The sequence below is a fragment of the Cyrtonyx montezumae genome, unplaced genomic scaffold (genome assembly GCF_038088225.1).
Source record: "Cyrtonyx montezumae isolate F1298 unplaced genomic scaffold, pur_monq_1.0 scaffold_31, whole genome shotgun sequence".
Lineage (NCBI taxonomy): Eukaryota > Metazoa > Chordata > Aves > Galliformes > Odontophoridae > Cyrtonyx > Cyrtonyx montezumae.
This window is the reverse complement of record NW_027072036.1, coordinates 795,968-1,079,504: the sequence shown is the minus strand read 5'-3', so window position 1 is coordinate 1,079,504 and position 283,537 is coordinate 795,968. Positions and strand designations below refer to the sequence as shown.

The 283,537-nt window shown below is 47.7% G+C and overlaps 8 protein-coding genes and 2 non-coding genes across 21 annotated transcripts; 8 read left to right on the top strand and 2 right to left on the bottom strand.

The window, feature by feature from the left end:
• Positions 1-36,061: 36,061 nt before the first annotated feature.
• Positions 36,062-42,221, bottom strand: SERINC2 (serine incorporator 2). Its single transcript, XM_065744444.1, has 10 exons — positions 42,167-42,221; positions 39,037-39,198; positions 38,706-38,893; positions 38,287-38,366; positions 38,016-38,153; positions 37,755-37,924; positions 37,583-37,673; positions 37,368-37,503; positions 36,979-37,188; positions 36,062-36,557 (listed from the first exon to the last, which is right to left on the bottom strand). Exons 1-10 carry the CDS (start codon positions 42,203-42,205, stop codon positions 36,419-36,421), a joined length of 1,353 nt encoding a protein of 450 aa, XP_065600516.1. The 5' UTR covers positions 42,206-42,221; the 3' UTR covers positions 36,062-36,418.
• Positions 42,222-47,651: 5,430 nt separating this feature from the next.
• LOC136053633 (cAMP-dependent protein kinase inhibitor beta-like) lies at positions 47,652-55,151 on the top strand. 2 transcript variants are annotated; one of them, XM_065744461.1, is made up of 6 exons: positions 47,652-47,961; positions 52,038-52,137; positions 52,805-52,895; positions 53,747-53,837; positions 54,055-54,206; positions 54,283-55,151. In XM_065744461.1, exons 5-6 carry the CDS (start codon positions 54,062-54,064, stop codon positions 54,363-54,365), a joined length of 228 nt encoding a protein of 75 aa, XP_065600533.1. In that variant the 5' UTR covers positions 47,652-47,961; positions 52,038-52,137; positions 52,805-52,895; positions 53,747-53,837; positions 54,055-54,061; the 3' UTR covers positions 54,366-55,151. The 2 variants fall into 2 exon arrangements, with proteins under 2 accessions (XP_065600533.1, XP_065600534.1); XM_065744462.1 differs by lacking the exons at positions 52,038-52,137; positions 52,805-52,895.
• A 1,897-nt stretch (positions 55,152-57,048) lies between these two features.
• On the top strand, positions 57,049-60,049 carry FABP3 (fatty acid binding protein 3). Its single transcript, XM_065744355.1, has 4 exons — positions 57,049-57,182; positions 57,718-57,890; positions 59,597-59,698; positions 59,778-60,049. Exons 1-4 carry the CDS (start codon positions 57,110-57,112, stop codon positions 59,829-59,831), a joined length of 402 nt encoding a protein of 133 aa, XP_065600427.1. The 5' UTR covers positions 57,049-57,109; the 3' UTR covers positions 59,832-60,049.
• Positions 60,050-61,320: 1,271 nt separating this feature from the next.
• ZCCHC17 (zinc finger CCHC-type containing 17) lies at positions 61,321-73,877 on the bottom strand. 2 transcript variants are annotated; one of them, XM_065744453.1, is made up of 7 exons: positions 73,765-73,877; positions 73,420-73,477; positions 72,554-72,654; positions 71,740-71,831; positions 70,892-70,992; positions 69,439-69,587; positions 61,321-61,808 (listed from the first exon to the last, which is right to left on the bottom strand). In XM_065744453.1, exons 1-7 carry the CDS (start codon positions 73,804-73,806, stop codon positions 61,632-61,634), a joined length of 720 nt encoding a protein of 239 aa, XP_065600525.1. In that variant the 5' UTR covers positions 73,807-73,877; the 3' UTR covers positions 61,321-61,631. The 2 variants fall into 2 exon arrangements, with proteins under 2 accessions (XP_065600525.1, XP_065600526.1); XM_065744454.1 differs by lacking the exon at positions 69,439-69,587 and having other exon boundaries at positions 61,657-61,808.
• A 451-nt stretch (positions 73,878-74,328) lies between these two features.
• SNRNP40 (small nuclear ribonucleoprotein U5 subunit 40) lies at positions 74,329-85,095 on the top strand. Its single transcript, XM_065744349.1, has 10 exons — positions 74,329-74,547; positions 74,643-74,772; positions 75,054-75,147; positions 76,446-76,611; positions 77,062-77,184; positions 78,180-78,300; positions 79,039-79,121; positions 79,548-79,609; positions 82,783-82,886; positions 84,479-85,095. Exons 1-10 carry the CDS (start codon positions 74,329-74,331, stop codon positions 84,526-84,528), a joined length of 1,152 nt encoding a protein of 383 aa, XP_065600421.1. The 3' UTR covers positions 84,529-85,095.
• A 7,112-nt stretch (positions 85,096-92,207) lies between these two features.
• NKAIN1 (sodium/potassium transporting ATPase interacting 1) lies at positions 92,208-119,928 on the top strand. The gene is made up of 8 exons (XM_065744588.1): positions 92,208-92,261; positions 92,402-92,612; positions 105,582-105,719; positions 105,879-105,959; positions 107,759-107,956; positions 108,137-108,197; positions 117,036-117,117; positions 118,160-119,928. The coding sequence occupies exons 2-8, from the start codon at positions 92,559-92,561 to the stop codon at positions 118,167-118,169; spliced, it is 624 nt and encodes a 207-aa protein (XP_065600660.1). The 5' UTR covers positions 92,208-92,261; positions 92,402-92,558; the 3' UTR covers positions 118,170-119,928.
• A 7,946-nt stretch (positions 119,929-127,874) lies between these two features.
• Positions 127,875-193,150, top strand: PUM1 (pumilio RNA binding family member 1). 9 transcript variants are annotated; one of them, XM_065744416.1, is made up of 22 exons: positions 127,875-127,962; positions 130,469-130,842; positions 144,421-144,489; positions 152,809-152,914; positions 155,521-155,699; positions 157,873-158,039; positions 158,839-159,109; positions 164,395-164,488; positions 165,806-165,922; positions 170,843-170,994; positions 173,185-173,323; positions 174,859-175,002; positions 175,950-176,246; positions 178,025-178,261; positions 182,715-182,982; positions 183,477-183,606; positions 184,374-184,502; positions 185,916-186,053; positions 187,683-187,808; positions 188,694-188,815; positions 189,946-190,138; positions 193,019-193,150. In XM_065744416.1, exons 2-22 carry the CDS (start codon positions 130,480-130,482, stop codon positions 193,148-193,150), a joined length of 3,573 nt encoding a protein of 1,190 aa, XP_065600488.1. In that variant the 5' UTR covers positions 127,875-127,962; positions 130,469-130,479. The 9 variants fall into 9 exon arrangements, with proteins under 9 accessions (XP_065600488.1, XP_065600481.1, XP_065600485.1 ...); XM_065744409.1 differs by having other exon boundaries at positions 184,374-184,508; XM_065744413.1 differs by having other exon boundaries at positions 152,806-152,914; positions 165,821-165,922.
• Positions 169,271-169,351, top strand: LOC136053850 (small nucleolar RNA SNORD103/SNORD85). Its single transcript, XR_010622683.1, has one exon. It is a non-coding gene; the product is annotated as a small nucleolar RNA SNORD103/SNORD85 (small nucleolar RNA).
• On the top strand, positions 190,495-190,580 carry LOC136053851 (small nucleolar RNA SNORD103/SNORD85). The gene has a single exon (XR_010622684.1). It is a non-coding gene; the product is annotated as a small nucleolar RNA SNORD103/SNORD85 (small nucleolar RNA).
• Positions 193,151-197,656: 4,506 nt separating the features above from the next.
• On the top strand, positions 197,657-222,641 carry SDC3 (syndecan 3). Of its 2 annotated transcripts, none has more exons than XM_065744737.1 (5): positions 197,657-197,764; positions 217,737-217,854; positions 218,271-218,866; positions 220,330-220,600; positions 220,883-222,641. In XM_065744737.1, the coding sequence occupies exons 1-5, from the start codon at positions 197,702-197,704 to the stop codon at positions 221,047-221,049; spliced, it is 1,215 nt and encodes a 404-aa protein (XP_065600809.1). In that variant the 5' UTR covers positions 197,657-197,701; the 3' UTR covers positions 221,050-222,641. The 2 variants fall into 2 exon arrangements, with proteins under 2 accessions (XP_065600809.1, XP_065600808.1); XM_065744736.1 differs by lacking the exon at positions 197,657-197,764 and adding an exon at positions 216,513-216,611.
• The last annotated feature ends 60,896 nt before the right edge of the window (positions 222,642-283,537 follow it).

Sequence of the window (283,537 nt, the reverse complement as noted above, 5' to 3'; positions counted from 1 at the left end):
AATCCTACAGCTTGCACAAAGGGCTGAATAGTCTCATGGAAATCAGATGGTTCCCATTGTATACAGAGGTAAACACAGCGTGTGCACGCAGCAGGGCATGGGCTCACCATGAGCAGCTCCTCACGTGTCCCAGGGCACATGGGCCCTGAGGACTCCCAGATCCAGCTCTGCTGTCCAGAACAAGTCATGATTCCCATCCAGGGAGAGATTGCTGGGGCAACCCAGCAGCTGCACTTCTCCAAGGGATGGAGTTCAAATACATACATTTTATTTCTCTCTCTCTCTTTTTCCATTTTAAATGATTGACACAAACTTTGTTTACAATTGAGATTTCTCAACATTAACAGTCCTAGAATAACAATGGCTCCGATCAACCACCTTCTTCCAGGACTTCTTATCTTTTCCTTTCTGCCCTGTATCTTTTGGCTGGAGTTCCAAAGTGAAGTTGGAACACAAACAGCTCCCAAAACACAGCGCACAAGTCACTATCCAAAAAAGCACTTCTACAACTACAGGCAGGCACTTGGTAAATCACCCCATGGAGGCAGCAGCATGCATTCCCCCGACTGAAAGCAGCCCTGTAGGAAAGGCCACAGAGTCAAATAAAGCCCTGCTGTTTCCACTGAGGGTGGCACTGGCCTTGGATCATCGCAGATGTCAGATAATTCTGATGCGTCACGCAGGCACAGCAGATTCACGTTACAGAGGTCAAGCTAATACCAGCGCAGTTGGGGTTGAAGTATTCTGCTCCTGATTTAATGCTGAAGGCCAAATTCAAGCAGACTTCTGGAATTCAGCGGCCCTTGGGAACAGGCTCTGAAAGGATGTGGAGGTTTAGCCCTCTGAACACCTCTGTGCTCCCTGGTGAAACTCGCAGACCCAACTCTAACCCTAATGCTAACCCTAAGATTAATCCTAACCCAAATTCCAACCCCAATCCTAACCTTAACACTAAACTCAATGCTAACCATAACACCAACTCCAGTCCTAAACATAACACCAATCCCAACCCCAACCCTAACCCTAACACTAATCTTAACCCCAACCCTAAAACCAACCGTAATCCCAGCTGAGACCCTAAACTTAACCCTAACACTAACCCAAACCCCAATACTTACCTTAACCCCAAACCCAATGCTTAACCAAACCTTAACCCCAACTCCAACGCAAACCCCAGTGCTAACCTTAATACCAACCCTAACCCTAATCTTAATCCTAATATTAACTCCAATGTTAGGAGTTAATACCCTAACCCCAAACCTAACTCTAATCCCAACCCTGACCCCAGCCCCAAATGTAATCCTAAAACTAAACCTAACCCTAACCCTAAACCTAAATTCATTGCTAACCCCAACCCCAACATAAACCCCAAGTCTACCCTAACCCTAACCCTAACCCAACCATTCCAATGGGGAATTTGTGGCCCCAAAAGCTTGCAGTGCTTTGGAGTCAACTCTAAAGCTTCCCTGTGACTCAAGCAAGACCCTCCTGCCCCTAAGAGCATCCAGGCAAAAAGTCATTGCTCTGTCAACTTTCAGCTGGGGGTCCTCTCATGTTTTCCTCATTGTTTTTCTCCAGTGGGGCTGCAGGATGGGAATGTTGAGGCCAAAAGGGCCACTCAGGCTGCTGGGATAGGGGGGCCTCTGTGTAGGAACATCACAGAGAAAGCACAACTGGACAGCCCCTGTTCCCATCCTGACTCACCCTTCTGCACCCTTCTCCCTTGGCAGTGACTCTGATGCTACTGCACATCTTGGGGAGGAAAAGCTTTCCATCACATTGAAATGCGAATCTTCCTCATTAGAATTTAATTTGCAGCGATAGGGAGGAAATTATCATGTCAATGCAGAGAAAAGAAACAGTGATTCAGGAGAGGAGCTTTTTGATAAATTGTACCAAGTGCTTTTATCTCCGTGGGTTTAAATGAAGATTTGGCTCAGGGAGGTTTGTACATGGCTTTATAATGACCACCATGGAAGGGACAGATGGCCCCAGTGACAGTTGAGACCTTCCTATATTTATCTATTTTTTTTCTGGAGAACAGTACCAGTTGTCATGGCAACTCCCATTACAACAAAACCCACAAATATATTTTCAATTAATCCCTGAAAAAAGAAAAGATCTCAGAGCCGGAGAGAGAAGGCCTCCTCCACAGGGCACCTACAATGGGGCTGGAGCTTGGGTCATTGCCCAGGTGATGGGAAGCCATCTTCCATCAGTGGGCTTTGGCTCCTCTGTCCTCCTACCCTTGTTTTCATCAGCAGCATGTCCAGGCCCAATCTTCTACTGGGTGTAGCTACTTCTTTTTGATTTCTACTCACTTTCTTCTCTTTTTCAAATAATCTGCCATCTTTGAACATCTGATTCCTTGCTTGGAAAGTCCAGTGTTTAATTGTTTCACATCCTGTTCCTCCTCTCTCTTTGCTCACATTGCCACATCATTTGGGAGAAGGAATTTTTCTTGTTCTCTCCAAGCTGGACTCACAGATAAATCATGAATTACAGAGCTCCCTTGCTTTGATGTCTCTGGTGCTTTGGGCTAAGTTTCTGGGAAACACTTGCCTTGCTTAAGGCACAGGGATGCGGACAGCTGGGAAAGGGACACAGAAGTCCTTGAAGACAAACACAATTATGGGTGAGGAGCCTCTCCCTGGGGTGAATCAGAGCACTTTGATGCCTGCTGCTGGCTCCGGATGCTGAGCTGCCCACATCCTACCAGGACAGGCCTAGGCCATGTCCTGCACACTGCACCTTGCCCCAGCAAAAGGATGGGTTTTGTACCAGGAAATGCTTCAGCTCTCATCAGAAAACAGGCTTATGGCTATGGCTTGGAGGGCTCATCGCCCCGGGCCAAGCAAGGTGGGCAGCTAGAAGCGTGAAGAAGTTCAGCACTGCTTGTGCTCATCTATCCCTGCACAGCGCAAAGCACTGCTTGGGGAAGGCTGGGGACGTGAGGGTCACTTTGTTGAGAAGGCTGATGGGCTTGAGCCTTGGTTTGTTTGGGACAAGTGCGTGGTGCAAGGCTGATGGTGCACCAGCTGCTGGAATCCTCTTGCTTTCAGAGCTCATTGCTCAAAGCCCTGCTGCTCCCTTCCAGCCTTGCTTTCAAAGTGCTTTCCTCTCTTATACATATTTCTCAATAACAAGATAGAAAAAAATTACGTACAGAAAGAAAAAAAATTGCTCACCCTGTTCAGGCCTATTTGTTCCCAATGGTTTTGTCCCAGAATAAACACAGACATGTTTTGAAGCTTGTTGTGAAAGAAGATTAACTCTAAAATCTACTTCCTGGCTTTGAAGACTGCAGACCAGCATGGCTTTTATTATTAACCAGTCATTAGAGTGAGTGACATATAGAAGGAATAATTGCTTGGCTTGTTTGAGAGTTGAAGGATGTTAATTAAGAAGTTAAATGTTTGTTTTTCTTGCTTGGAACAAAGCACTCTGAGGGCTTGCACTGAGCGGGTGTTTTCCTCCCCAGGGGCAGGTCTGGGTTTTGGGAATGGGAGCGGTTATGCAGCCCCAGTGCAGCCACATCATGGGGCTGTCGCTGTCCTGTCACCAGCATGGGACAATATCCCACTGGACGCAGAGAGAAAAGCTCATGGCCTTAAGCTGTGCCAGGGGAAGGTCAGGTTGGATATTAGGAAAAAGTCCTTCTCCAAAGGAGTGGTGATGCATCGGCACAGGCTGCACAGGGAGTGGTGGGGTCACCACCCCAGGAAGCATTCCAGAATTGTGGAGATGTGGCACTGAGGGACATGTTCAGTGGACATGGTGGGGATGGGTTGACAGCTGGACCATATGGTCTTTGAGATCTTTTCCACCCTTAACAATTCTATAATTCTATGATTCTATTCTGGGAGTTTAAAGGGAAAAGATTCTGCTATGAGATGAGCAGGGAGAAGCTGCAGAGCTTGGCAAGACCAAGAAGAGAGCACTGGCAGATGTGACAACACAATGCACACAGCTGGTGCAATGGCCATCACATCCAGACCCAGCACATCAGCTCCCACTTTGTCCCACCCTCTTTGCAACCTTTGCAGCATCCCAAACAGGCAGTGCTGCTCTTTTTGCAGCTCTCCAGCTCCAAGGTTTGATGCCAACAGAGGCCAAAGGAGGAACACAGAGCAGCAGAGAGCTGTCTTTGCAAGCAGCATGGTGCACAAAGAGCAACCGAGCAGCAGCACTGAGGGTTTCTGAGGCTCTTGGATTCTGCAAAGCCCCGGGGTTGTTTGCTTGCAGGAAGTAATGACAGGAGGCACGTCTGCAGAGCTCCAAGCTCCAAGAAGGCCACATTATATAATGCTGCCCACGCTGTCAGGCACCGCGCCAGTGGGGTAAGGAGAGATGCAGTGACCTTTTGGCGGTGACACATGGTGAGAGCTGTGTGACTAAATCCAGCTCTGCTGAGCTCCTGCCTGCAGACATTATATATGTGAAAGGCATTTGTGTTTTGCTTGGAAAATGTATCCTGCCGAGAGGACAGAGACGTCATATTGCAGCCCAGCAGTCATGCATGGCCCCTTTCTCTGTTGCTGGTGCTGTTGCATGTGAAGGTGCAGGCTCTGGGAAATAACCATGGGTTGGGAGGTGAGCAGGGTGGGGTGATGCCTCCAGTGGCCATGCTGCTTTCCATAGAATGGAATGGAGTGGAGTGGAATACTGCAGTTTGAGTTGGAGACCTTTAAAGACCATCTAGCCCAGCTATCCTGCAACGAACAGGGGCATCTCCATCTTGATCAGATTGCCCAGTCCAGCCTGACCCTGAGTGTCTCCAGGGATGGGGCATCGACCATCATGCATTCCCCATACCATCCATCCCTGTGATACCTGCTAGGCAAGGAGAAAATGGAGCAAGGAGGAATATGCAGTGGGACTAAACACTGCAAAATGGGCCATGATGTGGTATGTCATGAATCTCATCACAGTGCCTGTGTCATTATTTTGGTGGCACATACACAGAGATGTATGGCACTGGTATAAGGTATTGATGGTTCTGGTAAACCCCACAGCTCTTATATCTCTCTGTCATGTAATGCACTGATCTTGGAGCTCCTATAATTCTTTATGAGCGCAGTATGTTGATCTGTTTACTGGGGTGTTCATGGTATAGCCAAGACAGCAAACATAGAAGGAAGGTGGGGAACTAATACAATGCCTTGCAGCAAAGCTTGGTGGTTGCTGCAGGATAAAGGGAAATCCCACAGACACATTGCATGGAGCCCACCAGATGGGCTGCAGGCCAGAAATGTGCCTCCATGAGAACAACTCCTGCACCAGGAGGGCACCGTGGCTGCTGTCACTGCTCTGTCCCTGTGTCACTGGGTTGGTGCATTGAGCATCCAGACCACATCATCCCCTAAAAATTCAATGGGGTGGGGGAGGTGCTTAAGCCAGCTGGGAATGCTGTGAGATAAGGAATGGGAAGGGTTCCCAGTGGTTCTGGCAGGTGCTTTTGGATACTCCAACCTTTCTCTTACAAAAGTGAAGCTTCCAGTTGAAGACTTTCTCAGCACAAAAAGCAAGAAGAAGGAAGAAGTAGAAAGTAAATTCATGTTAAGATGGACCCTAATCCTTTGCTGGAGGGAACAATACACCACCGCTCCTTACAATAAGGCACAGGATGTGGAAACCAGCAAGGTCTATTGCAAGGCTGGTGAGCTGCATTCCCAGGCAGGAGAACATGTTTTCCCAGGGGTTTAACTTTCTGCAATCCTGTCTTTATTTTCTCTTTAAATCATCTAAAAAATGGAGTTACATCCCCTGATGAAGAGACTCAGGAGTTCTTCAGCTGAGGTTGCTGAGCAGTTAACAGCAGCTTCTGCAATCATCACTGCAATCATCCATGGCTATGGATGCCATGGAATGGGTACTTTGGGGTTCTAGATACATTCAGGTGCTCAAACATGCAGGAATTTTCAAACATTTCAGTGAATGTCTGTGGAGGGGATGTAAAGGTCAGGGCATGATCCTAGAGCTAATCTCAGCATGGCAGCTGCACCCGGGTCTGGGCATGGATTAGTAGCAATGGAAACTCTGAGCCTGCTGCCTGATTTATCCAGGCAGGAATTTGCTGCAGCTGGGCTGGGGCTGCATTGCCTTTCCTGACTGCACTGTGTGTGAGAAGGCTGAATGCTCACAACCACCTCTGAAGTGCTGTGCACCCCATCTGCACCAGGTTGGTGTGGCAGTGTTGGAATTCTGCTTACACAGCCAAAAATGTCACTAAGTTTGCAGAAATACTCCACTCTTAACTCACTTACAACCCACTAGTTCTCACTTTTCCTCCTTGCTGCCCAAACCTTGCTCCCTGTGCCTTATTTGTGCAATAGTGTGTCTGTAGCACCAGGTGCTCATCCCTGCTGAATTGAGGTCTGTTTGTTCAGACCGTTGCTCCAATTTGCCAAGATCACTCTCAATCCAAACCCCATGTTCCAGCATGCCTGCAGTTTCTCCCAGGGGGTGTCATCTCCCAGATTCTCCTCTGTCATGCTGATCACATTAACCTGTTCAAGCAAGCATGGCCCATAGCAGTAATACCGTTGTGCACTTGAAAAAGACCGTGTCTTGAGCACAGTATGGCAGTGTTCCTGCTCCCAGGTTGCAAGCAGATGCTCAAACAGTACAGAACCATAAATCTTTCAATGATTTCTGAAGTCAGTTCTCTTTGAAGATCCTCCTGATGCTTGCAATCCGTGTACATGTGCATCTGCGGCAGTAGCTGTCTGAGGTTTTTATTCTGTGACTGTCCTTTGCAAAAAGCAAAAAGCAAGCCAAACTGCCATGCCAAAGATGCTGGTATAGCTGCTTTTGGGATGCTGGCCAACAAGCAGAAATAGTGTTATTGATTTCAGCAGAGCAGTTGTGCACCTTGCCTGGCACACACCTTGTGAATAAGCACAGAAAAATGTTGCGGACGACACAAGAACCAAGTTCTGTTTGCACAAAACACTTGGCAAACAAATGAAGAGGGAAGAAAGTCACACAAACTGCTCTGTGTTCACGATGCGGAAAGAGGGAAAAAAAGGGAGCTGATTTTGTCATAAGCTGCACGTAGCAGATTGTTTGCCTGCCTAAAACTAACGGGGGTAAAGATATGTGTGGAATTGTGATGGCAATTTGCTGTTCCCAGAGGTGAGCATTTGCTCCCTGCTGTGTCCAATGAGGACAAGCCAGGGTGTGGGTGCAAGCCCCATTGTCCTCCCTGAGTGCCACTAAGTCATATCTGCTCTGTAACTGCCCCAGTGCTGCAGTGACACAGGTATGTTTGCCACGACAGCTCCTCTGCCCAGTGGTGACATATGGAATGGAAATTTGAATGGAAGTTGCTCTTTGTCAAGGCACTCAGTGCTTGGCAGTGCTGATCTGCATGAATGCAGCCTCAGAACGGGATGTATCCAGGAGAACTCTGTTGTCACCCCAGTAAATAACGAGCCAGCATTTTTATCATTTTAAGTGTCTTGTTTCTCATCTGGAGGTATGTGGAATTCAGAAAGCAATAAACGTCAAGCTCTTCTCTTTGCCTTACATGGGCTTTGCCCTATGAATCACAGCCAGCTGTGCCATGCCAGGACACACATGGTCCAAGGGTCAGGGGAGGATCACTGTGAGCAGCACTAGGATTTAGCCCTCCCTCTATATTCCAGGCTGTCCCCATCTCTGGTGCAGATGAAGGGGGACCAAAAGATAGGAGGGTATGGCCCTACCCAAGGACAGTAGGTTTCCACAATACACAGCAGGGAAATGACATGCTCTATCCCTAACACTATCCCTAACCCAAAAAACTAAACACCAACTCTAATGCTAACCCTGAACCAAAGTCCATCTCTAAACCTAACCCTAACTCTAAGCCCATCCCAAAAGCTAGCAGTAAACTTAACTCTATTCCAAACCCCAATCCCAACCCTAACACTAACTCCATACCTAACCCCAACCCTCACTCTGTACATAACACTAACACTAACCATAACCATATCCCTACACCTAATACAAACACAATCCCTAACCTTATCCCTAACCTCAACCTAACCCCAAAGCTAACCCCAATCCTAAATCTTACTCAATCCCTAAATTAAATCCTAATCCTTACCTCAAGCCTAACTCTAAACCTCTCCCTATCCCTGTTCCTAACCCCAACCCTATCCCTAAACTGAAACTTAAACCAAACCCTAACCCTAAATCTAACGTAACCCAAACCTAACTCTAACCCGAATCCTATCTGAACACTAACCCAAACCCTAACCCCAATCGTAACCCCAACCCTAACCCTAAACCTACCCTAACCTTAATCCAACCCTTCCCTAACCCGACCTTAATCCTAACCCCAACACTAATGCTAACCCTAACCCTAACCCTAACCCTAACCATAACCATAACCATAAACATAACCATAACCATAACCATAACCATAACCATAACCATAACCCTACTCTAATCCTACGCTAACCCTAACCCTAACCCTAACCCTAACCCTAACCCTAACCCTAACCCTAACCCTAACCCTAACCCTAACCCTTCCCTAACCCGACCTTAATCCTAACCCAACACTAATGCTAACACTAACCCTAACCCTAACCCTAACCCTAACCATAACCCTAAGCATAACCCTAACCCTAACCCTAACCCTAACCCTAACCCTAACCCTAACCATAACCATAACCATAACCATAACCATAACCCTAGTCTAATCCTACGCTAACCCTAACCCTAACTCTAAACCTAACATTATATGTAATCCTATTCTTAACCCTAATGATAACTCTAAACACAACTCTAAAACTAACCCCCACCCCAGCCTTAACCCTATCCCTAACCCCAACCCCAACCCTAACCCTAACCCTAACCCTATCCCTATCCCTATCTCTATCCCTATCCCTATTCCTATCCCTATCCCATCCCTATCCCTAACCCTAACACTAACCCTTACCCCAATCCTCCTCCAACACTGCTCTCAGAGCAGCTCCCAATGCTTTGGTCATCCACATGTGACCCCACGCCAGAAGTGGGATTAGGATCATGCACCAAAAACCCAGTGCCACTACTGGGTTCATGGATCTACACTCAGGAGGGTAGCTATCAGCCTGTCCCTTCTCCTCCCATGCATGATTTATTTTCTACAAATCTTTGAACTGCTGAAGTTCAAGGAGAATCCATGAAAATCTAAAGGTGGATGAGTCCACTGTTACTTTGGAGTGTGCCTATATATAGTTCAGCATCTACGGTTATAAAGCCTGTGGACAGACGCATAATACACAACAGTGCTTGCATTCTAAAGCAAAGTCATAGAAACACAGAATGACAGAATCTTTTTGGTTGGAAAATACCTCTAATATCCACCATGTCCAACCACAGCCCATCCCCACCACGCCTACTGACCATGTCCCTCAGTGCCACATCCTCACAGATCTGGAACACCTCCAGGGACAGTGACCCCACCACTCCCTGTGCAGCCTGTGCCAATGCATCAACACTCTTTCAGAGAAGGAATTGTTCCTTATAACCAACCTGAAAGTAACTGATCACAATTTCTTCATTAGCTTCCTAATATTGGAGGATGATTAAACTCTGTCTGGGAAAGGAATGTGAGCAGCTACTTGGCATGGGGAGGATGGAATGACTATGCTGGAGGAGCTCCGGGAGACGGAAAAAAACCACATCAAGGCTGTCTGCCTTCTCCATCCCAAATTACAGCACCCAGAGAGAAATACGCCAGGGGTTGGGTAAGCACAATGCAGGAGGCCGCCTGTTTGTATGTTTTCCTTTGCCTTGGGTGAGTAAATAATAATCTGTTTTGGAAAATGTGCTTGGAGACACTGACTGGTATGGAGACTGCAGGAGGAAAGCCGAGGGCAATGGTCAGACACATGGACCCTGAAGTCCAAGGCTGCAAGAGATGATGGGATGAAGAGCTGGAGTGGCTCTATAAGAGCTGCTGACTGTACTTGAAGGCCTCGGGGCTTTATCTGATGGGAACAGTGATGGGAGCCCATGGTTGATAGAATCATGGAATCATTTTGGTTGGAAAAGACCTCTAAGGTCCTGAAGTTAAACCATTAACCTAGCACTGCCAACCCATGGTGGCGGTGCCGGAAGAGAGATGTCATATCTGAGCCTGAGAGTTTTGAGGCAGTTCTCCAGCCTCAGCCCAGATGACATTTGAATGTGGAAGAGCTGAGAGCGCATAAGAGCCTGAGCATGTGTCTGGGGGCTCCTCGCACTTCAAAGGGCAGAGATGCAGACCACCCTCCTTCCAGCAGAGAGAGCTCTCCAAACAGCTGTAGAGTGGAGAGAGGCCAAATCCAAAACCCTGCCAGCCCCTGACAATATGTGATCTATGTGCAGTTTTATGTTTGATGGCTGATGTCAAAGGGAATTCAGCTAAAGGCAGGAAGAGAAACACAAGGAAAACAAGGGTAGCCACGCAGGGAGCCAGCTTTATGACTAATGCTACCTTCTGAGTAATGCTTATACTGAAACATAAATAACAATAAATCCAGCTCCACTTCATCCGGAGGACAGAGCAGAGCCCACTTTGCTTGGCCAAAACAGTCCTCAGTGTTTAACCACAAGAAAATCCTCCTGAAGTTTTATGACTTACTGTAAGGGCTGTAAAAGCCCCTCGGTTAGGAAATACAGAGTCTGGTGGATTTGCGGCGTGAGCACTTGGACGGAGCCGTGTCCCATTTGGTTGCATTTCGGGAGGAGGGACAGGACAGGATGCTGGTTAGTGTCAGGGAACGTTTCCAACTCAGCTGTGCCCAATCCTGCCCTGATAAATTTCCCCAAAGCTCTTTGGACAAGTAGCAGATTTGAGCCCCTCTGTTCTTGCATCCTTTGAAGCTCCCAGTCCGAGTACCAAGCAGCAGCTTGTTCAGCCCACATTGCTTTGCCTTGGGCATGGGTCTGGGTGGGAATGCTGAAAGTCAGGATCTCCACATCCCTCCCTCTGCAAGAAGTGGTGAGACCCACTCCAAAAGGTCCTCAATGATTTGTTGCTGAGACATTGTCTTCTGCATTGCATTTATTGGCACCTTTTGGACATGGCAGGGTTTTCTTTGGATGGCACAAGTCTAAATTTGTCTGTCAAAAACGTTGATTTTTGCCAAAGGATTACATCTCTGATGGCTTAGTGTAGATGGAGACTCCTCCATGGTGGAACAGGGATGCAGGCTATGGAGTGTCCTGAGGGATGGGATTTGGCCAGAGAACCAAGACCGGGGTCCAGGAAGATGCAAGATACACTGGAGAGCATTTCTGGAATAAAAACAAAACAAAACAAAAATAATTAAAAAAAACCTATTCGTTTTCAGCCTCAAATTCTCAGAATTTTTTTCTATGAAAAAAGCATTAAGTTTCTCCTGACCTTCTCCCTGGGGATGAGAATTGGATTTTGTTTACTAGTGCTGTTTTCTGCCCATTTGTAACCTCTCAGCCCTGTGTGCTGTGGTAGCTCATGGGGATTTTGGCCTTCGCAGGTGTGGAGAATAACAGAATGGGTCAACCCAAGGGGTTTCTGAAGCACCATGACTCGTGATTCTTAGACAGTGGAAGCCTGAATGGGAGGCAAAATTACAAATGTGTGACCAAGGGAGATGCTGAGCATCACCCCTCTCTCATCCCCTGGGATGTATAAATCCAAATGCTGTCCATAAGAATTGTCAAATAATCCTTGTGCTCTGCCAGCAATTGGGAAGGTCAGAGCTGGAGAAACTCATCCAGCTTGGGCACGGGCTTTAAAAGAACAATGCTCAAAGAGTATTGGGAGGCAATCAGTGGTCATGATCTGCAGTCCTGAAAATACGACCTACAGAGAACTGCACTTGTTTAGTCTAAAAGGAGGAAAGACATGATAACAGCCCTCAGCTATGCAAGAGATTGCTGCAAAAAGAAGGGAATGATACTGGGATTCTGGGATGATCTGTGATGCTGGGAGCAGGGCAGGGGCTGCTTGGTGCTGGGGCAGGTTGATTTGGGAATATTATCCTGATGGGAGAGTAAGGAAGTTGCAGGTATGGCTATGGAGGAGGTTTGGGATCTCAGCAGTGGTATGGGGGCTATAGACAGGCTAGTGTGCATCCAGGACATGGGCAGTGCCATTGGCTTATGCAAACTCCTGGAGTTCCTCCTGTGCTCTAGAAGGGAAACACTGCAGCCTGTGGTTCCTACCTGTGAGGTTGGACAATGAACCCCTTGGTGATGTCAAGATCCATGAATTCCTGCTTAGAGTGGTTGTATAGGGAACAAGAGGTGCAGGGCTGCAGAATACCAGCCCAAAAAGTGTTGAAAACTCTGGAAATGGGAGAAGCAGAATGTGCCCAATGAGAATGCTGGCTGTAGAGGGCATTGCCTTGCCTCTCCCAGGCCCAGTCACAGCAGGGAGCAGCCTGGGTGTCTGGAGCAGGAGCACACAGCCCATGTGGTTTTGGTGCAGAGATTAAGTGTTTTGGAAGGTCATGCTTCAACAGGGTGGTCCTAAAAAAAAAAAAAAAAAAAAAAAAGGAGAATGAGCAAGAGATAACACTTCCATTTCCAGCACATGGTTAAAGAAAGGACACTTTTATTGCTCACCCAGACTGCAGACAGATCTGCGTGGGGTTATGCTACTTGTCATGGCCACCCGTGGACCTGTGGCTCGGGATGACAAGATGTGCTGGCCACCAGCAGCTTTGGGCCACCTCCATCCAGGGGCTGTCACTCCAGCTGGATGAAAGTGGCCTTGCCGTGAGAGCAACCTCCAGCAACCCTGACCACAATTGAACCCCGGGTGTTGCTCCTTCCTTGTACTGTTGTTCTCAAAGCCCCAGAGTGAAGCAGCAAGCTTGAGTGCATTTCTTTCAGATCTGCGTCAGTGCTTTTCTCAACAGCTTGGCAAGCGGCATAAACATCCATCTGCACTTGTCACTGGTAGCAGTGCACATCATCTGGAGAGAAACTGGCTGCTCTCACATATCCAATCGCACAAGGAACAAACAGTTGCTTTATTTCTGAGCGGGGCCACACAAACCATTAGACACCTCGTTAATCTTGTGTTTAATTCCCTGCATGAGGCCAGTGGAAGAAGTAAATTCTACATTTTAATTATGGGGATAATAACTGGAGTAGCCTCCCAAACTCCTTTGCACTGCTTGCATAAAGAGACACAAACAGCTGGACACAAGTTTTGATGCTGAGATGTCCCCATCTCCACCCAGCACCCTTGAGGCAGTGAGTGCACAAAAACAGGATCTTCTCTCCCCACTGTGTGAATGGCACTTGCCATGTTCTTCTCAATGCTCTTAGACCCATGGCTGTAGATGTTCCTGCAACTGCTGGGACAACAATTAGCACAAGCAACATAAGGAATGGTGTGGGCAGTGTTCCAGTGTCACCTCCAAAACGTACTTCAGCCTGCTGAGGTCCCACTGGGCAGCATGAGGTCAGCCCACAGATCAAACAGTGAGACAGTTCACAGCCCATCACGGGATGAATGTCTCATGATGAGACTGGTTGCATCAACATCTTTTATTACCATGAGTGCTCTCCAGCATGCAGCAGTTGTCCCAGGTGTTCCATCACCTGATTTCTTCTGCAAACACAACAACTTGGCTTCATGAGCAAAGAAACACTATCCTGGGAGCACTAAGATCAACAGCCAACCCAATCACCACTATGCTCACTAAACCATGTCCCTCAGTGACCCATCTCCACATTTCTGGAACACCTCCAGGGGTGGCAACTCTACCACCTCCATGGGCAGCCTGTGCTAGAGCATCACTACTCCTTCAGAATATAATTTTTTCCTAATATCCAACCTGAACGTCCCGTGGAGCAACTCAAGGCTATTGCTTCTCGTGATGTGCTTGACTGACAGCAGCAGCAAACGTGAGGCTTCCTTTTCATTTAGTCAACTCCTTGACGTCTTGACTGATGCTTTTGCTTTGCAGTGGCTGCTGATAGGCTTGGGGCTTTGCACTGGGTGGGAGTTGGAGCAATTCATCCACAAGACCTCTATTGCCTGTCATCCCTGGCTCAGAGGCTGCAAGCAGCACCTGAAGAGGTTCAGCTGATTTTACATCTAATTCAAACTTCTGGTGTTATTATCTATGACCACAGTGCATCACATTTCCATCTGCAGCTGTGAATATGCCCACCAGCATGGCCAAGGTCAGTATGCCACTTGGTGAGTCTCTGCTCTGCTGATCAACAGATACCACAGGGACAGGGATTGATGTCCTGTGCCATCCCTTCCCTTTGGATGGGCTTAGAGCCTGGGAAAGGTGATGGGTAAAAGTCATCTGTGGGATCTTCAAGCTCTATTTAATGAGGAATCCTCTAAAAAGCTGCCCCAAGCTGCATGTTTCATAACACAGCCTCTTTTTCCACTCTCTTTTGCTCTGCGTATATATGTGTACATGGTGATTTGTTGGCCTTTAAATATGAGTTATAGGAAAATGAAGCTGAGGAATCTCCCTGCAGCTGTGCCTGATGAAGGGGAGCCCTGCTGCTTACTGCTCCCAGCACCTCTGGGACGAAAGGGAAAAACCCTGCCCTGCAGGCAGACAGCACCCAGGAATGCGGATTTACTACCTGCAAACAGCAAGGCAGGGGATTTTCCCCCTTCTCTCACCATGTGACTTTCAGGCACAGAAAGTGTTTTCCAAGCCAGCATTATCTGGTGGGAGACAATGTGAACAGGAGCATGACCAAGGAGCAGCAGTGAAATCACTGCAGTTCACTTCCCCTCTCACAGCACATGGGAGATGTGCGAGCCAGAGATATAACGAAGCACATATGTTTTGGCACACAAACGGAAAACACTTTTTTTTTTCTCTTTTTTCAGAGTTTTTTTTTATTCCTTTGGATCCGCTACATTAAATACGAGGCTATTGCAAGTCTTGAGGGAGAGGGGAAGGGTTCATCGGTTCTCACACACTGCTGGAAAGAGGGAGGTTGGAGCTTTGCTTCCTAGCCTGCGTGTCCAGAGACACCTCGTTCCCCAGCCCTGCTGGGTTTCCTGGCCATGCCATTGCCTCCTTTGGGCAGCAGGTGATTATGTGATAATCTTAGGCTTCATTAGAAGAAATAAAGTAAAAAAAAAGTAAAAGAAAATAAGTCAAGTATTTGTTTTGGAGAAAATGTGGAAAACTTGAGCCCTATGGACTCAAAAGCCCAATGGGCAAACAAATGGAGAAAATGAAGCAGATGGTTGTTTTTGCCATGTTTTCTTGCGTAATCACTGTTTTCTCCCCAGACTGTACTTACAAAAGTTGGTTGCTGCCATGCTGCATGTCACTTTGAAACTTCCTGATGAGCTGCGGCTTGGCAGGGGCTGGCAGTGCGCTCGCACACGCTGTCAGTTCATTAGCTATTTATAACAGCAACAAAGATCTTGACTTTTAATTTGATCCTACTATATTTAGGGTGGAAGGGGGTGCCTCCCTCATTACTGCTGAATTTTTCTGCATTTAAAGAAAATCAAACTTTTGCTTCTTTCTGCCTCAAAAAGACAAGGTGAGGCTAATTTTCATCTTTTCTCTCCCGGTGTGAATTTACAGCTGGGTTAAATATTTCAATAAATGCCCTTTGTAGAGGGCATTAAGAAAGTCAGCAAGAGAGCCAAGCATTGTATTTTATGAGAATGTTCTGTGCTGTGAAGATGGGGGGGAGGTGTTGCTCATGCATTGCCAACTGCACCAGAGAGCAGAGCCTGGAGCAACATCACCCGGCAGCACTGTCCTGTTGCATTGCCTTTATGGGTGACTTTGGGGTGGTGGAGATGCATTCTCAACCCTTGGGTGGCTGCAGGTCCCCTGGATCCAGGACACACACATCTCTGGCGCTGGGGTTGGCCATGGAAGTGCACCCTGAAATGCTGATGGTGAGGAAAGGAGAAGACATCCGGAAGATGTGGCCCTCTTCCAAACCAGAGCATTCCTCTTCCTGAAAGCCATCTGCGTCAGTTGAGCTGAACCACTCACCCCCTGGGGAAAGAAAACCCAGCGGGGCTGGAAAATCTGAGGTTGAGTCTTTTCTCTCTGTTTTTGCCCCTTGCTTTGAGCAGTGGCTTTCCCCAGGGTCTGTGGGTAGATGGAGCTGAAACCTGCATTTCCGTATCCAGACGTCTCCTTCATATTCTAAAACTTCCCCCATTCCATTTCCCCAATATTTCTTTGTCATCTTTTTGAAAAGATGGGGGAAAAAAGAAAGGCTCATTTTTATATAATCCAATTTCCGAAGGAAAGAATTATTTTCTTAAGGCACTCCGGGAACCATTTCGCTTCTTGGTTGCCAGGGCTGCCACATAAATTTGCTGGTGACGCGATGTTGTGTAACACCTGCTAACAGGCCAAAATAAATAAATAAATAAATAAATAAAAGCACCTCAATAGATAAGTGAAACCCTCAATTTGTTTGCCTGCTGGTAAGGGATCAAATGCAGATGTAGATTTTTCTCTCCTTGGGGAAGAGGGAATAGGATTCAGTTAATGGTGCCTTGGGTTGTTCTAGAGAAGAAAAGATGGGTGCACAAGGAGGGAAGTAGAATATCACCAATTCACATGAGCAAATCTGCTGAGGTCCTTTGGTCTCTATATGCAGCCCCAGTTTTCTCTGGTTGAGGATCTGGCCCAGAGTTTATAGCCTTTCTGATTTTTTTTTAATTGCTGTTTCTGTATATAATTGTGCAAGCATTATGCAGTTAAAAGGAGTGATTCACTAGCCCCATCTATAGCATCATTGCCTATTAAAGCTGTCTGAAAGTCTCCTTGTAGGACGCTGCTTGGAGTGATAATTTTAATTTAAATCATTTGTGCTGAATTTTTCTATAATGGAGCATCCACCTCAGGCTGATTTTCTATTTAAGGGGCAAAGGGAGGGAAGGGTGTGAGCTTCAGCCAAAACAATTCAGCTTTTTTAAGAGCAAAGTTAATGGAGAGGGAAGGGGGGGGTTGAGGAGGAAGCATATTGTTTTACACAGACTGCTAATTCTGGCCATCTTTTGCACAAAATGTTGGTACTTATATATATAAGTATATATAAGTATATATATATAAGTATATATACTATAACATATGTTGTTATAGGGTGCACTTGGGGTCAAGGCTGTGCCATTTGTTCCCACCTAGGAAATCCAGGTTATAGATGTGAAAAAATAAATGCTGCAAGGATTTGGCCCAGCAAAGTGGTTTGGTGTGGTTTAATTTTATTGAATAAATGGGCAGGATGTGAGCAGCCCCTTCTGTGGCTCTGTGACTGTATCTCTTAGTCTGCACTTTATTTCATTTGATATCAGCTATGGCACATTGATAAATCACTCTGTTAACAGTTGGGACATGTTTGGTAAAACCCCTGAAATTAATAAAAATAACCATGGGAAAACATTCTCATATAATATGAAGCAATATTTGAAAATTCCGAACTCAAATATGAACATTTTCCAACAACAAATATGCTTTAAAAGCATTTTTCCATGAGATGTTGCAATTTGTATCTTGGCATCAAAAAAAATGTTCCAGCAACTAAGAGCCAGCCAACATAATCCTCATATTACAAATAGAAAATGAGGTCCAGAGACAGATAATTTACCATCGTCCATTGATAAGATGGTGCTAGAGAATCTCTCTGTTAACCCCTGGGTGAGGCCATGCAGTAAGGATGAGTGCTGCCCTTCATTTTCCTTCAGATGCTGAACGTCCTCTGTTGTTTTAGATCAGTTGCTCACACAATTCATGATATGCTCTTATTTCACTTGAGGAGATTTGGGAATTCTCACTGATCTTGGAGGAAATTGCTTTTCCTTTTGTTAGGAATCATTAGGAATGCAATCTATCTCCCCTTAATTATGAGTGCAGGAGGATGTGTTTGCCTCATTAAATATTTATCATTCAAAACCAAGTATTAAGAAGTAAAGTTCTGCAACTGCAGCCTAGGAAATGGGTCCTTGGGTTTCCAGTACAACTATTTAATTCCATAGAATCATAGAATGGCTTAGATTGGAGTGGACCTTAAAGAGCATCTAGTTCCAACCCCACTAACACAGGTAGAGTTGCAACCCGACTGATCAGGCTGTCAGGATCCCATCCAACCTGGCCTTGAATGCCACTAGAGATGGGGCATCCACATCCTCTCTGTACAGCCTGTGCCAGCACCTCACTACCCCCTGAGAAAAAAATCCTTCCTATCTTCTAACCTAGATCTCCTCTCTTTTAGTTTAAAGCCATTCCCCCTTGTCCTACCACTATCAGATCATGTGAAAAACCAGCCAGAATTTGCTATGATTTCCTATTGTGCTCCACAGATCAGTTTTCCAATTCACTGTGTAGCACAGAGTCACCAGGGATAATATCAACTATTACTGCTACTGGCTTTGGGGCTACAAAAACCTGGAATTCCAGTCACTTGGCTATGAGATCAATACCAAAACTTAAGTGATTAACATCCCCATACAAGGCTAGAATTTATTTTCTGTGATCATCTATAAATCAGTGACAATATGATGTCCTTTCTGCTCATGCCTGCCTGTAGTTTATAGTGAACAGCCTTCCAGGATTTGACTAATATGTGAAACTATTTCTGTCCATCTGGTCCAGCAGGCCAAGCAGGCATGTCAGAGGAGAGTAGCTCCTCCAAGAGCTGTTTTTGTTCGTAATAAATCTACTATTAAAACCAAACAGATGTGGAGGCGGATGCTTCGCGCAGACCTTCAGCCCAGGACTGAGACATCCAACTTGACACCGTGGAGGATTCCCAGCATTCTTGGGCTGCTTCACATTGAAGCCTACTGAGAAAACATCTCCCTGCTTTCAGGCTGTTTGACCACTGGGTCATGAAAATACACACTTGAAGGAAAGGCATATTTCTCTTAAATTCGCATTTATGAAACCTAAAGATTTGTTCCTCTCTCTTGCTCACAAAGAGGAAAGTGACATTGTTTCATTCACCTGGTAGAGACAGGGAGATGGTGGTAGGAACACAAGAGTCTTTTGGGGCCATATTCTTGGAGTAAATATCAGGAAATAATTCTGGACACAGCGTGGACTCAGCTTTACTTCGTTGCCAGGGGAAAGTCAGGTGCTTCATGAGGGGGCAGGTAAGGCAATGCCCAGTGTTATCCACCTGGTTATATGATAAAGAAAAAAAGCAACTTTTAATCCAGGTTCATAGAATGACAGAATCAGTTGGAAAGGACCTTAAAGATCACTGAGTTCCAATACCCCTGCCGTAGTCTGGTTGCCCCTCACCAGATCAGATTGCCTAGGGCCCCACCCAACCCAGCTTTGGGCACCTCCAGAGATGGAGGAATGATCACAGGATGATAACATGGAATGGTCATGTCCTAACATCTCCATCCTCTGCATTGTTCAAGGCTCAGTGCTGTGCATGATACCATCCTCAAGGTGAGAAGTTCATGGCCAGAGAGGACCATCAGTTCATCTCACCTGGCTCAGAAATGCAAGAGAATGTGGCCATGCTGGTTTCCTGCTCTTTTTACAGATCACATGAACCAAAACCCAATTGCAGCCGATCCCAGAGCTCAGGGTTGGCTCTCCACGTGCCCATTGGCTGCAGAAGGAGGGAAGCTATCCCTCCTGCAGCACTCAGCACCTGCACCCTGCAAGCCTGAGCCTTCCCATTGCCACTGCTCCTTGACACAATCAAATTTAAAGTGCAGAGCAGTCTAAATCTTGTACATCTGTAAAGCTGAAAACTCTCTTTGCTTTGTTTCCTCTGGCAACGAGTGAAGAGCCCTTACAAATCTGAAACTCTTTTTTCCATTCCCACATGAAGGACATTCTCCTGGGGTTGCCCTTAGTGTTTGACAGGTGTGATGGATAGGAAAAGAGAAAGGAAACTACTTCTCTCTTGACAGTCTTGGGTTTAGCTTTTCCAAGGTTTCCTTTCCAAATCTGCACTCTGCAAACAACACTCACATTCATTACATCAATCTCATAACACCCGAGCAAGTTAGGACTAGGTATCCCAAACTGGGACATCACAGGCCTCCACTTCATCATCTAGAGCAGAATTTGCACTTACAGCTAGGACCAGAATCAGACTGCTTGCAAGACACTAGTCATAGGCAATGTGCCCTCTGTTGCTCACTCGACTGACAAAACCACCAGTCATTTAGGCTCACCACAGCACTCGTGTGCCACATTTAGAGGTGCCAGGTTTGTTCCATGCCCTCTATCCAAGCAGTCCATGAGTTTTCCTTGTGGAGCTGGAGGTTAAATGCAGAAGTTAAAAGCTGCTATGAGATTTGCTGCCTACCAGCAGTTTGTGCTCATGCAAGCTTTCTTTGCCAGCTCCCTCATCTCCCTCATCTGCTGTTGGTAGAAGCTGTGGCGTAGCCCATTGACCAAGGCTGAGGCTGAGAATCACTTGGGTGTAAATTCAGTATCAGAGGGAAGAAAATCTACTGACAGATTGGCAGTGTGACTGCAAGGAGCTCTGGTCACCTCAACTATCAGTTTGTCCCTCCAGCCACTGTCACAGCCCCATTTTAAGTCTCACATTTTCTTTATGGCCTGGGCCACCTTCCCACACAATGTCACCTCACACCACATCACCCCCAGAGGTGTCCCCTTGGGTATGCAGCACGTGTTGGGGCTCCAGATGGACACGTCATGTCCCATGTGACTATACATGGCAGCCAATGCATCCCCTGCCACCCAAACTGCACCTCCTTTGTCTGGGCAATGGGGAGCTCAAAAGTAGGAGCATGATGTCCTACTGGCTCTTCAGCTAATAGACATGGTGCAAGCACGTGAGTCAAAACAAAAGGGTTAAACGATGGCGTAACTGCCCTGGGAATGTAAATGTTAGCACATGCACTGAAAGCACAGATAAAAGGGATGGCAAGACCACATGTACCTCTTGAAACCTGCCTGCATGCTTTCTTATGGCTCCAAGGGTCGCTTCCTCCTCCCTGGCCGGGTGACAGTTTACCTCCAGGAGCTGTTGCTGGGTGAAACAGCAAGATATTATCGCCCTCCTGCATTCCTCGAGTTCACACTCACTCCCAGGTGTTGCAGCCACAGCTGTTTTGTTTCTGCACCTCAGCTAACACTTTCTAAAGGCACTTAATTTAATTTTTTTTCAACAGTTGTTATCTCTCATCTGCAAACACCTCCAGTTTGACATATTATATCCTCTGGGTGCTGGGGAGCAGCAGAGAAATCAACATTACCTAAGTGAAAGTGCCCTGTTAGATCTGCAAACAGCTCTGCATCCATAACCCTTGCTGTTGTCCTGATGTGACTCACAGATACTGAGACTTTTTGCTAAGCTGCAAAACTGCTCAGAGCACAAAACTGCAAGAGGTTTTCCTCCTGCTGGTGACTGCTTCCAGAGGTAGCACCACCTCCAAATCTTGGTGTTTTTGCATGGGACAGATGACAGTTGGACAGGGTCTTCCACATCCCCATGGGGGCTACTTTCAGCTCTCACTGCTGGAGGACACATGTTTCCTGACATTTTTTGGATGACTTTTGCTCTGTTGACCTTACCCTCCCTTGCTGAACCTCTCATATTATCCATGCTACTTCTTGTTGTACTCTTTGTCCAAGTTTGAAGTCTTGACCCATGGTCTGAACCAATGAAAGAAATCCCAGACACATTCAACCTGACTTCAATGAGCTTTTCTTCCAGGCACTCATTCCCTTTCCACTCACCAGAAGTGCCTGCCAGGCTGGTCCCACTGACCTTCACCCTCCCCATGTCTTCTAAGAAAACCTTTTCCAGGACACTGCTGGCCACACTCCTAGCTCTCCTTCATCTGCCCATGGTGACACACTGGGTACAGCTCTGCTCCATACTTATCATACAATCATAAAATGGCCTGGCTTGAAAAGGACCTCAAAGGTCATCGAGTTTCAACCCCCTTGACATGGGCAGAGTCACCAACCACTAGACCAGGTTGCCCAGAGTCACATCCAGCCATGCCTTGAATGCCCTCTTTGGGCAACCAGTTCCAGTGCATCACCACCCTCTGAATGAAAAGCTTCCTCCTAACATCCTACCTCAATTTCCCCCTTAAAAGTCTTAGTTTAAAACCATTCCCCCTTGTCCTATCACTGCCCATGTGATCAATGGTTCCTCCTCCTGTTTATGCGCTCCCTTCAAGTACTGGAAGGCCACGGTGAGATCTCCCCAGAGCCTTCTCTTCTCCAAGCTAAACAAGCCCAGTTCCCTCAACCTTTCCTCACTGGAGAGGTGCTCCAGCCCTCTGATCATTTCAGTGGCCCTCCTCTGGACCCATTCCGAGAGCTCTGTGTCTTTCTTGTGCTGGACGCAGGCCAGGACACAGTATTCCAGATGGGGCCTCACAAGAGCTGAGTAGAGGAGGATAATCCACTCCCTCTCCCTGCTGGCCACCCCTTTTTTGGTGCAGCCCAGGATATAGGTGGCCCTCTGGGCTTCAAGTGTGCACTGCTGATTCATGCCCAGCTTCTCATCCACCAGGACCACAAAGTCATAGGTTCATAGGTTCATAAGGTTGGAAAGGACCTACAAGATCATCTAGTCCAACCATCCTCCTATCACTATCCCTACCCAACTACTAAATCAAATCCCTTAGCACCTCATCTAAACCTCATCTGAAGTCCTTCTCTGCAGGGCTGCTCTCCAGGAGTTCTTCCCCCAGTCTGTATAAATACCTGGGATTGCCCCGGCCCAAGTACAACACCTTGCACTTGGCCTTATTGAACCTCATTAAGTTCACATGGGCCCACTTCTCCAGCCTGTCCAGGTCCTTCTGGATGGCTTCCCTTCCCTCCAATCTATTGACTGCACCACTCAATTCGGTGTCGTCCACAAACTTACTTAGGGCCTCTCAGACAACAGAGATTGGAAAACACACAATTCTTGTGCTAGATTTTGTAACACAGAAACACTCTGGGACTGAGAGCCGTCTGACCGAGCTTTAAGCTCTAAATGTCACCTTAACTCCCTGGTTAGCCTGCAGGGACCAGTAGGCACCTCCAGATGGGGACTCATCTGCCCAGCCTGGAAGGGTATGCCAGCAGTTGAATTGCCTGTTAGAGGATCTCCAGTGCCTTCAGAGGGGACTGTTAAACATTTCATTTTTAGCCACTGCACTGGCACCAATTAATCTCCCTGAAGATGCCACGGGATGTGAGAATCCCTGTTCTTCCTTTTAAGACGTGGGATCATTTCGGATGGAAACTACCACAGTGGTCAAAGTCACCTGGAGGAGCACACGCTGCTACACTGGGTGTGCTGATGGGCTCTTCCTCCTGAAGAAAAAAGAAAGGCTGTGAAAAATCCCCTTCCTGGCAGCTATCTCAGGAGGAGCTGTGAGATGAGGGCTCACACTGCTGGGTTTTGCTACCTTACATGGAACACACGCAAGACAGTGATGGGACTGAGGTTTGTACATTTCTGAATCCGTCTAAAAAAGTTTTGATAGCAAATTCAAGTGAGATGACACTTTAACTGGAAATAACAGCAGCAGAAAAATCAACAGACTTCAGTCTGTTCCTTCGTTTCCCTCAGATCCAGCACATTCATCTCAAACTGTCTGGAGCAGACGCTCTGTGCTTATTTTTTTTTTTATTATTTTATCCCAGAAGATACCACTAACAGTTTCTGTTTCAAATTACAAAGTCCTGAATGAAACCTCATCACAATGATGCTTGTTACTAATTATGCTACTTACAGTTTTGTATCAGCAACTCCAAGCCTGAATCCACTTGCAAATCAAATAGCAAATCGGATCAGATTTTACAACCTTTTAAATATTTTATCTCTATGCTTCCAATCAAATAATCAATCTCATATTATATTCCCATAGGACATAGTCAGCGTGTTCTGCAGATGTTCTGAACATGAGCATGGTGGTCTCTGCTGCCATACACAATCTGCAATCGTATATGAGTACAGCCCTGTGTCCAGGGTGGCCATTCAAGCTTGGGATGCCAGGACCACATTGCATTGCAGACAATGGACCCAACAGCCTATTGAGAAAAGATGCATGAGGATCTTCCAGCTGGGGAGCTGGTGCAGTAGAAGTTTTTAAGGATCTAAAGAGCCCTCAGGTACCTGATGTGGTATGCAGGGACACACTGTGTTTATAGGGGGCTCCCTGTACAGGGGACTCTGCCACAGCAGGTGTCTCCAGATGCTCAGAGAAGAGCAAAGACCCCTCTCGGGCGTCTTTATATCTCAGTATTGTGAAATGATTTTGAAATAATAACACCTTTTTTATGCTCCAAAGCCTGTTTATTTCTGCAGCTTGCAAGAATGAAGGGAAACCACCAAAGCCTCATGCTCTGGAGAATCCCTTTGCTTCCATGCAGTTATGGTTAGGTCCCTGTGACCCCAAACCCACACTCTCCTGGTGATGGTCAGATGTCCCTATTACCTCCCTGGCCTCACAGCATTGCAGGCACACAGCCCCTGCAGCACTCTGTCCTGCTGTTTGTCCTCTGGGATGGCCAAAGGGTGGCTGAAGCAGTGGCAGGCTGTACATCTAGGAAATGTTTTCACTCATCTGTGGGGTGTACTTGTGTCCCCCACTCCTGCACTGAGGATCTCCCTTGCATATTCATCTCTGGAACTCAGCCTCAGTTCTGCTCCCTCAAACACTGCCAGGAAATGCATCCCTGGAGTGCATTGCAGCTGGTTTGCTGGGACAAGAAGGTTGTCTGGATCTGGTGAGGAGGAAGATGGAGAGGCATTTCTACAACCTGACTAACCACAGTTGGTGTGGATGGAGGCAGGGCTGAGGGCTCAGATTACGTTTCAAGAAGTTGCCAGGGAGTTCAGGAGCCCAAGTGCTGCCCCTGGGGCTGGTGGCATCTCACAGAGCTTGCGCCAGGATGATCTTGGTCACAATGGGACAAATAGGCAGAAATGGTTGGGCAGAATGCATTAGAAGTTGCCTCCACTACCACAGCCCAGCACAGCAAACTTCCCTGACTCATCCATGGAAAAAAGGCCATGAGAGCTGCCACGGCTGTTGTGGTGGGATCAGCACCAGGTTTCACATCTCAGATGGCTGTGATGGCTTCGTGGGCCCCACTGCCAAGGGATCAGTGAGGCACTTGTTGGGATGGGAGAAGTCTTCACAGGAATCTTCCCATCCTCGTGACTGTGGGCAAAGCACTGAAGGAGCAGATATCCATCTGCAAGGGAAACTCGCCCAGAAGTTCCCAGACCTGTTGCAAGGGACTCAGGAGTGGGTAAAGCAAGGATGTGAAGGGAGGGTTCTGGAGGTTCATCCCCTACACTGATAGCAGTCCTCAACCCTGCCGTGGGATGCTGACCCTACTGCATCTGGCCTGGAGGAATCCCCTTAGCTGCCAACTTAGTGTCAAGACCAAGGGGGATCTGCTGAAAGCCCCTCTTCGTCTGCTGGGATGAGCTCCTTCATCAGAGCAGAGGGATGAAACCTCACCATCCTCTACCTCCGGTTCACACTCCAGCACTGGAGTGGAAAAGGGTGAGGATGCCCACATGTTTGCTATTAAGCAGCAGCAGCGTTTCCAAGGATGGCTCCACAAAGCCCGGGGAAGCAGAGCTGCCAACAGCGCCGTCAGAAGCGCGTTCAGCGTTCAGCCATCCCTGGCAGCCAAGTGTTGCTTGGCGGGATCCAATGGGTTCCTTGGCGTCCCTCCTTTGTGTTGGTGGTTTGAAGAAGTCGAGCAGCTCTGCAGGAAGCTGATGTGCTGCTGGCTCCCAGCCCTCGTCAGGGGGTTGGAAACTCAGGGATGGGCCCCTCAGGACAGATCATAGAGGCACTTATTTGCAGAAAAGGCTTTTGATTAAAATTATTCACTGCTGCTCTCCGAGCAGGGTAGAGTCCCTCTTCTTTTGGAAGCTGAGAGCTCAAGGTTTTATTTATTTGCTTTTTATGTGTTTTCTATAGAAAAAAAAATAAAAAATGTAGGTCAGAGTAGTGTTTAGGTGGAAAATTCCTCACGGTCTGGAAAGGTTCCCCAGTCCCACTGGAGGATGTGGGGAATGGGTAAAGGAAAAGGAACAGCAAAGGTTTTAACCCAGTCATAAATGAGGCCCTTGGCACGTGCATAAACCAGAGCCGCTCCCTCACTGTTACCCCAGAGACTTCACAGAAAAGCAGAGCACCTGCAGAGAGGCAGATTGCATGTGGGCAGAGCAGTATGGGGAGAAAAACAGATACATGGTGAAGGACAGCACGGAGACACATGCTTTTGGTTCCTTTTTTGGTGAAATAGCTGTGCACATTCTTCCTAGTCCCCTCCACAGGGTGATCTAGGACCAGGATGCCGGAGAAAAAACTTGTTCACAGGATCCAAGTAGAATCCCTTCCAGCTCCATGCATCTCTTGGTCTGTTCTCTGCCATGTGGAAAGATGCTGCTGTAACAGAGAAGGCAAAAGTTGAGAGAGCCACGCAAATGCACGTGCCTTTCCCAAATGCAGCCTTCCCCAAGCTGCAGTTGTCCTACAGCAAAGCAGAATGGTCTCTGAAGGGGCAGAAAAAGCAGGATGAATAGAATCATGGGTAAAAGCAACTGCTTTTCCAATAGTCTGTTAAAAGCAGTGGGTTCTGCTCCATTTCCTCTCTGGTGATGGTGTGCTGCCTCTGAGGTCTGGCTGCTTGCTGGCAGCCCTGCTCCAAGAATAACCCCAAATGGGAGTCATTAGCATCTTGCAAACATGTCAGTGACAAAAAGCAGAGTAAATGGGAGGGAAATTAGGATGCCAATTGGTAGGAGTAATGAGGCACTGCATGGGACATGTCAGCATCCCAAAGGACATGGCGGACATCTGCATCTTGCAGGGCTCATGGCAGGGCCACAGCTCCTTGAAGACAACCCAGGCAGGTTGCTGGCAAAATCCTGAGTGCCTGCAGAGCCTGGAGGTCATGAGGAGTGGACGGGATGGGTGAAAAGGAGATTTCCAAGTGCCCTTAAGTGTGGTTCTCAGACTAGGTATTAGGAAGAAATTCTTCACTGTGAGGGTGGTGAGATGCCGGAACATGTTGGGCTTCCCCCGGCTCTGAAGGCATTCAAGGCCAGGCTGGATGGGGCTGGTGAGCAGCCTGGTCTAGTGGAAGGTGCCCCTGCAGACAGCAGAGGGTTGAAACTAGGTGATATTAAAGTTCTCTTCCAGCCCAAACCATTCCATCATTCTATGATTCTTTCCATGTCCATTACCACACTGGAGTGGGGACACATGGACACTGCTTGAGACACACAACCACATTGGGCTGCAGTGCTGCCAGAGGAAAGCCAGAGCTTTGGCTGACGACTTGCAGCCCCAAGTGGGAGCTGCTTTCTCTCCTCTCCTTCCCAGTTTTCCTCTATGTGGGAAGGGGAAGTCTCTACAAAGGCTCTGTCTAGACCATTTCCCATCAAGAGTTCCCCAAAATGACTGCAATTAGTTTAAAAGAAAAATGATTTTATTTTTTAATGCAAAACTATCTTTTCTTTGGCATATAGAAAGCATATACCCAGGGTTGTGTGTTTGTTGCTCAGCATTGCTGCCAAATATAGTTCAGGTCCTTGTGCCCTCCCTCAGCACCTTGGTTGAGAAGGATTTGGAGGTCTCTGGTCTTTTCCTCACTATGGAGTGGGACCATCACCTTCACCAGCACAGGGTGACATGGCTTTGTCCAACCAAGCCTTGACAGCACCCTGGGATGGAGCTGTTCCCACCAGACCCTCTACAGTGAAGGACCTCCCAGACCTCCTAACCCTGTGCCTGTTGCTCTTTGTTTCACCTTCCACCAGCCCCAAGAAGAATCTGTCCCCACCACCCATCATTTCACTCTGCCCTTCAATGAGCTGCAGCCTGTTGGAAGGTCCCATCTTGGCCTCCACTCCACCAGACAAAACGTGCTCCAGATGTTATGCCAGAGCCACAGTGGGGAGCTGCCAAGCCCTCAGCAGGCCCCAGTCATTTTCTGTCACTGTTTCCTCAGAGTTGATCTCCATTCTCTCCAGAGGGTCCCCATGACCTCTCCTGCAGCAGAACACGAATCAGGCTGGCACGGATGGCCCTGCCCCCAGGGAGTGCAGTTCCCCATTTCAGTTGTGCCCCATGCAAACACTGTGTTTCCTCTATTTACAAGCACAGATATCTCTGGCTTTGTTTTCCACCTGTCCCAGTGAACAGTCATGCAAATGGAGCCTGGACTGTGTGCAACATCTTCTGTCTATCCATCTGTCCAAGGTGTTGGGAGAAGCCCACACTGCTCCTTCCATCTCCTCAGCAGGTGTCCATGGAAAATCCCTGCTCTCCAAGGGCTGCTGGCCACCAGGATTACAGCTCATATCCCAACTCACGTTCTCAAAGACATTTCAGTTCTGTTTTTGGTTCAGCTAAGTACTCAGGGCTCTGTGTCCTCCATGTTAGAGCTTCAGAACAGCAGGGACAAACTGTACCTGTATTCTAGGATGTGAGGGATGCTAGGTTGTGATTAAATTACTCTGTGTCTCAGAGCCCTGCAGGCTTTGGAATGCCACAATCTTTACCCCATCATCTGCAGGACTGATGCTAAAGTCTGCAGATAACTTCCTCAGTAAAGGACACCTTGGTGGAATTTTGGGGTAATTATTGGCTGCTTCATTCCTTCTAACCACAACTCACTCACACAAGTCATACATTCAATGACAAACACATTCTGCAGTATGGAAGGAGTTTAATTATTTAAAGTGAAAATATGATTCACCCTCAAATTTTACATTCAAAGTGCTTCAGAACATGAAAATACATGGTGAACAAAGCAGATATTTTAGCCAAATTTCCTGGGAAGGAAAAAAAGGCTGTTACACTGATTTCCTTCTATTTTGCTTTTCTTCCCTTACTCCTTTTCCTTTCTTATTTCCTTATTCCTTTTTTTTTTTTTTCTTTTTTTTTATTGAAAGCTGAGACAGACCCCTCAGTATCCCATAGAAAAACCTGGTACACTCTGTTGCACTCTGGCAATTGAAAATCCCTTTATTATTCTAAGAAGAGGTGATTTCTACATTTCCTCAGCTCAGTTAGCAGCACTTGGCCTTTATAAAAGATCCTCATGGTCTTTTCTCTGACTGAGAGTGAAGCCCTTTCCTCCAGGAGCCCACCCATTACCTACCTGCTCAGGCCCTACAGGGACAGGGACAGTCCCCAGCAGCAGATATTTGGGTCTTTTGAGGTGTCCAACGCACAAATCTGTGTTCAGTGGTTTTTAGGCAATTTGACTAAAGTCTCACCCCCCCCCCATAAAAAATCAAATAGAGAAGGTAAAGCTCTCAGGCATACAGCTGAGTTTTTGGGTAGTACAGTGTGGAACCAAGTGCTGGACATAATGGTCTTTCTGGGTCCCACTCAACTGGGGATATTTGGTACCATTCTATTCTACCCTACTCTATTCTACCCTAATCTTCTCTACCTACTCAGCTCCATTCCATTCAGTTCCATTCCAGATTCAAGCTAGTACTAAGGAAGATCAGTGCAAGGCCACCAGCACCAGGTCCCAACTCACTGCAGTGCCCACAGGCATTGTGCCATGCAGAGCTGCAAGAGGAAAGTGTCTCTGCCCTCACACCCCAGCTACTTCCATTGCAAGCAACAAACAAGACTGCCAAGTTAGCTGCACATCAGTCCTCCTGCCCAAGCTCTCAGGGGCACATGGGTGCCCGAGCAGCAGGAGCTAAGCCCTTAAAACCTTTTGCAGACCCAGGCTGTAGGCTTGTAGCAGCTGGCACTGCCATGCGCCAGGTTTTATACCCCCTGTGCACACCCCAGAGTGCAACCTGCACCTTCTCCTCTCCAAATCAACAGCAGAGACTTTTCAGAGCAGAAAATTCCATTTATTAGCACAAATGTGCAGAGATTGAACCACAAGGTTCTGGAAGCACCCAACTGCAGCCTGCACGCGTGCCCCACCTGCATAGTTGGTTCAGCAAAGGGCCCTCTGCAAGCAGGCACGGGGGATTCCTGCTTTCTGGATACTGAGACGAGCAATTGACTTCATGCATTGCAGTTCACTGGTGTCATAAGTGTAGAGAAGACAATATTTGCTTTGTGGCATTAATTTCCCTCAGTAATGACCACGCTGATGTCACTAGGGGTGACACCCATGGGTCTGGTGAGCCCCTGCGGATGTGGGGAGCTGCACATCCCCATCTGGAGGGACAGAAGGGGCTGACACAGAGAGAACAGGGAATTAAAAGGAAAGAAGGGGGAAAAAAAAAAGGAAAAAAGCCCCAGATCGGCCCTCAAGAAGATCCTATGGAACAGAGTGACGTCAGAACCACCCAGCTCCATCAGCACAGACATCTGGAGCAGCCCTACGTGCAGGGCAGCAGGGAATGATGCTCCAAGATGGGATTTCTCCAGGACCTGAAGGCAGCCCAGGCTCTGTGAGGCTGGGACGTGATGTGTCACTTCACTGCCGGCATTTTGGGTGGAAAAGAGCCAAAGAGAATGAAAAAAAGAAAAAAAAATACAACAAAAACAAGCGAATGGGACCCAGCTGAAAGATAGAGCTAAAGGTGCAAGAGTCTGCTGGAACAAATGTCTCCACTCGTTCAGCCCCAAAGGGATATTTTGAGCTGGGAATGCTCAGCCCCTCTTCCTTGAGACAAATGATGCTGTGCTCAGCCCCAGGCTGGAGTGAATGCTCGTGGCCCACATCCAAACACAGAGTGCATAGATCATAAAGGAAATAAAGCACAACAGCGGTGCTGTGTGGACAAAAGGCATCCCAAAAGCAGCATCACAGAGAGCCAAGTACCCGGGACAGGCAGGGCAGCAGGGGTCTGGCTGGAATGTTAGCTGTAAATGTGAAAGGAAATGTACAGAAGTGCAGTGTGTGTGTGTGCTGCCTCCTGCCACCAAGGAGGGATGAAGATGGGTTTATGTGATGAGCAACTTGGGATGACCCAGGCATTTATACAGGCTGGAAGGAGCAGTCCTTGAGAGCAGCCCTGCAGAGAGGGACCTGGGGGTCCTGATGGATGAAAAACTTAACATGAGCCAGCAGTGTGCTCCTGCAGTTCAGAAAGCAAATGGTATTCTGGGCTCCATCAGCAGAGGGGTGGTCGGCAGGGACTGGGAGGTGACTGTCCCTCTCTACTCTGCTCCTGTGAGGCCCCATCTGGAGTACTATGTCCAGGTCTGGAGCTCCCAGTACAAGAAAGGCAGGGAGCTGTGGGAGAGGGTCCAGAAGAGGGGCACAAAGATGAACAGAGGGCTGGAGCACCTCCCTTACAAAGACAGGCTGAGGGAGCTGGGCTTGTTCAGCCTGAAGAAAAGAAGGCTGCAGGGTGACCTCATTGCTGCCTTTCAGGACCTAAAGAAGCCTATAAACAGGAGGGGAGTCAACTCCTGGAAAGGGCAGAGAACAGCAGGACGAGGGGAGATGGTTTGAAGTTGAGGGAAGATTTAGGTTGGATGTCAGGGGGAAGTTCTTTATTATGAGAGTAGTGAGATGCTGGAGCAGGCTGCAAAGAGAGGTTGTGGGTGCTCTGTCCCTGGAGGTGTTTAAGCTTGGATTGAATGAAGCCCTGGGCAACATGGAACAGATGATATTGAGGGAGATCACACGACACGTGCATGGCAATAAAGGGATCAGACCCAGCCAGCACGGGTTCACCAGGGGCAGGTCGTGCTTGTCCAACCTCATCTCCTTCTATGACTGGGTGACCAGACAGGTAGATGAGGGAAAGGCTGTTGATGTAGTCTACCTGGACTTCAGCAAGGCCTTTGACACGGTCTCCCACAGTATTCTCCTAAGGAAACTGGCAGCCCGTGGTGTGGACAGGTTCACTCTTCTCTGGGTGGAGAACTGGCTGGAGGGCCGTGCCCAGAGGGTAGTGGTTAATGGAGTTAAGTCCAGCTGGCGTCCTGTTACGAGTGGTGTCCCCCAAGGGTCAGTTTTGGGGCCCATCTTGTTTAATATCTTTATTGATGACCTAGACGAGGGAATTGAGTGTACCCTCAGTAAGTTTGCAGATGACACAAAGCTGGGAGGATGTGTCAAACTGCCTGAGGGTAGGGAGGCCCTTCAGAGGGATTTGGATAGGCTGAACAGCTGGGCTGAGCTCAATGGGATGAGGTTCAATAAGACCAAGTGCCGGGTCCTGCACTTTGGCCACAATAACCCCATGCAATGCTATAGGCTTGGGGCAGAATGGCTTGAAGAATGTAGAGAGGAAAAGGACCTGGGGGTGTTGGTGGATGCTCGGCTCAACATGAGCCGGCAGTGTGCCCAGGTGGCTAAGAAGGCCAACAGCATCCTGGCCTGTATTAGAAATAGTGTAGCCAGCAGGAGCAGGGGGGTGATCATCCCCCTGTACTCAACTCTGGTACGGCCGCACCTCGAGTACTGTGTTCAGTTTTGGGCCCCTCACTACAAGAAGGACATTGAGGCCCTGGAGCGTGTTCAGAGAAGGGCAACAAAACTGGGGAGGGGTCTGGAGCACAAGTCTTATGAGGAGCGGCTGAGGGAGCTGGGATTGTTTAGTCTGGAGAAGAGGAGGCTCAGAGGAGACCTTATTGCACTCTCCCACTTCCTGAAGGGGGGTTGTGGTGAGGAGGGGGTAGGCCTCTTCTCCCTGATAAGTAATGACAGGACGAGAGGGAATGGCCACAAGTTGCGCCAGGGAAGATTTAGATTAGACCTCAGGAAGCATTTCTTTTCTGAAAGAGTGGTCAGGCACTGGAATGGCCTGCCTAGGGAGGTGGTTGAGGCACCATCCCTAGCGCTGTTCAAGAAGCGTTTAGATGAGGTGCTAAAGGACTTAATTTAGTAGTTGGGTAGAGATAGTGATAGGAGGATGGTTGGACTAGATGATCTTATAGGTCCTTTCCAACCTTATGAACTTATGAACTTATGAACTTATGAACATGGTCTAGTATGAAACAGGGAGGTTGGCGGCCCTGCCTATGGCAGGGGGTTGGGGATTCATGATCCTTGAGGTCCCATCCAACCTGGGCTATTCTGTGATTGTGTGATTCTGTGACCCAAGCATGCTACCCCATATGTTCCCTTGCTCAAACAGTGCATGGGGAATGGGGGGATCCAGCAAGCTCATCACCCCCTCACGACCTCTATGTTGTCTGAGCAAGGATTTGGGTCATCCAAGGCTGGCTGCATGTATCCAGAACCTAAGTGTGGATTTGGGTATCCAGAAAGCCTCAGCTTGGCATCACCAGCATCAAATATCAGGAACAAACATCAGCAAAGGACGTGTATGGGACAGAGAAGCTCTGCCCATCCACCCAAAGGAGTGACCATGGGGTGTGGGACACTGCGCCCCAGGGAGGGGACATGGGAGCAGGAAGCAGTGAACTAAAGGTTGGTTTGGTTCTTTCTGTGGATTTCTGCAAAGCTGCAGCAGCGATTCGTGTACATTACAGGAGCATGTGCTGGAAGGAGGTTAGCTGGGGCGAGGCAGCTCTGCTGCCTTCGGGAGCTGCAGGAGATACAGCCTGTTCCTGCTCACATCGGTATTTATAGATACAGATGTTGCTCTAGCAGCAGGGTTTGAGCTCGATTTTTTTTTCTTCCTTCTCATCCTTTCTCTGCTTTTCAAAGCAGTGCTGGAGGTACAGAAGCAGCACGGGGATCAGCAGGGGGACGTGCAGCACGTGGGCTGCCATTGGCCCCCAAACTTCTGCCTTCTGCATGGAGAACACCCGATGCCATAGCAAAAAAAGGGGCTGATGTAAACCCCATCATCCTCACCACCACCCCTCATCCCTAGGCCAGTGAAAGAGCTGTGATTTAATGCACTGCTGGGTTCCTCCCCCTGCTGCTCTTACCCTGGTGCTCTCCTGGATGCTCCATTGGGCTTCTTGGGAGAGGGAGAAGGTGACCTGAAATGAATCCCTGCCCCAGGGACGTGGAGTACAGGAGCTGCTCAGAGCAGGACATGCTTGCTTTGGAGGGTGGGCCATGGCTTTGCTCTGCTATTAATTATAGATGCTCTGCAGTCCGTCTGGGAGGCATTAATGGCTCCGGCTGCAGATCACGGGGCTCTGCGTGGCACCGTGAACATGCTGCAAGTCCAATTTGGATTTCCCCAGGTGCCTCATTTAAATGAATTATGGAAACACTTTCCCCTCCCCTTCAGAGCAAAAGCCAGGCCGGCTGCTGCCCGATGTGTTAATCCCATGAATAAAATAAAACCAGGAAAGAGCACGCACTGCAGAGAATAAATTGCAGCTGTGGGGGCTCTGCTTGGGACTCCCTGGGCATGAGAGTCCCTCCCTCCTTCAGGTGATGTCACTGAGGTCCCCAACTCCTCTGTGACCCAAAGAGCTGCGGGATGGTGACACCCCTGTGGGATTTAGCCTCAGTCCCTCTCTGCTTTATTTCACCCTGTTGAATTTACCAAGGCAGCAATCACAGCCATTTGGTGAAGCAAGCTCTGGAGTTTTCCTCAGTTTCTCACATTGCCCTCACTGCCCCCCAGGCTGTAATTCTGAGGTGATCCACTAGGGAGGGTGAATTGGAGTGATTAGAGCAATTAGAGTTAGGTTTCATACTGGGGATCATTGGCAGAACTGTTCTGTGAAGAAAATACAGAGTGAAGGCTGTTTGATAAATAAGAGATAGGAGGCATGAAGTGAAATAAATCCATGGCAGTGCTTTGTGCCATTCAGATCTTCCCAAGAAAATTCATGGGAATGACCAATGCCAGTGGGTTATTCCTGCACCTCCACACTTGTGTGTGGTGCACATGGGGACACATCTAGGACATGTCACAGCCCCACTGGGAGCTGGAGGAGCACATCTGTCCCTGCTGATGTCCAAGGAGCAAAGCCCAGCTCTGCTCACACAGCCCAGCACAGGTTTCCTGGGGGATGCAGAAAGGTTGCAGAGTGCAAGTTGCAAGGTACAGGATGAGTGGTAAACGCTGAAGGATGAAGGGCATAGGGTGAAGGATGCATGACACGGTGCAGGACGCAAGGTGAAGGGTGCAGGGAGTACTGCGCATGGTGAGGGTGCAGGATGCAGGATGCACAATGCAGACTTAAGGGTGCAGGATGAAGGATGAAAGCTGCAGCACGATGCAGGGTACAGGGTGCAGGATGCAGAACACAACGTGCAAGCTGCAGGATGGATGATACAGGGTGCAGGATGCAGGGCGTATAGCGCAGGATGAAGGATGCAGAGTGCAGAATACATGGTGCAGGGATGAAGGGGGCAAGGTGCGGGGTGAAGAGAAGGATGCAGGAAGCATGGTGCAGGATGCATGATGAAAGGTGAAGGATGGAGGGTGCCGGATGCATGGTGAAAGGTGCAGGAAGCAAGGTGCAGGACGCAGCTCGCAGGACACCCCGCGGGGTCTGCACGCTGCAGGAGGACGCCGGGCGCGTACCACCAGCACCACCTCGTGGCTACCAACGGGACCCCGCACGGCCCCGCCTTGTCCCCGCCTTCGTCCCCGCCCCGCGCTCCCGCTGCGGTGCACGGCTCGTCCCGGGCGGCAGCCCAGCACGTCGCAGAGGCTGGAGGGTGAGGGATGCGGGGTGTGGGGTGTGGGAGCAATAATACAACGTGCGGATGCAAGGGAGAAAGAGGGAGGATGCAAGATGTAGGATGAGAGATGCAGGATGCGATATGTGGGATGCTAGGAGGCAGAATGAAGGATGAAAGGATGCAAGACGGAGGGTGAAGGATGCAGAACCAAGACTGCAGGGTGCAGGATGGAAGATGCAGGCTGCAAGGTGCACAGAGCAGACTGAAGGGTGTAGGATGCAGGATGAAGAACTATGCAGGATGAAGGATACGGGGTGTAGGGATGCAGGATGAAAGCTGCAGGGGTGAAGGATGGAAGACACAGGCTGCAGAGTGCACAATGCAGACTGAAGGCTGCTGGGATGCAGGAGGAAGGAGGCAAGATGCAGACCAAAGGGTGCAGGATGCAAGGTGAAGCATGCAGCACGCACAAGGCACTGTGCACCCACCATGCATACACATGACAAGAGACTCCAAGAGGACACAAGGGTGTCTGGGCTTTTTTCCAAACAAACCTTTATTCAAGAGGCAGGGCTAGCCCTGGAAGAGCCATCCAGCCACCAAAGCTTGTGGGGGGGGGACAGACAAGCAACATGCAGCCCCCAGTATGGCTGTCCTTGGGGATGTGTCTGGTGCCAGGTCCTGGCTCCTTGTCACCACCAAAAAGGCACCATGGTCCCAGGGCACCAAGGCAACAGCATCCTGAGCAACCCCAGCTCTCCAAACACTGAATGATGAAGGGCTGGAGGCACCACTGAAGGCACTAGACAAGCACGGAGGGTAGAAGAGCTTTTATGGAGGGTAGAAGAGCTTTACAGCTGCCCTCAAGTCATTCTCAGGCCTCTTGCTGATTGTCTCTGCTTGGCACTTTATCCCTTTTAAATTAAAATGGAAAACCTGCAAGAAGGCACAAACCCACGTGCAAAAATGAAGACTAAGGGTAAGGCACTGGGCAAGTGAGGACCCTACAGCAGCGCTCAGCTGAAGTCCCGCTCTGGCAGCACCAGGGGGGCCACCAGCGTCCACATGTAGAGCAGCAGTCCGGCCCAGCTGGAGCTGATCTTCACCCACACGGCTGTCCAGGGGCTGTGCAGCACCTGCAGGCTGTCATCGGGCCTGCAACAGCAAATGACAGTGGGGCACTCAGTCTGTGCTGTGTGCTGGGGGTTGCAACCCTGATGCAGCAGCTGTGAGCAAGGGAGGATGCTGCAAGAAGAAAGGGGATGATGCAAGCTGAGGGGGGATGTTGCAGTCTGGAGGGGATGCTAGAAGCTTAAAGGGAATACTGCAAGCTTAAGGGGAAAACTGTAGCAGGGGATGCTGCAGGCTTATGGGATGCTGTAAAAGATCGGGGCGATGCCCAGTGAACTCAGACCCAATCAGGAGTCCATTGGGTTCTTAGATCCCTCCCGGTAATGAATGCTGATGGGGTGCACATCCATCCCAGCACCTGTGCCCAGTCTGAGAGCAAAGATAACCCCAGAGAAGGGAGGAGCAGAGGACAGGGACATAACTGGTCCCCAAGAGTGCTGCCCACCTGTACCAGTTGGTGAGTGTCATCATGATGTAGAGGGCAGCGAGGAGGAGGCAGAGGTGGAAGAAGCTGTAGCTGTAGGTGACGCCCTCCTGCTCATTGTCATAGGCACGGTGCACCCCACTCTCTGCTGTTGCCTCAGCCCCGGCCCCAGCCCCGCTTTCCTCTGTCTGCATCATCTTATTGACCTGGGTGTGGTCCGAGGAGCGGATGCTGCGAGCAGCCAGACAAATGGGAAGATGGGTGAGGGATGGGGACACCCTGCAGGGGCACCCCGGAGGCAGCAGAGCACTTTGGGGACTCATGCAACTCCTCCTGGAACCCTAAAGGCTGTAAGCAGGACTCTCGGGGTCCCAGTGTTGGGGACCACAATGGCACTGTCACAGCCTCACCTGATGAAGAGTGTGCAGAGGATGAAGACCACCAGCCCCACGATGCTCGGCGCGTCCCACCACGTTGTCAGTGTCTGTGAGGCTGCAGCTGAGCTGGTACTGTTTCTCAGCAGCAGTGTGGGGTTACACTCCTGGGCTGGGGGGGACGGGGAGGTCACAGCTGTCAGTGCCCATCCCTGACCCCGTGCAACCCCCAGGGAAATGAGGGCACTTACTGGGGACATTGGCCAGGGCAGACCAAGTGATGAAGATGGTGTAAAGGGTGATGAGGGATGCCTGCAGCAGCCCCGAGTGTGGTTGAGCTTCCTGCAAACAGCACAGGGGGGCTCAGGGCTCAGCCCTGCACCAGGAGTGGGCAGAATGGCCAACCCACCCCCACCACCTCACCTGGATTTTGGGCAGGATGGATACAACCGAGATGACAAAGCAGAGGACAAGGTTGATGCTGATGAGGACTTTGCCCTCCGTGCAGCCCTGGGGTTTGGTGTAGTAGACATAGAGCAAAGCAATGGCCGTGATGGAGGCAGCATAGAAGATGAAGGTGACAGAACAAAGGGCTGAGGAGGAAGGGGAAAAGGGAAGGGGCTGGAGTAGGGCCATAGACATCACAGCTGGTCTTCTTGTGAGCTCCTGAGGCACAGCACCCACCTGCGTACCAGCCTTTGGCATTGCTCTCGCCCGCGTTGCGCAGCCACAGCTGGCTCCAGGAGTGGGCAAAGTCGATGAGGAGGATGAGCTGGATGAGGATGAAGAGGAAGGAGCCGACCACGCCGAAGTAGAACCAAACTTGGGTGGAGGGAGGGAAATCAGTCAGTGATGGGACTGTGACAGCATGGGGTGGATTGAGGCAGCACCGAGAGCAAGGACGTGGAGGGAACAAACCTCGAGGGCACTCTCCTGCCCACCCGCAGCCCCTCACCTGTTGTAAAGGAGCCATCAGGGATATAGAAGGCCCCCACTGTGAGCCCCACCAGCAGCAGGAACTTGAAGAACCAGAAGCTGTGAGAGAGGAGAGGAGTCAGGGTCTGAAAATGGGAACCCCAGCAGTTCCAACACCAGGCATACTCAGCTCCTTGGATAGGACCATGGGCAAGGTGCACCCCATTGGGAGCAGTGCAGAGAGGGATGTCCAGCAGACACCTCAAATTCCCCAGCACATGGCACACACTACAAATATTATGGAGTGTAACGAGTCAGAGAACCTCAAAACCCAAGAGTGAGTTCAAACTGCCCTTCTGCTTTACCCCATGCTTAAAATGGGGATAAAAAGGCCAAAAAAAAAAATGTCAATGGCCTCCATCTAAAAGTGCTTCCAGCCAAGCACAGGGATGAGCTCACCCGTTCTGCACAGCAGCTCGAGGGTCCTTGCTGCTCCGCACGCACACCATCAGCACAGCAAAGAGGAAGAAGAAGGCAGCTGTGGAGAAGCCCATGCGGTACACGGCCTTGTGGCCCAGGAAACCACTGCAGTCAACATCAGCTTGGACCCCCAGCACCGAGCTGCTGCCCTTGCAGAAACCTGGGAGCTGCAAGGATGAGGAGATGGGAAAAAAAGCATCAGAGGCAACAATACACCCCAAAACTTTCCCTCGTGATTCCCTTCATGTACCCATCCTGACTTAACTCTCTCGATCAAGTCCAGGCATCACACTGAAGCCATCAGCGTTACCTTGTGCAGCTCCTTCTCCACACCAGGGATGATCATGATGATGGAGACGAGTGTACCAAGGAAGAGGAAGAAGGTGAAGAGCAGACGGGAGATGGTAGAGTTCCTGACTGAGGGGCAGCAGCCACAGAGCAGGCATGGTGCTGAGCCACACAGGCAAGACACCTGCAATGAGAGCCCAGAGACAAGTGGGAAGGGGCTGCAGGATGCACTCAGCAGCTGGGCTCATTTTACAGATGGGACACAGTATCCCTACAAGTCCTGGCTGCCTAAATCCCGGGTACCACAAACCATGGTGGCAGGAGCACTGGGAAGATGCTGTTTGCATCCCCTAGTCCTAATTTGACTCCATTGCTCCTCTAAACGTTGCTCCCACCAAATTGTCCAATAGTTGGGATATTCACCCACCTATTTAATGCCTACAAAGTTTGGGAGAGCTCCATGCAGCTCCCAAACTGCAATTCTTCCTTGCCTTAGAGGAAGAATAGCCAAGGGGTTTTGCATTAAGACAGGCAATAATGCTGGTTATGGGGCAGGAGAGGGCCAGCAGCCAGCCCTGGACACCACATCCTGCTCTGAATGTGACTGCTCAGGATGGGGTCTGTTTTCAGCCTTCATCACCCCTACAGTGCTGTGAGGCCACATCCAAACCCCCTATTTCCTAAAAGAGTGTAAAGAATTGGAGAATAAATAACATTAGAAACATTTTAAGAAACATTTCTGGACCACTAACCCTCTCTTATGTCATACAAACAAAAGGTCCTGAATTAAATATCTGAGAAGAAAATGGGAATAATGTGCCCCCTGGGTTTCCCTTAAACTGCCAAGGTCAACTGTGGGAGCACCACTACCATCCCAGCACCATGGCAAGGTGACTCCAAGGACCCAAAACTACATTTCCCCATTTGTCCCCCTCTCTGGTCCTCCCCAAGCTGCTTTCCCTCTGTCTGTAAGTTCACAGCATTGATTTATTTCGCATTCAAAGCTCCTTTTCTTCCCTTTGAATGGCTCTTTCTGTCTTTCAGACTTGAATTGTGTTGTGCTGAATGTGGGGGGATGCTGCCATCGCTTCCTAATGCTCTTCAGGCGTTGTGGTTGCAAGGCAATCACAGCGAGCTCTACACGTTCTATGAAGGCGCCTTTAACACGAAAACCACAGCTTGTGCACCTCCCCAGCACCCACAGCTGCTTTAAAAAGAAATCAGGCAGCAAGAGCAAGGTTAGAGAAGGAAAAAAGGGAGAAAGCCCCTAGGATGGGCATGGCCAGGAGACGCACTTATGGGAACACAGCAGGGCATGCCATGTGAGAGCACCTCTGGAGATGTACAGGAGGCACCACCTCGTGCACCCCATTTTCACAGAATCATTACAGTGGGAAAAGACCCCTAAGATCATCAAGTCCAACTGTCAACTCACCACCCCCATGCCCACTAAGACATGTCCCTAAGATGGCTTTCCCTGGGATGGGTACATCAGTGTGCTGCACATACAAGGTTTTGGGGAGCCCACATCCAAGGGAGCAGGCAGCATCCTCAGGATGGAAAAAGCACGCAAAGGGAAGCAGTCACAGCAACAACGTGGCATGCTGATGTGGAAGTGTCAGGTTTCGGCTGCCATAGATTAAAGATTAATCCCTCTGGTTTCACTGTCAACTTCCTCATTGAATACAGCTCAGCGTCAGCGAGGCTCACACAGAACGGCAGCTCAGGGAACACGAACAGTGCAAAATGGGCACTGCCTGCAAGGTTCTAACCCAAAAGCAAGCAAACAACCCAGCAACAACCCAACAAACAGCAGCAATGACCCAGCAACAACCCAACAAACAGCAGCAATGACCCAGCAACAACCCAACAAACAGCAGCAATGACCCAGCAACAACCCAACAAACAGCAGCAACCACTAACAACCCAACTAATGGCAACAACCATTCAGTAACAACCCAACAGCAACACAACTAACAGCAACAACAACCCAACAGCAACACAACTAACAGCAACAACAACCCAACACCTCTTCTTGCAGGCTGCCCTTGCCCCAGTATCCCCGAGGCTGCACAGACTGAGTCAACCCAAAGCAATGCCAGGCAACCTGTTGTTATCTTCCATTAAATTAATGGCCCACGGGTTAATCGGTATCAAACCACGGGGTCAGCATGGGCTCAGGAGGTGGGCAACTTGAGGTGCTAGCATTGCCCCATGGCTACACTGACAGCGATGTGAAATGTATTGTCCTAAACCTATACAGATCCTATAAGCATGTGACTGTACCTTGTTCCCAAAGTCTGGGCCAAAATGCTTTTTTTTGCGGGGGAAAAAAAGCCATAATTAGGTCAGCACTGTACACTGCCCATGGAAATCCCACTCCTGGCTTTTCCATAAGTATCAGGCACACCCGTGACACACAGAACATCCTGCACTTGGGCCATACGTTATGACAGCTCAACGTCTGAAACCATGAAGCTGAATTGCGAAAGCAGCTCCCAGCCACGCGGGGAGGTTTCACAGCCCTGCCCTGCCTGTGCGTCATGGGGACGGCACCGGGAGCACCCACCCGTGTCACCAGCACAGCACCCACGCAGCAGACCGGACAGACCCCTCCCCCCGAGCACTGGGGCTTCAACTCCTCCTGGGATGCTATGAACCCACTGACCACTTGGGACACCCCCAATCCTCCCTGGAGGCGGGGGGCAGCTTTTCCCCAATGCGTCCTATGGGGGCACCCCAATATTATGGGTTCCTCCCGATACTCTGCGCTTCCCCCCATCAATGAGCCCCCTGCTCCAAGGAACAAACTCCATGGGGTTCCCCGACTGCTGCGCAGTGGGCTGCCCCGCAATGGTTGTTCCCTGCATCCCCCGGGGACAGAGGAGCATCCCCACGGGGGTCCATCGTCGTGGGTACAGAGGGGGGCACCCCCCAGCGGTGTTCTTCACCCCCTCAGGGGTTCCCTCGTGCCTCCGGGTATAAAGGGCACATCCCTCTCGGGTTCCCCCGCCTCTCCCCGGCTGCAGTGGATCGCATCTCCCGGTTGCCCCCACCTCTTCCAGTTGCCCTCCCCCAGTCCCAGCTTCAGCTCCGGGATGCAGCCCAACCGCGACCCCCTCCCGCTGTCCCCATCCCCCAGGGACACTCACGCAGCTTAGCAGCGAGCAGACCCCCAGGCAGGCCCCCATGGTGCGGCTGCGGCTCTCCCGGACCGCCCCCCCGGCCCCTACACCTCCACGGGGCGGGTCCTGAGGCTGGGGGAGGGGAGGCGGCTCCGGGAGGGGCGGGGGCAGAGAGGGGCGGGGCCGGGAGGAATGGGCTCAGCCGGGGTGTGGGGATCAGCGGTGCGGGAGGAGCGGAGGCAGTGGCACTGCTGGGCATGAGAATGGGAGAGAAAAATCGAGATAGAAAAAAGGAAAAGGAAGAAGGAGGAAAAGAGAAAGGAAGAGGAAAGAAAAGAAGGGAGGGAGGGAGGGAGGGAGGGAGGGAGGGAGGGAGGGAGGGAGGGAGGGAGGGAGGGAGGGAGGGAGGGAGGGAGGGAGGGAGGGAGGGAGGGAGGGAGGGAAAGAGAAAAAAATAAGAGAAAGAAAGAACAAGAGAAAAGGAAAGGGAAAGGGAAAGAGGAAGGGAAAGAGAAAGGGAAAGAAGAAAAATATAAATGAAAAAAAAAGAAATGGGAGAGAAAGAGGAAAAGAGAAAGAAAAAAGAAAGAAGAAAAAGGAAAAAAGAAAGATGTGGAGATGTGGAGTGGAGTGGAATAGGATAGGATAGGATAGGATAGGATAGGATAGGATAGGATAGGATAGGATAGGATAGGATAGGATAGGATAGGATAGGATAGGATAGGATAGGATAGGATAGGATAGGATAGGATAGGATAGGATAGGGTATGAGTGGAGTGGAGTGGAGTGGAGTGGAGTGGAGTGGAGTGGAGTAGAGTAGAGTAGAGTAGAGTAGAGTAGAGTAGAGTAGAGTAGAGTAGAGTAGAGTAGAGTAGAGTAGAGTAGAGTAGAGTAGAGTAGCTCTGGTGTGAAGGTACCTTCTGTCTGCCAGTGGTCCTACAATGCAATATTAAAGCATGTTGTTAGGACTGTTACCCTCAAACACAGGCACAGTACATGAACAGCCTCTCTAGGAGCACTGTGATAGGGTCGAACAACTTGTGAAGTTTTGGAAACCCTGGGTTGGGTCCCACCGATGTCCCTGGGGCTGCAGCTGTGGAGAGCAGGGGGTTCAGGGTGTGTGGCTTCAGAAGAAGGAAGCACTGTGAATTTTAACGGTGGGTTGAGATGTGTCCTTGCAGAGAGCTGCCAATGGGAGGCGTGGGGTTGGCCCCACGTCCTAGCCCCAGGGAGGCATCCTGCTCCGTGTCCCTGGCTGACCCTGACATCCCATCCCTGATCACACGGTGCAGAAGGTGTTCCCTTTGAAATCACTGCAGGATGCAATTTAATTTTCGAGATAACATTCGTTGCAAAAGGGGCCGTGATCTGAGAGGACGCCAGGGGAGGGGTGAGAGGGCTGAGCAGAGCTGGGGCGCCAGAAGTAGTGGGAGAAATCTGAGGGACACCCCAAGGACATCTCAGGGACATCCAAGCGACATCCAGAGGACACTTCAGAGACATCACAGGGACATCACAGGGACACCTCATGCACCTCTGCCCACAAACGAAGCTCCCCTGAGTCCCAGCTGCTGTCGGGCTCGTGTCCCCGACGCTGTCCCCTCTGTCCCTCGCGCGGTGCCACCAGATGGCAGTGCCGCGGTGAGGCCGGCTCCTCGGCTCTGACGTTACCCAGGTGATGTCCCCATGTCGCTGCCATCCCTCACACCCCCCGGACCAGGGGGATGTGTCACAGCACCGCCACACCCCCTGCTGTCCCCATCCTGGGACACTCTCACCAGCAGGACCAGGACCTGGCAGGGCAGGTGGCAGTCCCCTGGACACCAAGGGTCAAGCTGGCATTACATCCCACCAAACAACGAGTGCTGCTGGGAGTACATGGGATACATGCCACCATCCCTTCCCATCCCAGGAGCCCTGGGAATAGCCCGGTCCCTAATCAAATGACATCTGTCCTGCCCCACTGGGGGGATTTCCCACCTCTATGGGGGGATTTTAGGGCTGGAGGTGGCACCAGAGTGGCAGTGGATGCACCAGGCTCTGTTCCAGGGATGTCACCCCGCTGGGGAGCAGGTGGAAAACAAACGATCTCGTGCTGGTATCTGGGACAATACCAGCTTAGCCGTGGGCGCATCCAGAAGGGTTCCTGCAGAGCCTGAGCAGTGCTATTCACGGATAAATCTACATTACAGTAATTAATAATAATTTATAATTGAGTCTGTATTTGGAAAATCAGCAAAATCAGAGCATCAGCTAGCACAGGCATGAGGCAAGCAGGAACATTTGGGAGGAGGTGGCTGTGTGACACTCCTGGTCCCATTCCTGGGTGAGGTTTTGGGGTCAGCCAGGACCCTCACAGCCTCGTGCTCCATTTGCTTCCAATGGGAGACGGATGGGAAGGACAAATGCAAAAGTCTTGAGATTAAAGCGTCTCCCTTCCCCCTTGCTTTCAAGTCAGGGAATTAGTTTTAAGCTAAGCTCTTCTGTAATGAGCAGACACAGGGGGACCAGTGACAGGCGATTGCACAGCTTTTAATTATGGACAGCAGCATCACAGGAGCTGGTGTTCCAACCCAGTGGAAAAAAATAAGGCAGGGGTTGGGCAGCCAGGCTGTTAGCTAGGAGACAGTGCTCATCAGGGGTGACTTTCAGGAAGGCCAATGCCACCTTGAAGGCAAAACCTTCTGCACTTGAGCTCCACCTGTGTCACTTTTTTTGGCTATGGCCATGGCAGCACAGTTCAGATGGAGCTGTCCATAAGAAATGCCATTGGCCGCCACCAACATCCACCAGGCTGGGATCTTCCACCCACATCCAGAAAAGCAAAGGACTGAGGATTTCTGGTCTCCCTCTGCCCTTGAGGCTTGGTGTAGCTGTGCTTGCAGGCAGGGCTCCCAGCTGCCTTCCCATTTCCCTGCCAAGTCAGGATGGATGCTGTTTGTCTTTCTCATTATAGTGGCCAGGTGCAGGGCCAGTGATGGATTGGAGCATCACACAGGAGCTTCTGCACTGTCACAGTTAACTGCTGCACCTCTCACAAGGTGGAAAATCTTGGAGGATTAAGTTAAACTTCATCCCTAAGCCACCAGGATCCAAATCCATAGGGGTAGAGGGGCAGGGAGTTGAGAAAGCAAGAAGAGGGGTGATGGCATGACCTGAAGTTGTCCATGGTCAACACAGAAGGAGAACATGGCTCTTTTCTTGGAGCCATAAATCCACCTCGGAAGCATTTTGGATTGATCAGATTGGATATTAGGAATAAAATCATTCTCAGTAGGAACGGTTGGGCATCAGCCCAGGCTGCCTAGGGAGGTGGTGGGGCCACTGTCCCTGGTGCTGTCCAAGATCCATGGAGGTGTGGCACTGAGAGATGTGGTCAGCTAGCACTGTGGGTTTGGGGTTGGATGACATGATCTTTTCCAACCTCTATGATTCTAAGATTCTGTGATTTTCAACACCTACCACCCCCAGTTTATCCCAGCTTCAGATCTGAGCCCTCTGCATTGCTTCACAGGGATGCAGCAGCTCCCAAATCTGGATCAAATCTCCCCAGCTCTTCATGTGCATCTGGAGACTCCATGCATCATGATATAGCTCAGGCTCAGGCATGATGAGTTGTCCCCAGTGCCATCAAGGTGTCCCAGCAAATGTGACCCCTCCAAGGCAATGCAGGTGTGCAGAAGCCCATGAAAAGATATGCACAAAGTGAGCACAAAGTGAGCTACACGGAGTGCATCCAAACAAGCAGTGCCATGATGCTCAGTGTGGATGGGGGACAAGGTGCCACCACCCCATGCCCTCCCAGCAGCGTGTGAGGCTGCAGCACTGCTGTTCAGCCCCACGTGCCCAGCCGAGCAGATTTTCCTTGGCTGCCTGGGCTATATTTAGCTGCCTGTAAAAGGGGTTAGCGAGCAGCGCTGAAGCCGGTGGCACAGCTAGGAATGTCAATGGAAGAGCAGCCAGGGATAAAAAAAGCCCAAGCCGGGTGCTGGGAGCCTTGCACAAATCCCTGCCACTGCAGGAGAAGGAGGGGGGGACAAAGGAGGAGGCAGCACTCGTGGCACCAGGTGATGGCCACTCGCTATCCCCACACTCAGCAATTTTATTCTTTTTGTCTGCTTTATAACACAGCAGCTTCCAGTTACTGGAAGTTACTGGAGCACAAACAACAGACTTTGCCTATCTGGACTCTTTCAGACATAATTAGAGCCAAACTGGGTGAATCCCATCACGTCCTAGCATCTCTCAGTACATCCAATCATCTCTCCAGCACAACACAGCATCTCCCCAGCCTCACCCCGTATCTCCTTAGTCCACTTTTGCTGCCCTGAGCCCTTTCCTCGTGCCTAAAGAGATGCATCAGTCCGGTTTCAGGACCATGGAAAGTCTTTGACCGCGACCACGGACCAAGAAACAAGAAACCTGCAGGTCCCCAAACTTAGTAACCTGTGTCCCAAAATACCACCTAACAGAGGGACTGACAGCCCAGACACTCAGCTCAGGAATAACCTTTCCTCCATCCCCAGCAAGAAATCAGGGCCTGAACCAGGCTGAGAATTAGATAGTTGTATCAAAGAGGAATGGCAAAGTGCTGCTCTTCGTTGGCTGTAGCTTTTAGCCCAAGTCAGTGCTGCAGGAAAACCAACCCATGCCTTGCTCGACCACACCCTGCTCCATCCCTCCATGCTGGAGACAGGAGTCCATTTCCTCCTTCCTATCCCCCTCCATCCCAGCACCATCTCCATTCCTCCAAACGTTTCCCAGGGCAGGGGGTTGGCAGTTGTCCCCCCTCTCCGAGTGCCACATCCCAGCAGGTGCCAGGGTGACATCGCCCCTCACTGATACCCAGCGTGAGACTGCTGAAAGGGAAGACAGTCAAGGAGAAAGCGGAGCGTGAGCAGCTATAAATAGTGCTGGCCAAGGCTCCCTCCTCGCCTGGGTTGCAGGGTTGGGTGTCCCTGCTCAACCCCAGCACTGTCAGACACCTAAAAACGTGCCTTGGTGGTTGTGGGGAAGCATCCCCAGTTTGCACCCGCTGTGCCCCACTGCTTGCAGATCCCATTTCTTTCAATGCACGCTCTCTCTGCCTCTCTGCTCCACCATCACGCGTGATGCCCGCGGCCAGGCAGGGACCAGACCCCTCCTGGGGCGGGGGGGCACAGGAGGATGCTCTGATCCTCGGCGGGCAGCAACCAAGTGCGGGGCCAACCCGGGGGGGAGGTGGGGGGAGGCGGCTGTGGGGAGGCATCGCATCGAGGGTCCTCTTCCCACCGCTGAGGCCGCGCGGGGGCTGTGGGGGTGCCGCTGGGATCCCGTTAACGTGGGGGAGAGCGGAGGGAGGGGGGACGGGAGGGCGGGGCGGGGAGGGAGGGGGCCGGCTGCGGGCGCTTCCCCCGCGCCGCGCGTGGGCCGTGCGGGAGGAGGCGGCGGGAGCGGGCATTGTGCGGGCGGCTCCGGGCTGCCCCGGGGGCTGCTCGCAGCCTGGGAGCCCGGTCCGGCCCGTCCTGAGCAGCCGGCACCGGTACCCATAACGGTCCTGACACCAGCACCGGCACCGCGATCCACGCTGCTGTCGGCAGCAGCATCAGCATCACTCTTGACATCAGCACAGACACCGGCACCGGGTTGGGCACCGACACCGGCACCTGGATCAGTAGGGGCATCGCCCGTCGGTACTGGGATCCACGGCGGCATCGCGTATTGGGATCAACGGCGGCATCAGCACCTGGGTCAGCACCGGCATCGCCGTCGCCATCGGTACCACCATCCCCATTCATATCCACACCGACATCGACACCGCCGCCGGACCCCACGCAGCCCAGGTGAGCAGCTGATGGCCGGTGGTGGCAGGAGGCCCTGAGCCCCCCCGGGAGCTTGTCCATGGCAGCACAAGGAAGGATAGAGGAGGGATGCCGAGGGCACGGCGGTGCTCTGGGGATCAAAGTTTACAGCGGGCGGTGGTGCTGAGTAGGGCTCCGGGGTGCAACCCAATGGTTTGGAAGTGTCTCCCAGGGGTCTGGTGCCGTCTGTCAACCTGTCTGGAGGCTGCTGGCTCCGGGGTACCTTAGGGTGAGCAGTGATCACATGCCCAGCAATGTTCAGGGCAGCACCTCTGTCCCATCCCAGCCCTGACCCTCCTCCTGCTCCTTGGTAGATCCTGGGGTAACCACCAACCCCATTATCCTGCCCCATCCTCACGTCCTCTTCCTTTAGTCCCATGGGACCCCACAGACCCAAACTCAGGCTGAGAGCAGGTCCCCCCATCGGGAATTGGCTATTGTGGGACTAGGTTTTGGGGAGTGGGGAGCTGGAGGGGCTACAGGCAGCAGGAACCCAGGGAGAGTGGGCACGGGTCTGAGCACGGCTCTGTATAGGGCACATGCTCATCTCCCAGCCATCAAGGGAACCTCTTGAGGCAGAGGAGTTTCCCCAGGGACAACACCTCCTCACTGCCTTCAGGGCAGCACTTTGGCAGGTTGCCCCCGCCGATGCTTGGATTGGGTCCCTTTGGCCCCCAGAGCTGGCTGCTGTCCCTTGGCTGGGTGGTTGTGCCTCTGAGGGTGTGTCAGGGGCAGAGTGGATGCTTCAGCTGTCCCATACTCTCCCCAGTACCGACAGTCTGTGACCTTCGGGCTGCCCACCAAGTGACATCACAGCCCTTAATGTCATGCAGGGAAAGGAGGAGGTGACCGGGATGAGATGCTCAGGGGCCCAGAGACAGCACGTCTCCTGCTCCAGGAGTCCGATGTCCTGCTGTCTGTGGCTGCAGGATGGGGTGCTTAGGGCTGTGGGGTGCCTGACCTTGGTGATGCCCCACACCTGTGGACATCCCAGGGTGCCACCAGGACAAGGATAGGTCCAAGACCTGCTCTGATCTTGGCTCCAGGCAGGAGGCTTGCACTCAGCCGAGGCACGGCTGCTCCATCCCCATGGACTGCACAGGGCTGGGGATTCCAAACCATGCTTTGATCCCAGATCTCCTCCCTCCTCAGCTTTCAATCTCCTCCCTGCCAGCTGCAGAGGGGAATCCTGGAGATGCTCCCAGCTCCACACAACAGCTCATTCCCAGTTCCCACCCTTGGGAAGCCACTTCAGCCCCTTGCCCTGGGAGCGGGATGTGTGAGACATAGGGGTAGTTTCCATCTAACTTAATGGGGCAGTGGCATGGGGAAGGAGAATCCCTGCTAGCTGCCAGCCTGAGAGGACATGGCTGTGGGGTCAGGGTTAAGGTTAAGGTTGGGGTTGGGGTTGGGGTTAGCATTAGGTTTGGGGTTAAGGTTAGCATTAGAGTTGGGGCTAGGGTTAGCATTAGGATTAAAGGTGGGTTTAGAGTTAGGGTTAGGGTTAGGGTTAGGGTTAGGGTTAGGGTTAGGGTTAGGGTTAGGGCTAGGGTTAGGGTTAGGGTTAGGGTGGGGGTTAGGGTTGGAGTTTGGGTTTGTGTTGGGGTTAGGGTTGAAGCTGGGTTTAGAGTTAGAATTAGGGTTAGGGTCTCTCTGAGAAGCTGCTGTCCCCAGCAACTGCCTTTGTATCCACCACATCTTGGGGTAGAAGGAAGGAGTCCCTGTGAGGCCAGGAACCCTTTGTATGGTTGTGGGATGGAGGTAGGGGGTTCCTTCATAGATGTATTACAACAACCATGTAGGAACCCATAACCACTTCCTCAGATCAGGACCATCGACTTCAGCAGAAGTGGATGCTGGAAGGCCGTGTGTAGAGGGAGTCTGAAACTGCTACAGAATGAAACTGATTTAGGTGTGGGTGACACGATTATTATGTAAAATTATAGTTTGTGCTGTCGTCAGAGCAGCTAACTGAAGGTTGCAGTGGGAGCTGTATTACCGAGGGTTCAATCACTGTAATTACCTCACATTAGATCACCTTATTTGCATTTGAGACGTGGCAAAAGGGGGAAGCTACAGGAAGAAATTCCTGACCTCACGCTCCATCCTTCTCTGGACACATCGTGCTGACTGCAATTAGAGGTCATTAGATGGTGAGGTGTATGCAGGGCCAATCTTTCCCACCTCAGCGTGGTCCAGCCCAGCTCTGCAGGGATGTTCTGCCATCAGTGCCTTTGGGGATGCTATGCTGCCCCGTTACACAAAGCACAGGCATGGGCACATCAGGGTCTGCAGGTTGGGGGACAGCTCTGTCTCATGCATGCACCAGATTCATGTTGGGAGCAGTTGGATTTGCCCTTCAGATGCTCAGAGAAGCTCTGAGTTTGGATGTCAGCGAGTGCATGAGCCAGTCGTGCTGTTACCCTCGAGCAGGACTTGCTCTGATTTGTGTTTTCAGCATTATAAGCAAAAGTGACAGTTTATGCAAACTGCCGGGAATCCTGTCTGGAGAGACTCAGGTTGGATTTTTCCTGGTTTAATGAGGGCATTAAGCAGAGCCAAGCTTTGCTGTCAGCCCTGAGCAGCAGTCCTAGCATGGAGCAGCAACACTGCTTGCTCCTCCGCAAGGCCACATCCCATGGTTTCATTAGAGATCGCCTGTGCCCACCTCTGGATGTGATGATAAGGGTTTAGAAGGTGGCAAGAATTACTGGTGTAAGGCTATTAGGCTAACAAGCAAATCCACTGCTTGGTGACAAGGAGACACAATGGGAACATATGTTTGCAATGAGGTGACAGAGCCATGGGCTTGGAGTCTGGGGGCACTGGGATGTGCCTGACCTTTTGGGGCTGGGCAGCAATTTGGGGGGATCCCACAAAAAATCCCATGGTCATGACTCCATGCTTTGGAGCAGCACGAGATCCTCACCCAAAAACATTGGGGCCAACCTGCTGTCTGTGTGGGAGATCTCCAGATCGGTGTTTAATTATGGCCATCTGCTGCTTCAGGCTTCAAATGCATCTCAGTGGGTTTGGTCTCTGCTCAAATCAGCCCTGCTGGGTTTTCCTCAATGCTGGTTCTCTTGCCTGAGGCTCCCATTCTCATCTGATATGGGGCAGCTCTTTGTTCCCCAGCTCACAGCACTCATTTGTATTCAGCATTATGCTTTACGAGCACTTCCCCTTTTTAATTGTGCTCATCGTCTCCTAATAGCCTCAGTGCTGTGGGGTTGTGGGTGGGTTTTTGGAGACTGCAGCATTTCCAGACCTTATTGGAGGACACAGCACTGATCCTTTTCTATTAGAGCATGGAAAAACATCCGCAGAAGGGTGAAGCCTAATCAACCCAACACAAGACAATGCAATACAACCCAACCCAACACAACCCAACACAACACAACACAACACAACCCATAGCCCTCACTGGCCCAAACCCACCTTCCATTCACCACTTGAATGTTAAAAAGGGAAACTTTTACACCTGTGATGGAACAAATCCCTCTTAAGGGCCAAGGCTGGGGTATGCCCTCCAGCTCAACCCCAAAATGGCTTTCAGGAGATATTACAGTGTTGGGAACTTAAGTAGCATGAATGGAAACTGGTGCCTTCATTATCCTCTTCTCTTGCAAATTCCAGGCCAGGGAAAACCTGGCTGAGAGCCATGTCCCCACTCTGTTTTCCCTCCACCCCATCCCAGCATCTCCAATTGCAGCTGATCTCTTACAAGGATTAAGACCTATTTCTGCACCATTCTTCTCTATCCCATTAGGGGCATTACAGCAGTCCCAGGACCTTCCATGTGACTTCTTCTGACAGAGAAGCCATGCTAAGCCTCACGGAAATGGCCCTGCTTGAAGGGGAAATCCCCACCGCAGGGTGGAGATGGGGTTTATGTAATGTTATTTGCCCAACGCCGCAGTTAATTCGCTGCCTGCAGGGCAGTAAGCTGTGCATGGGGCAGGAAACTGCAGCCTGGACCTTGTTCTTACAGCAGACACAGCCCAGGGATGGGAAGGACCCAGCCTGGTCCTAGGGGACGTTGCTGCACATTTCTGCAGTGCTGGAGCTGCTGGGGCTGCCGGGAAGGCAGCTTTGATCCAGCCCTGCAGGCTGCTGTCTGACTGGGTTGTGCCCAGCTGTGCAGACAGAGGGGAAGATGTGTGTGTGTGTGTGTTAATTAGGATGTGTGCGCGTGTGCACTCATCTGTGCATGCGTGCCTGCATGTCTGCACACATATGCGCGCATCTCTGCGTGCGTGCGATCACACGAGCGCGCATTTTTGTTGATGCTCTCTTGTGCACGCAACCGTGCTCACACATCACGCTGGCCGAGGCACGAGCAGCCAGGCCTTGCTCCCTAGTGGTTGCCAGGGTGACAGAGTGGTGCTCCTGCACTGATGGGATGCTCCAGCATCAGGGACGCTGCAGCCGTGTGCCGGGGCCGGAGCAGGGCGCTGCTGGGCTGACTGCTCCCTCCAGGCAGGCAGAGAGCTGTGGTGCAAGATGAGAGAGGTGCACTCGGATGTCTGCTGAGCGATGCGAGATGCAGCAGGCTGGAGGTAACACGTGCACATGAGTGCATGAGCGCACCATGAACGCATGTGCATGTTCCGTGAGGCACCGTGCGTGCACACACGTGTGCCACCGTGCACCGTTTCTGCACGTGTGTGTGCCAGAGTGCACCACCGTGCACACTGTGGGACTCAGAGCCAGCTCGGGGGGGGGGGGGGGGGGGGGGAGTTCTCATCCAGCCCCAAGGCAGCACAGGGCCGGATCCTGCCCCGTGACTCACAGCCAGGTTAATCATTCACCTCCTCATCCGCAGCCTCAGCCCGTGTCACTCACTCCTCCTGCTCCTGCGTCCCAGGGGACTGTGGCTCACTATCTGTGCACAAGTGGCTTTGAAGGGGACTCCGGTGAGTTTTGCTGTGGCAGAAGGGCTGGGGACATGGGCAGGGCTCCTGGGTACCGCTCAGCACCACACCAACCCTGGAGGTAGGGAGGGAAGTCCCAAATACAACCCTCAGAGCAACACCAAAGGGGAATGCAGGCCAGTGTAGGGGCTGGGGGAAGGGGAACCTTGCCTTGTGAGATCACCAACTGTGCCAACCCTGTAACGACCATAAAGCTTCCAGCTTGCAGGAATCCTAGTGCAAAAGTCCAGGGTCTTCCAACAGTGCTGAGAAGGGCCTGGCAGCGATGTGCCCAGGGCTGGCTGAGATGACATGCCTCTGCCTGCCACCTCCATGGAATCCAGAGGGCTGCCTGCTGCAAGAATCCCTCTCCAAGGACATTCTGGAGTTCTTTTTATGCATGGCAAGGCTGAGAACACCACGTCCTTGTCTCCTGGCAAAGCAGCCAACCCCGCTCCTTCCCCTTGGCCTCCCTTACTGTCCTACCTCCATGTTCCCATCTTTGGTTCTCCATTCTTCTCTCCATCCCCTTCCTGGTTCTTCATCCCTCCCTTTCTCCTTCTATCCCTCCCTCCATCCATCCCTGTGTCCATCCCTATGTCCATGCCTCCATCCTTCCATTCATTCCTCCATCCATCCTTCCCTCACTCCCATCCCATCTCTTGCCTGCACCACATACAAGACACTCCCTGCCCTTCACAACTTTGCTTTTGTCACTCATTGACACTGCAGGAGGGTGCTGGGTGCTGCGCCCCACACCTCTCCCACCCCATTGAAGACCTCTCCACCCCTCTTTGCACCCCAGTGGCACTGCAGCCATGGGCTCAGCTCACCCTCTGCTCTGCCTCCCCCAGGCAGGAGTCAGGGGGCTCCCAGCCCACAGACCCCGTGAGCAGCACCCAGGGCAGTGGGGATTCACAGCCGGGCCAGGCTGGAGGGAGCCCGGTAAGGATGCTGGAGGGCTTGGTGGTGGGCAGAGGGTCCCAGAGCATCCCTTTTCCCCTTGATACTGCAAACGAGGGGAGGAGTTCCTATGCTGAACTTCGTGCTTGGGATGGGGGAGCCCCATGGGGATAGTAGAACCCCCGAGCAAGATTGCACTGTGGTTGGGTCTCCGTCACTCCACGGGGACGCTGATGGGGTCGGGACCATATCTCATCAGGGTTAGCATGACCGAGGTGGAGCCGGTGCTGGACTTCGCATCCTCAGGGAGGACCGGACGCCGCAATGCCCTACCTGACATCCTGGGCTCACCGGCGGGTGTCAGCCCCTCCGACCTGCCCCTCAAACTGGCTGAGATGTCCCTGAGTGCAGGTGAGTGCTGAGTGACACACGGGGGTGGCACGTGGGGGTGGCAGTGTGGCCGCTCACCACCCTCCTCACACCACAGGCAGCTCCCAGGAGATGCAGTCACCTTCTGCAGAGGTGCCCCCACCGCAGCCCCAAAGCCCAGAGCTGAAGGACACATCCTAACCCTGCTGGAGGACTGAAGCAGCGGGGTGAGGACGCTGCGGAGCATCCACATCGCTGCCCTTGTGCCATGCAGCAAGAGCATTGCCCACGGGAGAGGAGCCACGTGGAGACCCATGGGGAAGAAGGGACGCTTCATTCCCACGCGGTGCAAGGACGGGGATGTTTGCCCCATGGGAGGACACTTCTTCCACGACATCTGCAGAAGCAAGCAACCACGGGGAGCTATGCCATGAGCAGCCCAGGGGGTCTAAGTGTTGTTCACTGTGATGTTTTGGGTACCACGTTCGTGTCCTGTCCTTTTTCCAGTGGGTGATCCAGGATCCTTTTTTGTTTGATTGTTTGTTTGTTTGTTTTGGATGAAGCATCATCGATGGGTGGGGGAGGAGAGCCTCCCCACAGCCAGCACCTCACCACAGGGCGAGCACCCCAGGGTGCTCCTTACATCAGCAGGGATTGCGTTGCAAAACGATCACCCTTGGGAATGGTGACATCTCTGCCACTCACAGCTCTGCTGCCCGCTGGGATGGGACTTGCTGCTGGGGGCAAAACATGTGGCCCAGCTCCAGAGCACGGCTGGGGTGAGCTGGTGGGGGGCTGGTGTGGGGCACAGTGCTCACATCTGTCCCTGTCCCCAGGCAGAAATGGAGTGGTCACCCATAGCTGTCACTGTGAGACTGGTTCCTAAGGACCACTCTGCTCTGAGCAGTGCTGGGGGGAGGGGAGAGCTGTGCAGGGTGGGTGGTCCTGAGAGCCACGGCGTGTACCCGTGGGCATGGGCACACGTGGGAGTGGGTACTGCTGGGTGCTGGGTGTCTGTGTGCGTGAGTGGCAGTGTGAAATAATGCCCATGTATATCGGTGTCCTCGTGCATGTGTGCCTCTGCGTGTCGGTGTCTGTGTCTGTGGGGGTTTGTATGGGTGTCTGTGTGTGTGTGCAACTTTCTGCATCGTCACGCGTGGGTGCCCACGCACAGGGGTGTCTGTTTGCGTGGGTATCCATGTGCAATAATGACTGTGTGTGTGGGTGTCTGTGGGTACAGGCGTCCAAATGTGTGGATGTCTTCACACCTGTGGGTCTTCGTGCCCACAGGTGTCACTGTGTGATGATGTCTGTGGGTGTGAATGTCCACACGCACTGGTGCTCACGTGCATGGGTGCTGCTGTGAGTGGGTGCCCGTGTCCATGTGTGTGGATGCCTGAGCACACGGGTGTCCGTGTGCGTGGATGTGCAATAATACCCATGTGCATGGTTGTCCATGTATGTGAGTGTACACATGAGTGGGTGTCCACGTGCATGGGTGTTCCTGTGTTTGTGTGTGTGTCCATTTGTGTGCACATCCGTGTCTCGTGGCCCTGCTGCACCGAGGGGATGCTGGGAGCCCCAGAGCCATGCACATTTGGGATTCTGATGCCCAAGGATGGCAATGGGGGGAGCAGAGAAGGGTGATGCCCCCAGACCACGGCCTGTCCCCACCCTGTGGCACCTGGAGGGTGAGTTAAAGGAGCACTGAGCACTCTGGGGGGCAGCTGGGGGGCACCCAGGGCCATGGTTGGGTAATAAACTGTGTGTATTTTCCTGTGACACAGTGCACCGTGCTCTGTCCCCACAGGGGCTGATGACTGTGCTGCCCAAGGCACAGGGGCTCCCACTCGCAGCCCCTCCAGGGCCATGGGGAGGAGGCTGAACTTGAGCCCCTGGCTATTTTTGGTTGCCTGAAGTGACATCTTGGGGATGGAAAGAGAGACAAAGTGTCCCTGAGTGACACCCAGACGTGGTCACTTCAACCCTGATGCCACCACCTTGCTGTGCTGGGTTTGGGGACACTCGATGGCTCCTGCCCAATCCCCGAACAAAATGGGCTGAAGTTGGGCAGAAGATGCCTGACCTCCTCAGGCTCTACTTTCACCCCTTCCCATAATTATGTCCCCAAAGGTGATAGCCACCCCCTGTGTGTCTGTCTCGGGGCTGGGGACACTTTGGACAATGGGACCCCCAGAACTATCACCGTGGGGCACAGTCAGCGGGATCGGAGGGGGATGGGAGGAGGCTCAACCCCGAGCCAGGGCTGCGTGCCCACTGGGGCAGGGGACACCAAATTCCACTGCTACCTCAATGCCCTGGCATGCTGCAACCCGAGCCTGAAGGAGGGAGGGGATTGTGTCCCAAATGCCACCAGCACTGTGGGAACAGGCATGGGGGGAGAAAGGGGAACAGCATCCACAGGACCTGGGGGGCTTCAAGCCTGAGCCCTGCAGGGCCAGGAACCCTCGGCAGCTGTTGGGATGGGGCTGATTTGATGGGTCCAAAAGGCGTTAAACTCCAATTATCAGCGATGGGAGGGATGGGGATGAGGCTGTCCTCACCCTCACTGTCCCCAGCACACACACAGTGACGCGGTCCCGCGTGTCCCCACGGGATGCTCCCGCGCCTCAGTTTCCCCCACTCCATCCACGCTTCACCATGAGGACGCGGCCACCGGCACCGCCCATCCTCATCTCCACGCACCCACTCGTGTCCGCGACCGCCGTGGGGCCGCGCACAGCACACGGGCAGGGGGCGGGGGGTGGTGGGGGCGGCAAGGGGGTGGTGGTTGGCAGCGCTGCCTGTCCCCGCCGGGGTATTTCTGGAGCCTCTCCCCATCATGTGATGGGGCCGGTATTTAAGGAGCCGCGGGGCCGGGCGGCAGCTGCGGGCGGTGCGGCGCTGCGGGGACAGAGGGACACGGGGACACGCGCGGCTCCGCCATGGTGGAAGCGTTCGTGGGTACCTGGAAGCTGGTGGACACGGCCAATTTCGATGAGTACATGAAGGCGTTGGGTGAGTGGGGGTCGGGAGCGCGGAAATCGCTGGGTTTTTCCGCCTTCTTTTTTTTTTTTTAACGGGGTGGGTGGAGATCGTCGCCTGATGCGTGAGTTTAAACGGGAAAAAAAAAAAGAAAATAGAAATAAAATACAGAAATAAACATAGGAAAGCGCAACGCGGTGCTGTGCTGGGGAGGGGCTGCAGCCGGGGTTGGGGCTGGAGGGGAACTCGTGGAATCTCCCCCTGCAGCCCCGGTGTGGGGGGAGGGCTGATGGAGGGAGACCGAGGCAGTGCATGCCCCCATCCTCTGTCCTAAATCCTTCATCCCTGGGCAGGATGAGACCATAGCCCCAGAGGGGTCTGGAGGGGTGGTGACAGTGGGTGCTCCCTGCCCAGCCATAAAGGTGTAGGATCAGCCTCTGAGTGATCCCCCAGAGTACAGCCCCATGGGGATGCAATGAGTCCCCCATCCTGAAAAGACAGAAAAAACCAGGAGGGGCTCTGTGGTGATGCATGGGGACACCGTGTTGACCCCCTGTCCCCTCTCCAGGGGTGGGCTTTGCCACCAGGCAGATGGCCGGCCTGACCAAACCCACCACCATCATCGAGGTGGATGGAGACAAGGTGACAGTGAAGACCCAGAGCACCTTCAAGAACACAGAGATCAGCTTCAAGCTGGATGAGGAGTTTGACGAGACCACGGCCGATGACAGGCATGTCAAGGTGAGAGAGATGGGGGGCTGCTTCCCTCTGCCCTTTTCCCTTTGCACACTCTGCCCTCGCCTCTGCTTGCAACTGGGTTTTGCGGAAGGTGATGCTGTAACCAAGTGGCTGTGTTGTGAAAGAGATTTGGGGGCCACCACGGGGCTTGTAGGACACAAAACTCCTTCCTGCCCCATGAGGAAGCAGACACAGAGCTGGTGTGGAGTGAGGTTGGGCTGAAATGGTGTGTGAGCAAGGCAGTAGTGCCAGGCAGACATTGCAGCATGTCCCTGTCCTCATCCTCTGCTCTATCTGCTCAGCCCCCCTGGTGCCATCTCTCTTGCAGAGGGACCAAAGCAGCAGTAGAGCACAGGTTTGGCCCCCAGGAGTTATTTCCATGCTCAGCTTTGACTATAACCAGCCTGCCTGCTTTGTCTCGTGACAGCTCGGCCCCAAGTGTAGGGCTGCTCTGCTCAGGGTGGTGGAAACTATGCTAAAAGCTCTTTGGCTGCTGGTGTGTGGCAGAGACGTGTGAAGCAGCCAGGGACGTGCCCTTCAGATGCCCCTCGGCTGGCTGCCAAAGGGCAAACAATAAGGGAGGGGAGGAGGGGGCAGTCTGGCAGCCCCCAGACAGCCAAGCAGGGAGCTGTGGGGCTGCTGGGCTGTGAGGTGCTCCAAGGTGAGGAGCAACCAAGCCCAGGATGGGTTTTCCAGGGCTAGGAGAACATGAGCTGTGAAGAGAGCCAGGCTGTGGGGCACCCAAGCAATTGGGATACTCAAGGCACTTGGACATGTGTACAATGGGGAGAACCAAGTCACGGTCCGCAGGGTCCCACATCACGGTGAGACTCAACCCATGGGAACATCAACCATGGGGGACTCAACAATGGGGAGATATGAGCTGTGGGGACATGCAGGTAATGGGGAGTCCTAAATTATGGGGTCATCCGACCATTGGGAGATTCAAACAATGAGAAGACCCAAATGATGTAAAAATTTAAGCCATGCAGGACCCTGACCCATGGAGGCACCCAAGCCATGGGCTGGATGGACTCAAGCCATGTCAACCAAGCCATGGGGACAGCAAACTGCAGCAGAACCTGTGCAGTGCTGGGGACCTGAGCCATGGGAAGCTCAGCCCTTGGGTGCCTGTGCTCCAGGAGAGCAGCAGTACTGGGTGCACAGGGAGGTTTGCAGGACACAAGAGGCTGGGACAGCTGAGGGCATGTAGTCCCCGGGGCTGCAGATGGGAAATGCAACTGGGAGGCAGAGGTGCCAGGCAGCAGGGGGGTAGCAGAACAGTGGTGGGCAGCCAGTGCCACTTCCCATGCTGGCACAGCTGAGCCTGCTGTCACGCTAACCTTGGCACTGGCTGGGCACTCAGGGCTGAGTCAACAGCAGCGGCTGTGCAAACAGCAGCCTGGATGAGAAGGGGCTTGTTCAACAGCTCAGGATACAGCTGTGGGGCAGGGAGGGCAGGGTCACCTCAACAGTGCCCGCAGTGGGGCCACTGGTGCCAACAGGGGCAAATGGGGCCACGACTGTGACCCAGCTGGTGTCCCGTGCCAAGGTGGGTGAGTAGTGCCAGGTGGGATGCTGGCACCCGGTGACCCTGGAGGCACCCATCACTGGTCTCCAGGCCCCATGGGATGAAAAGGAGCATCTGATGCTGCAGGGATGGAGCGGCGAAGCTCCAGCCATGAGGGGGTTCTGCTCTCTCTCCACAGTCTTTGGTCAAGCTAGATGGAGGCAAGCTGGTCCACGTGCAGAAGTGGGATGGGAAGGAGACGTCGCTAGTGCGGGAGCTGAAGGATGGGAAGTTGATTCTGGTAAGGAAATAGAAAGGATTTTAGACAAGGGATGCCCAAGATGCCAACCCAGTGCTCACCTCCTGCTCTTTGCCCCCAGACCCTCACCATGGGCAGCGTTGTCTCCACCCGCACCTACGAGAAGGCGTCATAGAGGCTGTCCCAGCTCCCTGCCTGCCCCCAGCGCCAGCTCCAGCATCAAACTGTCACTGCCTCCCCCCAGCCACAGTGCCAGAGCCCTGCGAAGCCACCGTGCCCTGATCCCGTGGTCTCGTGGGGCTGCTTGGGGTGAGGGTGTTACGTTTGGGTTATTTGTTTTGTTTTTTAATGGAAGAACCCATGTGGAAAAATAATAAAAGCAATGTTGTTACAGGGCTGTGGCTGGCGTGCTTGGGAAAAAGGCTTTTGGTGTGCGCACCCTAGGGATATCACTGTCCCCTTTATCTGCTGCACAGCACATGTTCCCTTCTCACAGAGCACCCATCGGTCTCACAAATACGCCAGCAGGTGGGAAAACGCAGCAGCAGACACTTCCCACCAGCAGGAGCAGTGAGCCCACTCCAGGGACACAAGTCTGCAGCCCCACTGCACTCGGGGTCTCTGCTACCCATTGCATCACTGCTGCAGCACCAGGTGGACACACAGCCTGTTTTATTTCCTTTTTTTGAGGGAATATTAGCTCACTCCAGTAGCAGCTCTATCATTCAGGATACAAGCACACGTCACATCAACCAAAGTGATCCTACTCAAGCACAAATCCAGACAGGTGCTGCCTGCCAAAGCATCAGGTGATGTGACGTGCCTGGCCACAGAGGAGCAGGGGAGCCAAGGTCAGGAGCATGTCAGGTCCTGGCCTGGGAAGGGCCACACGGAGCTGAGGGAGTTCAGGGGCTGAAGCCCTGTGCCCAGCCCCATCGTGCCAGCCTCAGCTTGGGGCAAGCAGCACTAGAAACAGCCCTGCTGCAGCAAAACCTCCCCGACCTCCTCCTTAGAGGACTCCCAATGCAGTCACTACCAAAGGCCATCGCCAAAAGGTGCAGAGCCCCACCGAGCACTGCACCACTCATCCTCAGCCCAGGGAAGCCCTGCAGACTGTGGCACAGGGCTCCTCTCCTCCCTGGATCTCCAGGCCCCCTGACACATCCCATCTCCCCCCAGCAGGCAGTGCTCAGCTTGCAAACCAAGGACTGTTTCATCCACTGCTCAAGACAAAGCGTGGAGCGCACAAAAGAAAAAGCAGTGCAAAGTACACCTGGAGATTTGAGAGATTTATTTTCCATCCTTTACAAAGGCAGCAAATACACCACAGTTAATGTTTACTCAATTATCACCACTCGCCCATTCACTTCTTACTCTGCCACTTTCAGTGTTTACAGACAAAATGAACGCGGTGGGGGAGGGTTTGTGTACCAAAGCCAACCCATGAACAGAGCCCCTCCAGGCAGCACCTTGCACTGGGAAAGGAGCTGGGTGAGGGCAGATAGGAGTGCCCTTTCTTGGAGCTGTTGTGCAGCAGGGCTGAGCTCGGTCACCACGCGTGCAGGCAGGCTGGGGTGCAGGGATGCACAGCTCCACCTTTTACAGGCAACTGGATCCAGGGTTGATGTCACAGCTCAGGGCTGAGGCAGACTGGGTGGGCTGAGCCTGCAGGGTGGTGACAGCTCACCCAGCCCAACAGGAGGCTATGGGACAGGAGGGGCTGATGAATGGGTGTAATTAGACTATGCTGGCAGGCACACCCACTGGCCTTGGTGGAAGAAAATGGCAGTCCACGCCTAAGGTAACAGAGGGAAACTTAGAGCAAAGTCAACAACTTTAACAACACAGGCTGAGCATTACTTTTGGAAGAAGGAAACTCCTTGACTCGCTGCAAGGAGCGCACTGACTTGCTCCTGCTTGCTCCCAGCAGCACGTTCCAGGGATTCACAACAGCAGTGCCCCTCTCTGCCTGCCATCACTCTTTGGTCTTCTTCTTATGCTTCTTTTTCTTCTTCTTCTGAGCCTTGCTGGCCTTCCCCGAATGCTTGGACCTCTTGCTGGCTGGCTGAGCCCCATCACTGTCCGAGTCAGAGCTGTCTGAGTCAGAGTCAGAGGACTGCTTACTCTTGTGCTTCTTTTTCTTCTTCTTCTCCTATCAAAGGAAGCAAAACAAATAAAGCTTTACATGTGGGAAAGCCTCCACTTGCATTCACCAGGGCACCGAGCCATTTGCTGTCATGAGAGCCTGAAAAGCTGTGAGAGAAATGAGCCTGTTCTGACATGACGATGCACACAGGCTCTGCCCCAGCTACCTGGACTTTGGCACAGCTGCTGCAGGCACTGACTGAGAGGTTGGCAGGGCAAGGGTGGGTACTGAAATGGAAATCCAAGCCTGAATACTGGTAGTCACATCACAAAGAGCATACTCCATTATTTAAGGGTATTCCTTTTTTATAGAGGTTGGCAGGAGGAAAATTTTCGCCAATGAAATGGGTCTCTGAAACAGCCAGCTGGATGGGAGTGCTACCCCCACTTCCCCACACCATCAGCAGCCCACAGGCTGCCAGGAAAAGAACACTAATCCACTGGAGCACTAACAACAACACACCCTTCTCCTCACTGCAAGCATAGCCAAAATCCAGAGGAACAGTTTGGAAACCTCAACCATCACGGTCGTGTACCTGGGAACCACGAGAGAGGGAAAGAACAGTCCTGTGGGGGCCTCTCTCCTCCCAGCACACCACAGTCCTACGAGCAGCTGTGCTGGGGCGTACCCTGCACCACCCCCTCCCACCCCCAAGGCTTGAAACGTTTTTCAAGTGTGAAGTTTCCCTTGTCCCTCCCTGGAGGGGAGATGGGATGAGGAAAGAGCCCTTTGGCAATAACCCTCTTTGCACAATCTCATCCCCCCTCCCCCCACCACGTGGCAGGCAGAGCTCAGTGGCATCACTGAGCCCCCAGGGCTGCATTTCTGGGAGGCCCAGATACAAAAGCTATGAGTGTTCAAGAGGGACCTAACATTGATATGCAGAAAAGAGCAGCTGGTGCTGGAATAGATCCTGCAAGGAACTTCATAAAGAGGAACTGAGTTTTGAGGCATTGAGCAGTAACGTCCTAGCACACGTGACTCTGAAATCAGTACTGCAGTACACCTCCTCCCAAAGTGGTACAAGACAGAGAATCTCAAGGCAGACAAAGACACAGGGATGGCAATTTGTATCTACTTAATTTGACAGCAGGACTAAGGGGGAAGGATGCAATCTGGCTGTGCAGACAGCACATGAAGGGCAGCACCAGCCCTGCTCTGCCCCATTGCCTGCACTGTGTAAACTGAGCAGCCCCAGCACTGGAGGGGAGCAGGATGGCAATGCCATGATTCTGAGAAGTAAATTAAAGCACCATGCAGGACAGCAGGCCCACTCTGTGAAGCATGCTGAGACTGTTAATGGTAGTAAGGTTCCAGCTCCTCACTCGAGTCCAGCAAGCACTCCATCCAGCAGATAGCACTCACTGCTTTCTTTCATGGTTGCATCAACATTAAGAAACAGACTTTGCTCTGCAGATGCGTATCGTGAATTTACACTGTAGTTCAAGGGCATAAAGAGGAGTAAGAAAAGAAGCAAAATGGAGTTTCATGAAACAGAGATGGGTCACCCATGCCACTGCAACAGCAGTGAGGAATGCAGCCCAGCAAGCAAAGCTTGCTGCTCTAAAGCCTACATTGGTGTTTTAGCTTGAAGTGAGCTACACATTCCTGGACAACATATGTGTGCTAACTGCTCTGGGCCTGCATACACAAGAGTGGGCACAGATTTCCCCAAACTTGCTGAGAACAAGCACCTTATTCCATTATCCAGTTATGCAGGCAAGTCCAAGTGCTAGCTGTACTAGATGAGGCTTTTCCCCCCCATCTGTAGCCCAGCTCCTTTCCCCTCATGCATAATTTACCACATGTATTTTATTTAGACTTGTCATCCTGCCACAGTTCACAAGCACTGCACACCCCAGCTCTTCCTGAAAGCACCAGACACAGGGGTTTGCAAAAACACAGTTGGAGTGAGCTCACAGAAACAGCCTCCAAGTGGGGCATAAGCAAAGAGCTACAACCACTGCCAGAGATGGGCACTGCCACTGACAGCCTCCAACACAATGTTTTCAGTGTCTGCCATATAAAATGTGTTTTACATTCCACTATGCAAAGGAGTGTAACACGAGAGGCCTGGAGACCCCAAACTAGCAGCTCTGCTTCTTTTCAATGCCAAGCATTTCCAATGACCTCAAGGTCACCCTTGGGCTTGCAGCAGAGTTTTACTGGAAGAGGGCTGCTGTAAATCACACTCCTGCCTTGGCAGGGCTGACTGTGCCATGCACTCACTTCATGAGGAAATTCAAAAAAGCAGCAAGCCCAAAGGCACAGTTGAGCAAGACACAGGACAACATACAGAACGAGCTTTCTGGAAGGTCTCCTCTCTTGGCTAGCTGCTCTGTGCATCCACAGCCAACCCAGAAGAACAGTTAAGCCAAGGAAGAGGGAAAGAATGCATGAACAGTCAAAGGGAACAGCACCATCAGCCATGGATATACAAGTGACACCTGCACAAAATCAGAATGACTCATGTGAGAAAGTATTTCTACCTGCTCCAACAAAGCCAGGATCAGAATTGGGTGCTGAAGGTCTGAATCCAGTGCTGACACTGTGGGCCTGTCCTGAGTCACCCCACCTCTCCGGGATGCCTGCAGCACTGCCTGGGGCCTGCTACACACCCACCCCACCCAGGCAAAAACAGCCATCCCAGCTAAACACTGGAAAGCATCCACCTAAAGAAAACTCACTTCACAGGAGGAAGACTGAGAAAGGCAACGTGCCTATTCACCCACAAGACTGCAAATGAAGAAACCAGCACTTGTGTGAGAAACAGCTGCTAAGGACAGGAAAAAAAAAAAGGCAAAGATGGGGGGGAAAAATCCCCTGTAATAACTGACTTTTACATCCTGAGTCTGCTGGCAGCTTGAAGGTGCTCAGGCAGCTTGCTGTGACGGGGGGGGATGTTAAAGCCAAGACCAGGCAGCGTGGAGGTTTGCTTTTACAGGACACTTCACCCAGCTGCTGGCAGCCCTCCAATGCCTCACCTCAGCAGTAAAGGGCAAGCTGTCTTAAGATGGTTTGGGGAAAAAAGTGCCTCGATGCAAGGAGCACAGAGAATGCTGAGTTCTCCCCCTCCTCCCCATGAGACATTCCTTCCATCAGCTTCAGCCACTTTCAAGCAAGTGAGGTCTCCATACGAATATACCAGCTTACAGGAAGACAAGCTGAGTGTTTCATTTAATAACACATTCTCCTCTAACACTGGGGGCATGAGCAGCCCATCTCAAAACCTCAACTTACCACAGATGACATGCCATAGCACCACAGACACTCTCCATTAAGGACAAAGAAAGAAGGAAGCTAGTAGCTTATCATACGTGAAACACAACAATTACTTCAACTTCAGTGAGCACAGACAAGGCACAGCTTGGAGCTGAACATCAAACAAGAGTTCTCTTGGACCCTTCAGAAGAGGCAGAGACTGCACACCTAGCAAACTTTTGGCAGCTATCAGTTTCTGTAGCTCCACAATAGCTGTGACACAGCACCAACATCACTACAAAGTCTGTGACTCACGTGTCAAGGGCAGAAGCAAATCACTGCCATCTTCTTCTGAAGACTGTTAAGAGTTAAATCTTCTAAGAAAAAGGATGCAGCAAAGAGATTTTCTCAAGCTTTTCTGGTCTGTGCACGTGGTGAGAGAATCTGAGAAGACCTTAACTAACAGTTTCATTCCAGAGCTTGGGAAGCTGCCTCAGCATGTGAAAGCTGAAGATGAGACATCCCCTCAGGATTACAGGGAGAGGTACACCATTCACAGTAACAAAAAAGACCACAGACTTGACTTCAAGTACCAGCATCCTGGTATGGGAAGGCAGCTGAGTGCTGCTCATTCTATGCCCCACTGGGGGCTGGACACACACTGCTCATCAGGAGCTACCTGCACTGTGCAGCCTTCCTCTGGTTTACAGGTCAGTACCAAAGTAAATGCCCAGATTCTGCCTTTAGTGACAGCAGCAGAGTCACACCAGGCCCAGAGCTACAGACAGGAGGGATTGCTGCTGATGGATGAAGCCAAGCTCAGCTAAATTCTCAGGCACACCCAGGCACTCCCTCAGTACTACCAACACTGCATCTGTGCAAACTTCGTGAGAGAATTTTGCCCAAGTTTTGTCCAGATTTCAAATGTTAGTCCTCTCTGAGCATCCTTACAAGCATAAAAACCATTACAGTTCTTCATATGCACTGTCCAATATATCTATTACAGTTCTAAAATGGAACAAACTTGCCTCAAAATCCCTCAAATACAAGAGCTGTGCATACAGAAGCTGTTACGGCCTGACAGCCCCAGCTTTCCTGTTGCTATTTAGAAGAAGCTGGTGCTATCAAAGGGGATCACACAGGTCCATGAGGCCTTTTCCTGTTCTTTGTAAGACAGACTGCTTGGGGCTACATTCTAAGAATGTTATAACAGCTCATTCCTTCAACAAGTATTTGATTTTGAGATAAGAAGGGTGTGTCCACAGCTCTCAAAGAAGTTTAAGAATTTTTCCACCAGCACTGTGTAGTTATGGTGCTGTATAGAGCCTTTATGTCTGTCCCTGTGATAAAGGAAAATGGATTTCCAGATGTCTGTCCTTCTGCTAAGTCTTTAATAGAAAAATATAAAACAAAATATCAGTTTAATATTAAAAAAGATTCATTATGTAAATCCAAAAAAAAAAAAGTTATTCCTAGGCTAAGGACCAGTTATAACTTATCTGATGATATGAACCTAGGCTATGGCCACTTATTAAATATAGCAAAAGTCAGAAAAGCACGGATAAGGACGTAAAGGAGAAAAGCATATTGTGGGAATAGAGTGGACATGACTGCAATGCCCTAAGCTACTGCCATTTAAGAATTAGGAAAGCAAGTGCTAGCAACAGGCAAAGATAGACAAGCTTGATGAGTTACAGGTCATTGAACAAACAACACTTAATGAGGCATGGTTTTAAGTGAAAGACAACAAATATTTCATGGTAATCTTCAACAGGATGGGAGGAAAGGCTGCTAAGGTTGCAGAAAAGCAATCACAGATCCCATTTACCATACAGTTCCAGTGACCATTGCAAAACTACAGCAGAGGACAGGTCATTTTTGTAAAGTTCAAACTAAAGATATTCTTCCTAGTGCTGAACCAGCAGTTCTTTGCTCAGAGGGCAAGAGAGAAGAATCTGAAGGGTTTATTTTTTCTCAGCACGCCTCCCTCCTACACAAGCTCAGCACAGGCACACTGTCGTGTTCCCATAGGAGCTCCCTCACCCTGTGACCCACAGAGTAAAAGTGAAAGGGACACAGAAATGTGCCTGCACAGCTGTCAAACGCTCCTCAGATGCTCTCTGGTACTTCCACAATGCAGTGACAGCACTAGCTGAGCTCCTGCCACCAGCCAGCGTTTTCTCACTGATAACATGAGGTGTGTAGTACTAACATGGTGATCTGTAAGGAGAAGGTCTTGTACCAGCTGTCATTCCAGAAGCTGATGTTCCAGTGCAGACTGCTCCACTCCTGTAAATGCCATAAAATTCAGGCAGGAGAAGAGCAGAGAAGCGAAAAACTTTGTGTTTATCTCCACTGTGGTAAGGAAGAGATTCTAATGGTGCAGAAAACTCTATTTTTTTTCCTAAGAGACTCTCACATACCAAGACAACAGCACCAAACCACATTTTTCCACACAGGAAGGATCCAGCCATACAAGAACATTGGTGATGGCATGCAGATAAAACAAGGGGTAAGGTCCCCAGAACATCACTTTAAGGAGTGTCTGGAGGGAGGGGAGAGCACTCAGAGATGGCAAGGAACCATCAGATCAGGGACAGAAAATGCTTATAACAAACAACCTAGAGCATTCATGCTATTACTATGACACTAAACAGCAGTTTCCTATTTACCAAGAACCTCTCTACTCATTAAAAATATATAATTTATACAGCTATGTTACAAACATCAGATGGGCTGGGGTTTGCAAAGCAATTGTCACTAGGTAGATTGAGCTATTTCTCTTTTGTGTAAATCCTCTCAGGGCTCCAGGCAAGCAGAGAAGCACATGGTGGCTCCCAGACAAGATCACAGCAGGCACCCAAGACAACAAGGGAGCTATTCATTTCAAGGATCCCACATCCTGGCTCTAGAAAGCTCAAAGATTTGTTCTCCAGTGTTGGAAAATATCTGAAAACTTTTGATCTCCTTCTTGAGGAGGGAGATCAAAGAAACAAGCAACATTTAAAGAAAGGTTGTTAATCCACAGACTAAGAAGAAGAAAAAAGTTAACAAATTCACAACAGTGACCACATATCATGTAGTCCCAGCAGGGCAAGGCTCCACAGGTAATCCCTACCCTGTTGGACAGGCACTAATGTGATAAATTCATGCATCTTCCAGCACAAATTTTCCCAGTAGAACTTAAAGAACAGCCACACTGTAAGACAGTGAGCCATTACCAGGAAAACAATTATTACTACTAAAGAGAGGAGAACTCCAGGTAGGATAAGTAAGTTCTGCTGAGGTTTTGCCAACAGCCAGCTCTCACCATGGCAAGACAGCATGTCTTGAGTAAAGAACAGTCACAGTTAGGCTGGGATCTGAGAAACAAGTCAGTTCAATTAAGTACTTCCAAGACCAGAACAGAAGGTCTAGAATATATGTATTCTACACTGAAGTAGAACACTTCACAGACAAGCCTAACACATTCTCGAATGACAGCTTATGTACCAGGAAGCAAAGCACATCTCACTACCTCTGTCAAATTTCCCCCTTCTTCAGCCTTCTAAACATGGGAAATCCCATGCCTTTCTTGCCTGTTGCCCCTCTCCAGGAAAACAGAAATGCTGTAAGGCTGTAGAAGGAAAAAATAAATAAATGAAAAAGGCTTTGGAAGAGTGTTGGAGAGTCAGACTTCACATTGTGAAGGCAGCTGATAAAATCTTTACTTGCTGAAGTCTCAAAATGGAATACTCATTTCTGTATAAACAGACAGACCACCAAGCACTCCTGTTTTAGATTCAGGTCTCAACATTTTTTTTTCTTAATTAACTCAGTATGCCCTGAAACCAGAGTTCAAACATTCCCAGATTAAGACACAAGAACATAAAAGATCTTTTATCCCTGGAAATGTGTAGCTTTATAGTCTGGAAATGGAGTACACCTCCTGAGCAAATACAGTCTGTGATTTTACCCTGGCACGTGCACATATACCTAGTTCACAACCATACAAGCTGGCAAGGCAGCAGTGTGCATTTGCTTCAGATTAAAGAAAGGTGATTGGATAAGAGCAGCAAGAGAGAAGACAAAAAGCGTGCTGTTGGCAAGAAACATGGAAATTCGGGAAACCTAAGTACGTTCTATTAAGCCTCACAACAAGAAAAGATCCCTTTCTCACTGTAAGAAATCTCTTTTGAGACCTGTGCATTATAGCACAAAAACAGCTGAGGGACAGCTCAACAAGAACAAATGGAGATATTATAGGTAGAAAGAATTACTGCAGAACCTGCAGAAGAGATTCCCCTTCAGCTACAGAAGCTGCACACAACTAAGCCACTTCCTCAGCCCAGAACTGGCCACTCACAATCATACATTGCAGTAAATTACAGATGTAACTCAACAGAACCACCTTGTCTGGTTCACTCTTGCAGACCAGCAGTAAGGTACCTCGTACCTTCTTCCTTTTCTTTGAAGAACCATCAGACAAGCTGCTCTTTCTGCGTCTTTCACATTCTGCTGCTGTCACCTCCTCTTCTTCCTCTTCTGGAATCAAGCTATACTTGGTCCCTCCAGGCTGCATGAAACACTCCTTGGCAAAATGACCTGCAAAAGAGTGTTTTGAAGGAGCAACCCCCCTCCATCCTCACACACTTCTAATTTGTACAGCTGCATTTTGTACACCCAAGAGTTCCAACAACCGTTTTATTAGTAGCCACAATACAACAACAGCTAAGGAATATCTTTTATCCAAGTATTTGTACTACTTCAGCATGCCCTAATTAAAATTAAACATGAGAGTAAGAGCAAAATATATCATTTTGGAAAGACTAGTCAAGCAAAGCTAAGACACTCTTGTATTAAAGGGAAATATGGGCAAGGAATTAAGCAGCATGAAAAAGTATAAGTGGAAGGGATGGACATCTGGTGGGTGAGATGAAAACCACAAACATATAGGAAATTAGATCGTGCTAGTTCTACTCCAGACTTCAAAGATAATCCACTAACAGTGGTAGCAGCAACTAAGATAGATGGCATCTGCCTGCCTGTCAGGGACAGACATCATCATAAAAAGCAAAGTGGAAAAATTCAGAACCCGGGTAAGTTTTGGAGTCTCTTTAGAACAGTTTTTATAAGACCACTGCACAGAACCATACTGGTGCTTAATAGCTACCTTTATATCTGTCTTTATTAACCCTCTCCAAAACAGAGTCAACTTCAGTCTGACCATTTACTCTATGGTCAAACATAAGACAAGAGGTTGGGCGCAACAAAAATCCAAGATACAAAGAACTACCTTGCCCCTCAACACCTGCAGAGCTGCTGCAGAAGCACCACACAAGCTAACGTCTCACTGTTGTACTGAGTAAAATAAAGCCTTCAGTAAAAATCACTTACAATGAGCTCTAAGACAGCTGCTTGCAAGCTTGGACTGTGCTTCCAGCAACTAACCAGCAAAGCTCCCACCTGGGCACCTACCTCAGCAGCCTGCTGCAGGGACCCTGCTTTGCAGAGGGGTGGGACTTAATGATCTTTGAGGGTCCCTTCCAGCCCCCACAATTCTGTGATTCTGTGGAGTCTCTTCCTCTGCCTTTTCTTACCTTCATTAAATGGTCTGGTGAAGGCATGCATTTATTTCTTAAAATGCAGAGCTGGAGTGAAGCCTCAGTTATGTTAACAAAAACGTAGGAAGAAGAGAATCCATACTCAGAAGAAAGCTCAAGGATGCAATTTTAAGAAACACATCTTCTAGAAGGAATGTATCTAAGTCTCCACACAAGTGTTGGAAAATCAAAGGAAAATTTAGTGTCTACAAAGCCACCACTAAAATTCCATCTATAGGTCACTATCGCATTAGAACAAAGCTGCATCAAAAGAAACAAAATCAAAACAGCCCTACAAAAACATACCTTTGCAGCCACATTTCTTGCACACAGTGTTCAAGACAGCTTCAAGTGTGATCTTCTGACTAGTGTAGTCTCTAAACGTGCGTTTTTTCCTCTCATCCTGACTGGAAAGAGAAGAAAAGTTCCACTTTCAACCCACTCTCAATCTTAACCCTTCATACTTACATACCAGCAAGCTAATTCCCCCCCCCCCAAAAAAAAACATTGCTCTAAAAGCACAATTAAGATAAAGCAAATAGAGCTGACTACCTATACAATAAACCACATCATTAAGAGCATGTTAGTGTTACCTTGTACTCTTAAGATCAACTGAACAGCCTGTACACAAACCAGGCAAATGCTGTAAGCTGCAATTAAGCCCTTTACAGAAACATCTGTATGATCTAGGTGAACACATACACTCATCCAGTGTGAAAATAAAACAATTTTATTTGGCCTGCAAGACACGTCACAGGAAAAGGTAGACAACGAAGCTCTGAATCATCTGAGCAGTTGAGATTTGATTTCATAGCACATACAAGTGAGTCCATTCCAATCTGGGCTGAACAACCTTTCCAGCACAACCACACAGTCATCACTAAATGCAAGAACCAAAATGCTATCAGGATGCAACAGGGTGAAATTCACTGCAGCCCTCCACCAGCTCCTGTCAGCCTCTAAGCAGCACAACCAAGGCAGCACCTTCAGTGAGCCCTCCAATCAGCCAGTGCACCACTAGGTGGCTCAAGAAGAAATTCTGAAGGAGGGAGGACCTAGAGGATAAGGCTAGGAGGAAGGAGGAAGGCTAGGAGGGAAAGAATGCAGCAGCAACCTGCACGACCCGTTGTACTCTACTCAATAGATTTACCTACTCAAGGGAAACATTGTTTGGATCAAGGTCTTTTCCAGTGCCCTGGTTAACAACCTTCATGGAAAGGGACAGTTTCAGTTTGTCATCTTTCATCTGGAAGAGAATATACGGAACAAGAAGAGTCAATGACATGATGCTATTTAATAAAATCCATCTGGAGGTCTACAGAGAAGGAATGAAATTGTCAGCAGAGCTGAGCACTATAAAGAATACCAAATCAAAGTGATTCTGTTCTATTATACTGTACATATTATATTGTAGTTGCATTTTCAGTGTAGAGCATTCTGATCAGTACAACTTCTGCTAAGTAGCTGTCCCAGAAGAAACAAAAGATCACTACAGCTCCTTTCAGATTGACAGTGAATCCATATGACCAAACATGCACTGTGGAAGAACTTGGAAGCTCTGATAAATAAATCACCTGCAATGGAGTTCCCCAAGATCAGTAGTTTAGCAAACTTGCATCCTGAAAAATTAAGTTGTATAGGGCTCTTCCTTACAGATCTTGGCAATGCAAGGCAAGAATGGACATGCAGGGAAAAAGAACTCTGCTGATTTTCAGTCCAAAGCTTTCATGGAGTCTTTTTTCCCCCAAACTGCACTGTTTTCAATCACAGAAGGTCAGTGCCTAAAGCCACATTTGAAGGTAGGCAGAGCTCAGCCACTGGCAAAAATCAACACATCGCATCCCTGACAACGTGATGAGCACACAGCCTCTGCAGACTGGCTATTTCATTGCTCACTGTTTTTGTAGGATCACATATTACAATACACCTTTATCTACAAAGCACAAAAGGAACAAGAATTAACGTTACCTCTTTTCCAATGAGCTTCACCCATACTTTGTCTCCAACATCTACTATCTCTGAGGGTTTATCTATGCGGCAGGAAGACATGTGAGTCTTATGAACAAGGCCTGATCAGAATTTTGGAAGGAAGAAAGTAGAAAAAAAAAGAAATAATACTACAAAATAAACACTATCATTTTTTTTTTTAATCTTCAGCTCATCCTTTTAATATTTCTACTCTTGCATGTGTTTTGTAATGTACAACAGTACAGTAATACACATAAGAAAAAGTACAGAAACACCCTTTGCTGTTTAGGCTCCTATTTCAGAGCCTGTCTGCACCCAAAGCAACTCCCCTACAGCAGGCACACTTCTACCCAAAACCTTTATTAGAACTGGCACAAAAATAACTGGGCACTTTTGGATCAGTGGGAAGAGACTGCTGGATAACAGAACAAAAAGCTTATATTGCTTCTTTTGTAAAATCAGTTTGTTTCAAACTGCATGCTTCCCACAACCATAGACAAAGCTTGAAGACAGCCATGACTTGTTTTATCTGAGCTTTATTTCAGCCTTCTGCATTAAACTCATTCAAAACAACCATTAGATAAATAAGCAGTGCCAACCATGAAATTGTAGTAATTCTCTGATTTGTCTATATTTAAATATACCACATTTGGGAAGAAGCCCTAGCTAAACAGATCTCTGAATCTCACAAGCAAACATACCATTTAAGTCCTACATTCTGAGAGAATTAACTACTGCCCTGTTTAAAAAAAACAAACAAACAAACATTTTTTCCAAAAGCTGCCAAGTGCTTAATTCTGAGGGTGCCTGCTTGGCTTGGGCACATCAACACATAACTGAGCCCAAATAAAATAACAGAAACAAACCTTGCTTCCTGCAGCCTGGGATTTTTATAAATGCCCCATATTCTGTCACAGCAGCCACCTGTGAAGAACACCAACACAACATTTAAAAGAAAGTCCTTAAAACACCTGCTCTCAAAGAAGCTGTTAGAAAACACACAACATCCACACAGCTCACAAAATTTCCTTCAGCTTTGGGCATTACGGCAAGTTAGAGCCAGCACCACCTGACAATGAGATCACATGGGACCAACTGCTCCCGCGCTGTTCTGACGGGCACCTTACAGGGCCCAAATGCACAGTTTCACATGCGAGCACGCAGAGATGTACATAAACAAAGGCCCGAATTAAGTGCCTGTGCCCACATACCTCACCCTGGAAGATGGCGTAGAGCTCCGGCAGCGGCTCCATCGCCTCAGCAGCGCGGGGCAATACGCCGCGGGGCCTTTAGCGCTGCCCACGGCATCCGCGGCTTCCTCCTAACCAGCTCCAGCTACACACCGAGGCATGAATTGCCTTAAAGGAATAAAAAGGTTAATTAACGAAAAACACCTCCCACGACCACACCCGCGGCCCAACACGCTACGGAACCACCGCCCGCTCCCGCTGCCCATTGCCGCTCACCGCCGCCATTTCCCCACCTCCGCACCACCCACACCGGAGGCGCCCCTTCCAGCCCCCCAATCGCTGCTCGCGATACTTGCGGGAACAAAGCACCAGCCAATCGAAGTCACGCTTGTTACCAAGTGCCCGCCCCTTGACCTCTCCGGCGTCGCGCGCCGCGGCTACGCACCGTGCAAACGTCATCTCTACGCGACGGAAAGAAGGCGGGAGGGGAGGGTGGGCCATCCGGGAGCGCTCCTCCAATCAGCGTGGCAGAAGGCAGCGCGGTTGGCCAATGGGGAGCCGGGCGGGCGCGCGCGGCCCGTGGCGATGATCGAGCAGCAGAAGCGAAAGGCCCCGGGCGGGCCGGTGCCAGGCCCCGGCCCCGGTCCAGCTCCCGGCCCCGGCCCCGCGCCTGGCGCTGCTCCCGGCCCCACGCCGGGTCCCGATCTACCGCTCGTGCCCTCGGCGGCCAAGCGGCCCCGCCATGACCCGCCGGCGGCGGGCGGAGGCGGCGGGCAGACCCCGTCCGGAGCTCTGCTACAATCGGTAGGGCCTGTGAGCGGGGCGGGAATGGAGAGCGCCTTTGCCTTGTGCCCTCTGCCCCGGCTCCTCCTCATTTCTTTCTCCGTATCCTCCCGCAGGGTCCCCCGCGCTGCTCCTCGCTGCAGGCGCCCATCATGTTGCTGTCTGGGCACGAGGGCGAGGTGTACTGCTGCAAGTTCCACCCTGGCGGCAACACCCTTGCGTCCGCCGGTTTCGATAGGTTGATCTGTGAGTAGCAGGCCAGCTTTCACTACCCTTAGTGTAAAGATAATTTGTGTTTACGTCCTGTCAAAATCTCCCATCTTTTCATCTGAAACCAGTTTCCTTTGTCCTATCACAGCAGATCCTGCTAAAGCATCTGCTCCTTCTTTCTCATAGACTCCCTTTAGTTTCTGAAAGACTGCTATGAGGTCTCCCCAGAACCTTCTCTTCTCCAGGCTGCAGATCTCACAGCCCAGATTAGATGTATTTTCATGCATTGGCCTCTTTCATCTCTCTTGCTTTTATAGTGCTATGGAATGTCTATGGGGATTGTGATAACTTCGCCACCCTGAAGGGACACAGTGGGGCAGTCATGGAGCTGCACTATAACACGGATGGCAGGTAAGGGGCATGCTGTTAGATTCCTGTCCAATCCCCCCTGTTTCTAAGGGGAGATGTTTTCTGCTGGACAGAGCACTTACACGAGACCTTCCCATTGCTACTGCTCAGCCAATGGCCCTTGCAGCGGCACTTTTGCATTCGCAGATTAGAAGTGGTGCCTGCTTGAGGCTGAGAATTGGCTCCAGAACCACTTGTGACATACGAATGCCTTTGACTTCAGTCCTCAAAAATCTGCATGCTTGTGCTGCTGATGTGGGAAACACAAGTTGCATATGAGAGAAAGAAAACACATGTGTGTTTTGTTATTTCAGAAGGTTCTTCCACCATTGCCTGTGAACAAGGAGGTTGCTAGACTTTGCATCCTCTCTTCCCATCACAGACTGTGTCTGAGGAGGCAAAAATCCTATGTATAATTTCATACAGATATGAGATTTGGTGAAAGCACCTCAGCCTGCTGTGAAACATCTCGTTTGTCTTTACATGTTAGGCATAGTTCTTAATAGTACTGGGGCCAGTTTTGGTCAATGTTTTTATCAGATCTTTATCAGATCTCAGTGAAGAGTTTGAGTGTGCCATCAGTAAACTAGCAAGTGACACCATATTGGGCAGGAATGTTACAGATGGATCTGAGGTGATGGTCTGAATCTAGTCATGTGACGTTCAACAGAGCTGAGTGCTGGGTGCTGCACTTGGGTTACAACAACCCCATGCAGTGGTATAGGCTCAGGGAGAGTGTCTGGAAGGGTGTCCTGTGGGAAGGGATCCAGGCTGAACACGGGCCAGCAGTGTGTCCTGAAGAAGGCCAATGGCATCCTGGCTGGCATCTGAAGTAATATGGCAGAAGGAGCAGGGAAGTGGTTGTCCCCCTTTGCTCAGCACTGGTGAGAGCACATCTTGAGTACTGTGTTCAGTTTTGTGCCCCTACAACAAGAAAGACGCTGCATTGCTGGAATATGCTCAGAGAAGGGTGATGGAGCTGGTGAAGGGACTAGAAGACAAGAAATACAAGGAGTGGCTGAGGGAACTGAAGTTGTTCTGTCTAGAGGAAAGGGAGCTGGCAGGAGATCTCATTGCTCTCTACAACTACGTGAAAGGCAACTGTAGCAAGAAGGGTGTCAGTGTTTTTTCTCAGGTGACAAGTTATAGGACATGATCTTTTCAAGCAAAACGAATGTCTGCTTCAGTGGCACAGTCCCATTTAATATTTCAAGTTCTGACCTCAAGTCTGGAGAGTAAGAGAGGTGGGATGGGTGAAATGCTTCTGAGACTGAGAATCTCACACTGATTCTTCTTCACAGCATGCTCTTCTCAGCATCCACAGACAAGACTGTGGCTGTGTGGGATAGTGAGACTGGAGAGAGAGTGAAGAGGCTGAAGGGCCATACCTCGTTTGTGAACTCCTGCTACCCAGCAAGGCGAGGACCTCAGCTTGTCTGTACGGGCAGTGATGATGGGACAGTGAAGGTCAGTACATGGAGATAGTCTACAATGACAGTGATGTAGGATCCCTAAGGAACATTTCATGTTCCTCCCCATTTAAGTTGGTGGAATTCACCTTGTAGTTACTCTTGTAGTTTTGTTATCAACAAACTTTGATTCCAGGAAATAAATTCTGTTGCTCCTTCTGTAATTTTTTGGATGAAGGTTAACAAAATTAATCTATTCATCTATTGCTGAACAACATTAATAAGTGAGAGGCATGCAGTTACTGAAATCTTTTATTCAACTGCCTTCTTCCCTCATATTTTTCCTTAAAATCGAGGAATTCCTGTTTTGTAACAACAGACTTTTACTGTGCTTTTTGTAAAGTTCCTTTGAGATCTAAAATAGCGGATTTTAGTAGAGTGGTCTGAGTCTACAAAGCATGCATGCAACTTCCTATATGTAATTTTTACAACCACGATGTCTTTTCAGCTGTGGGATATCAGGAAGAAAGCTGCTGTCCAGACATTTCAGAACACTTACCAGGTCTTGGCTGTGACTTTCAATGACACCAGCGATCAGATCATATCTGGGGGCATTGACAATGATATTAAGGTATGATGCTTGTGTCCTTGTGTTTTTTTCCAGCCACACTTACCTTTTCCATCCCATCAGAATTTCCTTTAGCAGCATGCAAAATGCTGTATTGATCAGGGACAGAGGTAGAAGTTTGTTGGTTGATTTTATTGACACAAGGACTGCGCTGACCCACAGTGCCCAACCTCTCTCATGATCTGTGGCCAACAAACTCTGAGGTCGTTGATCCAGGGCTGTTTGCCACGTGATTGGCCCTGCATCCTAGCACTGCTGTCACACACCGCTGCTGATACAGTATGCAGGCTCTTCTGGCAGCTGGTGCCCCTCACAGTGGCTCTAGAGCCATATGAGGTTGGCTAAAGAGAATCTGGTGACACAACCACGTTCTCTGACCTCTGCTTCAATAATTTACTTCATCACTAACTGTGGAAAGTCTTGTTTAAGAGCATGCTCAGTGTTTCATTCATTTGTTAGCTGAGATTCTCATGATGGCTTCACAGTTCAGTCTTGCTATCTTTTTAACCTCAGTCTCCAGTCTTACCTAGACATGGGGAGCATCCCTTGTCAGAGGGCCACCACTAAGTGTGCTGAACTGAAATGATATCTGTTCTGACTGCCCCTTAAATGGCAGTAACACTTAGGAAGAAGGATGTGTGTGAAATTTTGGGGATTGGACAACTGCTCCTCTGTGCCGTGGGACAGTGCAGTATGGGGACTGAGGGAGCTAGGCCAGATTGAAAGGGAGTCCTGCATACACAAGCTGCTGAAATTCAACTATCTTCTGCTAATGTGGTTGGACACGTTAGGTAAGAAGTAGGTAAAAAAGAATTTGCCCTTTAGAGGACAACACGTAACGTTACAGATTTATATTTTAGCCATTCAGTCCACACCCAACTGAAACTGAAAACTGATTCTATCAGATGATTGATCAGTACCTGCATGAAATGGTTTGGAAAGATTTCTGATAGTCTTTGTCCATTCTAAGCCCCAGTTTTGTGTCTGCTCTCTGAAAGGTATGGGACCTTCGCCAGAACAAGCTCACGTACACAATGAGAGGACATGCAGACTCGGTGACAGGCCTCAGTCTGAGTTCAGAAGGCTCTTACCTGCTCTCCAACGCAATGGATAACACAGGTACATCCTACCAAATGTGACAGCACAGCTGTGCAGTCAGCTGTCAGACCCGGCCTTTGAAGAGCTGTGAGGGCATCTTGGAAGGAGCAGCTGAGATTGGTCATTGTGCTAAAATCAGAGTCAGGTGAGGGGATGGGGAGGGTGCAGGCTGGGTCTGCAGAGAAGGGTGCAGTTCTCTTTGTTAGAGCCGTGACAGTTACATCCTTTGCAAAGAGGGAGCAGTTGTATCACAAAGGTTTGTCACATCTCCCAAAGGGCGGTGAGGACACGGGCTGTGGCACAAGTTATTTGCACAGGCAGTTGAGCATAATCTTGGTCTGGCTTTTGTCAGAGTGGTTCGACTGCTTCCCCGCAGCAGGGAGTGACAGTGCTGCTTCCAAACTGCTCATCCCCTGCGTATGGATGCTCAGCGAAGCTGATCTGATTAGAAGTATGATCATGAAGTGCACTAGAATAAAGCAAATGCTCATGTAAGGAGACAGTGGCTCATTTGTGTAATAGTTGTTTTGGATTTTTCCCCTCCTGTTGGCAGTGATCTTAGTGTAATTATAAATTTCTGCATTTTACCTTTCGCATCACAGCTTCCTGCAACGGGGAAGCAGTTGGTTTCCTTTAGCTTCTGGGTAAACCTAGGCATGAAAAGAACAAGGAATGTGACCAGGTCTTTGATCATTAGCAGCTGACCTTGCCCCATGCCCCTGCCACCTCCTGCTAATTGCTGCATGCTCTCTGTTGCAGTTCGCATTTGGGATGTGCGACCGTTTGCCCCAAAAGAGAGATGTGTAAAGATTTTCCAGGGGAATGTGCATAATTTTGAAAAGGTGAGTGTGTTACAGACTGAAACAGTATTGTTTTTACAACGCTGCCACTGTCTATTAACTTTTCTGTAAATTGGTTTTTGTTTTTAAGTTCAAGTTTAAACCAATGAGGCTTTAATAAGGACTTGAAGAAAGATTAATGCACAAAGGGAGATTCCAATTAGTAACGAAATTTCTTTGCTCAGTTTGGCTGTAATTAGCTGTAAATTAAGTATTTTCTACACTTACTATCTACACTGTGTAAAAAAACAAGACGATGGATGTTTCCAGCAATAAAATAAAATCTGTAATTACTTTCTAATCTTTTGAAGAGGGATCATTAAAGTAGTGCTCATGATATTTAAAGTCTCATGGTGACTTTTACTTGAAGTGTAAGGGAAAAGTTAAATCTTTGGAAATTGAATGGTGTGTGTTTTTTTTTTCTTTTAGAATCTTCTGAGGTGCTCTTGGTCCCCAGATGGGAGTAAGATAGCAGGAGGCTCTGCTGACAGGTGGGTTATCACTGTGTTTCTCTGTTACTGCCAATCCTAAACCACTTTTGCAATTGCTCCTGAAATGAGCCGGATCGTCTCTAAAATTAATGTGAAGTGCCAAAAAGTTGTGCATGGAGGTGTGAAGACCCAGACAATCCCCAGTGGTAATCTGTGAGCATTGTCTGCAGTGATTATAGCAGCGATGTGTTCATATTGCCTTTGCATCAGTGGAGGAGCACTATATGGTTGTAAAATCCTTATTACTGTTGTCAGAAACCTTCTAGAGAGCTCCATTTCTGCTTTTGTTCAGTCACTGCATCCAACAGATGGACAAGCAGATGACAGGAGCATAGCTGGCAGCACGCTAGGTCTCTTGCAGTCATAGCAGCAGACTCTTGTGAGACTTTTCTAAAGGCAGAGATTCTGGCAGAGTGCTGGAGTTGTGCTGATAATGACCACAAGGATCAGTCAGAGCTAGCAGGGAGCACCAGTGGTGTTCTAGGGATTGTTTGTGATCCTTACTTTAATTAACAAGTTTGAGGAAATTAGGTTCTGACTAAATTAGGACGTGTATGACTTATTTAAATGAGGGATTCTGTGGACCAGAGCAGCCAAGGGGTAAACTGAGCAGAGGGAGGAAGGCAGCAGAGGGTCCCTGCCAGACACTGAAGGTCACCATGAAGGATACCAACGCCTCTGGAGCAGATCCAGATGCACTGTCAGTGACATCAAGACAGGAATTCCTGCAGGCCAGAGTCCAAGGCATGGAACAGCAGTAATCAGCAAATGAGTGAGTTTCTGATAGACGACAGGGAGAGCTTTAGCACTTACTGTCCAGATACAGTGGGGCCAGCTGTCACAGCAGGCTGCTGAGACGTGACCCATTCCTGCAGTCCCACTGGGCTGAGCAGCAGTGCACGTGCTGATGAATACCTGTTCCTTCACGTGCTGAGGCCATGACACAGTGAAGTGGACTTGAAATATTGGGCCATTAGGGTTGGTTCTGCAGATGCTGATGTAGCTCTGCAGCCTGACAGCAACTTTGGTGTGAAATTGGTGATGAAGAGCACACAGCTAGGTCCTGGGGTGGGTTAGATAAGGCCACTCAAATCTTTTTGCTATCTCTGAGTTTTTGAGTTTGGTACTGTTTTTTGGTGGGTTGTTTTTTTTTTGAGGAGGAGCATCTGCTGAGAAAGCAAAGCAAGATTAAAAAAACCTCATTTGTCTGCATGAAAGATAATTCTCCAATGGTTACCCCATTGCTCTGCATTGTGTGGAGTGTGTGTGTGACAATTATCTGATCTTTTTTTTTTTCAGTGTGAGCCTTTCAGAGGGGTTACTGTAAAATCAGATGCTTAATGCTTTCCTACTTTGCCATAGCAAAGAAAAACCATTACAGCAGAATGCCATAGAGAAAGTGCCTGATGTGATTCTTGCCTGCTAGATAGTAGTTGTGCTTGAAGAAATGCTGCTTTAAATGATATTCATGACTCAAGTGGGACGCTCCTTTTTTCTTTTTTTTCCTTTTCACATTCTTCAAGAAAATAATGTCAGGAATAACACCAGCCTGAAAACGAATGACTGAGAAAAGCCCTGTTGTTATTCAGTGTCCTCTCTACTTAGCCAAAAAGTGTCAAAAGATTCAGTGTTTTTGGGGCATAAAAGAAGTTAATTTCTGTTTCAACTGAGAGAGGCCTAGTTGTAAAAATAAATGTTGCTCTTCATCAGGTGCTCACAGCCTTGTCAGAAGGGAAGAACAGTTGGAGTGGTGGCCCTCTGTTCTGCTGGCATTGCATAAGCCTGGAACAGTCCCACTTCAGAATTCAGAGCCTGGGTTACATGCAGGGCTGTGAAAGGGCCATTGATCCTGAGCACATTTGAATCTGCACAGCTGAGACATAGTGATGCACAGTGGCGTTTGCAGTGACCTTCCTTTGGAGGAATGTAACTGTAGGTTGCTTCTCCATGTGTTCTCTTGCTGCTGTCCCTCATGCCCTCACCCTCTGCAGCATCCTGTGTGAGTGGCTGCAGTGATGTCTCTGGAGCACGTGTGCAGGGGAGCTGCTCCCCACGCTGAACTCATCCAATTGCTGCTCTGCCATTTTCCTTCTCTGCCCTCTGACAGATTTGATTTTAGATGCCAGTCACTTACCTAAAGAGCAAAACGAGAAGGCAGCACGAGCGTAATGCAGAACTGGCAGCATTCCCAAGCCACTGCTTTTTTTTTTTGAAGAGCTTTGAACCTTGTAACAAGGGACATTCCGTGTTAGGTTTGGAAGGGAGGCCGTGCAGGTGGGATGCAGCATCTTTTTGCCTGGCTGTGGTAGATGTATAAAAAATCTCTCACTCCTCCAAGAGCTCTCCATAGCTGGGGTCGGAGCAGTGCTTTGTTCCCCAGCAGAACTGGCATAGTGACTGACACCCATGGGGGACAGCAGGGACGTGGTGGGGACAGGCTGTGTTCTGCAGCTTGCACAAAGGTGCCTTTTCTCCCCCATTTGAGACTGTCAGGATGGTCTGAATGCTGCCTGGTGCCAGCACTTTATTTCTGACCCACTGCACAAGCGGTGTCGTCCTTCAGCCAAGGTGAGGCACATGGGCAGGACCCTGCAGCAGTGGCTGCAGGAGATTAATCAAAGGGCTGGGTGCAATCTGATCGGCCCCCTAATAAATGCTGCCAAGTGAATGATGATTTTAATGGCATCGCAGGAAGAAATCCATATATAAAGGTTGTTGACTGGGAGGGATTGTGCTATAACAGGGATGTGAGGGGAGCACCCAGACTCCTCCTCACTGCTTGCCTGCCAGCCTGAACTGAGAGCCACCATGGCATGTGCAGGGAGGTGTTTGCAAGAGGAAGGCGTGTTCTGATGCTCCATGCATCCCTAAGCCCACTGTATTGCTGCTGTGCTGAGGGTCTCTGTGGCCTCATCAATCTCAGTGCTGCAGTGCTGAGACAGCAGAGAGGCTTTTAACACAGAGCTGGCATGTCAGCTCCTACCTGCTCAGACCTTTGCTCCTTTTAATTCAGCAGTGCAGCGTTTTGTTCCTGACGGGCTCCTTGTTTATCCATGCTAACAGCTGTGGTTATTACAGCCTGGGTGGTGAACCGTTGCAGGAAGCAGCCGTTGGTGTGGGAGGAGGCTGCTCTCCTTTTACAAATGCTTGCTCTCATAATGACTGTCTTGTAGGTTTGTCTATGTGTGGGACACCACATCCAGGAGGATTTTGTACAAGCTGCCGGGCCACGCGGGATCAGTGAATGAACTGGCTTTCCATCCAGAGGAACCCATTAGTAAGTCCTCCCCACATCAAGTCTGCTGGGAAAATGGATTCAGAACTGGCTGTGTGCTGGTCTTCCAGGAAACAGCATAAAAACTGTGGTTCAGAGCCCCGAGTATCAGAGAAGGGACTGGGGGAAAGAAGACCACTGCAGCCTGGAGCTGGGCCCTGGGCTGAGCAATGGGGGCTCTACTTGTGGGCCTGGGTGACAAACAGTGCTGTGGAGGTCTGGCCATGAGCTGCAGCTGGCTGTGAGCTACTGCTGCTTCCAGGGCACCATGGAAAAAGATTTTTGGTACTTGGGTTTGGTATATATATTGCTGACCATATGATCACAGGTAGAGAAGCCTGGGGGCACAACTGCAGCACAGGGTCTCTACCTTTCCCAAGAGGCTCTTAGTGCAATTTTCTGTCATCCCAGAAGTGTTCTGCTCCAGGGCAGAGGTGTGGCATTGCATATAAGTGGTGAGTGAGAAGATGCTCTTGGTGGCTTTTTCAGAACCATTAACTGTGCCGTAGCTGGGGCCAGACTTGGTGTCAGATTCTTAGCATGGTTGTGGCCAGAGGAGGACCACAGGGCACTGTTTGTTTCTATGGAAACTCTCACACCATCAGCCTGGTCATCACACTGCTTAAGCCAAAAATTGACACAAGTCAACCCTGAAGGGAAGCTGAGAGCTCAGTGGTGCTGAGCATGACAGTCTGCAGCAGCCTAGGGGTGGGGATTCAGGGCAGTGAATTATGGGTTTGTTCCTTGGTTATTCATTGCTCTGTCTTCAGATCAGAGACTGTGCTGGAAGAGCAGAGCAATCTCTCCACTTTGGAGCAGATTGTTTGTAATTGTGTTCTGCTGAGCTCCTCTTTGTGAATCAATCACTCATCTGAAAGTAAAAATTAAAAACCCATCCAGTCATGGCATGAGAGTTCTGCAGTTGGTTCCTGTTAACATTTGGGAACATTAATCTTGTAACTCGCTCCACCCATCCCACAATATGCATCTGCATGGGAGGGCACACCAAGCAAGATGACAGACATTGCTCTGCAAGCTTCATGCAAAGCCCCCACACACATCTCTCATAGACTTGAATGGAATAGTTGCCAGGGTCAAGAACAGAGCTCTGATGGAGTTGTCATCTCCTTAACACTTGTGTTTGAACGTGCTCAGCAGCCTTTCAGCCCTTCTGCATTAGGGCAGTTCCAGATGAGCACAGCTGCATTTTGCCTCTGTTCTTCTGCCAGCAGTGAGGCCAGGCTTTCCCAGCCACCCTCTGCCCTCTAGTGGCACATGGTCTTGGTTGGCCCTGCCTGATTCACAACCTGAACGCTCCTTGCAAGCAGAAGAACATTGCAGGATATTTGAGAGCATTAACAGCATGTTTATGTGTCTCTCCTTAGTGTTTTAATGCTCAGGCATTACAGGCAGCGTGCCTTTATGCCTGTCATGGGACAGCAGCCAGGACGTGCAGCATGTGCTGAGATGTCAAAGCAGTAATCCCATGAAGGTGTACAGACAACTTACAGCCAGTAGCTAAATCCACAGAGCACATCATCAGCGTTTCAAACTGTTTAATGTCTGTATTCCTCCCTTCCTCCTCTCTCCTGCAGTACTCTCAGCATCCAGTGACAAGAGGCTGTACATGGGGGAGATCCAGTGAAGCTGAGAGCGCAGCGTGGTTCACACCCTCCAAGTCTCTGGTTTACAGAAGTGGCATTGACTTGCCTCTCACTGGTGCCAGCCCCCTCACACCTGTGGTAATGGGAATATGTTGAAGCAGCTCAGTGGGACATCACAGGCTGCCGTGTCTGTGTGGCCCTGCTGTACAGCTTGGGTTTTTTTTCCCCTTTGGGGAAGAAGGAAAGCTTAGAATTGAGTTGGTTTTGAATTTGGCTGTACAACGGGCCCCTGAACCCTTACCCAGATCACTTGAAATTTGTATAATTTGTTTAAATTCCATTTGTGGCTTGTTTTATTCCCTGTCCAGTTTCTCTTGGTTGTTTTTATACGGTCAAACTGAAATAGACACCTTTTTACAAGAGCTGTGTGCATGGAATTTATTGTTCTGCTTTACTTTTCTACTGTACAATACTAAATCAAAGCCCTCACTCATATATAACCCAGGGAAAACATATACTTGATCTTCAGAAGAGCAGCTTTATTTTTTATTCATGGCAATAAAAATGACCACACTGGAAATAATTGTCAGGCTACTGCTGAATTCTATTTTCTTGTTTTGAGTAGAGCCAGCCCTCTGCTATAAATAAATGTAAAAGGAATGAGCTTTCTGAGAGCAGCACAGTGCATTCAGGACTCAGCAGTGCAGGAGCTGGGCTGCTTCACATCCCCCCCCTGCTGACCAGGCTGGCTGGGATGCAGCAGGTTCTCAAGCAGGTTGGGTGTATATTGCATAGCTGCCACAGTGGGCATCAAGATTTGCTGAAGGAGCAAACAGTTTCCCTTCCAGCAATGTCAGTTCCTTCCCTGCTGCCTTATCCCCACTGTTCCATGGCCAGGTCTGTGCCCTACGTGTTTCTCTTCTGAACGTGTCTGCCCCAGTTTCTTGCCAACGCACATTTTGTCCTTTTTCCCCCCATTTGCTGCCGTGGTTCAGTTTGTATCAGGTGTTGCTCGGCTCTCACTGGCACTATGCCCTGTCCTGGAGGAGGGCTGCACGTCAGCTGCGATGGGGAATTTTAGGTGCTCCCACTCCTGTGCAGTCTCAGTGTGTGTTGAACCAGGAGGATTCTGCTGCAGCCATAAGGAGGTATTTAAGAGGTGGAAAATGATTGCAGTTCACACAGTACAATGGGAAGACGTTCCTCTGAGGGCCTTGCTTGTCCCTGTTCTCACTGTGGAGAGAAGGGAAAAGCTGGAGGATGATGCCCATGGGGCTGGAATGGATGGAGAAGCTCTAAAGGAGGGTGGGAAGTGTGGCTGCCCTTCCCAAGGAGGCAGAGTGGGCGTGAGGTGGGTATGTGACCCTGCATTGTCACCATCAGCTGGAGAGGCTCCTGTCCTGCTGCTGTATCCTTATTTCAGGGATGCAGGAAACCATCACCTGTGAGCACCATTCGCTGTCCAGATCCAGAGCTGGGCTGAAGGATTCAAGCACAGGGCCCAAACTGAGCAGAGCTCCAGCTTCAGACCCAGTGAGGATCAGCTTTTTGTGACTCCCAGCAGGAGCAGCAGGTGTCATCAGTCCGTAGCAACCCTGCAGGCCAGTGGAGAGGGACCCATGGCACTGCTGCACCCCAAGATTTGCATTTCCAAAGCTGCTGCTGCCCCTGCCTGCAGCCTGCCCTGCGCTGGGACCCCGCTGAGCTTGGGGCTGACACGTGGGGTGAGGAGAAGGACGGTGCAGATCGTGGTGAATGGATGCATCTGCAAGCCAATCACCCTCCAGCTGAAGAGCCAGAGAGAGCTGGAGGCAAGGGGAAGATTTATTTTTAACTGCAGAGTATGAAATAACGTGCCCTGGAATGCATGTGAATGAAAGCAGGGGGCCCAGATGGGAGTGCCAGATCTCAGGCCAGCTCCGGTGCCTTGTTCCCTGCACTGGGGCTGCCCGGCCAGGAGCAAGCAGGTGTGTGCACGTGGTGCTTCATGGGCCCTATTATAATCCTCAAGGGTTTGTTGTTTTATCTGAATGCATGCCCAAGTGTCTGAAGGAAGAGACTCGGGGCTTAGCTGGTGGTGGTGAGATAATAACTGCTTTTTTTTCCTGACTTCTGTTTGTTCAAAGGAAGAAAAAATGGTTCTTTTTTTTTCTTAATTAGCAAAGGAGGAACCTGCAGTGAAGCTGAAGGGGGCATCCTCCTGCATCCCCCAGTCACCCGGGGATGGCCAGGCTTAAACATACCTTGGCCTCCAGGATGAAGGATGCAGCCAAGGCTCCCGTGTTTTCCTGTACAAAAGAAAAGGAAGAAGAAACGGGGAAAAAAGCAGAGGTGTGAGCGTGTCTGGTGTGCCTTGCAGGTGGGCTGTGTTGCTGCACCCTGAGGTCCAGCAGCAGCACCCTGGGGTGCCCAGTCCCAGCTGGTGGCCATGGCCATGGGATGCTCAGCATCAGCGTGGGCACCCACGCAGCCGTGACCCAGATCAGGGGAGTGATCTGGATTAATGCTAATCCCCCCACCCCAAGGAGAGCAAGCGTGGGGCTGGATTGCTTTCAGGTCATCTCGCCCTTAAACAGACCACGAGAGCCCAGGAGTGCCACCCAAACATGAGCAAACTTGCTGCAGCAGTGAGCACTCTTCTCTCCTGCATCCCTGGAGAGAGCTGGAAGCTGATTTAGGAGCAGCACCCACCCGCTGGTAATGGGACACGTGCTCGGTGAGCTGTGACCAGCCCCGTCCTGGCAATTTGTGGATTTAATCTAATTTGCTCAGGGGGTTGGAAGGGCGGTGAGTGAACGCAGGTTCAGGCAGTTAACAGCCCCCGGGGGGACACTGGGAGCCAGGCAGGTTTCATGCTCTGCAGAGCCAAATCCCCGCAGCAGGAGCACAGCTGCAGCTCCACGCCACCTCCAGGGGGGTCCAACTCCTGGGGTTCAGTACCGGCCCTGGGGGCACCCTGCAGGTGGGCTGGGGTACGGCCATAGGAAATCCCTCTTGCTAGGAGCTTGCTGCCAAGCTGAGCCCTTACATGTGCAGCATGCATGCATCCATGCACACATGTGCATGCACATATACACGTGCACGCACACATGCATGCACGCATGCATACAAATGCTTACAGACATTTTCTCTTCGCTGGAGCAGTGCGAGCTGCAGGGCACACAGCAGCAAGCCATTAAAGGCGTAATCCGAGCACGGAGAAAATTGTTTTCTTAAACAGGTTTATTCCTCCAAGGGACGTCTTTGCCTGAGAGATTTCCACTATAAATTAAATCTGTCCCATGATCCAGATAAACGGCTGCGAGCCCCACAGCTCTGCATGGCTGTCCCCATCTCTGTCCCTGCTCTGGTCCTGGACCCTTATGCCACGTCAGCCTTTGCAGGATGGAGCCCCCTGGATGGAGGCACAAGGTCAGATCCTGCAGGGCACAACGTGGGCAGCCCGGCCCTGCTCCATCCCCACCTGCCCCACTGACTACCACCTCATCCCTCCTCCAGCCCTTTCTACACCTTTTCTCATTGCTGCTCCTAATGAATGTTGGTAGCGATAGTTTCTAAAAGAATAGAAAACAATTATTTGCTCTGTTGGGGGATTAGATGATATTTAGTCTCTATTTAATAGAAAACTAATTAAATTACATGAGAAACTGAATAGAATTTTTTTGTTAATTATGAATTTTGCAAGCTACAAAGACTAAATGATGATGGATTCTGTAATCTGACGTGCTTTTAGCTAGACACTGAGATAAGATGACAGCTGAGAAAGAATGGAAAGAATGCATTTTAATTTCTATATCGATTCAATAACAGCTGGCTGAACAGTGATCCATTAATGGTGATCTGCAGGAGCTGACGTTGACTGGCAGGCTGACGGCTAATTATGTTAAAACTGGGGACACAGTGGTTTAATAGATGTGTGTTAACTCCTGGAGGAGGTTGGGGAAGTGGTGGTGTCCTGTGTGCTGGGTTTGTTCCATCTCTTCCCTTTGCCCTGTGTGGTGGGATGCTGGGTGCCCTCTCCCAGTTGTCCCCTAGGGGTTCAAACCACTGGGATTTGGGGATGGGTGAAATGAGGAGGGGATGGATGGTTGGGGTCTGGGTCAGCTGCTCTACCTCCACCTGTGCTGGAGGTGGTGGATCTGGGCTGGTGTCCGGCATCCTGAGCTTGGTGCCCAGGTTTGGGCTGCCCATCACAGGCAACATCCCTGATCCCAGGGCTGGAGCTTCCCTAATCCTGGGACTGGAGCACCTCTGCTCCCAGGCACCTGGCTGGGACCCGGCTGGGTTGCACACAGCCACCTTCTCCCTTCCACCTGCAGGACTGCTCTGCCATTCTGACCTCTTGTTGATTAGGGGCTCATTAGCATGAAGCCATTAAAGCCTTCAGCCCCGGCATGTGCATCTCATGGCTGCTCCACCAAAACCAAGCTGCCCATCAGCCATGGGTGGGATTTAGACCGAGCAGAGTGCAAAGTGCAAAGCCATTCCCCACTAAAGGCACTACACTGTGTTTTTTTGGGGAGCTCCACTGCTTCCTCACTGGATCCATGCTCTGTTGGGAGCCCCAAGAAAGGGGATGCATGAGGGAGCCCCAGTCAGCCGCAGGGTTTCATTGTATAGACCTGTGCCTGCACGGCAGCGACACAGAGATTTGCATGTGTTTATTCTGTGCTGATTTGCATAATGGATGGGAATAAATATCTTCTCGCTGTCACTGTAACACAGATAGATGGATCCCCTTCAAAGATTTGTTGGCCAATAAACACACCAAAACGATCATTCCGTCTTGTTGCAGTGGGCTGCTTGGTGCCATAAATTACTGCCCAGGATCCTCAAGGATGCTTACGGGGCTTTGGCTCAGCATCCAGTGTGTTGGGGCTGCTATATTCCCTCTGGGGATGTCCCCAAGACCTGGCTGGTTCCTGAGGAGGGGTGGACACCATGCTCCCTGGCACAGATTTGCTTTTTTCTCTCCAAATGTTTGTTGGCCAGACAGATGTCAGACAGATGTGGAGCCAGGAGAGTGATCCCACCTGGATACCCACACTCTGGGGATGCAGACTTTGGCCGGTCCCTGCACCCAACAGCCACTGAAGGGGATAATGATCTTACTGATGTCAGTGACCGTGCTGACAGGCCAGAGAGCTGTGGGGACACAGAGGACAGCAAAGGGACATGGGGGACATCCAATTGCTTTGGGCTGCGGGGCTGGCAGATCTTCTGCTTGAGTAGCAGTCAGAAGCCAAGCACTAGGTAACCCAACCATCTAGATTGGAAAAGGCCTTCAGCATTGTCACTCCAACCATTAACTGGACCCACTGGGGAACCCGTAACAGTTTGGCTGGAAAAGACCTTCAGCATCATCACTCCAACCACAAACTGGACCCACTGGGTAACTGGGTAACCCATACTGTAGATTCATCAAGACTGGGAAAGACCTTCAAGACCATCAGTTCCAACCAATAACCTGAGCTACTGGATAACACACCATAGATTCATCAAGGTGAGAAAAAAAAAAACACCTTTAAGATCAACAGCTTTAGCCACTGACCTGACCTTCAGTGTAACACCATATATTCATTCAGATTGAAAAAGACCTTCACGACCCTCTTGGTATTTCTACATTCCCTCCTTGCACATCTACCTATCCCATGGGGCTGAGGGACTCAGGAATGCTGTGCTCCTAATGAGCGGGCAAGGAGTGCTCCTGTCATCCTCCACGCACCACATTTCCATTTGAAAAAGCCAGCAATATTGAAAAAGAATGGCTTTCCACGAACAATGCCTCTCGTGTACATCAAAGCACTTATCCTCACAGCTTCCTCCCATCTCCATGAATGAATAATGTGACCCTGATTTCATTTCCTCCTAATATTTCCTCCGTCATTTGCATGCTGTCTCTTTTCTTTCTTTCCACAAAATAAATAAATAAATAAAATAAAGTAAAATAAAAGCAAAGCAAAAGATAGCAGGTATGGAGGGAGGGTGGCAGGCACTGAGCAGAGCAAGGGACAAAACACTCAGCCCTTCCCCACCCACTCGCAAATGAAGTTATCTCCTTGCCTTCTAGGGAAGCAGCCTGACATACTATATTGACCTTTATAATCTAAAATTGATTCCTTGCAAAACTCCACCTGGTCGAGAGCCAGGCAGGATCTCGGCACCATTGTGTTGGTTTTATCGCTCTCATTATTTTCCATCAGCACGTTCTGCTTTCCTCTGGTGTTTACTGGAGCCTTTGCCCCTTGCACCGATGGGGAGGGCTGAGCAGAGCACGCCAGGTCTTACAATTGTCAACAAAACACCGTGAGTCGGTGGGGACCTCATTGGTTCTGACCTATGGGGTGAAGCAGATCCCTTTGCCCTACATTCCTCCTCTGCATACATCCAGGAGCAGTGTCTACTTTTCCAACACCCCCAGCCCAGTCTGCATTCAGCCGTCTTCCCTGGCATTGCTCTGTGAGCACACTGAATATCTGTAGTGCAGACTCAGCACTCATAGAAGCTAAGTGCCTCCTACAAACCCCATCCTTTGCCTAGACCTCCCAGAATGCTTCTGGGGGGTGCATGTCAGCACATTGCACTGGGGCAGGGGAAATTCCCACTGCAGGATGACAGAACATCTCCAGGAGCAGTGGCTCCCGCAGGTTGGTACATGGAAGTAGGTGTTCAGGCAAACTTCGGATGGGCTGGGTTTGACGATGGGCCTGTACCCACACCCAAATGCTTCTGCAAGACTGCAGCCCATCACATTCAGAGCAGAGCTGTTCTGGTGCCCAAATACGTGCAGTTTCAGTAAATGCTTTCTTGTAAAAATCGGGGCTGAAGAAATTTGCAAAACTGAAAAGCAGTGAACTGTCTTTCTGCTGGGTGGCACTTCAGGGAGTGGTTTCTAAAGCACTGGGAAAGCACCATCTCAAAGCACCCTTCCAGCTATTCCTTGGCAGCTTTGCACTCTCCGCTCCCCCAGGTGTTCTGTGGAGATAGAACAAAGGCAGGCAGGGCTGGTGGCAGCCTGGGCATACCCTGCCAACCCCGTGTGCCCCCACCTCCCTGCCCAAACCTCCTGAGAGCAGAGGCCTGGAACCAGGGGGCTGGGTGCTGGTCAAGGGTTACTCCTGGCCCTGGGGAGCTGTGTGGGCTCTGCCCGGGGAAGAAGCTTTGCTCCCAAGGCTGTGTCTGTCCTCCCTGCAATCCCAGGTGTTGCCCTGGCACGGCCATCGCTGGGGAGGTGGCAATGGGGTCCCTGCACTCAGGCTGCAAGCACCACCCATCCACAGTCCACAAGGACCACAGGGTGGGGAGGAACTGGGAGAAGCAGCACTTCCCCAGCCCTTTCCGTTTGGGAATCAAGCTCTAACCCAGAAACAAAAGCAATAATAATAATAATAATAATAATAATAACTCTGCAGCTAAAAAGCACCAAATACCGATGCTAACGAAAGGCGGACGCGAGCAACATCCGTTCCTTGCCGCCGGTTGCGGGGAGGCGGCCCCGCTCCCGGCTTCCCCCGACTGCCCGGAAGCCGCGAAGGGCTCGCAGCGGGCGCGGCGTGCCCGGCCGCACCGCCCCCTGCCCGGCCGCGCCGCCCGCCGGGCCCCGCTGGGAACGCGGGTGGCCTTATTCCGGCGGCCGCCGCCCGCCCTGCCCGCCGCGCCCCCGACCCCACCCCGCTGCCTCCTCCCCGCCCGCCCCCGGGGCTGTGCGGGAGAGACAATAGAGGGGCAGGGCGGGCTCAGCGCAAAACTGCGTGCCCCGGGGATGGATGGCGAGGTGTGCGCGGCCCCGGTGGCCCTGCGCCCGGCGATGGGAATGTAGTGGGCTGTGGGGGGAGCGGGGCTCGGGGGAGGAAGGCGGGGAAGGGGGGCGATGCCCCTTGCTGAGCGCAGCCCGCCTCTGTGCTAACCCTGCAGGATGCGGGAGGCGGCGGGGCTGGGAAGAAAGTAGCGGGGCTGGAGAGCGGGGCATGGCCGTGCTGCCCCCCTGACTGTACCCGGGCGGCTGCTGAGGAGCTGGAGGAAGGAGACGCGCAGCCACGGCGGGGAAATCCGCGGCTCCGGCTGGGAAACCATGGGGAGATGCAACGGGAGATGCACGCTGGTTGGATTCTGCTGCCTGCAGCTGGTAAGGCGAGGGGCCGCGCGCCCAGCAGCATGCCGGGCAGTGCTTTGTGCGGGTGACCTTGCTGTGGATGCTTCAATGCGACCCCCCCCACACCCCCCCTTATTATTATTATTTTTTAATGCTTAGAGAAAGGAAACGTGACCCTCATCCCCTGCTTCCACATAGCGGTCGCTGTAGTTGCAGTAACGAGATGGGTTTAAACAGCTCCCGGCGCTGCCGGTGCCTGGGGACGCAGCATGGGCAGGCGCGAGCTTTGTCTCCCGCTGCGAGCGCTTTGCTCGGAAGGCGGCTTCCAGGGATGCTGCTTGGGGTCCCTGCATCAGTCGCGCTCGTAGTCAAACTTGGAGCCGCAGCGGCACTTTGCAAACTCTGCACCGAGTGGCACCGCTCCTCCGGGAGGCAGAGGGAGAGCAGGGTTTGGTGGAACGGGGCTGTGGGTATCGGCGATCATCGCGTGCCGCACTTCCGCCGCCCACCGATCCATCTTCATCATCATGCTGACAGAGGGCCAGGCGGAGGGAGCGTGTTCCGATCAAACCAGCGGCCAGCGATGTTGCAATTAATTATCCAAGCGCTTCCCCGGTTCGTTAAACCCTGTGGCCAAGCAGTGCCCCTGGACCTGCCTCGCCAGCAGCAGCAGTGACGGACCCTGAGGGAATCGCCGAAATGCTGCCGTGATGTCCCCGTGGCTTTGGACTGTCCGTCTGTGTCGGTGAGGTCTGTGCGCTCTGCTCCCGCTCATTCCGGATAAAAGCGATGGGTGTTTCCTTGTGTGCAGGACTTCCCCGGCTTCCAGTCATTTTTTTTTTTTTCCATTGGTCAACTCAAACCAAGTCTTGTTGGCACCATCCTGCAGGGAAATATCGCAGCGATGTAAAGAGAGATGGTGTGGGTGCGTTTCTTTTCAGGAGAGAAACAAATCGGTGCGAGCTCCGGAGCTGGCAGGACAGCTCCTGCATGTGGCTCCATTCAGCCTTGCGAGGGGCTGGATGGAGAGATCGGTGATCAGGAGATAAAGGGAAATGAAAACTGTGTTTATGCCATCCCCAACTATTCAGGTTGCTTATTGCTGTAGCAGCAGATCATCTCGGAGCAGAGAATTGGCTCCACGGGGCTGGGGCTGTGGGTTTTGCTGCTGCTCTCTGCGATGCTCATCATTGTTGGGGGGATTTCTCTTTATGCCAAGAAGAAAGCCGTTGAGCCAGCTGGATGAGAAGCCAACCTGCTTTGCCCTTCACCACCGGCAGCACACAGGAGCTGTGAGCTGCTCCTCTTGTTCACCCTGAAACCTAATGACAGTGGGCAGAGGTACAGCCCCACTGCCTCTCTGCTCCTGAGGCACTCCAAAGGATTTTGTCTGTTCTTTGTTCCTCTCCTTTTCCTTTAATTGGGGGGGAAAGGAAGGTTGGGTTGGTACCTCCTGCTTGGCTGAGCCTGCTGGAGCTTGCCCGAGTAGTAGTGTGCCATGCCGTGCTGTGCCATGCCACACAATGCCATGCCACACGATCCCATGCCATGCTGCATTTGGTACCACCTCCAGCACAGCGACGGCTGCCGGCATCTTTTGTCCTCGCATGGTTCCCGTTGTGCCTGTGCTCAGGAATGGTGTGAGGCCGATGGGACCGGGGCTGCCCCCACAGCCAGGGATGGGGGGAATGGAGCCCGGGATGAACTCTGAATGAGGGTTTTCAATTACACAATTAAATGCACAATTAGATATAATTACCAGCGCTCAGAAGCCGCGACTGTTCGTAATAGGCATGTAATCTACTGCAGTCACTGTTTATACTGCTCAGCTCCGCTCCCTAATGATTATGGAAAGCTTTCACATTTGCATGGTTGCCATGGAAATTGAGTTTGGGGCTGACAGCAGCATCACGGATGGAGGGCCCAAGCCCCACTGCTCTATGTGTCCCTTCCCCACGGGCCAGGCACAATGGGTGTGCACCCGAGGGATGCTGCAATGGACCCAAGATGCTGCAGGGCAGCGAGTGCTGCTGGGGTGGGGGTGGGGCTGCTTCATGGGCAGCACAAGGAGATCCAGGGGTGTACATGTGTCAGAGGTCCACATGTCTGGGCAGGTGTGTAGACCCCAGGTCACCTTGTCACCAACCTATGGCCATCCCACGTTGGGATTATGGGTAGTGGTGGCATCATGGCACAGTGAGACACCCACGTGCATGAGCATCTTGGGCACTGCACACATGTACCTGCATTATTCATACAAAGAGCCACGTCTGCCATAAAGGTTTATGGGCGTGCATTTCGGAAGGAGCAGTGTTACAGCTCTCAATTAAAACCACTATTAAAGTGCAGAATGTCTGAATGTGCAGGGCGAGCTAACACACATCCATGAGTAGTAACAGGGCTGCTTGAAAATCACTCTACATCATTAACTGCTCTACAACAAAGCTGAGAGTGATAGGAAGCACTCAGAGGGCTGAAAACATGTCTTGGAGGGGTGAGGTGGGGAAGCAGTGCCTGGGATGAACCAGGAGCCATGGGCTTGGAGCAAAGCACGGGGAGAAGATGCACAGTGTGGTCCACAAAGCCAGTGGAAGTGTGAGCAGTGTCCCAAAGAATGAGCTTTATCCAACAGAACTTGGTCTTCTTTCTCAGTGAACCAATACAGAAGTTGTCCCTGGGCTCTGTGCTCCCAGTGTGGTGGCTGTGGCTGGGACATCCCCATGCCACCAGCAGTGACGTGTGGAAGCAGTGCTGTGTGCTGGGGGTTTGGCTGGCAGCGGAGCTCCTGGATCGATAGAGAGCTTGGCCGGGCTCCTGACCTTGGTGTTTGTTTGCAAACTCCCAACTCTGCCTCTGGGTGAGCTCTGGGCAGGGAAATAATCACTACATGAGTTGTAACCCCTCGGGTTGTGTCTAATTGGTGTCATTTGAGTTGGAATACTTTTTTTTTATTTCCAGCAGACACCAGTGTGCCAAAGAGGCTTTCCTACAGACCTCACCCTGCCTGGGTGAGATGTTTTGGGAGTGTGGCATGTTCCAGTGGTGGGGATGGTTGCACTTGGAAGGGGATGGACTGGAGAGTGGCACTGCTTCTTCCCATCATTATCCCCTGTGATGGGGGCATGGTCCCCTCTTGGTTGGGTCTCCTCTCCAAGGATTGCAGCATGGGAAGAAACAAAGGGAGCTGATGGTTGATTAGGAAGAAGGATTTGGGGATTGAATGGTCCAAAACTCATTGCACTGAGATTTGTTGTGAACACAGGATGTGAAAGTTGCTGGGAAAAAACAGAGCCTATGGGATCCTAATGGGAAATGAGAATGGCCAGCAGCCAACTCATGTCCCATCCATGGTCCCTTTAGGGACACTTCCATTCAGCTTCACCAACAGGTGCCAACACAGCAGAGAGCAGTGAGTTATGGGCACTGGGAGGATACTGGGCATGGGCACCAGGATATCAGCATTATCCCAGCTCTGTGCTGATGGTCTGTGGTGGGAAATAGGGCTGGAAAAGGGCTCTGTGATCCCACAGCCATCCGTGGGAGCAGGATCCTGATGGCATTGCCTCCTTTCATGGGCACCCATGGGTGTTGTAGCCATTGCTGTGTACCAGTGTTGCAGGGACCTCCTAATTGAGGTCTTTTCCTCTGCTTGAAAGCGACAGTTCATTTCAATTTTCAAAATATGTATGTAACGGCCTGGAAAAATGGAAAGGAAAAGTTGGCACAGAGCAGCCCGATCATATTTGAACAGGACATTAAGCCCTGAGTGCTTTATTAATAAGATTAATAACCACTCCAGTGTCATTGGCTGGGAAATTTCACACATTTTGGCTTTTTCCTCTGTGTTGGAAGGAGGTTTTGGGAGTGAGAAAATGGCAGGCGCCCATCAGCCTGCACTCAGCCACAGGGTGCAGTAATGCAGTATGGCGATGCAGGACATGTGATGCAGGAACCCTTGAGATTGCACATTTTGCCTTATAATTCATGCTTTAGGTATTTTGTGTCATCATTTCTCTCAATATTTGGCTGTGTCCCAGTGTCTCCTCATCCTCACTGCCCACTCTGTCTCTCATTCAAGAGGACACAGCCACTGTGCCTAGCCAGTTCACTGTCACACATGGGACACTGAGCAATTATGCCTCGATTAGGGGTAATTAGTGCTCTGGGCCAGTCTTCAATCAATATAACTGTGGGCACAGCACTGGTGGCAGAGCTTGGATGGGAGCAGAGGATGCTCTGGAGGATGTTCAGGCAACTGTGAGGGGCACTGGGGTCATGGGTGTGAGGAATCCTCCTGTCTGCTGTCCAGTTCTGTGCTGTAATAGCTCAGATTGATGATGGTCCTCAGCTGTTGCCTGTAAAGGTCATGCTGAGAACCCTTGCCCCATCCCCTGTAATCCCCTGAGGCTGGGCGTGTGTCCTCCCCCTCCTCCTGCATGGAAATAAATAGCTGGGAGTGGGGACAGGATGCAATGGCCCCATGGTGTTGGCCCTGTGGGGCTCAGCCTGTGTCCTTGAAACATGCTCCTGAATGCCCTGATGGGATTTCTTCCCCTTCCACTTCCTCTTTCTCTTCAAATTCCTTCCCTTCCGCTATTCTTTTCCCTTTTTCCCTTTCCACTTTCCCCTTCCTCTTACCATTTCCCCTTTCTTATCTCTCTTCTTCTTCCTTCCTCCTTTCCATTCCCTTATTCTCTAAATCTCACCATGGGTGGAGGTGACAGTGATGGGCACTGGTCAAGGTTCCTACTGTCCCCCCATCCCCAAGCAGTATGTCCCACCCCACTCCATCCCCACTCCCCTTGGGCTCTCATGCCTCCAACCCCAGTTATTTTTAATCTGTGGCCCTGAACAAACCACAGCTCATGGCAGCAAGCTCAGGGCAGACAAAGCCCGTGTAACCCTAACGCTGGGCATGGCCTGTGTCTCCCCACAAGCAATTAGCCATGGTAACCTGCCCCACAATTAGCACTGTCTTAGTGGGACCCAAGGAGGAGGAGCAGGGTGCCACTGGGTGCTGCGGGGACAGCCTCACTGCCCATCAGTGGGAACCCATATGGGGACCCCAGGAGGTGGTGGAGGCATTGGTCACATGGCCATGCCATCTGTGCCCATTGTCCCCTCAAATTACGTACAGAAATCAGTGCCGATGCACCAGAAGGGCTTAGGTCAGAAAGCTCTCTTGGGGTGCACCGTGTGGTTTTGGGGAAAGAAACTGTTTTCATGGGGAAAAGTCCATCCCTCTGTGACCCCTCAGGGTGGGACTGACCACAGAGCAGAGGACGTGCCCATTGATGTCCCCCTGCTGGGTTTGGGATGCTCTGCACGGGTCATGCCAGCCTAACACGGTGGGCATGAAAAGAGGAATCACCACTTAATAAAAGCAATTTTTATGGATGTTTAAGAAGTCTCTAATGAGCTCCCATCCACCACAGCTGCTAATCGCTGTGTTTAATAATGTGCTGGTGGTCACGGCGCGCACGGCGAAGGCGCCTTATTAAATCCTCGCCGTGATGAATGGGGAAGGTGGCAGCGTGCTTAACAGCAATTGTTATTTTGCTAACGTGCAGCAACTGCTGCAAATAAGGCTTCCACTCCCATTAGGGCTGTACATCCGTACCCGTGTCCCTGTTTGTTTCCAGCCAGTGTTCCTGGTGGCACGGGGATGTGGGGTTGGAGCTGCTGGATTTTCAATAAAGGAGGTCACTGTTAGACTCCAAATAAATAACGAGCAGCACTAATGAGGTCCCACCCAGCACGCTGCTCTTAGAGCAGCCCAAAAACCCACTGCAGTTTCTTGGGGAATTCTGGATCTTGTGTTGCTGCTTCCCACTTGTGCTGCTTTTTTGTTCTGCCCAGGAGAAGATCGATGGGGGCACAGCTCCCCGCTGAGCCCATCTGTCTCTGGATGACAATAACTCACCGTTAATACCTGCATATGAAACCCATAACTGCCACCACTCCCCCATGTAAGTGGGTCAAATTAGGGCCTGGAGAAACAAGGGCAAGTGGCAGAGGTGGTGGCACCAAGAAAGTGGGAGGAGATCCTAAGGGTTGGATGTTAGAGGAGGGGTTGTTGGGTGAGCAATGGGGCCTTCACCCCAACAGAAGGAATGCTGGTTTTGATCTAGTTTTTCTGTCAGGGTTTGTCAGGACTCTCAGTGATTCTTTGAGTGATGCTGGATGCACGTGTGTTTTAATGCTAAAAATTGTCTAAAGAATTGAAATGGGATGGAGTGAGACAGAATGCGATGAGATGGATTTGATAAGGCTGGGTTGTAATGGGGTAGGATGAGATAGGATGGAATGGATATGATAAGGTTGGGATGGTATGGGGTAGGGTGGAATGGAACAGAATGGGGTGGGATGGGACAGAATGATGAGATGGGACGGCATGGGATGAGATGAAATGGGATGAAATGAGATGGATATGACGTGGTTGGGATGGATGGGTTAGGATAGGATAGGATGGTATGATATGATATGGTATGGGATTGGATGGGATGGGATGAAATTAGATGGATATGATAAGATTGGGATGGGATGGGATGGGATGGGATGGGATGGGATGGGATGGGATGGGATGGGGTGCAATGAGACAGGACAGGATGGGATGGGATAGAACGAGATAAGATAGGACAGGATGGAATGTCTGTGGCTGCCCTGCCTTGCCCTTACACCAATTTCTGGGGAGTCCTGCGTGTCTTCATCTCCCCAGGGGCACCCCTGTCTGCTCCTTTGGCGGCAGTATTGCTCCTGGGATGATTTCTGCTCCTGCCTCATTAGCACGGCTGTTACCAGGCAGATTCCTCACCCGATCCTCTCAGCTGCCTGCAGGTCGTGGGAGGAGGGACTGCCGGTTTCCATAGCAATACGGTTGGCTTTAATCAGTATTTATTTCCTGGGAGAATTGATTACGAAAGGTGTCACTAAATAAGTCAGTAAATTGGATTTTTTTCCCCTCTCTCTTTTTGCCCCTCTATCACATTTTATTAACAGCATCTTTGAGTCGCTGTTTGAGATCCAGGGGAAATTACCTCTTGCTTCTTGCAGATGTTGGACTAAAGAACTTAACTGGGAGAATTAGCATTGAAATTGCCTGCAGCTTAATCCCTGTCCAAACGGGGCTGCATATGGGGAGCCAGAACCAGCAGCAGGGGCAGAGGTGTCCCTGTCCCATTGTCACCCAACACTATGATGTTGGTTTGGGACCAGGGACGTGGCTCCTCTTGGCATTCCCAGAGTCCCCACTGAATGGAAAAAGCTTCTGTGCACTTCTCCATTTACTAGGATTTTTTTATTAGTAATTTTTTTTGCTTCATTTTAATTAATTCTCAGCTTCTGAGTGTCCATGCTGCTAATGTGCTTTCTGCTGTGAGTCTTCAGCTTAATCACGAGCCGTGGCTCATTGTGTCTAATTGAGGCACTTGATTAATCACAATTTTATTTATCTGAAAGCCTGTTTGTTGGAAGCTGGCATTTGCAGTAAGGCATTTGTTGGTGTTTCAGTGCCCTGATCCTTGAGCATCACAGCTTGGTGCTGGGGCCATGGGTCCAGTGTCACTGCCATGCATCCTTTGGGCATGGAACAGCATCCTTGGTCCCTGTGTGGAGCTGGGGGAGCAGCGTGCTGCCTGGGCTGAGCCAGGGACAGGGGAACTGTTGGACTGGGGGTGGGGTTCATTTTCTGTAAGATGGAATGGATGGGATGAGGTAAATATGATGGGAAGAGGATAGATTGATAGGTGTGATGGGGTGGGATGGGATGGAATTGAATGAATGAAATGGGGTGGAGAGATGAGGTGGAATGAGATGGAATAGATGGAATGGATAGATGAGGTGGGATGGGTGGGATGGATTGGATGGATAGGACGGATGGATTAGGTGGGATGGACAGGTGGGATGGGATGGGACAGGGAAGAATGAGATGGACAGATGAAATGGGATGAATGGAATAGATAGGATGGGTAGATGAAGTGGGATAGACAAGTGGGATGGGGTGGGGTGGGGTGGGGTGGGGTGGGGTGAGGCGGGGTGGGGTGAGGCGGGGTGGGGTAGGATGGGGTGAGATGGAGCAGGGAGGAATGGGATGGATAGATGTCCTCCTCAGTGGGGGGACCTTTTTGAGGCCATTTGTGGGGAACATTAAAGGAGCACATTCTGCACCTTTTATGGGGAGCTTGTCTGCAGGAAGGCATCAATTCAGAGATAGCTTATGATGGGAAAGTATCAGAATGAATCACTTTGCCTTCCTTGTCTTTCTGTCAGAGGTGGTAAAAAAAGCCCAAAGCCTTATCTCAGCCTTATCATTCCGGTTCAGCATTTATGTAACAGTAAAAATAATAGATGTAATATTGTATCTCCAGCCTGTACACTGTATAAATGGTACTGGGATTTGTTCAGAGCCTCCATAGGAGCTGGCTGCCAACATCAGCTGTGCGGAGGGTTCCAGAAGAGTTCCAACAAATTATCATGGGTGGGATGGGGCTGTTTGTAACCCCCAGTGACCTACTGTTTGAGTTGCAGAGAGGATTCCCAATTGGTCCCGTCTTGGCTCACCCTAAGGAGCCATGCTCATTTGGGGACCTGGTTTTGGGATATTTGGCATGAGCTGCTCATCCCATTCCAGGCACCTCCTATTCTCTGCTTCAATTTCTCTTTCCCAGGGGGAGCTTTGGGAACAGTCTGGGGGGTCCCATTGCTGTTGGACAGAGAGGCAGATTTGAGAAGGGACCAGGGGTCCCCGGACTGCTGGATTCATGAGTTGCTTTGGGAAGGGACCAGGGGGTCTTGGGAAATGCTGATCTTGGGTGGATGCACCCATGGGTGCTGGGGTCACATCCTACCCCCACACTGGGCTCCTGGGGCGCAGTGTCTAGACAGCTGGGGCTGCTGCCAAGTTCCCATAGCAACGCAGTGGGATGCAGTGCCTGGCAAAATTAAATAAATAATGGAGCAGGAAAAAAGATTGGCAAAAGACAGCAAAGGCTGGCCAAAGGATATGGGGGCTCAACAGGTGATGGGGAGCCCTGGGGGGAACCCCAGAGCTCTTCCTGTGCCCTTATATCCTCATCCTGTTGGTTTTTCCGAAGGATGCCAAGCTGGCAGTACTGGGATTTCAGGGCAGAAAAGTCCCAGTGAAGGCTTTGCTGGGGTAACAAAGCCTGTGCCTCCATCCTGGGGCCGCATCCTGCCTGCAGGATGGCTCAGCCCTGCCCGTGCATGAGAGCATGGTGCTGGCTCCTTTAATTTATTTTCATCTGTGCCACTGCCTGCAATTTCGTGAAAGATTTTGCAAGTTGGAAGTAGGTCAAGAACTTGTTTCCAAGTCATTAAATGAAATCCCTGGGTTCGCAGCGGTATTTGCACCTCGTTAATAGTCAATTCGCTCACTTGCCATTAATTTAAATAGCAGCCAATTTCCCTAAGAGGAGATGTGCAGCTCCTGGGTGCAGGTACTGGCAGAGCTCAGGGCACCCAGTGCAGGGTGCTGTGCTCCAGGGCAGGATCCAGCCCAGGTGCCTTCCCTACCCCTAAGGGGAGGAAAAGGGTAAACATTCATCTTTCCCTTCCTCCCTCCATCCCTTCCTCCATCCTTTCGTCCCTCCCTCCATCCATCCATCCATCCATCCATCCATCCATCCATCCATCCATCCATCCCTCCGCTTCTCCCTCCTTCCATTCCTTCCTCCCTCCACCCCTCTCCATCCCTCCACCCATCAATCCATTGGTCCCATGTTCCCCATAACCCCCAGCACTACCTGCCTGGAGACACAGTGTCACCACCTTCCCAGGTGGCTCAGACAAGTGTTCCTCAGGACACCCCACAGATCCTGCCCCACATCCCTGACTATTGGGTTTCCCACTGGTCCCCAGGATTTCTTGCAAAACCTCCCAGAAATGCTGCATTTCTGGCTGTGTGAGCTCAGCAGGAGCTGCACTCGCAGCATCTTTGGCCTCAGCAGAAGGGAATCCGTGATGGAAAAAAATCTATTCAACGCAGCTAAATGAAAGTAAATCCCTGGTGAGCCGACGGCATATGGTGTTCAGAAGGAAATAGCCCAGCTGAAGGATAATGGCTCATCGGGGGGCATGGATCCGTGCTCAGCTCCTGCCACGCCGTGGGGCCAGGCAGGGATTTGTGCTGGCGTGCAGCTGCTGTGACACCAAGGAGCAAGCGGGGCCCTATCCTGCTCCACCGTCTGCTGGGTCACTGCCACAGCCCCAAAGCTGGGCTGTGTCAGCTCCTGACCTGCACTGAGTGCCCTGAGGATGTTGGAATCCCCAGTCCTCAGCGCTGGATGGGGGGTATGTGCCTGCTGCAGCACTGCCTTTTGGGGATTTTGCCCTTCTGCTGTCTTTCTCCCTGTGGGCTCTGTGCTGCTGGGACCACCTGGATTCTGTAGGGGTGTGGGATGAGATGTGAGCACCACTCTGCCCCCTGAGCCCTCCCAGAGTGCCCAACTTTGGGTTTTCTCCGAGGGTCTACCACCAGTCCGTGGAGCCCATGGAGTGACGGACTCAGCGACCCTCACTGGTCCCAGGGGCAGGGCTGGAGCCTGGTGCCATGCTGTTGAGACAGATGCCAGCAGCAAGGACCAGAGAGGTCCCTTCACCTGCTGTTGTGCCCAGCTGGTATGGGATACCATACCAGGATGTTGTGACAGGACGTCATACTGGGATGCAGTACTGGGATGCTATAGTGGGATACCATACTAGGATGCCATACGGGGATGCTGTGGCATCCTGCTCCAAATTTAGGGTCTTCTGTATACAAGAAACGCCAAGGAAGGGACCAGGAGGGGATTCAGACAGCCCAAGATAAAGGAAAAGGGAAGCAAGGAATTTTCCCCCTCACCACCACCACAATCACCATTCTGCTGCTGCTGCTTCCCCAGGGAAGTCTCCGGGCTCTGCTGTTCTGACATTTGGAGCCAGGAGGAAACCTGCCCGTTGCACTTCAGAGGGTTTTAACAAAGCCCTGCCGGCAGGTGAAGGGAGCATCTTCTTCCTGATATTTCCCAGAGGGATAAAACAAAGATTGGAAGAGATTCTGTTTGAGAGGAATGCGATGTTTGGGTCCCCCAAGTGCTGTGAGGACAAGTGGCACTGGGATGTCCCCACACCTGCTCTGCCCCATGGGAGAGATTGGGGATTTGTTCAGGTGGGGGTGGACAAAGCCATGGCCTGGAATCTAGGTGGTATTCGTGGGGATCCAAGGAGAGCAGCTGCAATGCTTTTTGGGGATGCAATGCTTTGTGCTCAACCCTTTTGCTGACCCCATGGGGACGCTCAGGAGGGAGAGGGACAGAGGGACTGTCCCCGCCAGCTCCCCTGTGCCTAAGGGGAGGGGGTGAGGAGCCCTCAGCCCCACTGTGTTTTTCCAGCATGATAACTCGCTCCTGTCTCTCTCCACCAGTTAATTATCAAGGCTTTGGGGGCTGTGATAATATATTTATGCATCTGTGTCAGCAAACGTGTCAGCCCCATCTCAGCTGAGGCGTGAGGACAGAGCGTGGGGGGGTCGAGGTCTGCAGCCACCGCACATCCTCTCCTGCATCCCAGAAGGCTCAGCCCCATTTCCCACTGCTCCTTGTGCTGTGGGGCAGAAAACCACCCCATAGCTGCCACCACCACCCCCACAGATCTGCCAGATTTATTCAGTGCTGCTGTGAGTGCAAGGCTGGGAAAGCTGCCCCAAATATTGGCACGGGGCACAGTGAAGCGATGGTGCCATGGCCAATGGGTGACGCGGGCACAGTAGTGATGGGAACCTTCTTTCCACTCAAATTTGGTGTCAGTAGCATTAAAAAACAAACAAACACGTTTTGCTCCAGCTCTGCCTCCTCTCCCCATGTGCTGGTGGAGCACGGCCACTTCCACTCCGCGCTTCCAGTGGAATCACAGTGTTTCAATTAGCAGGGCTCCGGCACACATCCGTGCCCAGCTAATTGCTATGATTTGCTGCAGAGGGAACTTCGGGGCCGATCAATGAACTAGAGAGTGTTTAATTAAGAGGGAGCCCTAAAACTCACTGCATTGATCAGCTGCAGGATCGTCTTCATTAGCAGCAGGCTGCTGCATGGCGGCTCAGCCCCACGCCCCCACAAGCATCACCTATGGTTGTGATGGGTGATGGGGTGCTAATGAGGACAGTTTCTAAGGGGTGCTATTAACACAGGAAATTGGGTCCCGCATTGGGATGGTCTTGGAGGCTCTTTCCTATCCCATGTAGGTATCCAGCAACTAGGGGTCCTGCTCAGCATCTCTATGACCAGCCACCTGATCGATGGATGGCTATAAAACCCTGAGTGCCATGCTCCTCGTATCATTTATTATTTACATCCCACGATTTAAAAGATTTACAGCCCACTTGTAAGTATTTCCAGAGGCTGTTTCCTTAGAGAGTTTAAATAGCACGGGGTGAATTAAGCCTTAATGCAAACAGCCCGGCCCGAGGGGCTGCGCGGGCTCCGTGCTCGCTCTGTGTTGGATGGGATAGAGACAGGAGGGCTTTGCTGTGCTGGTTAAAATCTCCATTAATTTGAGCTTTCACTAAACCAACTCAACGAGTGGTAATGTGAACAATGCTTTATGGATAGGGAAATGGGCCCAACAGACCCAGCAGGAGCCCAAAGCCCTCCTGCCAGCACTCAGCCACAGCCAGGGGTTCCCATGCCCTAAATGAGGGCACTGTACAGAGCTTGGGGCTGAGTCTGACCCAGGGAGTGATGCTCAGTGGGGAAAATGAAGCACGCAGGGGACGGGCTCATGGCTCCGTGCTGCTCTTTCTCCAGCGTAGGGCAGGAGTGCTCCCAGTAACTCCACACTCATGATGTATTTGCCCACCACAGGCCGATGAATCATGCAGACATTTCAGTCTATTGTAACTAATTGTCCATGGGATTTCTCATTAATTACACAATACTCTTTGCCTTTAATGTCCACAGAGCTGCCGTGGTGACTGATTCCCGCGCTGTCCCCTCCTTTGTTCTTTCCCAGATCGCAGCTCTGGAGCGGCAGATCTTTGATTTCCTGGGCTACCAGTGGGCACCTATCCTGGCCAATTTTTTACACATCATGGCTGTCATCCTGGGCATCTTCGGGACCATCCAGTACAGATCCAAATACCTCATCATGGTAGGTACTGCTGGGCCACCGTCACCGTGCAGTGCCAGGTGTCCCAGGTCCCCAGATCCCCACTGTTAAGTTGCTGGGAAATGGGAGATGGGTCAGGCAGCAGGATGCTGCTGGTGCTGGCACAGCACTGTGCACTGATCGACTCGCTCTCTCTGGCAGTATGCGGTGTGGCTGGTGCTGTGGGTCGGCTGGAACGCCTTCATCATCTGCTTCTACCTGGAGGTTGGGCACTTGTCGCAGGTAACCCCCAGGCTTCCACTGCACAGCCAGGCACTGCTGCCTCCTTACCTTCCTCTCACTTTCCTCTTCTTTTCCATCTCATCCCTTCCTTTCTTTCCCCTCCCATGCCTTCTGTCCCACTTCATCCCTCCCCTTCCATCTCTTCTGTTCCATCCTATTCCTTCCATCACAACCTTTCCATTCCCTTCAACCAGTTCCGTCCCTTCCATCCAATCTTTCCCCACCCCATCCCTTCCATCCCATCCCTTCTCTTATGTCCCATTCCTCCTCTTCCATCCTCTTCCCTTCCCCGTATCCCATTCAAAACTTTCAATTCCTTCCACTCAACCCATTGCTTCTATCTTCCTCTATCCCTTCCATCTCTCCCCTTTCATTTTCTCTCCTCCATTCCAACCCTTCCATTCCATCCTTTTCATTCAATTCCATTCCTCCCCATCCCTCACATCCCTTCCATTCCTTCCTTCCCCATCCCAGCCCTTTGCTTTCATCCCATCCCTCCTCATCTCATACCTTCTATTCCATCCCATTCCATCCCTCCCATTCCTTCCATCTCTTTCCTCCCATCCTTGTTCATCCCACTCATTCTGTTCCATCCCATCCCATCCCATCCCATCCCATCCCATCCCATCCCATCCCATCCCATCCCATCCCATCCCATCCCATCCCATCCCATCCCATCCCATCCTTCCAATCCTTCCTTCTCTTCCAGTCCATCCCTTCCCTTTCATCTAATCACTCTGTCTTATTCCTTCTCTTTCATTCTATCCATCCCCATCTCTTCCCTTCACATTCTCCTGCCCTATCCTCCCATTCCAACCCCTCTGACACTGCTCTTTGGGGCAGCACAGACAACCCCTGCATTTCCCCAACTCAGCACCCACCCCATGTCAAGGGACCCTCAATGAGGTGCACATTCCAGCTCTGGACATGTAGGCACACACGGGGCAGACTGACGGATGGCACTGGGGACATCAGTGGGTGGGAAGAGTGATGCAGTGGAGTGGTGGAGGCAGAGTTTCAGGAGCACCGAATTAATTAATGAGGCTGATGAGCTGTGTATTTCAGGGCACTCATTAATCACCCACCAGCAGCACTGTGTGGCTTTATGGATGGTGTAAATTGGGTGACACAGTTTCTGAATGCAGAGAGAAGATGAAACGTAGAAAAGTCTCCATCCCTCTGCTAGCATTGTGCAGTGAGTTCCCACTTTCCTGGGGATCTCTGGGGGGTTTCTGGGGTCTGTGTCTGCCCCAGGGAAAAGGAGTGAGGGAGACCCTGAGCTGCAGGAATACAAAAGGATGAACAGGTCTGGAAACATCAAGGGTTGCTGGAATGCTGCAGGGCACTCTCAGCCCAAACCTGAGATGTTATATTATACCTCTTAGATGAAAAGAGCAAAACTCAATGTCATGATGAAGTGTAGTGGAGACATCCGCATGGAAGTGAACCTGCATCGCTTGACTTTAAGAACTCAAACCCTCAATGAGCCCAAGCACTGTGCTCCTGTTTGCATTAAATTTCAGCCCAGCACTGTGCATGCCCGCTGCTGGGATGTGCAGGCAGTGAATCCTGGGGATGCCATGGACTGTAGAGACGAGTGGTTAATTGGGTAATCATTAACACATCCACCGGTGCTGACCCATCCTTGGTGGGGGAAGTGCAGTGTCAGTGTGGCTTTGCAGCAGGAATGTTGCCCTTGAGCATCCTGGGGATGGGAAAAAACATTTTCTGCCTACCTCTTTATGAGCCTGTGTGGTATCCCTGGATCCAAGATCGATGCCTTTGCTCCCCTCCCACAGGACCGAGACTTCATCATGACCTTCAATACCTCCCTGCACCGCTCGTGGTGGATGGAGAACGGGCCGGGCTGCCTGGTGACGCCGGTGCTCAACTCCCGGCTGGCACTGGAGGACCACCACGTCATCACGGTCAGCGGCTGCCTGCTGGACTACCAGTACATCGAGGTGCTCAGCAGCGCCACACAGATCTTCCTGGCGGTAAGGGACTGCTGGCGTGTCCCATTGTCTTCACATATCTCGATGCACGTGTCACATTGGTGGGTCATGGGTGGCATTGGTTTTGCTTGGGTGCGTTGGGAAGAGACGAGCAAATAGAGCCCTCCCCGTGGTGCTGCTCACTCCCTTAACCGCCTCTCCCTGCCCGTTTTTGTTTTGCAGCTCTTTGGCTTTGTCTACGCCTGCTATGTCAGCAAAGTGTTTCTGGAGGAAGAAGACAGCTGTGAGTGCCTTTGCTATCGGTTGCAGGGCAAACTGCACTGCTGCAAATCCATCCCAGATAACATAGGGCGAGGGTAGCTCTGTGCTAGGGAAGGAGAAGGAATCATGTCTGTCAACGGTTTACGGGCAGGTTCGGCCCGGTTCCGTGACGATTGGTGCGGGGGACCCACGGACCCACGCCCCAGGAAAGGGGAAGGGGGAAAGGGAGAAGGGAAAAGGGAGATGGGCCTAGGAACAAAACAGCGGCAACGATCTGAGGAGGAAAGCTAATTTACTAAATAAGATATCAGAAAGCAAAATAACACAATATAATACAATATAATTGGAATTAAAGCTAATAAATCAAATAAAATGAGCAAGAGAGAGAGTGTCCGATAAACCGAAGGCCTTACGCTAACGCTGAAGGCGGACGGCAGCGAGCACCCACTGCTGAGTCGATCCCAAAGGAAAGAGAGTGTCCCGTGACCGCAGACAGTTTTTATCTTTCCCTCTGAGCGTAAACACGTAAGAACGCAAAGCATCGCAAAGTCCTCTGGGGAATGGAGTTCTTCTTCTCTTCTGAGACAGGTATACCTGGAACTATCGATGATCCACGGAGCTGGAGCATTAACTCTTTAACTCTAAATGCACTACATGATGTTATGATGTGGAATACCAGTACCAAAAATCATAAAACCATGACATTCCACCCCTTATTCCACATCACTACATCATGTTTGATATATATGTATAGAAGAACAATGATTAACATGCATTAAATACACACACAACACATATATGTATATACATGGAATTACCAACTGCACTCCCCCAACATCAAATTCCCTTGTGGTACACATTGAACATCCCCATTCTTCTGCATCACCCACCAAGTGGACCCAGGTCCCTGAGCAAAAACAGTTCCACGGAGAGGTTTACCCTTTCCAGAAGCTGGAAGGACCCAAATTGCTTTTCCCAACATGTTCTTTACATGTACTACAGGGACCTTATCTCCCTCTACAGTAGGTAGAGATCTGGATTGGGCAGGACCATCGCGATTGATGGATCCTCGAGTGTTGACCAGCCAGGTGGCTTCTGCCAAATGCTTCTCCCAGTGCTTAAATGTTCCGCCACCCATTGCTTTCAACGTGGTTTTTAACAACCCATTGTACCTTTCAATTTTACCAGAAGCTGGTGCGTGATAGGGGATATGATAAATCCACTCAATGCCATGATCTTTGGCCCAAGTATTTACAAGAGAATTTTTGAAATGAGTCCCATTATCGGACTCAATTCTCTCTGGAGTGCCATGTCGCCATAGGACTTGTTTCTCGAGCCCTAAGATGGTGTTTCGGGCAGTAGCATGGGGTACTGCATATGTTTCAAGCCACCCAGTGGTTGCTTCCACCATGGTGAGCACATAACGCTTACCACTGCGAGATCGTGGCAAGGTGATATAATCAACCTGCCATGCCTCCCCATATTTATACTTTTGCCATCGCCCTTCCCCCCAAAGAGGTTTCATTCTCTTGGCTTGTTTAATTGTGGCGCATGTATCACAGTCATGGATAACCTGTGCAATAGCATCCATAGTTAAGTCCACCCCTCGGTCTCTAGCCCATTTATATGTTGCATCTCTTCCTTGATGGCCAGAGGTCTCATGGGCCCATCGAGCTAAAAATAATTCACTCTTGTGTTGCCAGTCCAAGTCTGCTTGAGCCACCTTAACTTTGGCAGCTCGATCTACCTGATGGTTATTTTGTTGTTCCTCAGTTGCCCGGCTCTTAGGAACATGAGCATCTACATGGCGCACCTTTACAGCCATATTCTTTATTCGGGCAGCAATGTCTCTCCACAGTTCAGCAGCCCAAATAGGTTTACCCCTCCGTTGCCAACCATTTTGTTCCCATTGCTGTAACCACCCCCATAAAGCATTTGCCACCATCCATGAGTCAGTGTAAAGATAAAGCACTGGCCACCTCTCTCGTTCAGCAATATCTAAGGCCAGCTGGACAGCCTTTACCTCTGCAAATTGACTCGATTCTCCTTTTCCTTCAGTGGCCTCTGCAACTCGTCGTGTGGGGCTCCACACAGCAGATTTCCATCTGCGGTGCTTACCCACAATGCGACAGGATCCATCTGTGAACAGGGCATATCTCTTTTCATTGTCTGGTAGTTCATTATATGGTGGGGCCTCTTTGGCACGTGATACCTCCTCTGCTGGTGTTGTTCCAAACTTTTTACCTTCAGGCCAGTCCATGATCACTTCTAGGATTCCTGGATGACTGAGGTTCCCCATCCGAGCTCGCTGTGTAATCAGCGCAATCCACTTGCTCCAAGTGGCATCAGTAGCATGATGGGTAGAGGGAACCTTTCCCTTGAACATCCAGTTCAGCACTGGCAATCGAGGTGCCAGAAGGAGCTGCGTTTCAGTACCGATTACTTCGGAAGCAGCTCGAACCCCCTCGTACACGGCTAAGATCTCCTTCTCAGTTGGAGTGTAGCGCTCCTCAGACCCCCTGTACGCCCGACTCCAGAATCCAAGGGGTCAGCCTCGGGTCTCTCCAGGAGCTCTTTGCCACAAACTCCAAGTGGGGCCTTCCTTTCCAGCAGCAGTGTAGAGGATGTTCTTTACATCCTGTCCCGTCCGCACTGGCCCCAGGGCCACGGCACGGGCTATCTCCTGCTTAATTTGCTCAAAGGCCTGCTGCTGCTCAGGGCCCCACACAAAATCATTCTTCTTCCGCGTCACCCGATAGAGAGGGCTCACAGTGAGACTGTAGTTTGGAACATGCATTCTCCAAAAGCCCACTACACCCAAAAAAGCTTGGGTCTCTGTCTTACTAGTGGGTGGAGACATGGCAGTGATTTTGTTAATCACATCTGTAGGGATGTGACGACGTCCATCTTGCCACTTTATACCTAGGAACTGAATTTCCTGTGCAGGCCCTTTCACTTTGCTTCGCTTGATAGCAAAGCCAGCTCGCAGAAGGATCTGGATTATTCTCTCTCCTTTCTCAAAAACTTCTCCTGCTGTATTGCCCCACACAATGATATCATCAATGTATTGTAAGTGCTCAGGAGCACCGCCCTGTTCCAATGCAGTTTGGACCAACCCATGGCAAATAGTTGGGCTGTGTTTCCACCCCTGGGGCAAACGGTTCCAGGTGTATTGAACGCCCCTCCAGGTGAAAGCAAACTGTGGCCTGCATTCTGTGGCCAATGGAATTGAGAAGAAGGCATTAGCAATGTCAATGGTGGCATACCACTTGGCTGCTTTTGACTCCAGTTCGTACTGGAGTTGTAGCATGTCTGGTACAGCAGCACTCAGTGGGGGTGTGACTTCATTCAGGCCACGGTAATCTACCGTCAGTCTCCATTCTCCACTGGCTTTACGCACCGGCCATATGGGGCTGTTAAAAGGTGAGTGAGTTTTACTGATCACTCCCTGGCTCTCTAGTTGACGAATCAGGTTATGAATGGGGAGCAAGGAATCCCTGTTGGTGCGGTACTGCCGTCTGTGCACCGTTTTTGTAGCAATCGGTACCTGTTGCTCCTCCACTTGGAGCAACCCCACAACAGACGGTTCTTCTGATAGGCCAGGCAAAGCAGACAGCTGCTTAACGCTGTCTGCGTCCACAGCAGCTATTCCAAAGGCCCATCGATACCCTTTGGGATCCTTAAAATATCCCCTTTTGAGGTAATCAATACCAAGTATACATGGAGCCCCTGGGCCAGTCACAATAGGATGTTTTTGCCAGTCTTTACCAGTGAGGCTTATTTCAGCCTCCAACATGGTTAACTCTTGGGAACCCCCAGTCACCCCAGAAATATAGATTAAGTCTGTCCCTTGGTGACTCGAGGTCATTAGAGTGCACTGTGCACCAGTGTCCACCACTGCCTTATATTTCTGTGGTTCTGATGTGCCAGGCCATCGAATCCACACAGTCCAATACACTCTATTATTCCTTTCCCCCCCCTGGCTGGGGGCAGGGCCCCTCTATTTGTTACCTCTGTTATTTTTACGGCTACTGCCGTGTCCGGCAGTCACTGGAGCAGTCACCTTCTTGGAGAAGTTCACTCTGATGGTTGATCTGTTTCGTAACTCTTTTACCCGTGCCTGAAGTGCAGATGTGGGTTTTTTATGCCACTTCTTCATATCTTCCCCCTGGTCACGTAGGTAGCGCCACAAGGCAATACGTGACATAGTCTTACTCTTGTCACTTCCTCGAGCAGGAGAACGTCCTCTTTTGATAGCTGAGACGTTACTGTTTTGGGAATCCTGGTTCCCATCAAATCTATCAGTTTCGTCAGAATCAAGCACAGTAGTCAGTTCGTCCATTATATCTTCTTGATTGCTCTCTAGTCTGTCCAGTCTTTCAGTTACCTTTACCAAGGCTGAAACATAAGCTCGTAGAGGGGTTAAATGTAACTCAATGTCTTGAAGTTTGTTAATTAGGTCATTTATAAGGGGTCTTCTTTGTCTTCTGCCATACATTGCTGCTAATGTACTGGCATACCTGTCTGGTGCAGTCCTCGTGAATATACGCCACATAACTGGTGTACATCTGATTCTCTCAGGGTCATGGTCTTGGTTTGGTTCATCATGAATGAATGCAGGGTCATGTAACATTTCCACCACAGCATATTCTCTCAAATAATGTATGCCCTTTTCCATATCAGACCATTTCTTTTTCTCAGGCAACAGATCATCTCTGAAGGGATATTTTTCTTTCACGGCTATCAGCATCCGCTTCCAGAGAGTGAAGGGTCTGTTGTGGCATGTACTAATGCCTCTATCAATGGCAGAGTCCCTGGCAATGCTACCCAATTGGCGAGCTTCGTTACCATCTAGCCACACACTGTTGGCCCCACTGTCCCAACAGCGTAGTAACCAGGTGACAATAGGTTCACTTGCGTGGCGTGTAAAGTCTTTTCTCAGACTTCGAATTTCATTCATTTTCAGAGGTCGAGTAACATCAGTAACAATTTTCTCTTTCATCTCCATCTCCTACTCTATCAGGGCTCATTGCCCTTCTAGGCGTTGGTGACCGTGATCTTGTTGGGTGACTCAGCCCTCCTACTGGAAAATCTAGAGTTCTGAACCACTCCTCTGGACCTCCTTTCTCCTCTTCTCTTGCAGTGTCTGATTCCTCTACTTTCTCTTCTTCTCTTTCAGAGTCTGCTTCTTCTACTCTCAGCTCCTCCTCTTTCTTCTCTTCTAAGGGAGTTGAGACTTTTTTCATTTTCCGTCCTCTTACAGGGGCAACTGACATCGATTCTGGTGTCACCTGTGGTTGATCATATTGTTTAGTATTAATGATCATTCTCTCTAGCTCGGCTCGAAGTTCATCTCGCTGAGCTATGAGGGAATTCAGTTCACCTTGGAGCTTGTCTTGTTGAGCCCGAACATGGGTCAGTTCATTTTCGTAATGGAATAATGTACCTTGGCAGGAAAGATACTCAGCTTTGAGGTGTTTTTGGTCAGATTGGAGGGTGTCTAATTCAGATTGGAGGACATCTCGCTGGGACCGAAAAGCATCCATATTGGATTGGAAAGCATCTCGTTGAAAACGGAGGTTGTCTCGCTCGGTCTGGAGGGTGTCCATGTTGGATTGAAGAGCTTGTTGTTGAGACTGGAGGGCATCTCTCTCAGATTGGAGGGTGTCTCTCTCAGTCTGGAGGGTGTCTCTCTCAGATTGGAGGGCGTCTCTCTCAGATTGGAGGGCGTCTCTCTCAGTCTGGAGGGCGTCTCTCTCAGATTGGAGGGTGTCTCTCTCAGTCTGGAGGGCGACTCTCTCAGATTGGAGGGCATCTCTCTCAGTCTGGAGGGCATCTCTCTCGGATTGGAAGGCGTCTCTCTCGGATTGGAGGGCGTCTTGTTGAGACTGGAGGGTGTCTCTCTCGGATTGGAGGGCGTCTCTCTCGGATTGGAGAACTCCTTGTTGAGACTGGAGGGCATCTTTCTCAGTCTGGAGGGCATTTTTCTCGGTCTGGAGGGCGTCTCTCTCAATCTGGAGCGCGTCTCTCTCGGCCTGGAGGTCATCTCTCTCGGCCTGGAGGACTTCTTGTTGAGACTGGAGGGTGTCTTTCTCGGTCTGGAGGGCGTCTAGATTGGACTGGAGAGTCTGATTGTCAGTTAAAAGACTCTCTTTCTGGATCAGGAAACTGTCCCTTTCGGCTCGGAGACTCTCTCGCTCTGTTTCAAAAACTCTATGCCTCTCTGGGATAGTATTGAATAAGGCCCGGTAAGCATAAGCCAGACCCCAAATAATTTGGGCCTCCTCAGATCTGTTTGAGCCGCAACATCCCTGTCTCAAATGTCTGCTTAAGTTCTCAGGATCTTGCAGGTGTTCAGGAGAAAAGTTCCATGACACCGGTGATGCCCATTTCTCTAAAGTCTCTCCTAAGTCCCTCCAAACTCCCTGCCAGTCAGTATTCTCTGGCTCTGGGGAGGGTTTTCTCAAAATATTATAAATACAAATACTGAGTAAAAGTACATTCAGGGAGACTGATACCACAGTCATAACAAGCATTGGATGGGCTTTCAGAAAACGCATAATGAATTCAAAGGAGAGGCCAGGAGTCTGTTTAAAAATCACAAGTTCCATAGAGTTAGCAACTTCATCTGGAGTTACTCCCTCTGGAACTGAATGCCACATCATATACAAAAGCCAGGTAGGTATTTCCATCAGTGTTTTTAGTTTATCATACAGAGACCAAGCTCCATGGATCAGACTGGCAAACTTAATTAAGTCCCAGTACGTTCTGAGCATTACAAGGGAAAAACCAATGAAATGCAGTCCCTTTAAGACCAGTTTAAAAAGAGAAAGCATTTTTTTTTTTTCTTTTCTAAAACTAGCTGGCAGTACCCAAAAAGTTTACAAATGTCCCAGGACAACTGGCAGTACGCCCAGACTTCAAGGTCGTGTTTTGCCGTACAGCACCTGCAGTACAGATAAGCCTGCTAACGAGAGACAGAGATTCACTCTAAAAGTATGTCTCTGCCCGGCTAAGGCAGCTGGTTTTGCCCCACGTTGGGCGCCAAAAATGTCAACGGTTTACGGGCAGGTTCGGCCCGGTTCCGTGACGATTGGTGCGGGGGACCCACGGACCCACGCCCCAGGAAAGGGGAAGGGGGAAAGGGAGAAGGGAAAAGGGAGATGGGCCTAGGAACAAAACAGCGGCAACGATCTGAGGAGGAAAGCTAATTTACTAAATAAGATATCAGAAAGCAAAATAACACAATATAATACAATATAATTGGAATTAAAGCTAATAAATCAAATAAAATGAGCAAGAGAGAGAGTGTCCGATAAACCGAAGGCCTTACGCTAACGCTGAAGGCGGACGGCAGCGAGCACCCACTGCTGAGTCGATCCCAAAGGAAAGAGAGTGTCCCGTGACCGCAGACAGTTTTTATCTTTCCCTCTGAGCGTAAACACGTAAGAACGCAAAGCATCGCAAAGTCCTCTGGGGAATGGAGTTCTTCTTCTCTTCTGAGACAGGTATACCTGGAACTATCGATGATCCACGGAGCTGGAGCATTAACTCTTTAACTCTAAATGCACTACATGATGTTATGATGTGGAATACCAGTACCAAAAATCATAAAACCATGACAATGTCTTTGGGATTTGGCCCCATTTTTCCCTCCTCAGGGAGGCAGCTGTACTGTATCAGGATGTGATGTGCCACTGCATGCCATCAGCACCCCCCAGCTCTATAGCACACTCCATGGTTGCTGCAGGGTGGCAACAGTCACAGCCTTGTAGTGCAGAATGGGACCAGTGTTACCCAGTGGTTTTCTCACCATCGGATGGAGCCTCCCCCCATCCATGATGCTCTCTGAGCAGGGGCAGAAGGGAAAAATAAAGTGAAGATGCAGGCTAATTTTTCTGTAATCTACACTGTGCTTTTTGCTCTGACAATAATCACTACACCCACCCATACAGAAGCTCTAAGTACCCCGACAACAATTAAACAGGCAGTTATGGCTGCAGCCATCCAGCCACATTAAATGCTCATCTGCCATTAATTAATTCATGCCAGCTGGCAGCCCGAGCAGCCGAGCAGAGGTAGTGAAGTGCTTCAGCTTCCAGCATGGCAAAAGCACTGAGAAGCACTCAGCATCCCCCTTGTCTTAGTAAGAATGCATCTGGGTTGACAGTGGATGCGTGGTCCCGTGGTGGATCTCAGCACAGTACTGGGGACAGCCCAGGGGAGCTGTGGGATCCCAGACCAGGCTTAATATCCCTAGGACTGCTTTCAGAATCCCTGGGACCACTCTCAGTATCCTTAAGTCCGATTTTAGCACCTCTAGGTCCAATTTTAGCATGCCTGGGACCACTCCCAGCATCCCTAGGTCTGGTTTCAGCATCCCTGGGACCATGCTCAGCATCCCTAAAACCAGTCTCATCATCCCTGGGATTAGATTGACACCCCTAGGAATGGTCTCAGCATCCTCAGGGTGTGTTCTCCCCACCGCTGCCTCTGTATCCACTGTAGCGGAAAGGAAAAATCTCCGTGTGAAATTGGACGCTGCCTGTTGTAATAACTTGCTTATGGAGACGGGGATCTGGTGAGGGGCTTATCTGCCCGTGCTGTCTTTGAAGCATGTTTGCATTCCAGGCGGTTGTGCGACACTCAAACAAATTCAGGCATTCAATACACTTTTAATATTAATGCTGCTGTAGCCAAGATTCAAATGCATCTTTTTAATGGAATATCTTATTAGATTTGGAAATGGATGGATGCCGTCAAAATGGAGAGCTGGCTGAATATTAAGTCAGCTTCACAGGGGAGGGGGGCAGCCCCTCGTGCCCTCCCAGCTCACCCCACTGCTCTCCTGTCTCCCCAGTTGACTTCATCGGTGGGTTTGACTCCTATGGTTACCAGGCGCCGCAGAAGACGTCGCACCTACAGCTACAGCCACTGTACACGTGAGTGCACCTGGGGACGCTGTGGGAGCCCCATAGAGACACTGAACCCAAAGGATTTGGGGCTGTGAGGCTGCTTGGCCTCAGTGGAGAGGAGTTTTTGGGTGGCTCTGTCACACTGAGCCGTGGCTGATAAGTGCCAGTGGCTCCTTTCTTCTCCCTGCCCATTAAGCTTAACTAGATAAATGCTCAAACGAGATAAGGCTGCAAAATCTAAAGGGATTAGCCTCATTTGGGTTTTGCTGGTTGCCAACAATTAATTATATTTTAAGATTTGTATGCAAATTCAAGGGCACGCCATGCAATTATATATGCAAAGAGGGGATTGTGAGGAAACAAATGCATCCAGAATAATACCAGCACCCACCACACTGGGAGTCAGCATGGCTCCTGTTCCGCTGCAGCCCATCATCTGGGGACATGGTGTCCCCTGCGTGGTCCCTGTGGTGGTGGTGACCGCTCAGATTTGCTTTTGTGGGGCAAATAGAGCTCAGTAGGGTTACCACTGCAGTGGTTGGGGAGGGAGAAATTGGGGAGAAGGGGTTAATTTGAAGACGAATCCATCCTGCCCACAGCCTGTGAAATTGAAGCTTCTCTGGCAGTTCCCAATTAGCTGTAATTGGATTAAGCCGGGCGTGTGGGAGGGCTTCCACCCAGAGGAAGAAGGAGGATGTGCATGTCTCACACCGCAGCCCACCCAGCATGGCATTGTCTTCCCGTGTCCCCACATTCCTGTATTTCCACTGTGGGTTCTGGGGTGGGCACTGAGCCCTCAGTGCCCCACAAGCAGCTGGGGACAGAGGCAGCCTCAGTGAGGGACCTCATGCCACTGTGGAGGGACACAGCCCAGTCTGTCCCCTGCTGCTATGTCATATTTTGAGTGGTGAAATGAGGGTGATGGGCCCCCCAGCAGGCGCATGCATGTCCCCACGTATGGGTGCTTGTGGTCCTGATTCCTTGTCTTCTTGCTCCGCACCAAGCAGAGGGGACAGATGGGAACACACAGGATCCAGCCCTGATTTCAGTTCTCCCTTTAACTCCTCAGGTCTGGGTAACTCCATGCCCTGAATCCACCCTGGCTGGCGTGGGACAGGACCCCTCAGAGCCCCCTGCCCCCAACTCAGTGCCACTGCCACGTCTGTGGGACGGGGACAGCACCAAGCCACCTCCCTCTGTTCTACTCTCGTACCCCAAAAATGAAGCTGAGTTGGGCATGGTCACGTCCAAGGGCTCCATCATCCGGTTGGCTCCCAGCATAAGGCTTCCATGGCCAGGACATCTCCAGTTCAACTACGAAAGACCCAAGGAAACCCTCAGTGCTGTGCTCGAGCCCCCAGATGGGCCAGCACAGTGGGGATGCAGCAAAGACGTGGGGACACAGCAGGACATGGGGACATGGTGGGGATGTGGGCTCGGTCGCTGGACGCTTTTCTTCTGTTTCTTGGACCTGGTTTTTAATTTGAGCAGCGTGTCCTCTTCCAGAAGGGATTTGGGAAAAACCCAGCCTATTTGGAGCAGCTCGGGCCTGTGGGGCTGTTGCAGCTTGGTGGGATTGACACACCCGTGGCATCATTGTCCAATGGAGAACATCCTAAAGCACCAGACTTGGAGTCAGGATGGCACAAAGCAGGGGGTTTGTTCCTAAAAAGTTCCCATTGTCTTACCAGGGGACTGGAGCTGTGCTGCTCATCATCCTCACGCCCCAGGACCAGCACCCCACAGGCTCCCCGCATTTTGGGGTTCCATCCCCACTATCAGAACTCTTGAATTTGGCAATACTGACGCTGCTCTCGACACAGCCCTTTCAGGCTGTTTTAATGAATATAATGAATGTTTTAGGTTGTTTTTTTAATTTAATTTTATTTTAATTTGAAGTGCCTGAGTACTTTTGTTGAGCATCACCCCCAACTCCTCACGCTTTCCTCTTCCTCCTCCCGAGGCCGCATTGTGCCTTCAGAGAAGGCTGGCAGTGCCCACAGCCTCCCTTGGGCAGTTGGGCTTTTGGGGGTAAATCTGTCCTCTCTGGTACTGCCCCAAATGGGGTCATTCATTTTGGCAGCAAAAAAAAAAAAAAGGTGAGAGATGAGCTGGGAGACAGGGGAATGCTTTTGGTGGAAGGTGTGAGCTCCTGGGGTGCGGTTCCAAGCGATCTCCATTCAGAGTGAAGAGTTGGGAATACGAAGTGTTGGAAAAAGCTGCAAACAAGTTCAAGAAGACACTGATGTACTCCAGTTTCATTCTCCTTTTTTCCCAGCCTGTGGCATGGAGGTGAGTTGGGGTCAGTCCCAGACCCTACATGGTTTGTCTCCGAACGTCCCTGTTCCCTGCACACCTTTGGCGATGAATGGGGGCTGCTCCTCCAGGATGGGCTCTTTCAGCACCCCAGAGCAGATTTTCCCCTCCCACAAAGCAGCTGCCAAGTGCCAAAGGATGGGGCCCAGAAGGGAAATGCTGCCCAATCCCACATCCTTGGGTGGGCTACATTCCCCCTTCCATCAGCATCAACTCACCCCAGCCTGAGCAGGAGCTTTGCAGGCAATAATTCCAAGCCCTTTTCCCCTCATCTCTAAGAAATAAAGTGGTTTCCAGGCAGCAGAGCCCACATCCAGCATCAACCCCGTCCACCTGCCCCCAGAACCACACCCTAGCACTGGTGACCGACCCTGTGGGACAGCAGAGGGCATGGTCCCACTGTCACTGGTGCTCCGTGATCTTTTTTCTGTTGGCTTGTTTTTTTATAAGACTGTCTTTGTAATGTGAACCAAGGATTTCTTTTCTATTCTGTAATTATAAAAGTGGAAGGAGTTTTCACCCAATGCCTGCTCTGGTTTTGTGTATTTCCATTCTTTGTGTGGTTAAATCAATTAAAAATTTGTGGTTTTTCACTTTTTTTTTTTCTCCCTTTAAGAAAAAGCTTCCAGCTCGCTCCTGAGCTCACCATCTTTTTCGTGCCTCATACCTCAGCACAAAAGCAGAAAACCAACACCTGCAGGACTCAGTGCTGACACTGCTGCTCAATGAATGGCAGTCTGTGGCATGTCACAGCCTGGCTGCCTGCACAGAGGTGGCCAAATGTTATCTTCTCCTTATTTTTCCTCTTTTACACTTTCTTCCCTTGCTTCTTCTCTTCCTTTTTCCCCTCCATCTTCTTTGTCTTCTACTTTGTCCTCTTCTCCATCTTTTCCCCCTCTTTCTTCTCTTTCTTACAGGACAAGAGGTAATGGCCTTCAGTCGTGCCATGGTCCAATTGTACATATTCAGACTTCATTTGATTTTTCTCCCCCTTTTCCCACAAAATGGGAGAAGGAATTGGGCAGTGCTGTTGTGATAAGTCTGAGCAGTGATCCTTAGTCCTGCTCTAACCCCAGCTGGGATGTGGCATGGGGATGGGCTGGTTCCCAATGGCTCTGGGTGTCCCTGTGCTGTGTGTATCACTTGGTCACCTCACATTCTGCTAACCAAGGGCTCTCGCCAAGGGATCCAAGCTGATGAACCCGTGAAAAAATTAAATTATTTTTTGGTAATGCTTCTCAAAGAGCATCCTGCCTGTGCTACCACAAGTGCTTGGGAACCAGCTCTCCTAGCAAGGATGACCAGCAAGGTGGGATGGTTTCAGTGGTGGAAAAGTGTGAACATATGTGTTGAGCCTGCAGAAACAGGAAATGGGAGGAGATAAAAATGGGGAACCTGGGGTTACCTTGTCCTTCTCATGTGCCCAGATGGGTTGTGACAGATCCAAGGTGATAGTGATGAACAGAGCCTGAATGATAGAAATGCATGGGTTAATTGTTTTCCAATTTAACTCATCAGGGCTGGGTGGGGTCATTTGCCAGGTGATTACACAGCTTTTGTGGTCACAACATTCACTTTCTCTCATCCAACATATCCAGTTACCTTTGGAGAAACTAACTGTTGTGTGATAAGAATCATAGAATCACTAGGGGTGGAAAAGACCTCTAATCTAAGACCATGTTTTCCAACCTCGGCCCATCCCACCATGCCCACTGATCATGGTCCACTGTTCTTGAACACCTCCAGGGATGGTGACTCCACCACTCCCTGGGCAATGGGGATAGAGAGAATGGGAACATGCATGGAAAAATCCTGCAGTGCAAAAGAAGAAATAAAATCCTCAGGAGCCATACAGACCAACCTGGCTGGGGGGAAGCTGTATTTCTGGGCTTGGCATGTGCTCAGGACATTTCAGGAGGAAGCAAGGTCTGGACTTTGCTTTGCAGACAGTGAGCAGCATTTGCTCAGGGCTGGAAATTTGAAGTGTGTCTGCACCCAAGGCAGAGCGATACATAGAGAGCAAAAGGTTGTATGTAGGTATATATGTATATGTATATATGGTGTATATGTATATGTATATATATATATATGTATAAATCTATATGTAGGTTTATAGTGACCTGCAAAAAATTAATGTAAAGCAAAAGCAATAAGAAAACACATAGTCATGCCCCATGTTGTGGGGCCCACATTTATCACAGTTATGAGTCCCCAGGAAGATGGGGTGATCCCACTTCAATCCCTACCAACAAACCCCACCAGCACCAACTGATCCCCCAGCACCCAGCAGAGCTGATAACTGCTCTGTAATTCACATCCCATGAGTTAACCACGTTGCATTTCCCACATGACTCATCCTGGGCTGGGGATTGCAACACCTTTGATGCAAACATCATCACACCTACCCATTATTTGGGTGTGTTGCAGTTTCAAATAACTTCTCTTGTGAAATTTATACTGACCGTATTTCTACCTTCACAAGAAAGAATCAACAGCTCCCTGTTTGCTTTAAATAAAGCAGCAGCATGTGGAGAAAGAGCACTCCTTGCTGGTCCATGTTCCATCACTCAGTGGGCTGAGTGGTGTGGGGATGCGGGTTGGGGATGAGGGTCAGGGATGAGGGTTGAGGATGTGGGTAAGGGATGCAGGTAAGGATGCAGGTTGGGGATGCAGGTTGGAGATGTTGCTTGTGCCTTCCAGCAGCCTCCCCTGCAGGCTGAGGAATGCTGTGCTCCGTCTCTTCCCCTGTTGCCCACGGTGCCTGCAGGGAGCCAGCTCGGCTCAGGGGCTGCTGCGTTTCCCCCTGCCATCAGCAAGCAGAGAGTTCCTCACTCCCTCCAGCTCCCTACAGGTTTACAGATGTAATTTGATTTCAAAGCAGCATGAAAAATTCTTTGAAATAAGCACTGTGGGGGCAACGTGAATTGCTGACGCTGGCACACACACGCAGCATTCCCAGAACTGATCCTCTCAGTGCCCCAAACCACAGGGGCACTCCAAGAATCTGTGCGTTGCACCATTACTCACAGCACGGGTGGGTTGGGGGCTCAGTTTTGCAGTCCTTACAGCGACGCTCAGATGTCATTACAGAGTCCAAGCATCTCCTGCAGTGCCCATGTAAAGCAACGCCGCGTCGCCGTAAACAGGAAGGGCAGGAAGCAAGGCAATGGGTTTTCTTCCACCGCAGCACCAGTGAAGAAAGGGACAAGGAGCAACAAAGGGCCGATTGACCCTGTGCAGGAACGCTGCTCCCCTCCTGCAGCCACAGAACCGCTGCAAGGCACAGATGTGGCAGAGGAAAAAAGCCGCTTTCACAGGGCTGAACAAAGACATAGAGACTCTTTTCAGGGAGCCAAGTGGGTCTGTAGTGCCTTTGCACACTTCCCTAGCTACATGTTGAACCTTAGGTCTTTAGTAGGGAAAAGGCAGGCCAGTTGAGGCTGTGCGAGGATGCAAGGTCCATGGGATGGGAGCAGCACTAGATTTGTGCCCAGAGAAGCATCCCTCAGTGCCTGTTTTTTTTTTTTATTTTTATTTTTATTTATTTATTTATTTATTTATTTTGTGGGAAATTGATGAAAAACACAGCCTAGGGTACCTTTTTCTCCCTTTTCAGGGCTGAGGTGGCAAATCATGGGGTCCCCAAGATACATCCCCTCCTGGCATTGCATCACTGTGGGAGATCCCTGCCATGGTGCAGATGGTGCCACCCCAAAACCCCATTCCCCATGGGGTGCTCTTGCATACATGGACCACTGGAACCCACAGACCTGGTGGGTGCAGGGGAAGGTGGGAGCTGTGCAGGTACTGGACAGGCAGGAAAGGCTCTGTCTTGTGTCCAAAAGCAGCATGGTGCCAGCCATGTTATGCCATTCCCCAAATTTGTCTCTCTGCCCTGTTGCCATGGGATTCCCAGTGTTGTTCCTGGCACCGGTATCTTCTGCTCCATGTTGGGGAGTGGCTGTGCCCAGCACTTGGTGCTCGCTCTTCCTCTGGTTTCATTGTCTCTGGTGCTTTCTCCAAGCATGCTACCCTCACCCCCAAGTCCTACTGCCCTGCAGCAAAGACCTATTTTGCAGGTCCAACTCAGGGAGGCAGCTCCAACCCCTGCTCCAGCCTCCAGGAGACATGAGTAGTCCAGCTGCATATGGCAAGGGCTGTGCATGGGTGAGTTCCCATCTGGTACCTCCAGGTGCACCCCCTCCTCACCATGGGCATGGGTTTCTCTGCTGGTGAGGATAGTGCCAACACTGCAAGCTTGCAGGTAGTGGGCAGAGATGTGAGAGTTGCTCAGTTCACATGTGCAAGCAGGAAGGCAGAATAAAAGCTGCTTCCACCCAGCACCTGGGCACGTATAGGTGACCATATCAAAGGTATGCATGGGTGGAGGGGTGATGTGCAAAAGGGCTCTGTCTGTGCAAGTGGACTGAAGGGAAGAGGCAGCTAGACCCCATACACCAGGAAGATAGTGAGAGGGGGTTTGCTAGATGCATTGGAGTTTGGAGCTTCAGTGGGGTTTGGGGCTGCAGTGGGGTTTGGTGGTGCATCAGAGAGCTTCTGCCTGCCCCAGCCCTATGGGTACTGGATCCCTGCACACTCACCCCACCCAGATCCATCCTCATAGCTTCACAACTAAGCTCCCCAGAATCCAGAATTGTTGCTCAGCTACTTAAAGTGCACAAAGCTAGAGAAGCGTACATCCATTCTGAGCATCAGAGCTGCCTTCCTGTCCCTCTAGTCACTGAAGGTGGGGTCTTAGGGGTCCCAGAGATGTGTCCCTCCTCTGCAGAGCCAGCCTGGGCACTAACTGGGCCACAGGCGCCGTGGGAAAAACTTTGTCTGCAAACCTGTAATTAAAGGCTGGATCACAAAGCATGTGCCCGAGGGGGTTGAATTAAGGTTGCGCAGGCAAATTTAATTCTGGTATTTCCTAAATGTGAACATGTGAGGCTGCAGCTGGGACCGTGCTCTAAATGGCTCAATTTTCTTTCTTTCTTTCTTTCTTTCTTGAATGGGAAACAAAATGCAAAATGCAGCTAGCTGCAACATGGGGAGGGTGGTCAGCAGCAGCATGTTGTCACCCTCTCTGGTGATATCCCAGATGTGGAATCATCCTCCAGTGCCCAGAAAGAGACAATGAGATGCAAATGGCAAACAGGGAGTGATAGGGGGAGTCACTCCCCAGGAAGCACCATCAGGCTCTGGGACTTGTTGCATTCAGGCTGAGCTTCCAAAGGGCTTAGTCATGTAATTGCCTGTCAAGAAAATCCAGAGTTGATGTAGTTAATGATAACAAACAATCTGGAAAGCTTAATCAGCTGCATGCTTCAGAGCTCTAATGATTAGAAATGGGGATGAGGCACTGTGTCTCCCGTATAAGGGAATCTTGCATTTTTGCAAGAAAAAGTGATTTTTCAGCCAAGATGAAACTTTCTGACTTGACTGTTGCCAGGTGGCTCTGCAGCCAGGACTTCCTCCAGCTTTCAGCAACCATGAAACTTCAGCAGCTGCTTTGTTCTCTTGGCTGCTGCCACCTGAAAGCGCTGTGCTGTTTCTCAACAAGAGCATGGAAAGCTGTAGGCGACAAGTGTTGGTGAAAACGAAGCTTTATCTGATGGTGGAAAAATGCTGCAGAACCAACGTGGTACTTCCCATCCAGGTCTAATGATGACAGGTCCAGCCCAGAAAACATTGTCTCACATCCCCTGCATCTGTGTGCATGCAGGATGGCATGTGCAGTGATGCTGCTTCCAGGAACTTGGAAAGCTATTTCTTGAAGATGAACTGCTTGGGGATGTGCTGCAAGATGGGAAAAATGCCTCTGCTGTCATTGCATGGGGTTGTTGTGACCAAAGTGCCAGACCTAGAATTTGTCTTGCTGGGCTTCTTACAATTGGCCTCAGCCCATCAATCCAGCCTATCCAGACACCTCTGCAGGGCCATCCTACCCTCCAGTGGATCAACACTTTCTCCCAGACTGGTGTAATCTGCAAAAGTAGTCTGGCTCTGAACTTTTTTTCCTCAAGTCTGAGTGTTTTGGTTTGGTGTAGGAAAAAAAAACAGTGTTTTTATTTATTTATTTATTTTTGTGGCTAACTAAATATTGCTGCCCTACTTTGCACCAGGAGGAAATGCTCTTCCTTCCAATTTGTCTTTCAATTTCAGAAATAGTAAAACTGCACATTTGTCTTTGAAGTGAAACTGCTTGGTGGCTCTTCCTTTTTTCCTCAAGGCTGCACATGGCCACACCTGCCTGGGAATGCTATGGAAGCTTATGCGGTCAATGGAGGGAGAAAGGCACTTTCCAGGAGTGATTCAGAGGTTAAGATGGCATCAGACTCTTCCTGAAGATGTCACTTTCCCTTCTCAGATTAGGTGAAGCCCAGGTGATGAGGTGAGACTGGGCCACGGAGCCAGGTCAGGACAGAAGGACAGGACACTCCCACCTCCCACCACGGACAGCAAAAATAATAACTACACAAAGGAAGAGGGGTCAGGGTAATCCTCCAGGTCCCACTCCTGGAGGGCCTGGGTCAATCGCCAGCGAATTTGGGAAACTTTCCAGTAATTATAACAAGTTTTGGCTCCTGGTAGTGTTTGAGAGGCAAGGAGAAAGGCTGGGAAGAGTGGGAGTGCCCCTATGTACCATTTCCGTGAGTTTTAACCACTAATACTTCATCCACAGGACTCCATCCTTCCCCTTATCATTACATAATGATCTGTTGCCATGCCAGGATGGCATGTTTTTGCTATCAGCGTTTCCCACAGGGAAGCTATGCACAAGTTGGTGTCATTCTGGGGGTGTTGCACTGTGCACGGGGTTTGGTTTGGTGCTCTCCCAGCTGAAGATCTGACAGAGGGTCACTGCACGCTGTGATGTTGATGGGCTGACCCCACCTGTAGCAGGGCAGGGCAGTTCGGCACAATTAGCTGCATCTTCATTAGGAGCGTCTTCCAGAAAAACCTGCTGAGGTTCCTATTCTAGTGAAGGGCTCTGGGAGCCTGGGGCAGCCAGGCCTTGCTAACAGGAGCTGCTTGTTGTGCAAGATCCATGCTGGCAGCAGCCCTTAGGGCTTCATGCAGGAGAACAACCAGATCGGTGCTGCGTGCTGCACACCCACACGGGCAACGTGCTCCTGTGGCGAGCGGAGCCGAGCCCAGCAAAGCTGCGCTGGATTTATGGCAGCAGGAGGACCCACAGGCTCTGGGGAGGGTGTTTGGAAGCAAAAGCTGCCCCTTTAACATGGACGCGCTCACTCAGGAACTACTGATCCCAGAGTGCAGCTCTTTGTTTGAATGCCCAGAGTGCAAGCGTGGCTGGAGCAGAGCAATGCATGCTGGGGTGCGTAGTTTGTGCATCGGAGAAGGGGAGAAAAAGGAACAAAGGGAAAACATCTAAAAGGTGTGCGGGGCAGGAAACAGCACGTACCAATGCACTCCATGCTCTGTTTCATGCATTGCAGCTTGCATCTGCCTCTGCTTGGGCTCTGTACGTGGGGGACCCTGACAAATGTTTTTTCCAGCACTGAAAAACAGCCACGCTAACACAGCTTGGTCATGCTGTGGTTGTGGAAGCCGTGAGGTGGCTGGGGTCTTAGGGCTGCCAGTGTTAAATTAAGAGCTTGGGGGCAAAGTGTGGGGGCCTGGCAGTGCTGTTAACAAACACTGAGCTCTGATGTTGGGTTCAAGTTGGATATAAGGAAAAATTTCTTCTCCTAATGAGCGGTGATGCATTGGCACAGGCTGCTCAGGGAGTGGTGAGGTCACCAACCCTGGGATTGTTTCAGAGCCATAGAGGTGTGGCACTGAGGGTCGTGGTCAGTGGGCATGGTGGGGGAGGGTCAATGGTTGGACTGAGTGATCTTAGAGGCCTTTTCCAACCATAATTCTACGGTTCTGTCACATATCCAGCTCCTCCAAAGGCTGCTGGGCAGGTTGAATAAGGGTCAGTGAATGTCGTGACCACAACAACTATGCAATAACCTGGCAGATCCCCTACTCAGCTCTGTCAAGTTGAACTGGAAAGCACTCAAATCATTTCACACATTTATCCCATTAAGACTCCGCTCATCACTGTCACCAGGTCCCTTTTGGGGTAGGAGTGAGAACCCCACACTGTAATGTTTCTGTGTGGGAGTCTGTGCCACAGAACGTGTTATTCTGCAGTAAAATGTATGCAGATGTCCGTAACGAGCTGGAAGCAGTGAGGGGTGCCCCGCATACAGCCCCTCAGGGTGAAGGCTTCTTCACATCTCCAGTCAGATACCGGTGGTGAGGTGTGGGACACATTTGTGAGGAAAAACGGTGAAAACAGGAACGGGGAGCAGCAAGCGGGGACCGCCGGGCTCGGGAAACACCAACAACGGCGCGGAGCCGCCCCCAGGCCGAGCGCGGCCTACCCCGGGCCGCGGCCGGGCCGCCTCGCCTTCCCGGCGTGCAGCGCGCCGCCCGTCCCCAGTGTGCCGCCATGTTGTCGGAGTGAAAGGCAGGGGGAGAGGCAGGCGGCGAGCGGCCTTGGGGGGGGCCGAGATCCAGCTTCATCCTACCGCTCCGCCCGTGAGTATCGGCACCGGAACGGGCCCCCGCCGCGCCGCGCACTCCTGCGGAGCCGCCGGTGGGGCCATATTGGCGGGGGGAGCGGGCGGAGCGGCGGCAGGGCGGCCCGAAGCGAGCGGCGGCAGCGGGGCGCTGCGCCCGGCTCTCCCGCTCGGCGCCCGGCCGTGTGTCGGCCCCATTGTTACCCGGCGGGGGCTCGGCGGGCCCTTCTCGTCTTTCGCACCGCTGTTCCGTTCCCCATCCGCCCGTGGGGGAACGGCGGCGGCATTGTTCGGTGGGGGGCGGCCCCGTGGCGGTCCCCCCTGGGCCGCGTTCCCTCACGGCGGCGGTGCTTTCCCCCCTCCCCCCCCTCCCAGGCCCGGCCCCTCCCGGGAGCCCCGAGCGGGCCCGGCGGGGAAGGCCCGGCCCCGCTTTGTTGCCCGGGGAGGGGCAGGGGGGCCCGGCCCGTGCTGGGGTGGGCGCGGCGGGGCGGGGGAAACGCGGGGGAGGGCCGCTGGGGGGGTTGGGGGGTCCGTGACAGAGTGGGGGGGGGGAGCACAGGGCCTGAAGCCAGGGGGAGGCACAATGCGGGCAATACTTTAAACGTGCGCTGTGGCCTTGTTTGTGTGTGTGTTGTTTTTTTTTTTTTTAACCCTCTCCTTGTTTTTCTCTCTTTGCATCAGTGCCGTTTGGCCATTTTTAATTACACGCTTGGTGATTGTTAGAGAGGAATCCCACTTTTTTTGCCCCTCCCCAACCCAAGAAATACTTGTTGGTATTTTGGTTCTATTTTTTATTTTTTTTGTTTTTCTTTCCTCCTTTGTTTTTCATTTGTTTGTTTTGCTCAGTGTTTAATAACTTTGTGCAGAGCGGAGATTTCCTTACACAGATCATGAGTAAGGAATTTCCTTTATGAAGGCTGAGGGCGGTGGGGTGAAGGGTGGCATTTAGCACCGGTGTTTTAATGCTGCTGTAAGCAGTCGGGTTGGTTATCAATTTTCCCACTTCCCACAGGTTTTACAGAAAACACGCGCTCTTACCTTAAAACTTCTGATAGGCCATGCAGCTCTCGAACAATGGGAGCTTGAATTTCCAGTCCAGCTTTCCAAAAAAAACCACCTCCCAAACCAACAGCAACAAAAAAGAACTCCCATCCAGCTCTGGGTTTCACTTGTTGAGGTGTTTGCTGCCAGCTTCATGTTTTAACACTGCCTGTCTTTTTTAGAGTGGTTTTGTCTATAGGAAAGGCAGAGCTGTGCTGCCTTACTAAGAGATCTTGCTGCTTGTGCTTGAAGTTTGCTCGGTGATGCCTCTTAAGTTCAGTTGGCTGCTCAAAGCATCGTAATCTAAACTATTTCACTGGTAATGATAACACAGCACTTTATTTACGTGCTGTATTTTGGTCTAGGGAAAAGGAAAGCTGTCTGCTTCGAGTGCTTTGTGGCAGCGTTCTCCCCAAATCTCCCGACTCTTCTGCCTTTGTTTGTAAATGTGTAACTCTTCGCAGGAAACTGTTTACATGGGAAAGGTTTATTGCACGTTTTTAGGACGAGTTTGGGAGTTAGTGGGGTCCTGGCAGCCACTAGCTGCTTGCAGCAGAGCCTTGCAGCTGCTGGTAGCTAATGAATGTGTGTTGTGTAGGTGACTTAACATATTTCTGATGCTCTGTGTGCTTTGAATGACAGTATTCAGCTGTCTGCTACATTTAACGCGGCATTTCTATAAAAACACATCTTGGAACTAAACTTGAACTACCCACAATGCTCCTTTCCCCTTTGCTCCCTTTCAAAATGTCTCCTTTGCCAAGTTTTCTTGCTTGTTTAGCGCTGCCTTGTCTGTGTTAGATGAAAGAGGAAGCTTCTGGGAGCGGGAGCTGCTGGTGAAGAAATTAACAGTGCTTTTACTGGGTCTTGCCTGAGATTTGTGTAGAGCCCCAAAAGATGTGGATTTGTGGCAGTGCAGCTGGAACATTGGAGTTAGCAGGACTGTGCATGGTGGGCTTGTGACCTTGTTAAGCAGAAATCCAGTGTTTTCAGCTTGCATTTGGGGCTTTGATGTTTTGTGTGAGTGTGTGGTAATGCGGTGGCACTTCTGTGCTGATACAAGATTTCGCTTTGTGACCTGGGGGTGTAAACAAGCACTGCAGGCACTAATGGTAGAATCTGCATTGCTCTGTGTTCTTTGGGGAATTTCTTTCTCTTGGTTTTCTGCAGCAGCACTTAGGTTGTTTTGTCCATTTCATAAATGGGCGTTCTGATTTTTGTGTAGTGGGTGCCCTACATGAGTCTCACACACGCTCAGCAGCACAACATGTGGAATTTGGGGCCAGTGTACATTTCTGGATGGTGTTTTAGTTGTGAAGTTAATAGAGCCAATGACCGTTATGAGGCATTGGACTTGGCATCGTGATGTTTCCCACATCAGAGGCGTGTGTTACTGAATGCACAGAGCTGAAGCTTGAAGGATTTAACCTTCCCTTTTCCTTCTCCCTTTCTCTCTGTCTTGCCTACCTGCCCCCACCCTGTAGGTGTTGGTGGAATGAGCGTTGCGTGTGTGTTGAAGAGAAAAGCAGTGCTCTGGCAGGACTCGTTCAGCCCCCACCTGAAACAGCACGCTCAAGATACAGCTAATCCCAACATGCCTGTTGTATTGACATCTGGAACAGGGTCCCAGGCTCAGCCACAGCCAGCTGCAAACCAGGCGCTTGCAGCAGGGACACACTCCAGTCCTGTTCCTGGATCCATAGGAGTTGCAGGCCGCTCCCAGGACGACGCCATGGTGGATTACTTCTTTCAGAGGCAGCATGGTGAGCAGCTTGGGGGAGGAGGAAGTGGTGGAGGCGGCTATAATAACAGCAAACATCGCTGGCCTACTGGGGATAACATTCATGCAGAACATCAGGTAAAGAAATCTTTCCAAACTGAACACATGAGCGCATCGGGCTTGTGATAGATGCTTTTAATGACACTGTTTAAAGCTTAAGATGTTTTGTTTTCAGTGGTTGGAATGCCAGCAGTCCTGTTTGTTTTCCCTTTTCAGGATTGCAGTGCCTTGCTAGCTATAAACTGAAACGTTTTGGTTCTCAGGGGTGTTGAAATCCCAGTGTGCTGTCTGACAGTCATACGTGTGTTTGCAAAAGTTATCGTTCCCTTTATTGATTTCTTTTCCCTCTCTGCGTGTCTGTGTGTGAACCAGCTTAGTGGTGGCTGCTGCTGCTTTTCAAATCTGTTGCTGTAGTTAAATAATTCTTATGTAATGGTATTACAAAACTGCCAATGCATGTAGGTTGAGCTTTTACCATTCTCAATATTGAAAAACACAGTTACAGAGGTTGCTTGTGATGTGTTCTTGTCTGTATTTCTCGCTTATTTGTTGGTTTTTCTTTTTAGTATTTGGATGGGGAAGTGCTATTAATATGTTTAGCTAGTCTGAGAAGAGAACATCATTAAGAACATGAGGAACAGTACCTTCCACAAATGCAGCTAACTCCTCATGGTGATGGAATGACTCTGAAGGGGTAGTAGGCCAAAACATACCTTGGTAGTAGTGTTTACTAGAAGGCTTTTCGGTCATTGCATTGTCAGATATGCTGGGACTGAAATGGGTGTATGACTCACTGTAGCTTGCTGACTGTGACCTGTAAGTAACTTGTCAAATACAGTAGCAAGCTGAGGAGACCTGTTTCCTATGCTAAAGGAGACATGGGAGCAGAGCTTCAATGTGGGCATGTTGTTAGTATGTATGATTCCTGCAGATCTATTAGGAGCAGCAGACACAAAGCTTTTGCAACCTTTATTAATATCTCCTGCCTCTTAATTTTTAAAGTAAAAATGATCAAACCCTTGTTCCTGTGCTGTGTGTCCCCAGGGGATGTGTTGTCATCTAGGCCCTTTGAAAGCAAACATTGCAGTGAATTTTGCAACCTCACTGAAGTCAGTGTGCGCATCAATAAAAAAGAAAACCCAAGTGCCCTGTTAATTTGTTTTGTAAGAAACATCGTATTAAGTACTGCCATGTAAGTACTTAAGTAAGCTGCTAGAGCAGTATTGGAGTTACTCCCTTCTGTGCAGCATAATATTTAGGGATAACTGTGTAGAAATGAGGTTTAGTTAACTATCAAAGCTTTAAGTCACTAAATACAGTTAGTGACTTGCTTCAAGAGACGCAGATGGAAGAGATTTTAATGCACTTGAAGTGGTATAAGAAGTAGTAAGCAAACATTTCTTACTCAGTGGCTTTAATGTATAAGTTTTTAAATAGAAGTTGTCATGTGGTTGGCCTGTTGTGTAGATGTTTAAGGCAGGGAATGCTGTTGGTTGCATTTTTGTTTAGAATTGGTTTTCTAAGTCAAAAGATGTGTCATAAAATTGGTAATTCTGTTTTTCTTCAGCTCATCCTTTTATCTTCCTGTCTCTGAAAATCACTAAAAGCAAAAACAATAGTAATTGTTAGTATTAGTAATCAGTAATTGTTATAGTAATAGTAATTGGAGGTGGAGGGGGTGAGCCTGCAGGCATTGAAAATGGCAGTGGTGTTGGAATTTCTTCTACTGCACTCGTTAATAACTTGGAGACTTAATGTCAGAGAGCCCCCCCCCTGTTGCAAGGATGTGGCCTAATGTCAGCAGATGTGCTGCTTTTCCTCAGTTTGATTTTCTTCAGAAAGTTCTTGAATGAAGTGGTGTGACTCCTTTTACCATTTATTTGGGAAAATGAGTTAGTTTTTACTGGTGTAAAGGAACTTAAAAGATTTAAAAAAGAAAAATGTGTATAAAGACAGAATGTTTCTGAAAAGGTTCTATGGTTGAGATATACCTGCAAGGTGAAGTTCCAGCTGTGAATATATATGATGCTTTTCTTTCCCACGTGTTCTGGGACCTGATGCTTAAGAAATACCCTCTGTGATGTAGTTAGGATGAAACCTGGTATGTTCTTCCAGGTGGTTTTCACATCAGCTGCCGTGTACTTGTCATTCAGTCCTGGTGTTTTGCATTCATGTCAGTCCTTAAACCAGTCTTCATATTTAATTTCTTTAAAGTTAGCTGTAAGATGAGACAGTAAGCTTTTCTGTTTTCTGGTGTCTGTGGTACAGTGATAGGGCTCTTTAATTGTGTATTTTTGCTTCAGCCATTCCCCAATTTTTTTTTCCCTATAGTTCTCTCTTTGCCTTGGCTTTTACTCATGGGAAACAATGCAGGATATGTGTAATCCTAACACTGCCATTTCTTTTGACTTTTTGGCCATCCCTGTGTCTGTTTCCTAAATTATAAATTCCTTGGAGCTGGAACTAATCATATGCATACAAAATGGTTTAATTCAATTTGGGTTTTACCAGGGTAGAATTGAATTTGTCCTGCAAGAGCTGAGGAAGTGGAAGGAAGTGGTGAGAGGTGTGGGGAGGTGTGGCATTGTTCTGGATGTCTGTTAGCTCTTGATTTTTGTTGTTGTTGTGATACACTTGTATTGCTGTATTTCTGGTTTTAAACTTTTGACAATAGTGCCACAAGAGCTTTGTTGTCTTGAACCCTATCAGTAGATAAAAGATAATGGAAAGTTTAAAAAAAAAAAGTTAATTATAAGATAATATAGGTTAATGTTTGCCTAGAGCTTAGGAGAGCGTAATTAAGGGTAGAGGGATTTTCTTAATTGAGTCCCATTTTCTTTTTTATGTACATGACTGCCATCAATCCCTGTCTGTTGGTGTTAAAACTCCAGTGATTTCAGCAGATGATAGTATTTTGTCATGTGTTTGTAAGTGGTTGAGAGTATTAGAGTCAGAATTCCTTTATGCTGTCTTTGCTTCTTGTTTTTCATTGTGCTGTCTGCTTCTCTCTTGTTTATCCTTTTACTAGCAGATCTGAGAATTGAGGTGTGAATGGCTTTAACAGGGAAAAAACAAAACATTTTTCTTCTTACATAGTGTCTTGTGAACAGGAGGAAAATGCCAGCTGTTCTTTACTTTTTAACTAGCAAAAATTCCCTTCACATTTCTCATACGTTCCATAAGAAGAAAGGCAGGAGGAGAAGTTGTATGGCAAAATAGAATTAAGCAGATGGAGATTACTGTCATTTTGTGTATTAAGGTACTAAAGATATTCCCTCTATCCAGATAGTATGTATTATGAGTTCTCCAGTGTCTGCAGGAACAAAGAGGTAATGCTGAAATAGACTTTTTTCCTGAATTTGAATATCTGAACTCCCAAACAGATTTCCATGTGCCTGCAGCTACAAACGTTTATTTAATCATCCGACTCTTTACATGGAGGACCTGTCTGTCAGCCAAGTCCTGACTGCAGACATACATTATCTGCAAAAAGAAGGAAGATAAGGTTGAGTGTCACTGCCCACCAGTAATACTAAGATAAAAACGAAAGGGTTTTAACTGTAGTTCTTCTTCAGTACCACTGTTCTTGATGCTCCTTGGCAGCTGCTAGGCTAGCTGCATTAGAGTCTTTTTATGCTCTTTGTCCTGCAGAAAACAGATGCAGATCTGAACTTTGCATAGGTGAGTGAAGCCATAAAAGTTGATACCTGATGGCTGAGGACCTAGATTGGGTTTGATTTGCTTGTAGAAGGTTGGTGTATCATTACAAATCCAAACAGCCACCTACAGCTCCCAGGGGAAATATAAGACAGTTGAGATACTCTTCTGGGAATGGTTAACAATACTGAGTGGGTTTTCCGGAAAATTGGGTGGGTATTCTTGGATGGGGTCTCTTGGGACTTGTGTGCATGGGTGTTCTTGAACTGGAGCAAAGTTTGTCTGGTGCTGGTCTCTTGTGAATTGCAGTAAATGGATATACTGTCTGAATTGCAGTTAGAGTAATATGGGAGTTGCTTAGTAGAAGCAAATGATTTGAGGGTTTTACTTTCTTTGAGAGCATGTTTAATTAATAACTTGAGACAATAGAATTCTGCAGGGATGGTCTTCTTGAATGTGTGGAATTTTTCACATGTAGTTTGGTGAAGAATAGCGAGAGCGATGGGGCTGGGATTGGGTTTTATGCTCAGTTTTGCCCTCTGGCAATCTGACTGCGATTTTTTTAACTGAGAAATGACATTCAAGTGGAGACAGAAGGTGGTTCTGTGGGCAGCTGCCTTTCCTGAGCACAGCTGCCCTAGCTGGTGTGTGTTGCTGGGACAGTGTCTGGATTTGATGTCATTTAGCACTGGAGCCTGTTGGCTGGCACCGTTACCTCGAGTTGCCTCAAAGTCACAATAAGGTTCTCTAAAGTGATCCTGAGATCTGAGGAAGCTATAGCAATTCATCCAAAGTGAAATCCTGTTTAAGTGACTGTTAACTCTTGTGGAGAGAGATTTCTTCACCTGCCTATGGAAATGACCATTGTGGTCTAGATAATCTGTCTGATTAGCTGTAGGTATGGAGTAAATTATAAATTACATATGGGATGTAACAATGTATGTCTGAAACACTTTCTCGTGTGTGTTTTGTTAAAGCTATTAAGCCTTCAAGTGTACTTCCATGTATGGCAGTGAACTAGTTAGGCCTTCTCTTACATTAACACTGAAAAGACTGCTGCTGTGATACCCAGATTAGTTAGCCATTTCAGCAAGGAATTATATTCTAGTTCATTCATTTCACAGGAATTTTTCTGTAATAAAGAACAGAGGGATACCTTGGAGGAGAGGATTCAGAACATTTCAACTTAGTTTTCTCCTAGCGAATAGATGGCCAAGTTGAATGTTTGAAATCCTTTGTATGGGGGTGAGAGAGGAAAGCAACCTGAAATCTTCAGGAAGTCACTTTAGACTCAAAGGGAATGAATTCTTACAGGTCTTTCTGTCCCTGGCAGTCAACTGCAAGGTGTTTGGCTGTAGCTGAGCAACTTGGTGCTCTTGTTTGGAATTTCCCAGCTGTTTGTCATCTTCGTAGTCTGCAAATCCTTCTGCACTATTGAATTTACAAATTTTAGTGCTTCAGTAAGACTAGGTATTTCAGTTAAGGTATTGTGCCTAAGTGTGCTTTGAATAGAGCTTTATCAGAGCACAGCTTTGAAATCATGACAGGCTTCTGCTCATTTTCTTTTCCCCTCTGGTTTCCACTTATCAGCTCTCTCATGGTTTGAGTTGGGGTGGCTTGCCTGGGCTTCTGCACAGCAGGTTGTGATGCATTTGGCATTTCTGTAAATGAGTGCCTCTTACTGAAGTGAGGCTTTACAGAAGGGAAAAGTCAAATAATCTACCCATAGCTGTGTCTTAGTTGTAAATTTAGGTGATTCAGATTGACTGTTGATCAGAAATCTTAACAGAGCTGTTCCAGAGCACGGAGTGTGGTGATGCTTCTAACAACTTTAAAGCTGTCTTCAGATCTTACAGGTCTGTAAAGAACAAACTCTGCTTTGTTTGTGGGTATCATGTGATGCTGCATTCCCTCTTGTCAAGTGATCTGTTCTAAGATATTGCATTACTCCTCTTCCTTTGTTAGGGGTAACTTTTCTTCTAGAGAAGTTGTTTTTAGTGGGAGCATCTCACTGTGCTACTTGTGTTGTACTGCCCTGATGCTATACCAGGTTAAAACTTTGCTGATTTTAAACCCTGAAACCAGTCAGTCCCTCACCCTGCTGCAAAGTGGTCTGTATGGCAAGAAGCCACTTGCATCTGTTCCTAATGGCAGTTCTGAACTTGCCATTGAACTGAGGCATTTCTGGGTCCCTTATTTATACCTTTCCCCCTCTGAAGGCCAGAGTAGAGGTGAGAGTAAAAGGAAAAAGCTCCCAGGGGCCACACAGGTCGATTCTTTGCAGAGTCTGGAGTGCTTGCACAAGGGCACTGATCTGGGCATGCATTGGGAAGCAAGGAATGATTTTCCCAAGTACTACGAGCTCCTGTGGTGGAAAATTAAGGCTGCTGCTTCTGTAATCCAGCATTGTAAAAACTTGTGCCCCAACAACGTGTATCTGAGACATCACAGGTTAACCTAAATTCCGTATTAGTGAAACGTTTCCCTAGGTGAATAAAATCTGAGGAAAAACATAATTAGCAAACTAAGCTGCGCCATGCTGAAAGGCTGCCTTTCTTGCATTTATTTCTGTACCCTGAATCATTAATCATCTTGGCTATGTGCCACATGAAACATTAGCCAATCTGTAATTTCAGTAGCTTTTTTGCTTCGAATGCTAATGGTAGTAGCAATTCTAATGATGAGTCCTTTACTACAAAAATAGTAGTTAAACCACCTAATCCCACCTAATACTTGTGACTTCACATTCTTTCTTTACTGACTATTGTTCAGGAGAGGACTAAAAATAGTGCTGTAATCAGTTGATGGAACAACGTATTTTAACCCTGGATCTAGTTGTTAGTGGAAAGCCTGTTGTTGAAAGTGTGTGGTGCTTTTCTTGTTGTCAGCTGGTAAATACTTCCCCCCCCCAGATACTATATATAGTGTGCATGCATGCAGAGCAGATTTATTCTTTTAAATAACATGTTATGTGAGCTGTTCAAACCAGAGAACACACAGTCTCCCGCAGCTGAGTGAGGTGTTTTATTTCCATTTGAAATTTGTAAACCCTTAGTGGTAGTTACTTACAATGCCAAAGGCGTTGGCAACGTGTAACTATATAGATTAGTGCCACAAGGTATTCAGGCTGTTAAAGTTAACACTTTTTTTCCTGCTTTCCCCATTCTGAGAATGTTTGATTCCAGAAAGGTTTTGTTTCTTGTCCTTACTGCCTTAATCTTGAAGCTCTTGCAGTAATGTTTGATTTTTTTTTGGAATATTTTTCCAGAAAATAGAACCTTTTTTTCTCCCCTGTTACAAATTGAGCAAGATTTAAAATCTGAAGGCTTAATGAATGGAAATTTTGCAAGACGCTTGCCTATTCATGCATGCACATTAATTAAATTAATGTCCAGGAAGTGGTCACACTCTTGAGGTGCTTTACATGAGCACCTGCAGTGTGCTTGTGTGGACAAGCGGGAGCTTGGAGTCCCATTTCTTGTCGTCTCACAGAAATAAACAGGTACTATTAGTCTTTGTGGCTGAGAAATTTTAACATTTTAATCTCTTCTGATAGTGTAACAGAAATGTGATTTCCTGCATTACTCTGCAGGAGAGAAAAGCAAAACATGCTCAGGTAGGACAGGGTGGATGTTGATCTGTTAGTGTTGTATGGAGCGTAATGTTTTTTGGAGGACTTCCTCCAGGTTTGCTCAGAAAAGGCTGAGGAATTTCCCATGGATGGAAGATAAGCTCTGAGATCTTTGGTCAGAGTCTCTGATTGTAGTATTTGTGGGATAACCTGCACTTGGTTTGCATAGCTGGCAGTCAGCTCTGTAACTTACGTAGATCAAAGAAATCTTGAAAGCAGCCATTTACATGTCCCAGCATAACTCAGTCCTGCCCTCACAATGCCTGTCCTGCCTTTGGTTTAGCAGATGGTGTATGGGGTTTCGTGTCTCCTGAGCAGTGGTAGAACTGGGGGGATGGAGCAGTGGGAGAAAAAAATGCTGTAATGCATGGGGAGCCTGAAGAGGGGTGAGATAGGTCCTGGTTTAAGAAAGTGTTGGGGAAGGAGTGGGGAAGCCTTTGAAATGGGGCCACAGTTTTAGGTAAAGGAAGGTGGAGGAGCTGGAGTTGAGGCTTGTGGAAGCAGCCTCCTCATTTGCTCTGGTTACCCAATTTAGCATAATTGGCTTAATAGGAATAGGTAGTTTAAATCTTCAGTCACTGTTACTGCTAACAAACACAGGTATTTGATCTTCTTAAGATCATGCTACGTAAAAAATAATAATAAATTTGCTTAATTTTCTAGAGTTTGTTTCTGTCTGGGTGTTTTTCAGAGAGAAATCTTATTCTCCAGAGGACCTTGTTTTTTTTTTGTCTGCTCCATGTTTATTTGTTTAATTCTACCTCCTCTTCCTCTTACTTGGAAATGATACTTGCGTGAGGATGAAGAATAAATGTTGTGACCCTTCAATGTGATTAAGGGTGAAATGAAGTCTTGAAAGTTTTGCAGCATATCTGTCTAGTTGAATATAAATTGAATATAAACAAGGATTCCTTAATATGTAAGACCAGTGTATGATCCCCTGAGTTACTTGTACATCATGAAATATGGAACAGTATTACCTTTTGAATTTGTGTGTAAAGGTCATATTAGGAATCCGTAGCACCTCTGTTTGCTGAATATAAGGTGCAGTATTAAGGCTGATTATTGACACTGATATTTACTGAAAATGACACTTGGACTGCTTTGCTGGTAGCTATGACTTCTGGGGAAAAATAAACTTAGGGAATGCAAACTGTGGTACTGAAAATCCAAAAGGTAAATATGCTGTTGCTCTCCTGTTAATTTGGTAGGCCCTTCAAATCCCTGGTTACTAATCGTGAGGACAGTTTGTGGCTGTGGTTGCTGTTAATTTAACTGACGGAGGATTCCTTTTGACGAGTGCCATTTAGCCCCGTGGGCCTGCTTGTGTGCTAGGTTAAATTTAACAGACTTCTGAGTGCCAGCGGAGCAGCATGCCCCATCGGTTGCTTGGGTTTCGGGTGTGTTTATGGCCACCTTTCTGTGGGCCTGCTGGTGTGCAGCTGATGCTTCCCCAGGTTTCACTACATTTCTAGGGTTGCAGTTTTTTAGCACTGTTTTTTTTCTTTTTTATATATTTTATAAAAGCCGTATCTCTGGCAGCTTGATTCTCAGGGGCTCAGTGACAGGGGAAAGTGCTTTGCTTGGGTTTGTAGTGTGGCACAAATTGCCTCTAGCTCTTGGAATGTTGCTGCCTCAATTTCTGCATTGATCAAGTAGAGAAGTACTTCAGGTATGGTAGGGACGGGTGTCTGTAGCTTTGAGGCTGGGGAAATGTTTGCTTCTGAGTTGCTGTCATCAGGGCCTCATCGCTGCAAAACTGAATCTAATTTAGAGAAAAAGAAGCGGTTGTCCTGCATGCACTGGGTACCTGACATAGATCAGCTGCCTGCTGTTTGAGGGACTGGAAATCTGTGTTGATATCTGATGCAGGGTTGCATACAAGCTGTACTGCTGTGTGGGAGGCTGAGTTTGGGAAGTGACCGTTGACCTGGAGATAAATTGGTTTGTGCTGTTGAGATCCAGGGTAGGTAAGAGTAGAAAGTGTTCTATTTAGTCTTGTCCTCTCTAAAACAGTCAGTGGGGATGAGAGCTATTGAAGCTACAAAGGGCCTGAGTTCCTCTTGGCCTTGGAGTAGCCAGGGTGTATGGGTTTTTTTTTTTTTTTTCCAATTTATGAAACTGCGAATGAGAATTAGAGGTCCAATGTAGAGTGAGTACTAATTAATAGAGCTGTCTCTTTATTACATGTTTTCCAGGGCTAAGTTGAAAATGGGTTAAGGGGCTTCAGAGAGAGTGAAACAGAGCAACCCTGGGCTTTGCTGCAGCCTGTGGGCACAGCTTGCAGGCAGATGCAGCACCAAAACATGCACCAGTGGAGTGGCTTTGAGCTGCAGTGTGTTCTAGTGACACACATTCCTATATTAGTGTGCATGGAAATGACTTGCCTTGAATGAGATACTCATTAAGTTTGGTGAGATTTACATGATTCCCAAGTGTGTATGCAGTGCAGTGTGAAGGTGAGGCACGCTCCTGTGCAATGGGATTGCTTTGTAACTCATTCAGAAACAGCAATTCTGAAAGGCAGCTCGAAGGCCTTCGTGTTGTTAAGCAGGCTTCAAAAGCAAGCGTGCTGGTTTCCCACATTACCCGAGAGCGAGGCCTCTTCAGAAGAGGGTTGAGAGGTCTGTTCTGTGCAACTGTTTAAGTGTTGCATTGTGCTCTGCAAGGTGAAGTGCCTGCAAGAGGTTGAGGGCTGCAGCTGAGGGCTTTTCAAGAATTCTGTTTTGTTGGCTGGCTTTTGGGGCAGTTGTGATTACAGACAGCTGATTGCTCTTGCTGTAATTCCTGGTGTTTCCCAAGATATCTCTTCTTCCAAGGAGCCAGGTTATTGTGCCATGTAATGATATCAGGGACTGGGCCACTTGGTCTTGGCACTGTCTGCTGGATTTCTTTCAAAACCAGAGTTGAATGGTGAACTATATTTAATGATAATTGAATCTTGTATACATTGATGCTGGTCTGTGCATAAGTTCTCTCTTTGTGGACCTCCATGCTTCCAGTGCCTGCACTGCCATGGTGCTGCCTTGCATGACTGTGCTTGTTGTAGGTCAGCGAGAATAGATCCCAGTGAGACACGAGGGTGTTGATATCACAGTTACCATTTCAGAGTACAACCTGCCTTTTGGAGTGCAGAGGTGTAAGCACTCATGGCTTTGGTTGGAAGTTCTGCTGTTTGAGAAGGTATTTATTCTTGCTTGAATGGAAACTAAGGAACCCTGTGCTCTCATGTTCACCTCATGTAAGAAAATGAAGAGATACTGCTACTTGATATTATAAAGTGGAAGAAAGGAGAAGAGGATGTTTGGGTGTGGCCTTAGGAAATGGAATAATACACAAGCCTGTGTTAGATACAAATCAATAAGATGTTCAGTAAGGGTAAAGGAATGATGTGGCCAAGAAGGGAGTCTCAGATTGGCAATTACAATCACCTTGGGCAGCCAGTACCTGGGAGATGGGCCTAGGGACCTGATTTAGAAAAGATATAAATTAATAATCATTAGGATTGCCATGTTACTGTGAGTTGTGGTAAGAGATCATGAACTTGCATTGAAGACTTTGACCATGCTGCAGATGGATGTTGGTGTTGTTTAATAGTTACACCAGCTCTGGTTTCTCTGAGAATTCAGGCCAGGATGGGAGTGTGACTGCACACTTGGATGGAAGTGGTGTAGGTGTGCTGCTGGAATTGCTTTCAGTGACTGAAAACATTTTTCTACTGAAGGAAAGTACTTGAACCAGAAATCTATAAAAATGTTCTTGCATCTCATGTGAGCTAAGAAAGTAATCAGATTGTGGCATTTTTCTTAAATGAATTATGTTTATGATAGAGTACAACAGACCTTGTAACGTTCCAGAGCATCATAAAGAAGGAGAACAGGGGCACTGAGGCAATAAATGGTGTTATGGTTCAGCACTTAGCTGCATGTTCTGCCTGCAGTTCTCACCCAGCATGGTTGTGCTTCCATGTGAGGGGAGCTCTAGCCTGGAGCCGCTGTGGCGTGATCAGCAAAATAGAAACGCCTCTTAAAAGATATTCTGTTTTCTGCTAGGAATGTAATGATTTTATCTTTGCAGCTTTGTTTTTAGGTTCCCATAGCATGACATCCACCTGTGGGAGTTTGTTTATTTTGGTGAAGCTGGGGGGGTGTAGAGCATCAGAAACCAGCCTCTGTTTCTGCATTAGCACTTTCCACTGTGCTGCAAGTCCTGGAGCAGTGCCACTGTGGCTGCATCTGTGGTTTGCTGGGACACACTGCTTTAGCACTGACAGTAACGCACATCACCTCCTGAATCTTTGTTTAGCCTCTCTACTCCACACATATCTCCTTGAAATAATAAAGTGCTGCTGTTCAGCATTTGTGGCATAGGGTGTCTGGGGGCTGTCACATTTCCCATAAGTTCAGCTTGAACTGATTTACAGAATTGGTTCTTGCATGAGGCAGCCAAGATGCACTATCTGGCAGATCAGTGGTGGAGTTGGCAGTAAAGCAAAGCTTTGGTTGTTAAGTGGTGCTGTGGTTTCTGGAAGGTGAAATCCTGTTTTTTTTCTGCACAGATTTGTAGTGTTTTGAGGGTCACATCAAGAAGTGACAAAGCTGAGGCAAAACTGAAAATACTTTTGAACTAGGAGATGATGATAAGAGGATAACTTATTTTTAAACTCCAATTCAGCATGACTGGGCACTGAGGATTTGTCAATTACAGAAATATGCAGTGTAACAACGTAGTATTGATCCTTTACAAAGCAGTATTGTCACAGGATAGACAGAACTCCACTGCAGATGACTTTGATTTCTTCATCTGATATTCTTGGATGAGGTCTACTGAGTCTTGTCTTGAAGTAAAAACAAAGCATACTCATAGGGAAGTCTTGACTCCATAGGGCTGGAAATAGTGGCAGGAATACCAGAAGCCAGAGTCAGGCTTCAGAGCAGTGAGCATGGTGTGTGAGTGTCTAAGCCAGTTTATTTTTTTTTGCCTTTGTGCTGTGTCACCCACCAGATGCTATAACTGACTTCATTCATTTGACCTAGAGGTGCCTACAGGTCTTCAGTAGTGAGATGGCTGAACACTGTGTGTCTTCAGCATCCTGAAAAATCCTGTAAAGGACTGTGCCACCAGTGTGTGGATTACTCATAAATGAATGTTGTCTTAACTGCTCCAAGTCTTGCACTGCTCCAACAGAAACCTGTATCAGATCTGTGGAGCTACAGGGTTAGGAAAACACAGAGAGGAGTTGTGTAGTTTTTCTGGTGTGCCATCCCAAGTGCTTGTGGCTGTTGTAATGAGTGCTGCTCTGATTCAGATGTGTTAACTTGGGAAGGGCAACAAGTGAACCTGAATCCCAGCACATGGCTGAACTTCTGTGCTTCATCTTCAAGTCCCTAGCTTTGTTGTTATCTCCTGCTTCTGCACATGCTCAGTTGTTGCAGCTGCAGGAGCTTGCCTGGATGAGATTTGGGGATGCAGGAAAAAAAACGTTTTCTTGTATTTTCAATTACTGATTGATTTAGCTAACAGTTCTAAACTGCTGCTTTCTGCTGTTCTAATTGAAGCTATTTTCATCTAATCGTGATCCAGAGCAGCGGCAGAAAAATTACATAACAGCTCTAGTATGGCTGTAGGCCTTGCAGTGAGCAGGAGACCAGTGTGCCCACCCTTCCTCACGCTTGTGTGGTGCCCTCCAGAGCTGGGGAAGGACCTCCTTGCCTCAGCTGGCAAGTCCTGTGTCCCTGGGTGCAGCTGTGTGACCTCCTGGGAAGGAGGAGGCCCCGTGAGGAGTTGTCCTAGGGCCTTCTGCAGCCTCGGGATACAGCTTGAAGCACTGATAAGTGTATAGTAATTGAAACTGACAAATGATCTCAAGACTTTGCTTGCTCTCCTTTCTTCATCCTCTGCCTCCTGTTTTACAGTACTCTATTTTGTTTAATTTGCTTTTTATATTTCTAGCATTGTTTTTTGTGTTGTTGGAAGTTGAATGTCTGCTGCTTTTGTTTGTTTAGTTTTGCTTCAAAGGAAATGCTGCTGATTTGCTTCCTTGTGCCATTGACCGCCTTTATTGAAACAGGGGAACTCAATGTGAAAGGTTAAAACAACCTTGGCAAAGGTAGTTATGTTAGACTTTGTGTCTTAAAGTAATTGCTTGTTTTGCCATTTTTTTATGCATATATAAATCTAATGTTAAGAGTTCTGTCTTCTGGGAATCTTAAAGGTAAGTCAACTCTTGGAGCTCAGTAGCCTTGTGTGCTGCAATATAGTGTAACTCACAGTTTGTATCAGAAAACATGCTGTGAACTATGATTATAATTAAAAAAAAAAAAAAGCAAGCATTTCCTCATATGTTTTTCTCACCCATCTGTAAATAGGTGCGTTCTATGGATGAGCTGAACCATGATTTTCAAGCACTTGCTCTGGAAGGACGGGCTATGGGAGAGGTAAGTAAAAGGCCTAAGGAAGAAGATCTGTGTGTATTCTGGGGGGAGGAGTTAATGTATAGGAGGCTTTTGAGGCTGCTCATATGATTTCTGAAATGGAAAGTTCTCCATTATGGCTGTGAAGTTTGTGTGTGTGTGTGCTTTAACAAAATAAAAACCTGTCAGGCTGGATGTGTCTTAGTAGGAGGAGCAGCTAAGCCCTCCACCTGTTGTATCATCAAACAGCAAAATGGTGGTTGTAAAAGAACAGTTAGAAATCTGTCTTATGACAAGTGTTACAATACTTGTAGCATGTTTATTTTGGGATCCTATGATCTCAGATTCTACAGTATTGTGGGGTTTGGCTGTCAGTCATTGTCTGCTGCCCAGTTTGTGCTCCTGGCCACCTACTGGCTTTTGTCATAAAGCATAGGGGCTGTGTTTAATGTTTAAGGAGCTGGGCAATGTAATCAAGGGTTGCAGAAGTGGTCAATGCTTGGGACAGGTCAGTGGACTGTGCAGGGGCTGTCAGAAAGTGGATGCTCAGTTTCCAACTTGGTAGCAGAGCAGTATGCATTTCCTTTATCTTGTCATGCAGTAAGCAGGCAGCAGATTTGGGGAATCTCTCTTTTTCTTTGAATAGAGAACTCGTCTACTTATGATAACTTGGAAGAAGAGCAAATTACTTACAGTTGGCTGTTATACGTTCCTGAAAGTTGGGTTGTAAATGCTTCTTGTTCTTGTCTTTTCCTTTGTAGCCAAGCCTTTAGGCTTCTAGAAGAGCAGAGATGAGAAAATCTTGTCTTGCAGGAGGATACTAATGCATGGAGGGTCTGTCACTAGCTTAATACAGATCTTTTGATTTGGAAAGGCTTCTGTTCTGCATTCCAGCCTGTGACATTCACATTGGTTTATTTTCCCTATCTCCAGTGATTCCTATTACTGTATCCTAGTTTATGAACTAGATAAAAAAATCAGCCTGTAGAATCCAGAAATGGTTGGTGTGGAGAATACAGAAAGCCAGATTTATTGTGTAGTGCATCTTCTCTCAGGTGAAAGATCTCTGAATTCCTGGTGTTGGCAGCCAAGCTTCTCTGTTCTCCTTTCTTTATTCTCTGGAATTGAATAAAATGATTATAATGCTGAATTGCAGTTCAGTATGACAGTATGTGAAAGGAAAATCTCCGTGTTTCTTGGTCTACATCGAAACTGTTGACGAAGAGGAGATGAAAATAATTTAGAAATGAGAAAACACACCATTATAAATCCATCTAAAGCTGCTGTAAAACAGTGGATGTGCCTCCATAGGTAACGTGCCAGAGGGATGACAGGGCTGTGAATGTTCTGTAAATACTAATATTTACACCTCACTCGGGCAGGACTTTCGTTTTCAGACAGTGTTCAGGTTCTCTGGAAGCCTAGTTAGGGTAAGTGCAGCACTTGTTGGGTGCTTAGTGTGGCATTAGATCGTGTCAGCTGGAACGCCTAAAGGTGTTCTGAACTATGCTGATTTTTACCAACTCTTGGTTTGTTCAGTTATTTGTTGAGAAAAGTGAATTTAGTGTTTTTTTTTCTTGTGAATGCAAGATTTTCTTTACTGAGCCTTTTAAATGATGAATCACCTTTTTCTTTTTCTTGGAGAGAGCATCCTTCTGTCATTGGGCTTTTCCATGCTGAAGCAGGCGTGCTTCTTCCAGGAGAGGTGGCATTTCACCTTCTCTTTGTCTAAACCAAGTCACTTTCTTATTTCCCTTTTATTTTCTTTGTCAACCATTGTGGTTTCCTTTCTTTATCCATCAGATTTTCTCTCTTTCCTGAGGTATTTCAGCATAGATCTATTTGGCCAATTTCAGGAGCTGTGTAAACTGAGATCCATGCTTCTGATTGTTAGCTGTGGAGAGAGCTGATAATATCAGATCCAAAGTACGATATTGAAAACCCCAGAGGAGAAAGATGAGGAGAAGTGTTTGTTTATACATTTGGGAAAACAAAGCATTTAGTCTGTCTTTTATCTTTCTTTTTCATACTTCTTGGTAAGCAATATCATCACCATTTTAGTGGTTTGAGGAGCCTGTGCCTCCTAAGACATCAGAGCTTTTTAAAAGGGCGCAGTCAAATAATTATCTGGATTTTAACAGCAGGTGAGATAACTTGATTTTCGATGAACAGATAGTATAATCTGGGGAAATTAAGAGTGGTTTAAAAACCCACAGCTTTCATCTGTGTTATAGCTGTCTGTCTTCAGAATTGTACCTTTTCCCCCATTGCAGCCAGCTTTGTGCTTCCTGAGTGAGGCTGAGAAAAAGAGCTGGGGAAAACTCTTTGACACTGTGGAAAAGGTTTGGGTTGTCTGTAGTGGGGTGTGGTAAGTGATGTTCAAAGTCCTTTTTTCTAAAGGGGATATCTGTTCTAAGTTTGCAGTTTACACTGAAGAGGCCATCTTGAAGCCTCACTGAAAGCCATGGAAGCTTAATGAAGTCTCTTAGAACTGTGATCAACTCCTGTGCAACATCTGCAGAGGAGAATGTAATGGAGAGAGTGTACAGAAGTTGGTGAAGCAAGAAGCAGAATGACAGCAAAGAGCTGTTAAAAAATCACCCCTATGGATTTGTTTGGTTTTGCTGCTTTAGCACACAGACCAGAATGCATTCGGGGGTCTTTGATCACACAGAGGTAATGCTTGCCTGAAGCTTAACATACACTATGCAGGTTCTTTTCAGGCCCTCGAGACAGGGGGCTGGATGTCTGCTTTTTATCACTTATCTGGAGTTCACTTATCCCTCTTATCTGGAGTTTAACAATGTTGAATATTCATACAGCATCGTTTTGGTGTAGTGCACAGTGCAGAGAGACCAAGAGGTGGTGTCTGTCTCTTTCATCAGCATATGTATTTTGAGCTGAATGTGCTCGATTTGATAGTAAGTGATGCTGTGAGGTAAGACCCCAGCTGGAGTGAGAGCCACTGGGTGAGCAGCTGGAACTGCTCCTACAACGCATGGCACACAGCAACAAAGCCATTGATTAGCTGTAGGTCTTGTCTTAAGAAATGCAGGAGTTGAACCAAAAACTCAGAAGAAAGTGTCTAAGTAGCAGCAAATTTTCCCCTACTTGTAAGAAGAGAGGCTGGTAAGAAGTACTTCCTGTGTTTATCACAGGCATTTGATTATTGTGCTCTGGGCTACTGTCCACCAAGGTTTTGGTGCCACATCTAGGTTAGCTCTGACTTCAGCCAAGTTCCTACAAGCTCCATGGCTCATTGCAACAGGTCTAAACAGCTAAGGCTGAAGTTGCACATGGATCTCCACAATGCAGATGATTAGGTCCTAGATAAGGTCCAGTGCCCAAAGCCTTTTCTGACATGGAGAGGTTGTCACACTGGGCTTTGAACACGACGTGTTCACCATGAATGATGCCTTCCCTTTCTTCTTATAAGTGACTGATTCCTTGGCTGCTGGACTGTGGAATATTGAAAGATGTGAATAAGTTTTCTGTTCAGTTTTTTAGTTATCTGATGCTAGCAGCATTGGAAGCAGCAAGACTGTGGGTGTGGTGGTGCCCCAGCAGCTGGGGATGCTTGGAGCAGGGGCTGAGCAACGTCTCACCAGGAGCAGCTGGATCTGCACTGGTGGCTGCTGCAGAGAGGCAGCTCATGTCTGTGGGTTCACTACCATGCACTTCACAGCTTGTCAGCATGTTAAGATGCAAAAGGTTTTTGTTTTAATCTTCCACACTGTTCCCTGTCATGTCATCCTGCCTCTTTATGTGCTGGCTGTTTTTCTGCCAGAGCCCTGCTAGCCAGGCAGGAAGCTGCCCACAGTTTGGGGTGGGGTAATAAGAACTGTCCTGGCAGCAGGGAGCTTGTCAGAAGGATCCAGCTCAGTCTGCTGCTTGTGCACTCAGTCTCAACATGGTTTGCTTTTTGGAGGCTGCTTTTTTGAGGGTAGATAACATCTTAGTGTTTGTAATTCTGCAGTGCTGCCCAAATGGGACCTGTGAATACGTGCTCTGCCTGTCCATACCTGTTGCTGCAAAGAAACAGTTCTTCAACTGCTGTGGTGGGGCACAGATGGCTTCTTTTAATATTTGCCTTGTCTGAAGAGGATCAGTTTACTTAATTTGTCTTAATTCATAATCCCATCTCAGGGGGCCTATACACACAGACTCAGTACTTGTTGATGTAGCGTTGCTTTTGTTGATGTATGTCATCCCTTTTCCCCCTTCTGCTAAATTGAATATTGGCCTAACTCTGTAAGTCTTCTGTAAGAGGGCTTAGAGGGATTATTTTTGTATTAGGTAAGGTCAATTTTAATAAATCAAACAGAGAACAAATGACCTAGTCTCCTAACTTCTGTTTTTTTTTCCTTTTTTTCTTTTTTTTTAAATTTTCATCCTGAAGAACTGGGTTATTTTTGCTTGAGTAACTTTTATTTTCTATTGCAACTGACAACTTTCCCTAAAGAAAAATTCTTCATCCTGCTGGGCTGTTATGTACTTCAGTAGAAGATAACTACTAAGCCTCTTGTTAGGGATGGAGCCTTGACAGGGTGAGGGCCCCCCTGACATCTTTTGGTTACTAATTGCTCATCCCAGCTGAAAACACATATAGAGTCCATGTGGAAATTAAACTTTAATACTCTGTTTCTACTAATGTGAGAGCTTTCAATCTGAGATTTTATGTTCTGGAGGAAAAGATTTTTTTTGTTTATACAGTACATGCAAGATAGCAATATCAGAATGTTTTCTAATCCTTATTTGTGATTCATAGCATAACTATAAGGTGTTAAGGTACAGTTCTTCAGGATCACATTGTTAAGGGGTAAAATTAAGAAGAGGACAAGTAAAACAATAAAGGATTAAATCAGTCTGAAGTCATCCTCTAGTCAGAGGACAGTCTGCCATCTTTTGTGGTAGTGAATCAGTTTGTGTTTTCAAGAAAATAGAAATGTTTATTAAACAAGCAACCAAAATCTAAATAAAAGCTTGCTCTCAGTTTGAGAATTCATAACAGCTTGTTGTTGTGGTTCAGTAACACAGATGCGTAGGATGGTTGTTCTTTTTCCTTATTCAGTTTGGTGTGCGTGTCTAGTTTGTAGTGCTGTATGTGAAGTACATATGTGAGCACAGTGGCTCACATGAGTATCCCTTTCCCTAGGTATGTTGTATGATTCTGCTATAACTCAGATTTGAAAGTGCTTTGTGAGAAAGTGCTCTGGGTTTTCTTGTTGTTTCTGTTGTCCTGGAATGCAGGCCTCAAAGCAGTAAAACCAGGGGCAGAGCTTGAGCTTGGCTGCCTGCAACAGGCTTCAGGAATACTGAACCTTAAATTGGGTGTGCTTCAGATTTTAGAATTGTATTAAAATTAGGTATTGCTTTAAAATCACATTATGCATTGCTCTATAGTGACCAGGCAGTTCTGGGGCTCCTCATTGCCCTTCTGTGTTAGTCTGAAGGTGCAGATTTCTTTTTACACGTGATTTTTTTAAAGTTGCCTTTTATCTTCAAGTATAAATAAATTTTCTAAGTGTAGAATTTACTATTGCTTTCTTGAGTATATGAGGAAAATGTATTTACTTTTTGGAAACTCATGAACATATGGTAGGAGTTGAATTTTCCCATAAACTAGATGATGCCCTTTCCTTGGGTAAAAGGTGCTGTAAATCTGCTCAGCTCTTCCTGTCTGCTCTCTGCTGCTTCTTATCGTTTTAGTTGAGCTTTGCCTGCTGCACACGTTGAGTCCATTTATAGACTGTCAGGTATTGTGGATGGACATGAGAAGTTTTAACTAGTTTTCCTTGCCTTCTTCTGAACTTTCTGAAATGGTGGAGAGAGAGCAGTGGAATGGTGGCAGAAGGATTGGGGTGGCTGCGTGTTGTGATACAGGAAGTTGGTGTGCTTGGGGATGAGCTGCTGATGGACATCTCTTGTCCTTACAGCTGTCTTGTGTTTCAGTTAGGCAGAAATGAGTGCAGTGCAGGCTTCACTGCTTTCATCGTTCACTTGAGAGGCTCACGAGCAGCTTATGCTATCGCTAATGACAAATCCTAAAGTCACCAACAGATATCTAAAAAGCAAGTGACTTGCTGGTCTTGTGGTGTTTCTTCCTCTGGTTGCAGGGAGGGAGCAACCAGGGAAAACACTGATTCTGCTTAATGGGTTGAGAGTTAAAATAACAAACCGGGTCTTGTTCTCAATAAAAAGACAACATTAAAGCCAAGAGGAAGCTTAGCACTTAGATTACAAAGCTTTCTTACTTAGGTGGTTGGGTTTTTTTCTTCTCTCTTTGAGAGATTTGGGTGATGACTCACTGCTGAAGAAGAGACTGGAAGTAGAATGGGATAACTTGTAGGGAAAATGAGCAATTAAATGGCCTTGCTTTGACAGACTGTGCAGCACAGGGCATTTTGGCGTGTGGGTGGTGTGCCATGGACTGAGGAGCTGGGAGCAATGGAAGTTTGAATTTTCTGGAACCTTCTGCTAAAGGAGACTTCTAGGCACTGTGTTCACATACATGTGAATGTATGTTTAGCAGGGCCACAGGAATGCATGAATTGGTGGTAGGTGGACGGTTGGGCTGGATGAGCTTGGAGATCTTTTCCAAACTTGATGGTTCTGTGATGCAAAGATGACCTCCTGGATTTCAGTCATGGTTGGTTATGTAGACTGTGTGGGTTGGGAGTGCATTAGTGTATTGTCTCTGGGAGTTGGTACAGACCCTGCCCAGGTGTGTGGCAGTGTGCCCAAAGCCTTGCAGCTTGAGGCTGGGCTTGGAGCAGCAGTGCTCCTGTGCTGAGCTCTGCTCTTGCTGCACACCTCTGTCCTCCATCTTGTGTCTGCACAGGCTTCTTCGCAGCGTATCTCACTTTATTTTTTCCTGTGCTTGTTTGTCCCGTGTTGATTTTTATCTCAAATACCACTGTGAAAGTAGAATTACTTTTAGGCAACAGCAGCATTGAGTGTTCATTAAATAACTGGGTGGAATTGCACTCCTATGGGTGGTGGGACATTCTGAGAGTTTGGAAGGAGTTCTGCTTTTCACTGCTGCTCATAAGGGGTGTTGTTTGCGTTGTAATACCTGTCTTAAGTGTAGTGTTTTCTTGTTATTTTCAGTCTGGGAACCTCAGAGTGAAGTTCATGCACACAGAGCTGCTTTGTTATACTGGTTGGGTAGACAGGTCTTCCTGAAGTGGAAAGTGAAGAGTGAGCTCAGCTTCTCTCATTGTCTGTTTTAAACCAGAGGACTCTGGAAGTTGCAAGCTCTGAAGTTATGCTGTTGCTTTGCCTTCACCCTGCAGTCTGTGTTAAGCTGTAGCCTTAGATTTGTACACAAGCTGGCGGAGTACAGAGCTATCAACACTAATATATATAAGACATTTGACTAATCTAATGAGTCTTGTTTGTGCTATGGTAATTCTGTACAGATGTGAGTACTTGCTAATCTTCCAGTTCCTTGAGTTTTATTCCAATTTCAGCAGGCAAGGCTCATTTGTTTGTTTTTTTTCAATTTGCTTTGAATGTGCTGTTGTTTACTGTCTGAATTACATACATCTCATTCAGCCTGAAGATTTAATTTGTGGATCGCATGCTTGACATCTAAGGCACTTAAGGAGGGCTTGAAATTCCCTTTGCCATATGTGGGCACCACACAGTGTTTTCAAATGCAACCCCTGAATAGTGTACATCATTCTTTTGCTGTCTTCTAAACTTCTGTACAGTCTTCCTTGAATTCATCCAAGCCAGTGGTGACTTCGTCTCATCCTTAGTAAATGCATTACCTTTCTCCTATGCATGCATGACAGCTGCGGTGGCTGTTTGCTCTTATTAGTGTTCACCAGTAACCTCCATAGCTTTGAGAGTCCTTAGCAGTCATTAAATAACTGAGAAATGAGAGTGTGGCACCTCTTCCTATATTCTGTCCCTGCCAGCATCAGAACCTGGGTGTTTGTAGGCAAGAACTTCTGGAAATGCTTTGTGGTGTTGGAGGTATCCTCCCAGCTCAGGTGGAACTCGTGACAGTGTTCTCATCACAGCAGTGTTTCTGCTTAACATTTTTCTTGCCCGTAGCTCTTTTGTAGAGTGGCTGCACAATGTAAACTGTATGCGTGTGCTTGCGTGAGCGGTGTTTGTAAAGCGTTTAAGAGCGTAAGAGGATTGCTGAGATGGAGTTATTGCTTCAGTTGCTGTATGGCTGACAATCTAGGAGTATATAAATATTTTGATTATAAGCATGTATCAGTTTGTGTTTAATGATTGACTCATGTTTAGAAGGGAGACGCTTATGGTTTATGTTTGCATTTTATACTTATTTTAATCATGCTTTGTTTTTTTTTTTAATTGCAGCAGCTGTTGCCGGGTAAAAAGTTTTGGGAATCTGATGATTCCAGCAAAGATGGACCAAAAGGGATATTTCTGGGAGATCAGTGGAGAGACAGTGCTTGGGGAACATCAGGTAGCTCATTATTTACTTAATTTAGTTGGAATTGAACATTGAAACTTGCAACTTCTCCACTCAAAATTACTGGCCAGTTTGGATGACACAGCTTTTAAAATGTTTTTTTCTAAAACATCTGTTTTACATAATAATAATAATAATAAAAAGCTTTTAAAACCCACAGTGTTCTGTGCTAGTGTTAGAAAGATATCCATAGCCTTATAAAGATTGCCTTGTGTGAACACGTGTACTCTTATCTAAAAGTTCTAGGGAGATAAATATAGCATTTAAAATTTGATTTTAAACTTTCTGATGCATTTTCTGCCTTGGGATGGAACAAAGATATTAGAAAACAACACGGGTGGAGGGGGGGTGGGGGGGAAAGAACTAATTTTTAAATACTTAATCAGCCAGAGCCCAACAACATCAGTTTTGAAATACATGAAGAGATGTTTTGAATTAGTTGTGTTGAAGTTTATCTGCCAAGAATTTTGTTCTTGGATCAGAGGCTGTCCCATATTTTGAACTTTTAAGGTGAAGGTGTTCAGGTTCATTTTAGTTAAATGAAAAAAAAAAAAAGGCATGCATGTGTTTTGAAGTGTTAACTTTCAGTCTTTATTTTCGGTGCTTTCTATCTGTACTGAATATGCTCCTTAGACTCTGCTGAGTACCCTGTGCAGTTTCCAAATGACTGTGCGAAGGTACAGCTTCACAAGAGGGCAATTTCACTGCAGTTTTTCTGTTTTGTTTTGTTTGCCTGGCAAAAATAGACTGACAGGACTGACAGAGAAACTCTTCTAAAGTAAGCTACACAGTAAGGGTGTTCTTTAAAATCAGATAATTTTCAAAACGACTGGGGGTAAAAAAAAAAAAAAAAAGCTGCTGCACAAAATCTTCCCAGCTGAGCCTTGCAGGCTCTGTGAGTACTGGGGAGATCTCAGAGAGCTGCTGCCTCCAGCTGTCTGACTCACTGCCTGCAGCATGTGCATTCAGTCCTCAGCTGCAGTTTGTATCTGCTTGTATAAGATCTACTGAAGTTGAGGGTGGATTAAAGGGCTGAGCCGGGCTCTGAGCAGCAGTAGTTGAGGATGAGACTTTCTCCTGTGCTGCCGCAGTTGTCAGGCTGGCTTTGTCCACTAGACGAGCAGGGGAGACATGGGGGAGGCAGCCTCCTACATTGGCTGATGGCAAATCTCCATGAGTCAAAGCCTGTAGTCTCATCCCCTCCTTTGTTTATTCTCAGTTAATCCAGTGCACCTTGCAGCCTTTATTCCCAAGCCATGACCTGCACTGCTGTCTGTGAGTCAGGGAAGTCATAATTTTCCCTTTTGCTCCTTGAAAATGAGAACAGCCACGATCTGAGCAGTTGTTCCAGGTCACTGCCAGAGAGCGTTGTGGAGGTGGGGCGTGGAAGTGTCCTTGGCCAGGAGTCGAGTTTGTTCCATGAGTGGCAGAACTGGTGAAGCCTGGTTTTCCATAACATACCTTTTGCTCCATCCCTTTTCCCTTCTGTTGGTGTCCACAGTATGCCCTGCAGTCATCTGTACAGCTGTGGTCCTTCACTCCTAGAGCTTGTGGGAGTTAAAGAGCACTTAAAGCCAGCGCTGCTAGGAATAGTCCTGCCTGATAAAGGCTGCTTCTTCTCGTTAATGTACAAGTAGTTATTAAGCAGCACAATGAAAGCTGCTTTGGGACTGATCTGAGTTAAAACTAGCTCCTGTTTTCTTTGTTAATTTTATCTTGGATAATAATTAGTCCACTTTGTGGCTGGGTAGATACTTGTACTTGAGGGAGAAGGCAAGAAAATGTAGCTAGGAGGAAAAAGACCTTCTCTTGTTGGCTTATGCGTTAAAAGGAAGCTACAGTATCAGTGTCATTCCACGCCTCTTCCACCAGCTCCTGGCAGCTATGCTACTGTCTCCCAGTAATTTTTAACTTGCTGGCTATTACCAGTCTGAACATGCAGACACTGGGTATGTCTTCCCTTCCCTCACTGGGATGGAAGGTCACCTCCTGCCCAGCCAGCAGTTTCTGCAGAGCTTGTTAGGACTTGGAGACATCTATCATTAAGTCGGCTCTGGTTGGATTTCAAACCCTTGAACCACAGAGGGGATAAAGGGGTGGGGCTGCTGTAGGTCAGGGGAGTGAGAGGAGTTATTGAAGTTCTCAAAGTATTGTTGAGGAAATAGCAGCTAGGAGGAACTGCAGTAATGAGATACGAATATGTTCATTCACGTGACCAGGAAGACAAATGTAAACTACAGTGTAACTGTAGGATGATGTTTTAATTAAAAGTTCTAGTTTAATTGGAGACTGTTTTTTCAAGTTACTAACACAAGAGTTTTAATAAAAGTGAATAAACTTTGTTTTTTAATTGCAGCCTTTTCAGAAATGTATGTCTCTAAGTAACGTTACGATTTCAGAGTTTGAATGCAGTTATCACTTGCAGCTTTATAGGTCAAAGTATTTCAGGAATGAGATAGCCATCCTTCTCCAGTGGGCACCATCAGAGTCAAAAAGCTAGCACTTCTTAGTACAATTAAGACAACAGTGAGTAAATGATTAATGACTTGCCTCCTTCGAATAGTTGGATCTACTTACAAGAATTACACATTTTGTTCCAGATCACTCTGTTTCCCAACCAATTATGGTTCAGAGAAGACCTGGTCAGGGCTTTCATGTGAATAGTGAAGTCAACTCAGTGCTTTCACCACGGTCAGAGAGTGGAGGACTTGGAGTTAGCATGGTGGAATATGTGTTGAGCTCATCTCCCGGAGATTCCTGCCTAAGGAAAGGAGGATTTGTAAGTGTGCCTGATTCTGAAATTTGAGTTTCCATTATGTTGTTTTCTCCATTTGCTGCTTTGTTTGTTTGTTAATCCATTCCTAGGGGCAGATATTTCTTTCTTCTATTTGCTCTTACAGTTTAGCCATCTGTGTTAAAATGGGTAGGCCAGTGTTGAGTGAGGGGAGGCAGTATAGACATGGGTGTAAAGGAGTTGCAGGTGGCTGACACCCCTGGTTCTGAGGTGGAGTGTACCTCCAGGATCACCATTTAAACTTTTTTTTTTTGCTGAAAAGTATGCAAATGTTCATGTAGCTAAGTGTGGTTTTTGAATGAACGTGTGGATGCTTTGTTGCTGGCTGAGAACAAAAAGCTCCATGTAATAATGGTGCTAGGATGCCACTCTAGTTTGGAAATGCTTTCAAGGGCTTATTGTTTCCTGTGGAGAAATAGCATTAGTCACTGTGCTTGGTGGGGTGGGGAGGAAAGCGCAGTCACTGCTACCTCAAATCTAAGCATGTGGCAGTAGAGCCATAATCAAGCCCTGTCCTCACAGTGGGGGGAAAAAAAAGCCACATCTCAGCTACACCTCATCAGCTGAGTGCAGGATCAGTGAGTGTTGAGAAACATAAAAGCAGAGCAGGTTTGTTACTGTTAGGAGACTGCTGTGCTCATCTCTTCAGGGAGCCCATTCCTAGTCTCCTTCATCCATCCTCTTATTTTTCCCCTCATTAGTGGGCCCCTGATAACACTGTTGCATCCTGAGCCTAAGAAAGATTATTTTTGGAGGAAATAAAGAATAATCAGTGAAGGAGTCAGTTTATCTTCCTGAGTCAGTCAGAGGTATCTGCTCTGTAGTGCTGGTGGTTAGGATGTCAGTTCTGAAACAAAGGGTTTCATTTGTAAATACCACATTGTGTAGGTGAGAACAGAACTTCAAATTTGTATTTATAATTGGCATTTCCAATTGGGCTCTCAGGTATTCGTAAGAACGGTTTGATTTTATTTAGGAATAATCATCAGTATGATTGCTTTTTCTCTAAACGTGGGGAAAAATTTCCCTCTCCACCACTAAAATAGAGGGAATGGAAAAATGATTTGGTTCAAATGCTGTTATCTGCAGAGCACTTTTCCTTCAGTTGAGGTGGAATACATGTCTGTCTTTGACAGCACCAAAGCTATCAATGATAAATATGTTTATATGTCCCTTGCTGTTTTTATCATGAATTATGTTGTTTTTCCATTCCCTTTTGTTGCTGAAAACTGCCTATGGCACGATCACCCTTTATTCTTATACCAAGTGAAATAAAACACAGACATAAGGATAGGGATGCTGAAGGTACCATACCACTTACAAAACTGCTCAGCAGAAATGAAACCCTTCTTATCTTCTTTTTCTTTCTTTTTTTTTTTTTTAAATCTTCTTCTCAAAGTGCTTTAGGTTTGTATGGTCAAGTTAGTGATTGACTCAAGTGCTCTTACTTAGCTTTCAGGGTGCAAATTGCAGTAATGCCCTTGAAAAATGAGACAGCTGCATGGTGGCCCCGTTCTGTTGGAATGCATGCACTTGCCCAGTCAGTTACTGCACCTCTGATATAGAGATGTTAAATGATAGTGACACAGAATGGTTGGGTTGGGAAGGCACTGCAGAGCCCCTTGCTGTGGGTTGGGTTCCCACGTCTGTAGCCTTGGGTACCTCAGGGATGGGACACAACATTCTGGACAGCAGTGCCAGGCCTCACCACCTCTGGGTAAAAAATTTCTGCCTGATATGACTAAATTTCCCCTTGTGTAGTTAAAAACATTTTCCTTCCTGCTGTTGTATTTAATATTCCCAAATTGATTTTGGGATGCCTGAGTTGAATTTAGAAGAGGATTCTGGTAAATATTCTTAAAAAGTAATTTTGGGATGGGATTTTTAGGGTGATAGAGTCAGGCTCTGAATTACTAAAGGGAAGAAACCAAACAGGTAGATAAAGCCTCTTTTGGAGGCTTGGGAAGGAAAACTAATTCCCTTGTTTTTTTGATTATAATTAACAATTTTTCTCTTTTTATGTTTTTATTTGTAAGAACTAATGCTTGAAAATTACTTACTTTATTGTAACATGTATCTTTGATTTGTTAACGTCTTGAAATGAAAGCAAAATTGATCTGAAACTCAAGCTTATTAAAATAATGTTTCTTTTGCCTAGGGTCCAAGAGATGCAGAGAATGATGAGAATGACAAAGGGGATAAGAAAAATAAGGGCACATTTGATGGTGATAAATTAGGAGATCTGAAGGAGGAGGGGGATGTGATGGATAAAACAAATGGTTTGCCTGTGCAGAATGGAATCGACACAGATGTCAAAGACTTCAGGTATGTGCTCTGTCTATTAATGATTAGTCCTCATCACACATAGCTTTTTTTTTTTTTTTGCAAGATCTTCTGTGCTGAGAGCAGTAGGGAAAACTTCTGACTCTCTTAAGCAGTGTCATAAGAATGCTATAATGTGCACAGGGAAGCACTTGCAAGAAGGTGGTTGATAACTGATAATCTGTACAAAACCCCTTCATTCTGCATTACATAATGTTATTTTCACACCAATTGTTAACTACTTTGTGAGGGATTCCTTTGGAAATTCCTGCTGTAGATGTTGACCCTGCTTATAAGCTGGGCTAAACTGTATTCAAGTTTTTGCACTTGTTCCTTGCATTCTCACGAGTGATGAAATCTGGGCTGTTGATAAAATCTAAGAAAGCCTTTTTGTTTCTTGCTAGTTTGCTTACTGAGCCTTATGTTGACACCTAGAACTGTAGAAGGAAAACAAATACACTGTGAGATGTTTACTGCTTGCCCTTGAATTCAGTTGAAGTGTTTCTCACTTCAGTTCAGTGCTTATGTTGAGTAAATAGGAAGCCATGGCAGCTATTTCAAAAAGCAAGTGAGCTACAGTATCAGAGCTTTGTTAATAGTTAAACAGGTTGTTCTGTAGAATTTGTAAAAGGAGGATCTGGAATAGCTCCCTATAAGTTTTGTATTTTTTTTTTTTTACCTTTATAGCGTCGTCTACATTATCTCTAGTGGGTCGTGTTTGTTGCTATGAACTGATGCTGTGTGGCAGCATTAAGTGTACATACTTAGTGATGGATCTCTTTTTTGTTTTTCCTCCATGTAGCCGTACACCTGGTAATTGCCAGAACTCTGCTAGTGAAGTAGATCTTCTGGGTCCAAACCAGAACGGATCTGAGGGCTTAGCCCAGCTGGCGAGTACTAATGGTGCCAAGCCTGTGGAGGATTTTTCCAACATAGAGTCACAGAGTGTTCCTCTGGATCCCATGGAGCACGTTGGCATGGAGCCTCTGCAGTTTGATTATTCTGGCACCCAAGTACCTGTGGACTCAGCTGCAGCCACCGTGGGGCTCTTCGATTACAATTCCCAACAGCAGGTAAAGTTCTGGCGCAGGGTCCTTTGCTGCTGCCTTGGTTCCTCCCCCAGCAGACTCGTGTTAGTGTGAGTGTGGGGTGGCTGAAGGCTTGGGGTGGTTTCTGTATGCCATGTGTCTGTTTATAGATTGATCATTTCTGGCTTTTGAGTAAGTTTGCAGTGGAGAAGAGCTTTTAATTAATAAAATGTGCTGAGTAACAAAACCCTTTGAGCCTTTCAAGGGACTTAAAGGTAGAGCTGCTGTTTAACCCCAGGGCTGTGGCCCAACTCTGGGGTCAGGGCAGTGCTGCTCAGAGATGGCCAGACTCTCATTGAGTGTGGTTCAAAGCCTGTGATCAGAGTCCAATACTATAAAGCTTATCTCAGACCAGCGAGTTTGTTTGACCTTTTCTCCCATGTTAGAGGCACAAACTGCTCAGCCCAGACAGGTAAAGCAAGTCCTTGCTTTGCTGTTTGGCCTCTCCTGAATGCTGGGCCTGGATCCAAACATCGACCTGTGATGTAGTCCTGTTCCTGCTCGTCGGGTTAACAACTGTAAATGTTTATTGCTTTCCTTTTGTACATGTAATATTCTTCAAAGAAGAGTGAAATCCTTTGTTGTAGCTTATTTCATGTATTAGCAGCCGTGGGTTTCCTGGAATATCTGATCTTTTCTAGCAAAATAGCATGATAGATGCTGTGTATTGAGGAAAGGCTGTTGCCATGTTTATACTAAAGACCTGCCCTCAGAGAGTTACTGTGGTCTTAAAAGCAATGTAAGTGACCATATTGCAGTTCATACGATTGTTCTGTTACGTAGTATGCTGCAGTGGTTAATGGTGGAAATGTAAAAAAATGATGAAGCTAAATAGCTGCTGTGTAGTTCAGAAAGGAGAAAGAGGAGAGCTATTTTCCGGCCTTTGTATTACTCTGATGTAGGACCTTTAAATGCCTGTCTTTGCATATTTCAGCTTTTTTTAAAACGAGTCTTGTGTTTTGTTCTGTTCAAACAGTATGTTGGAGCTAAGCTAACTGATTTTTTTTTTAAGAACCATTAGGCACAGGAAAGTAACTGCAGAGATGTAAAGCCTGTCATTTGTATTTTGTCTGGCAATCTTTCCTATTTTAAGTTAAGGCTCATTTGCAAGTTTTTTTTTTTTCTCCCAGCCTTAGAGAAATAGGATTTAAAATTGGACACATCTTATGCCTAACTAGCAAAATGAACAAAATAAAAAAATCTCTTGAAGCAAGGTCTGTCTGGAAAGCATGTTCACCAACATGGATTTCTGGGTTCAGGCTCTGGATGGCCCTGTGGGCACGACTGTTTCTCTTCTGTGTGAAGCAGATAGGTAATACCTGTGCAGAGCTGATGTAATCTCAGTGTAATCTCATGCTTGAGGCTTTTTTTTCCAGGCTGCCTGTGAGGCTGCAGATCTCTGTGGTTTCTGTAGCTGGGATTGGGTGGGTGAGCAGGGTGTCTGGATAGTGCTGGGTAGAATTAGTAGTGTAATGCACACACTTGAAAATCTCATTTTAGTTGCAGCAACTGCTTTCACTCATGGTAAACACAGGCTTTTGTAAGTGGAGTTTTAAAGATAGGAGTTCACTGTTATTTTTCTTCACTGCCACGTATGCACTCTTGGTACGTGCTGGTGTAAATGCAGTGTATGTTGGCTCAAAGAGTAGGACCCATTTCCTTAGTGTTGTAGCTAGCAGCTGATGTTTCTCAGTATTTGCTGTTTGCAGTTACAGCTTGTACTTCAAAAGACAGATTTCTTTCATACAGGTGTTTTTGCACTCGCTTGCTGTCAGAAGATACATCCTGAGCACAAAGATCTCTCCTTTAATAATGTCTTCCTGGGTCCATAGAGAAGCGTCATATACTTTGAAGGGATTACAATTAAGTGCAGCTAAAAGCAATGTTAGGAAGGGAGGGTCTTAATCGCATCTAATCTGATTAGAGATGTCAGATGTTTATGTTCCAGAAGAAACTGGATTACAGAAATCTAATTGTACAGTATTCCCATAACTGGGTAACACAGAGCGTGATGTTCTGGGTCCTTGAAATTTCCTCTGAGTTCCCCCACCTGCTGCAGTGATGCTTCAGCTGCATACCAGTGTGTGCAAACTGCTGACATCCTCCTATACTATGTCATTTGTTTGTAGGTTACAACTGAATGTAGTTTGTAACAGGCTAAAGTAGTCCCTTGAGGAGTTTTTTTTTTTTCCATTTAGCAGGCACCACAGTATAGATACATGGCTTAACCCTAATTCAGTGCACAGTAATTTTTTTTTTAATAAGATAGCAAAAAGCTTCTACTGGAGTTTTACCTTTGGTCTTTGATTTCTGGAATCTAGGGCTTGTCTTTCAGCTGCTGGAGACAGGGCATTGAGGCCTTCATAACGCTTCCATTAAATGCATGGGGTTCATGATTTCCAGAGCTGTGTGGCACAGGGGCTTATCTGCCTGAGTACAGCCTGAAATTGTGCTCTGCTCCCTTCTCTGTGTTACAGGCAGTAGAAAACTGCAGAACATTTGAGCTGTTCACAGTTTCTTCACAGTAAGTTGAGTCTTGGTTTGTAGGCTTGGGGAAACTGCATTTCAGTTTAAAGGGAAATGCTCTAGAGGTGGCTTTCCGCAGACAGAAGGAATCCAGCCCTTCCTCCTCATCCAGCACAATGTAAATGGCCAAAGGTTTGCGTGTGGTTTTAAAGAAGCTCAATAATACTGTCTGGGAAAGCAGTCACAGCTAAATCTCAGGTTTCTTTGTGAGATTAGGATGCAGAAGAGAGATTTTTTTTTTTGTGAAGCACATGAAAGTACTGTGCCCTGGCAACCTGTCCCTTTTTCTTCTCTTCTGTTACATTTTAGGTAAAGCATTTTTGTTCAGTCTTCTCTTTGAGTCTTTAGGTGAGCTCTAATGGCTGTTGACAGCGGCCATTTGCAGTGCTGGCTGCTGTGCCCTCATTTCAGCAGTGGAAAATACACAGAGCTTGTGTGGCACTGGCATGTCTGGAAGTCAGATCTTGCAGTGAGCAGTTGCAGTCACAAGAGGGAAAGCAGACAATAACAATAATAAGAAATAAAAGCTGTTGGGGGAAAATATTCATGCTTGGAGTAGGTGGTACTAATTTAAAAATGAATCACTGAGATACAGTTGGGAGGTGTGGAAGTCACCTCAGTAATTTCTGAGCATTAAAAAAAAGAGGTGTTTTCAGAGAAGATAAATGCTTCTCTTGCCCCTTGGACCCCAGTGAGTGGTTGTCTAGCATTGCTGCTGCTTGCTTAGGTGGAGTCCAGCCCAGCAGTCTGGAAAAGCTGATCCCACAGATGCAGGAGTGTGGAAAAGGGTGAGGTGTTTCTAGCAGAATAAAGCTAGGATGCTTCATCACTGAGATCAGTAGAGCACAAAACCAAGCATGGCTGTTCTGGATGGATCTGGAGCAATGAAGCAGTTGGGATTGTGTTTTGTTTCTGTACTGTTATGGCTGGTGACTGATCTTGAGAACATGGCTGCTGAAGGCTCCTACAGAGCCAGGATCCTTCATTCCATGTCCCATAGGTCATGTTCTACATGGTGTGCTTGCTTTGTTGAACTAAATGAGGCACAGAGTATTTGGTCAGCTGCTAGTGATGGAGCAGTAACTTTATATCCTGTATAAGCAATCAACTTTTTGTAAGCATCAGAAAGCATCAGATATTGCTGAATGCTGCTTTCCCCACTACCTGTGCAACCTGGTCTAGGGAGCCTGCTTTGGCAGGGGGATTGGACTCGATGATGTCTAAGAGGTTCCTTCCAACCCCTACAATTCTGAGATCAAGGGAGGTGATTAAATCCCTGAGGGTTTGATGCATTTTCCCATTAGGAGTGTTACGATACTCCACAGATGTGCGGAGGGGCATCTCTGGGGGTAGGCAGTCAGTGGGGAAGGCAGCTGTGTGGGTTGTGATCCCCAAGTACTGAATTTCTACCTAATGATCACTTGTGCAATGTTTCTCCTTCTGAACCTATAAAAATAGAAGATAATAGATGTAGGCTGTCACTTGTCTTTATTCCTATTTTCTGCTTAAACAGCACAGCTCCATGTCTTGCTCTTAGGAGAACCAAGTACAGTCTTTGCCTATAGTAATATCTTGCTTCCTAAATGATTATCTGCTTCCTGATAGTTGCAGGTTTCTACCAGAATTTGTGCAGAATTGTTCTTGTTCCTTTTGACAGCAGAGGCTTGGTTGTCTTGGTTGAGATCTGGAAGGAAGGCAGTGATAATGGGTGTGAAAATTGTGTAGCGTTTAGGCATCGGTGTCTTTTTTTTTCTTTTTCCCAAGCAATTACAGAGAGAAAACATCTATCACAGTGGTTTATGAAATCATTCACGCCTCAGAAATGATCACTTCGGGAAGTAAATGGGGATGAAGGTTGCTTCTGAGAATTTTTCAGGATGTATTTTCCATGTTTTTACTGGAGATGGATGATGCTGCGTTAATGTAGTGATTCAGGGAGTGTTTCATTTACTTAGAGGCATCTCTGGCACAGGAAGTACTCTTATTAGTAAGAGTCTGGATGAACAGGGCAAAGAAGTAAAAGCACATTTTCTTTTGAAGACTTGTGGTATTCTTTCCATGAAATGACTGTTCTCAGTAATGCTGTGCATCATTCCCAAAGACTGAAGTAGGGAACTCTAAGGTGGCAAGCCTGGATGTGCTTTGTATGATTTAACCAAGAAGTCTCAGGAACTGGTTTCTGTCTGTGGTCAAAGAGGAATTCATATTCCATGCCTTGTTTTACATAGGTGATGCTGGAGTCTGGAAGTTAGAAGTTAGAGGAAAAAGTGTTTTCTGCATCATTTCTCTGAGGGTTTGTAAGCTCCTGCATTTGTGATCTGTCCCAAGAGCATCTCTCCCACATGAGCTTTCCCCTCTTGCCTGCTGTCCTGCAGTGCTCTCAGCATAGCTGATAGTGCTCAGGGTCTACAAGAACTGTGACAGCCCCTGGTGATCCCCAGGCTGTGGAGGGGTGTGTGTGCTAGAGGAAGAGTTGGGGAGGCACGGCCTTGGGGCAGCTGTACAGAGAATAGCAGAAGAACCTGTGGGTAGGGTTTAGCTGTACTTGAGAAATATTTTCTTTTTAAGTGGATCATTACAGGCAATTGCTTTCAAAAATATTTTTTTAATTTTCTTTTGAAATGTTTCCTGCTAAAGAGGAGTGTCTGTAGTTGTGAAAACAAACCTAGTGTAAAGGAATTGCTTTTAAAAAAAGTGATTTTTGTGCATAATAAAGGACCTTATTTTTTTTTTTGTCCCTTCAGTTGTTCCAAAGACCGAATGCTCTTGCTGTTCAGCAGCTAACAGCAGCCCAGCAGCAGCAGTATGCATTGGCAGCTGCCCATCAACCTCATATAGGTAAGTCTAGTATTTAATTCATTGCCTTTTCCTAGTGATCTTAGTCCTCAGAATATTTTGGGAAAACTACAGGGGGAAAGAGTTGGTAGGCTTTAGAGAATCCTAAATATGTTTTTGCAACTGGTGAGTGCTTTGAACCACAAACAGAAGAACACTGTCTGAAGTTCTGGAGGTGTCTGTTGTACAGTTTCAGGAAGCTCCAGAGCAGTCATGACTGGGAGCAGTGACACATGTTCTCGTGCTGCTCCGCAGTGAGAGCGTTCTGAAGCGCTTGCTGAGTCAGCTGTGAATTGGCTGCAACGAAGTGAGAAAGTGCATGATCCTGTGTGCACCTGAACGTGCTTCCTGCTTGATGGTCTACGTTTAAATTATCACAGGGCAGAATTTTAGGCTGCTTGGGGTCTGAATTTAACTTAAAAGCTGCAATTTATGCAAATGTGTGATTCATAATATTAAAGCATGCAGATTAAGTGGGAAGAATGCATTTAGTACTCTGCATAGAGTAACAGACCTGCAGAAGGGCTCCTCCTGGTTGGTTAGAGTTGAACAATCGCAGGGTTAAATGTTTTTGGTACAGCAGGCAAATTAATGGGTAGTTCTTGGAACCTGCTGTTGTGTTGGGGTTCTCTGAGCTCTCCACTACACACCTATGTGCTCAGTGGAGTCCAGGGATAAACCTGAATTAAAATTATTTGGCTTCTTAACTTATTCTCCTTCACCTTTACCACTTTCCACACCCCTTCCCACTCTCTAGTGATTTATCTAATGATTAAACTGTACCTTGCAGAGAAAGATAGTGCCTGCACAGACACTTAGAGCAGACCCTGTCTCTGCCATGATGTTGTCCATGTGTTCCTGTGGTCCTCCCAGACTCATAAATTGAAGTACTGGTAATGTGTAGTTGGCACGGAACTCAAAGTGGCTCAAACTCATCAAAATAAACAATTAGGTAATGTTAATATCTGATTGGTGTTAATAGCCACTTAAACAGCAAGGATGTATCTGCACTGCACAGATACCTGAGCAGTTAACAGGTATTACGTGCAGGCTCTTCTGCCACTTCAGCCTTCCTAATGCAGCACTGCATCTTTGGAATTTGTTGTTTTTTGTTTTGTTTTTAATGTAAACTATGTCCTCTGTAGATTGTTATAACAGTGCTCTGGGAAACACAGTGAGAACGACCTATAAAAAGCTTAAAAACACTAAAACAACGTGAGCCCTCGTTTTGCAGCGTTCAGTCAGTCGAGTCCCCAGCCAGGTAGCCGGAGGTATTTTTGGTAGGGCTTCAGTTCTAGTCAAGTTTGTTTTTACTGACAGGTATGTTTTCAGCAGGTTTAGCTCCTGCTGCCTTTGTCCCCAATCCGTACATCATCAGCGCTGCTCCGCCAGGAACGGATCCGTACGCAGCCGGGCTCGCAGCAGCTGCGACATTAGGTGAGGTGCTTCCACTCGTCTGTGTGCTCCTTACTGTGCTCTAGTGTGTGCTGGTAGCAGCAATTAATTATTAGTACTTTGTAATCACTGTAGAGATGGTATATCATTACAGAGCTGTCTCGGAAACCCTGATTTTCTCTAGATGAAATGTGGTAATTCTTGTATAACACTTTCTGTGGACTTCTTCTGTTGAGAATAAATAACAGAGCAAGTCTGAAATGAAGCCCTCAGAGATGAATGCTGTTAGGTTCTTGGGATGTTTTGCTAACTGGTAGTGAAAGACATCTTTTGAAATACACTTTGTAAATACTGGAAAGACGGGGGGTGTATTTTCCTGCCAGGAATATTTTATCTTTTTGCTGCTCTAACGTGATTTACTGTAGCACATTCTGCAAGTGATACCTCTTCCCTTTGCTATAGATGTTCCTGAAGTATTGATGCTTTTTAGATTCTGTAGGTAAGAACTCCCCATATCTGCTGCAAGGCTCCTGCAAGGAGCTGTCCAGATGGCAGGCAAAGATGGTGACTTGTCTTTGTGCAGGATCTTCCTCCCAAACGTTCACGTATCCATTTCCAAATTCTTTCCAACTGTCACAACCAAAATTGTTCTATCTTGAGATGACAGCTCAGTAACACAGCTTATCAGACACTGAGAAGAACACATTGCATGTTGAACTTCTGCTGCATGTGCCATGAAGTTCTGGCCTAAGCAGTCAGGACAAAAGAAGAATGTTCTTTCAGAAGAATATTTTTATAACCATGACACCACACTTTGCTTTTTCTTGAACCACCTGGAGTGGGAGCCTGCTAAATTTTAAATAGAAACAGCTTAGTTCAGAGTGATTTTTTTTTTTTGGTGGAGGCTGCACACTGTTCCTATCTTCCACTTAGATGTAGCTTGTATGCTCACTGCACGTCTCTTCTGCTGTGAGCTTTTACCAAATGGGAACTGTGAAACCTCAGCTGCACGTGGACACAGCACTCTGTTAAACTGCTTTGTAGGGTTGGGATGTTGCTTCTAACAGCTGTTAGGTGAGTGCTGCTTAGTTTCTAAGCTGTGGGGCCAGTATGGGGTCAAGCTCTGAAATGGGATTGTAGCAACTGTTACCAGCTTGTGGCATTTAATGGATTGTATGGAAGTATGTAAAGTCAAGTTTATAATTTGAAGATGTGGGCTTTGGACTCTTTGGCTGTTGTGCATTTTGTATGCTGATTGCATAATAACAGTGGAAGATAAGCGTGGTAACGACATGTTGTGGGCAAACAGATGACGCTGTGATGAGGTGGAGGAAAGCCAACAGTTAGAGTGCAAGGATGTTTCGAGGAGTCGATAAACTGTCATGTGATGAGGAAAGCACAGCAGTGAATGAACGACCTGAGCTTGCTGTGTGAAATTTAGGTAGGGAGCTTTAGTCAGGTCTTGCTGGAGGGGAGGGTGCCAGAACAATATCAGGTCCAGTTACGATAAGAGTACTTCGGTGGCCTTTGTAAGTAACTGTTATAAAAGGAGGATTCTCGTTGGCCTTTATGCTTCACCTTAGTGCTTTTAACACACTACAGTTTAGTGGGGAAGGTGGTCCCTGTCTTGATTTCATAGATGATCACATGTAACTGCGGCAGGATTTCTAGGAGACAAGTGTATTCTCAGTAGTGTTGAAGCTGCAACTGCCTGAATGCCTGATGGAGGCCTTATAAACTGCAAATAGAAAATAGACCTCTAGGATGCCTAACACTTCCCCAAAGTTAGCGTGGGAGTCTCTGCTTAAATAATTTTTAAACTTCATGAGTCTTGAAAACAACAAAAAGAGTGTGTAATTCACTGCAATTTGCTTATGGTATTGCACCACTGAGAAATGAGTTACTTCATCTGTTTTGTTGGGCTTTGGACTCTGCTAAAATGGCAGTGCAACAGACTTCACTTCTGGCCATGTTTGTTTTAGGGATGGCACCTTTTATGTCTAGACTCAGTTTTGAAAGCCTTTTCTCTCCTAAGAATGAGTGATGCACTGCAGGGATGTGGAACTACTGAGCTGTTTAGAGCTACAAGTCTACAGCAGAAGGCCTCCCTGATTTTTATGAGAGCATTAAATTGGGAAGACTTAAAGAAGTTAATGAGATGGAAGAAATGAATTGAGAGTTGTTGGTAGTCTATTGTTCACAGTTACTCTTAGGAGTGGAAACTTTTTTGTGTTTTGTGGCAGAGATGATTCTGCCAATTAAGAATGTATCATTATGGCAGCTTTTGCATTATTATAAGACTGTCAGCGCCATGATAATGCTCTTTTCTTCCCAACAATAGCAGCAGTTAAAAGAATAGCGCATTTGAATAGAGGGAAGGACTTCCTAGACTCAAGAAAAATAGCTTGTGAGTTCAGACCTTAGGGAAGTGGTGTGAAATTACTTCTGTCATTTTAGAAAGATGTCAATTAAATAATAAGAAGAATAAAAGAAAAATCTTGCGTTTTTTAGGACAAGTTGAGAAATGTTGATTCCCTCTGAGGTATGTAATAGGTAGAAAAGTGTTTCTGTTCTTTGTAGAAAAGTGGATGCTGGAATAATCTGCATACAGGAAAAACACAGTGCTCCTAGAGTGAAGGTAGAGTGCTCAGATGTCTGCTCTGTTCTTCTCAAACTGGGCTTTTCTTAGGAGCCTCTCTCACTTGGTGCTCATCTGTGTCCTGTACAAAGCCAGCCCAGAGCTGGAAAGGGGGATGGCTGCATGCACAGTGCATGGGATGGGGCTTTGGGGAGCACATGCAGCTGTCTGGGGCACAGTGTCAGGTGCAGGTGCCCTTCCTGGTGTGGGTCTGTGCTGGCCCCAGAGTTGGTAGGGCAGGGTTTCACGGGGCTGCACCAGAGCTGGTGGAGTTGAGTTATTTCCCACTCCCTCCCTGAAAAGACACTGTTCCTGGGATTTTTGCAGCTGCCATATTGTTAGTTCTGGATGGATCAGCTCAAGTGCTGTAAGTATTTGGTAAAGTTTCTGCTTGCACCCTTGCATTTTTAGACATGGGGTTCTGGATGCTCTGGTGTCACCAAGTCCTTACCCTTGGCAGGAAGCCCCATTTGGTGCTGCTCCTGCATCAATACTTTCTGAGATGTGAGAGTGGAGGCTGAGACTGAAAGGGGGAAATGTGCCATGAACACGTTCCTGTTGGTTCTGTTAACATTTGTTAAAAGGAATATTTAGGAGAGTGTGTGTGTGTATGTCAATGTGTGAGAAATAGTAGTGGGAGTATTTGATTTTGAAGGCACTAAGTAGCTTTTATTTTTTTCCTGTATGTGCATCTGTAGTAAGTGTAAAAGCAGGTCTAATGTCTGCAGAAGCACTGTGTGTATTTGTATGGGCCTGGTGATGATGACACACTTGCCCTCACTGAGAATGCTGTTCGGTAATGAGAGCCTCACAGTGTGCACAGCTGAGCCAGGCTCACAGGGATGCACGGTGCTCTTTTAAGCCCCGCTGCCTGCAGACTTCAAAGGCTTTGTCTCCTCTCCTTCTAAACACCTCAGGCTTTTTCAGATCTGATGAGCAATCTCTAACTAGGAAGAAAAGAAGAAATCTTCTAGACTATACTTACTTGATAATAAAACCTGAGATTAAAATAACTCAGAGCCATGCCTGAATTTTGCCCAAGTAAAGGGTATTACGACAGGAATGCAGCCCAAGGGCAAAGGCAGACACTTGTTCCTTGCAGATTTTCTCCTGAGTGCAGAAGCAGCCCAGCACTTGGCATCTGTATTAAGTGAATACAAACAGGTTATGTCTCCTTTGGTCCAGAAGAGCACTGTGAGTTAACTGTGTCCTCCTTGCAGTGACTTACTGAGCTAACTAACAATACTACTTAAACGACTGGGTTAGAACTCAAATGCTAACTGTAAAACAGAAGCTATTTTTGCTTTGTTGAAGAACGAGTATGTGGTTCAGATTCACTAAATACTTGTTTATTTGAGAGTGTCAAATATGCAGTACTTTATCTTAAGAAGGATGTCATGCTGTAAGGTGCTTTTACTTTAGGGGAGTGCCATACAACCCTAGGATAGGTGCTGTATTGGAAGAGTGAAGGAAATACTTTCCTGATGACTTTTCCAAAAGATACAGAGCAGACAGATTAAAAATATTGTTGGATTCACATAGGTGGTGAGAGGGTCTCTGCTGTTCAGTGCCAGTGGCTCATCTCTTCTTCCATGTTACGCCATGACACCAGGATCATGTAAGGATACACTGCTGTTCTGCTATCACCCTGTGAAGTGTACAGTGCCCTGAGAGCTGATGAACTACAATGCTTTCTCTGTTGTTCTGTTTGTTGTTGTTGTTTTTTAAATTTCTTGAATGGAGACAGCAGTTAGAGGAAGGTAGAATGTGGAAAGATAGATCTTTGGGCTCTTCTGTGATGGTTTGTGAATGCATGGTGGGACAGAGTGGCTAGAATAACATTATACACACTTGGGAATTGATACTGACTGGCTGTGAAGGACTATTATTTTATACCTTATTTATTGGAGAGCTAAACGATGGGTTTTACCGAGTCATGAGCGTCAGGAGACACTTCTACGTCTCTCTTGCTTGGACAAGTTTCCTTCTCTTTTTGTTAGACGTAAAAAGTTTTGTTGTTTCACTGTAAAATAAGGGCTTGCCAATGAAAATGTGTGGAGTTCCAACAGGATTACTGTCAGCAGAACTGGATGACTTCTGCTAAGGTAAAAGCAAGTAAAGGTGAAACTTCAGGTCTGACTTCTAAGCTTACTTAAAATGAGCATTACGGATAGCACAATCCCATCCTATTTTGAAAGAATTTAAAGCAGATAACCTGAACTGGGACTTGTTAAATCAAACACAATATGCAGATACTCTTGGTGGCTGTTGGCTGCGTAGTGCTTGTGTCACCACAGAAGCTCACTGATTCACTTGTGTTTCAGGCCCTGCGGTTGTCCCTCACCAGTACTACGGAGTTACACCCTGGGGAGTTTATCCTGCCAGCCTCTTCCAGCAGCAAGCTGCAGCAGCTGCTGCTGCCACGAACTCAGCAAATCAGCAGACCACTCAGCAAACCCAGCAGGGCCAGCAACAGGTATGTGGTAGGGTGCTTCTGCACGTGCAGTAACTGACAGTCGTTTGTTAGCAAGCATGTGCTGTTAGGTGCAAGTGGAAATCATCGCCATGCAGTCTGCTTTCATATGAAGGCCATAGAGAAAATGAAGATGTGTCAAATACTGTCAGTAAGTAATGTGTTCTGTGATTCAAGGTGGCTTTTTTCCCTTCAGGAAGGTAAAAATGCAGTTACTGTTAGTAAACCTGTGAGGTCAAATGCTAGAAGGATTAGGGTCACCCTGCTGTCCTTAGGTTTATGCTCTCACTGGACATGTACTTGGATGTACTCCACTTTGAACTGGAGGAGGGCTTGTAGGGCAGGTGTCAAGAGCTGGAATGGGGCTTCTGTTACTCAGATGGCTGTGCTGCACAGCTGCCTGTTCTGATGTTTGAAAGCACTGCTTCTGAAGTTGGCTTTATACTGTGCTGTCAGCTGCTGTCCCAAAGGAGTTCCTGCTCGGATATAAAATTATTCATTATTCTACTGAAAAGGGAGGAGACACAGAGCCTTCCTTTCTGGCCTTTGTGCTTTTCTGATTTCAGGCCTTACAGAAGATGGCAATTGACAGCTACATTTATTAGCTTTTACTTCAAAAACAAAACAAAAAGGCAAAATAATATAGGATGAAAAGATTATGTTGTATTATAAGACCTTTTCAGATAAGAAAAGCAATGATGTTTCGTACCAGTGATTTTGGACTAGTGATCAGAAGAGGAACAGTTAGCTCCTGACAAAGTTAATCATCAAACCTCCCCACCTGGCAGGTCCCTCACAGGAGTGTGTTGAACAGACCATCTGCACACATCCATGCACACAGGGAAATGAAATTAAAAGTGTGGCACATCTGTGCTTTAGGAACCTTTCCCCCTTAAACAAGTTTGTGCAAAGAGAGCTTCTGCAAAGGCTTAAGCTATTAAAGCAATATCTGTCAATCGTCAGTAGCCTTTATGATATTTTCATTATTTCTGCACTCATGAAGCAGGCATGAGTGGGGATTGTGTGTACTGTTTTTAATGCAGGCTTTCTGTCTGTAAGAAGATAAGTGTTCGGTTTTGGATGAAATTCTTCAGAGAAGTGCTGAGGCAAATGTTTTAGAAATACAGAGTAATGAGTGTGGACAGTCTATTTTTGATGCTCACAACATCTTATGAGGGATAGTGTATTTATAAAACTGCCAGCGCTTCACTTACTGCAGCACGTCGTCCATCAGCTGCATTCTGCAGAGTGGTTGTGCTCTGTGCATGCTTACCAAGCAGCTGCAGCTTGTGAGGCTTCCTAGGCTGGAAAGAGGTGAAGAGTTCACGTTCAGGCTTTGACAGCAGTAGCTGACTCTGGGATGTGTCTCTACTCTGTTAGCTTCAGTATCCTCTTCCAGTCACAGTGCACAGAGCAGTGCGTTGCTTTTAACAGCTTTATCGGGTGACGCATACAGCGTTAATTTTTGCAGCAATACATGCTGAGGACCAAAGGACAGCTCTTTGAATGAGCTGACCTGCAAGTGTCTGCAGACATCACCACTGAGTAAAAGGCTTTTGCAAACAAAGCCTGTCACAGGTAATTACAGGAAAGGTCAGTTTGCCATCTTCCCTTTTCAGAGCAATGTGTGCTTAAACCACAAGAGCTACTCAGAAAAGACTGTGTGATCTTTGGTCATTCTTTCCAGTGAGTAAGTGTCATGTCAGTGGGTCACTGCTTTCAGTGGGGGATGGCAGTTTGGAAAAACCTATGTCACCTCATGTCACTAGCCCACAGCTCACAAGCTCATACAGGTTTCTGCTTAAGTGAACTTTCAGTGGAGATCTTGTGGCAGAGACCAAACGTTATCTCTAATGGGACAGATGGCTCAGGGGCACAGAGGATGAGGACTGAAGGTATGTCAGGAGACTGGAATTGAAGCTCTTTGAGATTATGGTAGGGAGGACTGAAAAAGGATGCATTATTTAAATTAAGTCTTAGGCATTTACCCATAGTCATAGTGGTAAAGCTTTTGGTGGAAAAGACAGTTGCAGTCTGAGTAGAGAGGGAGGCATTGTCACGCATCAATTGTGACATAGCTGCTACTGTGTGCAAAAACTAGCAGCTTAGGTTGCTGCTGAAGTCTTGCAGTGTGGTTATTGTGGCTTATTCCCAGGTGTCAAACTAATCAGACTTGTGTCTTGCTTTTTCCAGGTTCTACGTGGAGGAGCCAGTCAGCGTCCTTTGACCCCAAACCAGAACCAGCAGGGACAGCAGACTGATCCACTGGTAGCTGCTGCTGCTGTCAACTCTGCCCTTGCCTTTGGACAAGGGCTGGCAGCAGGGATGCCAGGTAGGGAGCCCAAGGGGCTGTGACTTCTCCAGTGGCCAGTGTGATCCAAGAGAATTACATCTTGAGTCTCTACATGGTGTCATGTTTACCTGGAATTCAGCAGTTTTGCTTTTATTACAGTGTTTCATGGTTTTAAACTATGAATACTATATATACTAATATATACTATTTGGGTATACAAGGCATTTTGAAGAGGCTGTTAGGTACTGCATAGCTACCTGTGCTGCATAAAGTTAAAGCAGGGTTTAGATTCCTGTATCACAGGTGAAACAGATCTTATCAACTGTACTGACACGTAAATTGCATACCCAGAATTGTTTCCCATGTTGTTTCCATGATTTTCTGTGGTTCATGCCAGCTTATGTGATCTTCACTTTAAGATTTCTGAGATATGCTAGTCCTGTTCATGAGCCTTGTCTGCCCATCCCTGCTGAGCACTTGATTTTAAGAGGTTAAACACTTTCCCTTCGTGATGTCTTCCAGACAAATTCTAGTGGCTTAGAAAAGAAAAAGAGGCAAAAGCAGAGTTTTGTTCTGCAGGAGAAAAGACTTGCATGAGTTTTAGCTCTGATCCACGAGGCTGTGTGGTACATTGGTTATGCAGAATACTGTTGTAATGATAAAGCGTATGTGTAAGTATTGTTTGAATAATGTGCAAATGTGTCCTGTTGGGTCAAATGCAATCAAACAGGATTATTTTGCCCTCAAGTCTGCTCATGTTTGCTTCATAGTTGTTTTTTTTTTTTTTTTTTGTGTGTTGCTGTATTCAGTTACAAAGTGAGATGTAGCATACATGCTTTCAAGGCATATGTGGGCTTGAGACTGTGTTGTTAGGACTCTGGGAGCTAGAGCTTCAAAACAAATGTTCACACAACAGTCTCCTCTTAGTGACCCTAGAGTAGAGGATTACTTCCTTTTTTTTTTGTGTGTGTGGAGTTTTTTTTAATCTAAAATTCTATAGCTGTGTACCTAAACTGAACAGCTGTGTGCTCTGGAAAGGCTGTTGCTTGCTGCTCTTTGTGTCACAAGCATGTTTTTTGTTTGAGTGTTCGTATGCATTTAAGAATGCTCTATTATGAATATATATCATTAAAAGGCACATCTTGAGCATAGTTTGAAATTCTCTGCCTTGTGTGCACACAGAACCACTCCAACATGCAGCGGGAGAGATGGAAGCTCAGTGTGCTTGCATGGAGTGTGCCAGCACAGACTGTACTTGTAAGGGGAAAGAAATAGTACTGTAGTATTTTAAGACTCCCTGTCCCCCCTGGACACCTGAATTTACACAAAGGGCATATAGGAGCTTCAGGGAAAAAAGATTCTTCTTTAACTGAAGGACTTGGAGGTGGAAATGTAAGCGTGGAAGTTGTGGGTGGTTAATGCAAATAACTTGCTTCACGAGAATCAAGATTGTTGTTGCTTTTTTTCCTTTACCATTGTGATTTTTATTTAGAAACGTTACCAAACTGTGGTTGTTGGTGCCCACGTGCTGTACTGCTTGTCACCTTACTGTGTGCTGTAATTTGCCTCTGCAGGGTACCCTGTGCTGGCTCCTGCTGCGTACTATGACCAAACTGGTGCTCTCGTGGTCAATGCGGGGGCAAGGAATGGCCTGGGAGCACCAGTACGTCTGGTGGCCCCTGCACCAGTCATCATTAGCTCGTCTGCAGCACAGGCAGGTAAGTTGCAGCTTAGCCAGGTGGAAACTTGTTCCCACCAGGGTGCCTTGGTCCACAAAGAGCAGGACTGAGCCCCTCTGAGGTTTTCTGGCATTGATGACTCACTTGCCCTCACTGAGATCCGCTGCCGGGATTTTGTTGAGAGCTTCTTCTGGACTCATTGTGAGCTGAGCCTTGAGAAATAACCCTGAGAGGTAGCATTAGCATAAACGGTGTTACTTTGCAGAATTCTGTGAGTTATTTAAATTGGCCTGCTGGCATCCAGTTTCCCACATAACAAAGGGCATTAGCCTATGTCGAACTCCCAGATGATTGCCTTGCTTGCATAAAATGTTATATGCCTGGTCACTGCGAGTTGTTCTGGATTTTATTAGGGTTGTTTTGGGAGTTCAAGGTTTAAAAGCAACTTTTTCAGCAAGAATCTGTGTGTAAGCAGTCCTGGCCAGTGTTACTAACAGATTATGAAATGGGCTTTTAAATTGTTTCCTTGTAGCTCTTGTTTGTTTTGCTTTTTTCCTTTTGCTTTGGAACTGGCTGGAGAACAAAAGTGTTTGGTTTTGATGTTCTTAGCACTGCAGGAATGGGTTTCATGCACTGATTATTTCCAAACTTTGGTTCCTTGATTGGCTAACACTAACAGTGTGCCTGAGTTATTGGATCTCACATCTTAGGGAACTTGTTTGATCTGTGTAGCTGTAATAATACAAACAGCCGTAATAATAATTTCACATTTTGGTATTTGGTGGCTCAGTGTGAACCTGATGGAGGAGTGTAGGTTTAGAGTAAAGAGATGTTGGAAGATTTTGATGTGAAAGGGAGATTTTCATCCCGAGGAGGAGAAAAAAAAAAAAGAAAAAAATCCCTAGGAAATAGAAGGGACCAGACAAAACTTGACTTCCAAACCAGATGTGAAATGAATTTTTCCAACTCTATTACTTTCTCTGCAGCAGTTGCAGCAGCAGCAGCTTCAGCCAATGGTGCAGCTGGGGGCCTGGCAGGAACCACCAACGGCCCCTTCCGACCCCTGGGAACACAGCAGCCCCAGCCTCAGCCACAGCAGCAGCCCACCAACAACCTGGCCTCCAGCTCATTTTATGGCAACAACTCACTCAGCAGCAATTCCCAGAGCAGCTCCCTCTTCTCTCAGGGCTCTGCCCAGCCTGCCAACACCTCCTTGGGCTTTGGGAGCAGCAGCTCCCTCGGTGCCACGCTGGGATCTGCACTGGGAGGCTTCGGGACGGCAGGTAGGAGCTGCAGCTGCTTCACGGGGAGCTGTTTTGCCTTTCAAAATGCACACTGCGTTCTGATGGGGCTTCTTTTAGCAGATAATATATTGAGATAATATATTAAATTTGTTAATTGCATTTGATGTGTTGTCAGACATCCTTTTGCTGCTGTACATAAAGCTGTTAAACAGCTTTGGATCGCCTTGCCTTAACTTGCACGTGCTTGGTGGAGGTACTGGCCTGGCAGGAATTGGCTCCGCAGGGGTAACTGTGCTGACTCTTACTCAGCAGTGGCTGAGGAACTTGCTTCTGGTGGCTTAAAGAAGGTGGTTTCAGTGCTTTATTCTCAGCACTGTTTCTATCTTGCAGCCCCCCCAAAAAGACAGTTAGTTGTGGTTTCAAGAAACATGGAAACATTTTTCTGTTTTTTTTTGTATGGTGGTTGGAGACAAAGATTTATTTTTTTTTTTTTCCAGAACAAAACTGAACCAGAAAGATGTCTGTGGGTTGAGATTTTTTCCTTTAATTTTTAATTGATTTTATTTCTGAAGTAGAGCAGTTGTTTTAATTGCTGCTTAGTCTTAGAGGTAATAATTAAGTCCTGCACTTTCCTGCTTTCATCAGTCTGAAGGGCAAGATACAACGTGCCTTTAGAACCTGGTCCGTCAGAGGAGGCTGGGAGATGCAGTGTCCTGAACCAAGTCACAGGCTTGTTTAAATGCTACTCTAAATATTTTTCCTTAATCCCAGCCTGAAAATGTGAACCATCTTGGATTAAAGTAAATGCAGTACTGACTTCTTTCGTTCCAGTTCATTTGACTAATTGAATTCAGTGACTGGTTTGTGCAAAGCTGAGATGCACATGCTTGTTTTCCCCTTGATCCAGGAACAAAAATGCAACACCACTGCTTCTAGAAGTTTCATACAGTCATGGAAAAAACAGTGATTAATTCATTACAATCATTAGCAATTCTAGTATTAAACAAGATTTTAATGCAAAAATGATTATTTCTCAAGTGTGTTTGGGGAGGTTTTTATTTCATTTACAAGAAGACTCTCCAAGATTTGTTTTTGTGTTTAACTTAAATTCTGATTTCCATCTCAATAAACCCTGATGTAAACAGAAGTAAAAAAGAAATGACTCCTTAGCTGTTTTCTAATAAAATGAAAGGTGAGAACGAGGGTTCCAAGGAAAGGTACACAAAGCCATATATGCTCTTAAGTAAAGAATAGGTGAAATCTCATGTTGGATTTGTTATAGCTCTAATGGCAAAGAACAAATATGAGGCAATGCTTGTAGGGAGATCTAATAACTTCCCTTAAACAGAGCAAAACGCTTAGGGAAAAAGCTGTTCGAAGTGCACAAACCCTTTTCAGAATTCAGAAGCAAAATGCAAGTGCTTGTACCCAGGAGCCAAAATGCTTGCTGTCATTTTTGTGTTTGTTCTGTCACTTCCTTTAGGTATGTTATGTCTTCTGGATCTTTTTACTTTTAGGTTTTTGGAGCTGTTTTTCTGGATGTCTTCTCTCAGTATGCAAACTACTAAACTATAAGAACGAAGGATAGAATTCAGGTTAATTATTTGAACCAAGGATTTCTACTTGACGATCAGCAACGTGTCTGTAATTACTGCATTACATTTGGGCACATGCACCACCCTTAGGAAAGCAATGCCCTGGTGTGGTGATACTGCTTATAGGCCCTTTAATATTCTTGTCAGTTCTGCAGGCATCTTCAGGTTTCATGTTGTCTCAGGCAGTTTGTTGTCCTCACTCCTGCTCTCGTCTTCTTTCAGTTGCTAACTCCAACACTGGCAGTGGATCTCGCCGTGATTCCCTGACAGGGAGCAGTGACCTGTACAAGAGGACATCCAGCAGTTTGACACCAATAGGACACAGTTTTTACAATGGCCTCGGGTTTTCCTCCTCTCCTGGTCCTGTGGGTATGCCTCTGCCCAGCCAAGGGCCTGGCCACTCTCAGACTCCACCACCTTCTTTGTCTTCACATGGATCTTCTTCCAGTTTAAACCTGGGTAAGAACCATAGTGCCACTGTCCAAGGTTAATGCTGCCATGCTCTCACTTTGAGCAGAAATGCCAGCGCCTGTGCTCTGGTGTGGGTGAGGTGTGTGTGCTCTGCTTGCTGCTCTTACTCCTGCCACAGATTCCCTGCTTTTGCAGGAGCTGGTGAAACACTAAAGCAGGAGTTGCTGCACTCCGTGTTGGTGCCTCTCTCGGTAGTTGAGATGTCAAACAGGAAGGGGTATGTTCTGCTCCCTAAGTTCCTCATCTCAAAATTAACATTAATTTACATGACATTTCTCAGTCTTTTAAAAACAGTTTTCTCACACAGAGAAGGCACCAGTTGTTTATTATCTTCCAGCTGAATAGATACCTAGGCACTGATCCATAAGCTTGTCACATGTTTCGAAATACCCATTCCGTTTTCAGTAAGAAAGTTGATGAACTTAAAATCAAGCCTATTCTCTTAGCCAAAATATGTCATGTTATCTGGGGCAATATTTGTAGCTGAGGATTTTGTTCGAGCTTTTGGAAAATTCCCATCAGTATATCATTACCAAAAGCACATTAGCACATGGCTTTTTTTATTTTGGATAAATGTTTCTACACACAAGTTTACACACAATCTTTTAGTTGGTCCCAACCTGTGTTACATGCAATAAAGTAAGTTTTTAAAGTAAAGCATGTATTAAGTAATAAAGCAGTGCTGATCTGAACTTCCCAAACTGCTCATTCCGAGGCCTCATAAACAAACAAGATGGGTTTGTTCTTTGCATACACACCAAATAATTTAGTGTTGGTTCAGAATATTACTTTGTTTTGGTTCTGTCAAGTGTCTGTCTGGATTTAATGCAACTTCTGTTTCCCAGAACGCTTTGTACATGCGTGCACACACTATTACTCATCAGATAATATTTTTGTTTACTGAATGTGTGTGTGATAAATGTGGATTCTGGCTAAAGGTTAGCATGAAATAGTGATAAATTGGATTTTTGAGATCAACCTTAGATTTACCATCTTCTCTTGTTCAGAGCTTTAATAGAATTGGAAAGGGTTTTAGCTGTATTTATGCAGCTGTATAGTCCTTAAGCTGACAGTTGAATAGCTACGATAAATTAGTGCTAAAGACTAACCAGAGTCAAATTCTGGATTTAGGAAAAGTCTGTTGCCCCTGCAGGCAAACAAAAGAACGAATCTTAGAAAGTGGATCACAGGAAGGCTTGTCTGTTCTAAGAACAAACCCTAGAAAGGAAGGAGAGCTGCCATTTACATAAGTGGGCTGTGCCCCAGGGTGGTTAGTATGGGTCTTCCCATTCCGGCAAGGTGTTCTGTTCTCTGTAGCACCTCTCAGCCTTCTGTGGCTGACTTCATGCTTGCTGGTTACTGCAGGAGAAGTCTCATGGCTGGGTGTGGTTTTTACCTGGAAATCTCTAAAGGGTCATTTGTTTTGTCTTTCATGGGTAGTGTAAGACAGTGTGAACAGTCACCATTTCTTTGAATTGTACGTTTGAATGCTATGAAATCATTACAAGCATTGTAAGAGGTTTGAGGAGGACTCATTTTCCATTCTGGAAAGATATCAAAAATTGTTTGTGATAAAGAAGGTGAGGAGAGTTTTGTTAATACGTAAAAGTGAAAGGACAGATGGGAGCACTCAAATGTGGTGTTTGCCAAAAGGGAAATCAGAGCAGATGGATTTAGAGCATCACTATATGGAGGAGTTGCTTCATGTAGTTCAGTATCAGGGTTACAGGATGACATAAGAAGTTGGTGCTAAATCCCATTTGCAGTCAGGAGAGGTACAGTTAAATCCTGTGTGTGTGGTGGACTTGGCTTTGCCTCACAGGGATGTGAGGGCTGGTTGTTTGCTGGGCTTGTTGTGAAGATTCAGCTCCTGCTTTTGTGGCTTTCTGAGAGTTCATGGCTATGAAAAATGGTATTTGTCATGTTACTTTTTTTTCTGATGTTATTAAGGGACCATATGAAATATCTGGATAGTCACAGGTACCTGGAATAAGCCATTCCTTACAATTGAGGGAACTGCTGAGGGAGGAAAGCTGAGCTAAGTAAGTGCTTTAAGCTCGAGGGTGTATGCAACACGTACAAACGTGCTTAGCTCAGATGAAAGCACTGTAGGTTTATACAGTGAAAATACAGCCTTCCTCTGTCAGTCTGTTTAGAACCAGAACTGTGCCATCCCTGTTTCTTCTGTACAGCTCCATGTGCTGTGTGCTGTCAGTGTGCTTAGTGTGGGCAGCCAGGTGCTGGCACGGCCTGATGGCTGCAGACAGCTGGCAGACCTTCTCTAGAAGCTTGTTCTGGCTGAAGACACAGGAATCTGTCAGTGCCAGCATCTTCATAGAATCACACGGTGACTTAGGTGGGAAGGAACCTTGAAGATCAAGTTGCAGCCTGTGCCAGGGGCTGGTTACTACCCAACAGCTTTGCAGGAGGCATATCTGTTCTCTGGGACTTCTGCCCTTCAGATCCATCTCGGTGTTCCCACAAGCTTCATCAGTATGCATGCAGCTCTTGAACAGGGAGCATTTTCATTCTGGTAAGATCACACTGAAGCCTCCTTTACTTGTTTTAATTCTCCTGATCATGTGCTGGGGTACAGGAGCTTGGGATGTTTAGGAGTTTGGAAGATGGATTTCAGAAGCACTTGTGTTATTAGGAAACCTGTCCCTGCATGGTCTCTCATTCTCAGTATGATGTTGTCACTTATGGGGAGACCTTCAGACAGCATCCCCACCAGAAGGGAGACCTGCAGGAAAGTTTAAATGGTTCTGTTAGGCCCTTCAAAACAATAGGGTTTTGCTTTGCAGACCTCTGGTAGAAAAGACTGCCTGTGCAAATGATACTTTGCCTCCGAACTAAGAGACGAGATATAGATGATAACAGTGTGAGTGCTCAGCTCTTTCCTTTTACAGCCATTTGCAACAGATCAGGAAACGCTTTTTCATTTCAGTGTATTGTGCCATGGCTCTTACCTGCTCTAGGCTTTGGAAGAACAAAGGGTAACTGAGTGCTTGGAGTGCAGTGGAGGCTTAGTATACCATTGCTCATTAATTTGGTTTCCATTACCTTAGAAGCAGTTGATTTCATATTCTCTTTGCGTATTCCAGCAGTAAGGAATATCACTTAGTCATTTGTTAGAGCTCTTAATTAAGAAGTCAGGCAGAGAAGATGCCAGCCATGCCATTGGCAAAGCAGCACAAGAAAGGGATGGGAACAGGAAGTTCCTGAGTTGCTTTCCTCCCAAGAAAGCAGAGTTTTGGCAGCTGGTGGGGAGAAGTCAGAACATGCTTGCCCAGCTCAGAGATGAGGAAACTTAATTGGTCTGTTATCAGATACTTAATTCTCAAACAGCACTTCCTGTGCGGAAGCCTCCTTGAGGCACTGCTGGCAGAGAGTGCAGTTCACTCTGTTCTTCTGGACCTATCATTTGCATGGCTGCTGGGAAAAGGCAGGCAGACCTATGGACCTGTGCCTTCGAAGGTCTTCCTCTCCTCCTTTGCAGAGGTTTGCAGGTTTTTTCAGGTAGTTTCCCTTGCTGCCTCCCGTGGGCTGTCCGCATGGCAGGTTCCCATGTGGTAGGAATATTCTTAAGAGATCTCTAGCCCACTCAGGAGAAACACACCCAAGTAGCTTGCAGCCTTTGGCCAGCAGAGGGATCCCAAGCCCTGCAAGAATGAGTCCTCTGCTGCTGAAGCACAGTGCAAAAAGTACAGGCAAGAAAATGGCATTTAAAGGTTTAAGTCGATTGCTGTCAAGACTTACAGCTTCCTGACTGTGTGATGGATATTTCCCAGACCTATTACTGGGTAACAGAGTGTTTTCCTAGTACGAATGAAAATCTTTAGTACATATTTGAAAGCATTTGAAAGGATTCTTTGTGATCTTCATTGCTTTTAACTTACTGGTGTTTATCTGTATTGAATAGTGATTTGTTTTGTTTGAGCTTTTTCTAACATTTTTCTACTTGCTTCTTGCTGCCTTTCTGCTGTCTGATTTTGCTTTAGTTCTGTTCTGCTTAGGTGGGGTTGAATCAGCAGCAGAGTAGGTGGGGAAGAAATGGAGGTGAGGAACAAAGTAAAGTAATTTGAAATCACGAGCTAGCAAAAAATGCAATCAATGGGATTGATTTGTCTGGTTTAGACAGTGCCAGCACAGAGTGAGGAACAGAAGTTGTTTCAGCCTGTTCTCTGCTGAACTCTTCAGATCATCTTTATCTAATACACGAGTGCCATGTTAAGGAGCTGTTTGAATGTGTTCCCACCCAAGTTATTTTGGGGGCGGTTCATTCAGCTTGGTTGAGAGTACTTCTAGTTGAACCATGCTGCAAATCAAGATGATGGAAAAAGAGTAATTAGAAGTAAAATGTCACGCGAAGGTTCTGAAATGAAACAGACAAGGAATTCTTTCCTGTCTCTTGAGACCCCTTTGTTTTCATGACTTGCAGGAGGGCTCACAAATGGGAGCGGCCGTTACATCTCTGCTGCTCCCGGAGCTGAAGCCAAGTACCGCAGTGCAAGCAGTGCCTCCAGCCTCTTCAGCCCCAGCAGCACGCTGTTCCCTTCATCTCGCCTGCGCTATGGCATGTCTGATGTTATGCCCTCTGGCCGAAGCAGGCTGCTGGAAGACTTCCGCAATAACCGGTACCCCAACTTACAGCTGAGGGAAATTGCTGGGCACATCATGGAGTTCTCCCAGGACCAGCATGGATCCAGGTGAGATTTAAAACCTCGCGCTGTGGGGAGCTTTTGTGACTGCTGCTTTTTGATTTGACATAGTTTGCAGTTTACATTGCATCCTGAGGTAAAAGGGAGAGAGGGTGTGAAAAGACATTATGCCAGGTAGTGTAACACTCTGACCCTTCTTTTTATAGAATGGAGTCAAGTTCTTATAGCATGGCATCCCTCTCTGAAGGGGAGTTGGCTTGCTAGTCCCACTGGTACTGCTGAACTCGTTTGAAAGCTGCCTGGATGTGAGACCTTGCTGTATTACTATGTTGAGATCTGCTTTGCTTGAGTCTTTGGGGTATAGATAATGGCACATAGGCATAGACCTCATGAGTGCCACCACTTAAGGTTTCAGATTTGTGATATATGACACTTGTTTTAAACACCTGTGTTTTGTAAAAGCTCAGTGTGTGAAGGTTTTGTATTAACAAATGCTCTGAGGACACGTTTGCCAGTGGTATCACAGCAGCCTTATTTTTCAGGTTTATTCAACTGAAACTGGAGCGTGCTACCCCTGCAGAACGTCAGCTTGTGTTCAATGAGATACTCCAGGCAGCTTATCAGTTGATGGTGGATGTATTTGGAAATTATGTCATCCAGAAGTTCTTTGAAGTAAGTCTTCATTCCCCTCTTCACAACTCTTGCTCAGATGCCTGCTGTCCTGAGGCATAGGATGAGTTCTTAGAAGCTGTGCCATTTGGCTGAGGTTTGGTATCTGGCAACACTGATGTAATTTCATTCCCGTGTGCTGCTGCGTCCTTCCTGCTGTGGTGACTGTAATGTGGGACTAAAAATCTTTTCAGAAGAATAAATCTCACCTTGTGACATGAAAAAGGTGGAGGAATAAGTAACATATTGAGGGCATTGAGATCCAACAAATAATAGTTTTCTGTCTCCTTGGATGCTTCACTGAGCTGTCAATTCTCATGTACTGAAAATTAATACAAATTTTGGAGAGTACCTTGTATTTAAAAACACAACAAGCAGCATCCACTGAAGAACAGTGTGTGTTTCCATGCAAGGAGAGTGAGCCACTCCTTCTCTCTCCTTCCTGAAACTGGTCTGTTCCTTCTGCACTCAGCCTTAGTGATTTTACTTTGTTTTTTTTTAATCTGGTGATTTTATATCAATCCTCTCAAGGGTTAGTGCATTAGCAAAGTGGCACGTCAGATTTGTTTCAAATATGTCGTGCATGTCAGAGCCAGAACAAACATCTCACTTGTGCTTGTTCAGATGCATTAGGGTGTGGCTGTTATTTCTTTTTCAGTAAGTATGGTGTTTCTTGTTTAACACTTTGGTATGATAGAATGGGAGGGCTGCTGTGCTGCTTGACCACATGAGGATTTTGTGCTTGTGGTGATTGGTTTTAATCTTTCCAGTTTGGCAGCCTGGAGCAAAAGTTAGCCTTGGCAGAACGTATCCGTGGGCATGTTCTGTCCCTGGCTTTGCAGATGTATGGATGTAGGGTGATCCAGAAGGCCCTTGAGTTTATTCCCCCAGACCAGCAGGTAATTGTAAGTTTCAACTTTAACTTTCTTCTTGATGTTGAACGTTTCTTGCTGTTTGGTGATATGAATTGCAGTCTTCTGTTACTCTTGGTTTTGTTTGTGGATGGTGTTCTTTTTGGTTTGGTTTATGGTACATCTCTTATGTTTCTTGTGCATGATTAGTAACTATGTGATACTGTTCTTGGGTCTCATTGTCATCTCCTTGTTCCACTGTACAGCTAATGGTGTTGGTTCTCAGTTAGTTCCCTGCAGTCAGATGATGTAGGCTGCTGGTGCTGGAATTGAGTGCTAGTGAATGAGAAGATACTTTAAAATCAAAGTAAATTGTGCCAAAGTTTTACTTTGGATTATTTGCTGGGATATTGCTGCTCTGATATGTGGGTCAATACCCTGCTTCCCCACCGAGTGCATAAGGAGCCCCTAATTCCCATCAGGCCAGGCCCATTGTATGAGAAGGGTTGATAATAGCCTAAATTCTACTCAGAGCTCATTAATAAATCAATTCCGGTAGGATTTTATTAACAATGAATTAAGATGGAAAATACACTCTGCAGGCTAGCTACCAAAGGTGTTAGGAATCACTATGTAGGAATCTTAATGTAGGTTATAAAGTTAGGGAAACAACAAAAAAAACCAACAAAAAGCCCACCAACAACAAAAGACACTGAAATAGAATTTAGAGGTGTGCTCTCTTTGGGTCAAGCACAAGTTGAATTTAGCACTATCTCGTGGTGGCTCTCTGCCAGCAGAGAGTTGTGGGGCAGCACAACCTAGTGGTGCAGGTACAAGGATTTCCTCACAAAACTGCATTCTAGAAGACATTAATACTGTGTGCTCCTGTTTTTATATCCATTACAAAGGTAAATTGCCTGTTCATGTGTAACTGTTGAATTCCTGAAAAATCACTTGTTCTTTATTTACAAAGCTTTCAGCCTGCATGTGTTGTGTTAGTCATATCTAGAACTTGCCTGCTTGATTTTCTTAATGTATAGTATTAACTTCCACATGAAAAATACTCACAAGTTTTTATCCCAGTGATGTGTGAAGCTGATTGATACGTAAATATCTTATATTTCTTTTTGAGGGGAGTGGAGAAGGGATCAACAGATACCATAGTAAAGTTGTATGTTGGGATACAACCAGTAAAATAATCTTAAATGTGAACACTTAGGTTTAGAAGGATACCTGTGTGTAATGAAGAGTCTTCTTCATAATGGTATTGTTGTAGGTGGTGTCTGTATTGTAGCAGATTTCATTTCATCCCTCAGCCACTGGAAAACTTCCCTGAGATTACTGAAACTCATTGTGCATCTTTCATGCCTTCAGTGTTCTTCTGCCATGCTTAGCAGCCAAAACTTTGCCTTTCTCAGCCATGAATCCTGGTGTTGCTTTCTGTTTCTTTCCTCCTAATAGAACGAGATGGTACGGGAGTTGGATGGCCATGTCCTGAAGTGTGTAAAAGACCAGAATGGTAATCATGTGGTGCAGAAGTGTATTGAGTGTGTGCAGCCTCAGTCCCTGCAGTTTATCATTGATGCATTTAAGGGACAGGTAAGTCCTTAGCCAAGATACTGACTCTCATTCCTTGTGTTCTTATCATTTGCTTTACACAGCACAACAGTGGCTGTAACCCAGTCACGTATTTGGGGACTTAACATTTAGCAAGTATTAGCTGAAAGGTGAGTGAGCCTACAGCATGAGCCTGGGAGTTCTTCAGACACGTCTCTGTTGTCATTTTCAGGTATAGCACAGTAAAGCAGCCTTGTAAACACCTGTTTTCCTGCAGCATTTAACATTTTTTATTGATGGGGGGCAAACAAATCTGCTGTTGATTTATCTTTATAGTAAAGGTGGTGAACAGAATCTTCTGATGAGTGGTATAGATTTTCATTATGATCCCTCCCTGTGAGAGTGGCTTACAGACTACTTCCTAAGGGTCTGAGGTCGGGACAGAAGATGAGTTTTGTCTCCCTAAGCATAGTTACTTAATGCTTCATTATCCTAGTAGTTCTGGATTTGAATTGTGTGGCTGCCTTTGTTCTGGCTGTAGTTGGCTTGTCTTCCATTACAGAAGTGCTGTTCTGGGTGTTTCCAGCTTCAGCTTAATTGGCTTTGGAGAGAGTGACTTTGAAGTATTGAGGGTTTTGCCACAGGGATGTGAGGATAGCCTGGGGTTATTACAGCAGGAACCAGACATTATTAGCTTGTCTGCTCTTGGAACATCTGCAGAAGTGTTGACTTGCTTGGCTGTGTCAAAACAAGCAGGATTCTAGCTGGGAACTTGCTCAGCAAATTTGCTGGTTCACATTTAGCTTTGGACTTTCCCTCAGGGAGTTAGGCAAGGCAGAAATACATCTGGGAACTGGTGGATGGCAGTGAAATTTCTTTGGCCAAGCTGTCCCAGTTTCAACTGAACTTTCATATGCAAGCTTAAACTTATTACCTCAAGACTTTTTTTCTTCTGTGGTTCATTGCATTTGAAAGCCTATTTTCCTGCACGCTTTACTGAAAGTAGTTATTAAAAAATTGTAGTCTGTCTGCTTGACATCAATGCTTGGATTTGCTGCTTCTGTTAATTTTAAGCCAGCAAACAGGACTTTGTGCTTTAGACAGAAAACTACACAGCAATAATAAAATGAATAGGTGTCATGTTCTTAGCAACAGATTTTATAATCCTTTAGAAATGAGGGAGAAGGTTTCTTGTTGTCACTTCTGCTAAGCACAGTTAAGGCTTTTAAACAAATCCAGATACTTGAGAAAAATCCTTTGAGTATTTTTAACCTTTCTGCTTCATACTATTTCTTCCGTAATTTTAATTATGCAGCTGGCAAACAGTATGCTGGATTTACTCTTCTGAAACTTTTAACACAGCTTCCAATAATGCTTGCCCATCCGGGTGTGTTTTATGTTAATCAAGACATTTTCCCATTTGTTTAACGTTTGTAAATGAAGAAGGTGAAGCACAGGTAGAGATGTGGTGTGGCTGTGGTCTCCCTGTGGCAGTGAGGAAGCAGATGTTTGCACTATCTTGAGCTGCAGTGCTGCAAGCATTGGAGCTGGCATTACCTCCCATGTCCAGGAAAAGCACCACGTGTACATTTAATTCCAGAAGGTTTCTAGGGTTCACAAAGACTAATGGATGTGTTGCTGCCTGTGCTTGTCTGTTTCTGTTGAATGCAGGTTTTTGCATTGTCCACACATCCATATGGCTGTCGTGTGATTCAGAGGATCCTCGAGCACTGTCTTCCTGAGCAGACTCTTCCCATCTTGGAGGAACTTCACCAACACACTGAGCAACTTGTGCAGGTCAGCATGGGAGTGGGGGATTGGGTGCTGGGAGATGTTTTAGGGTACTGGAAATTAAAATCGGGTATTAGGAAAGCTAGCAGCACGTTTGGGGTTGCAGCTGACTGTTGCTCAGGATGTTGTAAACGTTAAGTATTCCATTCCCAAGGAGGAAGGCGGGGAGAAGGCATCATCACTGTTTTCGTTGTGTGTGAATATCTAGTAAGTATCAATGTTGGATTTGAGTCCTTTTCAAAAGAAGTATGTGTCCTAATGATCTTAAAAGAGTTGATGGTAAGGGGCAGATTACTTGTAGGAAAAAAAGGTACTGAACAGTTGGGGTTTCTGAGATGTGTTAGTTCTCTTCCTTGCATTCCGTGTAAGAGCTCTTTTATTCTAGGATTTGTGCATTGGGACACAGTGAATGTAACATGAAATGAATCCTGTCCTGTGTGCTCATATTTAGCATGTGGGGAGTGGCTGGGCCTGGAGGCTAGGCTTCAGGGCACGCCTCTAGTGCTACTGAGTGAAAAAAAATACCTGTCCTGTAGTCTGAACGTGGACACATTTAGAATATGAGCATACATAAGAATAGTTTTCTGTAGCTAGAACCATGCCATCAACCTCCTGTACACATTTAGGTATGGAGAGAGCTGTAATTGAAAATGAGCAAAATACTGACATTTCATTTAAGAGAAATGATACAGTTTCACAATTGGTATGAAGATGTGGTGTTTTACCTTCTGATGAAACTCTAGAATGCATATTTTTGCAGAAGCAGAAAGTATTTGCATGGTTTAAAAACTAGATGTTTTAATTAGTGTTCAGAGTTTATAAGAATTAATGCACTTTGGAAACTAGCTTGATGTTAGTCCAGATTTTCACACGCTTCTGTCTCTCAAACAGGATCAGTATGGGAACTATGTTATCCAGCATGTACTAGAACATGGTCGGCCTGAGGACAAGAGCAAGATTGTAGCAGAAATTAGAGGCAACGTGCTTGTCTTGAGTCAACATAAATTTGCTAGGTATGAATTTGTTTCTTAAAGTCTCCACACCCTGAGAGAGCTTGGACATGTGCTAGAGTTGCAAAAGAGTTGGGAGTGGGGTGTAGGAAGGTGAAAGGAGGTGAAAAATAACTTGATGTTGAACAGCAGAATGCAGTTTATAACTGCGTAAAAACTGGACCAAGTGACTGGCGAGGTAGATTTCACAGAAGACTCTGATTCTCATATGCAAAGGCCTTGGGGTCCTTTTTGAGATACGTGTGTAATGTATCTCCAGTATTGTACATGTGCCTCATGGGGAAGCTGAAACAATCTGGGGTTGTTAGTCCAGCTGCAGCAGAGCTAGAACACAGGTAGAAGCAAAACTCAGGTACCGTAGGGGATGTTAAAACAAAGTAATGCTTCCCACACTTGTGAACTGCTGTTGTGTGTATTTCTTGTCATTTGAACATGAAGGCTGAGCTGTTCACAGGCTTAATATGCCTCACTCTTTGTGATGGGTAGTGTGTTACTGTTTAAACACAAGGGAAGTATGATATCAACAGGAATTAGAAGTGTGGTCTGAACGCTGTTATTTCAGCCTTTTCCTCCCTGTTGAATGGCGAATGGTGTCCCCTGAGCTGAGCTCCAGTTGGGACAAATCACTTGGTGATTCTGTGATTCAGGCACAGATGCAGAAGATGAGACTAGTGAAGCTCTCCTTCCCTAACCACATATCGTGGTTAACTTTGCTCTTCAGAGGGCAGAGATTACTTATCTAATATGTTCAGGAATTTTGGAAGCTCTTTGCCTTTGCTATGATCTTCCATTCCTGATTGTATTTTTCTGTTGCTATAACCTTGGACCTCTGTTCCCACTGAGCTCCAAAGAGCAACTCATCTGCTTCTCCAGGGTACACTGTGAGAACAGACACTGATCTCAAATACAGTGTCACTGTAGAGCTGCACAAATAAATTCGGGTGAAATAAAACCTGAAATGGTCTTCTACCCATCTCCACTCAGATCCCAGGATCTTTGCACCAGTCGTGTTGCATTACTGAATTTCTGTGCCAGCACGTGTGTCTGTCCCAAAAGACCTGCACTAGTTAGAAAATGAAAGGCCTGGTCGGGTGGCTGTTGGCTCACCAGTTGTCCATTTTTGATGGTTACAGCAACGTTGTGGAGAAATGTGTGACCCACGCCTCCCGTACGGAGCGTGCCATGTTGATCGATGAGGTGTGCACTATGAATGATGGCCCTCACAGTGCCTTATACACCATGATGAAGGATCAGTATGCCAACTATGTGGTACAGAAGATGATTGACGTGGCAGAACCAGCTCAGAGGAAGATTGTCATGCACAAGGTGAGCAGCTGTAGTTGTTTGATAAGGACCCTGTGTTTTAAGAAGTGGCACTGCCACACTGGTTGCAGAGAAAAAATGAGTCTGATAACTGCTTTTGCCTTTAGGATTTCCTGACAACTGGGGTATTTGAGGGTTGCAGGAAAGCACTGGTTGGAATATGAAAATAGGAGTCAGTGAGATGCTGTTGGCCTTAAAACCAGCTGGTTGCTTCAAGCTATCTCTTCTGACCCAGTAACCCAGTTCTGCACTCGTGGCATAGTGAATGCTGATTTAAAAAAGAAAAATACAACGGCCAAGACTTCTTTCTGCTGTAGCAGTGCCACCGGTTTGGTGCTTGGCAAGGTGCCTTCTGGAGGTCTGGCAATGACGACACACTTGCCCTCTCTGAGAACAGTGCTTGCTAATGAGAGAAGCTTTATGTACTCAGCAAAGCTGAGCCAGACCTCAAGCGCTAAGGCAGAACTGGTTGCATATCTGAGGGCTGCCAAGCACTGCCTGTCACTTCACATCCCTGCTTTCCAGCCCTGATCAGGGAAGTCAGGCTTAGTGTCTGCACCATGCTAGCAGGGTGTGTGTGGTGTTCCTGCACCTCCTGGGCCTGGAGTCATTAGCCAAATGCTGTGTTTCTCAGTTGTAAGTATGTATAAGACTTTCATGAATGCAAGGACTTCACGTTGGCCAAAAAAATGAAGACGTTTGGGAATTAAAGAAGCATTGCTGCCAGTCCTGCCATCCACAGCTTGTACACCTGCTCCCTGTGGGCAGGAGGGCTCTGAGCATCAGGCAGTGTCCTCATCTTCCTGCTCTGTGAACAACATGCATGCAAACAAACTGATCTTCAGGTAGATTTATTCTTAGGTTTAGGAGTTATTCAGAGTAGATATTTTAAACCCAAACCTGCATTAATCCAAAAGAAATAAAGAAAACGTGTGCCAGTGGATATACACAGTCCAGCAGTAGCATAATGACCTATATCTTTGCTAATCTTTGTATGAGCTATGGGATGTATATTTAAAAAATAAATCTCTGCTGACACATTCTTGTCAAGCAGTCTTCTGAAGAACATGCTAATTAGGTTATCAGTGCAGCTGTCAAAAATAGAAGTAAGATGACAGCTAAATAAGAGTGGCTGGATGTGAAGATTTCAGCAGTGTTATTGAGCTGAATGAGAGCCTGGGAAAGTGGAGCACGTTTTCTGGTCTTAGGTTTTAAGAATTGCTCGTAGTGCAAACAAGCAGTTTGTATTGTGCTTCTGTTAACTACAGCACTTTGGAAAAAACCACAGCAGCACAACAACTGGCAGAAGAGATGGCTGAAATAAGGCATTATAGAAACGAGGATAAACAAAGAAGTGTTGGACCTGGGAAGCTTTCCTGTGCCTTAACCTCTGAGCAGCAGTCAGACCTTCCAGGGACTGCAGTGTGGGGAGGGCAGAGGCATAAATCAGATTTTTCCAAGTGTGGTTCTTGAAGTTGAATTAAGCAGCTAGTGAGTGAGCTGAAGAAATGGGCTGAGCGTGGGGTGGGTTTCCCATGGGAGTTTTGGTCAGCCCTGGCATGGACAAGTCGTGGTGCTGTTCTGTCCTAGGAGCAGGGGAGGGGCAGGAAGTGCTGCACATCACGTTCTGGTTGCTTCCCTCTCCTGTGCAGTTCTGCTGTGGGTGAAAGGTCTGTTGTGACTGAGGTACTGCAGGAGCTTGCTGGCAGCGTGGGATGTTTCTTGTACAGTAGGAAAATGAATTGCTCTTATGTCTCATTCCTCTGAAACTTTCCAGAACTTCAGCAGTGTGGTGATGTTAGCACAGCTGGAACAGTGCTTTCCCTTGTTTGGGGGTGCTCTTCCTCTCGTGGTGGCTTGGCTCCAGTTACATGAATCACAGTGGAGTTGGAAGCGACTTTTATTCTGAAATAGTATGAAGTTTTAATTCCACAGATCTCTGCTTTAAAAAAACAACACACAGTATTGTAAGTGTTAGGTTCAGAAAGAAACTAAACTACTGTTGAGCTCAGGAATGCTGCATGCTGTTCCCAGCATCTCTTAAACACACAGCTGAGGTTCATACTCAGAGCCCTTTCTGGCTTGCAGCACTTGAGCTGCTCAGCCTGGAAGGAGGAGGGCCATGGTGCTGGCTGCCTGGCTCACAGTGCAGCTGGAAACCAGCAGGAGCTGCTCAGCCCACCAGCCCCTTGTGCTGCCTGTGGTGGCCACACATACCCTGGGCTGCAAAGAGCAGCGTGGCCACAGAAGGTCAGGGAGCTGCTCCTGCCCTCTGCTCTGTGCTGTGGGGCCTCACCTGGAGCACTGCGTCCACATGTGGAGTGCTCAGTACAGGAGGGACATGGAGCTGTTGGAGTGTGAGCAGAGGAGAGACACAAAAAGGATCTGAGGGGTGGAACACCTCTCCTATGAGGACAGGCTGAGAGCTGGGGCTGTGCAGCACGGAGAAGGCTGCGAGGTGACCTGAGAGCAGGCTGTCAGTATCCAAAGGGCAGCTACAGGAAAGAAGGGCACAGAGTGTGTGGTGATAGAACAAAGGGAAATGGCCTCAAGCTCAAAGAGGGGAGAGACTTATGTCTAACCTAAGGAAAAAGTCTTTCACAGTGAGGGTGGTGAGGCACTGGAACAGGTTGCCCAGGGGATGCCCCATCCCCGGGGACTTTCAAGGCAAGGCTGGATTGACCCTGGGCAGCCTGACGGAGCTGTGGATGCCCCTGTTCATTGCAGGGGGGTGGACTAGATGGCCTTTTAAGGTCCCTTCCAGCTCTGAGGATTCTGTGCCTGCTCTGCAGCAGAGCCCAGTGCTGCGCAGTGCCACCCCCCCAGCTCTCGTCAGATCTGTGTTCACCTTCCTCAGCCTCAATCTCTGGTTGTATCTCCTAGATCCGGCCCCACATTGCCACCCTGCGCAAGTACACCTACGGAAAGCACATCCTGGCCAAGCTGGAGAAGTACTACATGAAGAACGGCGTGGACCTCGGGCCCATCTGCGGACCACCCAACGGCATCATCTGAGGCCCTGAGCTGCACAGGGCCCCCAGCAGCCAGCCCGCCTCGTCTGCAGTTAGAGAGCTTCACGGTTGCTAAACTACTACAAGAAGAAGGAAAAGAAAAAAAAAAAGAAGAAAAAAAAAAGCCTTTGTAAATTTCTTTAATTTTATTATGCATAACATGTACTAATTATTTTTTTTAATTAACTGATTGCCCTGCTGTTTTACTGGTGTATAGAATACTTGTACATAGGTATCAAATGTACATGGAAGGCCCCACTTTTGTTCACTGTTGTATCTATATTCCAGTTGTGGAGGTTTGGGGTGGGGGGACGCGGCGCTTTGAACGCGGGCCCCTCCTGCAGACGCCCATTTCTCTCTGACTCAGAAGTCAGCCACGACAGGTTTGGATTTTAGTGGAACGGCGCATTTAATGCTGTTTATAAATACTAAAAAAAAAAAGAAAAAAAAAGAAATCAACTCGCTCTAAAGCTTTGGTTTAAGAAGAATTAAGTTTCTGAAACTTTTTTAATTGCTTTGTTTTTGTTTTTATTTGGAGTATGAGTTGCTCGAGGAGGCAGCGTGGTGCTCTCTTGGGGAGGAGGAGGTGCACAGCCAGGCAGGATTTGAAGGGGGGAGGGGGGGTACGTGGTACTGCCCACTCCGTTTGTTCTGTTGCCATTGGGAGACACCATTTGATTATTTAGCATGAGGAAAACAAACCCAACTCGGCTTTGGTCTTGCTTCTATAAATATATAGTGTATACTTGGTGTAGACTTTACATATATAAAAATTTGTAGTATTTTCTTGTTTTGATGTCTGATCTGTATCTATAATGTACCCTAGTAGTGGAACATACTTCTGACTGTACAATTGTACATTTGTAAACCTCTGTAATGTAAATGTGGAGAAGTTTGAATCGACATAAACCCGTTTTTTGGTAAGAAAAAAAAAAAGAATTAGCAGAACCTGTGCATTTCAGTGTATATTCACACCTTTTATGGTCGTAGCATATAGTGTTGTATATTGTAAATTGTAATTTCAACCAGAAGTAAATTTTTTTCTTTTGAAGGAGATGTTCTCTTTATACAGCCTAGTTCATGTCTGAGGAGATGCTCGGTTTTATTTGTCACCTCGTGGGACAGTAGCAGTCCTTTCTAAATGTTCTGCAGAACGGTTCAGTTCCAAGTAGTGTTTTTTTGAACCTTCCCAAGTAATGTTTTGCTTATTTTGTGACAGTAAGAAACGAGAAGTGCAGAAGTGCAGAGCCCCCTGGTTTTCCTTACAATCAGAGCCCCTTTCCACCTTGTAAAGTGTGAATCACCTCCCCTTTTTGTACAGAAGATGAACTGTATTTTGCATTTTGTCTACTTGTAAGTGAATGTAACATACTGTCAATTTTCCTTGTTTGAATATAGAATTGTAACACTACACGGTGTACATTTACAGAGCCTTGTGTATATTTCCAATGAACTTTTTTGCAAGCACACTTGTAACCATATGTGTATAATTAACAAACCTGTGTATGCTTATGCCTGGGCGACTATTTTTTGTAACTCTTGTGTAGATTGTCTCTAAACAACGTGTGATCTTTATTTTGAAAAATACAGAACTTTGGAATCTGGCCTGGTGCTTTCCTGCAGCGTCCTCTGCTCCTCTGCCTCCCCCTGCAGGGGCTGTGCAGAGATGGAGGGGGAGCAGACACTCGGTGCCCCCAGGCCCCACGCCATCCTCGTGTCCCCGGGCTGTGAGCCGTTCTCAGTCCCCGCAGCTGTTGCCTGGAGGGGCGTGGAGTGTTTTTCCCCACTGCCTCTCGTGTTCTCTGCGTGGTTTCCTGTCGTGCTCCTCCTTCCATCCTTGCACTGTGGGTTCCTGTCCCTGTGATGCACTGAGCTCACGTCTCCATGGAAACTCCCGAGATCTCATTCCCGAGAGGCACTCACAGCAGCGCAGAGCTGTAGGGGTTGGAAGGGACCTCCAGAGATCGTGGAGTCCACCCTGCCTGCCAGAGCAGCTCCCAGCCCAGCTTGCACAGCTCGGGGTCCAGAGCGTCTCTGGAGAAGGAGACCCACCACCTCTGTGCAGCTGCAGTGCTCCATCACTGCACTGTGCAGAAGTTCCCATGCACGTTGGTGCACAGCTTCCTATGCTTCAGTCTGTGGCCATTTCCCCTCGTCCTGTCACCACACACTGCTGAGAAGAGTCCGGCCTCGCCCCTTTGCCTCCAGCTCCTTAGGTGTTGATAGACGTGGATCAGATCCCCTCTAAGTCTTCTCAAGGCTGAACAGCCCCATCTCTCTCAGCCTGTCCTCTTAAGAGAGGCTCTCCCCACTCAGCTCCACTCCATCACTGAGTGGGGTTGCTGCGGTTCCTGCTCTGCTTCGTTCCTCACCTGCTTGCTGTCCGAAGCTCACCTGTTCTCACGCTGCTGCAGCCCACTGCCCCCCAACGATGCTCACCCCCTTGGCCATATTTCTGCACCGTGTCCCTGACCTCAGCTCAGGGTGCATCCCACGGGCGGTGCTGGGGGCACTTCTGAACGTGGGGTAAAGGAACTTCTGCGTGGGGTGGGCCTGGCTCCGTCCTGCTGGCTGTGGTCTACCACATCAGCCACATCCCATCGTAGCAGCTGTGTCCCACCCGCGAGCCATACCTCACTGTGTCCCACCGTGCTCCCATCCTGTCACCTGTGTCCCACCACACCAGGTCATCACCCACAAGGTCACCACGTCCCGGACACATCCTGTATCCCACCACATAGAATCATTAAGGCCGGGAAAGACCTCTAAGATCCCCCAGGCCCACCCCCCACCTCGCCCACTGTCTATGCCCCTCGGTGCCACATCCCCACGGTTTTGGGACACTGCTGGGGACGGGGACCCCTCCACTCCCCCCGGGGATGCCCCGCGCGCTGCTCAGTGCAGGGAGCGCCGGGGACCGCTGCGGGGCGGTGCAGCCTCAGCAAAGGGCTCCTCCCAGCTGGCACTGAGGCACCCTTTATTATAATTTGCATCTCGTTAATTATGGCACAGTTAAGGCGGAGAGAAGCGGCAGCGGTGCCCCGAGGACAGGCTGAGGGGATCTGCTTCGTCCCCGCACCTTTTGGTGCCCTCGGTCAGCGATGTGCTTTGCGCTGTAGCCGAATGGGCTGATTTCCCATTTAAATCCAGGTGATGGCCCTTTGGCCACCTCCCTGCTCCACGTTCTCCCCTTCTCCTCACGTCTCTCCCATTCAGCCTCAGATCTGCCCCGTGGGTCACGCCGCCATCTGCCCCAGGTCCCCTTCTTCATCTGCCCTAGGTCCCCCCACCATCTGCCCCTCATTTTCTTCCCATCTGCCACAGGATCTGTCCCTGAGCTCCTCTTCCACTCGCCCTGTGTCCTCCCTATCTATTCCTCCCCCCCATTGCCACTGCATAACTACACCCACCCCTGGGTCTCCTCAGTTACCCCTGCTTCCCCTGCCCCACTTAGACCTTTATCTGCCCATACTGTCCTCAGGATCCCCCCATCTGCCCCCGGTCCCATCAGTCTGCTCCAGGTCCCTCCCTGTCCACTGATTCCCACTAGGCTGCTCCATGCCCCCCCTGTCTACCCCTGAGTACCCCCATCTGCTTACTCCTGGGTACACCTGGTCTTCTCCATGCTCTGCTATCTACCCTACGTTCTCACATCTGCCCCCATGTCCCACTGTCTAGCCTTGTGTGCTCCTTTATCTATCCCTTCATTCTTCTCTACCTGTCTCCATGCCTTCATCTCCCCTGGGGTAACCCTTACCTACCCTTGCATCCCCCCCATCTGCTCCCATGCTCCCTAACTACCCCGGACTACCCCTTATCTTTCCCCATGCCCCCTCTAACTACCTCTGGGTACCCCCATCTATTCCCATACACCACTTTCTACCCCTGGAGACCCCTCTGTACTCCTGGTCATCCTCATGACCCCCATATCCCCTCCTGGGTCTCCCCCATCTTCCCCCATATCCCCTCTAACTACACCTGGGTACTCCCCTAGCTACCCCTAAGCCCTATCTACTCCTGTGCCCCCTAGCTACTGCTGGCTACTCCCTGTCACCTCCATCTACTCCCAAGTACCATTCTATCTACCCCTGCATCCTTCCCTGTCAGCCTCCAAGCCCTCTATCTACTCCCGGGTACCCCCTTAACTGCTCCGAAGTCCCTCTATCCATTCCCTTCCTACCCCTGGGTGCCCCCATTCGCCTCTACATCCCACTACCTGCCCCAGAGTTTCCTCGATCTTCCCCACTCCTCCCCACCCCCGGCTCCCTCCCCCCATAGCCTCGCATTGACGCCCCACTCTCCCCATCAGCCCCAACTTCGATCCCCTCTATCCTCCCCCACCCCCCTCCACCAACCCCATAGCCCCCCCTCCATCTCCCGTAGACACCCCCTCATCTCTGAGCGCACCGTGCGGGGCCGTACCGGGGCGGGGCGGGGAGCGGGGCCGGGCGCTTCCTGCGGGGCGGCGGTGCGGGGAGGGGACGGGGGAGGGCGGCGGCAACAAAGGCCGCTCCCCGCCCCCCGCGCGCTGCTGAGCCGTCCTTGCGGCACGAAGATGCCCGCGGAGCTGCGGGGCCTCGCGGTGCTGCTGCTGCTGCTCAGCGCCCGCGCAGCGCTGGTGAGTGCGGGGCCACCGCGGGGAGCGGTGCGGGGTGGGGGGATCAGCACCGCGCGGTGGTGTTGGGGGGGGGTTAGGGGGAATGGCGTTTGAAGGTCACAGGGAAACGCCTTCGGGAGAAGCCGGCGGGGTTGGGGGGGTTGGCCGCCCCAGGAGGGCTCTTCCCGGGGGACGGTTTGGGCGTCGGGTCCGCGTCGGGATGGAGCGGCTCCTGGGGCGGTGCTGCGTGCGGCGGCGGTCCCCGGACGCGGCTCTCCCACTGCTCGGCACAGCAAAGGATCGGCGTGGGGAGTCCCTTCTCCTTCCCCGGGAGAAGTCCCCATTTCTGGCTGCCCAGCAGCAACCTGCTGGATTTAATAGCACCGAGCTTCCGCCGCTCCTATTGGGTTTCTGGTACCCTCTCTTCCTGCAGCCCCGCTTCTGGGGATGCTCCAGGGATGCTCCAGGAATACTCTGGGTTTGGAGATGCTTTGGTGATGCTCCAGGAATGCTCTGAGCACGGGGATGCTCGGGGGGGTGCAGATGTTCCAGGGTTGTCTGCGTGGCTCTCGTGCTGGCGGCTGCATCTCTCCAGAGCAGCAGATACAAAGCTCCCATTTCTGAGGACGCTCTCACTGAAAGCACTCCGAGGTGTGCGATGTGTGAGCAGCCCAGCCCTGCGTGCACACGGTGGGCGATGCACACAGCTGCATTTATTCAGCTGGGTGTTGCACTTTGGCATTCGTTTGGTGAGGATGGGGACCGGCTGGCAGCTCGCTCCATCCCTCCTTGTTGGGACTGGGGGATACCTTCCTTTCTCCCTTCCCAATTTTGGGGTCTTTAGCTGGTGATGGCAGTGCAGCTGTTCGCTGAGGAGCAGGCAGGAGGGCTGAGGGATATGTGAGGGTAGGGCTGATGAGCTCTGAGGTTCACTAGAGACCAGGAGGGGACTGAGGTCTCACTCCACTGATCTTTGCCATTGTTTCTGAGTTGTTTGGTTGTGTCGGACAAAGTCTCTGCTTCTCCCCTCTCCTTGGAGGCTCCAGGATGAGGGCAGTGCCTTGAAACAGCCCCGTGTGTGATGGTTTCAGGAGGGTGGGATATGGACCGGAGACCCGCCATCCCCTCGTGCATGGGGACACAGTGACACTGTGCCAGTGTTGGATCAATTGGATCCCCTTTGCTGATGTCACTGGGGCTGGGGAGCACCTGGACCATCCCTGCCCACCCCTCTCCCTACAGCATCGCTTTGGGCTGTGAATGAGGTCTGGAATCCTTTGCTGTGCTTATGGGGTGAGGAATGAGCTCAACCCCACAGCAGACACCTGGGAATCCAGGAGTGGTCCCAGGAGCCAAGGAGAAGGGAAGGGAGCCCATTCTCAGCTGGAAGATGGGAGTGGGGTGGGGAGAGGAGTGGGCTGGCTGCTCCCACCCTGGGTCAGTGATGGGGTCCTGGTCGTGGGGTGGGGTCAGCCCCAGCGGGTAATGGGAGATCTTTCTTTTTTGAGGTCTGAGGAGATGTGAACAGCATGGCACGCAGCGAGTGTGTGAGGTCTCAGCCTGGCTCCTGGAGGGGATTGGAAATGCTTCTGCATGTTGGCATCCGTGGGGAAAGCAGAGGTGGGAGGCAGAGAGTGGGGCAGAACAGAAGGCTTTTTGTGGCTGCATGGAGATCTCCCTCAGTTAATTAATGTGACATTTATGCCGAGCTCCTCGTGCAAAGCTGCATGGGGCAAAAGCCCTCTGTGGGGTGGGATGGGACCCGCAGGGTTGGGGCTGCACTGGGCAAAGGGCAGCCCCAGGGGTCACCGCTCTGAGTGTGGATTTGGGAATCAATAGGTCTGAGCAGAGGTGGCACAGGGATGCACTTCTGGGGAGCACATGGAGCAGAGGGCAGCACCAGTTGGGGTGAGCAGTGATGGGACCGCAGTGGTACCTCCATGGCTCTCTGCTCACGTTCAGCATGTGAGCCCTGAGCCAGGAAGTTCGGCCGTATTTACATCCCCACGATGTGAAGCATCTCCCTCCCTCCCTCCCCACGGCTTGGCCACAGCTCAAAGTGCTCGTTTTTGGATAAAAATAACAGTGGAGATCTCAGGGCTGAAGCTTTCCTGGCCAGTGGAGAAGGGAGAGTTGCATTGCTGAGAAATGGGGGCAAATACTCCGTTTGCAGAAGGTTCCTCCGGGTGTGCGGCCCCAACACCACTTTGCCTCTCAGGGTCGGGGCAGTGCTGAGCAGAACTTGCTGGCAAAAGAGTTTATGTGCCAAAAAATGCTGTTTTTTGGAGGAGAAAGAGGAGGGGGGAGGCAGAGCTGTTCCACGAGCCACATTGGTGGAATAACTGCTGCAAAGTGCTGAGAAGGTCTGCCTGCCCCTGCACGCGCTGTTTGCAAACACGGGCATCCCTCAGGAACACTGGGAATATACCCGAGGGCTGCATTTCTGGGGGGAAAGAATCATAGAAAGAGTGGGAGCTGTGATCCAATATGGTCTGCTACATAAAATCCTTTTTTTTTTTTTTTTTTTTTGGGGGGGGGGGGTGAGTTTGAGAACTTTGACTTTTTTGTTGCTGTGGTTTCTTCCTTCTTTTGGAGGCTTCTTGGCAAGTAATGCCACGCAGCCTTTAATTTTCTCTCTCTCTCATGTGCTGCCCATGCGTTTGCCAAAGGAATGGTGAGAGGATGGGGCTCTGGTGACAGTAGAGAGGTGACACTTTGGGGGGTGCTGGGGGAGGAGGGAGGACGGCTCTTGGCCCTCTCCAAAGCCCTGGCTCCGTTCCAGTGGAAAAAGGCAGAGCTGCCAGGTATTTGTTGATGAAACAGGGTGACTCTGTGCAGCTCTGGCCGTGCTTTCAGCCCGGGTCTGCCAGGGAGCGGGGTTCCCTTTTTTGGAGTTGCAGCAAGCCGAGCGAGACAGCAGAGGGACCTGCGGGGGGTTGGATGACGCGGGGGGATGGGATGGAGCTGACTTTGGGGCTCTTTCGTCCCTGCACATCCAGAGCTCTTCGGGGCTTTGAGGAATGCCTGTATCGTGTTGTGGCCCCGCAGCTGGCACCGGCGGCATTGCTGCTTCCTCCTCCTCTTCTGCTTCTGTTTGGGATGGTAGGGGAGATGCTCCTCCTTATCCCTAATATGTATGCCCGGGGGCTATGGTACGGAGAAGCCCCTCCGGCTGCATCCATGAGCACTAATTAAGCTCTAATTAGCCCCAGTCGTAGCTGCCAAAGGTCACGGGATATCAGCATCCCACCGAGGACCACATGTGCTGGAGATGCTGAGACCATGGCACCTCTGTTCTCAGTGCCCAGCCCCTGTTATTCATTCTTGTTTTTGTTTTCTTCTGTCATAAGAAGGAGCTGCTTCTCCCCGTTTATCAGTAGATAATAGCTCTGGGTAGTTAGCAGTCCAGTTAGGCTGCAGGGTGGGGCTGCAGAGGTGCAAGCTGGCCAGCCACTGAGGTGTCCCCATGGATTGGGGTGTTTGCATGGCATTGGGGTGTCCCTGCACTGTTCTGATTGGGGACTGTTCCCCGTGCAGCCATCACTGGGGCAATGGGTTGAGTGCTAATTATTGTACAATCATTAAGGTAGGAGCTGTAATTGCAGTAATTCAATTAGTCCCCCCCTCCTTACCTTCGATTCAGGGCTGAACACTTTTATTCCTGCTCCTCAAGCACCCATCCCAGTCCAGGCTGTGGCATTTAAGGCCATGCACAGGACCCTGCAGAAGGAATCCCAATTGTCCATGTGCTGATGTCCTTAAAGCCAACACCTGCACACTGCAGGAATGCTTGAGCAGAAGTGGGTGCTCCCCAAGCCCTGGTGTGGAGCATCCCCAGTCCCTTTGATTTCCAGGAGGAGGAGGAGGGAGGCGAAGGCACTCAGTGCCATAGAAGGAGGAGCTGAGGGGAACCCATCAGCCGTGGCAGGGGCATAAAACATTTATAGCCCTTGAAAATCATCAAGGAAATGTCTGTCTCAGTTAAAATAGCAGGAGCAATTAGAGGGGGAGAAAAAAAAAAAAAACAGCAACCCAAACACGTGGTTTGTGTGTAATTCCAGTGTACAGCTCAGCTCTTCTCCGAGCATTTCTCATCCTCTGCTGGGGCTGCAGCATCCTGTCCTGCGGAGCAGGGCGAGGTCTAGGCCCAGGTCAGTGGGCAGAAATGTCTTGCCTTGCTGGATTCTGGTACTCAACCCTAAGTGGAGATGCTGTATCCAACCCCATGGACTCCAGCACCTTGCTGGGATGCTGCATCCAACCCCACGTGGGGATGCTATACCCATCCCCCTGGGCTTTGACAATGTGCTGACCACCTGCTCTCAGAAAAAGTAGATTTCTCTTTTTCCTTCCCCTCTCCACCCTCTCTGGCCATGACATAGAGAGCCAGAGAGCACACCTCCCTTTCCTCTTGTCTTGTCCTGCTGTGTTCTCAGCAGTTGGGCACTACAGAAGCTGCTTTGGATGGAGAAAAGAGGTGTCAGATGAGAGAAACCTCCTCTTGCATCTGCTGTTTGTTCCTTGCCTGCTCCCAGGGACTGTAACTGAGAGCTGATGGAGCTCCGAGTCGCTCCGTATGAGTAATGCTGGATGTGCCAGGAAGGGGGGGGCCTGCCCATGGGCACGGGAGCTGAGCCCCACCCCTGCACGTGGCTTTGTGGATGTAAATTCCAAAAGTAGGTCGTGGCCACGCTGGCATGGCAGGCGTCATCCTACATATGTCAGCTGGGTAATTTATGGGGCTGGTGCTGGGTGCCTTTCCTCGCTGCCTAAGGTGCTCTGAGCATCCCTACCTGCACTGGGCATCAGCATCAGTGCTTTTCTCCTGTGGGGTTTCTAGTGACAGAGTGTTGGGGCAGACTGAGGCACCTGTGTATCCCCACCCCTAGAAATGTTGTGTCCTCATCCTGTGAGATCCCTTTAAACCAACACAGAGTTGTCCCTGCACATCCCGAGCCTGCTGGGGTCCTTTGGAAATCCGCAGAAGGGGCTGTGAGCATGTTTGATTTTTGTCAAGTGCTGCATCTTTCTCCCTATCCATCACCATTTCCATGACAACTCGGAGGAAGGAGGGCAGCATCTTCTTCCCATGCATGCAGCTTCTGAATGCCACGGTCTGCAGCTCGGGACAGTGCTCAGCAAAGCACTGCCCTGGGTGAATTATTCCTGATTAAATGCTGTAAGGAGAAGGGCTGCTTGGGATAAGGGCACCCTCGTTTGTCCGGCAGTGTTTGCCCGGGCTGCAGTCTGGGAGGGGGATTCTGTGTTAATCTCCCAGCAGTAAAGCTGCACGCAGGGGGCTCTGAAGGAGTCCTGATTAATCATTATTAGGAGATTTATAAGCTGTGTCTCAGCACAAGAGGGACTGCAGGGTCCCAGCTGAGCTGTGAGAGCTCTGGGATACGGTGTGGGGCGACTGTCACAGCACTGCTCACCCACAATGTCAGGAATGACTTTAAGAGCTGCTGACATTTGGGTAGACAAAGATTTTCTCCTTGTTGCCACGTGCTCATGGAAATCCCCGTTAATGGTGATGCCCATTGTGCTCTCGGGTCTCATGGCTGTGAAAGGGTTGTTGCTCAGAGCAGAACACCCTGCAGAGCATCCCTGGCACCGTCAGCCCTTGGTGGAGGGCTTTCACTCCATCACCAGCAAATGGCTGCACTGCAAAGCCCAGCCCAGCCCGTCTGCCTTCCTCCTGCCACCTCCTGCTTGCTTTCCAACAGCCAAGCCCAGAAAATGAAATGACATAAGATATATATATAATATTATATATCTTAAAAAAAAAAAACCAACCACAATTGCTCATTGTGGCCATTCATGATTTCAGTTCTGCTGTGGTTCCCGACCCACACGCGCTGCTGTCCGTCGGGGCACACTCGGGGTACACTCGGGGTAGACCGCTGCGTTGCGCGGCCCCGGGGCTGTTTTCCCCATCCCGTGTTTTCCCCATCCCGTGCTCACGTTTCCATCCAAACCCTCCTCCCGTCGGCAGCGCTGAGGTCATTTTAGTCTCCCCCGGCGGCGCCAGCGAACAATCGCTCATTGTGCTCTGCGCTCCGTCCTGGGAAAAGGAAGAGGGTGTGAGGCGGTGGAATCAGAGCACTGGGATGAGTGGGCTGCTCTGCTGGCTGCCCTCCCCCCTCCCGCTGTTGTGAGCTCGCTTCGGGGTCCTGTGCTTGCTCCTTGCCCACCTGGACGGGTTTTGCCCCTTGGTGGGGTTATGGGATGTTGGCCATGCAGTTGTTCTGCACCCACATCTCTGCATTAGGAGCATGGCGATGCATCGCGTGTCACTCCAAACCCCCAGGGAAGTGTGGCCCCATAAAGAAACATGCACCCTCAGGAAGCTTCCCCATGGCTTTTTCCTTACGTCGTTGCCCAGGGAGAGGATTCACCCCATACCCTTTCTCCTCTCCAGATTAGGGCTCCTGCAGGCTCATGTCTCAGTGTCTTCCCTCTGCTTGGGAATCTCCCTGCCTCCTGTGGTTTTCTGCTCTGGGAGATGAGGTCCTGGACCACTCTTTGCCAGTGCTGGGCAGGATTAGGCTTCAGAGCCATCTGCTGCCTGCCTCACCACATCCCATGTTGGGGACAGGGACAGCCCAGCAGGGATGGGTGCCACAACTTGGGCTGTGCACATTTGTTCTGAAGGGAACACCCTGTAGGCATCTCCCAGCCACGTTTAAGGAGGGTTTTGCTCAGACCTGCTTAATGCAGCTGGGAATGAGGTGGAGAATGGGGACACCTCCCAGTGGGGTGCCCTAGATGGATGCTGACTTGTGGAAGCAAACTCTGTAACACAGAGTCAGGTTCTAAAGCAGGTGTGTTTATTGGGTGCTGTGCGCAGGAAGGGAGCCCCACTGATCTTGCACACAGAAGAGAGAAGCGACTGCATTTTTTAAGAGCATAAGGCATGCATATTCATTACATTTCTGAGAATTTATTGCAATTAACTCCAAGAAGTCATTTCCATGAGGCCCTCCTTGAAATCCTTTGGGTGGGCATGTGCTGTGGTTGTGGGTCCTGAAGATGAAGGCCGCGGTCGGCTCACTGTGGTTTTGCAGTTTCAGTCTCATCAATGCATCCCACCCTCTTGCTCAGTTCTTAGGTTTTATTTTAACCCGTTCCTGTCCCAATCACCCCCCTTTTCTTCAATCCATCAAATTCCATTGCTGAATGATTCCATTATTGCATGGTGATTAAAATAACACCCGCTCTCTATTTTCTGCCTTCATTTGTGCATCTTCCACTCCTCACAAGTATTCCCAGAGGTTTTGCACATCCACAGGGCACACCACGGAGTAATACACACAGAAATTATCAACAGAACAAAAGCAATGCAGGGCAGAAGAGTTGCTTCAGGCAGGGAAATTCGGGTAGCCAACTGGTTAACTTATCTCACAGGTCAGGAAACATGTTTCCAACACTTCTGCATGGTCATCACTGACTGATTATTGTACATACCCCTGTGACCAAGCTGAAGCATAAACATCAATTCAGATTATGCGTTTGTCTTCTAAGTCAACTTAAGGGACCCTTCTGCCCACGTTTGGGCAAGTTGAGGCCACTTCCACTTTCCACTGAGGCCAAGTTGCCTTCTTGACCCGAGTGTGGTGGATCCACAGTGTATGATCCTTCACCTTGATCGCTGTATGTGTGGTCAGCAATATTAGGAAAGGTCCCTCCCACTTAGATTCCTGGTAGCACATTATGTACTGGGCCATCAAGTCCCCCAGCTCTAATACCCAAAACTCTTTTTCAATTTCCCAAAGTTGCCTTTCTAAACTTATTACATATTCAGTTAATACTTATCCTAACTGGCCCCAAGTTCCCTTTCGTATGGGATATGGCCACCTCCCATACAGAATCTCAAAAGGGCTGATGGCAACACCTGAGGCCGTGGCAGCCTGGCCTCTTGTCCTAACTTGGCCATCTGTAGTTTAATCAAATGGTTTGCTGGTGTCTGCAATTGCCAATCTATTCCCAATAATTGTCTGATTTATTGCATTGCTTTCACAATAAGGTGTGCCCCTCGATCAGATGATACTGTGGCAGGAACCTTGAATCTTGGAATTATTTCCTGTGACAGTACCTTAGTTACTCCCCTCACCTTATTAGACGTGCAAGGCGATGCCTTTGGCCAACTCGAGCAGGTATCTGTTAGAACTGACACCTGACAGATCCCCACTTTTCTTGTCAGTTCCAAAAAATCAATTTGCCATTGCTGCCCTGGAAGGTTCCCTGTCCCAGTAGGCCCCGTTTATACTCTGTTCCTGGTACTAGGATTGTATAATTTATGTTCCCTTAAATACAAAAGGGAACAACAGTGTGTCCACCTGGGTATGCACTCATTTATCAGATTTCTCTCTTCCCTTCTAAGTCATTATTTAGATTCCTGTCCTTTCTAGAATACTTTATCACAATTTGAACTTTACTGTCTGGAATTAAAAAGCCAGTTCACCAACCTCCTTTTCTTCAGCTGCCTGTTTTGCCACTTGATCCACCATCTTATTCCCAGTTTCCTGTACAGTGTTACCTTTCTGATGTCCTTTACAGTGCATTATAGGAGTTGCTTTTTGGTAAATTTACACCATGCTGAATTTGTTTTCGTTCTGTGTGAGCAATCCTCACTCTTTCCAGATGGTACTGTGAGCGTGTACCACCCCAAATGCATATTTAGAATCTGTCCATATATTTAAGGCTCTTGTCAAGGCAGTTATTTCTTCTATTACTTCAATAGTAGTTGTTGCATATCCTGCCTTATATTTTCCTTGCCTCACAAAACCGCTTCCATCAGTGAGTCCAGGAATCCTCAGCACTGTCCAATGGCTCCTCCTGTAGGTCTGTCTGATGGGCATAAACACTCTCCAAGCAGTCACGTCCTGCTGGATCAGAGGCAGCTCTGCATTGGTGTTCTGGGCATTGGGCAAATTGCTTTCTGTTGAGAGACTTGATAACCGTTTATGGGTTATCAAGAAATTCAGCAGACTCGCAGTACTGTGGCACCCATGTACTGCAGTGAAGTTCCACCTTGGGATGGAGGAACCCAAGTCTCAGGCTCACAAGCCAACTGGCTTTCAAACGTCAGTGGGCTGTTCTTACAACCCTGGGTAACGCTGTCCAGGTTAACTGAGGCTTTTCTCCCCATCTTGGGGTTTTCCTACCCAAAGGCAAATAACTTTAAACTTTCTTTGGCAAAACCAGGCAGAAAAAAGGCATCCTACAAATCCGGAATGGTAAACCCCACCTACTCATTCCTTAACTTGAGTATCTTGGACAATTCTATTAATTGCCCTCAAATCTTGTACCAATGATACCTCTTGCCATCGGAATTTCGCTGGCAAGATTGCAGTGTCATATTTGGATTCATATTCAATTATGAATATGAACTCCAAATGTTGCCTATTATTTCTTCTATCTTACAATCTTGGATCCTCGAAGGGCACTGCTTTACCATGACTGGGCTGGCTCCTGCTTAACACAACTCAACTTCCATTGGGGCTACACATTTGCTCTGCCAGGCACCCCTGATGCCTGCGCTCCTGGATACACCTGATTTAAGATTTCTGTAACTTTTCAATCGACTGGTCGTGCTTGACCCTTTGCTCCAATTTTTATTGAATTAATCTCTGCATCCATTTGTTCTAATAAGTCTTGCTGTAAGGTAAATAACTCCCAATGATGGTATTCCACAAAGAGATAGTATAGGGGATGGTATATTTTAAGTAGTTCTATATAAACAGTATACAGATAATACAAAAGAGAAGATGGCTCACCTTTACGATGACAAGGCTCGCAGGAGACTCCATGTGGGAGGGATCTCCAAGAAGAGATCCTTCCCTGGTGGTGGTCAGCCCTTAAATGGGGTTTGGGAGAGGTGGAACCAGGCTCCACCCCCTCCAATCACACAGGTATATCACCTTCACCTGTGCGCCCATGGCTGACTCGGTGCTCACCCCAGGTGATCAATCAGTGGTTCAGGTCGTGATTCAGCAGTTCCCATACACTTGCCCAAGTAATGGTTTTGGTGAACCTGGGAAGTACAAAAATTTACATATTCCTACTTGTTTTCCCAACCTGTATTTAATTGGTCTCAAAAAGTAAGACTTCTCTTGTTGGCCAGGAGCTTCCACTGCTGTTACAAAATCAGCATCTATGGGTAATAATTCTTGGTGCTGCACAGAGTAAGAGGTACCCATATCCAACAAAAAATTAACCTCTTTACCCTTTCTTCTCAGTTCCCTTGTTATCTCTGTACCTCAGTATTCCAGATCCCTCACCTCTCTTCTCGGTCCCAACGTCCCTGTTACATGTTGCTCACCTTTACCTCCTCAGCCTGTGTCTTTCCCAAACCTTTTCCACTTTTCAAACGTTCATCATTACAAAGACCACAAACATTATATTTCAGTTTCACCTCCTTCCCTCTGGAGTGCTATCACTGATATTGGGTTTCCTAGACGTCCGCAGATGACAGCTATTCTCTCTTCCAATGTCCCTTCCCCTCCCAGCCCCATTCACAGGTATGAAGGGGCAGGGGGGCTGGGGTAGTTCTCACATCTGCCTTGACCAGCGCAGTTCACAAGCCCTAATATCTCAAACCCTTTTCCTTTACCCTTTTGCCATTTGTTTTGTTTTGTTTGCCACAATTCACTATTCGTACCCTCAATTACAGTTCCACACACCATCAGAACAATTTTCCCCAGTCCCTTCAAAACCCACGAGTCAAACAATACAGCTCTTCAGCTTCCACAAATGCCCAGTGCTTGCTCTCATGATTTGAATATTCAGTTATAAAAACTGGTCCTGTTATTTCGTTTATGTCCCCTGTTTCTTCTTCAGTATTCCCCCTGGCTCCCTAGCAATGTCTCTCCAGTGAGCCAAAATACCACCCAGAGGGGTCTTTTTACCCAGCAATATCCAAATATTCAAACACACCCAAGTGGGGTTAATCTAGGGATTTCTTTGACCCACCCATGACTGAACTTCACCGAGTTTTTACTGAATTCAGATTCCCACAAATAACCCTTATTAACTCCACTTGGCCGAATAAACACTCTGATTTAAATCTGATCTGACAACACCAACAGAAGTGTCAATCACCTCTACTCCTTTTTACCTCCTGGACTTGGATGCAAATATGGCACCTTATTATTAGTATAGGGTTACACTGATTTTCAGGATGGAAAATACAAAACCAATCCATATTTTCACTTTCCCCAACCCTTCATCCGTCTGTTTCCCTCTCGGGAGGACAGAAGCACGGACTGGGACTCTGCGCTCGCCCCATAGCTTTTCTGTGTCTCACTCACACAACATTCATGCCAGCACTGCTCTCACTCACACAAGGAACAGAATTCCACTGGAAGTGCTTTCACAACACAGACGTTTAGCAGTTATATAAACAGTAAAATATGACAGGAACAAAACCGCTTCAGACATTTACTCCTTCCACAAAATCATTTTCCTGCCCGGCCCCTCCTGGCAAGACATTGACCTGTCTTACACCCAGACTGTGCCAGGGCCTAATCCCCATTAACTCCAGCTGAATCAAGTTCAGATCTTTAAGGGTAGATACACAGAAACATCTCCCATGGGTTACCTTGTTCCTGGTGAGCTCATGAACCTCAGGGGAAGCTTACCTTCACTTCTTTTCCCCACGCAGGACATCTCCTAATGACTTATGGGTCCCCTGTTCCCAACATACCTGGTCCACTGCCAGATTTCTTTCTCTGCTCCGCAGTGGCACGGTCAGGACAGGGAGCCTTTCTGAGAACATCTCGGGGTGTGCCTAAAGCTTCCCTGTTCCCCATGTGCCCCATGGGTCAGCAAAGAGCTCACCTGGCTGGCTCGCTGAATTGACTTGCAGTAACAAACCCTATAACACAGAGTCAGGTTCTAAAGCAGGTGTGTTTATTGGGAGCTGTGCACAGGGAGGGAGCCCCACTGATCTCGCACACTGAAGAGAGAAGCGACTGCATTTTTTAAGAGCATAAGGCATGCATATTCACTACATTTCTGAGAATTTACTGCAATTAACTCCAAGAAGTCATTTCCATGAGGTCCTCCTTGAAATCCTTTGGGTGGGCATGTGCTGTGGTTGTGGGCCCTGAAGATGAAGGCTGTGTTTAGCTCACTGTGGTTTTGTAATTTCAGCTTGCTCCATTGGGATAGTCTTATCAGTGCATCCCACCTTCTTGCTCAGTTCTTAGGTTTTATTTTAACCTGTTCCTGTCTCAATGCTCTGGCCTGGGGACCGCCCTAGGGTGGCATGTTGGCATGTTTCAGGCTGTAAATTCCTATAATGCCACTATGCTGGGACTGTCAGCAGCACCCACATCACCTGGGGGCCAGCGTGTGCTGGAGGTTCACTGTGGGGAGGGCTCGAGCCTGGAGCTGCAGCAGCAATCGGCTTATAGGAGATAAAGGCACAGGCAGGAGGGAGAAAGGGAGGTGGTGTGGTCTGGGTGTGAAAGGAGTGTCTGGGAGTCTTGGCATTAGGTTTTGGGGGACTCCTGGGTGACACCAGGTAGGTCACTCCAGGGGCTGCATTGTCACCGTTGTCCCCTCAGGGCATGCTTAGTGCAAGGCTAGGTTAATGAATGTTGATGGATGCCAGCATCAAAAGACATCATTTTTGAGGGTGGGAAGAGCAGTCTGGAAAGGAGATCACAGCATTTCTTTCCAGGTAAATCCTGGCCATGGGTTCCTTGATCCTACAGCTGGAAAAATTCATGTTGGAGCAGTAAGTTGGCCAGGAACATAGGGATGCTCTGGGATAGGAGGGATGCAGGAGGCTGGAAATGCTGAGACCCAGGTGTGGTCAGCATGGAGCTGATCCTGGCCAACCTTGGGTTCCCTCCACGTTGATTGCCCTGTTTGCACTAATTTCCAGGGCAAATCACCCACACCACCTCCCTGCTCCATCCCCACTGCGAGCCCCATGGACACTCCAGGCAGGGAGCGGGGCTGAGCACAGCAAGCATCTTCTGAGCATCCTCTGAGCATTGTCTGGGCATCCAAGCATTTTCTGTCGCATCCCCATCACACTGCAAACCCAGCACGTATGGGAGGAAGGAAACTCCACATTCATTCCCTGGTGTTGTGCCAAACCCAGCCACAACCTTGCTTTTATTCTGCAAGTGTGCTTCCCTCATCCCTGTGTTTGCTGCACCCTCCTGCGCCACGTCCCTGGGGATGCCACAAGTGGCGATGAGTCCCAGAGGTTAATGATGTAAGGTGCCAAAAATAGCGCCTTTATCTACAAGCATGTGTCCTTGTGCATTTTTTTGGAAGCGAGCAGGAAGGGGAGCTGGGAGAAGCACAAAGCCTGGGCTGTGTGCTGCAGTCCTGCACGGGCACCGGGGTGTGCTTTGGGGTGTTGAGGCTGATGCCTCTGGACGCTTGTTGCTTGCGTGTGTGCCTCTGGTGTAATTTTAGCAAAGCCTCCCCAGGTAAATCCTCCATTTATTACACCATAAAACCCATCAAACGCACAGGGCTGGGGCTTTGTGCCCTCCCCCATGGCACACACAATCTGCCGGGAGCTGCGGGTAATCCCCTGTGCTCCATCCTTAATCCCACTCTGTCCCTCGCTGAACCGCCCACAGTTGTGAGCACGGGGTGCTCCCACGTTTGCTTTCCAAGAAGCCCCAGGGAGGATGAGAGCAGCAGCAAAGAAATGCAGAATCTGCAGGTGTGAGGTGAGGGTTTGTGCAAACCCGTGGGATCCGAGCACCCCACCCGAAAGGAACCCCAACACCATGAGCTGAAGGTCTGTCTGTAGGTTGGTTGTTGGTTTTCTTGGTGGCTTTTTTTCTCTCAGTTTGGTCTCTGATGCCCCAACACACCTAATTTCTGTCTTTCCCCATCCCATGAGCCCAGGCTGTGTGTGATGAGGGTGTGGTCCCAGTTGGCTGCAGGCTTTCAGGATGATGTGCCTCAGTTTCCCTTCCCTTTTGGTCTGGTGATCAGTGAGTTTGGGAACGCCATGCCTCTTTTCAGAGATATCTCTCAGGAGCTGCTTGGGTGCTGCTGTGACCTTGGATGATGGAGATGGATGATGGAGACCACATTGCTCCCCTAGAATAACACTTCCATCTCCTGCATACAGCAACATCTCAACCCCGTGAGCATCCCAGCTGGGTGGGCTGCTCTGATGGTGCAGAGCCTTCTCCCAAAGGTTCAGGACTGTGTCTGTGCGTTAGGAAATGTTGCCTCAGGGATGATGTCTTCCATCTCTCCAACACAGCATTGAAAAGCTGCCATCCCGTTTAGTCTATGAGCCATAATTATTGTTGGAAAGGCAGAATGGAAACGGCTTGTTTAGTTACATTTCATTAAAAGGACTTCATCTGGGGGCAGGAAACAATGAGGCTTAGGCTGTGTAAATATTTGAACAGTGCTTTCCAGCAACATAACCCCTCAGTGCGTGCATGCGTGCACACATGTGCCTACAGCCCAGGTCATATACACATGGATGTGTAACTTGAAACGTTTCCCATCACATGCCAAAATGCTGAAAATCCTCCACTCTTGGCGATGGCTCATCCAGAGCTTCTGTTGGTTTTGTCCATTAGCAGAAGTTTTGCTCTTTTATAGGGCTTGACCCCTCCCACCCATTTATTTTCTCAGTAAAATGAGACCTGTGGGGCTGGAGGTGCTTCCTGGGCTAGGTAACCAGAGATGGCAGCACTGGGATCAAGGCTCCACGCTTGGATGGGTTTGGGAGTTTTCCTTTCATCTGGAAACCTGAGCTTTATTGGTGCATGCAGACAGCTGGGTCCTGGGGGCTGCATTTCGGGTGGTCCCCACTGCTCTGCACTTTGCTGAAGGGCAGAGTTTTGCTGAATGCTTGAGCTGCTCCATGCAGTGGAATGTCTTTTCCTTTCCTTTTAATTGCATTTCTATTGCTTTTTATTGCACATTGGATTGCTGAAAACCTTGATAGAGTGGGGAGCACGGCTGAACGGTGCTGTCAGAAGCAGATTGATTACACTTGCAAACAAATAATTGCAGCTGATAAAGTTCAGGGCCAGTGAATATAACAAAAGTCCTAGCATGGACTAGGGAGAGGAAATGCCCTTTTTTTCTTTCCTAAATCCGGGTGCTCCAGCATGTATGTATGTATGCCTGCATATATTTGATTTTCAAGAGTTAACTCTCCCATCCTACTGCATACCCACTGCAACATCTCCCAAACTGCAGCAGTGAGTCAGTGCATGTCCCTGGGAGCACCCAATCCAATATTCAGGTTAGTCAAACAAGTTGTGGTGCCCCATATCTAGAGGTGCCCAAGGTCAGGCTGGGAGGGGCCCTGGGCAGCCTAATCTCGTGGGGAGCAACCAGTCCATGGCAGTGGTTGGAGCAAGATGATCTTTAAGATTCTTTCCAATCTAAGAAGTGGGGAAAAAGGGATAAAATCCTATTTTCCAGCTCTTTGGAGAGCTGAATCTCAGCTCGGAGAGCAAGCTCTGAAATACGCCTTTGTGGAAGGTGAGAAAATCTCAAGATGGTTTTGGATGTAAAGCTGCAATAGGGTTCTGGAGTCGAGCAAATTAAATCAATTCTGGGCTGGGTGGGGAATTTCTGCATGGTATGATTAAGCGCTGAGTTGTCTCTGAGGTGCATAACCATGCATCTACAGGATGGCTGGGACTTGGGGTGACCCTATCCATTTTGTGGTTGGCGCTTGGGGTGATCCTATCCATAGAGTGGTTGGTGCCTGAAGTGACTCTATCCATTTTGGGTGGTTGGCACATGGGGTGGTTCTGTCCATGGAGCTGCTGGTGCTTGGGATGATCCTATCCATTGGGTGGTTGGAGTTTGTGGTGACTCTGTCCATTTTGTGGTTGGCACTTGGGGTGATACTATCCGTGGAGTTGGCACTTGGGATGACTCTATCCGTTGCGTGGTTGGCATTTAGGGTGATCCTATTCATGGAGAAGTTGGCACTTGTGTTGACCCTATTCCTATGGAGCAACCTCACCTGCCTGATGCAATCCCATGCACTAGGCTCATTTGTACCTCTTCACTGGGTGTTTTGCATGCATGCAGCAGGAGGTGGTACTGTGTTTGTGGGTTTCTTGCTGTGTCTTTTCCCCTCCATCTCCCTGGAGGGAGAAAACAGAATGTGCTGGGAGTGGAGGTGTTAGCAACAATAGATGTCGGGAGGTTTGCTATTTTTCATGCCAGCTCTGGCTTGGGGATATTTTATTATGCTGTGTGGTAAGATCTGGCACTAATCCATTGAAGTATGGAAATAAAAAATGATACTGGAAGCAGGCGATCCCGAGGAGGAGGAGATGCTGATAGATGTGTTCATGAAACATGTAGATCTAGTACTTAGGGACACTGCGTAGTGGGCAGTATTGGTGGCAGGTGGCTGGCTGGACTGGATGAAATTAGAGGTCTTTTCCAACCTTAATGATTCTATGATTCTAAGAGCTGAGTCTGGTCTGGGACTGAGGACCTGGTGAGGATGCAACCCTCCCATGTGCAGAAAGTGCATTTTCTGCCAGCATCCTGCACCCCTAGAATCCAGCACTGCCTTTTGGACATCCTCCTTGGCTTTGCTATGGACACCTCCAGCTCAAGCAGCCTCCATGGTCGCTACCATCAGTCCTGCTGTCAGGAGCAGCTTGCTGACATATTTATTTTTAACTCAGCCTTGGTTCTAGGCGTGGAAATGCATCAGTTTCATAGTGGGAAAAGAATTGTGGAGTCTTTAAGGTTCAGAAACAATGTTTTTGTTCCAACTTTGTGTGCAAGTTAATATTATTTCAACTGTTTATAGTATCACTAAATCATGTGCCAGGATGAGTTATTAGGGTTTTATATAGAAAACACCAGAAAGGTGCTTTCAAGGACTGATTAATTGAAAATATCCCCTGGAAAATATCATAGAAATAATCATCACTTTTCCTGTGGTCTGTTCTCAATTTAACGCATTTTCCCAGAGACAATGGCACTCAGCCATGGACAGATTGCTGACCCCGGGTGCAGAGATGTGCCTGTTTGAGCTTTAGAGGCTTTGGCACTCTCCCCACATGCCCTGGCTGCCAGATCCCAACGGGGCACACGGCATTCTGTTTCCCAACTGGGGTCCCCATGTCCCTTCCCCATGACCTCACTGGGAAGCGGTGCTGGAGCTGTTTGAGGTGGGTGTGCTGGAGGAAACCACTGATTGCCTGCACATGATGGATGCTGCGTCGCCATGGAGGAGGTGGTTTCCATGGTGACCGTTGCCATGCCGATGGCTACCAGAGAAGGACCTGAGAGCATCCTGGGGAGGTTTACCAGCCTCTCCCTGCCTTTAAGGATGGATTTATAAGGCACCCTTCCTCACAGCATGAATGGAAGACGTTTGGCAGCAGGACGTGCCCCGGGATGTGTAGGGTCATGCAGGAGGTGGAATGTCCCTTTGGTTCCTTGGTTTCCCAGCAAACTCTCAGCACTGATGTGCTGGGTGTGTCAGTGGGACCCTCTTCCCAATTATTACATTTTTCTCTGTGTAAAATGATGTCACCTACCTTGATAAAGGGAGAGGAGAGGGAGGGATGGGGCATCTGCTGTGCTTGGAGATAGATGCGTGTTAACAGCACAAAGGAAATGAAGCCTCTCTAATCTCTGGCTCAGCTCTGATGGGGCTGGGCCAAAGGGCCTGAGCTCTCACTCACTTTCAAGGCTCTTAGTGTAGGACTTGGCTGTGATTTCTGCTGCTGCAGCTCCTTGGCTGTGGTTCCCAGCCGGCCCTGCCAAGCCACAGTGTGGAGGCAGCAAGGGGACAGTGGGTTGGTGTCATCATGTGTCCACAGGAGTTTCAGGCAGCTGGAAGTAAACTGGCCATTGCCTTTGCCATGGGGAGTGGGGAGACAAATCAACAAGCCCTGGCATGGCACAGATGCAACTCATTCCGAGGCAAAGGACTAATTAACCCCCATCACTGTTGAGTATAACTGGGCTCAGCCCTACTGAGTGATGGAATCAGCTGTGGTACTCTTTGTGTATCTGGGTGTCAGTGCCCTTATGCACAAATCTCCTCCATCACCAGGGTATACACAGTGATTCATCCCCACAGGACCACCAGGACCAAACCCTGCTTGCAAACTGCACCGACAACTGCCCAAATTGCCTTCATTAAATCTTCCTGTCCGCTCCCTTGCTTAGCTGAATTTGGTTTGCAGTGGGATGGGCACACACTACATATACTCATTTGCATCACTGCATTGCTCCAAGATCTTTTGGGCAAAATGCATCCAGGGCACACACTGCTCAGCCAAGCATGGGATGGATGGATGGATGGATGGATGGATGGATGGATGGATGGATGGATGGATGGATGGATGGATGGGTGATGGATGGATGGGCCGATGGATAATGGGATGAATAGGTGGTGGGATGAATGGTAGGATGATGAGATGGGAGGTGGGATGGATGAGCACATGCTGGGCCCATGCTCCTGTGTTTTCATTTCTCCATCCAAGCGCTGGGAACTGATGGATGGAGCTGACTCATCTGGATCCAATTTAAGATAGAAATGAGCTCGGCGGAGCTGGACCATGTGGCTCCCATTACAGGGAGGCTGTGCAGGTCAAGCAGAGAGAATGTGACCTTTGGGGAGCTCAACAGGTCATCCAGCAGGGCTGAGAGAGGTGGGTTGGGGTGCGCCTGTGTTATGGGCTCCTTGTTTCCTGGTGAGCGTCAGTGCTATTAACATAAAAAGTTGCTAAGGTCTAGGATTAAACGACAGCCTTAGTCTTCACTTAGTCTTAACAGAAGACAGATGCAAGTTTCTGGGCATCCCTGTCTTCTTCGGAAGGCTTTGAAGTCTGGCCATGCTATACCCAACAAGCACAGGATTCAAAAGGTGAATAAAAGCAGCTCCAAATGTTTCCTCTTCCAACCCCCCAAACCTTGCAGTTGAGACATTGCTTATTTAGCAAAGTCATTTGCAGTTGTCCTTAGTGTATCAGTTCTTCTCTGCTTTTTACCCTCTCCTCTCCAGGAGCTGGAGCTCGATGCTGTACAGATTAGAGCAATTAATATGAAATCTCTTGGGCTCATCTTCTTTTTACCAATTGAGGACATTTTGATTTCAAGAAGGGAAATTTGGGATGAGGAAGCAGCAGGAATCTGACCAACAGGCACCTCTTGAGCTTGCCCCACACAAAACCACTTTAACATTTCAAAACTCATTTTTATTTCAATCTGGAATGGAAACAAACTCAAAGCTGTTATCGGGAGGTACAATCCCATAATAGCAAAGAGGGCCCTTCCACCCCTTTGCTTTAAGTGCCACCAACCTGGCTTGTTACATCTTGGAACATCTGATGCTATCTTACAGATCAAAGCCTCCTTGTTTGGGTTGTAATGAAGTGTCAAACTGTTTCCTTGCAACACAAACAAGAGACACTTTGATCTGCAAAACAAGATGCTTAAGAGCCCTATGAGCAGGGGCCCTTCAAGTTTTAGCAGCACCATGGAGCAGCAGAACATTTGAAGTTTGACATGGTGTCATATTGTCACTTTCCAAGTTGTGGCAGCTGATAGCGTGCATTAATGTCACACCTATGCCAGAAATCACGTGAAAATAGTATAAAAGGAAACAATAGCTGGAGAACTAAAATAATATGGTTCCTAGCACTTTCCAAAAGCATTTTTTTCCCCTTTTCCAGAGGGCTTGTTTCCACAGGAAATGTTATCAGAATCAATGTGCACTTTCCACAAAATGTCAGCTTGTCTGAAAGATTTGCAATAGGATATTATATGGGGGGATAAAAACAGTTTGGAGCAGCTCAACTGCTGCCGGCAGTCCCACTCCCTTAAAACTCTCTTGGAGTTGCTCTCCCCATCCCATCCCATCCCATCCCATCCCATCCCATCCCATCCCATCCCATCCCATCCCATCCCATCCCATCCCATCCCATCCCATTTAACCCCGTTCTGTGGTGCCCATTGCAGCTGGTTAACGCAGCTCCTTGCTTGGCTGCAGGCTCAGCGCTGGCGCAATGAGAACTACGAGAGGCCAGTGGACCTGGAGGGCTCTGGGGATGACGATCCCTTTGGAGATGATGAACTGGATGACATCTACTCTGGCTCCGGCTCAGGCTGTGAGTAGCTGCAGCGCTCCCAGGGAAGGGTGTGGGGTCATGGGATGGAGTTTGGTAGAACTGAAGCTGTGGGATGGGAGGAGTGGTCTGGCCCATACTCATCTCCCCAGCAGTCCTGCTCTCTCCCAGCCAAAAGCAAAGGGAACAGTATCAGAAGCTGGGCTAAAGTGCTTCCACTTCCCATTTCAGTTTCTGGCCCTACTAGGCAGGATTGGCCCTTTCCTAACAGCCTGTGCTGGTGTTTTAAAGGTTGACCTCAGAGAGGGGCTTTAGCCAACACATAGAAATGTGCATCTCTTGCCTTCTGCTGAGCCCACAACCGCTCTATGCTTTCTGACTTCTGGGTGTGAAGCCAGGTGACCAGCCAGTCCTGGGAAATGCCTGCTTCATCCTCTGCTCTTCTCTCCCTCTTCCAGATTTTGAGCAGGAGTCAGGGCTGGAGACAGCACTCAGCCTCACCACGGACACATCCGTCCCGCTGCCCACCACAGTGGCCATGCTGCCTGTCACCTTGGTTCAGCCCGTGGCAACCCCCTTTGAGCTGTTCCCTACTGAGGACACGTCCCCTGAGCAACCAACCAGCGTCCTGTATATCCCCAAGATAACAGAAGCACCAGTGATCCCCAGCTGGAAAACAACCACCACCAGTACCACTGCCAGTGACTCTCCCAGTACCACTGCCACCACCACCACAGCTGCCACTACCACCACAACCACCACCACCATCAGCACCACCATGGCCACCACCAAGCCCACCACTACCCAGAGGTTCCTGCCTCCTTTTGTCACGAAGGCAGCCACCACCCAGGCCACCACCCTGGAGACACCCACCACTTCTATCTCTGAAACCAGTGTGCCAACGGAGGTGACCACATCATGGCTTGTCCCCTCCAGCACAGCCAAGCCGAGGTCCCTGCCAAAACCAAGCACTTCCAGGACTTCAGAACCCACGGAAAAAAGCACTACCTTGCCTTCCAGTCCCACCACGCTGCCACCCACAGAAGCCCCCCAGGTAGGATGCAGGAGCCCTTCTCACCTGCCGAAGGGCCTGTAGACGATGTATGAATCCAGAAGGTGGTCATGAGGAGCCTTTAGGGTGGCTGTGTCTTGAGACAGGACTGCATCCCTCTGGGTGGCTGTGTCCTGAGCAGGCTGGGCATTTCCTAGCTCTGCAGAGAGCTGAATGTTTTAGGGGATGAAAAGGGGAGGTGGAAGGGTGGAGGTATAGAATCACAGAATCATTATGGTTGGAAAAGTCCTCTAAGATCAATCAGTCCAACCACAACCCATCCCTGCCATGCCCACTGGCCACGGCACTCAGTGCCATATCTCCATGGTTCTTCAACACTTCCAGGATTCCACCACTTCCCTGAATAGCCTATTCCAATGCATCACCACTCTCAGAGAAGAAATTTTTCCTAATATCCAACCTGAACCTCATCTAGCTCCACCATGGGTAGAGCACAGGGGTGGAATTGATGGAAAATGTTCCTGAGCATTTTCTCCTAGCAATAGGAGGGCAGTTTGGGGGAGGAGAGAGGCTTTCCCATGGGTACAGTTGCTGAGTTTCCTGTCCTGCAGCCCAGCTCACAGCCTGGCACTGTCAGATCCAATCGCTCTGCAGTTCCTGCTCAAGCATTTGCAGCCCATTGGGTGTCTAGGGTGGGGGATTTCATCCACTGCTCCATCTCTCATTCAGAGCCCCTAAGGGGCCCTTTGAAAACCACTCTGACTGAAAGGTGGAGTGATTTGTCTAAACTAGTCCCTCTTTTCTGGGTACGTATATATGTGTGTAGCGCCCCAGGCTCCTGCTGACCTTCAATTAATCTCTGTCACAAATCCACGTGCTTGTGGAAGCAGTGAGCTGTGCACCATGCTAGGGGCACTGTTACATTGTGAGGGTTCCGTCTTGCCTGCCTCGGCTTCATCCCCATCAGCTTATTGCTCATCCCCATTTGAAATGGGATGAGGGAACCATTTGCCCCACAATGGAGAAGTTCTGGGGGTGCTTTTCTCAAGGATGCTCTGTGGGATCAGCTCAGCATGCAGCAGGGAGAGGGAGCTGCTCAGGATGGATTTGTCCCCAGGGATGCTGCGATTGTGGGGATGTGCAGAAGGCAATGAGTAGATGAGGACTGGACTGGAGGAGAACAGGGCAGTGGGACCCTCCTTAGGTCTTTGTCGGAGGCCAGAGGTGGGAGCTTGTGTGTCTCAATGGCACGTGGGTGGGGACAGGTCAAAATGGTCCTGCTTGGCCAAGGAGACCTTAGGTGACAGTCAAGATGTGGGGTCAATACTGCTCTCTGCAATACAGTCATCCACTTCAGTGACACTGGGAAGGGACAGGCCAACATTAACCCCCCATGTTCCCTACCGTGGTATCACGATGCCCTTCCTCCAGCCACACTGATGCTGCTGGAGACACAAACCACCTGTAAGTCCTTGTCCCCTGCTCCACCTTGTCCTTTCCTCCAGGTGGAGCCAGGAGAGTTGACGACGGTCTTCGACAGTGATCTGGAAGTCCCAACCAGTAGTGGCCCCAGCGGGGACTTCGAGATCCAAGAGGAGGAGGAGACAACTCGTTCTGAGCTGGGCAATGAAGTGGTGGCAGTGGTGACACCACCAGCAGCACCAGGGCTGGGCAAGAATGCAGAGCCGGGGCTCATCGACAACACTATAGAGTCAGGCAGCTCAGCTGCTCAGCTCCCCCAGAAGAACATCCTGGAGAGGAAGGAAGTGTTGATAGGTGAGAGTGGAGGACGTGGGTTGGTGGGAGGATGGAGGGCTTTTGGCCTTCAGCAAGGTGCTGGCGTGGTGCTGGGGCACCCACTTCACCTGCCCCAATAGATGGGTCCTGCCCGTCCTTCACAGTAACCAGCACACTGTTGCAGCTCCTTGAATTACACAAATTGCATGAGCACACCACCTTCATGTTCAGTTTTAAACATGAATTCAGGTCATAAAGCACAAAGCCAAGCAGAACCCAGCCTGATTGCCCTCCTGACAGCTGTACTCCTTTCTGTTGCAGCTGTGATTGTCGGCGGTGTGGTGGGAGCCCTCTTCGCTGCCTTCCTTGTCATGCTGCTCATCTACCGGATGAAGAAGAAGGATGAAGGCAGCTATACACTGGAGGAACCCAAACAAGCCAACGTGACCTACCAGAAGCCAGACAAGCAGGAGGAGTTCTACGCGTAGGACGAGAGCCTGGCATGCCTTACGCTCCCTGCTCCTCCTCCGAACTCTCCCTCCTCTCCTCCATTCCGTCTCTCTCTTTATCTCTCTTCTCTTTTGGATCAGACTGTGAATTTAAAAAGCAAAACAAAACAAAAACAAAACAAAACAAAAAAAACAAGAAACAAACAAAAAAATGCAAAAGGAGAAACCATATCTTTGGCGCAAACAGATCGCCACGTTGTGGATGGCAGATGGAGCTCTCGGGGCTTTTCCCACCTCCATGGTGGACTCTGGGATCCGGACACCATGTACCAGCCCTAGGGCGCAGGGTTTGGATTTATCTTCTTTTTTGTCGTTGTTGTTTCGATTGGAAAGAAAGGAGGCTTTTCCCTCTCTTTTTTTTCTTTTTTTTCTCTTTTTTTTTGTTTATTTGTTTTTTTTAATGGAGCTGGTTACTTTGCAGGAATTCCGTTTTGCTCCCTGCTTCTGTTTGAAAAAAGGATGCAACTCTCAGATATGCTTTGAACCTTGAAAAAGCACAAGGGGCCGGAATACCTGGCGCCCCAGGATTTGCTCTTGGAATGGGGGAACAAAACCAAACAAAACCACAGCCAGCTCCCATCTGGAGAATTCATGGAGCACCAAGAGGCCGTGTTTGGGTTCCTCGTGTGAATCTGCTCTGGCCAACAGCACCCTTTGCTGCATCACTGTGCATGACCAGAGACCTGACATCTCTAGAACCCATGTGATGTTGGCGTGGTGTGGAGCAGGGCCCGTGCTTTCACTGGGTTTTCACTGTGACCAATAAAGCTCAGCTTGCACAGCCCCTCCGGCAGCACTGGTTTTCAAATGGTGCGGGATGGCACTTGGTGGGGAGCTGGCATGGGGTGGGAATACAAACATGCTTGGTTGGGGCAGTGTCCTGCAGCTCAGAAAGGAAAAGAAGGAGAAACAGAGCACTAAATGACACGAATCAAGCTGGGGGACCCAGCCACAGGAACAGACCTGTTTGGGGGCAGCTTGGAGCACAGTAGATCATCTGCTGCATGGCTTTAGTGAGCCCCAGTGTTGAGCATTTCTATTCCTTTTGTTGAATTTTGATTCCCATGGGGATCAGCTCAGGGCAGCCCACAAGCAAAGAGCCCAGGAGCTGTCATCAACCACACAATGCTTTTCCTTCTGCCAGTTCCCAGCATGCAGAGCCCAACTGCTCCTTTGAAAAAGGCTGGAGTTTAGATTTTTTTCACAGAAAAGTCAATTAGATATTTCAATTAGTTGGCTTTTAATTAGCTGAAGCGCTGCTTGCCATGCAGCCGAGGATCTCTGCTTTAACAATGGCTGCAATCTCAGCAACGTCCTGTGGAGATGTTGGCTTTGGTCTTAGAGCAATTTAAACAGGAAAACAACACAAATATCAGTTTCTTCAGCTCTGTTGCACCGTGAATTGACCTGCATGGATGCAGTAACACTTTGTCCCCCTCAGGGCGTGAGTGCATATAGGGATTTATCACCCTGCTGGAGGCTGCATGACAGCAGAGCTCTTTTTTGTGTTGGGAATTCGAGAGGCTGAACATGTGTGTATATATATATATATACACATACATACACAGTTATATATATTTCATTTATATATAAATATATATATATAAGTGAAATAAAATCCCTGTAAATTGCCATTGCACTGCATACAGTGGCTGAGTGAGGCCTAGTGATTGTGAAGAGCTGAGGTTTGTGCATCAGCATTCAGTCCCTGAGCTCATTGCTGGTCTTATCCCACAGTAAGGAGCTCGGCCCAGCTGTAATAATCCCAATTTTAGAGAAGTCAACCTCAAAACAGTCATCATTTTGTTCTCTGCATTCAAAGAAGGCTGTTCTGTTGGCTGCCTTGGGTGGGATGCTGAAGGTGCTGGTGTAGGTGTCTGTATATATGCATCCATTTCTCAGTTCTGTCAGCATGAGGATGAGGATGCTCTAAAGGTGACCAGATGGTTGAGGAAGGCTGGTGTTGGCCCCAAGGGCCACTTCAAAGCTGCTCAAAGGGGAGAGCTTTGTGTTTCTGGTCCCAAAGGGCCCTGGCTGTTGGTGCATGGCAGAAATAGAGACTCTCTGTGGTACCACAAGTTGGGCATGGCAAACATCCAGGCCACCCAAAATCAGTGTCTTTTGGAATAATGTGGACTTAATCTTTTGAGCTTACATTAAGAAAAAAAATAAATGTCAACCCTCCCAGTTTAATCTTTTAAATGCTGCTTTTCTTAGCTGCTTCCCTAATCTTCTTCATTCCATTTTTTTCCCCTTTAATAGTCTGAACTTCTTTAATACAATTTTTTATTCACTCAAGCTTAACCTTGGTTCACTCAGCTGGTGTTAAGTTGTAATCCTGGCACTTAAATCCGTGACAGTTCCAGAAGTGAGGAAGGCTGGCTGCAGAGAGAGGATCTGGGCAGCACTTCCTCTTACAGCCATTAAAAGCAGGGGATCACAGGCCAAAAAGGAGGTGAAGGCAATTAAATCCGTAATTAGAACTGACCAGGCATCATTCATTGTCCTCTTCTCCTGCATGAGTTCAGAGACTGAAGAGATGTGATCACAAGGAGGATTCCTCTGGGAGTGGAGATGAGTCTGGGTGGGATGGAGCTGACCATGGTGAAAGTTCAGCTCCAAAAAAATTGAGACACCATCAGCTCTGTGTAACGGGGAGGGACAAAAACGGGTAGTGCTCAGAGGATGTGAGCAGCCCCACTGGTGCAGAAAGGCTTTTCCTTCTGCTTCCCCATGTCTTTGGTGGCCCTGTACCAGGCCTCGAGGAAGAGCCTTTGTTGTGTGCACTTCTACATTTTAGGAGAGCAATGGGATATGGGTGACATCAGCAGGACCCAGCCAGGTTGGGTTTCTCGTGGCTAGGATTGAGTCACCTCTTTCCTCTGAAGCCTTTTATTTTGGACCTTTCAAAACTAAGTGACAGGACTTGACATAAAATTCCCATTCCCTCCCCATTTTACCCACTGGGTGACAAAATCCCCCCTCTTCGCACCATGTGAATCTCGGCTCCTGCTCCCAAGAGTTATCCAACCTCTACCAAGAGCCACCAGAGTGGAGGCTATAATGGGAGCAAACTCTGAGCAGACAGGTGGATTCTTGTGTCCTTTTTACAGTTACAACCATCTCTGGGTTTGGAGCTTTCCATGGGGCTCTGTCAGCTCCCAAAGTGACGCTGAGTATTCGCAACTGAAATTTTTACTTGAGGCGGTGGGGGTGTGTGTGGCATGTGTCTATGTATGTATATATGTGTGTATGTAATTAATATATATGTATATATGTATATACGTGTGTTTGCAAAGCACACACACGTACACAGCTTCAATGCAAACTGCACCTAATGAGGAGGGGGTGCTGGGGGCTCCTTCCTTCACCGTGGCTATGGGGGCAAGGAGCTGGCTTTGCCTCCCCAGCTTTTCCAGGGCTGGGGCAAGGAGCCCGCTGCAGCCCACCCCTTTCCATGGCCAGAGCTGAAACAGAGCCCAAAACTCTCGGTGATTCCCCAAAACCCACGTGGCTCTGCTTCCCTCCACATACTGTGCCTGCAGCTCCATGGCCGTACCCACACTCCGTCCCTATAGAGAAGTCTCAGTCTGGAGTTAGCAGAATTTTTTTTAATATATATATAATTTTTTATTATTATTATTTTGTTAAAATTCACCCTAGTAGACGCCCATACAATGCCCAGATTTATCCCCCCCACATCGCAGACAGCTCCATCACTGCATTTCCAAAGACCTCAGGGGTATCAGTGACCCTCTGGGTGTTAACCACCCCCTGGTCTATGGCATAAATGTACAGCTGACAATCAAAACTGACAGAAATGCTGACTTTAGAAATAAACGTGTCCATTGCAGTTTGATAGAACTTTTTAAAATCACATGCTTATCTCTCACAAGTGCTCACTACCAGGATAAATCACCACCCATTGGTTCTTCTGTAAATAAACATGAAACATCCTTGTGTAAATTAAAAAGAAAAAAAATAAAATAAAGGAAAAAATAATTTAAGAAAATCCACTGATATACATTCAAAAATTATCCCTTTCCAGAAGATTTTAATAATTTGAAGAAAAAGAAAAACCCAACGATGAGTGTGCTCCTCTTCACTTTTTAGCTGGAGCTGATTTAAATTCCCAATAGGAGACCGAAAAACCTTTAACAGTAGAAGGAACTACGAGTGTTCTATCTTTCAACAAACTTGGGAGGGGGAAAAAAAATGCATGTAAATATTTTTAATAGGAAACATATCTTAAACAGAACATTTTTTGTATGTACATAACTCTTCTAGAGTTTAGTACTTAAATTGCTTCATAGTGTCTGTTTAAAAAATAAAATAAAAATAAAATAAAATGTTTGTTAATTGTTTTTGTTCTTACTCAATGGCCAAAACTTTAAAAATAATTAAAAAAAGACTATAAAAAATAATCTTCGCCAATGGATCTAGCACTGTAATGGTACTGTCTTTTTTTTAATTATTTCTGTGCTGTGCCCATTTATAAAAGAAAAAATAAATAAAAATAAAGTCATTTAAACATTGTCTGCCCAGGGCTTCGCCTGCTTTCTTGCTGCCACAGGTTTTGGCCATGCCAGTGTGAGATGCAAGAGAAGAAGATGTCACTTGTTGGGGTGCAGTACTAGCAGGTGAGAGCTGGTAACTGATTAATGATCTCCATGGCAGTGCCACAGAGATGCTGATGAGCCACAGCAGTCTCTCAGCACTGCCCCTGATGCATATGACCAGGGTGTGGAGAGGTGTGGGTGTCTCCAGGATGAAGCTACCATGTCCCCATGTGCTCAAGTGTTGCCATGTCCACATGTGTCTCCAGCAAGTGGCTGAGCACCGGGCACTGCTGGGGATGAGCAGTGGGGTTTTTGAGACATCCAAGGGGGCTCCCAGTGAGTAACCCATTATAAATCTCTATGACAACTGACGTGTCCAAAAATAATGCCCTATTTGATGCTTCATTTTGCAAAGTATTGGGCCAAAGGAACGAACTCCTACTTGGTTCAGAAGCTTTTTGGGCAGTGACACAAGAAAACGTCTTGGCACCCAGTGCTGGGCATCTCATGGGACACAGCTGGGAAAGATGATGTCCTTTAAGATGGAAGGTGATGAGGCAGATGGACATGGCCAGAGGGCAATGGTGAAGCCCCTTTTACCTGAGCTGATGCTGCCATGCCAAGAGATAATGCAATGACAGAAAAGTGGTAGTGTCACCATTTCTGGAGATGTAACACTGAAGGCCATGCTCAGTGGGTATGTTTGGGGAGGGACTTGGTGATCTTAGATGTCTTCTCCAACCTTCATGAATCTATGACTCCACGGTCTTCAGATACCGACCCTGAAAGAGAATGAGGGGGACAGGATTATCACTACTGTCCTGGGTAACTTCCCTCAAAGCCCTCAGTGCCTGGGAAGATACTCGTATCTATGCCCTGAAAGATGTGTTGCAAAAGATGCCTGTTTTTGTACTAACCAGCTCCAGATGGTGTGGGAAAATGCTCCCAGCCTTCAAAGCAAAGGATTAAAGAGCAGTACAGCAAAGGGTTAATGCTGGGCTTGGTTTCATCAGCTCTTTGGTGACATGGGCTCTCACAATTGACTTGCCCAAATGTCTGGAAACAGGAACTGGAAGAAGAGGGATAATTTGTCCTGAAGAGGAGAACAATGAGAAATTTAGTGAGGATGGTTGGAGCAGCTCCCACATCCGTTCCCATAGAGCTGAAGTAGAACGACAGCAAGGCCAAACCTGACACCAAGGTCCACACAGTGCAAGAAGCATAGATTCAGGTGAGAAGCTAGGTCAGCACTTAAGGAATGAGGAGCAACACAGAGAATATATTTGCAGGGTATCTGAACCCAACAAACATTTGAAACCCAGTCTGAGCCACCTGGAAGTGATCATTCCCTTTGGAGACCTCTGAAAACACTTTCAAGAAGGTGGGAAGATGTGAACCAGGGTGCTCTAAGCCTCCCAATTGACTTTAAAAAACAAAAATAGATAGATAGGATGAAATAATCACACTGCTTGTAAGCTCCCTGAAAAAAAAACAAAAAAAAAAAACAAAAAAAAAAACCAAGGTTATCACTCTTGAGGTCTTGTCAAGAAGTAATATGTCAAATCAATCAAGTGTCCTTTTGTGGCTGGGAGCTCCCTGACACAAACAGGTCAATGAGGTTTTGTCACCACCTCACAGGGGACCCTCGTCTACATGCAATCACTGTAGGGTGGGTGGAAACCTGAATGTAAAGCACCCAGGGAGTGGTTGTCAGCAGTTCCCTGTCAAAACAGATGTATGAATTGAATGGGCATCCAGACAGGGTCCCTCCTGGGGCCAAGTTTGTTCAATATTTTCATTAACAGTTGAATGATGACATAACAAGGATGATTATTAAATTTGCAGATGGTACCTCGCTGGAAGGGACAGCAAGTACACTGGAGAACAGGACTGGAATTCCAAATCTCCTTAATAAATTGGAGAGAGTGCATGAAAAAAATCACATCCAAGATCAGTGAAGAAGTCAGAAGCACCAGAGGATAATTCACCACAGTCTACACAAGCATCCATTGCAGAAACCTGGAGAAGGTTATTTGTTCTCCCCGTTCCTTTGCTGAACACATCAGGGACTGAGAGATTTACTTCAAAGCAGTCAAATGTGGTCTTAAATTTGGGATGCAACATATGGTCATGAAAGATGCACTAGTGTACCCAAAACAGTCCACCTATGTGGACTTGCTAGTTCAACTGGATTTGCCCATCGGTTGCCCATGCCATGGGCTGCCAAGGCAGCATGTTGAAGTCATGAAGCACTCAGGTGCCAGGTTCTGGGGAGGCTGGTAGCAGAGGATGCTCTGTGGGGACAGTCCAGCAGTCTCACAGCCTGGGCAGGTCCCCAAGGTGCCCAAATGCTCCATGGTGTTTGGGTGTAGTGCCAGGGGCTCTATGCTGGATGGAGATCTACATGGGGCACTGGGAGATACTGGAAGGAAAGCAGATGGGATACCTCTGCCTGGGATTTGCATCTGGAAACTACCTCTGGGAGTCAGGCAGCACAGCCAGGTCAGTCTCAAATCAGCAAGTGAAAGAGGAAAAGCCTCCCCCATGCTCATGGAAGGAATAAGCCCCAGCCTCAGAAGGCTGCTCCAAGCTGTGCTGGCTTTGGTGAACTCATTCCCCTCCTTCCTTGCAGAGGAAGCCTGAGGGCCCAGACTTGAGGGTAGTGAAGGATGAAGGCAGCGATGGGCTCAGTGCCAAATCCCAGGGAGAACCCTGCCAGCACTGCTCCCATCTCAGTACATGGACACAGGGGTCACCTCCTGAACACTTTTCCCTGCTTTCCAAGGACAGGAAGTTATTACAAAACTGTGTGTGTGTATGTATATATATATACATACATAATAAAAGGCAAAATAAAACCCCCCAGCAGAGAATGGCCGGATAAAACTCCTTGTCCATTAGAGAGATGCGGCTGCCTGATGAGAGTGATGAATATCTGGGCACGCCGGATGCCTATGGCTCCACAACGCCTCTAAGTATTTTTGATCTATTGTACAGGATTTGAGGCAAAGAGCAGCCTATTCCTGCTCTACATGACAGCATTTCCTGAGCATCAGCAAATATTAATAGTCACAAATAGCACAAATAGAGCTGTCAGACCTCTCCTATTCTTTACCTGCTTTGAGACAATTGGGATCTGTGGCAGTAAGTGCACCTTTGGGATTTGCTCATGTGGCTCTCACCTATTACAATGTATTTCCTCCCTTCTGCAAACCAGAACAGTTTGCCCTATGTCCTACATCGGAGTCCACAGGGGATATTTCCTCCTATAAAAAGCTGTAGAGGAGCAATGTATGCCCAGGACTGCTGGAGCCTGGACACTTGGTGCTTTGATTTGCATTCAATGAGAAATTCTGCTGCCTGACAATCTGTTCTCAGCCTAATGAGGAACTGAGCCAATTAAAAATAATAGGGATCCTGTGCTTCTGCTTTTTACAATATAATAAAAAACAATAGAAGTTTGCTTTTAGATAAAGACCGAATATCTCAGTGTGATTCTGCCTTTCTTATCAACACTCAGTCATTGGGAATGTAGAACTGGAACAGCTGTTTCAGATAAGACACAACCCCAAATGCATCCCTATAGATGGATTTTGGAGGCCAATACAAGAGCCCCACTCCTCCCATCACAGAAGACATAGTTTACTGCTACCATGGAGCTTTTCCCTGGACTTACCCCCACTGAGATCCACAAGCATACCTTGCTCTGTAGGTTATTTTTGGAGGCAGGGAATTAATGCACCTATTTGCATTTTACCTTAATTTGGCCTGAGTTAAAAGTGATTTCAAGGTAATTGGATAAGGACATCAGCCCAGCCTGCAGCAAGCTGTGCACCTAGGTCATGGGAAGGACTCAGACAGGCACCCTGGCACCAATGGGTGCTCTCCAGGCAGCTGCAGGGCAGTGCTCCGCTGTACTGTGGAGATAAGGGACATGGGGAAGCCAGGGAGATCTCCGTTAAGTCCTTAAAATCACATACAGCGTGCTTAAGCCAAGGGGATTTCCTAGAGTTGGAGCAGGCTTTTTGCTGAAAATTGCAGTGTTGCTTTATCTTCCTTTTAGCTGTATGTTGGGGAAACAGAAGCATGAGCACTGATTGCTCTCCTATCTCCCTAACCCAATAACTTCTCTAATAGCATTAGCTGGAGGTAGAAACAATTCCTTCTGCTTGTCTTTGAAGCTGAAAGTTCCTCTGTGCTTGTGCACAGCTAGGAGGCAATTTCTGCTTGGAAAGACGAGGTCCTATGCCCAGCCTGGCGATTAGGTTTCAGCCTGAATCTGTACCACTGCACTTCAGAGCATTTTCTGCAAGTATGGAATGTGTATAGTGCTTGGGATTTAACGTACGTGGGCCCTACGGGCTGCTGTTGTTATGGAAGCCCCTGTCCCCTACACATGTTCATCCCAGGGTGTGGTAGTTACCTGGGGTACAAGAAAACCATCTCTTTTCATATCTCTCACCATCTGCAACTGCAGTCCACCAGCTGGAGCCAACCCTGGTGCCCAGCAGAACACCAGTGCTTAATAATTACGATAAATTAATAATAGCATAATTAATAATTCCTCATTATTTCTGCTTTCTCAAGAGCTCCCAGAGGCACTGGAGATAGGATCTCTGAATTCAAGTGAACACAGACGTAGGGAAGGTTGAGTGAGTGGAGGCTTCTTGTGGATATAAAGATGGGGACTACTGCTTTTGGCTCTGCACCAAGAAGATGAAACTCACCTCCTCGTGTGTACATCCATGCCAACAGCCAAGGCAGCAAGCTAAAAATTACCACTGGTTGGTTTTGATTGGAGAAGGAAGGGAAACCTTCTCTTTCCAGGCTGTTCTGTTTGTCATTTTTAGTGTGACCCATGATCACAAAATGACAAATGTAGCTGGGATGGGTTGCCCCCTTGAAAAGCCATCTGAGGACCAGATTATGCTAACCCAAGCTCTACAGGGAGATTCAACTGTTATTGTGTGTTAGCATCTCTTCTATTCTATTCTATGATCTCCCCATGACCCAAGAAGGGAATAGGAGGCCCAGAAAAAAACTTATTCTCTCTCAACCACAACCTCAAAGGAAGTTGGGGAGGGGTGGGGTTCCATCTCTTCTATCAGTGACAGAATAAGAGGCAATGGCTTTAAGTTGTGCCAGGGAAGACTCAGATCAGATTTTAGGACAAATTTCTTCTCTGAAATAATTGGGATTTGTTGGCACAAGCTGCCCAGGGAGGTAGTGGAGTCACCATCCCTGGAGGTGTTCAAGAACCATGGAGATGTGGTACTGAAGGACATAGTTCAGTGGGAATTGTGGAGATGGGGTGGACTTGGAATTGATGATCTTAGAGATCTTTTCCAGTCTAAATTATTCTATGATTCTAAGGCTCTTATAGTAGCTTGGGCAGAACAACTGATCCAATGAGACCAAATCTGCACTTTGCTGGCAATTCTCATCACCCACATCCTTACAAAGAAACGGAGCCAAGAAAGGTTTTGGGGATGGTTGGGAAACCCAGAGTCTGTTTGTCTGTCTGCCTGTCTGTCTATCTATCTATCTATTTATCTCTTTCTTTCCTGAGAATGTAAAAATCTGTGTCTAAACCAGCCAGCAGAGGCTGAACAGGAGAAACACATCTTTTTCTAATGGCATCGAAAGAAGGAGGGGGAAGGGCTGTTTGAGCTTAAAGGCAATAATTAGGAAATGAGTGGGTTTCAACTAGCATAAATAAATTTAAACTAGAAATTACCAGCTTTCTAAACAACACCCAAGCATTGAGGACTGGAGCAGGTTGGGAGGCTGAAATCAGAGACAGGTCAAAGGAGAAGCTCCGGAGTGGGACTCCCTGCTGTGCTGCTTCAATGATCCTGAGATGCCCCAAATCACAGCAACACTTTTGAAAATGCATGGTGTGGTGACTGGCTTGTGCTTTGAAATGGTTTCTCATCTTAAAATATGAAGCTTATCTCATATCGTCTTTGCAACGACACACTGGAAGTGGCACCATTTCAACTAGTTTTAAGAAATGACTACAATATTCCCATTAAGAAGCACAAAGTAGTCGTTTCCCTTAAATAGTGTTGGCTTTTTTGAATACTAATTGTGTGATGGGAATGAAGTCTGATTTTTTTATGGCTGTAGTGAAGAAGACACGGCATCATGAGCTTAAATTGCAGCAAGAGGGATCCAGATTATTCATGACTAATCACATCCAAGAGGGAGGAAGGGCAGAGAGGTGTTGGATATGCCTAAGGAGGCTGTGGGATGACCATCAGTTGACCTTTAGGGTACTCTTAATGATTCCTTTGGTTTGAATTTCTGTATTTCTCCAAAATTTGTTAAGGAAAGTTGCTCACATACCTTTGTCAAAGTCCTGAAATAATGTGAAAATTTAGATTGCAAGTGAACGACTGCTCCTCAAACTCTGAAACACCCCAATCTTCACTTTGTTTGGCTAATTCTGGGTGAGGTGAATGGTCCAGAGCAGGGAGGGAGCCATCACTTTCACCCAAGGACATTGCTCCCCTTAGATCATGTCCTGCAGCAAATGATGAGGACAGTGGGCAGACAGGCAAGAGGCCACTATATTTATATTATTTAACACATTAAAAATAAACATGGGGGTTGCGTTTACAACTCCCTGCTCCTTTAAAAGCAGTGGACGGTACCTTGCCTCCATCAGCCTGCAAGAGGATGTGCTCATGGTAAAGCAAAAAGGGAGAGGAAAGCTTTTAGCATCCTTCATGATGTCTCAACGGGCACTCAGCAATGACAATTACTGAGCAGGTAATGAAGACAGAGCAGAAAAAACGATTTGCTGCATGTGGAGAACAAAAGAAATTGCTGTTTTCTTTTCTTCCCAACTCCAATACATGAGAGCAAACACACAGCTTCTTTAAAAATGAAATCAGCCTCGATGTGCCCAAGATTGCATGTCTCCTGCTGGGATGTAGTGGTCAGCTGATAGCAGGCAGTATAGCTGCTATGCTGCAGATAGCATAGCACCCTAATCACCAGCTCCAAATGGCAAAGACCATCTCCCATGGCAAATGTACTGGTGACTTCCAGAGCAAACACTTCACTAAGATAGAGTGTTTGGGATGGGAATGAGAAATGCTGAACACTTCTCTCACTTCACTGCTATAGCGCTGTGCATCTCATGGCAGTGGGATGTGACTCTGTCCTTCCTGGGGGAGAGGACAGAACAGAAACAAATCCCCCAAGCCTGTGGATATTTCAAGAAAACAGGAAAAAACTCTTGATTCCCTCTATCTCAGAGAAGCATGAAAAGAACAGCAGAAGCAAATCCTGTGGTTTCATGCTTGGCTTTGGTGAGATCCTGCTCCTCAAGGCCACTAGAAGACCCAGTCTTGTCCCTTACTGCAGCCCTGGAGCTTTCACCCAGAGAAGAATCTGGGAATAGAAATTTGAGTAGAAGGATTAATTGTGGCTGGCAGAGGGGAGGTGTGCTGCAGAGGTTTGAGGCTGGCCAGAGAGGAGGTAATTTAGTGGGAGGCGATGCGTACAAGCTTCTGTCTGGCAGAGAAGAGGGTAATTTAGTGGGAGTTGATCCCTTGAGGTTTTTGCTGGATAGAGAAGAGAATAACTGCAAGAAGGAGACTCCTGGGTGTGTTTCTCTAGTTTCAAGCTTCATAGTAAGTTCCCTTTATAACTCAGGGCTGTCTTCCCTGGTGACTTTTTCATCTTCTATTTCAGATGCCTGATTAAAGAGCGGCTCTTTGGGAATGCTGAAAGGGGCACAGGAAGAGGGAACTTGCTCTAATCCACGGTGCCAATGGCTGGATCAGTCCATCACCACAGCCTTGTCTCCCGCTCACGAAAAACACTATTGCTGGGCAACTGACGGTCTGATGTTGTGTTCTGCTGTGCTGGAGTGAGAGTTTCAGCGTTGCCAGGCAGCTCAGGGCACTTGAGCTCTGTTTTCCAACAGCAGGAGGCCAGGTAAAGACTTCTGTTTTTGTAGAGCTGCCACAGATCGATCCTCTGCTTGAACCAGAGAAGGGAAGATTTCTCTGTAGCTGGGACTTCTGTAGACCTTTCCTCCTGTGTGAATAGCCATGAGTCTAAGGAGAAATGAATCTTTGTGACAGGATTTCCTTATGACCTACTTTTCACAAAAGCAGGATAAAAAATAATATCCTTGAGACTTCTTCCCCATTCTCGGGTGGTGCTGGAGTCAACCAGCAGCTTTGCAAGTTACTCAGGACAGACAGATGTAGTAGGAGTAGTTAATGTGACCATGCACCCATCCATTTATTGCCCCAAACTCATTTCAAGGCACACATGGAAAATGCTTTTGGTTGCGACCATTTCTAGTAGAAGTCTGTTTTATGAAGCCACTTATTTTATTTTTTATTATTTTTTATTTTATTTTACAAGGGCTCAGCAGTGTTCTGGTGCTGCTGGGGAACAGTTGCTCACACAGAGTCTAATATAGGAGAGCCCTAATATATAGAGAGATTTCAGGATACTTATGTCATATGACTAATTTTTACACTGGATTCATACTTTCCTAAGTGTCAGTACCCCTCAAATGTCACTTTGGAACATCCCACCAAAAGCTTAGTTTTCCAACAGTTTTTCCTACACTAGCAGTGATCTCCTTTCTGTTTATATGCTTCTCCTCCACACCTAATAACCAGAAGAATAACTAATAGGAAGTGCTTGAAGCGTGTCATAATTAGTCTGACATTAGCAAGCTCCAATGTCTATAGTTAATTGATAGATTTTAGCACAACTGAATCTCAGAAAATGAATGAACATTTCATCTGCCTTCATCAGAGGCTGAACAAACTGTGTTCATATATCTCTTGGGGCAAGGGTATTTGACACAAGGGAAATTGACTGAATAGAAAGGAATTACCTCTAAGGACAGCTGAAGGAGCATCCTGAACTGCTCTCTGTATAGTCTAGGTGTGACTAAATGCAAAAGATATTATTCATGCCCAGCTAACAGCTAAAGGCTCTCTAGAGTGGAGTCGGTGTTAAGTCTTCAGCAGCTGTCCTCTTCGGAGGCAAATTGCAAAAGAGAATGGGGACATAGACTGATGTCACCCAGCAAGCTTGAGCTGCTGCTCCATGTCCCTCCCTGCACCTCATTTTTGAAGTCATAGGGTAAGATGAGCTAACAGATGATGTAGGCAGAACCCATGGGAGCAGAGTACCGATGGGGGTGGAAAGGGAGTTGTGGAATTCCAATCAGCTGGGACCTCTCTGGACTCTGATCACTTGTGTTTTACAGCACCCAACCTAACAGCTGAATGAATCTGGAAGGTCTTGCTTTGAATCTGCCCTCTATTAGTCATTTCATGAAGTGCTTTCTAGCTGCCTCCAAGATCTGAAGTGCTCAATAGAGAACTGCCATGCTCTATAGTTCCATGGGCTTGACCAAGTACTTACTGGAGATGATGTGTGTGATAGAACATCTGAAGGCCTCCAGAGGCTAAATGGGGAAGAGCTGCTCTTCCAGGCATGTCCTGGCATAGCATTTGTATGTGGTCCTCTGCACTGCTCCTGTCTGCTGGGATGGGTATAATGATGGTGTAGTGTGTGCAGTGCCAAATATCTTCCAGAGCTGTCTTTACAGCTTCAGTCAGGGGCTCTGCAGATCACAGTTTTTACCTTCTGAAGGATCATATAATCATTAAGTTGGGAAAATCCACTAAGATCATCTAGTTCTACCATCAACCCATCCTCACCATGCCCACTGAACTATGGCCCTCAGTGCCACATTTCCACAGTTCTGACACACCTCCAGGGATGGTGACTTCACCATTCCCTGGCAACCGGTGCAAATGCATTACCACTCATTCTAAGCAGAAATTGTTCCTGGTATCCAACCTGAACCTCTCCAGGTATAATTTGAGACCATTACCTCTTGTCCCATTGTTAATTACTTGGAAGGAAAGGCCAATCCACCTTGTTATGCTTGTATACTTCCTCTACACACAACTATATGTTCATATTTCTGTTGTACTTGCCCCACATAATTTTAGGGTTTAGCTATAGCTCTAACTACAGGTTTGACTTCTCCATCAATTCAAGGACTTGTCCAACACTTAAGAGAAAGCATTTCCTGGGCAGCTGTAATCCAGGAACATGCTCAGGTTCACTCCAGCTCCAAGGGTCAGACAGCAAAGATCCCATGAACTCAAAGAATTGCAGTGTGTTTGTAAAGCATCAGCCGTGCTGTTGGACTCATTTCAGTGAAAAAGGCCCACAAGGAACATCTCAGGCCTACTTGCTCTAGATTTATAATGACATCTCAGCCAGTTAACCTGGCTTTTGGAAAAATACCCCCCCTGTTTGAGTCTGCAGAGCAGGGGAAGGGGAGCTGATGAAAACACTTAAAGGAAACCCTAAGGGGACGACTCCAGATTTAAGCCATCATAAAACACAACTAGTTTTCCAAGACATGTGGAGCCAGATCATTGTGACAGCAAACAGAGGGTGAGGAGAATCGGCCAAGTGGAATTGTCTTAATGGCCACTAGAAAAGCAACTGCTGTGTAAATGCTGTAAAATGCATTAACAAGCCGGACGCTGCTGCTTGACAAGCTGTGTGTGTGAAAATCAGAAGAACTCCTTGCAGTGTCTTGTTCATAGCACTGAAGATCTCCAAGGGTGTTGACGTAGTCCTCGGCACATCGTCATGTGCTGGGGTCACCATTAGGAACCCCGACTGTGTGCATCATTCCTTCATGCTCCGTCAGAACTCACTTGTGCACTCCAATATTTGTGGAATAATTTCCATGATGTCTCAATATTTACTTGATTTAATAACAGATAGAAAACATATTTATTGCCCTAATTTGAAGTACTCATATTATTAGAGCAACCCCAAGGTCAAAGAGAGAAACATTTCCATTGTTTGAAACAAACTGCCCTGTGCAGAAGCTGGGGTTGGAATATACAATTTTATTTTCCCTTTCTCCTGCGCCTATAGAAATGCAATTTCTGATCTTCCTGAGGCTGGGGACTTTCCAGAGTGAGTTTACTGGTGCTTGACACCTCAGATGAATGCATCCTGCATCCACCCAGGGAGACACTAACAGGCTCTCTTTTCCCCGCCATCTATTTTTGCACAGTTTGTAGAACTTTAACACATTTGAAGCTTCTCTCAGTTTATCAAATTCACTGAAAATTAATTGACAGCTCCAAAACCACAAAGAGGAATGGAAAGCCAATTGGATTTTCCTAACTGTAAAGGCCAAAAAAAATACGAAACTCTGCCAAACCTTCCCCACTGACATTGAACTATTTCCAACCAAACTTCCATTCATCCAAGGAGCGGGACCTAAAAGAAGCATTACTATCATACAGCAGAGTTTGAAAAACAGAAATAGGTCTTCAGCCATTCATAGGTACCAATCTCTCTTCCTACGCAGTGGGACCCAAGGCAGAGGGAAGCTTCTCCCTTGGAGTTCATGTCTTCTCCAGCCCATGGCCATGACTGCAGCTGGAGAAGGGCAAGTAGAGCAGCATGGGTAGCTCAGTGCCCATCCTACCCCAAGATGCTGCTTCTCCTGCCTGGTCCTCAACCTTTTTCTGGTTTTGCACTAGGTCCACAGCTACAAGAACAAAAATCATATTTCTGACATCTGTACCTGCACATCTTGAGCTTTCTCAAGTGAGGCTTTGATCGTCATTGCTCACAAGCAGGCTCCATGCCAGGCTGATGAGAAGTACAGAGATTGTAATGAGATTCCCTTAGTAATTCTTGTCAAGGCACAAAATCAGTGAGCCTCAGTAAATCAGTGGAGCCTTTCGTGTTCCCTGTCTTGATGGAAACATCAGTAGAGAGTCACGTGATGGTAAATTGTCTGCTCAGATTCAGAAGTAGTACTGTGGGGCACATTTCTGTAGAAAAAAAATAGCCCTGCAGTTCTTTCTTCTCATACCTGTGGGTACAGCCCCACAGAGCTCGAATCATTGGCCATGGGGCTGACAACAGAGTGGAGGTGATGATTCCCATAATGCTGGGCTTTCCTGAAGCTGTGAGATCAGCTTCCTTTTGTCCTTTCCAGTCTTGTTCATTGGATTATTTAGGTATTCTTGCTAAGATTTAATTCCTCTCCTCATTAACTTGTAGAAATATGTACCTGGCTGGCATCATCTATCTTGCCTGGATCCATTGTAGCTTTGTCTAGTGGTAATGGATGCAGGAAAGAGAGCTTTTCTCCTCTTTCTCTGCAGCTCCAGCCTCACACATTGCCTTCTAGAGGATGCCATTGCACTTATTGCATTTATTTATTTACCTTTGAGAAGCTCTTCATTTCCTCCTGCCAAATCACACTGGATTTATGAGCCACTCAGCCTCTCCACACCTGGTTGCCTGGGTATAGAGGGGGTCCTGCTAATGTCCTTTGAGTTGGAAGAGGGATGAGAATTGTGGGTACGGTCAGAGGAGAGTGGTGAAATTCACTTTATCTGAGCTGATGCTGCCAGACCAAGAGATAAAGTATTGGCACAGGCTGTCCAGGGAAGTGGTGGAGTCACCATCCTTGGAGACATTCAAGAAATGTAGAGATGTGGTGCTTAGGGACAGAGTTTAATGAGCATGGTGGTGATGGGTTGAGGTGGACTAGATGGTCTTTTCCAATCTTAAAGATTCTATGAATCTATGATTCTATGACTTAATTCACCAGCTCAGTTGATCTCCAAGCTCCCTCAACACCAGTTTCTGCAACCTGTATTATCCGGGGGTAATTATCTCTGTTTTTGTCTCTTGCAACTGCACAATATCTGTTTGTTCTCAGCTTTCATCTGTTGCTTGGCAGTTCCCAATTTGGTGGAAAACACTGCAATAAAATGCTCTTTTGGGTCAAATTGCATTTCAGGATGGAAAATAATGGAATGACCCAAACTAGTGTGTGAGGAGGTCACGTCCGGCACCAAGTCGTCTCGTGTCCCTGTGAGGGGGCAGCAAACCTTGATTTCTGCCCTGGTTCAGTCTTTCAGACAAGTGGTGCATCTGGATATGTGGTGGCAGAAATATTGGTGAGGAAATTCAAGTTGTTTAAAAATCTGCTCCTTTCCAGGTTGTGTCCCAGCTGATGCACTGTGACCTTTGCAGAATGGGCCATGTCTCAGCCTGATACCTGGTGGGCTCCTTGGGCTTGCTTTTCCTGTTGCCCTAAGCCTTAACATTCCCTGATAGTTGGATAGTAGTCAGGATTTGGAGAACATGTGAAGAAATTCTCAACATTGACACATGGCTTGAACCTTCCATACTGACTCTTTCACACTGACTCTTCCCTGTCGGGTTGTGTTTTCCACCTGCACCCAAAAACCTGTTAACAATTTTGGGGAAGTTACAATAGTGAAAATCACCTGTGCCTGTGGGACTTTTAGCTTTAAGGCTCTGTTTCATGGACTTTGTTTCCACTGCAAACAGCTGCCCATGAGACTCTTGCCCACCACTCACTTCCTCCTCCCTCCCTCGCAGGAAAGCAGAGCAAAGCTTTGTGCAGGCTGCTGCTCTCCAGATCCCTTTGAACATCATCAGAGCCCTCTTGTTGTGTGTGAGAGCAGAGCAGGTTTCAATATCCATGAGACTAACCAGGCACTAATAAAAAAAAATCCCAAACCACAAACATCTGGGGGAGTTCTCAAAAAAAGAAAGCTCTCTCTCTTTTTTTTTTTCTTAAATTACCACCAGCGACACAACAACAAAAAGCTTTCAAGTCTTTTTTCAGACACGTGTCTGAGATTTCCGCCTTTGACAGAGGATGCTTTGCATTGGGTGCCTTGTGTTGAGCTGTATTCGTTTCAGATGTTTCCAAAACAACATATGCTTGTAAAACAAGAGCACTAAAGTGAGCCAGGGCTGATACTGCTTCGTCATAATCTACCCTGCAAGAAAATTCTGTCTGCTCTGCTTCACTGTAGATGTAATTGCAGAGGCTCTGCCCACTTGTCTAGCAGTGATGGGCTTCTGGCTACGTTGGGTAAAGCCTGGATTTAACCCACAGTAACAAGTGCACTCTGGCACAGCTTTGGAATAAGGATGCCCAGAACGAAATGCGTCTTCTCAAACATTTGGCTCCAGGGCCTGATGCTCAGCCCTGCTGCACATGTGCAGTTCCTCTAACTGCTGGCTGAGATCCTGGAGAAAAAATATCTTCGAACATCAGGCTCCTAAACTACATATTTGCATGTCAAGGCTTGGAAAGGAATTTGGAGTGTGCTCCTGTAATCCCAAAGGAGATGACTGCCAGCTCCTCAGCATGGCTTTGTGCTTCCATACATATTGGAGGCAGAGTGGCAGATTAACTGCAGCCCAGGTGCAATTTCCTTTCCCTAGAAGTGCTCTCCTGTTATATCTAATGGCATGCACTCTGCATCACCCTGTGTGGGGGATGCTGCAAACAGGAGGACGTGCTTGCAACTCCCAGATTTGCTGAGTCTCACCTCCCTCCCAGCAATTCCCATTCTGGTCAACAAGAAAAGATTACAGCATTGGAATCATCAGACTGAGGGGTACGTGTCCCTTCTCCTCCAGTATCATGTTCCTTCTCTGGGGTGCTAATGAGTGCTCATTTACATTATGGGATGTTCAGTTGGAGAGGTCTGAGGGGAGTGTTTCCTGTGGGGTGGTACTGATGGGATCAGTGCTGGAGCCAAAGCTATCAGTAGGGGTAGGGGCATGGACAGGAGTAGGTGTAGGGTGTGATGGATGGAGCTCACGAGCAATGTGTGTTGGAAGAAATACAAGTAAGGGGGAGCTCAGGAAATGAGGTTTCTTCCAGTGCAGCCTTACAAACATTCAGCCTCCCCCCCTTTAGAAAGGATCAATTGGCTGCACTGGGGACAGAGGGAAGAAGCCAAGCCCCCACGGTGACCCGACCTCACAGCAGTCCCTCTGCCACACATCAAAACTACTCTCTCCCCACAAGCCATGTGGTGAATCCATTGTGTCCCTCCACAATGGGAGCTCTGTGGAGACCTCAGCACATTCCCACGGAGGGGCCATTGCACTGGTGAGGGGGCTCGGAAACATCCAGGCACATGAAAGCAGAAGGCACACAAGGGACATGCTGCCTCAGTTTGAAGTCTTTGGCAGGGACAGCTTCTGAGGTCTCGGGTATGCTTTGTGCTGGTGATGAGGGATGGAGGCTTTCCCAAGGATTTTGTCTTTCAAGCACAGCCTTTTGATGCAGTGTGCTGCCCAGCTGTAGCAGCAAGTGATGTGGGATGCAGGAGGAAGCCATGTCTGAGTGCTCTGATCCCCATCCTGGAGCCACACTGTTGTACAAAGATATCTCCGCATGCGCATGGGAGCTTATGTCCAACCTGCCATACTCCTGCCATCCAGAGCATGGGCAGTGATGCCCAGCACTGACACCAACACCGATCTACTGCATAGTGCCCACTTTGCTTTTACCCCATGTGCTGCCTGACAGCCTTTCAGTTATCATTGCATATGCAAATCCTCCCTATGTGATTTCCAAAAGCTCTGAGCATTTGCTTGCTCCCAGCATGCAGGGCTATGTACTGAGTTACTGTGAATTTACACTCCTGTAATTGAGAACAGGATTTGGCTTGCTGTCAGTATATCGTGGGGTTGTTAAGAATAGGATGTGGCATTCCTGTAGCCACTGCATTTGGAACAAATTGCTTTTTTTTTAATGTGAAAACGTGTTTACTTAGCACCAATGACTGATCACAAATAAATCTATAGAAGCAGAGATTACATTGGGGGGGTAGTGGCAGCATCCATCTTCAAAGCACTTCCTGGTCTTTCCCTTCACAAGCCTCTGATTTCAAATGTCTATCATTTTGCCATATGTTTAATCTTTGAATTGAAATGTCCCAGGCTCAGTTTTTACTACAGGTTGAAAATTGGTGGGGTGGAAGGGGGGGAAAACACAATAGGAAACACAGTAAAAAAGAGTAAAGCTTTTCAGATTGGATACTAGGAAAAATTCCTTCAACAAAAGAGTGGTGATGCATTGGAGCAGTATGGGGAGCTGGTGAAGTCATCATCCTTGGAGGTGTTCAAGATCAGTGGAGATGTGGCACTGAGGGACTGAGTGATGGAGATGGGTTGATTGTTGGACTAGATGATCCCAGTGGTTTTCCAACCTTAATGATGCTATGGTTTTATGATTAAAACAGTCAGGCCACCATGCTGACCTTGGTTTTTCAGCTTTAAAAAACAAACCTAAAGGATCCCAGTGTCTTGTGAGAAATTAATTTGGAGTCAGAAAGGTGGTTTTTGTTGTGTATTGGAAAACAGCTGCAGAGCTGGTCACTCTGAGAATACTCAGCTCTGAGCTCAGCTCAGTGTTAGAGTCTCTGCATGATCTTATGCTATGAGAATGCTGCTGGTTGAAGGAGCTCAAAAGTAACCATGCTCAAAAGCTGGTCTCATGCAATCACTGTTAGTGAGCAAGATTTTGCTTCTGAACAGGATGATCTGAGGCTGGTTTTACATGAGATGTTGACTAAGCCTGCCACGAAGAGTCTAGTTCCCCGACTTTGGTTTCCCAGCTGCCATATTGGTGTCAGAGTTTCCCTATTCCCTGCTGTCCTGCTGTGAGAAAGCGCTCCCTTCCTCTCTGCATTCTCCATCCTTTGAGCTTGCAGGGCTACAAAACAGACCCAAAAACACAAGTCCTTCTGATGGTAACCCCTTCCAAATGTTGATATTCATATGATGCTGACACAGACTAGAGCTCTGGAGTGGGATGAGTGCTAAGTAATGTACAAGCAATGCATATTAGCCAGCTGCATACTGTGCTAGACTCGGGGGTCATCCGTGGAGGAGGAGCAGATGTCTTCAGGCCTGGACAACCTTGAGTTTTCCCATAAACACTGAACAATGTTTTGGTGTATGTTCTTAGTTGAAGAGATGGGTTTTTCATTCTCTGCTCTTCCTAAGACTGGAAGAGAGAGAAGAAAGGAAGCCCAGAGAGATGGCCAATGTGTGCAAGATCTTACTGTAGCACAGTACCAAACAGGTAGTGCAAGGTTTGTATGTCCAATGGAAAGCAGGGGAAAGGCTCCAGGTTTCTGGTTGTAAATGGTTTCTGCCTTGCTTTGGGGTTTGCAGTGTGAGGCACTGAAAAGATGCAAGGAGAGTCCTCTCCCGTCGCAAAACACATTTTTCAGGCTCTGGTTCAACAGAGCATTTAGAATCATGCTTAATTTCAGGCTGCATGCGTAATCCCCTTGAAATCAATGGGAGCTAAGCATTCACTTAAATGCTTCGCTGAGCTGGACCCTAAGCAGACAAGCCAGACAAAGAGGGGATGAAGCAGAGATTTTGATTTTCTCCTGGGAGTGACAGCAGGGAGAATTCATCTCTTTGAATCATTACCTCGCTGCTTCAGTCCTGCTGGATGGGATCCTCTCCCATGCACTGTAGCAGGGGTACATCCCCAATGCCAATGTCAGCCCAATGCAACTTGAAGCAGGAAATCTGGGAAGCTCAGAACTTTTGCAGGGTGCCCAGGGCAGCAGGGGACATGTGTATGCCCACACACGCATCCAGATGTCATTTAAGGGGGAGCAGCGAGCTACAATGGATGGCAATACAGGCAGGAAATCCTCTTTCCCAGCACAAATCTGGCCCTTTTCCAGCAACCATGTCATCACTTTTCGTGTAAGTTAAAGAAAAACTGACCTTCTGTTGCCTTTGCTTGCAGCGAGTTTAAATTACTTAAGACTTTTTTTCCAGATGCTGTTTTCTTAAATTACTTACTGAGAAAGCCTAAGTCAATCTACATATTAAACATACCAGAGATTGGAGTCCAAGTCAGTGTGGCTCATGACAGTGCTAGGAAATCAAGGCTCTGCCGATGATCCTGCTCTCCCTCTTCTATTTCTCCTTTGGCTTAAGGCGATGAAACTTTGAAGATGTAATCTAGGCATTATCTGCCTTTTTGGATAATGTTCAACAGTAATTTTAGCATCATCTTTATCTCCAAAATGGTCGCTTTAAATTCAGCTGCTTCCTTCTGAGAGGCTGCTTTGAGTTTTAAGCAGCAAGATATTTTTCCTTGTGCATTCCCTTCTGGTGGGTCAGATTTTTTTGGTCTTTGTTTCTTCTATTTGTAAATTTTTCCCCTTCTAGCATACTTCCTTCTCTTCAGCTTTGTTGGCCTTTCTCATGCCAGGATTTATTCCTCCTAGGAAAGGATTCATCCATGCAGAAGAGCTCCGAGTATATTACAGAGATGGGACCTGTTTCCCACCAGTGCCTTTGAGACACTCGTTCTGTTGGAAGGGATGAAGGCAAGAAGTCATCCTCTCCCAGGGACTGACCTACATTTTCCACAACACCTTTCAGGAAATGTGCCACTGGATATCCCCCCTCATCCTAGCTGTTCTCCCCCTACTTTGAGTTCATAATAATTTTGACGTGCCTTCCAAAGCTTCTGTGTTTGTTCATAAACATTAAGAACAAGGTTTACTTCTTTCTGCTTAAATGAGAAATCTGAAAACTGGGTCAGTTTGTATTTCCCCAATCTAGATAATTTTCTGTGGGAAAATGTACCATTCCCTCCTTCCATATTTTTTTTCCTCCTGACAAATCCTTTAGCATTATTTTGCAGCCTCAAATATATATTACCTTCTTTCTCACAAAGACAAAATCTGCTTCCAATAAAACTTCCCTTGAGACACTGAATCTGGCTTTGACTTTCCTGATTAAATGGGCTATGGATTTAATTTGACAAGAGAGGGAACTGATTTAACAGATAAAGTATCTTGTTCAAAAGGTGATGTTTCTATTGCAGCCCAATCTCTATCTAGTCCCCCTCTGTCACGTATGGTTGGAGCACACTATGAAATATCACCTTTTGCAAAGTTTTATTTATCACTGCCTCTCTCTTCATATTTTTTATTAGATCAGCCCAAAGCCGTGTGATTTTGCAGCCATGTGGCGTGTGGGCTGCAGACAGGCTGAAGGATGCCATGCAAGATGATGGAGACCCCACAGCTTCTAATGACAGGAGCTGGTCTGATGGAGCTCCATCCCTGGCACATGCTGACACGCTCCTCCATGTCACAAAACAAAGGCATCAGCAGGCTCTGCCAAGGAGGGTTGATGACCCAGGCAGAAATCCTTCACGTGTGAGCACGTCTAAAAGCGAGCTGAGGAGTGTCTCTCCTGTTAGCTCTGCCTGGCATCCAGAGCTTGAATATAGGTCACTGGTTCTGAAATAGCATGGAAGTCAGGCGCTCATGTCCCTGGTGTGCTGGGCGCTGTGTTATCTGCCTGCCTACAGGAGCTCTGGCTGGGAAAATGCTGGATGATGAAGGAAGAGCTGATAAATTAAAAAACAAACAAAAAACCATGCTGATTGTTCATGCCCATATAGAAGAGATTTTTTTGGGGAAACCAAGAATTGGACCACCTGGGTGTCATTATTCTTCCTACAGCTGCCATGGGGAAGCTCTAAAGACAGCTCATATGTGCTTGTAGGCAAGGCTGTATACATATACTGGCACTGCATGATATTGCTGTGTTACCTGGTAGATACACCAGGATCTTCCTCTAGGTGGGAAACGGAGTGAGAAGGGGTATCTGTGTTGGGTTAATGTTGAACTGAAGAGTTGCCCAGCTCTCTTCAACACATAATTATAGTCTCAGGTTCATTGAGAGGAGATTTATTTAAGGGGTCATCTCTGTTTGCAATGGCCTGCTTGGGTAGTGCCTGAAGAAGACTGTTGTGTGCATATCTACTCTCCTGATCACCTTTCTTCAGTCACTCCTGGAGGGGAAGAGGGCCCCTCTCCCAGGAGTGTTCTCACAGCCCTCAATCTTTGGGTTTGGTTTTTTTAGACACTGTGGCAAAGAATTTCTCCTTCCTCTGCTGATGATGGGAGAACCATCAAATTCCTGGTCATGTCACAGATAATAGCTCTTTCTTTGATTAAGGACCATCTCAGCAAGCAGAATTTTGCTGGAGGAGACATTGCTCAAGAAGATGCATTAGTGCACCTGAGCAATTTTTTGCAAGACTAGCAGAGACTCATTGCCCTTTTGTCTGGCTTGCTGTAATTTAGCTGCTGGTTATATTGCACTGTGTTAGAGACAGAAAGTGGCAATTTTAACCCTTCATCCTTAATATCTGCTTTAAAGAAAACATTTTGGAAAACTGTAGTTCATATTAGAAATGAAGAAATGTTATTTGCCATAGGTGAAGGTGAACTGAAGATTAACACAGATGGTTTCTTCATCACCAGCTGCAGGCATAGCGTGGTGGGTGTCATAATTTATGTTCTCCCTGATCCCTTGGTGGTGTGTTCAGCCATGTCCTGCGCTGATGTTAGAAGATTCAGATCTTTTGGCGGTGTGTGTCTGTGTGATATATGGCCTGCTTTCCCTGCAGCACACAGGCCATTGAGCTGCTGTCTGGGAATACTTTTGTGGCCTAAGGATTCTAAATGATGCGTGAATTAACTGGAAGATGGAGAGAAGGCAACTGCAGTTACTGCAGTTCAGTGAGTGGAGTGTTCTTACGGAAGATGGTGGTTTGCCCAGTTTGCACTGGCAGAGGAATTAAGTCTTTGCCCCGGTAAATCAGGAATGATGTTTCTTTAGGCATCTAATCCAAACCTCACTTTGCAGGGAGAAACAGTGGACTTTAATCCCCAGAGTTTCTGGATCAGTACAGCTACAGTAAGCCATGAAGTTTGCTGAGATTATGGAGGGAGCTCAAAATAATTATAATTGCTAGACAAATCCGCCAGAGTATCCTGAACCTGTTACTGTAGATTTTGGGTTAGACACTCTTTATGGACTTCCATTTCTTTCCCCACTCCCTGGTCTCATCCTTTTGGGGCAATATGCTTTTCTCAGCAGGGACTGCCTTCAGTGTGAGCAGCTCAGGAGGATCAGTATTCAGCTAGAATGAATCAAGCAGCTGCCTTAATAAAGCAACATGCTACTGAAAGGCTGAGAGATAAGGAAATACCAGAAGAACTGGTGAAAAGAGAGCAACCAGAGGAAGAACATCTCATGTCCCAAGTCAAGTGAGAAAGCCAGCGTCTCTGAAATTGCATGTCTGAGAGTTAAGGGCTCCTGTGATGGAGAGCTGAGTCATGTGGCTGCTGTGTATGCATAGAGGTACAGAAAGTGTTTTACAGAGGCAACCATAGAAGCCACAAACCAGAGAAGTGTGGCAAGAGGTGATGCAGAAGTAGAGAGCATGATGGATCCTTGCGGCTCTACCCAGGTGCATGCCTGCTTGAGCAGCTTTTACCACCCAATAGAGAGCTGATCAAATGTCTCTTTAATGTCCATTATCACCAACCTTTCTTAATTGCATCCTTCTGGGAGCATTTTGCAACAACATCGTTAGCAGTATAAGCTTCGTGACTCATTAGCATTGCCACAAAGACATGGTTTGTATGAAGTTACAACAGCCACCTCCCTCCTGCAATAATAGCTCTAGTGATCATCAAACTTGATTGAAAAACTCCCAGCCATTGCACGAGACTCTGTAACAGGTTTGATTTATGAGAAAGAGCTGCTGAGCCTGACTTGTGTCAAGTACCAACACCCGCTGCTGAAGAAAGAATGTAGAATCGTTGAGTTGTTAAGGCTGGAAAAGACCACTAAGATCACTAGTCCAACCGTGGACATGCACACACACATGCACATTCATGCATGTGTTAGTGCAGAATGGGTGCAATCTGCACCCAACCCTCCTTTCCACTCCAATTTTCTGCAATGTTCCTCTTCAGAGTAGTTCAGGCTCTTCTTCCATCCTGTCTTTGAAAGAAATATGAGTTGCTGCAAAGCTGGAATGAAGGGAAGGCAGAGGCACACAGCCTAGCCCCACTCCAGGCAAGAAGCATCTGCAGCCCGTGTTAACAGCAGCAGAGCCTGGAATGAGCAAGGCAGAGAAACCAGCAAGATAAACAGGAGCAATACCCAGGGGCCTTTTCTTCACTGTCATCTCTGTCTGACTCTTTACAAATGCAAAGCTTCCAACTTGTTGCACATTCTGTTGAGGCATGGAGAAACTTCAGCAAATAAAGACCAGTCCCTGTAAACAGATGAATAAATGAGAGACAGCCTCAGCATCTGTCCTAAAAGGCTGCCAGCAATACTCCATAACAGCCCTGACACATCCTCAGGAGAAAAGATGGGTGGTGGGGAATATGCTCCCCCCATCCTGTATTGCATTGACTTAGTGTTGCTGAAGCATCTCTGAGCACTTTGGACAATGATGGCTCTGGCTGTAGCATCCCAAAGCTGTTCCTTGGGGAGGACTGAAAGAATAAAAAAGCTTTTGATCTCATGCAGGCTTTTGCCTGACTTCTTTTTTTTTTCTCTTTATGTTCTGATGTGTGTGTTTCTCTCTCACTCCCTAAAAAAAATAATAATATAAAAAAAAAAAAGATCAAGACAGCTCCCAGTGTATGCATGAGTATTTTTATTGTGATAGGGATGGACACACTTGGGAGGCACTGCTTTCTTTCCGTGACACTTCATACTTACAGCTTTTGGTATTTTGTTTATTTGTGCAGTAGGTGTTGATCTCTATAGCCTGGAAATGTGGGGAACAGACACTCTGAACTCTCTATAGAGAAGCCAGCTTTTCTGTGATAAGGAGTGATGGAAAGCATCTGCATGATCCTCTCCCATTCTTGTTCCCATGTCTGCGTGTTTTCCTGGATATCTGTGTCTGTATAGCCTTTAAAATTCACTGTGACTGTGACTTATGCTATAACTGTCTTGGTGTGAATTAATTCTGGTGGGAGATACTAGGTTATTAGCTGTTGACATTCATACATCTCCACAGGGCTGCTTGGGCATAGGATGGAGGTGAGGCCACCCTGTGCAGGAATTGCTCCTTGCATACATTGTGCTCATTATGCCTTTGTTACCTGAGTGCTTTGCTGGCCATCCTTTGTATTCACCGACTGCCTTTCATCTTTTATTTATATCGTGTCAACTTGCTGTTCTGTTCAATACAGCACCCATCACACGGGGAAGGCCAAAATGATCCTCCAGCTTTTTTTTTGCCTGGTGGGATTCCACCTTTTCCATCCTCACCTTGATTTTCTTGCAGTGTCTCCAAGACATATGCTTTTCTGTTCTTTTCTCTGAGCAGGGATCTGAAGCATGATTTTGGAAGTCATCTGCTTTGCTTTCCCCATTACATCCAGGATGAGACAAGGTACAATGGAGGTATCCTGACCAGGCTTTTAGGAGTTGCTGGGTTATACCCAGACTTAGAGTAACCCAGTTCCAGAGTTAAATGCAAGAAGACTGCAGGTTTTGTAAGGGCAGCCAAGCTTTTCCATCTGAAAAGCTGCATCATCACGTTTGTTTCTTTTGCCTCTGTATGTGTCCTGTCTTCCCCTTCATCATCCTGGAAAGCCTTCTATCTTTCCGAAGATTCGTGCTTCCATCTCACTAGGGGGATGAATAATAGGTTAATTGTCTAAGGCTATTTTCAAGCCTCTCTCTTTGTTTCCTACATCTTATTTCCTCCAGGGAAGATCACCCACCACAAATGAATTTGAGGATCTTCCACCTCAAACCCTGGAAGTGAGGCTAGAAAGTAGCATCAGGAGGACTGAAATTCAGTCATAATCTTAGACGATTATTGAGCTACCCAAAATGAAATCAATCAAGGAAGAAACAGCTCAGCTCATTTTGTCTGCCCCATGGTAGGCCAGGTGCTGTTCTATGGGCCATTATCAGATATACAGATTAGATTGCTCCCTCTCCCTTTCTGTTTTCTTTCTCGCTTCCCTTCCCTTTAATTTGTACCTCTCTAAGCAAGCTTTTCCTGTTTAAAACCTCTCTGAAACATTTACAAATGATGTATCAAGAGGAATATTAATTGTATATGCAGCTTATTCCATTCATAATCTTTATCTCACAGAGAGCATCACCTAGGGTCCACTCACGACATATTAATAACACAGATGACAAGCTTGACATTCAGAACTCTGTTTCTAAATGACTTCTCCCACTCCCAGCCCCTTTTGTATTGGTTCATGAGAGAATATGCTGTCACACACAACTTCCTGATGGAGAGGGTAATTCATTTAATAGATACTATAAAACTATACTATTAATATCAATTTTTGAATCTGTTGTGACTGCAAATATGTAGATTAGATATCTATATAAAATGTTGATATATCAACACGTCAGTATGAATTTATATCAATTGCATTGTTTAGGATGACGTGTTCTAAAACAATGCTGGGGATATCTACAGTTATGGAACAGCTGTTGATGTGTCAGGTCTTATCTGCCTGATCTGCATCATCAGATTTGTTATAGATCAACAATATATATGGGAAGTATTGGAAATTTTCCATTATCAAGTGTTTGGAAATGTCACTCAACTCAAAATCTGGTGTGGAATTCAGTCCTTTACTTCAACAGCTGTGCTGAGCCAGGAATGGCACAGTGCATTCTTCTGTGGGCATTTGACATCACAGAGAGGTTGATGGATTGGAGAGTGTTAAGAGGAAAGGAATAGAGAAGAATATAAGAGTTGAAAAGCCTGATTTATGGGAAAAGATAAAAGGAAATCGATGTAGAGGGAGAACTCTCTCAGGCTCTGGTACTTAGACAAGCTCCAAGATTTCTCAGCCCTCAGGTCCTTACTGCCTGAGGCCTTTCTCAGATGTAAACACTTTGGTCCTCCTCCTTAGGGTCCAGACTTAGAAAAACAGACTGTTTTCTGGACCAGAGGCTCTGAAATCTGCAGAAGTGGCTCCTGCTTAAAAGTGAGGGATGATGACCTGAAGGTTGTTCACAAAGCCATGTGGGCAGCATGTTTTAACACCACCTCTACTCCACTATGGGATGAGAGGAATCTGTGGTCTTCTAGAAGTTTCAGGGTAGGAAATGGGACACTGATCCAAAGAATTTGAGACATGACAGCCAAGAGATAGGAAGCAAGAGCTTCTGGTCATTGCTTCATGCCTGGCTTGTGTGCCAGCTCCTGAAGGACTGGCTGTAAGAAAGGAGTTGGTCTTCAACCATCCAGGCTGGTGTAACTCTTCTTGACACAGGAATGTAGAATAAATCTCCATTATCAATGTTTCATCCCATTTCTGACTGTGCTAGGAAGAAGGCTGGTCTCAGAGCTACATACACACCACACAGACACATGACTGCCCTGTCCACAAACAAGGAAATGTTGCAGGACTGAAAATACTACCTAGGAGCTGTAAAAAAGGCAACAGTGATTTTCGTCAGTAAATAGTAATATAACCTCTCCTCCACAGACTAAATTTGTCACAGAAAGTGGCATAAACTTGCATTTTACAGACCGGTTAGCAGTGACCAAAGGAAACAAATATCTGGGGCACTGTGAAGAGTGTACTTTTTTCAAACACTAGAGGTTAGCAGGAAGGTCAGGGTAAAGTGCACTGCCCTCTTGGTAATAGACTCTATTTTTCTGCCATTCTTTGCTTTTGCTGCCCTTTCCCAACTTCCAGTCTCCACTGAGTTCAGCAGTGGGATTTAGGTGATGAGGATTTACGTGGGAAATCCATTTGTAGTTTGTAGTTGCACACTCCTCATGTCTATCTGTCTCCACCCTTCTTTCACACCTGCCTTTGAGAAGGAGATAAAAAAAAGCACACACTTCCAATTTATTCGTGTTTGCAAATGGATTTTGAGATATTCAAATGGAGGTGAGAATGCCATGTTGTAAGGCAGGAGCTGGTTGTAGCGTTGCTCAGTGGTAAAGTGAAGTCACCTTCCTAGGATATAGAAAATAGTTTCTGCTCTTTATTAATTTCTGATCTTTATAAATTAGTGTGCTAAGTGCTTGTCTTTTTTTCTTGTTTGAAGTGTCAGATTTTCATTACAGCACAAACAGGTGGCACCTTAGAAAATGTTCTCTCAATTAGTAGCAAGTAGAAGCTGCCTTAACTGTTTAAAAAAATAAAAAATAAAATAGGAATTGGTCAAAATAATAGCACAATCTGTATTGATTGCTGCATTTTCAGTATGGCACACTGTCACATTATGGCATGGCAGGAGTAGGAGCTGATGTGTCATATTTTATCCTGTCACTGTTAACGTGGAGTGGCATGTCAAGTTATGTACTGTCACTGAAGTCATGTCATTAAACACCGTAACATAATAAAACACACACACAATTAAAACAATCCAGGGGTGAAAAGTCCTTTACAATATCAAATACAGATTTTCTTACTTCTTAATTCAGTTCTGTTTACACGGGCATTGTTATTGAAGCTGCCATGGCTTCCTCTGAGTCTTTGTCTCCACTTCAATTATTTCCAGCTCTTGCACATTTTGACAATGCTGCTCAGACCCTTGCACTGGGGAGGAAGCACTGTGTTATGTTGGAGTGGCAGATAGATACCACACTGCCAGGTACATGTCTCATTGTAAAACCCTACGAGAGAGCAGGGAATGTATATTTTTGCTCTGATGTTGCTGGAGGAGATGAATACTGTTCTCTCCAGCTGTACACTTATACACCATGTAGTACCTGTCTGGGAAGACATTTTCAGGTAAAACCTGCAAGGTATTGTCACCTCTCTGCTTACCCAGGATGACATCTGGCTCTGTTCATTATATCAGGATCTCTTCTCTCCTTTGAGGGCAGGAGAATGTGCAGCATTGCAGTACCGGTATGACCTGGAGCTTGCCTCTCAGAGAAATGTTTCCCCTTCCTGATATGAAGGATAATTCTTGGCTAATAGGCCTCATCCAGCACATGGAGGTGTTCACTGCCTCCTTCTCAAATTGTCTGAACAGGTAACTCGGGCTGGATGGGGCTTTCCTGGATGACTTGGGAAGGGGACCCTCAAAAACTGTCTCCAGAGTGCAGAGATAAGCTCCTGCCCCTCTTCTCCACAGTGAGGAAGATGCAGGATGCTATGAGGGGACTGTAGGCAGCCATGAGGGAGCAGTGGACCATGAGGAACTGTAGGACATGAAGAGCTGTTGGCCGTGAGGTCTGTAGGCTACCATGAGGCCTCCCCTCAGTCTCTGCTTCTCTGGCCTGAGCAATCCAAGGGACCTCAGTTTTCTTCATGCATTTTTCTCTCTAGGCAGGCTGCCCAGAGTGGGAAGCCAAGGCAGGTATTCAAATTCCTCTTTGGAAAAGACACTTCTTACCCTATATCTGGAAGGGACCACAGTGTGTCCCAGATCTCATCACGGTCTGCCCAACAGAAGGAAATGGACACAGCGGTGTCCCCAGGCAGGGCAGCATGGTACTGTGCCATGCACAGAGGAGAACAAAGGGACCAGGCTGGACCTGGACCAAACAGTTACAAAATGGCCATCAATAAACAGAGGCCGGAAATTAGTAGGTCTTGAAACTTGGAGAAAGTGATGTCCTGGAACAGGTTCCAGAAGGAGCAGTGGAGGCAAGAAGTCCACGTGGTTTAAAATTGAGCTTTATGAATAGGTTTTATTATGTGGCTGCCAGCAATAGCAAGAGCTGAATTGATGACCAGGAAGGTTCCTTTTAAGGCACTTTAGTCTTTGCTCCATGTTTTGCATTCTCCTGGGATTTTTTAAGGTGACCTTCAAAGGATGGCTTTTAGAAAGCAAATTCTATCATGCTGTGATTTCTTTGCAATGTATAAAGAAACCCTGAAAGATTTTTAAATATTTGTGTTAGTTCGTGCTCGACGTTTGCTTTCAAACGAGCAGGAAAGTTGAGTCTAGTTTTGCAGAAAGCCCTGCTGGTCTTCTAATGTGTCTGCTGGGATAGTGGCTTTAGTGCCTGCACTCCTCTAGTGAGTGCACTGCTCAAAGAACCTTAGGTAGACAGATTCTGGGAAAAGAATAAAAAACGCTACATGAAACCAACTATTCTTTTACTTACATTATAATGACACCCATATTTTTTCCTTTCGTAACTGTCTCATTTACGTGACTCATAGAAATGCCTTAATCTCTTCATTGATTTCTCTTTCACTAACCTTTATTTGCTATTTACTTTTTTAAGCGATAAGTTCTTTCTCACCTTATCTTGTCACCAGATTATGAAACCAAAATTAGTGATAGACTAACTATATGGATAAACAAGGAACAAAGTATGTTGTTAATTAAGGATATGCTTATGTAAAGACATGGATTGTTCCAGGCTCTTTGTATTGTACCAGAGCTGTTACACACACATAAAGACAAGAATGTGCATATTGCCATCATGCAATTAAATCATTCATATTCTTGTGTTTTGGTTGGTAATAATATATATTTAAGCATCTATTGTAAATCTGTAGATTGTAGGTGGGTTTTTTGTGTTATGTCAGACTGGAAACCAAATTCCCATGGTGCTTCAGCACTTATGTCAAAGCTGCAGCTAAACTCTGGATAACCCCTGTATTGTAAAGGATGCCAAATGGAGTACAGTTAGGGATTTGTTTATAAAGGGGAAGTGCCAGGTGCAGGTGATGCACACACTCTGTGCCAGCACTAATTTGGCATCAAAACTGCAATGCTCTTGTGGCTTAAATGTAAGAGTATATTGCGAGACAGAGCAAAATGGATTGTGCCATTGATTCCTGGCAAGCATGTCCCCTGTGGAGAGGCAGGTTAGAACAAGCTGCCTTTGAGCTCTGCTCAGTTTCTCACATGCTTTGTTAGGAGTGAAATACGCACCAATTAGTGCTTCACAGACATTTAGCAAAGGGATTGCATATTCCAGAGATATTTTTGGTGGGAGCAAGCGATCTGAATTCAAGAACTTCCAAGGGTGTCTTGGCCTTCTATACATGAGGGATGCTGCTGAGTCACAGCACACAGGATCAGCAGTATGCACTTTATCTAAATATATTTTTGTATTTATGTAAGCAAGGCAGCAACAGAAAGAGCTGTATTTACCAAAATCAATAAACTTGTTAACTTGGTCTTCTCTATCAGAAAAGATTAGTAACTAATCCTTTCTTCTTTACCTTGGTCACAGTCCAGGCATATTTATTACAGGATGGGAAAATTTCTGCTATCCTGGGGGATAATTAAAACAAACTTATGGAAAGGATAGCTCTCTCTGCAGTCAATGCCCATGTGTCAGCATCGCTGTGCTTGAGCCCACCCCATGTCTAACATGGAAAACAGTGATTTCTCAAAGTAAACAAGCACCCAGCACAATTTTTGTAGAGCTCAGTGAATCAAGGATCAGGCTGCAAATGGAGCATGGCTACCTGGTGGCCCTTAGCAGGTTCTGCATGTGCTTGCTTGCATAAGTGCACCCTCTCATCAAGTGCACCCTCAGCAGTTTGCAGACAACACCAAGCTAAGCAGTGCAGTCCATACATTGAAGGGAAGGGAAGCCATCCAGAGCGACCTGGACAGGCTGGAGAAGTGGGCCCATGTGAACCTAATGAGGTTCAATAAGGCCAAGTGCAAGGCGTTGTACTTGGGCCGGGGCAATCCCAGGTATTTATACAGACTGGGGGAAGAACTCCTGGAGAGCAGCCCTGCAGAGAAGGACTTTGGGGTCCTGGTGGATGAGAAGCTGGGCATCAATCAGCAGTGCACACTTGAAGCCCAGAAGGCCACCTATATCCTGGGCTGCACCAAAAAAGGGGTGGCCAGCAGGGAGAGGGTTGGGATTGTCCTCCTCTATTCAGCTCTTGTGAGGCCTCATCTGGAATACTGCGTCCAGGCCTGGGGCCCCCAGCACAAGAAAGACACAGAGCTCTCGGAATGGGTCCAGAGGAGGGCCACTGAAATGATCAGAGGGCTGGAGCACCTCTCCAGTGAGGAAAGGTTGAGGGAACTGGGCTTGTTTAGCTTGGAGAAGAGAAGGAGAGACCTCACCGTGGCCTTCCAGTACTTGAAGGGAGCGTATAAACAGGAGGCAGAATGATTGTTTACATGGGTTGATAGTGATAGGACAAGGGGGAATGGCTTTAAATTAAGACAGAAGCGGTCGAGGTTGGATGTTAGGAGGAAGTTGGATGCTTTTCACTCAGAGTGGTGACTCACTGGTTCTGGTTGCCCAGAGAGGCTGTGGATGTCCCATCCCTGGAGGCACTCAAAGCAAGGCTGGATGTGGTTCTGGGAAGCCTGGTCTACTGGCTGGTGACCATGCCCATGGCAGGGGGTTGAAATAAAATGATCTTTAGGGTTATTTTCAACCCACGCCATTCTATGATAAAGATGTGTATTTGCAGGAGTTTCCATGCTGCCTAAGCTTTGATGTCAAAGGTTCCCCAAAAAGTAGGAGATTTAGGGTGAGGAGGCTCTGTACAGTGCTGAATGAGAGGTAATGAAAGGCAAGAAGTTGGTTACCTCTAGGATGAAGCCTTTGCTTGGAGCAGATAGCAATCTCTGCAGTCCAACTGGACTTTGTGAGACTGAGCTTTGTTTCTGACTCAATGAACCATTTGGAGGGGAAATATCCTTTTGTTCCTGAATTGTTCTTTGTATCTTCAAACGAGACAATAGGGATATATATTTTTTTATTTTTGTAATAATAATTAAAGAGCTCAGTGAGCACAATTCAAGGAAAAAAACTGGTGGCAAATGAAAGGTGCTTGATGTACAAGATGGACAAAGGTTGTTGGCTAAGCACCATAAGCCAGGATGATTGTATATTACCCATCATAGCATGTGTTTATTCTTTCTTCTAGAGTGTGATTTAAGATGAAATCCTGGTTTTGCTAAGAAATAAAGAAAATAAAAAATGTGGTTATCTAACCTTTGATTTAATTGGGGACAGATTCTGTCCCCTGCAACGTTAACAGATGTTGGTGGAAATGAAGGAAGCAAATCACAGAGAGAGAAGAGGGATCAGAGGAGGGAAAGGAGGCACAACAGCCTGGGGAAGAACAGAAGCATCCTGGAAAAGGAGAGTCAAAAGCTGCAAAAGGTCTGAGAGAAGGCTTCAGAAGACTCTAGCCAGGCTAGGTCTTGCAGGGCTGTGTAATGTGAAGGAAAGCACTGGCACAGGGTTTGAGAGAGAGCTTTTCATAGGGCAGCTGGGCTGAGTTAAAGGGAGGGTCAGGGGACAGCTAATTTTTCCTACATGGAAATAAATACTGGTTCTTATTCCATCAGTTTGCAGATGTTCATAGCCACATTCAGATTCGCTTTGTTACTTTGGAACAACTGCAGATCAAGTCTGTTTCTGCTCTGTCCCGCATCAGAAGCTTTGGAGAGCAAGAAAGTTGCCCACAGCCTTTTTTGGGGAGAGAAATATGCTTTGTTCTGGGCATAAATTGGTTAAAGGGCAGCCTAGAAATCAATAGAAATGCATCAGAATATATATTTTTTTCCATTCATCAATCAAAGAATCTGGTATAATTGGTCTTTAGTGGGATGATTTATTCACAGTGTTTTAATGTGACCTACATCCAATCTTGCTCATCATCAGCAGCCATTGTTCTTGGTACTTGTTTTAATCAGATGTCTCACTAATCCAGACTGATTGTCTAGTGGCTTTCACACATGCCGAGACAGAGTTGTTCAGAGCAAGGAAAAACTCCAGGAAAAGTCCTTTACTTTGCAGTTGTCTTGAGCTAGGCCCTCTGTGCTGTGTATTTCTTGGCTCTGCATCATACCAGTTGTTAGCTTTTTCCAGCCTTGCCTCTCCTTTGGTTCCCTTCAGCTGCTGTTTAACTCCTGCTATCCAGAGTCACTTTTTCCTCTTTTTAATTTCTCAGTAATCTAGTACACACCAACCAGGAGCACTGGGCAGGGTTTCAGGTCCCTTCTGCTAGCTGTCAAAGCTGGGTTTTGTTGTGGGTCCTCTCAGTGGCAAATTATTCAGCCTATTTCAGATCCTGATACCTTCTTTGTTCCCATCAGTTATTAAACAGCATAAATATTCCTTCTGTACTAGTCAAGTAATTGCTGTGATGGTAAGAAGTGAAATAGGAGATTTATGATCTCCTGGGAGGAGGGTCATGGTGACATCAAATATAGGGAAAAAGCATATTCTGGCCAAGGCTCCCACTTCTGCCTTTTTGTGTCATGGAGAGAAACAGTCCAGTTCCAATTGAGATGCCTCCAATGCACAGCCTGAACCAAGCTAGATAACTAGACAGCAGTGTGGAAGGGCCTGTGGGAACAAAAAAATCGTGTTACCACCTCCTGAAACAACTTCATCACATCAGCTACAAAGCCTGCAGCGAGCTGAAGGTGAAGAGATGCCAGAATTTGTCATTTCCTCCTTGCTCAGTACTCCATTTTGCAAATTTACAGGCGTTCTGTTGTTGCCTTTGAGGCAACAGGAAAAACAATAATTAAACAAAGCAAATAGGAACCCCTATTGCAGGAGGTGCCACACTGAAGAATTAGAGAGGGCTGAGCGGGACTTTGCTAGCTCAGTTTGCCCAGACCATAAGCTGGAGGATCCTCAGCAGAAGATCAAAGCAGTGGAAAAGCTACCAAAGAGGAGCTGCCACCCATCACTACCATGGGGACCATGGAGACAGGGCAGGCACAACACTGCAGTGCTGATGGCAGTTTGGGGGGAAAATAGGGCACTGATGAGTATTTTGATTGGAAGTGACAGCCGATCTGTATGTAGGTTGTGGGTTTATTTATTTATTTATTTATTTTGTTTTGTTTTTTACTTTGTTTTCCTTTCTTTTTGCCTTAATTCCTTAATTTTTGCTCTGGAGGGTGCCATGGTCCTGTTCCAGCTTGTCACTGTTTGCGTAGGTGTGGGGAAAGGCGATGCAGACAGAATGTCTTCTTACAAGAAAGCTGCATTTTTAATGACTTTTTTGGACTGTTCATGGGTTTTTCTTGTGGATTCCACTCTGTGGTAGAGCTTACCTTGCAGACCCTCTGCCAATCTGTGTCTGCGCAGAGTTCAGGGCACTTGGCTCAGCTCCTGCTGCACAGGGTGTCATTTCTACATCACAGCTTCAAGCTGAAATGTTTTGTCTCTCGTTTCCCTATTTTCTGCATTTCTTGCATGAGTACGTCACTATTGATCAAGTGATTCTATAAATAAGAGCAGTAGCTGATGACAGATACAGGAAGTGTCATTGCTATTTCATACCAAGGGAAACTGAGGAATGGGGAAGGAACTGGTTTGAAACTGAAGACACTGGTCATTAATTTAGTTTCAGAGTTGAAATACTGCTTAGGGGATAGGAAAGCCTTTGTGCACAGTGAGATGAACCTCTCTGCTTCATCATAAGTGTTTTCCATTGTAAACTGCTTCTGGGCTCTGCTGGAGACATCCCATCAGACAGTGGGTATGTAGACATGAGCTGCCATTGCATCACAGCCCCATCGGTGTTCTTCTGCCAGGACCTGAAGGATCAGTGGGACAGGGAAGTGAGTTGCTCAAGCTCTTTTGAACCTTCCAGGTGAAAGAAAGAAATTCCCCCAAAGCCTCTGTCCTTCACCAACCTCACAATCTTGGCAGATGTTCCCCATTAAAATGCACAGAGATATAACGCTGGTCTCGGTATCCATTCCATCAGGAGCTGGGTTCTCAGATGTTTCATTTGTTCATGCTTAAAAGCATTTCCATTCACCTTTGAAACTGACTCTCCTTCTCCCACCCCCTGCCCCCACTGCTCAAGCAGCTGGACATGTTTTATATCCACCTGTCCCCATGATGCGGGCGGCTTTGAGCATGCATTATTGGCTGCCTGATAGTCCTGCCTGCAATGACAGCACTGCTAAGTACCCTCTGAATGCTTAATGCTGACATTATTATTCTGGTGGGCATCTCCAGAAACTTCACACAGTTGGATGAGTCTAGCCTTTTACCTCAGCTCCATTAACAAACATCTTCATCACCCTGAGTTCTGTAATGGCTACGGAGGCACTTCCTCTGCACAGGATGGAAAGCCTCCTCTGAGTAGAGGGACCTCTCCTGGTGGTAACAGTCTATCCAGGAATCTCAAAATAGCTTTGCTGCTATGCACATCTCCTCCTCTTTGTGCCTAGCTGAGAGCCTGAAGGTCTGGGGCTGAGAGCTAGGGCCAGGAGGGAGCTCCAACCATCAACCCGTCCCCACCATGCCCACAGACCTTCAGTGCCCCATCTCTGCATTTCTTGAACATCTCCAGGGGCAGTGACTCCACCAGCTCCTTGGACATACAATACCTCACCAGTTCGTTCATGGTTCAGCTCCAGCCAGAGAAGCTCAGTTTGGCAGGTTGTTTTCAGCTTGAAAGCACAGAGAAAAATATCCCTCCCATGTCCGTGTGAGCTGCTCCCACTGGGATGCGCCTGGTACCTGAAGGGATCTCTCCACCCGCAGTAAGCAGATGAATTTGTTGGAAGAGCAGCTCCTGAAATGCAATCCTTGCTTGCCACTTCCATTCAGGCCTCCATCACCTTAATGAGTCCTTATTCCTGGTGACAGTGGCACCTCACAGTACATCAGGCAATTCTGAGATGCTGCTGCCTGGAGGAGACACAAATTAAGTCCATCTCACCCTGGAAATGAGACTCACAGGGGGAGGGGAAATTGCTGCTTCTTTCCATGGCTTGGCAAAGCAGGGAGAGGCAATGACCAACACATTCCTGGGGCAAAGCTGTAGAAGATGCATGAGTGCTCAGAGCAATGTGTCCTTCCCTTCTGAGAAGGAATAGGGACCAGAAGAGACAGGGGTATGTTTCTCTCTTCCTTCACTGGGTGGATTAATCACACTTTCTGTTGGTTTATTCATTCCTTGGCTTGTTTTGTCAATTGAGCTGCTCTTGTTACCCCAGAAGGAGCTTGGGGAATGATGTATGGGCCTGACAGTAAGATTAAACATCCCATTTACTGCGCCCTGTCTGCAGAATTCAGACAGCAGAGGCACAGCGAACAGTAATGGTAGTCACACAGCAAACAGAAAACAGATACTTTTCATCCTTAGCTCATCTCTACAGGGGAAAAGGGCAGGGGGAGAAAGAGGAGAAAACGGAGAAGAAATAATCTGCAAAAAGGAGAAGGAGAAAAAGCATCAGAAGGAGGCTTTATTAACACTTAATTTGAATGAGCTCAAAGTCAGTGCAGAGTTAGCAATTTCTCTCTTAAGACTGTAGCAAAGAAGCTGAGGACTGCGCAGCTGGGAGCTTTGCTGGTGCACAGCCCTATCACTTGTGCTTAACACTGCCTTGAGTATCATCTTCTGACATTTTTTTTTTCTTTTTTTTTTTTTCTGGAATTGCCACTGCTCTGAGTGAGAGCTCAAGACATGTGAGATGGCTTTGAATGCAAAATGGGGCTTGTGGCAAGTATCCAAGGCTTTGCCTTGCTGCTGCCTCTGTGCCAGAGAGCAGCAGATGGGAGAGGAGCTGAGAGCAGCTTTGGGAAGGCAGAGCTGGTCTGGCCCAGCTGCGATGGGCTGAGATGTTCAGGCTGGAACTGGTCCCAGGAAACAGTCTCGATGGGACTCTGCTGGTGGCAGGAGCAGGGGTAAGGACAAGCTCTTCCCAGAACTTTTTACACTCAGCTACAAAGAGGGGCAGAAGAAGTGGAAATCAGAGAGTCACTGCTGTGTGGACACTTGAATCTGACCTAAAAGTGAGGGATGTAGTTAAGCCAAATGATAAACCACTGTGTCTTGACTGTGTGTTTTAGGATGAGAGTTCACAGTGCTGAATGCTTACAAAAGAAATATACAAGCCAAGAGCTGATTTTGAAGGACTGCTGTAAATTTGCCAATTCTAAAAAAATCCCTTGACTTTACAAACAGCATCTGCATCATTTTTCCTCCACCCAGAACTCTCAGCCCTTTCCATGTGTGATTGGGCAACCTGTTTCCCCTCCCTCGACCTGATCAAGCTCCATGCTTTTGAACATCCTGTCTGGATACCTGCAAAACACTGGAACCTACTGAGATCTTTTAAACTTAAAACACACACAAGAGCCTTGGGCAGGGAGCACTGGATGAGTCCATACATCTCACCTGGAGCACTTCTGGTGTCCAGGACTGAGCTCCCAGCATGTGGTTATCCCTTGCGTGGTGGGGTTGACCTGGTGGTTCTCTTTGGGGTCAACACTGCATGCCTTTGAGCTGAACATGGGAACGGCTTTCGGTGGAGTTTGTGACTTTTTCACGGCTCAGGAAATGTCACCGTGAAATGATCACATCTAACCACGTGTGATGTATCAGCAACAAAAAGGGTCAGCTCCAACTGTAAATATTTCAAGCCTTGTAAAATATTCATTGGGAGCCATGAATGCAGAAGAGGTGGGATGGGCCAGAGATCCTCCAGCCTGCTCTGTGCCCCAGCCACTGGCCTTCTTTAAGTCAGTAGATGGAGCAGAATGAAACAGGACTATTTAGCTCTTTTCCTCTTGAAAAGGAAAGAGTGACTTTCAGTGTCTGGGGCATGTTAGAAACAACATCCTGGAGTTTGGTTGGGCTGTACTCAGATGACACAGGAGAAGAGGTTGGCAAATGAACAGGGTGATGTCAGGATGGGGAAAGGAGTTGCAGAGCTACCATTACCTCCCCCACAAAGCACTGAGATCCCACAGCCTTCCTGTGAAACCTAATCTCTTGTGAAGACAGATTTCACCCCAAATAATAGACTGCTCCACTCCTCCTCACCTCTTATTCCAGCAATTACAGAGGTGCTCATCACAAACCAAACTTCCCACCACTATCTTGTCAGTTGTAATCTTTTCGGATACCTTTGTGTTTTCTCTGTCCTCCCTGACCAGAAGTGTGTCCTAATTCATGACAACTGGCACTGTTTGTTATTGGTAGTGTAACACTGAAACCAAGATCAGGCCCAGCTGTGCTCTGCACTTGACAGTTGTAAGGAAAAAGAAGGTTTCTCCCCCCAAAAAGCTCAACACTTGAAGGCTGCAATGAGAAACAACATATGGAGATAGAAACGTGGACAAAATGGGACAGCAGGGGATAGTAGTGGAGTTTTGTCTTTCTTATAATAGATACTATTCTTATTTAACAGTACATTTCTTGCCCCTTGGCAAAACCCTCATCAAATATCAATAGGTGCCATCATACCTGCTTTTGCTGGACCAGTGCTTCAATAAATAATCCTCAAATTTTTCCAAGGGTTGTTGCAAAGTTCTAGCTCTCACTCTGAAGGAGAGCATGGTGCTTTTAACAAATGCCCACCCACCAGTGCTCCCTTTTAAGAAAGGTCTGTGTAGCAAAGCAGTTTTGCTGGGGACCGGCAGCGCATACAAATAGTGCTGTCTTTTGGCTCATGCACCCAGGGTCTATTATATTTACTGCTCACAGCCTGAATGGATTTCTTGTGCTTTCCCAAGGGATTTCTGAAGAAATTATGTATTTTGTAAAAATTAGCTATTAGCTCAAACTCCTTTGCTCTGCTCCTTGCATCACCAGACTGCTCTTAAGAGATTTTTGGAGGGCGAGACTGGATTTTTTGCTCTGCCTGAATATCTGCTGTTCATACCAGAGGAGGTGAAAGGAGGCTCAGACCCGCCATGGAGAAAATGATTTAAGAGATGTCCAAACGCTGTATGAGAAGGAAAGATGTCAGCTGGCCAGAAGAGCTGACAAAGTGTGCCAGGAATATCAGTGGGTTAGGAAGCCTGGTAGAAAGCAGCCACATTTCCCTGGTTCCACGCCAGCTGCACAGGCTGAGGATTGATCTGTAAAAGGATGAAACCTGGAGGCTGCAGTGGGTGCTTCAGAGTGCAGCTGGAGGGATTAGAGCACAGCTCCGGTGTTCTGGGGTCTGCACAAGGAGATGTCACTGCCCTGACCAGCAGACTCGGCTACCCCAGCTTCTCTGTTTGCTTTCCAAGTGCTCCAGACCAATTAGGCTCAGTTTGTATTGTTGTTTTTTCCCCATCCCCAGCTGTCAGCTTCACTGGTACTCCTGACACCAGAAATGTGACAGCCGCGCTGGGAGCATCCCTCTCCACACATCACTGCTTGTGTTGCATCCCCCGCAGACAAACACACACCATCCTCGAGACCCACAAAATGCCACTGCCTGCGAGGAACATGTCCAGCTGAAAGATGACAAGCAGCAGGAGCTGACCTGCCACCAAGCTGGGGCCTCATATGCAACCAGTTATGAGGATAGGGGAGCACCAATCCTGTTCTCTGGGGCAGGAGGGCACCAGATCCATCCCATCAGCTCTGTATATAGGCATTAACAATTTCTGTACGGGTATTAAACGTGATAAAGCCTCTACTCATGGCTAGGACATATCGGAGGGAATAGAGCTGTTGAATGAAGGTGCTATTTTTACAGTCATTTCTCCAAGCAGTTTAATGGTCATGAGCGATCAAGACCTCCGTTTTATATCTTACCACTAAGAAGGATGCCCAGAGCAGTGGGAACTTCCCCTAATCCCATACGCTGGGGTTGAGATTTCGATGGAAGAGCACCACCTGCTGACATCCCGTCCATGCAGCTCTCTTTGTTTCAATGGTGGCCATGTACAGACTCGGGGCTTTTACAACACCAGGCTGCTGTGCAAGATGGGAAGGTTCCATCTGCATGAGCTACTTCGTTTCTTTGCTGTTTTAATTGAAATTCTGGCTCACATGTGCACGCCCTCCTGGGCATGAGGTCCTCATTTAGCGTTACCTCCCAGCTGGGACATACAGGAACTCTTCTTCATGTCTATCTGAGCAGGCCAGTCCAAGACTCACTGAAAGATCAGCAACCACCAATGGCAGGGATGCTGAGATGAACATAAATGACACTGTTCCCCAACTCTTTAAAGGAAAACTGTTAAAAACACCATAACAAATTGGTAGTTCTTGGTTGCCACCAGACAAGGGCTGGATGTGAACCCAGCCCTGCACGGCACCATCTGATTGTCCTTTGCCACAGGGTGAAGTGATGGTTTCTTTTGAGTTCAGAAAGGCTTTTCTCAGAGCTGTATGCCCACTGCACATCAAGGACAGAGGTATTTTAAATATGTATAAGCTGGTGGAAAGCAGTCATGAAAGAAAGAGTGTGGCTGGTGAGCCCATGTGAGGTTTTTCTATTGCTGAGTTAATTGGTGTAGGAGATGAGGCAGACACTTTCTGAACTGCTTGCCTTTCAGAGCACTTTAATAGAAAACACACAGATTCACTCTTTAGCACTTCTCCCCTGCCTGGTCTGTTACCTGGCTGTGCTGGATACATGTCTGCTTTTCCTCTTTCTTATTACACACTTGGGTATTTCTGTTGCTCTTGCTCATTGTGTACTGTACATTTTCCTCTTTATTTGACCCTCCATCCCTTTAATCAGCTCAGAGGTCTGAGGACAGCTTTGCAAAATCAACTACACGTGTCCAGATCAAGCACCAGTGCCCAGCATCCCCACAACATCCTGCTGCCTTTGGACAAGGTCCTGGAGCTTCAGGTCACCTCTTCATTCTCCCATCCCTTGGGAGAGGCTAGATGGATCAGGCAAGGCTCTTCCTCCATATAACTTATACAATCCACTCTTACCCCATTCAACAGAAACCCTATGAGTGATGGAAAGGCCAGCTGCGTGGCTGTGATTTGAGAAAACCTGGAAAATCAAGGATCCTACAATTAGGTATACCCCAGGCAGAGGAGCAACAGCCAAACAGGAGAAACCTCCCCACCATCTGCAACATCCCCAGGTAACTGCAAGGACAGGCACATGAGAAGTTGTTCTAGCTGCCACCAGGCACTGGGATAGACTGGGATGCACTGGGAGGGGCTGGCGTGTAGGGCAGCGGGAAGTCTGAGGGCTGGAGCTGGTTGTGGTGCTCTCCTCGAAGTGAATAGCTCAGACCGCGACTACAACACACTCCCTGCACACCTCCCTCCTCCCGCAGTTACAGCATTCAGGAAAGGACCCTGCTATTTTCTTTTTACATTCAGTCTGACCTTTTCGGCTAATACTTTCATTTCACGTTTTAAGGAGTTTAAAAGATACACTTAAAATCTGAACCAACCCTATTCCTTTTTAATTTGCCTTGTGTTTTTCCTCGGTTTGACCTAATTCTCTCCCCCTCATCACCCCTTGCCCCAGATTTTTTGGACCTGGCAAGAAGCCAGGAAAAGAAAAAGGGAAAAAAGAAAAAAAAAAGAAGGAAAAAGAGAAGAAAGATATTCACAATGCCCCATTTGTTCCATTTTCTCTGAGTAGATTGATCCAGCTCTCCTGCTCAGCTTTTCTTTGTGTCCAGACAATGAAGGTGCACTTTTCCCTGCTGGCATAATTGGCTACAATTAAACTGTGGACAAGATGTTTGGTTAACGATCCCCAGGAGACACAATTTGGGGATTAGGGGAGATCTGGTTTCCTGAGAGTTGGCCATCATCTTTCTCTGTGTCTGCTTGCTGGAGGGAGCAGCCTTCTCCCCCTCCCTAAGCACAGCTCTGAGGTTCTTGAAGGGTTTGGCAGGTCACCAGCAAGTGGGACCAGCCCCAGATTTTATCCAGCTGAGCAGCAGAGCCTTAGCATCGTGGATGGGGCTGTTGCAGAGGAGACAGAAAGGGAGATAAACATTAGCACAGTTTCTCAAAACAAAGATGATTTCCTATCAGTGCATAGGTGACCCCTGTTAATGTCTCCACATGTGACCATGCGTTTGCATTGCCCCCAGCATGGATCCTCAGCAGGAAACAAAACAAACCATTTTCTCCTGTAACCTATATCCCTTATTTCTCATAATTTGCATTACATAGGCACTGGAGATCTGGGTTTGACCCACATAACCTCTTACAACCACCTGCATAGCTTGGAGCCACAGGGTGCTTCCAGCCTGCGGATACACTGAGACACATCAGGAAGGGATCCACAGTCTGTTGTACATTTGTGATCTAAATCCACCTAATTAAAGTTTGCTCATGGCTTGGGTGCAAACAACCCTGCTGGGATGTGAGCTGTCTGTGTCAAAGGGCTCCGTGTTTTTCCAGGATTTGAGAGGAGAGGGATCGTGGTAAGCAAACAGGAACCTGGAGGTTCATACTTTGTTTTCCTCTTTTCTGTAACCTTGATCCCAGTGGATATTGCAGAGCCCGACCTTTGGCTGCTTTGAACCCAAATTTGCATCACTTCTCAGCCACAGGCAGGTTGGATGGACCTCTGTAAATCCCAAATGCTGAATGTAGCAAACATGAAGCAAGCAGAATGTGTGTGAATAATGTGGGGATGGGGGGCTGCACCTGGGACACCTTTGGAGAGTCTAAGAGGTGCACAAATCCCTCTCCCTGCAGCTGGGAGCCACCACCCTCTCCCTGTGAAGAATGCAAGCTCCCTCTAAAGTACCCCAGCAAACCCCCACTGAGCTTCTCTTCCACGTCGGGATCTCAGCTCTGCTAATCGCATCCAGGCTCCCCCACAGCCTCCCCAGCCCCACAGCTCTGCTTGGCAGATGCAGCCCATTACAAAGCAGAAAGGGGTGCCGCGGTAGCAACTTAAATCTCTTGGGCAGGTAACAACCAGAAGGTCACTGGAGGAAGGGGCTGGGCTGTAATGCCCACTGTTGGGATTATTTGGGAACCTCAGCAGCTTCTCGTGGTGTAAACAGCCGGAGACAAACAATCTGTGCTGCCCAGAGCCCACTCCTGGGAATTCTTCTTTTTTAGGGCATGTTTCCATTTCCATCCTTTGACCTTTCTCTGGTGCTCGCAGCAGTGCCTCGGCCCTGGGCAAGGCTCCCAGCACTGCTGCAGTTAAAACATCCAATAGCGGGAGAAAAAAAATCCCTCTGCAGGGGTGAGGGAGGCTGGGCTGCAGCTCCCGGCTTTGTATAAATCAGGGCAGCCTGAGGAGCGCCTGTCGGGGCCGCTCGGTGGGGGCACGTCGGGTTTCGCCTAAACAAACATTTCCGTCTCTATGGAGAGCGTCACGTTGCGCCCATAAAATGTCTGGGTGAAGCTCTGCTTCATCGGGAAGCTGAGGACGGGTGCTTGAGTGGCTTTGTTGTTATAAATCCTGGTTGTGCTGGTTTTGCTTTTACTTTTTTTTTTTTTTCCTCTGAATTGCTCTCCAGGAAAGAGAGGTTGGAGAGGCTGTGCCTTTGCCTCACTGCGCTCAGTTTCATAGAATCATAGAATCATTCATGTTGGAACAGACCTTTAAGATCACCCAGTCCAGCCCCAGTCACCCCCACCATGCCCACTGACCATGTCTCCAAGTGACACATCTCCACATTTCTTCAGCACCTGCAGGGACAGTGACTCCCCTGACTCCCTGGGCAGCCTGTGCCAGGGCATCACTACTCTTTCTGAGAATAAATTGTTCCTGATACCCAACCTGAACGTCCCCTGACACCTCATAAGGCCTCTCATCCTCTCAAGGATATCTTCATCGTTCCTACTGCGCAGTGCCTCTTTCCATCCCACTGGTACCAAGGCAGACCAAGGGAACTCCAGTGAAGCTGACAGGGTTGTATTGATGGGAATATGACATACGAGATATTTTTCAGCCACAGTTCTTGGCATAGTGTTGCTGCAATGGTTTTGTTCTGATTTAAGTGCACTAAAGCTGCTGCTAATAAATTGGTAAGCCATGACTTGGTTTTGGTTCTGTAGCTTATAAGATGAATTCTTGGATGACATTTGTGACTGGAAAATACAGTGTAGTGTCAGTTGGTACTGTGAGATGATGGCATGTTCATGAGGACATAGGTGCTCATGAGTACTGCTTGCTGAGGAGCAAACTGTGATCCTCTTGGAAATTCTTCAGTGCTGGTGACAGCATGCTGGGCATGAAGAGCAGAAGGGAAAGGCATCAGCAATTCTGGTCCTCCACCATGCTGAAAACTCCATCAGCTATTGACAAACTTTGTGAGGAAGGGAAGGCTTCTTCGTAACACATTTCTGCTGGCAGAAGCAAAGCAGGAACCTTGAAGCATCTTGGGCATGAGATGCTCAGCTGGTGCTGCAAGAGGCAAATAAATCACACTTATACATCCAATGCCACAGCAGTGAGGGAGCTAGCACAATATTGCTGTGTCTGCTGGCACGTACAAATGTCTCTGAGACGCAAAAAGAAACGCACATCAAGTCCAATTTGCATAGCATTATAGTTTATTAAAAATACAGTTGCCTGAGATAGATGTCCTGGACAAGATAATTGATGTGTTTTTATGGTCTTCCTGAGAGTAAGTGACAGGTAGTGATGCAGTGTGGGCTTGCATGGAGAAAAACTTTCCCTTGAAAGTGTGCAGAGGGCTGCCAGTGTGGAGGGCACTGCAGCCACACTTAATGGGCAGTGTGAGGCACGGGGAGGGTACTTGGTTCCTGCCAACGAGGAGCAGAGTGCGGGGGGCAACGCTTCCCCAGGGCAGATCGGGGTATCACAGGGCCCTGTGCTGTGTGGGCTCCAGCACAGTGAGAGCCATTAAAATCAGCTGCATGGTCACTATCCTTTTATTTCCCCATAACCTCTGCAGAGGTACAGTGAGGTGGATGGAGGTGAACAGCAAGGTCAGCAACCATTCACATCCCACAGCAGTGACACTGCTGCCATCACCTTTCCATCCTACTTTCTGTCATCCTTGGGGAGGAGGCAGGGGCTGGGGTCCTCCTGCAGGGAGAGATGCTCCAGGAGCAGACCATGGAGCAGGACTCTTCCCTGGGAGCTGTGTGCCCTGCAGCACTTCTGCAGCCCACTCTTTACAAAGATGCTTCCCCTAGGTCTGGACTGCTCAGGTGCTGCAGTTCAGTAGCTTCTCAAGCTGGAATGCCAAGTGCTGTCCCCTGGGAACCCTCCCATCCTGTCTTTTTCCTCTTGGCTGCATCCCTCACTCTAGACCGGAGCAGCTCCTTTTCCTGAAAAAGGGGAGTTTGGGGAAGGAAAAAGAGATCCTGCTCGGGCTCTCACGTGCTGATGAATGCAGAGAGGTTACATCTGCAGTGACCTCAGAGTGCTGTAAGAGCCAGGATCTGACTCTCACCATTCCCAGACAAACTGTCCTCAATAACCATGCTCTCCTCTGCCAGAACCAGCAGTTTACTCCCTGCTTCCTGCAGTGACACAAGGGCTAGATTGCATCCAGATGGAAGCACTGCTCCAACCAGGGACAGAAGGGACTTGGGCAAAAAACAAGAGCCAATGTCACCGAAAGTGACTGTCACGCCGAGCTGGTGGCAAAAGCAGACCCGGCGTGGAGTTAATGACTCCTCTGGGGAGAGGCGCGGCTAGAACTAAAGCAGGGCTGGAGCTGAAAGGCAGCTCTGTGCGAGACTACTGGCAGAGGACAGTGCAAGGGGATGTGTGCTGAATGGAGCACGCCTCGGCATACTGATCAGAGGAGAGATTTCCATGGTATTGTCAAGGAAAATATCTCCAAAGCCTTCTGTCTGCCCCGCACAGGGCTGGGAGGCAGAACACAGATCCCTGCTCTATGCAGGAGTCCCAGTGTCTCCATTCTGCCTGGCTGGGTCCCTGTGCAGGGGACAAGGTCTGGGTGTGAAATGAAACATGGAGGTGCTGAGCTTGCGCATGGAGGAAAAATGGCCAGGCCCCACTGTGTGGTGATGCCCCCGTGATGGAGATGGAATGTGGGTGGTTGAGGTGGGCATAGTGCAGAGCAAAGGGGTTCCTGTGGCTGTTGTCCCACCTTGGGGTGACTGAGGTTCTCCAAGTGCTGGCAGGCTGCGGGCAAGGACACGGGTACCAGCGTGAGTAGAGTGAGCCTATAATGTCAATGGTTACAAAGTGGAGCATCCTGTCTGCTGTCCATGGCCACATCCAGACTGGTGACAGGGAACAAGCAGAGAAATGGGAACCAATAGGCAAACAGAGCTGCAGCAATGAGAGCAACAGTTTAGATGATGCTCCCACCAAATCCAACAGCAGAGCCCTTGGCTGAACATAGGAATGTTTTGGGAGATCACCCAGTAACCCTCAACCAGTGGTCACAGACGGGCATCACTGCTGGTTAAAGCAGGTCTCCCAGCCATAACATCTCTCCCAGCCATCAGCACACTCTATGGTGATAGATGTCATTAAGGATGAATTGTGTGTGAGACTGATACAAATCCAAATACAAAGAATCAACATTTTAAATTCTCAGCCCAAATCTTTAGCTCTTGGTGAACAGAGGAGAGGACCCTTGAAACTTATCCATTGCTCATACTAAGGTGGAGACAGTTCTCTGATCCAGTGATATTATTTATGACACGCAGCTTCTTTGAAAATGGAGAAACTAGAAGAATTAGAAAGAAAATTTTACAGAAATAAATGCACAGATATTTATTGAGTGCTCTGTCTCCAGTGCTCTCCATTGCTGGGCTCTTCCCGCTGTAGCCTTTAGAGGGAACTGGTTTGCTCTGGGGCACTGCCTCAAGTTCAGGTGCTGGTCCTCCATACTCTTTTCAATTAAGTTAAGTTTATTAAGTTTAATGCATTTTTAACAATGATCCAAATAAGGCACAGCCTCTCCTCTCCTCTCCTCTCCTCTCCTCTCCTCTCCTCTCCTCTCCTCTCCTCTCCTCTCCTCTCCTCTCCTCTCCTCTCCTCTCCTCTCCTCTCCTCTCCTCTCCTCTCCTCTCCTCTCCTCTCCTCTCCTCTCCTCTCCTCTCCTCTCCTCTCCTCTCCTCTCCTCTCCTCTCCTCTCCTCTCCTCTCCTCTCCTCTCCTCTCCTCTCCTCTCCTCTCCTCTCCTCCCCTCTCCTCCCCTCTCCTCCCTTCCCCTCCCCTCCCTTCCCCTCCCCTCCCCTCCCCTCCCTTCCCCTCCCCTCCCCTCCCCTCCCCTCCCCTCCCCTCCCCTCCCCTCCCCTCCCCTCCCCTCCCCTCCCCTCCCCTCCCCTCCCCTCCCCTCCCCTCCCCTCCCCTCCCCTCCCCTCCCCTCCCCTCCCCTCCCCTCCCCTCCCCTCCCCTCCCCTCCCCTCCCCTCCCCTCCCCTCCCCTCCCCTCCCCCCTTCTCCTCCCCTCCCCTCCCCTCCCCTCCCCTCCCCTCCCCTCCCCTCCCCTCCCCTCCCCTCCCCTCCCCTCCCCTCCCCTCCCCTCCCCTCCCCCCTTCTCCTCCCCTCCCATGCCATCTCCTCCCCTCCCCTCCCCTCCCCTCCCCTCCCCTCCCCTCCCCTCCCCTCCCCTCCCCCCTTCTCCTCCCCTCCCATGCCATCTCCTCCCCTCCCCTCCCCTCCCCTCCCCTCCACTCCCCTCCCCTCCCCTCCCCCCTTCTCCTCCCCTCCCATGCCATCTCCTCCCCTCCCCTCCCCTCCCCCCTTCTCCTCCCCTCCCATGCCATCCCCCCCTGCACTGTCACCATGCAGTCCCCATTCCCTTGTCGCCAGGTGCAGGTGATAGCCCCAACCCAGCTCTTGCTCTGAGGTAGGATTTGCAATCTCTGCTGCACACTAAGAAATAAGTATTATGAATAATAGCAGCTGCTGCTATAATTCCAATAACAGCACTGCATAATAAGAAATTCATGCTTTCTATAAAGTGTGTGCATAAGCCTTCATCTGCTTGTGTGGTAACTTAAAAAGCAGAGGTATAATCTTGTATTATAATTCTTGCTTGCAGCTGTTCCAGGCATCTCCTGGTAAAGGAGAGCACAACCCCATCGGGTGGCCATGGCTAATGGACTGTGTTGTCTCCCTTTAGCCTTTAGTTTTGAGATAATTAGCTGATTTTGAATTATTTATGTTGCGATTTTTCAAATAAATAATGTAATAAACGCATCTCAATTATTTACCCTGTTACAGAGCTGGCTCGATGGCTGGGCAAATATTTCCATGAATCATTGATTTTATGAATTTTGTAATATTGAATAAAATAAATAAATAAATAAACAATCCAATTGCTAAGGCTTTAAATTATTCTTTCATCTCTTCAGCCTCATATTCAGCTTTTGGGAATCCTCTCTGGACTTCCACCTTCTAAGAAATTCTGTAATACATTTGGAAAACTGCAATTATTTTTAGCATGTAAGTCACACCGTTGAGCCTGATAGCACATTTAAGCCAAATGAATGCGAGCTCGGGTCACAGATGTGAAGCAGAATGGATACTTTATCTCACCAGGGTACTTTGGGAGATCATATTCCTCTTGGTGGGATGCTGCAGAGTGTGACGTTGTTTGCTTAGAGCACATCAAGTGCATGTTTCCCCCTGCAGACTTTGGGTTGGGGACGGAAGATTTAAAAGGTAAAATCTGAATGTGTTGCTGATAGCATTGAATTATCGTAAGTACAGCAAGCAGAGCAAAATGTGGATATCTCGATCTGACATACAGCAAACTGCTCAAAAAAGCCTCTAGCAAGCTGCAGTGAGAGTGTGGAATTACAGAATTGGAGAGTGAGCAAAGCAAGGGTGGCCCTTGGGCTGATGGGTGACGATGAGTGGTGGAGTTGGCTGTGCAGGGAGGGGACAATTAATGCTAATGAGTTGCCTCGTAGATCTCAGCTCCTTGATACCCTACTTTTTGAAGGTTTAAAATTCTCCTTTTGGTCCCTCTCTGAATTTTTTTCTTAATTTACAGACATCCAGCAAGTTCAGAGCAAGGAGAGAGGAGTCAGAATGAAGACAATGGAGGTGGCATTGAGCTGCTCAGGTTAGTTCTGTATATTAAGGGAGCAATTTGGGAATCATGCTGGCTTTATGCTTAATGCTGGGTTATGCAGGTATGTTTAATGGCACTCAATGGATCCAGTGAGACTGCATATTCTACCTAGCTTGGCTGATGGGAGATGTCCAATGGGCCATGGAGGTACTTGAAACATGAGCATGATGGTTTAAGGTATCCTCTGTCACAATCCTGCTGATGGGCTGATATCTTCTGTGGCAGTTGTTGGAGCAGGAACAGGAGGTCTCAGCTTACGCATGGGTATCTCTCTTCTCTGAAGCCAGGTGGGAGGCTCACAATCATGGGACATGACAAACTCTACACCTGGATGGTGTTCTGGGGGTATAGCTCCTGTCTTGCCCCAGTTCTCCTCCCTGTTTCATGTCCAACAAAAAGCAGCTCTGAACTCATAGCCACTGCAGGATGCCTGCTCCTGGTATTGCCTGCAGTAATTTTAATCTCCATCTGTAAATGAAAAATAAATTTTGTGCTAAAAGCATTATCACCACTGCTTTGTGGGCAACTCATGCAGAGAACAGTGGATTCCCAATGAATAATTCAACATGGCTAAAGAGTTGCATACCTTCCTAAAGGAGTTGGATTCATTCCCTGGTGCAATACAGCTGGAAAGAACTTCCTGGCCAACAAGGTCCCCCACAGAACTGGACATTACAGAAGGCAGCAGAAGGTTCTGTAACCTCCCTGTGCTCCATCACAGAGCTTGCTTGGTGGCAGGGCCTTCTTGCTTTGCTCGTTTTTGCGATTTAACAGATAACAAAATAAAAGCACCAACACTTACAAACAAAATCAAAGACACCATGGAGCAGAGTCTGCTGTGCTCATTTATTTTGACAAGTCTAGTTGAAGTTTAATTATTTATAGTACTTCACAGGGTACCACAAGATGATCTGTCATGCATTTTGTAAAAGTAATGGAGCCTTAATAACAGCATTTGGATGTTAAATCTACAGAGAAGAGGTGGTGAGGGAAGGTTGTTTTTTTGTGAGAGGTGAGATTTAGGAAAATAGTGCATCCAGACAACTAAAAGCAGAAAAAAAACCTTCTCCCACTGCTGACTCTGAGGTGGGAAGTGTGCAGACAGATTTCAGGGTAAGTACAGGTGTTGGGCCACTAACATCACTAAATCCAACCATCAACCCAGCCCCACCATGCCTACTGACCATGTCCCTCAGATGCCCCAGAGCCACACATCCATGTTTCTGGAACAGCTCCTGGGACGGTGACTCCACCTCATCCCTATGCATCACCACCCTTTCCAGGACGAAATTGTTCCTAACATCCAATCTGAACCTCCCATGGTGCAACATTAGGCCATTACCTGACTGTCTGGCACCAGTGAACATCTGCAGCTCCAAGGTCCAGCACCTCAAGGGGCATGGAGGACCCTAGAGCAGAACAGCCCTCCATCACCCTCCCAGAAAGCACACCCAGAAACACTGAGCATGTCCAAGAAAAAGCAATGTTAGTGATGGTGTAGGGTCATGTCCTCCTTGGATGCCATGTCCTTCCTACTCCTGGATATCATGATGGCCTTCAGGAACCATTGATCTGCCATCAGAGAATTTTTTTCTGCTGTCTGAAATTATTGCATGGGGAAGTTTCATTTCTTTTTTTTTTTTTTTTTAACTAGGAAGGGAAAAGAAGAATAGGATGATCTGAAAGGAGCATGAGTTACGGAGTCCTGGGGTTGCTCCAGCCATAACAAGAGAGTCAGAAAGTCTTTAAGATGGCAACACAACCTCCTCTTCTTTAAAAGTAACCCCCTGGGGCTTGGAGAAGCCCCCTCTTTCTGCTGACAGAAAAACAAACAAACAGTTTATGAGAGCAGAGGCGATCAAAAGCATCTTATCTACAAAGACAAGGACATGACAATCTGTGACGCTTTCTCAGCCAAAACAAGTCTGGTCTCCAGAGCTGCAAGGAAATTCCCCTGATATTTCAGGACATCAGTTCAGTCTTTGAGGGATTTTGTTGAGCGGCTTCCCAGGGTGCTAAAATGTTGTATGTATGTGTTAGCAAAGTTTCAGTCTTTTAAGTAGAGTTGGTGCATACTCTGACACACAAGAAACTTTAACAGTGGGCAAGCAGGGCTGTTTTGCAGTGCATTTGGCAATAAAAATTATATATGTATGAGGTACGTAAGTGAATTTATACAAGGTATTAAGCCACGTGAAACAAATCTATGGAGCAAGATGATTTCCATATGGAAAGAATTGCAAATGTCTGCTTTATTTTTAGGGTGGTAAAACTGATTCTGCTATTTTAATGCCTAGGTCTCTCCTTTCCTCAAGAAAGCTGTGAGATGTTAATGGTTTGGAGACCTTTACCCCTTTGTCAAATTTGGCTGCAATTGACCAGTAATTGCCAAGATTAAAGGACGTGGGCTATGACAGCACACACCTTGGCTTGTAATGCTAAATGTGTCACACTCTGGGCCCTCTGGAAAATGTTGGACATCTCTTCAATATGTAGATGAATTAATAGTAATATACCTTTAACCTTGTAATGCTCCACACAAATTAATTAAGGCCATCCCCTTCATCTGCCGGAATGGGTGGGTGCTCTTCTGCTCCATTTTTCAAGAGAATGGCAAGACACTGAGTGACATGGACCAAGTGACATGGCTAGTGGGCATGATGATGGTGGGCTGACAGTTGGACTGGATTATATTAGTGGTCTTTCTTAATGATTCTATGATTTTCTGACTCAGGCCAACATTCACTATCCAGCAAAGCAGCAATGCTCAGAACAAGAGAAAGGAAAAGATCTAGTGGTAGATTCCAGCCTCCAGTAAGTGTGGATACTTCTTGCTCACACACTGGAAGCATAACAAAAGAGGACCCACACATGATGGGGTTCATAATGAGATTCCCATTGCTAAAGAAACCCTACTACTTTAAACTGGGAGTTCTCCAGGTGAGAAAATTCATCCCCACTGTCATCCAAAATGGCAATTTTCATTACATCCTCAACTTGGAAATCAATCTTCTAAGGAGTTGTTTGGATACAGTGTGAATCTATTTAAATTTCCAATCTAAATGAGGAACGAAATACCTGCCTGGCACTGCTGCTTGGCAGTGGTGAGTTTTCTCCAGACTCTGAACCATTTTACATAATGAACCCATTAGGAGAAGACTGGGTGATTGGAGCAGTTTGATAGTATGTTTGTACTTATGAAGCTGTCTGCTTTGGTTTATCCCTGCATTTCATGCAACATTAGCTTTAAAGAGCCTGTGTAGACTTGTTAAATTTCCTATGAGTGAATAACAAGCAGAAAATCCCCCAATCCAAAGGCATATGAAATGAGTAAAAATACAGTCCAGACAGTGATGAACATGGAAACAAGATGCAGATCCAGGTCTGGGCCTCTTCAGTATAAACAATAGCACTAAGTCACTGGGATGGAGAAGCGTTATTGGGTTTCAATTAATAGCTTTGCTATTAGAGTTCCATTAATGACTAAACAGTGTTTCCACTTTTAGCAGTGTTAGTAGGTTAAGCTTCATTTCATCAGAGGCAATAACCCTCTATGACATTATGAAGGAGGGGAATATTTGGGAGCCAAAGCCATTGCAAAGCCTGGATTTATAGTTAGGAAGGGTTTGTGAGCCTTGATGTGGCATTTGATGATTCGACTAGATGGTTATAGAGGTCGTTTCCAACCTCAGTCATAGAATCCAACCTCAGTGATTCTATAATTCTATGACTGAGTTTGGAAAAGACCTCTAAGATAGGTGAGTCCAACCCCAAGCCACTCCCGTCATGCCCACTAACCATGTCCCTCAGTGCCTCATCTCCATGTTTCTTGAGAACTTCCAGGAATGATGACTGGGCAGAAATGGTTCTACACATGATTGTAAAATTCTATTTTTACATAAACATTCCTGTTTTCTATGCCCAGTGCATGGGCACAAGGTCCTGCCTGCCCCTTGTCCCCAACCCAGGCTCTTGGCTGTCATTGGTGACAGGACATGGGATCTCCATTGACATATTACCCCATGGTCATCTTTGACCCTGCTACAAACCTCATTAGCCTCACAGTTTAATTACTGCATTACTTGGAGCTCCATTCTCAGTGACTCTGAAGCCATCCTCTTGAAGCACAGGGAGAAAAATATTACACTGCTTTAAACTACAGCAGAAAGAAGATGCCTGGTTTTATAGGTGTCCTACCAGTAAGTGTTATGAATAGAGCTAATGAAAGGAGCCAGCTCTTTCCATCTAACCACGAGATGATGCTCCCTGCCAGGCTCATACAGCCAGAAGCAGTGCACACCATTTAGCATAACCTGCTTTTTTCTGTGTGGCTGGATTTGCATGGAAGAGTTTAACCATTCCTGCAAGAACAGCTCTCCCTTTCATCCCTTGAGCTAGTAAATGAATAATCTTCCTTGCAATCCTGCCCAAGGGCAAATTCCCACTGCCAACAAACCCTCAAGAAACAAAGTCACAATAGTTGCCCTTTGACAGCTTTTTTTCTCCCTTTGGTTCAAGGAGGGCAAGCCACAGCCAGTAAAGCAAGCAGAAGCCTGCTGCTGTTTAATGAGTCCTTCCTGGGATTTGCAGGATCTGTAAGTGTTTCTCTATCTCTAAAAATGCCAGCAGGGCCACAGGTTACCCTGAGAGCAACTTTATGGGGCGCACAGTGCTAAGCTGCAGGGCACAACTGGGAGATATGGGAAGCAGCTTGTAGGGAGCGACAGCAAAATTAAACATCCTTTGTCTGGAGACAGCATTGGAACAAATAAATGCAACAGCCCTCCTGCCAGACAAAATACTCTTCCAGGTGCCAGCCGTGCTGATGGCATTTAGGATTTGTTTTGATTCACCAGCTGGCTCCTGCCCAAAAAAATCATGGTGGTATCTCTCAGGCATTTTCCTGTACTGAGAGAGGCACGGGTAGGTATTGCAGTGTGGGCAGGGGATGTGTGCTTTGTAAAAGGTTAACAAGAAGATAAATATTTTGTAATTTAAAAAAATGCTGCAATAGCAATGGAGGCTGAAGTGATGTAGGTTGTGATTAATGCTGGGAGGTGATGCATGCTCACCAGGGGCCTAATTAGCTGGTGGAGGCAACCTTAATTTCTGGTATTTCCAAACTTTTTTGCATATTTGACTCTGCATTTCTAATAATGATCACTTAATGTGAATTGTTGCATGCATGCAAAAATTCATGCCCCAGTAACACTCTGCAATGCACTCAGCACCATCCAAATAGATAAAGAGGCATGAAATGGAGCTGGAGCTTCTGCCAAGTGCCACAGTGGCACTCTCTTTTAAGGCTCCTTCCCTTTGGGATCTGATGGGTTTTGTCTGTGCAGGTCGTAGGCTTTCTGCACTGAGTGCTCTTCCTTGAGAGCTAAGAGGTCTGGGGTCTGAGGAAAAAGTCTCAAGTGCTTTATTTTTTTTTCCAAGAGTCTTTAAAAGTCTGCTTTCATTGCTATGCACATATTTGTGCTTTTTTTTTAATCTGTATGTTTTCCTTTATAGGCAAGGTGAAGAGAGGTGAAGCAGTGAGCTCAAGGCAAAATGGTAACATGAAAGCAGAGCATTGGAGCTCATTTCAGCATCATTATGATGAGCTAAGCCAATGTTAATGTGCAGGTATCCAGCTCTCAGACCCATCTGCAGCAAATGTTGAGCTGAGTTGGGAGGCAGAGCCAAATGATGGCCATATCCCAGCTCATCCCTCCCATAGAGTTGTGTGAACAAAGGGATGCCACAATCTGAGTGTGCTGAATGCGATAGCAGCAAAACTGGCAGGCAAAGAAACCCCTATGGGCAAAGCACAGGAAGCTTTCTGGAGAAAAAACAACCCTGGGAAAAGTCTTGGGATTCGGGAATTGGAATCAGAAAACTTTCCTGGATTTTAATCCCTATTTGCTCAGGAGGCAAGAGGCAGTTACATGCTTCTCCACTTACAAACAGTGCTGCTAACTCTTTCCCATTGATTTCCCTTCCCTCCCTGGACTTATCAGCATGAGGAAATTCAAGAAAAATACACAAAGTTACCCCGAAGTAAACATTTGAATTAAAAAAAAAAATCAGATTTCCCAGCCCACAGCCCCTAAATCTCATTAAGAACTGCTCAAAATATTAAAGATATACCTGCATTTCCCTAAAGCAAAATGTCAAATATCAGAGAGACTGTTAATGAATTGGCAAATATAACCCGGTGAACTGCACCGAAATATATTAGAGGAGAAAGCAGAAAGATTAAATTGCAATTAAATGACTTCAGAACATCCAGCCCCGATGAGAAAATGAATCTGGCTGTTAAGAGGAAGCAACTCTAACAAAACCGCTGCCTTGAACTTCCCATTTAAACCGCTTCAAAGACTTTTCTCATCTCAGAGCAGCACCAAAAGAACAGACAAACAACCGAAACCCATAAAGAAAAACAATAAGAGTGTGATAATTAATCTTGATGTGATTAAGAAGTTGGAGGAGATGGGAAACCTAATTGTGCGACAATTACTTTTATTTATCAGATTTATAATGAAGTGCTGGGGAAGAAGTTTCTCTGGAGATCCATTCAACCGTGGTCTGTATTTTTTTTTTTTTCAAACCTCATCTGCTGGAGACAGCTCCTTTTGATAAACTGTAATGTTTATTGCAACCATCAATGGCTTTCTTTTGTTTCTTTTAAAATCCCTTTTATTATGGATATATGCCACTGCGCAGTGCAGGAAAACCGCTAGCTACCATGGCCAGCTCCTCGTCTTGAAACTGTGGGTGCTGCAGAGTGGGATGCGGGCGTGGCCACTCAGGTGTTGGCTGGAGCTCACTCAGGAAAGAGAGGTACCTTCCGTTTCAAGGTGTCAAGAGAGCTGATCCAAGCAGGCTTCATTGTTCAAGATTTCTCTGAAGTTTTTAGAGGAAGCACAACAAATTGCAAGAAAACTTTGAGAGGAAAGGGTCAGGCTTGCTCAAGACATCTCCCTTTGCATGTTTCAACCATCAATCACTTTGTCTTGCTTCTTTTAAAATTCCTTTTATTATGGACATATGCAAATGCACTCATTTATGACTCACATAACTTGAGTGGGACTTATGCTGTAAGCCTTCAACAAATGGCTCTGATGTTGCAGAAACACCTGAAATTACCTTTGCCGAAAAGTCACAAACATACTGCTCTTTTTTAATATTATTATTTTATTTAATTTATGCCCAAAGAGCTCAAATCCAGGAAGCATGGAGCAGAATGTCTCCTCGAGCTCAATAGCAATGGGCACAGAGAAGCTGCTCCTGCCCCAGGAGCTTGGAGATGAAGCTGTGAAGGAGATGAGGAGCTGGGGCACACCAGGTGGTTGGATGAATGCTCCAAGCTCCTCAACCCCAATCCATCCCTTTCGTGCCTCTTCCGACATACTCCAAATTGTCTGAAGTGACCCTGGAATGGGCTCTCCAAGTCATCATGCATCTGTGTGTGAATGGCCACCAATCTAAATAACCCTTTTGTATTGTTACATGTGGAACGCTTGGATCAAGAGCTTGACAAATTCATTTCTGAGCTTGGTTAAAAGACTAATAACCATTCAGCTGGCTAAATGAATAACACAGATCTTGAGCAAGCAGCACTTGACCTTTTGCTGCTTTCCCACTGTGCAGTACCTGCCATGGAGATGTGCTTGGTCAGAGATAGAGTGGATGCTGGGGAGATGGAAACCTTGGCAGCTGTGGGGTATTTGCAGGCACATAAAGGCTGTGTGGCTGGAGTATCACCTCCTCTACCCTTTTCTGATCAATAATGCATTGTCCTGGGTGGGATTTTGCTTGGAGTGGGATGCTGGCATTCTTTGTGACCCCTTTTCTTGGCATCACTCTGTTAAGTGTGCATTGAGAAGAAGCTGGGGAAGAGGGTGGGTTGTGGGGAAAGCAGACAAGGGGCCGTTGTTCCCAACCTGCTCCCTGAGTCTGAATGAAACTACCAGAATAAGCTCAAAGGAACAAGAGGAGGTTATTTTACATGTAAGGATGTGAAACTTCTCTCCACAGGATGTCAAAGAGGCTCCAAGGTTTTGAGTTCAAAAATATCCACTTAAGGTACTGGAAGAAGTTGTGTTCTGTGTGACTCTGAGCACAAAGGTCAGGCCAGATGGGCCACAGTTCTGATCTGAAGTACTGGCATCCGGACCCAGCTGGACTTCCCCCATCAGCAGTTGCCTCCCCCTGATAGCTGTTTCCAGATGCTGCTTGGATCTCTCTTCTCCTGCTATGCCACCTCCTTGTCTGACAGCTCAGTTTAACAGATGCTACCAGGACCCTCAAGTCCTCCACCTTGAGAGCAGGACTGCTCCCAAGAAGTTCTTCTCCCAGTCTATGTTCATATCTGGGATTATCCCAAGAGCAACACCTTGCAGTTGGCTTTGCTGAACCTTCTTAGGTTCACATAGGCCCACTTTTTGAGCTTGTCCAGTTCCCTCTGGAAAGCAACCCTTCCTTCTGCCATAAAACTGCACCACTCAGCTTGGTGTCATCAGCAAACTTGGTCAGTGTGCACTCGATCCCGCAGTCTATGTCAAGTGATAATGGTTGAAGAGCACCAGTTTCAAGACAGATTGCTGGGGGACAGCACTCATCACCAGCCTCCACCTTGGCGTAGTTCGCAACCCTCTGACTGCAGCCATGCCACCAATTCTTTATCCACAAAATAGTCCAGCCTTCAAATCTGTATCTTGCCAATTTAGAAATAAGGATGGGGTGCAGGACTCGGTCAAAGGCCCTGAAAAATTCCAATAGATGACATGAGTTGCCCTTCTTTTGTACTCTGATGCTGTCCCTCCATCGTAGAAAGCCACCACATTTGTCAGGCATGATCTGCCCTTGGTAAAGATGTATGTCTAAGCAAAAAGTCCTTGTTGCTTTTAATTGGGATGAGGGAAACATGGACAGGAATACCTGGTGTAGTCAGAGGTCTGGGGGCTGTTATATCTCATAAACCAGGGGGAATACTGTGAGAGAGGAGATAAAAGGTGATTTTTAATCTTCAAGCTGAGAAAATCAAAGTCAGACGAAGACGAAACCCTGATGTGCCCACAGGCATCTTCCCAGTGGAATGGGAATAGGGACCTGTAAATAAAGACTTTCTTGGCAGCCAGTCTGAATGAGGGCAGGTGTTTGAAGTATTGCCTGAATGCCTTGAGGCAGTGGTAATTCGTGGAGCGAGAGCTTTATTCTTAAACAGAGCACAGCACAGGGTTAATAAATCAACAATCATTTCAGGAGCTCTTCTGGGGATGCCACTTCTGAGGGTGCTGCCCTCACTCCCAGGTTTTTGCTGCTAATCTTATTGATAAGCAAAGAAAAAAAAACAGGAAAATGTTGCTTTAGAGGAGCAATTCTGTCCTCACAGAGAGCAGTTTCATTACCAGCAGTGGACAGGGAGCAGACCTCCTTTTGAGGACAAGTTTGATGGCCCACAGAAACTGAATTGTTTATCCTTTGAGAAGTTATGATCATGTCAAGAGGGAGAAATTTTAACCAGAATCTATTTAATTAATATAAACTGTTTTTTCCCCAGTTTTCATGATGATTCAAAATGGCTGAGGGAAATCAAATGTTTTTATCTGGTTTTCTGTGTTCCCTGGGGGTGCCATGGCCCCTCGCTGGGACCTGTAGGAACATTGAGCATTGGGGTGCACCTGGGAAGACAGACATGGACATGAGTGTCCAGGAGGATTATTTTCTCTGTCGTAATGGGGCTCACTCAAAGACAGATTGAGTTTTTCTAAGTAGGAGGAGCCCATAGTACCAAAGAAACTTGTCATACATTGACAGTCTGCAGATGTGATAAACAAGCTGATCTTGGAGGAATTTATTCACTTTAATTTAGGAGTAAGAGAGGGGAAGTGAATGAGCTATCTCCTCTCAGAGGGATGGTCCCAGCAGCACTACTGAATTGGATTTATTGTTAAATTTTATAGTTATTGTTTTATTGCCTGCATTTCAGGGAAATGTATCCAATACTCCAATGACTGCATCTCATAAGGGGAGCTTATGAGTATAATAAAAATAATAGCTCTTTTTCACTGTAAATATCCAAAGAATTCATGAGGAGGATGATCTTCCTCACCTCACAACCATAATGTGATTTGAAGGGTCTTGGGGTTCCCACGAAGGGGTCTGCATGTCCTGGGCTGTGCTTCCCATGAGATGAGCACAGGACTGTACCTTGATCTCCATGGCTAAAGCTGATGTGTTGCTCAGTGAGACGGTGATATCCATTAGTTCAACTCAGAGGGTTTAGCAAGGCTGGCTGACTTAATTGGATTTTGGTATGACACAAATCTGTCCAGTCTGGAGCAGCAAAGAAAATTAAAGAAGCTCAGGGCTTTCTGTCTTATGCTGCTGTGAGAACAACTGGCAGTGCAAAACTAAAAATAAAAAAAAAAACACAAAGAAAACAACCTGGCATGTCCCAGTCTGTGCATGGCATTGAGGAGATTTCATTCTTGGCGATGATGGTTGGACTGTGGACAAGTGGGATGGATGAAATATCCCACAGTATTGTTTTTGGCTTATAAAGTGAACCTTCAG

What these genes read in the sequence shown, in the direction of transcription:
- SDC3 (XM_065744736.1), top strand. Translation starts at nt 216,528, where the DNA reads ATGCAAGTTTCTGGGCATCCCTGTCTTCTTCGGAAGGCTTTGAAGTCT. An exon ending in CTCTGGCTCCGGCTCAGGCT is followed by an intron (nt 217,855 to 218,270) that starts GTGAGTAGCTGC and finishes TCCCTCTTCCAG; the next exon opens with ATTTTGAGCAGGAGTCAGGG. An exon ending in GAGGAAGGAAGTGTTGATAG is followed by an intron (nt 220,601 to 220,882) that starts GTGAGAGTGGAG and finishes TTTCTGTTGCAG; the next exon opens with CTGTGATTGTCGGCGGTGTG.
- LOC136053633 (XM_065744462.1), top strand. Translation starts at nt 54,062, where the DNA reads ATGACCGAGGTGGAGCCGGTGCTGGACTTCGCATCCTCAGGGAGGACC. An exon ending in TGAGATGTCCCTGAGTGCAG is followed by an intron (nt 54,207 to 54,282) that starts GTGAGTGCTGAG and finishes CTCACACCACAG; the next exon opens with GCAGCTCCCAGGAGATGCAG.
- NKAIN1 (XM_065744588.1), top strand. Translation starts at nt 92,559, where the DNA reads ATGGGGAGATGCAACGGGAGATGCACGCTGGTTGGATTCTGCTGCCTG. An exon ending in GATTCTGCTGCCTGCAGCTG is followed by an intron (nt 92,613 to 105,581) that starts GTAAGGCGAGGG and finishes GTTCTTTCCCAG; the next exon opens with ATCGCAGCTCTGGAGCGGCA. An exon ending in CCACACAGATCTTCCTGGCG is followed by an intron (nt 107,957 to 108,136) that starts GTAAGGGACTGC and finishes TTTGTTTTGCAG; the next exon opens with CTCTTTGGCTTTGTCTACGC.
- SNRNP40 (XM_065744349.1), top strand. Translation starts at nt 74,329, where the DNA reads ATGATCGAGCAGCAGAAGCGAAAGGCCCCGGGCGGGCCGGTGCCAGGC. An exon ending in GTGATGATGGGACAGTGAAG is followed by an intron (nt 76,612 to 77,061) that starts GTCAGTACATGG and finishes ATGTCTTTTCAG; the next exon opens with CTGTGGGATATCAGGAAGAA. An exon ending in GCAGGAGGCTCTGCTGACAG is followed by an intron (nt 79,610 to 82,782) that starts GTGGGTTATCAC and finishes ACTGTCTTGTAG; the next exon opens with GTTTGTCTATGTGTGGGACA.
- ZCCHC17 (XM_065744453.1), bottom strand. Translation starts at nt 73,806, where the DNA reads ATGGAGCCGCTGCCGGAGCTCTACGCCATCTTCCAGGGTGAG. An exon ending in ACGCCATCTTCCAGGGTGAG is followed by an intron (nt 73,478 to 73,764) that starts GTATGTGGGCAC and finishes TGTTCTTCACAG; the next exon opens with GTGGCTGCTGTGACAGAATA. An exon ending in CAAGAAATGTGGCTGCAAAG is followed by an intron (nt 69,588 to 70,891) that starts GTATGTTTTTGT and finishes ACTCTTTTGCAG; the next exon opens with GTCATTTTGCCAAGGAGTGT.
- PUM1 (XM_065744408.1), top strand. Translation starts at nt 130,480, where the DNA reads ATGAGCGTTGCGTGTGTGTTGAAGAGAAAAGCAGTGCTCTGGCAGGAC. An exon ending in TGCCCATCAACCTCATATAG is followed by an intron (nt 164,489 to 165,805) that starts GTAAGTCTAGTA and finishes TTTTACTGACAG; the next exon opens with GTATGTTTTCAGCAGGTTTA. An exon ending in CAGGACCAGCATGGATCCAG is followed by an intron (nt 182,983 to 183,476) that starts GTGAGATTTAAA and finishes CTTATTTTTCAG; the next exon opens with GTTTATTCAACTGAAACTGG.
- FABP3 (XM_065744355.1), top strand. Translation starts at nt 57,110, where the DNA reads ATGGTGGAAGCGTTCGTGGGTACCTGGAAGCTGGTGGACACGGCCAAT. An exon ending in TGAGTACATGAAGGCGTTGG is followed by an intron (nt 57,183 to 57,717) that starts GTGAGTGGGGGT and finishes TCCCCTCTCCAG; the next exon opens with GGGTGGGCTTTGCCACCAGG. An exon ending in AGGATGGGAAGTTGATTCTG is followed by an intron (nt 59,699 to 59,777) that starts GTAAGGAAATAG and finishes CTTTGCCCCCAG; the next exon opens with ACCCTCACCATGGGCAGCGT.
- SERINC2 (XM_065744444.1), bottom strand. Translation starts at nt 42,205, where the DNA reads ATGGGGGCCTGCCTGGGGGTCTGCTCGCTGCTAAGCTGC. An exon ending in CTCTGCACACTCTTCATCAG is followed by an intron (nt 37,189 to 37,367) that starts GTGAGGCTGTGA and finishes GGCTGCTCGCAG; the next exon opens with CATCCGCTCCTCGGACCACA. An exon ending in ACACTCACCAACTGGTACAG is followed by an intron (nt 36,558 to 36,978) that starts GTGGGCAGCACT and finishes TTGCTGTTGCAG; the next exon opens with GCCCGATGACAGCCTGCAGG.